The following is a 259396-nucleotide window of genomic DNA, read 5'->3' as shown; positions in this document are numbered from 1 at the left end:
TTCATTTTGAATGATTCATGCACAGTATAGACCAACTAAGAGCTTTTTGAAAAGGTCGATTAATTTTCTTAGCAGAAAAACTTAAAGTGTTGATATCAAAAGTAGCATTTTAAGTCCTTTGTGTGCTTCTGAAAGTGCAGTTTTACATAGCAAACTTTCATACATAGAGATATGGTAACTTACATTGAAATAACTTATGCAAAGTGCACCTCCATGGGAATTAATGGCTCATTTTAGAGATACAACTAAATGGAAATTATTCATTTTCCAAAATGCGCCCACATGGAAATGACTCATTTTGGAAATACATCTACACTTACGTAGAGAAAGACTCAGTTTGGAAATGCATGTGCAGTGTACTTGCATGGAAATGACTCAGTTTGGAAATGCATGTACAGTGTACTTGCATGGAAATGACTCAGTTTGGAAATGCATGTGCAGTGTACTTGCATGGAAATGACTCAGTTTGGAAATGCATGTGCAGTGTACTTGCATGGAAATGACTCAGTTTGGAAATGCATGTACAGTGAACTTGCATGGAAATGACTCAGTTTGGAAATGCATGTACAGTGTACTTGCATGGAAATGACTCATACACATGTATTATGAATGGAACGGTGCAATTACATATATATACATGACTCATTTTCGAAATGCATCCAAATGAAAATGACTGATTTCGTAAACTCTGGTGAATAATTCTTCTGTCATATTCCTGTATTATATGTGTAAAACAGCACTAGATGAAAGAGTGGTGGAAATTTGTCCTGCAACAAGAAGGCACATTACATGCACCCTAAGGACTCCTTATTTGACTGAAAAATGACTGAAAAATTGTTAAGTACGATGTTAAACCCCAAGCACTCACTCACTCACTCACTCACTCACTCAACATGTTCAAGGTCCTCAGTTCATCCAGAAATTTTTGTACATGTAGATGTTTTCTTGTGAATTAGTATGAAGTATTTCTCTGATGTTGACAGCTTGTCTGGCAAGTTATTTTGTTTGTGCGTGGTATATGCCAGCAACAGCAACCTGCAGATGGTTAATTGTGAGTTCCCCCCACACACTGCTTGGTTTCTTCTCACCATATTGCTGGCTACCATTGTATAAGTGAAAGAAATATTCTTGAGTAATCAAATCAAAAACGCCCATCAACAAATAAATAATTTTGTTTGTGAGCTTTTTTCTTTTGAAGGATATTCTAATTTTAGGACTTTGAAATCTGGAATTACTTGTGACATTCACAGAGCTTATAATTCAGTTGCACATTTTTTGAACAAAATGTTTTTATCCTAATTTGAATTTAAGCCTGTCGCATCCGGGGGGGATGATGAAAGATAAGAAATGAGCATAGAATTAACATTAAGGAAGTCTGCTATCAAAAATATCTCAGAATAAATGTGTTCATGCAAAGTCTTTATTTCTATTTTTGCTTGACCCGTTTTTCATCCCAACCAGCAGACCGATTTACCCGATCATTTGTTCATCTTTGCAAATGCAAGTATTTTATTTCAAGGCTCGTCCAAGCAATATCTAAGCATCCATATTTCATATTTTAGGCCTGTTTTAATCTGAGCTGTTTGTCAGCTTCTCAACAAATGAATGAATGCATTCCTGCGCGTCTGTGAGCCATGCCTTATTAAAGGTAATTTCCCAGCTGATGAAAACTGAGTGAAATATCCTAAAGTGGACGGTGTGACTATTGCTCGAGTCATTGTGTCTTCATCCTGACGGCACAGTGTCACAGAAGGAACTTTTTGCACAAAGACACAGCTGATGCACAGATTGGCTTACACAGTCTCGTGCTTTGTGTCTCGTCCTGTACAGAAGAATAAAAAAAATCTCAGATTCCTTTGTCTCAAAACAGCACAAGCAATTCCCATAGTTCCCTTTATAATGCCTTGTGATTGCTTTGTTTCATGCACCCCGGCTAAGCCCCTGCCGATAACATTAATCTTTTACACATTTGTTTTCGAGTTGACCTTGAATCTGCCTGCGGGAGAATGCACCCTGAAGGTCGTGACTCCGTGGAGAGTGCTGTAATTTGGCAACATTTGAGCTGGCCGTGGTAATACCAGGGTTATTGAATGACGTGGTTAGATGCTAACACACTCTGGTTGTACTGCTATTTGAAATGTGACAGAAACCCCTGAAGGACATGTCACCCATCTTCGCCAGCTGCAAGCCTCTAATTCCACAGGGTCACCATTGTCATTTGGAGGGGGGAAAATCAAACCCACACACAATGCATTGCAGAGACAAAGACTTGGAAACCAGTCATCGTCATTGTAGCGAATGACGAATGGGTTTTGTCGGAATGTCCAAACTGAGGAAAACGTGGATTTCATGAGCACGCCAAATTCTGCATGTGTATCACATCTGATTATCTTGATTTTATTTTCATTTTGAAATTGCTTGAAAATATTCAAAAGAACAAAAGGTGGATTACATTAAAGCACATTGGATATCACAAATTTGACAGACAGACAGACAGACAGAGCTACTTAGCACACCTAATATTTCGTATATCAGGTACAAGCCAAGCCTTGAATGAACAGGGAATTTCAAGATCCCGTCCTCTCACTGTTTGTAAGGCCTCGGTGGCTGTGGTGCTTGTAGGACCTTCACGCAATCCTACATTTATGTCTTCCATGAAACTTACCCCCTTGTCCTTTGCTGATCTGGTAGAACAAGTCTGTGCCATATGTCACATGTGGGGAAACTTTGTTGAAGTACCTGTGACTTGCCAGGGAAGGTTGTTGATGTACCCAGTGGATTTACTGCACACATAAATCTGACTATAACCATCAAATAAATGAAAAAGTCTTGTTTATGTGGCGTTAAACAACAATCAGATATAGAGCTAGCTTAAAACTTGATACCCAAGGGACATCTGCTGAATTATGTAGCCAGAGTGCCCAGTCTGCTTCCTCTGTCATTGTCCAGACTTAATGCAATATTGATGTACGTGGTCAAAGCTGGTCAAGGCTTTTGTCTGAGTAAAACAGGTCAGTTGGTCAAATCAGACAGCACTATTGATGGTTTTGTAGGTATGTTTACATATGGAGAGTACCTCTGGGGGCAAATCTTCAATGGAAGGTTATGCTTTTGAGCACAGTATTCTGTTAAACCGTTCAGGCGAAGTACTAAAGGTTGTGGCTAGCGTGTCGCTAGCTCACTACTAGCACACTTTTAGCACACTTTTAGCACACTTTTCCAATATTCCAGTATTATTCACCTGTAGCTTGCATTCTCACATTGTTTAGTACATCTGTACCCTGGGATAACTTTCAAAAATTTATAAGCTTAGTTTAATACAGTGTTTCAGCTGAAGTTTAGCATTTTTAAATTGACACATTTTGTAGGATTCATCCACCTCATAGGACCTTAAGATATTTTGTGAAGTTTAATTAATTTTTTATCAGGAAAAACTTAAGTGTTAGCATCAAAAATATCACTTACGGCCTTTATGTTTTTGTGAAAGTGGATTTTTACCAGCCGAACTGACAGTAGTTCTTTACGGTGTTTCCTAATTTGACAGGAATTACCTGAGTCCGTCTCATGTACTGACTCATTGTCTTCCACAGATTTTCACCCGAGACGGATTCACCTGACTCAGCTGATAACGACAATAAAGGTAAGCCCTGATATGTAAGATGATATAAAAGTGTAAATACCTTAAATAACCATAAATTTCGTTCCATGACTAACTTGCCCATTTTTCCTGATTCCAAGAGTTCTGTTGATTTTAGAAAGGTGTTTTGAGGTTAGCTTGGAACATGGTATGATATTCTAGTGGAAAATTGTAAATTTCAGCACCAAAAATTGTATTTTGTGACATTTATTTGCCTTTGAAAATGCACTTATTATGCAGTTATTTAGGGGAAGTAAACAAATACGGACAAAAATTTACTATTATACCCTCGCCAATTGTACAAATGTTTGCTGATGTGAAACTTGATTGTTGAAACAGAACATAATCCATACTCACTCTCTAGAAACTCCCTGCCCAAGATAAGGACTGAACGTGAATCTCATATGCCCTTAATTCACTCACCTAACATGTTATTATTTCCTAATAAGTAAAACAACAACACTGCGTTTGTTTTGTGCTTAATTCTGCTGTAAACCATGGTGCTTAGGGTGTGCACATTGCTACTTTTTAAGCATATGCATGAAAAGTTGGAATCATACCTTAGCTGAGGCAAATTGGCAAGAGGCTGTATTTCACAGGCTAGGTGTGACAATTTGTCAGCTATCACACTGTCATGGCTACGCTGGTTTTGCTCTCGGTGCAGTGCGTCTTTAATTATTTGAGATAATGATGTGAGATGTATGCACAGTAGGTATGCCAACCATCGCACAGCCATCATTGCTCTTTTATTAATATCAGTATGCTCAGTATATCTGTAATATTACACTACTCCTATGTCCTTCGAATAAATCCAGAAATATATTTTTACTTATATTCTGTATATCTGATCGTTTGTTTTAAACATTTATTTCCACTTTTAACACATGCCGTACTAGGTGTGCCATAAAGAAGGTAGTCGGGACAGTTTTATAGCGTGTTTATTAGCTGTGCAAGTATAAAAGAAAGAATTCAGAGAGTAGATCAAAGGTAAGGTATTTATCAATGTACCTATCATATATCAGTGTGTTTGCCATAAATAACCTGAGGTGTTTTCAAATGTCTAGATTTAGGGGAAAACCATTATGCTTATGCCGTCAATAAACACATCAGTATTTCTGGCAATATGTTTGGTGGAGAGAGTTCAGTGATTCTCATTCAGCACAAACAATCTGAGGATATATTGCTGTGACCTGGTAAATATTTTCTGAGCAGAGCTAAATATTTATACCCTTCAATAATGAAGTACATTTTTGGTGGAACTTTTCTGCCCCTGTTATCAAGTTTGTCTGATAGCGAACGTTTTTGCAATCAGATAATTTATTGCACTTCGTGTACAATGGATGTGTGTATCAGCTATACCAGATAATTTTGAGATAAGGTTGAGAGAATTTTCTGCTAAGTACATGTAAATACTTTATGTTTTATATTAAAAAAAAAAATTCTAATATTTGAATGCATTTAATTCTGTTCCAAAAGAGTAAGAAATAGTATTTTTAGGTACAATTTCCACTGGTATGTCTGATGGCAGCAATGACTTAATTTTAGTTTGTCTTTCCTTTAATATCAGTATGTGTACTTTTCCATTCGTTTGTGACCATCCTTCTTCCAAATTTATCCCAATTTTAATGACCAGGAGGACACCATTATTAAAGAACATGAAAAAAATTGCATGTGAACCAATTTAAGGAGGACATGGCTTTCTGTTTCGTTTATTTCTGTGTAAAAGCAAATGGAAGTTTGAACACATTAACTAAACACAGTTTCTGATTATTTGAACTCAGCAATGTTTCTGTGCACATGAACTAAGCAATATTTGTAAACACATGAACCAAACAAAGTTTGTGAACACATGAACCAAACACTGTTTCTGAACACATGAACCAAACAAAGTTTGTGAACACATGAACCAAATAAAGTTTGTGAACACATGAACCAAACACAGTTTTTGAGAACATGAACCAATCAAAGTTTGTGAACACATGAACCAAACAGATTCTGAGCACATCAACCCATCAAAGTTTGTGAACACATGGACCAAATAAAGTTTCTAAACACATGAACCAAACAAAGTTGCTGAACACATGAACCAAACACAGTTTTTGAGCACATGAACTCAGCACAGTCTCTGAGCAAATGAACTCATCACATGCAGTTTCTAGCATGAACAAGTGTCTGTGTACATCCACTTAACACAGACACAAGTCCAGAAATGGTGAAGGGTTTATAATTTCCATTTTGTCCTCTTCACACAAATAACAGATTAACACCTGCGGATGACAGTTAGACAGCTTATGGATTTGTTACTATAATAATTCATAATTCTGCCTGCTTTTGACGTTAAATGCTATCTCACGAAGTGGATGGATCATTCCAGGACATGCCACAGCGCAATTTACACGCACCAGTGGTGGATTGTTAAGAAAATATCTTCATGCGATGATAACTGTTTTGCCACAACAGCTGGTCCGCAGCAAATTATTGACTGCTTACTGATTGGTCGAGAAGTATAAGAACTGTTCATCAGTATGTATTTTTGTATTTCCCCCAAGGCTCTGAAAATGTCTGGCTATTTTTGGAAAGCTTAAACGATTTGTCTTCATATGTTATAATCTAAAGATGATAAAAGCTTTATGATGAAGATTTTAGCAGGAATCTGAAAAAATAAAGATACATGGAACCTCTACTTCCACTCCAAAATCTGATGTTGCTGAAGTTTTGCCTCTCTAGAATTTTAGTTTGGCTCTTTTTTTGCTTCTTAAATTCTCACATTAAATTATGCAGTAGTAAAGGCAAATTTTCTGCCAATTGGAAGGATGTTACATAATATATCCAGAAGTAATTTTTTTTTCAACAAAAATTGTGGAAAAGAAATACATTTTTAGGTGTTTTTTTTTTTCCAACCCCGTAGAGAATATTGGCCAGTGGGTAATTTGATTGTGTCTGTCCAGCCATCTGTCTGTCCATTCGTGTTAACACAATATCTCCTGAACAGAATACTTCAAGTTTGCACCACCTTTACATTGAGTCACGATTAAGAACCCTCTAAGTTTTCAGCGACCTTGACCGTTGATCATTTGAATGTTCCATGACCAGTCGTTTATGTCTTGGATACATGTATCTTTCAGCTTTTCCGTCTGATCATTTCCCGTGAAACAGTTAGACTCAAGTTCACCAAACTTGTACTAAACTCACACTTTGTCATGGGGAAGGACCCTAATGATTTTCAGCGAACTAGTTGAGCATTTTTTTTTTTTGCCCTTCCATCTGCTCATTTCCGTGAAAACATTTTCACATTTAAAGGCTGCACGGTTTAGATGACATCTTGAATAGTTATTTATGTATTCTTTTTATTTTTATACCTTTTTAAATGAAATTAAAATGTGCATAAATGGTACTGAAAGTTGCTCTTGTATTTGTGAAAAGATTGAGGATATGTAGTACATGTAGACAGACTTCATGATAGCATATACATATAGTATAACTCTTTAACCTTTTGGTGGTATATTTCTGGATGGCTATAAATCTGAGGAGGATCCTCGTGTCTGGGCTGATTAAACATAGAATCCTAATTCCTGGCCAAATCCTCTGTCTGTAAAAGAATCCCGTATTCCGACTCTGGAATATTATCTGGATTATGGTAACGCCCAAGTTTTACTTGGCACCAAACGCACCGTAATGGACAAGTGGTTAGAACATCAGCTTTCTAATCAGGAGATCCAGGTTCAATCCTATGTCGGGTCAGGCTTTAATAGACTACAATTGAGCAATTCAGTGCAAGTTTAAGTTCTGATTGACCAAGTATTTGTACATGAGATAGGGTATCAAGTTTGGCATCTTTAAAAAGTGTTTTCCATTTCGCTTTCCTCTGAGAAAAGATTTACAGTATATATAAAATATCGAATATAAAATGCAGGAAAGGTCTATTCCCTTGATGATTACCCAAATTAAGCCAACACAGACCAGGTTAAGAAGAGTCATAAATTTTGCAAATGTTTTCAACGTTTTTTTGTGGTATAAATGTACCTCGCATATTTGATGTCATGTTAATGGTCCATATATTTAACTAACATTAGAATTTTAGATTGTAACAGAAGCTGTGGGATTCAGTCAGAAATGTGTCTAAAATTAGAAGTCAAATTACCACCTGATTTCAACTTCATTGTAATGTGATACGGTATAAAGCTGTGTTTATTACATCCAATATTTGCTATATACTTGAGGACCTTTTGAAGTTTTTCTATGCTTTTTAGGGGTTGCGTGTTGTAAAATGATCTCCATTGTAACTTTGTTTTTTGCCCAATGTTGTGCTTTTATCTTTTGCTTTTGGGACTAAAACCAGACTCTTTGATGTGAGTTTCATGTTACGTCCTGTTGAAGGTTTTTTTTTTTTTTATTTTGACTAATGCCAAAAAAATGTGGTACATGTATCATCTTTCTACCCAGCATGCATCGTGTGAAATCATCAAACTGACGTGGCTGTCTTTGTCACCATTGCCGATAACCCTGAGTCGCCTCCATCGGAGGAATCTTGCTTTGTACGGAGCAGAATGAGCCGAGCTGGACATTCTCTCTGTTTCACTCTCACTTCTCTGCCGAAATGGGGCGCGTCGACTGAGTTTGATTTCCAATACAGAAACCAAGACAATTTTTCCCTTCTGTGGCTGCCTTTTGTCTCCAGGGGAAATATTTTCATACCTCGAGGTTTTGAGGCCGGGTGGGGAATGAGTAACTGTTTAATAAGCCGCAGTCCTGTTTGGGGGATTCAGGGAATGAAAACACAAAAGAAATGCAATGAAGATTCCAAATGCAAGGAGATGCTCTGCAATTCTGCCTTGGGTTAAATTCATCCAAAGCAGCGACAATGGAGAAACAGTGATTTAGATGCTGGATGAATTCCTTTGCAAACATATGCAGTAGCTTCATGGTACATATGTGTCACATACGTTATAAGTGCTATCAAATTTCACAAATTTCATGTTCTGGAATTCGAGCTTTTATTGAAATTTTTCCTGACTTAAAGAAATATCTCAATGCTATGGAGCATTGTGTGTGCCATATACCTATATCTTAATTCTTCAACCTTTTCGCATATGAAAGAGCAGCCTACAACAAATTTTTTTATGCAAATTTTTAGACAAAACTACTTTGTTTAAATTGGCCACTTTCACGGCTTCACAAAAAGTACAATTTTATCAGTTAACACAAAATAATGCTTTCAGAATATGCTTGAATTAACACCTTGGAAACATGCGAAAAAGTTGAAGAATTACAGGAAGTGCTGTTAAATTTCACAGCATTGTTTTACACTAATTTATTGAAATTTTTCATGACTTATAGCAAAATTTCAGAGCTATAGATGAAACCACTTTACCAATCTCAGATTAATTTTGCAGATGTTTTTTGCACACTTCCAGTTTGATTCATCATTCCTGTATTTGTTTGATTGACGCCTTCTTTTATTTTCAAGTCGCCTCGTTTAAACATTTATGGAGCTACATTTCAAATAGGTAATTTACAGATGTACATATTTCAAAGATAGAACGGCTTCTGATTTTTGGCTGTTCATGAATCATTGTAGCTGAAATTTCCGCATTTTAGCATTTCGGCCTCAACCTGTGACAAGGGTAATCCCACCAGCTTGTCAACCACTTGACGGCCAACTTAATGCACATAGCACAGTTGAACTGAGAATATTGACTGAGTGAATGTGGCGCATAATCAAAAAAAAAAAAAGGAAGTCGGCAGCAACAGAGTGTAATTTGGCAGTTTTATTGGCTAGCCATCTAAATGGCAGTAGGGGAACCTTCATCTGTTCAAGGGAATCAGTAACGTATTACTAAAGCCTCCAAAGTTATCTCATTTATGGTGATTGGTCACATCAATACCATTCGTAGCCCCAGTAAAATACAGTCACAATGTGTTATTGACCAATACGACGAGACTTCATTTTGACCTCGGCCCTGTGCTTAGGGGTGACTATCTTTTCCTCTTTATTAAGCCATTGGTCACGGGCAGACCAAATTGTGTTGAACTTTGAGACGGATTGACTCGTCACCGTGATGAAATTTCAGGGTGAGCTCATGTCGATCGGTGATTTGGACCAGTGTCAAGGTCGCATAAATTACAACAGGAAAGCAATTTGTTGGGACAGCCGAACAGCTTCAGATTTCCAAACCTGTATCACATGTAGCTATAGTTGACAGGAGTCGGCATCACACCATGTTGGACTGTTCAAGACTCAAAGGAAATGACAGCTCAGAATTGAATTAAGTGTGCTGAAAACAGTGTCTGAGAGTATTGTTAATCTTTATACTTTAAGACTTTTGAAAATGGAGATGAATTCATTCAAATTTTTCGGTTCTAAGGTGGGCTTTATGGACCAAGTTGCCATTGGCAACTATTGTATTCTCATTTTGTAATTTCCTTATTAAATATTCACACACAATGTACATATACAGCTGCCTACTTACACAACAGTGGTGGATAATTCTGGAGTGTGAGATGATAGCTGCAACTTGAACACTTTTCCTTGTGGAGTTGTAACTATCTGTAAATATCAGACTTGTAACTATCTTAGAGTGTTGAAGATCAGGCTATACCTAAGAGTTTTGGAAAAAAAATCCATATTGGCTAATGAAATTACATCTGTAGGCTTTACCATTAGTATCTCAAATTATTGGGTACATGGGAAGGTTTGTCAGCAACCTGCCAATGGTCGTGGGTTTTCCCTCGGGCTTTGCCTGCTTTCCTCCCACCATAATGCTGGCCTTCGTTTTGTGATTGGAAATTATGTGGGCTGTTTATAAGATAATAGCAAAAACTTAATTGGATTTGTGCTGATCAATTTTTGCCAAATATCTCCAGAATAACCTTTTTAGCTATAGTTTACGATTACTTAAATATGTATGTTCAAAAAATGTGTTTTTTGTATATTGATATAAAATGAATGTACTGTTCAAGCAGGATATCACAAACAACTAAAGTGTCCTGGTGAAAACATTTGTGGGAATAAACATCGCTAAGGTGATGTACTTGTGACCTTTAACAAATGAATAATAAACCATTAGGGAAGCTGTCATTTTAGGCTGGTTTCTTGGAAAGAAAAAAATTAGTGAAAGCTGGAAGAGAAAACAAAATGATCGCCGGGAATATTAAAAATGAAACAGGGAAAAACAACTCTTTTTATGGTGGTAAAATTACAGTTGACATAGTGGTGTCGTGCGTATTTAGGCTTTCATATTCAGTCATTGATCATGAGTAACAGTGAACTGGGAAATAAACATGGAATAATAGAGCGAAAAGTAGAGGAAAAATACTCCTCTTCTTTGACAGTAATTAAATATAAGGTCTGTTGCAAAGCTGATTCCTGAGGCAAGTCCAGTACGATCAATGTGAATATTGCGTTAAGAAATTTGATACGATGTCTGTGGTCTTGAGGCAACCATGTTCAATTGTGTTAGGGCAAAAAAATAATACTTCACAAGTCTTCGAATTATAGATGTTTTCTCCGCTATATAACAGTCGCCATGGCAACTTGGTGGATGTCTCGGTGACGTAAGTGGAATTTATGCTGTGTTTTTGTGAATTTATAACAGACATAAGCCTGGCATTTGTGTCATAAAATTGTGTAGAGGAGTTAGATGGGTAACATGTGGTAGTGGAGGATAGGCTAGATAATATGAAGATACAAAGCTTCAGCAAGTGAACTGCACTAGTGTACATATGTAGCAAATAAATATGGGCATGTTATCCCTTTTGCCTTTTTTTGTAATAAACTCCTGATTTTTTAGGAACATCGAAGTGACTGGCTGCATCATGAGAGGCAAGTGGTCTGCACTCAACCTCGCCACCCCTTGGTGTAAACTCAAATTTACACGAGTGATACCCCCCATAAACTCGGTTGTGTATGTGCCTTAACGTATGATTTACTCGCCTGGCTTACTCACCAATTTTGCCGTAAATGGAAAAATGGCAAGGGAAAAACTTCTTGCCGGCTGTTTTCTGACCATCAGGCCTGCAAATATGCATGCCTGCAAAATGAAGCGTTTTTTTTTGTGTTTTTGTTTGTTTGTTTGTGTGGCGGTGTAATGTTCAACTTTCAACAATAATCCCCCCCCCCCCCCCCTCATCCCCCTGGAGATCAGGACAAGTCCTTCTTTTAGGAGGCTTGCACATGGAAAGGTTTGTCAGCAACCTGCGGATGGTTGTGAGTTTCTCCTGGGCTCTGCCCAGTTTCCACCCACCGTAATGCTGGCTGCCGTCGTGTAAGTGAAATATTCTTGGGTATGGCATAAAACACCAATCAAATAAAAAAATAAGTTCTTAATTCTGTTGCCAATATGTTTATTCTTCCTGTTTTATTAAACTTCCATGCTCAACACACCAGGCATAACACTCCTGTAACTTAAACTTCAAATACTAACCCCAGGATTCCGCTCTAACACTGAGCTGCAAGATAGAAAATACCCTGATTGCCATCTTGGAAGTTTCAGTCGTGACTAGAGGGTAGATTGAGCTCCAATCTGATGTTCACCATACTGAGACCAGTTTCAACAAGACAGTTAAAATTTTTTATTGGAACGGTCTGTTTTATAGCCTTTGGAGTTTAACATTGAAACATCAAAATTGAAACTGTTAAATAAATGTTAAAATAAATTTCAGCATTTTTCAAGTGATTGATTCATCTAGCACAAACTTTTTTTCAGTTTTATTCATTTCTTATCAACAGAAATTTATGTGTTGACATCAAAAGTATCCTTTGATTTTCTTCTGAAAACGCATTTTTACATTTTAAACTTTAGATTTCACAATGCAGCCATTGCGGTTGGTGGTTTACAGTGGGCATTTCAGTTTTATCTACCTATAACACTAACTGTCATGGTGGAGGTAAAAACATGATCAGTGTGACATTTAAGTAACGATTAATTAAATAAATGAATCAAATCTCAATACAATGCAGCCTTATAATAACTAGAATAAACTGTAAATATGATTTTAATCTGGACTAATGTTAAGACCGAGCTCAACAATCAATACATGTACATATGTTAAAACCTCAACCTTTTTGCATATGAAAGAGCAACTTTCAGTGCAATTTATGCACATTTTTATTTTGATTTAGGAGACAATACTACATAAGTTAGATTGGCCAGTTTCAGGGCTTCACAGAAGTATAATTTTACCAGTCTACACAGAATAATGCCTTCAGAATATGCTTGCATAAACACTTTGCAAACATGCGAAAACGATGAAGAATTAGGCCCAGATTTTGTTTCAGGTTTTGAAAAACTGGTGTTTTGGAAAAGTTTCTAGGTGATAGATATGGTTTATATAAGTATAGTTTAATACAGGAAACATTTATGTGTTCAACATAAATGTGTAGCCTAAGGTATTATGCTATGTTTTTTTGTGGAATTTCCAGGTACAGCCTTTTGGGAAGTTTCTTTGTTTCTTGGAGGCTGTACATGTGATATTTCCAGTGTTTATGTCCACAGTAATTTGGGTACCAGTATATGACCATATGCTATGATGCTCATTTTCCCTGTGGAATACCCTGTACTTCCACAATGGCTCAACAAAACTTGGTTTCATGATGTATTCTGCGTGCAAAACAGAGGTATAAAAACATTTTACTGAAGATGCTTTGGCGTATAGCATAGCTTGTTAGAGCTTTTAACTTTCCCGACGTTCCATTTACTCCATTCGGTTTTTGGACCACTATATTTTACCTCCACTCTGTGGAGATTACCAGCTGAGGCATTTTGCCCGCCTTGCCGAGCAGCAGATTTCATCCTGTCTAATCTGTTTTTTGTCATCGCCTCGAACCCAAAATTGGAACAAATTAGATGGGATTTAACAGAAGGTGTTGTTGGTTGCCAATTAAAACAGCCTGCTGACGTAACTTGTGATGGATGGCAGGCACAAATTTTCACCCATGTATTCGACAGAAATTGGCATTTTTTTTTTTCTTTTTGGGCTTCCTGCTGTGTTGCTGTTCAATGTAAGTGCGTTGTACTGGAGGCACTGGTGTTGACATGAAACTGGGCATGGTTTACAGATTGAACCATTCAAGGTATAAATTAAGATCGCAATCTGCTATAATCAAAATAATTATATTAGCCGAGAATAAACATTTGTGTGCTCCTGCTAAGCCTAAGGCTGCGAGATGTAAACAAACTAAGCCTCTAAACAGCAGCCAATTTGGAAGGGAGAAGCAGAGATTTCGGACAAGGATCCCCTGATTTATTATTGACTAGAGATAACGGTACAGTTTATAGTTTTATTTCCCAGATTTTTTTCAGTGATATATTGTGGTTTAGACTTCAACAATTTCTCAAGTCACACCAGTTCCTTATGTTAGAGTTAGAATCCTTTCGGTTTACAGTTGGTTTTACATGTACAAGGCCAAGTGTAGAAAAACAAAGTGTCCAAACTTTAATGGTGACATTGTGACTGCGCTTTAACAAATTTAAAAAATTCAACTCAAAATGATGGGTTCTAAGAGCTTTTAATCCTGTGAATGAAAGAAAATTACACGAAAACTTAACTTTTTATTGGTAAAATTTCATATTTTTGTTTCGTAGACTTGTTGGCTATAGTACAGCTTGCTTAGTTTGGGCGCCCAACAGTTTAGGAGCCCAAAAGTTTTGTAGAACCAAAATGGCCTTGGTGTACATGCATATCTGTGTGTTTGAGAATGATCAATGCAATTTTTTTACCTAGCGACCGTAAAAGTGAAATATTTTTGAGTATGCCATAATTAAAACACCAATCAAATAAATAAAATGTATATTTTCAGATTGTGAGGGACATAAAGAGCTGTACATCAAGGGGTGTACTGAAGTACTCTAGCTGAATGTGTACATGTAAGTACTTTTCCCTGAATGACATGATTGTTTTTCTTTGTATTTGTGGATTTTATCCAACAAGTTCAATTTTTCACATATCCTAGCTATCTTTTAATATTGGTGTCTATATTTTTAGCATGGATGTCCTATATTTTTAACATTGCGTCCCATGTTTTTACACAAGTCATTGAGTTAATAAGGTGCCTGGGTGTAAGACCACACGAAATCCCATATACGGGATAAACAGTTAGTATAAAACCCTACGTGTAGCTGAGATAAATTGACAAGAGACTGTTTTTCACCAGTTAGATGTAACAATTTACCAGCTATCACACTGTTGTCGCTGCTCTGGATATACTCTCTAACGTCTTTTTTAGTTCAGCTACTGTAATTTTGTGCTTGTTGTTATACAGTTTTAGGCACATTTTTTTGTCTCTTGATCGAAATAAACCTGAACAGGGGACTTTCGAGTTCAAACTTTTCTATCGCTAAGGATAATAATAGTTCTACTATATCATGTGACTATTCATAAATGTTTGACAACTAATAGGGATCATAATTACTATAACACTGGCTTTAAAACAACTTTAGTAATTGCTGTCTTCCATGTACTAATTTTAAGCACAAACAAAAAAAAGGAGAGAAACAGAATTTTTTTGCTATTGACCATAGTGGATATTGATGGCAAAACTGTAAAAAAAAGTAATCGTTTGAACTGTACTCTACCAGCATTTGGAGCAATTATATAGGCATGCTCTGACTCAACTGCTGGTTTTTCTTCTTTTTTCAATGTGATGTCTATCAGAGTTGTTGAGTAACACTTGTTCCCTTGTGCCCAGCACCCTCCTGCTCAGGCAGTCCCCACTGCTGATGTTTCTGCCTTCAAATTGTTGTTTACATTGACTGCTACAAGGTTTCACTTTTTTTGTTCTTCTCCAATAACTGCACTGGGGTGTATCTATACTTCCGTCTGTGCTGAATTCCTCACCCTGGCACTATTAATACTAATAGGGTATAAAATGAATCCTGTACATGTGGGACTTGTCAACCCAGAACCCAGTAACCTGGACAGCTCCCAGCATGCCCTGGGTAATATGCAGACTCTGGGTCTGTGGATATGTGTACATAGAATAGTGTAGACAGTATCAAATTGGAAGGGATTCCATGTCACCCCCATGTGCTTTGTATGATTATTTTTCTCTTGTATTGTGATAAGATTTGATATATTTGTACTTTGGAGGTTATTTGATAAAGAAAATTCTCCCACTGGACATTAATGGTTGTGGACATCTTTCTAGCTGTCTGTGAATCACTTGCTCTTCCTGACAAGGCAAAGGCATTGCAGGTGGGAGCTCAAAACCAGTTCTTAGTAATGTATTTTTTTTAAATTGTAAATTGGACTTGTATATAAAGTTTTCCACTCCTAGTTGCCTATGTCTTATATGACGAAGAAAAATTTAATTGAAATGTGCAGGAAAATAATTGTGAAAGTAACATTTATTTGAGATTCCAACATTTGACATGAGATATGACATAAGGCAGAGGCACAGGTTGACTCTGAACATTTGTTTTGAAAATTGTGTTCAGACATTCATTTTAGTAATTCTTTTTAGTAAGTCTAAATAATCCGTAGGGTTGCTTTGCGGGAATCCAGCAGAATCTAGGACAAATCTAATGGCACAAAGTATGCAATTACTCCAAGTTTTAATACAGTGTAAATAAATTTTTTTGTTTTGAGGATTCCGGCTGACATAAACATCATTTTACAGGGGTAGAAATAAGTCCCACAAATCAAAAGGCCAGCAGGGCCAGTTGACTTGGAAATCAATAGGCCCTTGCCCAATTGTTTAAGTCCCACAAATCAAGATAAAAAACAAGCACCATGCCAGTAAAGTTTTAATATTGTAGGTTATTCTGATATATACAGTTTATTATTATCTTTGTTCAAAGAATTCCATGATTACTTGTTACCGATGACATGAACAATTTTTTGAAGAAGTTCAGGTACTAGAGGTTTGTAACCCAGAAATCAGCTGTTCAGGTACTAGAGGTTTGTAACCCAGAAATCAGCTGTTCAGGTACTAGAGGTTTGTAACCCAGAAATCAGCTGTGAACTTTTTATTTTGGGTAAGACCTTGAGGGGCCAGCAATCTTCCCATGGGCCATATTAGTAAAATATTAACCATCCCTAGACCAAAGATTTCAGCCACAATTACATTAGTAATGGATTTGCTATATTGCTGTGACATTTGACAGTTGCATGCAACAATAAAATCTTTCCTTTAGTTCCAAAACTCCAGTGTAGATGCAAGTCAAATTTACAACCAAACTGTTTAAAGCCGTTCTGATTTGCGCTACTTCTGGTGTTTCTTCGCTACTTTATAGCCAACAAAGTATTTTAACAAAAATCTCTTCAGACACCCCTTTTCCCCCTGTTCATTTCATTGCAATCTTCTCATTAGTTTTGGATATCTTGTGGTATTGATCATCCTCAGTAGCTGGTCAGAACCACTACCACTGCTGTAGATGTCAAACGGCCGTTGTACACAGGTGGCATTTCCCACAATTTATTAGACGCTCACTCAGAAGAGACACAGCCACTGAGATAGCCAGTATCATGGTGACATTCACTAGAAACCAACACTGTTGTTATCTGCTTTTTTTTTCACTGTTTTCGGCATGCAGAAGATTGATCAAAGTAAAGATGAATGAACTTCTAATTTGTTTACCTACTATGCCTTAATTCACCAAAGTTTGTTTACACATTTAAAGCCCTTATTTTCCCTCCCTGCCATTAAAATTTGGCTTGGCATACCAGACTTATCCCAACTCTCACCACAGCGTCAAAGATTTCATTATCAGTGGGCCAGCGGTTATTTCGACCCCTGCTGTATTTCATTATTTTTCAGTTAGTTTATGTTAAAGAATTTGCTTGCAGTGTAGGATAAAACCCGCAGTTAGGTGATTCCTTTCAATTTCCAAATTAGTTCACAGTTTATTTTGATCTCTGTTAGTCAGCATAGAGGTTCTAGTGATTGTATGTTTTGAAAGTTATCATGGCAAACAACAACAACGCCCATTCGAAATAGCGTGTAAAAAGTCGAACAAGGCACGCATTATGGCGATGTTTAAGATCGTACGTCCACTTATTGAGAGGGGGTATGAATTGGAAATTTTGAGAACAGTTGGTCATTTTGAAAATTATTTTTGTGATTTTGTTACGGGAATCCCAGCAGGTGCCCGTCAATTTGGTTTACGGGAGTCAAGGCGAAAATCGTATTCCCAGATCCCTGTCGAAAGTAAAGCCCTGGTATTTGTGTAAAGTTATTTAGAGGATGTGTTTTCTTATTTAATATATGGTAAGTGTTTGAGTTGGCAGGAAAGGTCGCCAGAGATAGTCCCAAAATGGATTTTAACTAAACAAACTTGAACCAGTTGGACAATAAATAAGAGAAGAGGTAACAATAGAAGAAACAGAAACTTTCATGATTAGCATTAACAGGATGTGTATACAACTGAGTACAACTGGGACCTTCCCTAGTACAAATACTCATGTAATATGGGGTCAAGGTACATTTTATGTATTTTATTTTGAAGTCCATTGCCACTTGTGTGATGATGATGTATGGACATATTGACAATATATTACTGGTCATACTGATAATGTATTACTGCATGGTCATACTGATAATGCATTACTGCATGGTCATACTGATAATGTATTACTGCACGGTCATACTGATAATGCATTCCTGCATGGTCATTTTGATAATGCATTACTGCATGGTCATACTGATAATGCATTACTGCATGGTCATACTGAAAATGTATTACTGCATGGTCATACTGATAATGCATTCCTGCATGGTCATACTGATAATGCATTACTGCATGGTCATACTGATAATGCATTCCTGCATGGTCATACTGATAATGAATTACTGGATGTACTGGCAGTGCCTTACTGGACACACTGGCAAAGCATTACTGGACGTACTGGCAAAGCATTACTGGACGTACTGGCAATGTATTACTGGACGTACTGGCAATGAATTACAGAAGCATTATAGGTTAACAAATTGTAGCTATTGGAGGTCATATTTCAACATGCCATGGTCTTGTTTTTATATATACGGCACATGTAACTGCTTATTTGTATAATGTACAGCTCCTAAAAGCATACAGCCAAAAGCTTATATAGCTGTAAGATTGACTGCTGCTAAAGGGGAGTAATACATGAACCAGTAAGCCACAGACTGCCAGAAAAACAAGAGAATCTACATAGTTTGGGAAAAGCCTAGGCGATATCCAACAGACTAGGCTGCCCACAGTCATTAAGATACTTTCCCACGATAGGGAAATGAAATGTAATCCACTCTTAAATACATACACCAGCTAGTCTTAGTTGGGGATGAAGGGGGTGGTAGGGTGGCGGAGTGGGTGAGGATGTAAGATTAAGCCACTGGTGGGCGACAAACGCCATTAATGGACCTTGGTGTTCAGTCAGAGGAGGTACATGTATATGTAAGGGAGCTTTATGGTAAGTTAAATGGCCTTAAATTTCGCATGGCCATATGTGGGAAGGTCTGCCAGCAATCCGCGGATGGTCGTGGGTTTCCAGCTGGGAGGCTGGCATAAAATTCCTTGGCATAATGCTGGCTGTTGTGGCATAAGTGAAATATTCCTGAGTGTGGCGTAAAACACCAATGAAAGAGATAAATAAATTTCGCTCAAAAAAAGTACACTTCATAGGCAAATAAAGATGTCTAAAAGTATTACTTTTAATGGAAAAGAATATTAGCAGACCGGTAGATTTTAAGACCAGTACAGTTTTCAGAATCAGACAAAATTAGGGGCAAAATTTTATGTTATTTGACGTGTGTGCTGGGCATTCTTTGCTGGCTTCAAGCGCCTAATGGTTAGGCCGTCCCCCTCGAAATCGGGGCATACTGAAGACTTCGAAAATGGTACTTTTCGTTGCCTCGCTTGGAGCTCAGCACTGAGAGGTTAGAGCAAGGAAACAGGACTGGTTAGCCCGGTGTCAGTATAATGTGACTTCTTGGGGTGTCATGTCTGGTGTCTTCAGCATGATATTTCAGTGGCGATAGCAGTAAGGTGGAGACACAGTGTATGTACACACACCTAATGACTCCTTGTTGTCTGAATGACTGATAAATTGTTAAGTATAATCTTAAACCCCAAGCAATCATTCATTCATTCATTTCATGACTGTCTGATTTAGTACCGTGACCGTCTGATTCAGTACCGTGAGTGTCTGATTCAGGATCCTGACTGTCTGATTCAGGACCCTGACTGTCTGATTCAGGACCCTGACTGTCTGATTCAGGACCCTGACTGTCTTATTCAGCACTGTGACTGTCTGATTTAGTACCATGACTGTCTGATTCAGTACCCTGACTGTCTGATTCAGTACCATGACTGTCTGATTCAGTACCATGACTGTCTGATTCAGTACCCTGACTGTCTGATTCAGTACTGTGACTGTCTGATTCAGTACCATGACTGTCTGATTCAGTACTGTGACTGTCTGGTTCAGTACCATGACTGTCTGATTCAGGACCCTGACTGTCTGGTTCAGTACTTTGACTGTCTGGTTCAGTACTTTGACTGTCTGATTCAGTACTGCGACTGTCTGATTCAGTACCCTGACTGTCTGATTCAGCACTGCGACTGTCTGAGTTAGTACCATGATTGTCTGAGTTAGTACCATGACTGTCTGATTCAGTACCCTGACTGTCTGATTCAGTACTGTGGCTGTTTGAGTTAGTACTGTGACTGTCTGAGTTAGTACTGTGACTGTCTGACTCAGGACCCTGACTGTCTGAGTTAGTACCATGACTGTCTGATTCAGTACCGTGACTGTCTGATTCAGTACCCTGACTGTCTGATTCAGTACTGTGACCGTCTGATTCAGTACCCTGACTGTCTGATTCAGTACCCTGACTGTCTGATTCAGTACCCTGACTGTCTGATTCAGGACTGTGACTGTCTGATTCAGTACCCTGACTGTCTGATTCAGTACCATGACTGTCTGAGTTAGTACCATGACTGTCTGATTCAGTACCCTGACTGTCTGGTTCAGTACCCTGACTGTCTGATTCAGTACCGTGACTGTCTGATTCAGTACCCTGACTGTCTGATTCAGTACCATGACTGTCTGAGTTAGTACCATGACTGTCTGATTCAGTACCATGACTGTCTGGTTCAGTACCGTGACTGTCTGATTCAGTACCCTGACTGTCTGGTTCAGTACCCTGACTGTCTGATTCAGTACCATGACTGTCTGATTCAGGACCCTGACTGTCTGATTCTGTACCGTGACTGTCTGGTTCAGTACCGTGACTGTCTGATTCAGTACCATGACTGTCTGGTTCAGTACCCTGACTGTCTGATTCAGTACCATGACTGTCTGATTCAGGACCCTGACCATCTGATTCAGTACCCTGACTGTCTGATTCAGTACCATGACTGTCTGAGTTAGTACCATGACTGTCTGATTCAGTACCATGACTGTCTGGTTCAGTACCGTGACTGTCTGATTGAGTATAGTGAAGGATACCTATACATTCTCCACAGGAACAATTGTGGCGCACCAGTGGCATGAATTAAAATGTAGTTCTAGGAGTACTAACATACCTGGCAATAAGTTTTGAGTTGGCACAAGACATGATTGTCAATATTTCAAACTATCCATATTAATTTTCCCATAAACCCATATTAATTAGTTAAACAGTTGCAGTGTTAATTATTAAAAGGCAGTGTTCGCCCTGCATCAAACAGTTGACCCCTGTGAAAATACTGTTGGGGACGAACTACTGTAATTATCCAATTAGTTAACTAATTATCAAATCTCACAGAACAAATGAACAAATGTGTGTGTTAATAGTCAATCACTTATTTTACCAATTTAGTCCCAGGAGCTTCCCACCAATGTGAGTTCAAGTCCTCGTGCTGGCTTCCTCTTTGGCCGTCTGTGGGAAGGTCTTCCACCAACCTGGGGATGGTCATGGGCGTCCCCTGGGCTCTGCCCGGTTTCCTCCTACCATAATGCTCTAGGCCACTGTCGTATAAGTGAAATATTCTTGAGTACAGTGTAATACACCAGTCAAATAAATAAATAAATAAATTACTGATTTAGTCAATTGGTAATCTGTTGCTGGAATGGACAGAAGAAATTTAGTAACAGATTTAAAACAGCTCATGTAGAAGTCATGAGTGGTTTGTCTTTTGTATCCATACATACAAACATATGTTCTCCTATGATTGGTTAATAGTCAAATCCATTCACTTTGAGAACAACTTTTTTTCAAAAATGACAAAAAAAAACAAAAAAAGTTCCCCTCTCTGGAGTGGCTAATCACATATCCACTTCTACGAAAGTTCTTTTTTTTTTTTCTACTGTGGATTTTTGTGGGCTGAAAATAAGATTCCCTCACATTACTGTAATTCTTCAATTTTTTCGCATGCTTTCTTCAAGCATATTTGAATGCATTATTTTGTGTAGAATCATAAAATTACACTTTTTGTGAAGCACTGCAATTGGTCAACCCAACCTAGTGTAGTTTGATCTCCAAAATCAACTGAAAAATGTGTATAAATTACAGTTGATCTTTCACCTGCGAAAAGTTTGAGTAAATAAGGTAGATCTATAAGGCATGGCTGCTCCCATAAATTCCACGATATTGGGGATACATTATGGTAAGGCTCTAGGTTCCCCCGCCCGTCAGATATGCTGCTGTTTGTAAGCTGGAGGGATTTCAGTGTAAATGTCTTAGCTGTTTCGGCTCCCTGTCTGTAACCATTAGTCTTGCATGCTTCCCTGACATTTCATGTTGAGTTCAGTTGCTTTTTTTTTTGTGGAGACTTGAGTCTTTCCGCGCGATTTATTTGAGCCGTAAGTCAAGGTGAGGGTTGTTGTTGAAGCCTTGTAACAACGTGGCCTTTGTCGTAAGTTCACCTTGATTTGCTGAAGTAAGAGCTAATTGGGTGGAAAATAGGCAGGATTATGTTCACTGGCTGTGGGTAAATTACATGTTCCAGGCTTGGATAAATATGTCCAGTGTGTTTGCATGATTCAAAAATTTCTGGTCAGGATTATTTCCCATGTCAAAGATGAATATTTTGATTTATGACAATTTACGGACTATCATAGTTAAACGATTTGGAAACTCATTTGACTCATTCGCCTAGAACTTTCCTTGCGCCTTTACTGCCATCATTGAAAGCTGCTGACTGTTTTCTGTTCGCATGAACCCATCCTAAGTTTCCCACTCTTTATACTATTTTTTTTTTTATGTGGTGACTTGTGATGAATGTTGGTTTGTAAAACTGGTCTTGCGACTAGTCAACAGGAATATCTATTAGCGGCTAACGGCTGCTTTACAAATGTTAGTTTCAACGCCTAGATGATGCATAGCCCTATATTCATTGGGCAACAAACTATGGCACAGTGGTCATAATGACCTTGCCTTTCAATCTCTAGGTCTCCTCATCCGAGAGTGTGTGTGCAAGTGTCTCTGGATCGACGCATTCTATCAGCCACTGTTCGCTTAATTCTGATCAAATATGCTTTTCTACCCTGCTTCAGATTGCGATAAAGATGATCTACAAGTCTTGAATGAATGAATGAATGAAAGAATGAGTGCTGTACTGAACAGTTTTTCAGTCATATGACGACAAGGAGTCATTAGATGTTTGAGTCCATGCCCCCAAAGTAATAACATAAGACACCAGACATGAAACTCCATCCAGTCACATTATACTGACGCCGGGCCAACCAGCCCTGTTTATTTCCTGGCTCTAACCTCTCAGTGCTGTGTGCTAAGCGAGGCAGCAACAAGTAGCATTTGTAAAGTCTTTGGTATGGGCTGACCCGGGTTTGATCCCGGGGTCTCTCGACTTCGAGGTGGACTCTAACCATTTGGCCTCTGAAATCGTAATACCTTGATGGAAATAAGTGGTTGACTGTGCTGTGGCTTGTGGTGTTGTATGAAGTTAGCACCAAATATGATGTATGTCACATGCAGGAAAGTTTGCCAGTGACATGCCAAAGGTCGGGGGTTTACTGCAAGTGCTCCCGTTTCTGCCACACATAAAATTGGCTGCCATTATGTGAGTGAAAAATGATGGAGTTATTAAATTATATGGTTGTAAACACCAATCAAATAAATCAGTAAATATAAATAAGGAATGGGACTGATATATAGTGTAATGAGACATATGTCTTGCATGCCTAATACATTTATAGGGAATGCTTAATTTATTTATTTTATGCCGTACTCAAGAATATTTCACTTACACAACTGCGGCCAGCATTATGGTGGGAGGAATCCAGGCAGAGTCCCGGGGAACCCCATGACCATCCACAGGTTGCTGACCGACCTTCCGTGCTAGCAGGCTGACTATCAGACCACAGTCAGGCCTCTGGAATGCTCAACTGGAGAACTTCACCTGATAATCTCCATTTCTTAATCTGTGCTTCTGAGCATATTCATTGATTTACTTGGGCATTAGTTTCCTTCACCCATAAAACCACAGTATCTGCAAGTGAAACTTTCTTGTATGGCACTCAGTGCCAATGAAATAAATAAATAAGCTGTTAATGTTGGGAAATACATGTATGTGAAATTCTCACTATGCCACTCAATTGTTCCAGACATCGGAAAAGAGGTTAACTAAATAGCCGTGAGACTCTGTGCTGTTGAATACCAGTTTTATGACCAGGGGATGTTCCCGGGAGTTTATGGCAGTCATTCTGGGGATATCATCTCTGCTTATCTGCAGGCTTCCACCTTTGCCAGGATGGATGTATGTCTCACTCAGGAGTGAAGAGAGCTTTTAAATTACTTACTTTAAGTCAGTTTTTGACAGAAGAAGCGTGTTAACATGATATATGCATCCGATCTCACATGTACACTTGCACATGTATACTGGATATTACCAAAATGGCAGCCATGCAGCCTGGAATTTCTTGAAAACCTTTCATACATCCCATTGTCTGGTACCTGTTTCATGGGTCATATGTATTACGCTTTGATGTCCATCCGTCCGTCTGTCTGTCAGCCTCTCAACTAAGACTTTAACTACAGAATCTATAGAACCACTTCACTTAAAGAGTTGTAGAATTTGTTCACTTTTTGTCTACCACCAGAACAGATGTCTGTTTAAAACAGGGTCACAGTTTAAATTAAATTTACAGCTATGCACCTTTCCATGATAATTATATGTATATATGTATAGTTTTTCACCTGCCTGTAAAAAGTTCAGGTATAACTGATGCAATACCTTGAGTGACAACATAACATTGATGCCAGTATTAAGGTAAACATCAATATGCATGTATATGAAACAGTGACTGCATGTATTGAGATCTGGTTTTGCGAACATACATGTAAATAGCATAAATATATGTAAATGAGGGTGATGGCGTTGCATTGTTGATGCCCTTTGTGTATATTAATGACAGTGACTGCATGTATTGAGATCTGGTTTTGCGTACATACATGTAAATAGCACTGTAGCATGAGGGTGATGACGTTGCATTGTTGACGCCCTTTGTGTATATTAATGACAGTGACTTACAAAATTTACTTCTGAAGCCTTTTGTGTTTTAGAATCCAAGTTAATTTGAATGTTTAGGTCTACTCCATGTAGTGGGATGTCCCAATGTTGTTGTCCTGTGTGTATGTTAATTCACAAAATTCACAGCGTAATTTTCTTGTGTATTGGAATCAGAGTTAAGGTAAATGAGTATTGAGCCGAAACAGTCGCCATTCTCCAGGTTCTGGTTTTATGAAACTGTTGCAACATCTGTTTGTTAGCCTTGCCTATACCATATCTGCATGTACGTGAAAAACAGTCTCACTGGAAGAATCCAAACTGTGGATGGTTGTGGATTTCCCACAACCACTGTCTGTTTTCCTCCCACCATAATGCTGGCCGTCGTCGTATAAGTGAAATATCCTTGAGTATGGTGTAAAATACTACCGGTAATCAAATAAATAAAAATTCACATGAAATCCTGTGTATTTCAATCTTCAACACCTACAAGCCTATAATGTCAGTTTTGTGGTGTTAATTATGTGCCTAGACAGGCGTATCTTCAGGCTCCGAAACTGTTATTTTAAAGTGTAAAAGTTTCCGACCTATTAACCAATGAGCTGGTTGTTTTTGCCCTGGTTCAGAGAAGACCTTACTTCAAGGGTCGATTCTACATGCAAAGCAGTTGCCATTTGCACGAAGTTGCATGACAATATATATATAGTGAAGAGATACATGTATGTCACCAAGATAACTGCATTTGGTCTGGTGATGCGACAGTTTCAATAAACTGGAGAGTGACGAGTGTGTTGATTCTTCATGCGTATACCTATAATGTTTGGTTTTCATCTAAACACCTAAAAATCTTCACTGCCATCCAATAAGTGAAATATTCTTGAGTATTACGCCAAACGTCAATGAAATAAAAAACTCGCTCATGCTGAAGAGTGAAATTGCTGTTTGTCCATTCGTCTGTCAACGTTATCTGTCGCAGATGTAATTTAGATATAATAATTATAAACATATTTGCTGAAATATAGCGCATTAATTTGCGCATGCAAAGAGAGATCCAGTCTCAGTATTTATACAAATGTCAACCCTCTTCTGTGGAAGATTCTTTTTATCCAATTGAAGTGTACCACCCTCATTGTGGACATGTATATATATTAATAGTACCGGGTACTCCATTCAAGAAACCAGTCTTCCTTCCCCAGAAAGTGATGGACAAACAAACTTCCTCCCTATCAGAAGATGGCACTTCAAAGGGAGTGAACTGTAGCCAGAGTGTCTGAGGTAGCTGTAGACTGACAGGTTTAATTAAGTGCGGCTCAGGTGATGTAAAGTGGCAGGTATAGAGATAGAGGGAGAAGTGTGAACTCAGGCTCAGAGTGACGGGCCAGGGAAGTGGGGAGGGGCGGTTGGGTTCGAAGCCCATGTGTACCTCAATGATATAACCAGACTACCCCAGCCCACCAGAGTGGGTACAGCCCTTAGAGTGCAACACGCTAGCTGTTGCTTACATCTGGACGATAACATCAGAACCCACTCGTTACATCGAGATTATTTTGTTGATTACATGTCTGGAATAATTTCTGGAATTGGTGTTAAATCTGTCAAGTTGAAAAAAAAAGGAAAAGAAGAAAATAAGACATCCATGTTCTTGAACAGTATGATAAAATGTGAATGAAAAGGATGAAAGTAAAACAATGATGAATGGATGAAAGTTAAACGTAATGGAAGGAATGAAAGTTAAATGTTAAAGTAAGTGAATGAAAGTTAAAGGAAGTGAATGAAAGTTAAAGGAAATGGAATGAATCAATGTTAAACATGATGGAATGAATGAAAGTTAAATGCATTGAATGAAAGTTAAACATAATGGAATGATTGAAAGTTAAACGTAATGGAATGAATGGAAGTTAAACATAATGGAATGAGTGAAAGTTAAACATAATTGAATGAATGAAAGTAAAATTTAATGGAATGAATGAAAGTTAATGGAAATGGAATGAATGAAATTTAAAGGAAATGGAATGAAGGAAATTTTAAGGAAATAGAATGAATGAAAATTAAACATAATGGAATGAATGAAAGTTAAAGTTAAACATAATGGAATGAATGAAAGTTAAAGTTAAACATAATGGAATGAATGAAAGTTAAAGGAAATTGAATGAATGAAAGTTAAACATAATGGAATGAGTGAAAGTTAAGCGTACAGGGAATGAAAGTTAAAGGGAAAGGAGTGAATGAAAGTAAAATGTAATAGAATGATTGAAAGTTAAATGTAATGAATGAAAGTTAAACATAATGGAACGAATGAAAGTAAAATGTAATGGAATGAATGAAATTTAAGGGAAATGGAATAAATGAAAGTTAAACATAATGGAATGAATGAAAATTAAAGGAAATCCAGTGAATGAAAGTTTAACATGATGGAATGAATGAAAGTTGAATATGATGAAATGAATGAATGGAGTATATCTTTTGAAAGAGAAATATGAATTGACTTTTTTCACATGTATGTTACAAACTCTTACGCTGCTGTATGAAGCTTAATATCTACCAAATGGTTAATGTATTAGTAGAATGCTCAAACTTGTTTATAAGTCAGGTATGTGATCGGAGGGTAGGATGCTTTCCACGTATATCCTTTTTCCCCCCAACCAAAATAAGTGCAATACATTTTGGTGGTACACATCATATTACAGAGAAGCTCTGCATTTACCTGTAAAGGCCTTGATTTTTTCAAGTTAGATACCTATTTGGTTGAAGATTTGCTTCGTGTTCTGTTCCATTATTTTCAGTGAAGGACCTCTTTCAGGCTGCTAGTACAGTAACACTAACTTGCACTGTTCATTCTCCTGGGCATGGGTGATTAACATGACTGACAGTGTCAAGAGCTCCTATCAGGAGAGTCACCCGCTGTGAGCATCTGTCTGATAAAGATTTATCATCATAGTAAAATGCAACATTTGTTGTAATGCTATGAGCTATGCTCTAGCAGTTGTTAGTTGACAAGTAACATGAAAATTTTAGATACATGTACCATTAGTCCACACTGGGAGGTAAAAAAAAAATGATCAAGGAAAATAGAATTAAAATTTCTATATGAAGGGTTATTTTTTTATGCATTTATTTATTTATTGATTTATAAATTTTTGGGGGTAGAATTTTTATAGCTGGATGGTGTACTACCTATGTAACTCCAAAGTTCAGATCATGAAATTTGCAGAACTTGAATCATTGATCATATCTTTAATTAATGAAGTTGATCAGTATGTTGCTTGATCTTTTTGTGCATTGTTAATGTTTTCATTCTTATACACATTTACAAGTGTGAATATGTGTACTTTATATAATCACAGGTGCTTCACTTTGCAAGGTACATGCACAGGTATGAACATGTATAACTGACCACAAAATGACAAAAAAAAAGATAAAATTATGAAGGACTATCTGAACGATTTCTGATGAAAGTTAATTTTGTCCCGCAGTACATTTTAAAGTAAACTTCACTTGTAAACTGTACTTGATAGAATCATTTATCTCTCATATTTATGAAAACTTTCGATTGGATTAGTCACAAGAATTTTGATCAAGGTTTTAAATAATTCATAATTTTTCTAGTTTTTTGGAATTGTTTTCCACCCCCACCACCACCCTCCCAACTGAATCGCCCCAGGCTCTGCCCCTCTGGGGTTAAATATTCCTATGTTAAGTGATGAGTTGTAGTGAGTGTTAATGTCCGCACAGGTGGGCTAGGTCAGTCAGGTTTAAAGAATATGGGGTGGGGAATTTAGACGGGGGGGGGGGGGGGGGTAGCTGTCTGAGAATCCCGCCACCCTGATGAGTTTGTCTGTTTGGATACCTTATTTATATCCACCTCTCCATGGCCTGCCCACCTTTAGGCTGTTAGCCTCTGTGTACATCATCAGTCAGTGGCAGGTCGAGAGCGCCCTATTGGGTCCTCCTGCTGGGTGATACCTGGACGGTTCTGACAGCATCCGTCATTAGGCCATGCATTGCGCCAAAGCAGCACCCAGGGTTCCCCCTCTCACACCCTCTCATCCTTCACTGATCCATGGACCAGCTTCAGTGGCCAGACCCAAATGCAAATTACAGCTGTGAAAATTTACTGAAGAAATCAGCATCATGCATGGTTTCCTCAAACATTCTGAAGATTGTGATGATGTTGTGCGGAATCTGTGCAGTGAGAATTGCAGCGCTAATCCAGTGCCTCCGTTTGCACCCTACAGCACTACATCTCTTCCTGACTCACCTTTGCATTCTGCCATGGCTGTTTTTTGACTAAAACACCTCCTCTCTAAGTCATCATGAGGAAAAGCTAGAGAAATACGGTTAAACTGACCATGATGCCATATAAGAGTTGATATCCTACATGGAGGTTGTCCAAGATTGAAGCCATTTTCTCATTTCCATGGTAAATGTTACATTACAACTGTTCCTAATGTGTTGAATAACGTAAATGATTTCAGTAATTCAAATTCAAACCTGGAATTTTCTCCATATTTCTTCATATTACTTATCTGGGTTTTTTTCTTCTACTTTTGCTGCTAAATGAACCAAATATTGTTGAACATTGAAACCGTGCAGGTAGGCAATTCAAAAAAGATCTGCAGATGATTGTGGGTTTCCCCTAAGGCTCTGCCCAGTTTCCTCACGCCACAATGCATTGTACGTGAAATATTCTTGAGTACAGCATAAAATGCCAATCAAATCAATAAATAAATAAATAAAAGAACTGCATGTAAGCTTGTACATTATTTGGAGTTGTGTGATTTTCAAACCATTACTGTTGGTTTTGAGATAAGTTGTTCATTTTCGACACTAATGGCTGTGTTTACCGATCAATTAAGTTTGATGAAAACGTTATGCAGCAAGCAGCATCAAAGGAATTTATAAATACACATGCATATGTCTAATGTGAAAAGATTCCACAGAAATATGCTGACTTCCTGGAGTTCTTCATTAAACTTGGCAATAGATACAGTTCTCTCAACAGGAAGTCTCTTCCACAAAATCCCTGCTAAATGAACAGGAAAACCATTTACACTGGAGTCTGAGCTGTACTTGTTAAGAAGGAACTGTTCATTTTGATAGAATCTCTGACTTTGTGACCCTGCTGATGTCCAGCAGGGGGTGAGGACCAACTGGAATGTCATTTTAAGTTTTAACCCAGTTGTCACCTGGTACACAATAAATCATAAAGATTACAACCCTGGAATTTTGAGCTGAAATAGTTAAGTTAATATCCTGAACCCATCCCCCCCATCCCCCTCCCCCCACCCACAACGACTCGCCCAAACTTTTTTTTCCAGTGTTATCTTAGCTTACATGCCTGTGAATGTCCGTGACTTTATTTGCATATTTTCAAGTGCCATTTCATGATTCTGACTATTTCATTCACCTTATACTGCCAATTAATGGGTTTTTTTTTCATGATTCTGACTATTTCATTCACCTTATACTGCCAGTTAATGGGGTTTTTTTTCATGATTCTGACTATTTCATTCACCTTATACTGCCAATTAATGGGTTTTTTTTTTCATGATTCTGACTATTTCATTCACCTTATACTGCCAGTTAATGGGGTTTTTTTTTCATGATTCTGACTATTTCATTCACCTTATACTGCCAATTAATGGGGTTTTTTTTTCATGATTCTGACTATTTCATTCACCTTATACTGCCAATTAATGGGGTTTTTTTTCATGATTCTGACTATTTCATTCACCTTATACTGCCAATTAATGGGGTTTTTTTTCATGATTCTGACTATTTCATTCACCTTATACTGCCAATTAATGGGGTTTTTTTTTCATGATTCTGACTATTTCATTCACCTTATACTGCCAATTAATGGGGTTTTTTTTTCATGATTCTGACTATTTCATTCACCTTATACTGCCAATTAATGGGGTTTTTTTCATGAAGTGCGATTAATTTCTCATGTGAAAAAAACTGTTGGCATCAAAAATATTGTTTCATTTCTTTTATGTGCTTTGTGAACGTTCATTTCTTACTTACCAAACTTCAGGAGAAGTGCAATACCTCACATACGCTTATGACATATCTTCTTGTAGCTGTAAAGTATTATATTATACACCTTCCAGCATAAATTACCATAATTTATCTGTTACTAAGGTCTCACACTACAATTGTATATCCCAGACATTAGATATTGAAAATATTTTACTCATGATTCTTGGAATCTGATTCATATCCTATAAAGTTTGAATGAGCTTAACTTTTTTTGTTTTGTGCTTGGATCAGGTGGATACCATCATCCCTTGTCTGTTTTCACCTGATCAGCCGGTAAGAAGACTTTGAGACATCAGTCATGAAAACACTATCAAGGTTTATACTTTGTAATTCTCGCTGGTGATTTTTCACTCTTTCTCTCAGTAAGGCCACTCTCAGACCACTTTGGTGGGTTCCCCTGTGGTGTTGGTCAAATCCCCAGCCACTGCTGAAGATCATTTCCCATGTCGATCTGGAGCCCACGTGGCCATAGATCAAAGCTGGGAATTGTCTTTAGAAACTGATCTTGCTCTTTAAACAATACTATTGCCTCAGCCTGTGTCGGTTTCTGAGCAGGTCTTGTGTTTAGGTTGGCCTGTAGATGATACCGTTGTGGTAATGGCGTCTTGGGCCAGAGCTGGGTAGCCACCTGTGGTAGGTGGGACTCCGTCAGCTAGGATGAAACAGAATCTAAACAAAGCCCCATAAAATACCACTTTGCCCACATTATGGGTATCGGGTTGGAGATCTGGCGAGAACAGCATGTGCTGACCAGGCTGCTGCAGGTACCATTGACCTTTCTTTACAAGCCAGTCCTCACAGGGATTTAATCAGGTCTTCACATAGAATCAGATGGGTGGGAAGAGGATAATAATTTAGGTGTGAGTTCAAATCCAGTTTTCAGCAATTTTTTGTTTTCTTTTTATTCATATACTGCTGCATGAAATTTTGTTTGCACTTAGTAGGGAAGTTTTCCTTTAGGTTTTCGTAAAATTTAAACTGCATTGTCTGGATTCATGATTATAATTTCCTGTGATTTTTTTTTTTACCTGTGTGTGATATGTCAAAATGTGCACAATTAATATTTAAAAGTATACATTCATTCATGAATTTATAAATTAGTAGTTATTACAATTTGTGAATTGAGCCATGGAGATTTACATGCAATTTCTTTTATCCATTACCATTGTGCCTAAACCCAAGTAGCCAAATACAGCAGATTCTTTGTTAGATTCTAATATTTATACATTTATGAATTTTAGTTTTAAAGCAGTTTTAACCTTGAAGCTGAAGTATTTATTGAGCGTAGACTTTCTGACGTACAGTTTAATAAACGTATATGGTAAATGGCTTAAAATTTTGTCTGTGACAAAATATATCAGGTGCATGAATTGTCTGATTCTGAGGGCTCTGTTGATCATATTTATTTATTTGATTGGTACATTTCGCCGTATTCAAGAATATTTCACTTATACGACGGGGCCAGCATTATGGTGGGTGGAAACAGGGCAGAGCCCGGGGGAAACCCACGACCATCTGCAAGCTGCTGCCAGACCTTCCTACTTCTACTTACAGCCGAAGAGGAAGCCAGCATGTGCTGCTGTTGATCATAGAAATATGTTTTGATTTTATTCATTTGAATCGTGTTTTTCGCCATACTAAAGAATATTTCACTTATGCGACGGCACCCAGCATGATGGGGTGAGGAAACCAGCCAAAGCCCGGTAGAAAGCTATGACCATCCACATGCTGTTGTCAGACCTTCTATGCTCGTACAAAGGTGTTATGGGGTTTGAGTGGAAGGTAGGATGATATCCTACTGGGAAAATGTAAGTTTCTCCACCTAAAGTAATATTTGTTTACCTCACAAATACACACTTTTTTAAGAGAATTACCGGAGGTTTTTGTGAACTCTAGTTCCTGTTAGCTTGATTAGGACATGCATGGACAGGTACATGTGCCCACATGTTACATGCTGGTGCATTTCAATTTGGAGGGAGAAAACCTGGCAACACATGGATATCCTCAGACACAGTGACTGATGCCTGATAACATTGCTAAGCCTGTCTGTCTGTCAGTTAGGTTATTCATCCAGTTCAATGACTTCAACTGCCACCAGGGTTCCTCCCTGAATGCCTTACACCAGCGACAATCACACACTGGTCCAGCCAGAACTGTTAAGGTTAAGAGCTTGTATGAGATATGAGGGCAGAAAAAGCGGCACAGGAAAACTCCAGCTATTAAAACATGTGGTCAGTTTTTCTCTCCAAACTCATTTGTTTTCTTAACAGCCTCTGAAGAATTCTGACCCAAATATTTCTTTTTTGACCCAGTGGGTCGTTTTTCACTTTGATGCTGACAACCATTTACTGGCTTTTGTTTTCATGTGATAAGCTTCAGTAGTTTCTTTCTTAAGTGGTTAGCATTTTAGGGCATTTTCCATCTTTTTTCTTTTCGTTTTTTGCTTTTTTTTGTCAGATAAGCATGTGTGTGGCTTACCTGCTGATAAGAGGTCTGTTTGCCCAGCAAATCCGCTGTACATGTACATATAATTTCATGAATTTTTCACTAACCATTCACCCTCCTAAGAATGTACAAAGTGTTGTACACAAGAGATATTGAAAGTTGGTGAAAAATTTCTGCAAATTTTATGTGATTTATTTGTCAGTGGGCAGGGATTACAGAAAAGTTTTGGGTCATTATTTTCTTTCCCTGACCATTAGGTTAGATTAGAATTTAGATTAGCATTTGAAAGAATTGCAGATTAAATTTCAACTAACATTAAAACAAGCCATGACTTTTATTTGAACTAATATACCTGTAACAAGGGGCTATACTCTATTCCAACCATTTCCATAGAGATAAAACACTCTTGTTAATTGGCATATAACCCCAAGCAAATAAACCAGACAATATTAATAAGTGTAACAATTTCAAAATCTGAATTGATAAGGCTTCAGGCTCTAATAATATGTTTATGCTGAATGCTTCAGTCAGGAGATTTGTTTGGTGCCAGGCATGGAACACAAGCACTTTGGTTTCCTCCATCCTTAAACTAGAAAGCCCTCAGGCAAGTTAAACATTCTTGAGTGGAGCTTTAACTTCAAGCAAATAAGTTAATAAATCAGATAATCAAGATATGGTCTGCTATAAATTCTTCAACATTTTCACGTGCTTACAAGATATTTATTACTGTGTATTTTGTGGACATTAATCTGAGCAATGTGATAAAGTTATACTTTTCGTGAACTCCTGGAATTTGTGTCCCAAACAATGAAATTTTGTTTACAATATCAAATTAGAAAGGTGCAGAAATTTGTACTGAATTAGAAGTGCAGAAATTTGCACTGAAAGTTGCTGTTTGTTCTGTGAAGAGCTTGAGGAATTAGGGCATCGGTATTTATAATATTAAACATGTAAAATGAGGGTTACTTACTGCCGTTTTACACATACCCATATAGCTACAGAGTATACAATCTAGGACTCGATACAGCCAGTAAATAAACCTCTGCCCTTTGAGCTTATGGGGTAAAACTGACAGGTATGAATTAATTTGTTTATGGTTGTGTGGGGTGCTAAACTTGTCTGTTCTGACACCCCTGTGTCCTGACTCAGGGGTGGGAGGTTGAGTGGGGTGGGGGGGATGTTTGGTCTGGCAGTGAACCCTCTCATAACAGCTGAGCCCCTCAATACTCCCTATGAATACCCCCTAAATCATAACAATCTATGAAGCTAATAAGTTAGCCCCAACCCCTTTTTTCTCATCAAAGACCACCTCAGTGGATTTGACAGGCAGCCTGAATTTCCTGTCACCAGGAGATAAATGGCACAGAATTGTTGTTTCATTTGAAGGCTGCAGCAAGGGTCAACCATGGTATAGAGATGTGCTTCTCTACAGAAATTATTTTCAGCTACATGTAGATACAGATGTGCAAGTTTGAAAAACTGTAAACCGATGGACAGTCTTACAGCAGGTTCATGATTGAAGACAATTTTTTTTTTCTTAAAGGTAAACTTTATAGCACTATACATCTGGTCATGTGGATTGAAGTCGTAAAAGAGTTGTACATGACAAATTCAAACAAAGATTTTTTGTTTTAAATTACATTGTACACTGTCTGTACTTAAAGCATTTCATTTATGTAATGGCCGTTTTGTGTTGAGGAAAATAGGCAAAACCTTGAGGAAACCAGGCAAAACCTTGAGGAAACCAGGCAGAATGTGGAGGAAACTGGTGCTCCACAAAGAGGCACCTGACATATCTCATGCAACCTCAATGGTGATTCAGTGCTATAGCGAGACGCTCTATGCCATTTGATCAACAAGTACTATGTATAGACTCCCTCATTTCAGAACCATCAGGGCTGTGGAATGGGAGTGGAATGGTTGTGGAATGGTTGTGGAATGGGAGTGGAATGCTTGAAGCTTGTTACAGATTTGCTAGTGGTGAACTAATGGCATGCCTGGAGCTGACAGTCTTTTAGCTAGATTAACGTTATACATGTCCGGGGCGAAATTCATCTCTATTGAAGTTAGACCCCTTTTTGTTTCCAAAAGTGAGGCACTTCAGTTTGTTGAAAGGGGGTACTTTTGGCCAGATTTAATGTGATTTTTTCCCGTCCAAAGTTGGATGGGTTCATAGCATCCTGATGTCAGAATTAATCTAGATTAATGTAAGTATATATACGCTTTGCTGAATTGTATGCACTAGAATCATGCTGTGCAGAATCTCATTTCACGACATACCAGCTAAAGCATTTGTTTGGTGTATAGTCTCGCTTGACATTAATGCAGTAAACTATAATTCTTCAACCTTTTCGCATGTTTGCAAGGTTTGTTTTTTTTATTCAAGCATATTGTGAAAGCATTATTCTGTGTAGACTGATAAAATTACGCTTTTCGTCAAGCCCTGAAATTGGCCAATCCAGCTAATATAGTTTTATCTCCAAAATCAACTTAACAATATGCATAAATCGCACTGAAAGTTGCTCTTTCTTATGCGAAAAGGGTGGGGAAGGACTTTATTTCCTGAATGAGCCTGGTGTAAACAATGCATGCACCTGAGATTTATTCTGCTCAGGTAATAATGTCTGTCTGGTGGAGGGGATTTACGATGCTAGATATTTCTGTCTTACAACTGAAGAACATTCCTTTGTTTATCAGGTGCCACAAGATTACGGGTCATTTCCTCTTATACATGTCAGATCGGGGTCTATTGATCTTCAGATTGAGACAGAAATGAATCCTGTGTGGTTTTGAAGTCAGACATTTTTTATTCCCTTTATGCACATCTGTATGTAATGTATATGGGTTGCGGAAATTATCCCAGTGAACTGAATTGTCTGTGTTATGGGCTTACGCTCTCAAGCAGATGTCAGAATGGATCGGATGCACATAGCAGGGATGAGCTCAAAATGCGTGAAAAATTATACATATGCCAGTTTGTACAAAACCGGTAAATATCCATCTTACCTGCAACATTAAGACAATTCCATGTGCGAGTTTCCATGGTTACGAGACAAAACACGGTCGTCCTAATCAGCCACCCTGAATTGTGATCCGGCAGTTTTCTTGTAGGGTTGATCTCTCCTGTGTTCGGCTGGCGACCGTCACGCGATTCCTGTATTTATGCTGCTCCGAGGACATGAGCATTTTTTTTTCTTACTTCATTGTAGCATATTACATGAATCATAGTAACGCATGTGTAACCAGATCTTTATTATATTGATACCTGTGTGGATTATGGAATCACATCAATGCAAATACCAATATATATAATTGCAGATAAGTCCACAATTCTTATTCTCACTAAGTGTGACAATATAAACAAAACATTTTTAGGAATTTTATGGTACCAGTAATGGTGAAAGTCTAATTACTGCTGCCCATAGTGCAATATGTAGGAGTTTTATGGTACCAAAGGTGCTGAAAACTGAATGTAATTTCTGTAGTACAATATCTGAGAGTTTTACAGTACCCATGATACCAAAAATTTCTGTTGTCCAATGTTCAGGAGTTTTATAGTATGGATGGTGGTCAGAACGGAGTTTAATTTCTGTAGGACAATATTCAGGTGTTTTATTTTATCTATTGAGGTGAAAACTGAGCCTAATTTCTGTGGTACAATATTTAGGAGTTCTGTGTTATCATGAGGGGTGAAAACTGAGCCTAATTTCTGTGGTACAATATTTAGGAGTTCTGTGTTATCATGAGGGGTGAAAACTGAGCCTAATTTCTGTGGTGCAATATTTAGGAGTTCTGTGTTATCATGAGGGGTGAAAACTGAGCCTAATTTCTGTGGTGCAATATTTAGGGGTTCTGTGTTATCATGAGGGGTGAAAACTGAGCCTAATTTCTGTGGTGCAATATTTAGGAGTTCTGTGTTATCATGAGGGGTGAAAACTGAGCCTAATTTCTGTGGTGCAATATTTAGGAGTTCTGTGTTATCATGAGGGGTGAAAACTGAGCCTAATTTCTGTGGTGCAATATTTAGGAGTTCTGTGTTATCATGAGGGGTGAAAACTGAGCCTAATTTCTGTGGTGCAATATTTAGGGGTTCTGTGTTATCATGAGGGGTGAAAACTGAACCTAATTTCTGTGGTACAATATTTAGGAGTGTTACGGTACCAGTGGTGAGGAAAACAGAGTCTTATTTTTGTGGTGTAGTATTTGGCAGTTTATGGTATTAATCCAGGTGACAACTGAATCTAATTTCGGTGGCATAACATTTAGGGTTTATACAGTATCAGTTGTAGTGACAGCTGAGTCTAATGTCTGTGGGATAATATTTAGGAGTTTTATGGTTCCAGTGGTGGTGAAAACTGAGTCTAATTTCTGCTGGGTTGGTATCTTTATCTACCTGTAGAATGCCCAAAGTGGTTTGTTTGAGGGAAACACAGGAAGTAATCGGGCCTCTAAAGATTGTTTTCTCTGTCCCAGTCTGACTTTGATCCACACCAGCTTTATCCTGAACTCCGGGAAATCAGTAACATGTATGGGCTGAGGATAACCTCTAGCTGGCTGGTCAGTGGTGAACAGAACTAATGGAAAACAGAGAACTACAATGCTGGGCATTTAATACATGCACTGCTCTACAATTTAATACAGAAATGCACTGCTCTACGATTGAATACAGAACTGCACTGCTCTACGATTGAATACAGAACTGCACTACTCTAGGACTGAATGCAGAACTGCACTGCTCTACGATTGAATACAGAACTGCACTGCTCTACAATTGAATACAGAACTGCTCTGCTCTACGATTGAATACAGAACTGCACTGCTCTACGATTGAATACAGAACTGCACTACTCTAGGACTGAATGCAGAACTGCACTGCTCTACGATTGAATACAGAACTGCACTGCTCTACGATTGAATACAGAACTGCTCTGCTCTACGATTGAATACAGAACTGCTCTGCTCTACGATTGAATACAGAACTGCACTGCTCTACGATTGAATACAGAACTGCACTACTCTAGGACTGAATGCAGAACTGCACTGCTCTACGATTGAATACAGAACTGCTCTGCTCTACGATTGAATACAGAACTGCACTGCTCTACGATTGAATACAGAACTGCTCTGCTCTACGATTGAAAACAAAACTGCTCTGCTCTACAATTTAATACACAACTGCACTACTTTACCATTTACTACAGAACTGCACTACTTTACCATTTAATACAGAACTGCATTACTTTACAATTTGATACAGAGCCGCTCTGCTCTACGATTGAATACAGAACTGCACTGCTCTACGATTGAATACAGAACTGCTCTGCTCTACAATTGAATACAGAACTGCACTACTTTACCATTTAATATTGAACTGCACTACTTTACCATTTACTACAGAACTGCACTACTTTACAGTTTGATACAGAACTGCTCTGCTCTACGATTGAAAACAGAACTGCTCTGCTCTACAATTTAATACACAACTGCACTACTCTCGTTTGAATACAGAACTGTACTACTTTACTATTTAATACACAACTGCACTGCTCTAGGATTGAATACAGAACTGCTCTCCTCTAGGATTGAATACAGAACTGCACTATTTTACCATTTAATACAGAACTGCACTACTTTACCATTTAATGCAGAACTGTACTACTTTACTATTTAATACAGAACTGCACTGCTCTACGATTGAATACAGAACTGCTCTGCTCTACAATTGAATACAGAACTGCACTACTTTACCATTTTAATATTGAACTGCACTACTTTACCATTTAATACAGAACTGCACTACTTTACCATTTAATGCAGAACTGCACTACTTTACCATTTAATACAGAACTGCACTGCTCTACGATTGAATACAGAACTGCTCTGCTCTACGATTGAATACAGAACTGCACTGCTCTACGATTGAATACAGAACTGCACTACTCTACGATTGAATACAGAACTGCACTCCTTTACCATTTAATACAGAACTGCACTACTCTCGTTTGAATACAGAACTGCACTACTTTACAACTGAATACAGAACTGCACTACTTTACCATTTAATACAGAACTGCACTACTTTACCATTTAATACAGATGCACTACTCTACAATTTAATACACAACTGCACTGCTCTCGTTTGAATACAGAACTGCACTACTTTACAACTGAATACAGAACTGCGCTACTTTACAACTGAATACAGAACTGCACTACTTTACAGTAGAGAACTACAATACTAGACAACAGAAATTTGATGAAGTTTGTGCATTTGACATTTAAAACATCATGTATTGTAAATGAAAACTTGCTATAAGAAATATAGATATTTGATGCGAATCTGGGAATTGATTTGCGCAAAGACTTCTGCCACACTTGTCTACAAGAATCCACATGGATTGGCACATAGGATGTGTTTATCTCTTCTTCTGAGGTACTCTACAAGGAACATGATAAATTCTGTTTTAACGTACCTCACTCGCAAACAAGTATGGATACTCGGTTTCAATTTCTGACGGTTGAATTTGTTCCCAACTCCTTGATTGGTTGAATTGAGAAATTTTGGCCAATGGCAGTGGGCAATACTATGACCGAACACTTAAAGTCATTCAAGAATGTTGTGCTGACAACTTCTGCTGCTGCAGTCCTGTTCATCAAGCACTCAAAAGTATTTAAAATCAATTTAACAGTCCTTATCTGTGTTAAATGTACACTTAGTAAATTCAAGGTTATGCTTAACGTTCTCAGTTATGATAATGATAAAGCAAAACAGAAGATTACACCTCTGTTTACAAAAACGCTGTTTGCAGAACGGACAGAGAGAACAACCGGCCCCAGGTCTTCACCGTTGCAGTAAAAATGGACACGTTTTAGGCGAAAAAAGCGAAATGTGTATCCCAAAATGTGTATCCCTTTTGCAATGGGAAAAGGGACCTCAGAGACAACTATAAGTTCATGTTTGATGATTCGGGGGATAAGGCTGTGTTGGCAATCTGCCATATTTTTCTGAAACATTGCGAGAAGATAAGTAAATTCATACAAAGGCGAAATTGTCGCGGACGTTGTGACATTCGAACATGAAGGCATGTGGCACCTCCTGAAGCCAAACCTGCAATTGCACATTGATTCAGACGGTCGTAGAAAGTGCACTGAGTATAAGACGGGCAAGCCAGTTTGTAAAAAGCAGAAGACCCTTACGACCTTAAGGCGTGAAGCACTAATCAAATAAATGAATAATACAAGTTACCTTCAATTCTCAACCTTTTGGTATAGAAAGTGTATAGTTTGTCAGATTAAGAGAGTTTGATTTTGTCTCAATAAAATATATTGAGAAAATATCCCTTCCTGAAAGTTTGACAACTCCATGTACACAGTCAAATTATTTCAATTAATAAATTTCATTCAACTTACCTGTAAACTAAAATTACTCTTTTCAGGTATGAAAAAAGGCTGAGGAATAATGGTTTCTGTATAGTTTACATTTTTCCAAACAAATAATGCCTTTTAAGTCTTGGCAGATTATATAAGCAAGTACATATGTACCCTCACCCACGTTTTGCCCCTGCCCCCCATTAGGATAACTTCCTGTTTAATCCAGTGGTGTTGAAATGACTGAAGAGGGGTGTCAGTAGTACAGGTATGGTGAGGATGGGTGCGCTTACGCAACATGCTCAGGAAATCTGTGAGATTTAGCAGCCTTGCCCTCAGCACCAAGGCTGAACGCCCATCAACCCCTTATCCATTGCCCGTCTCAGCACCTCATCTTAGCTCCCTCTCCCCACACAGGAGACCTCATCACCCTCACTGATCTATCACCCAGCTGTCCTCAAACCCTGTTACCCTGCTGGTTACATCACCCCTGAAAACCTTCCCCTTGGGACAGATATCTGCACCCACTGACCCTTGCTAGGCTGGGCCTAGCAATTTCTCAGGTTACATGGTCTAAAGGAAGAGAGATAGAGGCAGAAGAAATGTGCTGGAAAACTGATGGTTGTATATTTATTTGGACTGGAGCATAAATTTTCATTAATGAAGGAATAAAGGAATGAATGAATGGTCAGGGTTTAATGTTAGGAGCATAGAGAGATAGAGGCAGATGGAACATGCTGGAAAACTGATGGTTGTATATTTGGACTGGAGCATAAATTTTCACTAATGAAGGAATAAAGGAATGAATGAATGGTCAGGGTTTAATGTTAGGAGCATAGAGAGATAGAGGCAGATGGAACATGCTGGAAAACTGATGGTTGTATATTTGGACTGGAGCATAAATTTTCACTAATAAAGGAATGAATGAATGGTCAGGGTTTAATGTTACATGAGCAACATTTCAGCCATATTGCAAAAGCAAAGAATCTTTCAGTCATGGCTACATGTAGCCTGTGTCATTTCAAAGATAAGTCAGATTAAAGCATTTTATGATTCTAATTCTTTGACATTTTGTCATAGAAAGTGCATGGGAATGGTTGAACAAAATCATAAAATTTTTGATGTGACAAGTTCAAGCATCTTACCATTTAGATTTTAAACCATTTTCATTGATTGAAAACTTGAAGAAAATGGATCAGTGGAAATAGTTCCTTTTATTGCACCAAAACGACAAATCCAAGCTTCTTACAGTTTTAATTCTTTAAACGTTTTCACAAAGACTGAGAAAAACAAGAAAGAGCCAATACTGCTTTTTATTTCAAAGATATCAAAGTGTAAGATTGTTACAACTTTATTTCTTTGACCCTCTTCATCTAAAGCTTCAGACAAAATGGTTGTTCTTTCAGTAGATAGAAAATATGTCATGATTTCAAAGAAATTTCATCCAAGAATATTACAATTATAATGCTTTAGCCCTCTTACAAAAAGTGTGTATAGAACAGTTTGACTCATACCCAAGCTAAATTCACTAACATTTTGTATCATTTCAAAAGATATATTCCAAGGTTATGTTCAACAATCCTAGTTTGTTCAAACTTTTTATGGTGTAGATCACATGTTTAACTTCTTGTCACTGATTATGAAAAAGAATCTTTAATTGTTTGATATACCATAGCTCCAAAAATTTACTAAACCTACTACAATTTATTCAAACCCTGTTCTTTATTTTTTTAAAACTATGGAATGTGATGCAGACTGTGTTTTTGGATTTCAGGAGCTAAATTGTGAACCTGATGACTGCAGGGTCTTTAGGATTTCATATCTAGGCTTCATGTCTCTGATTTCATGTCTAGGCTACATCTCTTTTATTTCATATCTAGGCTACATCTCTGTTATTCCATGTCTAGGCTTTATGTCTCTGATTTCATGTCTAGGCTACTTTTCTATTATTTCATGTCTAGGCTACTTTTCTATTGTTTCATGTCTAGACTACTTCTGTATTATTTCATATTTAGGCTACATCTCTATTATTTCATATTTAGACTACATGTACTTTATTATTTCATACATGGATCTAGGCTACATCTCTATTGTTTCATATTTAGGCTACATGTACTTTATTATTTCATACATGGATCTAGGCTACATCTCTATTGTTTCATATTTAGGCTACATGTACTTTATTATTTCATACATGGATCTAGACTACATCTCTGTTATTTCATATTTAGGCTACATGTACTTTATTATTTCATACATTGGTCTAGGCTACATCTCTATTATTTCATATTTAGGCTACATGTACTTTATTATTTCATACATGGATCTAGACTACATCTCTATTATTTCATATTTAGGCTACATGTACTTTATTATTTCATACATGGATCTAAGCTACATCTCTATTGTTTCATATTTAGGCTACATGTACTTTATTATTTCATACATGGATCTAGACTACATCTCTATTATTTCATATTTAGACTACATGTACTTTATTATTTCATACATGGATCTAGGCTACATCTCTTTTATTTCACATTTAGACTACATGTACTTTATTATTTCATACATGGATCTAGGCTACATCTCTATTATTTCACATTTAGGTTACATGTACTTTATTATTTCATACATGGATCTAGGCTACATCTCTATTATTTCATATTTAGGTTACATGTACTTTATTATTTCATACATGGATCTAGGCTACATCTCTATTATTTCATATTTAGGCTACATGTACTTTATTATTTCATACATGGATCTAAGCTACATCTCTATGTAGACTACATGTACTTTATTATTTCATACATGGATCTAGGCTACATCTCTATTATTTCACACATCTATGCTAGCTATGCTGCATTTACCTGTTTTTCTCAGGACATAATACTACTTTTGTTGTTGGTCCCTCCTTGAATAATGAATCTTTTTAAAATCTTAATTTTTTTGTTATATGATTTACTTTATTCAAAGTAATCCATCACTTGTCACAGTCCCTATTTCACATAATAGGCGTACAATGAAGCTCTGTTAGTGAGACTTAAGCGAGACCAGCTTTGACCAAGGCTTCAGCTCTCTACCCCTCACTAAACATCAGACTATTTTATTAGACACAGAAGGAGAGAGATGTTTATAGGGTATTTTATGAGGCGGTTAGTGACTGCAAGCCTTGGCCCTAGACAAGATTTATGTGTTCCACAGAGTCCAAATGACAGATCTGCTGTGCTAAGAGGGAATCCTTGGGGTAGAGGTCTTCAGACTTTGGAAAGGGCATGGGGGGACTCTTAAGGATCAAGGATCTTAACCTCTGTGTAGTGCCCTTCTTGGCCCCTTGTCTGTAACTTGGTGCTAAGATGCTTATTTTGTAGGTTTCAAATTCATACTAGACGTAACCCGTTTTTGGTACATTTAAGCCTAGAATTAGGCGAGGAACTGTCTTGGCAGTACAAGGTAGTGTCTGTATTGCTCAAGTGGACATCCTGCTCTTAATAAGGCTGAGTGTTGAGTTTGTGGGCCAGATGGTAGTTGGGAGTTGGGGATGACTGGGTCGAACAGGTGACGAAAATTAAACTTCAAATATGTAGTTTATTATAACTACGTGGTTTGTGATCATCAGAGGGGTAATGCATGTTTGCTGTAAAAGTCTACCGGTCAACTACCTTCTATTTTTGTGGAAGGCCTGTTGGTCGAGTGGTCTAGACGGTTAACATGTATTGCTGGCGGTTAGGTGCCTGACTCTGAGGTCGCTGGTTCGAAACCCGCAGTGGTCTCAGCCAAATTTCAGCACTAGAATCTGTGCTATATTCAGAAAGTGTAATCCCTATTAACGATAATACTGTTACTTAATCCACTTTCTAAATGACATCTATACCTATAGAAATACCTAATTAGAATGTATTCAGACTTTCACAAGTCCAGTTTAATTCATCGTCAGTTAATCTTGCTTTCTTCTAAGTATCGCTCCATTGTGATGTAGTTGTTGTTGTCGTTGATTTATTGCCGCGGTTAGAGACATACAAAGCGATAATGTGTTCTCATCATGAGTACTTGATACGATATACATACAATGAGAGAGGCTGTTTTTTTATTGACCGCACTTGCCTTCCGGTCAGATCACCTTTCCGAGGCACCCGATACATCACTTAGGGGTTTACGCCCTTCAAACTTTCTTTTCATAATGATGATTTCTGAGAAATTTACCAAAAATCTGTCACAGTTCACTCAGAGTTTCACTCACACTGCTGATGCATGAGAATTAAACAGTAGGATTTATTTATATCACATTTAACCCCGGAGTGAGTGACACAAATATTTGCTCACACAGCAGGCAAAAGCTTCGTCTTGAAAAGATTAAAAGCTTAGGAGGATTAACTTCCTTTGCCTGATCAAGTTGCTGTATTGTATAGAATTTTTGTCACATCTTACCGGTACAAACAAGTTTAAATGATAACATTGTTACTTGAATGCTTGAGTTTTTTTCATACGTGATGTTTCTGTATTAAAGTTTGATTTTCGTTTGTAAGTTGCCCAAAAATTTTGTTAAAATCTGCGAAAGTTGATTCCTGCAAATATGTCTCCTTATCAAATCCATGAAAGTTTATGCCCGGGAATAAAAAGGCATTTACAATATTAAATAAGATGCTGTGAACTTGAAATCAAAGATGTATTTTAAATTTTCATCCATTGAATTGTTATTTTGGGCTGTTTTTTGGTGCCAGCTAGGCTAAATTTGAGCACCCATTATTGGTAAGAAACAAGCAGTTGTGTTATTAATTGTGACATTTATTTGCCCCTTGAAATGCACATTTTTGGTGGAAATTTCAGGTCATTTAGGATACATCTAGGATACATTTGGGATACATGTAGGATACATTTCTTTGCCTAGTTATGTACATGTACCATATTGTACAGTTGGCTTTCATCAAGCTGTATTTATAGATCAAGTGTGTGGATGATCGTGAGTTTCCCCCAATGCTTTACCTAGTTTCCTCCCACTATAATGCTTGCCGCGGTCGTTGTGTAAGTGAAATGTTCTTTAGTACTGCGTAAAACACCGGTCAAATAAATGAATAAATAAATATAGATCGAGTGGTTAATCACATGTCATATGTCACTTGTTATTCCATTGCCCCATTTTCCTGACACAGGTGTAATCCCACAATTAATGCTTAGCAGATTTAAGTAATGACACAGTTGTGTGCTACATGTACTTGGTTGTAGCTGGTATTAAGGCAGAAAGTACTGGTTAATGATTGCCATAAAACCAGCTGAAAGCAGTAAAAACCTTGAAAGAATAGGCAACTAAAATGGTAGCTTACATGTATGTGCCTGTACTATACTGTAGATATTCAACCGTTTTGACCTCTAAAGCACTTTTTTCAGTGGAATTTATGCATACAGTTATTATGAAAACAACACCAAAACTGATTTGTTTGTGTTACAAAAGATGCAAGCTTCATAGAGCAGAAACCAGTTTCTCTACGCCCCAGAAGTTCCCTCAGAATGTTTCAAAATATTGCTTGCAGAGGCGATTGAAAAGGTTGTAGGCTATAGGTTAATAGTTACATTCTTTGGAGCGGGTGGGTGGGAAGGTGTTGGGGAGGATCTGTTGTATGTTGACCAATAGATCTACATGTGGATGAATAGTTGGGTGTATACAAGAACGTTTTTTTTTTTCAAAGTGCTTTCAAATTGACATGATCTGCCTTCAAATTCCATAGAAAAAAGGGTATGTGAGCTTTTTTTTTTACAAACTGTTCCATGCTATTATGGCAAGTGATGATGTTGAGCATTATATTTTTTCTTTTTTATAATTCTTTTCATAAAATTGCTTCCAACATAAGCTGTTGAAGACTGGTTTTGAAACCGTGTATAATTCTGTGTTTATTCATAAGGGAAATGAAATTTTCTGCTGCTTTGAATCTCTTTTTATGAAGAATACAGACTGAAACATTAAGGTTTGTACTGAATAACAAAAGGTATATGTACACTGTGCTAACGGAAGTGCTGAGTTTGTGCGTTGCTCGAGAATTGATTGTGAACATTGGCCAATATTTTGAGTCTAAAGACTACGCAATAAAACTTGGTCGTCCAATGGCAGGCTTAGGTAAACCAGCCATAAAAGTGATCCGAACAACCACTGTACATACATGCATTAACCGATACAGCTAATAACCAGTATATGGTATCGGGTACATTGAGCTTTTCGCAAGGCTATTCTACTGTCACTCATTGATTTTCTTTTTTTCCATTAGCCTACTTACCTGTATTTACCTTTGCAAATGTAGCTTAGTGTTATAGTTTTGTAGGTATGTGTATGTAAGCGTACAGGTGTATACAATTGCATACTGCTCCTAATCCCTGTATAGACAAGACTGAAAGAAGATTAAGTGACATCATTCTGTCCTTGCCTAAATTGGCTTGATCAAACAGGATCGTTGAAATGGGAGAGTAGAAATTCATGGTGCAGACAAAAATACTCCTTTTGACTTGTTGACATGATTTGATTCTGTGGCTATTGTGGGTGGTGAGCACGCCAGCACAGCGCAATGACCCAGGATCCTCTCACCAATGTGGTCAGTGTAAGTTCAAATCCAGCTCCTGCTGGCTTTCTCTCGAGGCGTACATAGGAAGGTCTGCCAGCATACCTCCCACCATAATGCTGGTCATCGTCGTATATATGAAAAAGTCTTGAGTACAGTATAAAACACCAATCAAATAAATAAATAAATAAATAAATAAATGTGGCTTTTGAGATGTGGTGAGTGAAAGTTCGGGGAATTACAAAAATCTATTCCAGATGACCATTGCAAGGTGATAGTGTTCTTTACAAACTTGACCGCTAAACGTAGAATTAGTTGGTTTTTGCTTCCTATTAAAAAACTGTGAATTAAATGACCCCTTTGACCTTGAAAAATTTGGCCAAGGTCAGTGAAATTAATGGGATTCCTCCCAAGTCCTAAATTTGGACTTTGAAGATAAGTGCATATTCTGCTTAAGATATTAATTATTAAATCGTTTATTTCAAATTGTAAACATATCTCCCTCCCTTATTTCAGGCTTGAAAAAACATTTTGTTACAGGCCTATTATTGCAACTATTGCTGTCTTTTCCTTTTAGTCACTCAAGTTAAGCACTATCCAGAAACAACACAGACCACATCTCTCAATAAGACACTGATACCTGAGAGTCACAGCAGACCTTTGTACTGATGTTTACGATCAATGATAAGAAATTCAGTCCTCTTGATTTAATAATGATCATTTCACGGCGATGGTTAAGATAGTCATTAGCATAGTTCTTTTGATTGGCTGCACACTTATAAGAGTAGTACCCAGTTCTGTTTTTCCTTGGACAATCGACATAGTTACGTGTGTCACCTTTCTGGTGGTTTTTTGGATCAGCATTCTGTGCCATTGTTGTTTTTTTTTCCCTGGCACAGGTAATTGTTGTTGGTTTTAGGTTATACTAGATACAACTGAATGTCAAAGCCGGTGTGTGTTACGCCAATTTCTGCAGTTTCACGTGTGACTTATTTCGGAGCTTGGCGTAACCCGGTAACTTTCTTCCCACTGGGCCGATAAAGACCTGGGAGTCCACTGCAAGTATCACATTTAAAGGCTGATGCAGAAGATAAAAGGCGAAGAAGACGATACTTTAATTGGAATATTGCAAGCACCTCTCTTTGATCATTGATACTGGTTTTTGTCAGAAAGTATTTGGCCTTTAAAGATACAAAGCTCTGCTGTTCAGGATTACTGTACTTATGATTACTGTACTTCACCTAAAGACTGGTATGTCAAAATTCCCTTTCAGAAGCATACTAAAACCATAAAGTTATATTTTTGATGCCAGCTGATAATTTTTTTTCTGATAAGAAATTAATCAACCTTCACAAAAACTTTTAAATGGCTCGTTGAATGTGTTGAATCGGTCAGAATCAAGAAAACTTTGTCACTTGAGATATTCTGAACTTTAGGTGACATACAGCACTTTTTAAAAAATTTTCAGGTCAGCAATAAAAAAAAATCGAATCTTCACCTTATAAATGCAAAAGGTTCCACCAGCTTTAGACTCCCTTGTTCAGATTTGTTTCAAGATGGTTGAAATGTCATGAAACCTTTAACATTTATGTGATGATGCCTCGATTTATGTTACTATCATTCAACCCACGCATGACTATGGTCTAAAGCAATAAATAAATATCAGGTTATAGATCAATCATTTACTCTTGTGACCAGGTCAGGAACTATATAATTAATTACTAAGAAGATTATTATATATATATGTGTGTGAAACTTAATCCAGGTTGATGTAAAACTCATTAATGAATGCATTTGATTCTAATGATGCTGTAGCCGTTGTGACCTCTTTATTTTCACCACATAGTGCATAGTGCAAGAAAAAGCGATCATGGAGGAAAATTCCTGCCCAGTGCTGGAATTGATCCCATACCTGATCAGTGCCAGCTGTTCGTAGAAGCAGACCTTTCCATTAGGCCGACCGGCCCGGATAGCACAGTCGGTAGAGCGTCCGCTTCGGGACCGGTAGATCCAGGATCAATCCTTGATCGAGTCACACCTAAGACTTTAAAAGAGGAAGTTGTAACTTCCTCGCTTGGCGTTCAGCATGAAGAGGATAGTGCAACGACTGGTTGACCCGTATCAGTATAATGGCTTGGGCGGGGCGGCTTGCTTGCCTTCGGTAAGTCTTCTCAGTGAGGCAGCACTAAATAAAAAAGAGCGGTGGAAATCCGTCCTGCAACAAGGAGGCACATTACACGTACATGCACCCTAATGATTCCTTTGTCGTCATTTGACTGAAAAATTGTTGAGAACGACGTTAAACCCCAAGCATTCGCACTCACTCACTCCATTAGGCCGCATCCATCTCCCCTCCTAAGGACAGATCAATCAGTGGGAACAATGGGTGATTTATACAGACCAATGACAAAAGAGGAACCGGAGTCTACAAACTCTAACCGTCCCCATCTACCCTCTGCCCCCCATCAGATGGTAACGTCTCTAGTATCCCAGGCCTAATGAGACATTGTTACCTCGACACACCTGAGCCTATGACACGGTTACCTGAGACGCTGACCCACCCTCTGCATCTAGGTCAGATTCTGGAGCAATTTGTCTTGGGGGATCGCTGTAGAGCTCTTTAGAATTAGTCAGCTTTATCTGACTGTACTGATGCGAATACAAATGCAGCATGGGTCGATCTCAATTTGCAACGGAAATCAAGGAATTGCGAATATTCAAAATATATGACACGTAAGGTCTTTGTTTTATTTCTATCCAGTTCCATATTGTTTTACAATGATATAAATAGAATCTTTATATTCCACACCATTAAACTTTAATTAGGTTAGTTTTTTTTGGATGGATCTATTTGGATTCACAAAGAGAAACCTAACGAACTGAGTTGTTTAGTTCATAAAATGACTTAAAACTTTTAATCCCAGCCTATAAATCTATCTTCACACCAAACTAAAAGCAAAAAAAAATTTCTCTTTTCTGGTTAACAGTACTTACGGATTTATAAAGTTTTTAAAAACATAAGTTTTACATGGATACTTGGGTAGTAGTTAAGTATTATGGGAGTTGTATTCCTATGTATTCCATGAAATGAGGTGACGGAAATCCGTCAGGTTTCTGGCAAAATGCGATGCCAAATTGATCCTCTACAGATTATCCATGATTAACCCTTGTACTGCTGTCATGACGGTATTTCAGCAAAAGTGTAACGGGCATGAGCTAACAGTTACCTGGAAAGGTGTATGGGTTGATATGAGAATAGACAAATATTATTGATGACCTGTTTAAATAATTCTTCTCTGGGCGCTCTGATTGCAGCTTCACCCCATAAACCATGCCACAGGCCATCATGTTGGTGAAATATTCTTAAGTGTGGCATTAAACATAAATCATAAAAAATAAATAAGTACATGTGCATTGGTCGACGTTTAAAATATTGCATCATATGCACCAGGTGTTGAAAAAAATTTTGGATAACTTTCATATACTCTACAGTGAATATTGATAGGTGCATACATGTACAAGAGGGAATTTCCAATGGCAACTTAAGATTAACAAGGAGAAATAGATGACCCATGTGTAATTCCAGCAAGATCAAGAGCTGCAAGCACACCTTCCCCATCAACAACAACAAAAACACCTTCCCCATCAACAACAACAAAAACACCTTCCCCATCAACAACAACAAAAACTGTGCATGATTCTGCCATAGAGCTGCTCATTGCACCAAAATGTGATATTTCCTCTGCCAACGTGATGGATGTGTCGGTGCGAACATCTTCAGGTGGATCCCAATGTGTTTGTTCAGTCCCAGGCTTCAAGAGGGAATCCTTGAAATACCCATGGTTCATCACAGCCATGAACAGGAAACGGTCAAGATTCCTCTGCAACGCATTTCCAACCTTGAACAGGAACCTCACCAAGATTCCCATGCAGAAGATACCAATCTTGTACAGAGAATGCTTAAGATTCCCACACAGTTCAATCCCAACCTCGAACAGGACCCCCCCCCCCCCCAATATTCCCATGCGGATAATCCCAATCTTGTACAGAGCACCCTCAACATTCCTGCACAGTTCAACCCCAAACCTCGAACAGGATATTAACCCTCAAGACACCCTTGTGATTCAATCCCAACCTCGAACAGGAATCCCACCAAAATCCCCACACGGATAATGGCAGTCTTGTACAGAGCACCCTCAAGACTCCCACACAGTTCAATCCCAATCTTGAACAGGGTATTAACCCTCAAGACACCCTTGTGATTCAGTCCCAACCTCGAACAGGGTATTAACTGTCAAGACACCCCTGTGATTCATTCAGAACCTTGAACAGTGCCACCGAGCTATGTTTTCTGGGTCATGGTTGCAATGCACAGTCAACAGCACTGCTGGTTTTGTATGAAGGTTCTCATAGATCACGTCTGTTTGTCAGTCTGTTGTTGGTCAATCTGTTGGTTGGTCAGTCTGTCTGTTGGTTGGTTGGTCAGTCTGTCTGTTGGTTGGTCAGTCTGTCGGTTGGTTTGTCTGTCGGTTGATCGGTCTGTCGGTTGGTCGGCCTGTCGGTTGGTCGGCCTGTCGGTTGGTTGGCCTGTCGGTTGGTCTGTCTGTTGGTTGGTCACTCTGTTGGTTGGTGAGTCTGTTGGTTGGTGAGTCTGTCAGTTGGTGAGTCTGTGGTTGGACTGCCTGTCGGTTGGTCTGTCTATCGGTTGGTCAGTCTGTCGGTTGGTCTGTGTGCTGGTTGATCAGTCTGTTGGTTGCTCAATCTGTTGGTTGGTCTGTCTGTTGGTTAGTCTGTTGGTTGGTTAGTCTGTTGGTTGGTTTGTCTGTTGGTTGGTCAGTCTGTTGGTTGGTCAGCCTGTTGGTTGGTCAGTCTGTTGGTTGGTCAGTCTGTTGGTTGGTCAGCCTGTTGGGTGGTCAGCCTGTTGGTTGCTCTCTCTGTTGGTTGGTCTGTCTGTTGGTTGGTCTGTCTGTGGGTTGGCCAATCTGTTGGTTGGTCAGTCTGTTGGTCAGTCAGTCTGTTTTTGGTCAATCTGTTGGTTGGTCAGTCTGTCTGTTGGTTGGTCCGCCTGTGGGTTGGTCTGTCTGTTGGTTGGTCAGCCTGCTGGTGTGTCTGTCTGTTGATTGGTCAGTCTGTCTCTTGGTTGGTCAGCCTGTTGGTTGGTCTGTCTGTTGATTGGTCTGTGTGTTGGTTAGTCTGTCTGTTGGTTGGTCAGTCTGTTGGTTGGTCAGTCTGTTGGTTGGTCTGCTTGTGGGTTGGTCTGCCTGTGGGTTGGTCAGTCTGTTGGTCTGTCTGTTGATTGGTCAGTCTGGTTGGTTGGGCAGCCTGTGGGTTGATATGTCTGTTGTTGGTCAGTCTGTTGGTTGGTCTGTCGGTTGGTTGGTCAGCTTGTTGGTTTCTCTCTCTGTCGGTTGGTCTGTCTGTGGGTTGGCCAATCTGTTGGTTGGTCAGTCTGCTGGTGGGCCTGCCTGTGGGTTGATCTGCCTGTTGGTTGGTCTGTCTGTTGGTTGGTCACTCTGTTGGTTGGTGAGTCTGTCGGTGGGTTGGTCTGTCTGTCGGTTGGTTGGTTGGTCTGTCTGTCGGTTGGTTGGTTTGTCTGTCTGTCTGTTGGTTTGTCAGTCTATTGGTTGGTCTCTGTGTCGGCACATGCATGTACACATCCTTAAAATCATACTTTCAATTCCAAAAAGAAATTGATCAAAAGTTCACAAAAAACTCTTAAGCAGCCCAATAAAGTGGCTGAATGAATCAGAATCATGCAAAATGTGCCACTTGAGAAAAAAAAAAAATAAGTAATATACAAGATATTTAATCAGTGGAAAAAAAACTTGTCTCCTATACGGATATAGTCAGTAATGAGACAAGATATTCATAAGTGTAGTGTTCATTTACCCATATTTGTTGTTTTGGTTGATTTAATTTTAAAAAACTGTAAGTCAATTATAAGTAGTGTGTAGTACTTACATATATAAGTAATCCTGCAGATTAAAAGAAAGTGTGTTGGCTTCTCTGGGGTTTTGCACGGTTTCCTCCCACCATAATGCTGGCCGCAATCATATAAGTGAAATATTCTTCAATATGGCGTAAGACACCAATCAAATAAATGCATGTAAATAACTAAAAAAATAAAGTAATTCGAGGACAGGTGATGAAGAAGAACTTATTATAGTATATATTACATATTTTGTTTTTAAGAAATCCAGAGTATATAGGTGATTATTAAAAAGAGTATCCCCGCTGCAGGCTATTAGTGACCTCAGCTGTCAAAACGCACAGGGCTGTCAAATCTGATGCTGATCACAGTTATATGACCTTTGTCGCTGTAGAAAGTATCACTATTCTTAGTACCCATCTGAAGGATCGAGCAAATTTTCCCCAGCTCAGGGAAGAAAAATCTGATCCCCCGCGAAAGTCTGACACGTCTGTGCATCAATCCACGACCATTTTGCCAGAGGCTACGCGATATCTCCGCGCTTTTAGTCAGATGAAAATATCGGCTGTGTTTATTAATGATAATCTATAGACTACTGTGATAAGACTGCAAAAAAACAAGGACCAGTAACAAATTTTCTGCTGGATTTCCACGCATGGACGACTCCTTTCTTGATCGGACAAGTAATCAGGGACTCAGTTTGTTTTATAGTCGATCACAATTTGTTTGCACGGAAGTCTCGCTCCCAGGGTCACCAGCAATATGTATGTAGGTCAAATGTTAGACCACCTAGTCGGGTGCTGTCATTAGCAATGGACACAATTGCGAAAATCGAACGCTTCACTCAGAAAAGATATGAAAACTAACAAAGAGGAGCGGTTTATGCCATGCATTCCAGTTTCCTCCACCCACAAACCTGCCCATCATTCTGTGAATTCTTAAATACAGAGTCCCATCCTAATCAAATAAATCAACCCGAAAACTACAACATATGCATAAAGAAATTGATACTAAATAGCATTTCTGTATTTACCTGTAATTTGCAGATGTAATGAACTTTACAAATGTCAAAAAAATTACGCAATAACATGTATGAGTAATTACTGGTGTTTTATTAAGTGTGTACTGGTACTTCATCAATAATATATTTAATTTAAAAAATATAATTTAATTTTTGAGCTGAACACATCTTGGTATACATTTATTTATTTATTTGATTGATGTTTTACGCTATACTCAAGAGTATTTCACTTATATGACGACGACCAGCATTATGGTGGGAGGAAACCAGGCAGGGCCCAGTGGAAACCCTTGACCATCCGTAGGTTGTTGCCTTCCCACATAAGGCCAGAGAGGAAGTCAGCATGAGCTGGACTTGAACTCACAGTAACCTTGAAGGCCCCTCTTGGTATATAGGCCTCCTGCTTATAGGTTCAGGTGACATTAAAGTCAAGGGAATTTTTGTAATTTTTTTCTCGCAGTTTTAGGATTTGCGTAATAATTTTGCATACTGCATATTGCACTTTCCACATGACATGGGACAATAAATAAACTCACGAGTTGACAGGTCACAATAACTTGATATATTTCTGCATTGTTCAGGTTGTCAGTTGATCAGTTTAGACCGTAAGGTCCTGTATTGTGTTTATGCAATTAGTTATGGGTAAGATTTATGTGCAGGGACCGATTGCTCGAGTGCCACTAAAACTGGGTCGGTTTGTCCCGAGCCATAGCGGCATATCTATCAATGATGTCCCTACTCTGACGACCGGGTCAGTTACACCCGGGTGACGAGGTGTAAATGACACCACGGACATGTCCTGCACCTGTACACTTGACACCTGAATAAAAGCGCCTTTACCCGCCAGATCACTTTGATGGTTCCTTGTTGACAGCTTCAAAGGCTTAGGTCAACCCTGAAATAAGATTACATGTACCTGTATCACAAAAGAGCCTGCGATACGATGCACCCAGGCGTTTCTCAATGGCCTTTTGTGTTGTCTTTTGGGGTTCTGTTTTTTTGTACCGGAGTTCTCCCTCTATTTAGAAAGCATACATTTTGATAGACTCCTAGTTAACATGGCTGATGAATAACGACCCTCTTTATGGACTATCAGTAATACGATAGGCTTTAGCCAAGACCCCTTATCTGTACTTTTTTGTGCTATTGATATGCCCTTATCAGTGATATGTACAACACATCAAAGGCCTAATCACCTGGGCAGGCTTTGTTATATCTCTTTGTATGGCCATATGGAGAGGTTTTAATGTAAGCCGTATTAAAGGCGTTTACACGGAGTATAGGGCTGGTTTTTTTTGGTGTGGGGGTAGGGTTGGTGTCTTTCGTGGTTGAGTGGTAAAATTGTTGCTTTTAATATGTTGTAGGTCACGCAGGATGTGGGTTTTATACCTTTCTCAGACAGGGAATTGTTGTGGGATTGGAGGAGATGTGGGTTTTGTACCTTTTTCAGACAGGGAAGTGTAGTAGGATTGGAGGAGATGTTGGTTTTGTACCTTTCTCAGACAGGGAAGTGTAGTGGGATTGGAGGAGATGTGGGTTTTGTACCTTTCTCAGACAGGGAAGTGTAGTGGGATTGGAGGAGATGTGGGTTTTGTACCTTTCTCAGACATGGAAGTGTAGTGAGATTGGAGGAGATGTGGGTTTTGTACCTTTCTCAGACAGGGAAGTGTAGTGTGATTGGAGGAGATGTGGGTTTTGTACCTTTCTCAGACAGGGAAGTGTAGTGGTATTGGAGGAGATGTGGGTTTTGTACCTTTTTCAGACATGGAAGTGTAGTGTCATTGGAGGAGATGTGGGTTTTATACCTTTTTCAGACAGGGAATTCTTGTGGGACTGGAGGAGGTGTGGGTTTTGTACCTTTCTCAGACACGGAATTGTTGTGGGATTGGAGGAGATGTTGGTTTTGTACCTTTTTCAGACAGGGAAGTTTAGTGGGATTGGAGGAGATGTGGGTTTTGTACCTTTCTCAGACAGGGAAGTGTAGTGAGATTGGAGGAGATGTGGGTTTTGTACCTTTTTCAGACAGGGAATTGTTGTGGGATTGGAGGAGATGTGGGTTTTGTACCTTTCTCAGACAGGGAATTATTGTGGGATTGGTGGTGATGTGGGTTTTGTACCTTTCTCAGACATGGAAGTGTAGTGTGATTGGAGGAGATGTGGGTTTTGTACCTTTCTCAGACAGGGAATTGTAGTGGGATTGGAGGAGATGTGGGTTTTGTACCTTTCTCAGACAGGGAAGTGTAGTGAGATTGGAGGAGATGTGGGTTTTGTACCTTTTTCAGACAGGGAATTGTTGTGGGATTGGAGGAGATGTGGGTTTTGTACCTTTCTCAGACAGGGAATTATTGTGGGATTGGTGGTGATGTGGGTTTTGTACCTTTCTCAGACATGGAAGTGTAGTGTGATTGGAGGAGATGTGGGTTTTGTACCTTTCTCAGACAGGGAATTGTTGTGGGATTGGAGGTGATGTGGGTTTTGTACCTTTTTCAGACAGGGAATTGTTGTGGGATTGGAGGAGATGTGGGTTTTGTACCTTTCTCAGACAGGGAAGTGTAGTGGGATTGGAGAAGTTGTGGGTTTTGTACCTTTCTCAGACAGAGAATTGTTGTGGGATTGGCGAGGTGGGTTTTGTACCTTTCTCAGACAGGGAAGTGTAGTGGGATTGGAGAAGTTGTGGGTTTTGTACCTTTCTCAGACAGAGAATTGTTGTGGGATTGGCGAGGTGGGTTTTGTACCTTTCTCAGACAGGGAAGTGTAGTGGGATTGGAGAAGTTGTGGGTTTTGTACCTTTCTCAGACAGAGAATTGTTGTGGGATTGGCGAGGTGGGTTTTGTACCTTTCTCAGACAGGGAAGTGTAGTGGGATTGGAGAAGTTGTGGGTTTTGTACCTTTCTCAGACAGAGAATTGTTGTGGGATTGGCGAGGTGGGTTTTGTACCTTTCTCAGACAGGGAAGTGTAGTGGGATTGGAGGAGTTGTGGGTTTTGTACCTTTCTCACACAGAGAATTGTTGTGGGATTGGCGAGGTGGGTTTTGTACCTTTCTCAGACAGGGAAGTGTAGTGGGATTGGAGGAGTTGTGGGTTTTGTACCTTTCTCACACAGAGAATTGTTGTGGGATTGGCGAGGTGGGTTTTGTACCTTTCTCAGACAGGGAAGTGTAGTGGTATTGGAGGAGATGTGGGTTTTGTACCTTTTTCAGACAGGGAAGTGTAGTGTCATTGGAGGAGATGTGGGTTTTGTACCTTTTTCAGACAGGGAATTCTTGTGGGACTGGAGGAGGTGTGGGTTTTGTACCTTTCTCAGACACGGAATTGTTGTGGGATTGGAGGAGATGTTGGTTTTGTACCTTTCTCAGACATGGAAGTGTAGTGTGATTGGAGGAGATGTGGGTTTGTACCTTTTTCAGACAGGGAAGTTTAGTGGGATTGGAGGAGATGTGGGTTTTGTACCTTTTTCAGACAGGGAATTGTTGTGGGATTGGAGGAGATGTGGGTTTTGTACCTTTCTCAGACAGGGAATTATTGTGGGATTGGTGGTGATGTGGGTTTTGTACCTTTCTCAGACATGGAAGTGTAGTGTGATTGGAGGAGATGTGGGTTTTGTACCTTTCTCAGACAGGGAATTGTAGTGGGATTGGAGGAGATGTGGGTTTTGTACCTTTTTCAGACAGGGAAGTTTAGTGGGATTGGAGGAGATGTGGGTTTTGTACCTTTCTCAGACAGGGAAGTGTAGTGAGATTGGAGGAGATGTGGGTTTTGTACCTTTTTCAGACAGGGAATTGTTGTGGGATTGGAGGAGATGTGGGTTTTGTACCTTTCTCAGACAGGGAATTATTGTGGGATTGGTGGTGATGTGGGTTTTGTACCTTTCTCAGACATGGAAGTGTAGTGTGATTGGAGGAGATGTGGGTTTTGTACCTTTCTCAGACAGGGAATTGTTGTGGGATTGGAGGTGATGTGGGTTTTGTACCTTTCTCAGACAGGGAATTGTTGTGGGATTGGAGGAGATGTGGGTTTTGTACCTTTCTCAGACAGGGAAGTGTAGTGGGATTGGAGAAGTTGTGGGTTTTGTACCTTTCTCAGACAGAGAATTGTTGTGGGATTGGCGAGGTGGGTTTTGTACCTTTCTCAGACAGGGAAGTGTAGTGGGATTGGAGGAGTTGTGGGTTTTGTACCTTTCTCACACAGAGAATTGTTGTGGGATTGGCGAGGTGGGTTTTGTACCTTTCTCAGACATGGAAGTGTAGTGTGATTGGAGGAGATGTGGGTTTTGTACCTTTCTCAGACATGGAAGTGTAGTGTGATTGGAGGAGATGTGGGTTTTGTACCTTTCTCAGACGGAATTGTAGTGGGATTGGAGGCAAGAACGGGTATACACTGCTCCAGCTCTTATGGGGTCAGGCTTGGTTGTAATAAGCAGTCAATAGAACTCTTGCGTGTTGTCTTACATGAAGTTTGCTAGAGACCACTTATCTCTCACCAATATGACACGTCACAGGTGGACAAGTTCACGAGTGTAATTTGCCAAGGGTCACGGCTTTCACAAAAATAAAAAGTTATACTTTTTAAACTTCCTGAGAAATTAATAGTTTATTGATGCATATTTACATTTGGTCTAGTGTTGTCTTTTCCTATCAAAGCTGGACCTCGACAGCAACAGTTGTCATCAGTTCAGAACTCCTTAGTCGATGTGGAGAATGGCTGGCAACAGTATGCCTGGTGTTATTGTAAGATTGGACCAACACAAAAAGTAGGTGAGTGTTTTAGGACCGTGCAGCCAGTTTCATGTGGCATTACCCCTCAAATAAATAATGGAATCAAATGATTTTGATGTTATTTAACCAGCCTTTTATGAATGTGTTGATGAAGTTTATGTACAAGCCACTAGCAACATACATGTACAGGCTATTTATGTAAACTTGATTGAAGATTTGGACATTTACTTATTTTGTTTATTTTGGGGTGTCACTTTTACAGACTACACCTGCAAACCTAGGTGAACAGTCAGTCTAAACATTAGACTTTTTTCCTTTCTTTAATAATGCCGGAATATGCAGGGTTTAGACGTATGAAAGAGGCTGAGAATGACAGAATATCATTTTAGCTATCCTTGTGAACATGATAAAGCCTTGATGTGGAGCTAGATGAGAGGTTTCGCTGTGCTTGTCCTATTGACAGAGGTTTATCGTAAAATCAGTGTCGGAACCTGTGAGTGTTTACATGGACTTGACACAATAAAATGATTTCTCACGATTCACAAGGATGATTACCTACCCTGTATTTACCCCATGTCAGTTTTTAGCCCGTTTTGATTATGAAAACAGCCCGTGAGCCATATTTCATAACCGGTGTAGAATGTCCGGCTTACTCAAGCTGTGTTTACACAAGGAAATTGCTCACAGACTTGGACCTCTTTTTTTCCTATCCTTATCCCAGAGGAGAAATTTGTTTTATATTATTTGGTTCAAATCTTGTGGCGTAGCGTAATCCGTTTCACAGAAGTGCCAGGTATGAGCCAAAGTTTACTTAAAGCTCTCATCTGAGGAAAACACCACAGCTAAATAAAGAAACGCTTAGCTTAACAGCTGGCCTGATTGAGCAATTAATTACCAGGCAAAAAACGCAGGCAATGTGGAATGTGGGAAATGTGGAAAAAGTTGTGACGGGGTTTTAGTGAGTGTGCAGGGGTATGTCAGGATAAGATTGATTGGTCTAAACCAATCAACCCCCCACCCCAGTATGACGGAGGTGTCATGATGTGGTCTGTACACTCTAGGGGGGGGTCAGATTTGGAACAGACCTGTGGTTAAAACTATAACCTTAGAGCTCAGTAGTATTGTTATGTGTCTAACCAAGCTGCTGTTTAAATAGTTTGGTAGGAATATTTGAGAAAACCTTCATAGATGCACATACAGATGGATTGTATTTGCATTAAGAATTGAAACTTTGTTATTGTTTTTTTCGTTCACTAAAATGTGCATCAGTGGTTATGTATCACAGATGGAAGTTTACAATGGTCTAGAAACAAAATCATTTTCACTTTTGAGTATAATTAAACAGAAAGAGAGAACAAAAAGTGAACTTAAAGATGCTGTGTGAAATTTTAGGCCTTTCCATTGCAAGCAACACATCAGTTATTTTGGCGAGAAGAAAAATGTACAAGTTCCTAAACTGTATAGGAAGATCTGTCAGCAACCTGCAGATGGTTGTGGGATTCCCCTGGGCTCTGCTCAGTTTCCCCACACCATAATGCTGGCCATCGTCGTAGAAGTGAAATTTTTTTTATGTATGGCATAAATTGACAATCAAATAAATAAATTAATTGTATGGTGCACATGTATGCTTTTTTCCAACATTTTAGGTTCAGATCTGAATCAAATTCTTTTGAACTTTACACCTGTAATACATACTTGTGCAGTGAATCTGACGTTAAAATGCCGGTTCTATCAGAGAAAGGTCGGTGTGATGTCACTGATGAGTTTAGATTATCAGTAAGGCTCATAAATAAATCTAATGCAGTATATACACATTCTACAAACAAAGTTGTCAGATGCAGATTTGAATTCTTTGTGCACTGACGCATAATTATCTGCTTTAAATGAAGATAAAGGTGCGATTAAGTTCCTATATTGTCTAAAGTGTGGTTTGATAGTTTTAATTCCCTCAAAAACGAAGAAATGGGAATGTATATATAGTCAGCTAACTTAGGCCTCCCCCTCATTTCCAATGTTTGTTACTTTCATTTTGGTTGCCTTGTATTCCAGAGGCTGTTAACATTCTTTTTGGCAGGTATTGAAACATTTTTATGCATTTTGGCAGCCAATGTCTAAATTTTTCTTTCGACAGTATTTTAACATGGATGTAGGTGCGAAATTCAACATGGGAATATTAGAAACTTTCATGTATACCCAACTTGGTGTGATCAGAGTGTCGACGTACGGTGGGACAATGACAGACCTCATGACAGTCCTCATAAATCCTCCGTGTATGTTGCTGTTTTATGGGGTGTATACTCATTCTAGCCCTGTATATGTCCTTTGTTTTCCTCCACCAGCATTTTCAGCCCTAGTCATTTTATGACTGAAGTCAATATCCTTGTCGACAAACTCCGCCATGTAATAAACATTTGTCCCGTTTGTTTGTTTGTTGTTTTTTTTCATCAGGTTCATTTGGTACATTTCAGGTACATCCTGAAAGCTGTGAAGACAAATTGACCAATAGTGTGCCATCGTTTAGTTGCAGAGAGACTGGATGGTCCGTTGTTTTCATCATCAGAGGTCACCACTGTGTTGTTAAGTGTGTGGGTGGGCTGGTCAAAATACCTGACTGACACAGGTGAGCTTTCCTGTACTACCACACATGATAATGAAAATGGGAACACTTAATTATGCCACTAATAACATGGTGTTTTCTTTCCCCGCAAATGCCCAGTGTGCGGAGCTAGTTTGAAACAGATACTGATTGACTATAAAATCAGTACTGCCAAATGTGGTAGAGCATATGTTACTCGGGGCCAGTATTTATCAAGTAACTTAAGAATTGAGTCACAAAATTGCACGTGCTTTTAAAGCCGTATTCAAAAGAGGAAAGAACTCAAATTGTGCCTGGTACATTTTTCTGCAATAAAGAATCAGTGTACAAACCTTACGCTTCCTAGAGCAAAATATTTTTACTGTAGCTGTGTTTGATTTCTGGACTTTGATTTTAAGACGTTTGATAAATATGATCCGAGATTTTTAATCTATCTGTGTTTTCTTGATTAAGATACACTGTAGTGTAATGCACAGGAAAGTATTTTTTTAGCATCATCTAAAAATTATGTGTAAAGTAATAAGTTTTGTTCTGCTACATTTGATTAAAAACAACAGTTAACTGAAGAGCAATGTCCTGTTTCTGTACTTTTCTTTCTTAGTTCCTTGGTGGTTTTGTTGGGAATTGGCCTTACGATTATTGGTCTGGAACGTTCTTATATAGGAATGGTATAGGAATGTCTAATTTGACGCATAGAATCAAAGGAACAAAATATCTACGCATAAATATAGTCTTAAGTTGAGTGAGAAAATGAAAATGTTGGTGACAAAGCAGTGATACCACATCAGAACTAGCAAATTTGGGTGAGTTAGAGTAATCGTACCCAAGACAGTTACATGTATCTTTACAAACGTTTTTTTTTTTTAATTCTTCCGTGCTATATCCAACATAATCTGTTATCATAAGAATGAGTCTTTTAGTTTTCAAGATTCTGCGATAGATATTATTCTTCAGCTTTTTGTGTCAGAATTTTCTTGATCTGGACTTGTGCATGTCTGGGTTTTTTTTATTATTATTATTTTAGATAAAATATCTTTCTTGATAAAAGGCAGAATGGTGGATTTGCCGTAATATCATGTAATATTGTCTATTTTGAAATAAGAATAGAAATCTTAGGGGTTACATTAAGGTTATGGGTTTCACAGGATAACCCACCAGGAGTGAGTATGAATGAGGACATTTGGCTGGCTGTTTTCCCATTTGAGGTTCCTTGGAAATGACATGATCAATTTGAGTGTCACCAAATGTAGATACTAAATATACCTGTCTTTGCCATATGTCATGCAGTTAGTGTAAAAGAAGTGGCCGCCACTGATCAGTCAAAACGTATGTGTGTGGTGGGAGGGGAGGGGTAGAGGGGGCATGCGACACTGTTAAACCTTTTCAGCTTCTAAAGCACTTTTATCATTGGAATTTATGCGAACAGTTATTATGAACATGATGCTAAAAGTGAGTGTTTGTGTCAGTAATGATAAAAGCTTCATGAAACTGTGCAAATTATTTCTATAGACCCCATACTTCTCTTAAAATGTTTGGAAATATTGATCACACCAGCGGCTGTAAATATTGAAGAATTAGGTGTAGGTATTGTCTCGTTCATTATATTAGCAGTTCATGTTCAGAGTGTTTTGTGGTGCAGATCACATGACTTGGTTGTTGTCCCACGGAGACGCTTGATAACCAGCTCCTGGGTTAGATAACAATATGTCAGCCGCCTTCCCCATGGTGACTTCCCACAGACTTCAGATCATGGTTAGCTGCCCTAGTGTTACCACCCTGTGCCCCTAGCTTTACACTCAGGTTGAATCAGAAACTTTACCATCTGTTACTTGGGGAAATAAACAACTTTTTCTCACTGATCCAACCTATCAAAATCTGCTTTTCCACGTCCCTGCATTGCGGGTGGGCTGAAATTTGATTTAACTCCTTAAAAGCTTGCCTTTTTTTTTTTTGCCCTTAGTTCTGCTTTTGAAAAATTAGTGCCCTTTGAAAGCAGTGACAGGCCTTAAGCTGTTACACTTGTGTTAAAAAGGAGGGAACTTTACGTAGTGTAATATCTTGAAAGTAGAACATCTGCATAGGAAATAGTGATGAGTCAGTGGTATGAATTACACAGTTCTCTTAAAGTGCAGTTCCCAGAGTTATAAACAGCGTAAATAGTCAACAGCAATCTGACCAAAAAAAAAAAATAATCAAATTTCCTTGTAGCAACAATCAGTCAATCACTTCCTAGTAGCAACAGTGATGTCGCTCATTTCATAGGGGTGGCAATCAGTCAGTCTCTTGATAGTAACACCAATCAGTCAATCACTTCCTAGTAGCAACAGTGATGTCGCTCATTTCATAGGGGTGGCAATCAGTCAGTCTCTTGATAGTAACACCAATCAGTCAATCACTTCCTAGTAGCAACAGTGATGTCCCTCATTTCATAGGGGTGGCAATCAGTCAGTCTCTTGATAGTAACACCAATCAGTCAATCACTTCCTAGTAGCAACAGTGATGTTGCTCATTTCATAGGGGGGTGGCAATCAGTCAGTCTCTTGATAGTAACACCAATCAGTCAATCACTTCCTAGTAGCAACAGTGATGTCACTCATTTCATAGGGGTGGCAATCAGTCAGTCTCTTGATAGTAACACCAATCAGTCAATCACTTCCTAGTAGCAACAGTGATGTCGCTCATTTCATAGGGGTGGCAATCAGTCAGTCTCCTGATAGTAACACCAATCAGTCAATCACTTCCTAGTAGCAACAGTGATGTCGCTCATTTCATAGGGGGGTGGCAATCAGTCAGTCTCTTGATAGTAACACCAATCAGTCAGTCGCTTCATAGTAACAGTCTTGAGTACGGCATAAAACACCAAATCAAATAAATCAATAAATCATAGAAACAGCAGTCAATCCCTTCCTTCACAGTAACAACAATCAATTAATCGCTTCATACTAACAACAGTCAGTAGAGTGCTTCAGAGGAGTGAGAGTCAGTTATTCAAATGTGGTAATTAGTTATTTGAATGCAGGCGTTCAACACTTTACTCAAAAATAATTCGAGCATATGGCATCAGGGTTATGGATTTGCTGAAGTCTTGCAGCGTCGATCGAGGAACATTAACTACCAACATAAAATTCTAAGCCAAACTAGCAGAAGCTGGATTTGAACTCATGACCTCATTTATCAAGGTTAATGATGTGAACTAAGGTTGACGCTGCAGGACGTTGCTTGACTTTCGGATGGATGTTTTACAAGTATCTGTGAGCATCGTACATTAGGGTTTTGGTGCATGTCTATGAACATGACCCAGTGTTTTAATTATGTACCAGAAGGATCTTCATTGACCTTCAGATGGTCTGGCCTCTGCAGCAATAGGGCACCCACGTACATCATTACATGTCTATGAAAGCTTTTGGCCAAAGGAGATCAACTTGTGGATGTATAGCAGAAGGACCTTAAATGACCTTGTGTGACCTTCAAATGTTTTCCTGTGCTCTGGGCATGTGTGCACTGGTGATAAAATTAGTGCATGCCCGTGTCCGATGTTGCCAGAATTATATTTTAAATGACCTTGGATGACCTTCAAATGGTGCTCTATTCTTTGTGATCATATATATATATATATATATATATATATATATATATATATATATATATATGTGTGTGTGTGTGTGTGTGTGAGTAATTTTGTCTAAATTACCCCAATACTTTTAATTATGAGATAGAAAAACCTTGAATAACCTTGCTTGACATTGCTTGACCTTCACATGTTACTCAGGCCATTATGCTCTGATGATGTCATTAGTGCATGTCTGTAGACCAGACGATCTCTGAGGACGAAGATCGTGTCTGCGCCATGTTTAGACAGATCATCCGTTGTGTTCAATCACTGTCCAGGTGTGAATGTACTGTTTAGCTCCCTCAGGTCTTCTCTGACTGGCATGCTTGTCTGAAAAGTAAATGTGGTGTAATCATAGACAGGCTAATAAACAGTCATCCCCCTTCCCCACCTTTTCCCCCCTCACACCCTGCAGCAACAAACAGTGGCTTCCGAGATACTTAGACGAGACAAGAACACAGAAGCACATTTTCTAAGATCATACATAACTTTCAACAGATGAGAATACTAAAGTGTAAAGTTTAAGCCAACCCTTTAGATAAGGTAGGCTGGATCAGTTAGGTACTGTGACAAGACTTCAGAAGACAAAAACACCCAAGCTTTGAACTGACATCAGACAGAATTCCCAAAGGACAATAACACTGAGATAATGAGTAAGACGCTCAGAATTTGCAGTGAATGAGAAAATTCATGATATGAACAGATTAAACTTAGATGTCTTACAAGGTGAGAACATGGAACCAGACAGATAATGATACTGAGATAGAAAGAAGTGAGAGACTGTTTTTATCAGGTGACAATGAGGAGACAGAGACAGACAGAATCTTCAACAGATTTGAACGCAGAGATAGAAGGATGAGACTATCTGGATAACAGTGAGACACTGATTGAGATGAGACAGAATTTGTAACACAGGAGAACACTTAGATAGAAAGATTAGAGATAGTATTTTGACAAGAATGAGACACTGAGACAGACAGAATGTGTAACAAGTGACAACACTGAGATGAGACTGTATGTGGACAAAAATGAGGCATTGAGACCAGACACAATCTGTAACACATAAAGCACTGACCTACATGTTCTGAGACAATAAAGGCGAAATCTTCACCATTTCAAATCTTGAGTTTTTCATTCTCAGTGTAATTATATCCACAGTGTAGATTTTGAAAAGATTTTTGGTAACAAAAATTTTTGGTAATATATGTATTGTGTCAGAATTATATGTTCTATAAACACTGCCAAGAGATTGTGAATTGAAGGTGTTACATGTTTGATGTTGCCATACCACACGGGTGAAGTCTTAGTGAGTGGAAGAAGGGGGAGTGGAGTGGATATAGATGTAGAGGAGTCAGGTGATGGAGTGTGAGGATGTAAGAGACAGACAGGTGTAATTATCTTAGGCAGACAGCCAGGATAACGCCAGCGTTTTTCCATTAATTGTACGCCCTTCAGGGGTATCTCTTAGGACTTTTGATGCCTCCATCATAAGCTGGTAGGACTAAAGTGAGCTGGACAACACAGTACCAGATACTCTGCCAAGAGAATAACACGAAGATTGTATAATCACACTGGTTCCCTGAAGGTATTGTGTGGTACGTTAGCGTCAGACATCTTGCTGTTACGGTGACAAGCCATTAATCGGACATGAAGTTAGGTAGAAACATCTTAGCCTTCTATCAGTATAACGTGTAGTTTGTGGAACTGTTCAATGGGTTTTCATGGCAACCCAGTTTCCTCCACCGATAATATATTGGTTGCCATCAGGTATGTGAAAAAAAGTTAAACAAAAAACAAACAAAAAAATTAAAAAAGAACGAAAAGTTAATCACCTCGATATCAGTACCTGTAAACTAAATTTCAGACATAAGGACAGGGTGCGTGTACAGTTATGGTATGAACATTGTGTACAGCTATGGTATGAACAGTGTGTGCAGCTATGGTATGAACAGTGTGTACAGCTATGGTATGAACAGTGTGTGCAGCTATGGTATGAACAGTGTGTGCAGCTATGGTATGAACAGTGTGTACAGCTATGGTATGAACAGTGTGTGCAGCTATGGTATGAACAGTGTGTACAGCTATGGTATGAACAGTGTGTACAGCTATGGTATGAACAGTGTGTACAGCTATGGTATGAACAGTGAGTACAGCTATGGTATGAACAGTGTGTACAGCTATGGTATGAACAGTGTGTACAGCTATGGTATGAATAGTGTGTGCAGCTATGGTATGAACAGTGTGTACAGCTATGGTATGAACAGTGTGTACAGCTATGGTATGAACAGTGAGTACAGCTATGATATGAACAGTGAGTACAGCTATGGTATGAACAGTGTGTACAGCTATGGTATGAACAGTGTGTGCAGCTATGGTATGAACAGTGTGTACAGCTATGGTATGAACAGTGTGTACAGCTACATGTATGGTATGAACAGTGAGTACAGTTATGGTATGAACAGTGTGTACAGCTATGGTATGAACAGTGTGTGCAGCTATGGTATGAACAGTGTGTGCAGCTATGGTATGAACAGTGTGTACAGCTATGGTATGAACATTGTGTACAGCTATGGTATGAACAGTGTGTGCAGCTATGGTATGAACAGCGAATACAGCTATGGTATGAACAGTGTGTACAGCTATGATATGCACATTGTGTTCAGCTATGGTATGAACAATGTGTACAGCTATGGTATGAACAGTGTGTGCAGCTATGGTATGAACAGTGTGTACAGCTATGGTATGAACAGTGTGTACAGCTATGGTATGAACAGTGTGTGCAGCTATGATATGAACAGTGAGTACAGCTATGGTATGAACAGTGTGTGCAGCTATGGTATGAACAGTGTGTACAGCTATGGTATGAACAGTGTGTACAGCTACATGTATGGTATGAACAGTGAGTACAGTTATGGTATGAACAGTGTGTACAGCTATGGTATGAACAGTGTGTGCAGCTATGGTATGAACAGTGTGTGCAGCTATGGTATGAACAGTGTGTACAGCTATGGTATGAACAGTGTGTACAGCTATGGTATGAACAGTGTGTGCAGCTATGATATGAACAGTGAGTACAGCTATGATATGAACAGTGAGTACAGCTATGATATGAACAGTGAGTACAGCAATGGTTTGAACAGTGTGTACAGCTATGGTATGAACAGTGTGTACAGCTATGGTATGAACAGTGAGTACAGCTATGGTATGAACAGTGTGTGCAGCAATGGTATGAACAGTGTGTACAGCTATGGTATGAACAGTGTGTACAGCTATGGTATGAACAGTGTGTACAGCTATGGTATGAACAGTGAGTACAGCTATGGTATGAACAGTGTGTACAGCTATGGTATGAACAGTGTGTACAGCTATGGTATGAACAGTGAGTACAGCTATGGTATGAACAGTGTGTGCAGCAATGGTATGAACAGTGTGTACAGCTATGGTATGAACAGTGTGTACAGCTATGGTATGAACAGTGTGTACAGCTATGGTATGAATAGTGTGTGCAGCTATGGTATGAACATTGTGTACAGCTATGGTATGAACAGCGAATACAGCTATGGTATGAACAGTGTGTACAGCTATGGTATGAACAGTGAGTGCAGCTATGGTATGAACAGTGTGTACAGCTATGGTATGAATAGTGAGTACAGCTATGGTATGAACAGTGTGTACAGCTATGGTATGAACAGTGTGTGCAGCTATGGTATGAACAGTGTGTACAGCTATGGTATGAACAGTGTGTACAGCTATGGTATGAACAGTGTGTACAGCTATGGTATGAACAGTGTGTACAGCTATGGTATGAACAGTGTGTACAGCTATGATATGAACAGTGTGTACAGCTATGGTATGAACAGTGTGTGCAGCTATGGTATGAACAGTGTGTACAGCTATGGTATGAACAGCGAATACAGCTATGGTATGAACAGTGTGTACAGCTATGGTATGAACAGTGTGTACAGCTATGGTATGAACAGCGAATACAGCTATGGTATGAACAGTGAGTACAGCTATGGTATGAACATTGTGTTCAGCTATGGTATGAACAGTGTGTACAGCTGTGGTATGAACAGTGTGTGCAGCTATGGTATGAACAGTGTGTACAGCTATGGTATGAACAGTGTGTACAGCTATGGTATGAACAGTGTACAGCTATGGTATGAACATTGTGTACAGCTATGGTATGAACAGTGTGTACAGCTATGGTATGAACAGTGTGTGCAGCTATGGTATGAACAGTGTGTACAGCTATGGTATGAACAGTGTGTACAGCTATGGTATGAACAGTGTGTACAGCTATGGTATGAACAGTGTGTGCAGCTATGGTATGAACAGTGTGTACAGCTATGGTATGAACAGTGTGTGCAGCTATGGTATGAACAGTGTGTACAGCTATGGTATGAACAGTGTGTGCAGCTATGGTATGAACAGTGTGTACAGCTATGGTATGAACAGTGTGTACAGCTATGGTATGAACAGTGAGTACAGCTATGGTATGAACATTGTGTTCAGCTATGGTATGAACAGTGTGTACAGCTATGGTATGAACAGTGAGTACAGCTATGGTATGAACAGTGTGTGCAGCAATGGTATGAACAGTGTGTACAGCTATGGTATGAACAGTGTGTACAGCTATGGTATGAACAGTGTGTGCAGCTATGGTATGAACAGTGTGTACAGCTATGGTATGAACAGTGTGTACAGCTATGGTATGAACAGTGTGTGCAGCTATGGTATGAACAGTGTGTACAGCTATGGTATGAACAGTGTGTACAGCTATGGTATGAACAGTGAGTACAGCTATGGTATGAACAGTGTGTACAGCTATGGTATGAACAGTGTGTACAGCTATGGTATGAACAGTGAGTACAGCTATGGTATGAACAGCGAATACAGCTATGGTATGAACAGTGTGTACAGCTATGGTATGAACAGTGTGTGCAGCTATGGTATGAACAGTGTGTACAGCTATGGTATGAACAGTGTGTACAGCTATGGTATGAACAGTGTGTACAGCTATGGTATGAACAGTGTGTACAGCTATGGTATGAACAGTGTACAGCTATGGTATGAACATTGTGTACAGCTATGGTATGAACATTGTGTACAGCTATGGTATGAACAGTGTGTACATTGTGTAGCCTGGCAAATATTTTGACTGAATTCCTTTGGTTTATTGAGGTTTTTACATGTAATTCACTTATTAATTTTTTATAGGTGTTTCACATGTTTTTTAGTCCCCATCAGCATGAACTAAGCTTCCATTGCCAATTAAGATGGAAAAAAACAAAACTTCAAACTTTCAGGGATAGATTTGATTTGATTGGTGCTCAAAGAATATTTCACTTATACATCGACAGCCAGTATTATGGTGGGAGGAAACCAGGCAGAGCCCGGGGGAAACTCACAACCATCCACAGGTTGTTGGCAGACCTTCCCACTTACGGTCAGAGAGGTTCAAGGATAGTGGGTACATTTAGTGTCTAATCTGACCAATATTGTGACTGAAATCTTTTTGTATCAGTGTTCTGTTTAGTCCCTTGTCTGACCAATATTGTGACTGAAATCTTTTGGTTTAAGTGCCATGTTTAGTTCCTTATCTGACCAATATTGTGACTGAAATCTTTTGGTATCAGTGTCATGTTTAGTCCCTTGTCTGACCAATATTGTGACTGAAATCTTTTTGTATCAGTGTCATGTTTAGTCCCTTGTCTGACCAATACAAATGAAATCTTCTGGTATCAGTGTTCTGTTTAGTCCCTTGTCTGACCAATATTGTGACTGAAATCTTTTGGTATAAGTGTCATGTTTAGTCCCTTGTCTGACCAATATTGTGACTGAAATCTTTTTGTATCAGTGTCATGTTTAGTCCCTTGTCTGACCAATACAAATGAAATCTTCTGGTATCAGTGTTCTGTTTAGTCCCTTGTCTGACCAATATTGTGACTGAAATCTTTTGGTATAAGTGTCATGTTTAGTCCCTTATCTGACCAATATTGTGACTGAAATCTTTTGGTATCATTGTTTTGTTTAGTCCCTTGTCTGACCAATATTGTGACTGAAATCTTTTGGTATAAGTGTCCCGTTTAGTCCCTTGTCTGGCCAATATTGTGACTGAAATCTGTTTGTATAAGTGTCATGTTTAGTCCCTTATCTGACCAGTATTGTGACTGAAATCTTTTGGTATCAGTGTCATGTTTAGTCCCTTATCTGACCAATATTGTGACTGAAATATTTTGGTATCAGTGTCATGTTTAGTCCCTTATCTGACCAGTATTGTGACTGAAATCTTTTTGTATAAGTGTTCTGTTTAGTCCCTTGTCTGATCAATATTGCGAATGAAATCTTTTGGTATCAGTGTTCTGTTTAGTCCCTTGTCTGACCAATATTGTGACTGAAATCTTTTGGTATAAGTGTCATGTTTAGTCCCTAATCTAACCAATATTGTGACTGAAATCTTTTGGTATCATTGTTTTGTTTAGTCCCTTATCTGACCAATATTGTGACTGAAATCTTTTTGTATAAGTGTTCTGTTTAGTCCCTTGTCTGATCAATATTGCGAATGAAATCTTCTGGTATCAGTGTCATGTTTAGTCCCTTGTCTGATCAATATTGTGACTGAAATCTTTTTGTATCAGTGTCATGTTTAGTCCCTTGTCTGACCAATACAAATGAAACCTTCTGGTATCAGTGTTCTGTTTAGTCCCTTGTCTGACCAATATTGTGACTGAAATCTTTTGGTATCAGGGTCATGTTTAGTCCCTTGTCTGACCAATATTGTGACTGAAATCGTTTGGTATCAGTGTCATGTTTAGTCCCTTGTCTGACCAATATTGTGACTGAAATATTTTGGTATCAGTGTCATGTTTAGTCCCTTATCTGACCAATATTGTGAATGAAATCTTTTGGTATCAGTGTCCCGTTTAGTCCCTTGTCTGACCAATATTGTGACTGAAATCTTTTGGTATCGGTGTCATGCTTAGTCCCTTATCTGTGTAATATTGCAAATGAATTCTTTTGGTATCAGTGTCCTGTTTAGTCCCTTGTCTGACCAATATTGCGAATGAAATCTTTTGGTATCAGTGTCATGTTTAGTCCCTTGTCTGACCAATATTGTGACAGAAATCTTTTGGTATTAGTCTTTAGCATTTACAATCTTACAAAAATTGTGACTGAAAAGTCATGGTACCAGTGTCAGTGTCTAATCTGACCAATATTGTGACTGAAATCTTTTGGTGTAAGTATCATGTGTCCAGTACTTAGTCTGACCAATATTAAGACAGAAATCTTTTGTTATCAGTGTCATGTTTAGCTCCTGATCTGACCAATATTGTGAATGTCATCTTTTGATATCACTGTCATGTTCAGTGTTTAATCCTACCAGTATTGCGACTGAAAAGTCTTGATATAACTATATCATGTTCAGTGTCTATAATCTGACTAATTTTATGACTGTGCCAGCAGCAGATGAAGAAGCTCTGATATTCCGGGAGATCTGTCTGCTGTTCTTGGTCTGTTAACTGATCACTGATGTCATCCCTGATCAAATTAAACAGCCGTGAAATCTGTGGGAGACAGCAGATTTGTTCCGTGAAAGTAATCTGCCGAGTTTTTCTTAGAAGCATCCAAATCCGCCGGACATGTTCACGCAGTCTTCAAAGCCACCATTACCGGTTTAGCCTAGTCTGTCTGCTAGGCAGCCTGTGATTGTCGCACACGCGCTTGCCTTTGTGTCACCAAGGATGGGGTCGCGCAGCTCTGCCAATCTCTCCTTTGTTGTCGGAGTTCTTTGACTGAGGCTGAGTCTATTGTGGGACTGTCACAAGGCGTTTGCCATTTCTAACTGGCTCCTCTTTGAAGTAGATGAGTCTCAGAGGCAATACTGCTATAGCTAGCCGCGAGGGTAAATGCGAGATTTACTTGTGCAGAGTTGACCCACCAGGCTCTCACAATTTACCCACTTGTAGTTTGATTTGGCCCTGAACAATCATGCGTCTTGGTGAAAGTAAGAATGAATAGATGAACTCTTGCAACCATTTCTTTGTCTGTGGAGTTTTTATTTGTCTGCCACCAGTGGTGTCTCCTGCAGCACTTACAAACTCATGGCACTCTTCATACAAATTGTTTGCTCATTCTCTGTTTTGGACCCCTTTTTTAGCAAAATGGGCTCATGCTGGCTTTTTTCTTTTAATCATAAAGGCTTTGTGTACATAGATATTAAGGATTTAAATGTACCTTTATTGAATCTGAATAATGATTTTACACGTAATTCACCTATTAATTATTTACATGTGTTTTAGCTGTTCTTCAATCCTCATCAGAATGAACTAAGCTGCTGTTGCTATTTAAGATAAAAAAAAATTAAACCTTTTGTAATAGTGGGTAGGTCATAGTTGCACATTTACGATATTTGTCTTGTATGCTGCTTCAATTTCTCTCAGGCCGAAGACACGAAATTTTTTGTTGTTGTTTTCTGCTGTTATTACTCTTCAGGCATTGGTGGCAGAAGTAGCTAACAGTGCTTGATTGGCAGGTTTGTGTGATCTTACATAAAGTTTGTTTGAGATCACACACCTTTCACCAACATGTAATGCATCTGTTTTTGTGTCTGAAATCCCGACATGGAAAAGTTTGTCAATTACTTAACAAAGGCCAATGGTTTTATCTTAGCACATTGTATGTAGTAAACCTTCAACCTTTTCAACCACTAAAGCACTTTTTTCAGGGAAAGCTATGCATACAATTATTATGAAGTGATGCTAAAAATCATTTGTTTGTGTCATTAAAGATGCAGACTTCATATAAAAACTGTGCTAATTATTTTTCCTAACCCCAGAATTCTCTCAGAATATTTCAAAATTTTGGTGGGAGAGTTGGTTGAAAAAATTTAACAATTAGAGTAGGCAAAATATTCTTGTACAGTGTTTATAAACTGGCATAATCAAATAAATAAAATTCTTGTTGCAGTTTAGCAGGGATAATACTAATTGTTGTTAACAAGGAATGATGTTAGTATAGAATACATGAGTGTAGAGACTGTCACAATAATCAGGATGTTGTGGAGGATGAGGGCAACTGGGTCAAAATCAGCCACCAGTACCATAAAACTTTGTGTTTCAAAATTTGAAGTACCATCTTAAAAGCTCATTTTTCGGCTTTAGAAAGTAAAATTTTGTCCACTTCATTCGTTTTTTCATAAAACAAAGGTGTCCAAATTTCGCCTTTCAGTACCCAAAGCTGAGGACTGTGAAGAGGTTTTAAATTTTTACGTAAGTCAGGAATAGCTTTCATGAAATAGGCTCCAGACGCTTAAATCTTCTTAAGTAGAGTTCAGGATGGACAGCTGATGATTGGGGCATGGACATAGGGCGTAAGATTGGGGGGCATGTACATTAAAGTGATGTGGACAACACATCAGAGATAGCCGTCACACCTATACATGTACATAACATATGGTGCTTAGCTTATCTTAGCAGAAAGAAGGCTGGCAAAAAAATTGAGGAGAGATGAAAAAGTCATCAACTGTTGGGAATCAGGGAGGAGTGGGGAATGAAGGTGTCAGAGAAATAGGGGGTGGGGGGTGGGGGGGGGGGGGGGGTAACTAGCTATTTAACGCTTTGTGAACATGGGTGGGTCCAGCAGTTGGCCTGTAGCTGCCCATGCCTGACTGGAGCGAGCAATGACAAACACATTTAGACCTAGATTTCTGACTGCATGGCGCATTTTTCCCTTGATTCTTCCATGGACCTTTACTACGGCTCCAGAAAGACTGGCCCTGATGTGGTTCATGTACCAGGAAAGTTTGTCTTAGTTAGACTTTAAACTCTCAACATGATGGCCTGACATTGACTGAATGTACTGAAAAGTACTGTCTGATCACCTGTGAAAAGACGTAATCAGCCCTGACTCTGATTCTGTACCAAGTTGATCTTCAGGTACATATACTCTCATATCCCATGTGCTTGTGCACAAGCAAGGTAAACGTATTTGGGTCTGCCCATCTGCAGGGCTTTGGTTTCCTTCAGATAATGTCTGATTTTGGTCAAATTTGATCTGGATGTTCACATTTTGGAAACTCAGATGATTAAGTTTAATAAGACGGTCAGCTTTGTGTATAAGGTTTGCCTGTTTAATGAACCCTGTGATTGTCATCGTTCGTTGGTTTTAATGCAAATAATTGATCCACATATTGTCCGACGTTGATAAAATTCTGTGTACATGCCTCACATCAAACTGGACAATCTGTTGAGTAAGTTTTATATATTTTAATACCATTAAATTTGTTGCCTAAATGGCCTTGCTTAGGTATGGGCATTTTTTTTTTCACTTAGACTTGAGCTAAATGGTGCATTCAACTGAAAAATATTTCTGTTCCCTTCTTGAATGGAATTGATAATAAATGCTCCGGACCTTTTTTTAATGTAAAAATTATTATGTTAAAATTTATTGAAGTAGCCAAAGAATATTCCATACTGACTAATTGTTGTAGAAGTCAAATAATGTGAAAAGTTTACCATTAATCTGCAAACCAAGAATTTATATTTATTTATTTGATTGGTATTTTACGCTGTACTCAAGAATATTTCACTTATACGACGGCGACAAGCATTACGATAAGAGGAAACCGGGCAGAGCCTGGGGGAAACCCACGGCCATCCGCAGGTTGCTGCAGACCTTCTCATTTGCTGCTGGAGGGGAAGCCAGCATGAGCTGGATTTGAACTCTCAGCAACTACATTAGTGACGTGCTCCTGGGTCATGCTAGGCCAGGCCACGGAGGCTCCCCTCACCGTGGGCAGATGGTCAGTTTATACTTTGCACCTAATGCTGAACTCCTCCTGGTGTAGATTTTCATTTTCTGAGCTGTAATGGCCAGCATGAAGAACTTTGACCTTTAGCTGAGTATCTTTGACATGATTATTTGGGATAATTTGGTTTCCCATTAAACCATACACAAGAACTTAATGTGGGAAGGAGGATGGGGAGGGGGGCAACATACATTATCTGCTTATCTGTTATCATTATTCTCTGTTTGCCTTTTAATAGGGGAATTTAAAACATGAACTCTTCTAGCCCTATGCCTAAAGATGAATTGTCCCACTGTAACATGTCACTTGTCAGAAATGTTAGACAACTGTTTACATTTACCATGACATAGGCCACTGAGAAAAGTTCACAGAGAAGCTCTTTAGAGTAGGTAAAACCTAAGGATTTTATAGGACCTGTGAACTTTAAAAGTTTCATGAAGGAAAAATGTGTCATTTTTACACCCGAAGACAATGAGACAGGCGATAGTCAACTTTTGCTAACATTTTGGATAAGTGACCTGACACAGCAGGACAGTTTTTACTGTTAGCAAGGTCATATGAGACTTAGGTGTACTGTAAATTTTGTTGACCTTTTTTTTCTTCCTTTTAAGCACTTTTTCAGTTGCATTCATGCATACAGTTATTATCAAAATGATTTGTTTATGTCAATAGAGATACAAACTTCACTGAAATGTACAAATTAATTCTCTGCACACCACAGTTCTCTCAGAATGTTTCAAAGTATTGGTTACAGTGGCGATTGAAAAGGTTGTAAAATTAAGGTAATGTCGTTCTTGGATAAAGAATTTTAAAGATTCCGTCGCTTGTAGCAATAAGCGTCCAGTATTGCCCCAAAATGTAATCTAACATCAAAATCCAATAATACTGGAATTGTCGGCTTTCAGCATTACAACATAACGGCGACATCCCTTTCTACTGTGATGTCATTATTTTACAGCATGTGAGGGCTTAATAGTACATTTTAACACTGGCACATTTACAGATACATGTAAATACAACATCAAAAATTAACGACAACAGAGGACTTTACATGAATATCCTAAAACAGTGCACAAAACTAAATATTTCATGAAATATATCATTGATTCTGGATAATGTAAATAGTTGGGCAGGAAATTGTTCTTAAATTGTTGTTTGTTCTCGCTGCAGTATATTAAATGTTTTGAAATCAGGATAGGGATAATTTGACGCATTCTTAATCAATTAAATGCTCTGCTGAACTCATTTCGGAATCTGGCTAATTGATCTAATTGAAGCAGTTACATGCTGGAAATAACACGTTTTTATATGTGTTGACATTTGAAATAATTACTGCATTTAATATTTGATCCTTTTGTATCAAAACTTTTACCAGCTGAGATATCCTCTCCGACTGTATGTATGAAGGTCTGACAGCAACCTGCGGATGGTCGTGGGTTTCCCCTGGGTTCTGCTCGGTTTCCTCCCACTATAATGCTGGCCTATGCTATAATAATAACCCAATTCTTCATTCTTTTTAACCGATTCTGTCACGAGTATTTTGAAACAAAACTTTGGAGTGTAGAGAAATAATTTGCACAGTTTTAAATGTAGCTTGCATCTACAACAAACAAATTATTTTTATTGTCATTTTCAAAATAAACGTGTTCGATTATTTATTTATTGATTGATTTATTTCATTGGTGTTTTATGCGGTATTCAAGAATGTTTCACTGATACGACGACCGATAACATTATGGTATGAGGAAACTGGGCAGGGCCCAGTGGAAGACTTACCATGATTGTCAAAGCCTATACATATATACACTGGGAATGTATGTATCCTAATTTTTCAACCTTTTCAACCGCCCCTGCAAGCAGTATTTGGAAACATTGTGAGAGAACTAATATTGGGTGTAGAGACATAATTTGCATAGTTTTATCAGGCATCATTAGCATAATGCTGAAAAGGTTGAGGATTGACAGTATATCTCGTATTTATACAGCCATTTGTGTAAGGTGTGTGTGTGAAAAACACACCAAATTGTACCAGCAAACTACACATACACAGCTGAGGTGGCTGAGTGCAAACACCAGGGGGCGCTGGTCCAAATGGATATCATATTGATAAGTTTGAGAGGTAATATGTTTCATATGTAGCCGACCAATAGCCCCCAGCTGCTCTCCTGCAGATAGATTTTCACTTTAGTCTCTGTGATGCTGGAATACAGTTATTCTATGGCTGACTTTTCCTCTGGTACACTGGAGCCAGACGGGATATGATTGACAAGGCGGTGAGCAAAAATCTGATAAAGATGAGTGTAAATTGCATGTTGCCCAGGGAGCTTCTTATCGGAGCTTTAATTCACTCGGAATTAAACAGGAACCACTATGGACATTTCCCTTTATTATCAAATACTACTGCACGCCTACATGCATGCATGCTTATGCCTGGTATGAGCACCTGGTGTTTTGTCATCTTTTTTTTCTCATTAGTACAATCCAAGACGACCTATACGTGCTGTAATTCTTCAGACTTTTCACGTGTTTGCAAAGTGTTGTTCAAGTATATTATGAAGGCATTATTCTGTGTTTATAAATTATGCTTTTTGTGAAACCCTGAAACTGGCCAGTCCAACCAAAGTTGTTTTGTCTCCAAACTCAAATTAAAGATCTGCATGAATTGCACTGAAAACTGCTCTTTCATTTTGGAAAAGGTTGAGGAATTAAGGTATTGTTAGATAGAATGAGGTTGATCAGAGTGTATAGGTGTCAGTGTTTGGTACAGTAATAAAATGCTCTTGTTTTACTCATTTACATCCTAGAAATAGCATGTTTTCAACCTTGAATGTGAGAAATGGTGAAATTAAGTACACTGTTGTTGTTTTTTTCACAATGTGGTGAGTCCTTTGTCCACAGACACATGGGGAAACTTGTGAAGCGATCACACCAGTGGTCACTCAGTGACATATGCATCCAGGCTGGAGTTTAAAGCTTGACCATCAGATAGCCACTCTCACTGATCACCTCTTAATGCTGATGTATAGGCCCTAGGGGTCATTGACACTTCTAAGACAGGATGGACAGTGGCTGAAGAGATGACCGCTAAGGATCCATGCAGCCTTAACGAGACTCTGACAGCTCTGTGAAGAGTGACCAATAGTCAAGGGAGGAAATCATTAATTATAAATGAGTCCAGCTTATGTCCATCTTTCTGGCTGGCTCTCTGTCTCTGAGTGAGATTTACAAACCTGTTAAACATTCATAAGTCAGTGCACGCTCTGCTTGCCCATGTTAACATGCCCTGCACATGTAACTTTTTCCCCTGTAGTGTATTTCACATGTAAGTTAACATTTTTCCAGTGACTCACCTTTGTTTGATTCTGATTGAATAATTCATCGTACAGAGTTGACGAGTTTTTCTCCTAAATTTGATTAATACTTCATCAGTGTTTATTAAGTGTCGGCATGATAAGTCCCACCATAAGGCATTTTTGTGCTTTTGAAAGCACATTTTTTACCTACCAAACTTCAGGTGAAATGCCGTAATGAAAGACTTACAGCATAGAGAATTTTCTGAAAGCATTATACTCTTGGACGCAGTGACAAACAAAAACTTTGTGGAAAGATTGAAACCTCAATTTTTCCTTTTTTTTCAGAATATATATATATAGCAACATGCAAACCTCATTTGTGCTTAAAGGAGAAAACTTGTAGAAAATTCTTTGAAATTCAAACTTTAAGTTTAATCAGTTTGAGGAAGTAGTGTTTAACTTTGACAGTCTTTATGCTCCATTATTGGTAGTATTTGTCTTAATGATGAATCAACAGGACTAGCAAATTTTTTTTTGTCATTTTCTTTGTTATACATGTATGTATTTATAAACACTATTCCAACATAATATAGGACCTGCCTAATTATGAATAGAATCACTGTTCAGCAGATAAATAACAGAACGTGTGGAGCATTAAACTCTGCACTGTTTTCCTCCACTCGTTTACCTAATCACATTGTTATGGACAGTTCCTTAGTACAACTTCAAGCAACAAGTGAAAAGCAATAAGAATGCATTAATTTTTGTAAAACAGTAAATTTTTCAACAGAAATCTGGGGCATTTTTTCTCCAGGGGGAGAGGAGGAATGAGATATTTTTCTGCGACTGAGGACCAGATCTGTTTGCATCTGTTGTGAATTATAGCACATTCAATTGTCCACTTGGTCAATATCACGTGACACTTGACAGTTGTTTCTTCGCACTTCTCAATTTGATTTCAAGATGAAAGTCTCTCTGGTTAATAATTTAAGCAAATACGCATCTGTCTGTGGCCATGCGGGGTTTAATGTAAAGTAAACACAGACCTCCAAATGGACAAGTGAACCAGAGCTTAAATTTAGACCAATCAGTGGTCTTCATGCAATTTACTGCTGGTGAGATTGCAGCCAAGCATTTGATTTGCCCAGGGAATTTTTGGCCATTTTTGGACGGCAAGGCTAAAACAGTTAAAGTAATTGTCCAGTTTACCCGTTCCCAGTGTTAAGGACAGGAATTGATCGGTCACCCGACGTCAGGTGACCAGTTGACCAGACGCTGACCACTGATCCAATGGTTTCAAGTCTTTGAACCATCACTGACCAAACTGCCTGGAGTAGTTCCTAGCCCAGCTCTCCAAATGTCAGTGGACACAACTGACACTGAAACTTTGAAGATAAACAAACGCAAAGCCAAATCCGACCCATTCACCACTTTCAAAAGTCACCAGTTGTGTAAGTGGCCAAATTCTTGTAAAGTTAGATTTTCGAAATATTGTTAATGTTTCAAGACCACCAGTTCATTGTACCAAATTGTCTTTCAGATTTGCATGATTAATCGTTCCATGTGTTGTGTTCACCATGCTCAGTATGAAACTTGTTCCCGTAGATATCTCGGGTATGATTTTAATAGTTTTGTCCTTTGTTGTCTACAGTTCATTTTGTTAAAGTTCATAAATACTGATAGACAGATATGTTTATTATGCTCTAGTCAGGTTTGTTGGTAGAGGAATTCGCCAATACTACTTTATCTGTTTCACAACATATATTAAAGAATTTTAACCACACTTTAGATTTCAGGGCCTAATTATTCAAAACTGCTTTTCAACTTATACAAGATCTAATTTTGCATGTCGCCCAAAATTAAATTCATTATAATATATTAAATATGCACTAAAACTTCAGCAGATACACCTTTTTTTAGACAACTGCATGTATATTCCACAGGGTTCGGTTTTTCAAAACTGTTTGAAGACTTAACCCAAGATTAAACTTTAATCCAAGTCTTCAATTTTGAACTTATTTCAAAAATAATTGCATAACTGTATATTAAATGCAAACTAAATCTGCTGCTGTTATATTTTAACTTTTGACAAATGTATTGGCTGATGAATTTGACCTTAAATCGTAAATATAAAATATGAATTAATACCAGTATTAGCTAATATGCTTTCAAACAACTGGGCCCAGAGATTTACATTGACTGAACATCTTTGTTGTTCTCTGTAGATATGCTTTAAGCTGAGGTTTTCAGCACTATAGCGATTACCTGTCACCTTCTACAAATGTCTCCCATTCAATGAAACGTGTTAAAATGTCTTCTCTCATTGACTGTGAACAGCGTTGATCAGTGAAAAAATCAAAAGCAGATGTATTTTTGGTAAATAATTACTATGATTTGAGTTCACTTAGATCTGCAGATGTGGTTTTGACCTCGTACTGGATGTATACCCACGGTCATCCTTCAAAACCATGCAGACACTGTGGAAGTATTTCCTAGTCCAGAACTTGTGCATGGAAGTGTGTCATCTCCAAATAAGTTACAGAATATAAGTTACAAAGATTTTTGTGGAAGTTTTGTGTTGCTCTTGCAGCTATCCTCTTTTCTTGAGACACTTTGTATCTGTTTAAGCATTGTCATTTACATATATGTCTATTGATAAACACAAGCTGCAAATCTGTTTAATTTGACTGAAATGAAGCTTGGATTCTTCAGTGTAGCAAACTAAATTTGGTTAGCAAAGATATTTCTTGCTGAGATCAGTTTATGTTCGGAATAACATTATTTTATCCCTTAAACTATTTTAAGGTATTTCCATTAAATTTCATTTTGCAAAATGCTTGCTTAATTTAAACTTAAAGTGTAGGTATTGGTACTGGAAAGTGAACTACTCATGCTTCAATAACAGCCACTGTGGAATTATTTCCAAGCGCAGAACTGGTACATTGACAAGTGCAGAACTGGTACATTGACAAGTGCAGAACTGGTACATTAAGCCTGTCATCCTTTATTACTCTCCAAAATAGTTTGTGGAATAAAGATTTTTGTGGAAGTTTTGATGCTCTTCTAGCTAACCTCTTTTCCTAAGACACTTTCTGTCTGCTAAATCTATAATAATATAAAGTTTTATTCTTGTAGCAGACTAAATTTGGTAAGCAAAGATATTCAATACTTGCATCAGTTTAATGTTCACAATAAAACTATTTAATCCCTTTAAAATTCATTTTGCAAAGTGGTTGCAGATTTCAAATTGAAGTTTAAGCATTGATGCAAGTCTATGACTCATCTATTTTTTTGTCAATTCTCTGCCCCTGGGGACTGAGGGTGAGGATATACTGTACAGATCACCTTTGTGTGGTACGGGGTTTTGAACTTGGCTAATGCCAGATGGGGTTATGGCCTGGGGGTACAGGGCCATACTGGGTATGGGCACTTTGTTAGTTTAGTTCTTTATCTTATTTTAACGGCTTACTGCACCCAAGGTTTTTAACAGGCTGATCTGCAACATTGTGTAACATTCACAAAATTCCACCCTTATGGTTGCCAGCCTGCTTCTTGATTGTACCTGAGCAATAGCCTGAAGGCGTACTGCAGGGGGATTCTTTGTGGGCAGCTTTGTTCAGAATTTTGCCAGAACAGATTACACTCAAACTGGCCTTAGTGGCGGTCAGTTGAGGTGTAAACTGCAATGCGGCTTGACCAGTGATTTCACCTGGTGCCTGTGGATTAAACCACTCAGCCTGACCACCCCCCAAGATTGAGTCCTAGATGGTATGAATTACCTGCTTGATCTAGCATGACTGGACAGACAAAACATGAGCGGTATAATTATACTCGTGGCCAGTTTAAACATTGTCAGGAGAGAACAGGAAATACCTCGGAGCTCTCATAGGGTTTCCTCCACACTTTACAGTGTCTAAACCCCTTTTATACCTGGCCTAATTAATTCACCTGCACAAAGGTGAGCTATTCGATAAAAGTCATTGATAATCATAAATAAACATTTACTACCCGCACAGAAACGCTCTGATTTATTTCACTGATGTCGATCACTGACCTTTTATTTTCCATAAAACTTAAAGTACCTGAGTATAACAAGACTGAATACCTGCATGGTATAATGGCTGGTCGCATTTAAGTGGGAGTAATTTGGGTTGCAGTTAGCATTATACTCTCATCACTTTTAATACGATTTGGAATTGCAAACTCCAGATCGATTTTTGATCACTGCTGTTATCATGTTAAATGTACCAGATAAACACATTACCTGTTTGCTTCAAGTCCAGTGTATAATGGTGTTTGCTCACAGATGAATAAAGATTTGCATGTTGAACATACATGTATGCGTAATTCAGAACTTTTAGTTAGAGCTGAACATGGGTGGATTTCATTCGGCAAATCTTTTCTGTTATATCAAGAAGAACAAACGGATACATTTCCAAATTTGGAATAAGCATGAGCTGTTTAGGTTTAGTAAATTCAGCTACTGTAGCTACACCATTTGAATCCTGTAAATATATGGACATACATTTTACCCAATTTTATCTTTTATCACATATGTGAATCCTCCTTCTTTTTGATGCAGTTTATTCTGAGTTCAAAAACATTGATATCAAAACAATCAGATATACTTCGATTTCATGTCAGTAAGTCAGGTCCGAGTCTGAGCTTTTACTCATCTTGCTGTTTAATCGTGAAGACAAATAGAACTTGATGGGATGTGGTCCTGTACTGTTCCTGTCAAGTATAATAGACCCAGCGAACATGAAGTTTAAAATCAACTCAAGTTGTCATTTTCTCTCAGTAATACCGATGTTAAAGTACTTGTACATGCGCCCTCTTTTGGCCATACCGCAGATGCTGCAGAGGGAGGTATATAGAACAGCTGGGCTTACATCCTTGACATAAAGTGCCTGATTCTTTCATCACACCACCTGTACACAGGCATATGTATATAGATTATTAATTCAGTAGAAGAGTACCTAAAAGTGACCATTGTACAAGAGAGAGAAAGAAAGCCATTCATTTTCTGGCCAACTTATTATTATTGTGGTTCTTTAATTGTGACTTAATACTATGTCAGACAGTGAGGATGAGTTTTCCTACTCCCTTAATGCCCCATGTCCCCCTCCCCTCCTGACTTGCACCCCCCCCCCCCCTTTCCACCAATCTCCTTACCGCTTCCCTATTAGCCCCACAGCCTGCTGGATTATTCGCATCACCTAGTTGTCATTAGGAGCATCTCTTGTTACCTCAATGTTGAAAGTCACCTTGGCTAATGAGAGGTGTGTAATCCCCTGTGGGGGGCGGGTGTCTTTGTCCCACAGTTTCTCTGTCCCTGTCCCCTCCTCTCCAGCTGATAGGCCCAGATGTAACACAGGTGCCATGATTGTTCTATTACCCCGCTGGCTGGCCCCCTCATACACAGGCCCAGAGAAAACCCTCTTTTCAGGCACTCACAATTCCTGTTATGTGACAGGCTTTTAGTATTTAAACCCAGATGGCACTTAACTTTGTGATCCAGAATGGAACAGATTTGTGATATAACCCCTTCAAGATGGAGGTCATACAGTTTTTTCAGAAAAGTAACAACTTTGACAAAAGGGTTGTTAGGTAATCGTAAATACAGATTTGGTCCACTTGTTTTTCTCAAGACGACAAGAGAAAGAACAGAAACTGGTAGTCATATGTTCAGCAATAAGGACAGATCAAAGTAAAATTGTCTCAGGTTTGAACATCCCCTTCAGATGGCAGTCAGACAGTCTGCACTTAAGTAACTGCTTTGACAAGAGGTGTATTAAATAATTGTAATTATAGAATTATCCACCTTTTCTTCCTCAAAAAGAAATGGTGAAGTATTTCTGACTTTCAATTGTATGCTTACAAAGGACAGATCAAACTTTTACCCAGGTTTGTTTTGATAGTTTTACTTCAAGGAATTTTTAAGGCGCCTCTGGAAATTACCGCCATGGCATGTTAACTTAAGGATTCTGGATATGTAAAAAAAAAGTGGCGTATTTTTTTCCATTGTAGCAGCGGGCGGAAAGTAATATTGCCATTGCCATATTGACGATAGATTTTAGAGTTCTTGCCTGTGATGAATGGCCCAAAAATCAAAATCGTCCCAGTCAAGATTTCTCAGCTACATGTTGGTGGACTGTCACCTTCATTAGTGTGTATATTCAATTTAGTTAACTTGTATGCTTAAAAGTCATTTTCATTTAGGTTCACCTGTGGTATGTTACCTGTCACTCACCTAAGGCTAATCCAGGTGAGGTAACCCTGTGTACTGACCACATCAAAGGTTTACCTGACCAGGTGCTAATATTGACGCAGGGTGGCAATAAGAGATTTAGAGGCGGGGCACAGGCACACTTTCAGGAAATTCCTAGCGAGGATTGTCATTTTCTAAAGTGTCTCTTCTGTATCGTTTTGATTAAAGTTTACTGCACGCTCTCTTGTATCCTTGATTCTCACCACTACAACCTCTAAATAGAGTTAACCAGTCAGTCAGTCAGCCAATTTATACTGTATTTCCCCTAAATTTTTACATTTTCAAGTGACACATTTTGCTTGATTCTAATGAATTCAACCACCTTAATTATAGGGCTTTTAAAGAGTTTTTTTGTAAAGTTTGATTTATTTAAGTGTTAACAGTTATCAGAAGTGTCATTTTGAGGCCTTTATTTGCTTCTGAACGTGCATTTTCACATAATTAACTTTAGTTGAAATACAGTATAGTATCTTATTGCTATTGCTATTGCTACAGTCAGCAGATCTATCACTCCAACAGTTCACTTGACCCTCACCAGTTAACAAAATTTGTCATTGGTGGGTAACAGGGTAAGGTGGGAGTTAAGATTCACTAGAAGACAGGTTTTAATGATCTTCTTAGCGGTTAGTTTCTTCACTATTTCTTTCTGTGCATAGGGTTTAGAATATAAGTACTGGTAGCATATGTAGAAGTAATGAATAAGTTTACCCAGACACATACTAGCTCTTTCACGTGTAAATATGTCTGTAACCAAAAACCTTATTCTCCATCACTGTCATAGATTTTATTCCAGCAGAAAAAAAATAAAACATGAATGACTTTAAAAAAAAATTATTTCTTAACGGGGATATGGTTCAGACTAAGAAGCATGGGTCCAAAAAATTGATGATGATTCCCTAGTTTTATTTTCATACTTTCCTTCAATTTTGAAAAAAAAATTATTTGGCCAGTAAAACAACAAGTACAATTGGTGTGGCCTTTACACAGTATAAATCTCCAATCGAATAAAAAATATATGTATTATTAGGTATGGGACGTGTTAAATTCTGTGTCCATGTAACTGTAATATATAAGTGTGTAATCGTGCAGGTATACGCATAGGTAGTTGTGTGAATTGATAGGTTACCTTAATCCTAGCACTTGTCCAATTCACCGTAAATATGCTTTGTTTAACACTTCTCTGTGTATTAAGAAAGACGCATCCAGGACAAGGATGATGGAAACTCAAATGAGAATTATCTAGAACCCTGTTTATCAGAAATCAATCCACTAACTGCCAATAATAATGGTGGTGTGATGGCAAGCCTGGTGCTTGGAGACCTGCCTATAGATAAATGTATGCATTTAAGCTGGGCCTCCTTGGCGTGGATCCTTCCCATCATGCCTCTGAGAATAGACCTATACATTTACAGGTGCACAAATAAAAACACGTGTCCCCTTTCCCTGTAGGCTTTTGTAATGTTGTGGAATAGTGTGTAATATTTGCAGGCTAAGACCTCTTCAGTCAATGGCTGACACACAACTGGTCTGCGTTATTAATTTAACCATTTGACCTCACAATTTGTGTCAAATTATTCTTGTAAATTGCTTTTATGAAAATATCATGGGAATGATTTTTTTTCCAAAATTGGAATTTGGGAAAGTTAGTGCTTCCCAGGATGTTGGAATTTAGACATTTTTTTAAGCTGTATGTATTTTAATTTTTTTAATTGTATGTGTTAATTTGTAATCAGTGCTCCAGATTTATAAAGGTGCACCAGATTTATAAATGTGCTCCAGATTTGTAAACGTGTTCCAGATTTATAAACGTGCTCCAGATTTATTAACATGCTCCAGATTTATAAACATGCTCAAGATTTGTGAACATGTATAGTACAAGTAGAGTATTGTCACCTCATAATTTACATGACATCCTCACAAGCATGCCTTTGTCTTGAATTTTTACCACAAAACTGTGTGAGTACGCGTACTGTGTGAGTACACGTACTACATGAATACATGTACTTACATGTAGGAAACAGCTGAGGATAGGAATCAGTGTCTGTTTCCTCCATTGCCATGAAGTATTAATTGGAGGATGTTTCTGTCTGAGGTGTTTAGAAATTACATGCCTTTGTCCTTGAATTGTTTATATATAGGTATATGTGTGTTGTATTCCAGGCCTTTTGAGGTGTTTAGGAAATACATGCCTCTGTCGTTCGATTATTTATTTGTGTGTTTTATTCCCTGCCTTTGATGTGCTGAGAAGCTACAGGTCTTTGTATTTGAATTGTTTGTATATATATATATATATATATATATATATATATATATATATATATATTGATGTTCGCAGATTTGATCAGTAATTCACAGTAGCCTTCTTTCTGTAATTGCTGAGCCTGCAGAGCTGTCCAAATTTCATAACTTACACTTTGATGTCGAAATCACTGCATGTAATTGACAGCAAGGGGTGTATTTTAATAATAATCCTTATTATAATAATTAGTCATTATCATTTCTATTTTTTTTTTTTTGGTTTTTGTTGGTTTTTTTTATGTTTTTTTTTTTTTTTTTGAAGTGTGGACAAATCACAAAGAGTATCATGTTTCCAGAATGGTTCTGAGCATATCTAGTCTTTGTGAGTGAGAATCACACAGCTGGCCATAAAAGCTGGGGAAAGCAGCGCCACCTGCTCACCCCTGCTGTAGTACAGCTCAGCCAAAATGGACTAAGCCATCTCCCCTATAATGATGTTTAAATTGAAGCCAATTGTTGCTGTGTTGCAGGGCCTAGCTTATGCTGTAGTCAGTCACAGTCTGAGAGCTGAGGGAAGCGGGATGTGTGACAAGCCTTACTACTGCTACCCCTGACCGTGTGTCTTCTACCCCTCACATCACATCTTACAACACAATGGCCAGTGAAAGGGAAAGCTGCTGTTGTTAATCCAGGAAAGGATTTTCCCCCTTCCCTGTGGGGCTGATTTGAAGGAGAGACTAGACTGGGCTTGGAGTGCTGGTCAGGCCTGCGTAAGCGGCTATGTGTGAAATGTGAAAGCCGTGTTAAGGTACAACCGGCAGTGTCTTAGTGCAGCGTTAACTGAGGGAGAGAGTCTCCGGCTCTTGCATCTTTCTAGATTCTAACCGAGGGAATAAAACGACTCAGAGGAGAACTACTAAGTGACATTGCTGGACTTCTCAATCAAGGCTCCTTTTTACAATTTGAGCATTGTATTTTTTCATTTGATTATTATCAAACTCAGTGGTTTGTTTAGAAACAGCTGGTGTTGTTTTGTTGGAAATTTGCCACTGTCAGTTGCTGTTGATTTCTGTGGATATTATTACTGTATTTAAAGGCATTTGTAGGTCAACATACAGGAGACATCAGTCTGGAACTTTTCGTCTTGCCGTTTTCCGTTTGTTACATTGTTCCTTCCTTAAACATGTGATTAATATACGATTCTCACGGTGTTCGTTAATTTTTTTTTTTATTCTTTCTTCTGCCTCGCCAAGCTTGGGATTACATCGGTGGTCGAATCCCAATAATCGCTTTTCTGCTTTGCCAGAAGAGAAGGTTTTTTTTCTCTGTGTGTGTGTTCCGTTATCAGTGGATGTCAGAAAATGTGCAGTGCAGTTTGCGGCTTCATTCTACAGCACCTCGTGGAGAATACCCTGTTGTTGTCGTAACCGCAAAATGACGTGCAAAAACCGTCAACTCGTACTGAGGACTAGAACACACAGGACTATGTGCAAGTGTTCGAGGCTTCAAGAACGCAACATGTTGTTGTTGATGTTACCAATTCTATTAACAGTTTTTCTATCGGATACATCAGATGCCCTGGATTTGTGTAAGTACCTTTGTCTGCATCTTGTGTTTTTGTGTTGAGTTTAAACATGTTGTTTTGCTTGTAATGTGTGTATATATAGCACATTTCAGAATTACGATTTCGCTGTATTCTTTTCTTCACTTATTGCACCTTCAAACACTGACATTCATTCATTCATTCATTCAGATCCTTTAGATGGCATGGCAATAAGATCATCTTTTTGCTTAACCAAACCTATTGTTTCACATCCTATTTTAGTTTCACATCATAATGACATAAATTTCACTTTAAAGTAGGAACAGTTAGACAGGAGCCATACATAATGGGATAGTCTTCATAGCCATGAGTATATGTTAACCCTGATGGCATTCCAGGTTGATTGGGAATGTTGATTAACTAACGAGATAACAGATATGCAGACCAGGTGAGGAATCTGCGTTATGGCCATTATCCTCTGCTGCACCTGACGTCTTTGTAAACAGGGCTGCAGGTCAAGTCGTTAAGGCCAGGTGTAACATTGCGAATGGTAGGCAGGTAAATCCTCGGTCGATGCTATCCAGGTTCTTGTTTCTGCAAGCCCTATATAACCAGTACTGTTGTCTCACAGAATGGATACATAGGTATACAGTTGTAAACTAGAGTGTAAAGTTAAGTGTGCCTTAGTGTTAAAATGGCCTGTATGTTGATCAGGCTATCAGTGTTGGATAAAGCTGGTATGTGTATAACATCTAAATTCTCCAATTTATCACTGATGTACAAAAGGAAATTTTTTGTTTTGTTGTTTATATGTACACATTATTTCATTATTTCTGTGGCTAAAAACTATGTAGAGTATCCATCTAGAGAATGTACATGGCCTGTGTACAGCAATAGTATGGACACCCTGGTTACCTGGATATACTATTGCTATAAAAACTCATGTGAATGAATTTGATTTGGATTCTGAAATTTGCATATTTAAATTGATTTGTATGATATCGTTATCACATCTTGTATCAAGAACCACGCAAAATAATGCTTTTAATGCTAATTCTGATCTTTACCATTTTCATGTTTGTATTGAAAGGAAGTAATTTTAGTTTAATTATTAATTAAATTATAAAAATAATTTAATTTTTTAATAAATTATTAAAAATTTTTTTTACCATGACAGCATGATCGCGATATGTAATTATGCCGGGGTTTTTTTGCCGCGGCAGAAACATCCATGTGACATAACCTATTCAACTAACATACACATGTTATGTTGACACATACATGTAGGAGACTTCATCGCGAATGCATCCTATGTATTAATTAATTAATTTGTACATGCACAGGCCTGCCGAGGATGAAATAAATGATAAAAATATAACATTGACCATGACTAAATACAAGATATGCGATTAGGTTAGTATTAATTTGCACTGATGGCACCCATACTGACACATGAGCGTTAAAAAGCCAGCTAACATATGTGTAATATAGTTTGCCTAATAGGTAGCTTGATCTGACTGAGTTAGGGATTGTGTGCTAAAGGGTGCTAAGTAAAACGGCCTTGTGCTAAGATATGGCTGATAGTTACACAGGGTGCATGGAGCTCATGTAGAGGTGCATTAGGAGGTCAGGCCTTTGTGTTAGTCATGATATGTATCCTTGGAAATAAATTGACAGTTCAAGGCTTCAACAGTGATTATTTTTCGGCATTTGCTCAGAGAAGGCAGTACTTGTTAAGTCTGACAAATACTGGCAATTTTCTGTGTGGTTGTCATTTCTTTTATTGAGAGTTTTTGCTCAGTCTGGTGGCATTAAACTTAAAGAAACCTTTCAGAGATTTGTTTGAATTACAACTCCCAATTCTGTTTTGGCAGGATGGTAAAATGGTGATGCTATTTTTTGTTTTGCCTATTTACCATTGAGCCGTTGTGTTTACTCTAGAGACTGTCTTCAGTCCCGGAGAGAAAAGAGGGCCTACCAAAGTACCCGACACTCAGACTGGCGCTTCCCTGATAGCACCGCCCCAGCCCTGTACTTGTCTGCCAGGCCGGCCGTACATTCTTACGCTACTTTGGTAATCAGACGTGGCAAGGTCCCATTTTTGCAGCATTTCTCTTGCCCGATAGACATAAGTTTCTCCCTTGTCTGACAAAGCAATGAAGAGGTGCAGCAAATATCCCAGTAATGAGAGATTCTTGTCTTGGGGGCAACTTTAGTCTTGTTTATCACTGCAGGTACCAGGAAAGAAAAAAAAAAACGTGTACTAATTCAGTAACCCTGATGTCCCCTGATAACATGGAATTTTAAATGCAATTAATACATGATGTACATACATGTTCATGGGCCCATGTGGTGTGAGTTTACCACACTGAAGTGTATGTACCTTTTCTAGGATATAGCCCTGTGTTCAGCATTAGTACATGTACATGCATTTTCCTACCAAGGGTTTTGTTGCGCTGTTTCAAAAGGAACACACTAGCTAGGCTAGGAGCAAGCGGCTTGCGATGTTGATTAATTATACAAATTAATAGTAATTAGTCTGTTTCTGCACATGTGAAGAAAAGAGGGAAAAAAACGTATTTTCTAAGATACGATGATATACGCTTGCATATACCCGCGACTCTTTCAGACGTGTAAATTACATATCGCTAGCCCTGCAAAATATTGACTGCCCCTTCCTGATTTTAGAATCCTCGTAGCCACATGTGGCCACAGATTTGAACTATGTGTATAGCTTAAGTTGAAGCAAATGCAGTGTGTGTTTTCAGCTAAACATATTGTTGTTGATTAATCGCTTTGACCTGGTGTGGCTGCAATTAGCATATGATTTACATATCTATTGAACTCCCCGAGCAATCATTATCTTAGCTGTTCTATCTGTCCTCCATTTGTGTGGCTAGCTCGCCCTTCAACTACATGTATATACTATTTACATCAGGTGATTTATGTTGTAGATTTTGTCACTTGTCATTTTCTTCTGCATTCCTTTTTTTTTTACTCTTCTTTTTTTCTTGGCTTGTGTTTTGATGATTCATATATGCAATGACCATGAATGCCTAATGCGTCCCCTGTACTTCATACACGAGGCCCATTAAGTGTGGAATGTGTATTTATGTGCATAAGAAAAAGGAATACTAAATATGATGAGCAACCATTATAATCGAACATAAGAACAGTCCTCTTACATGGATAGGTCTAGGTGAAAAAGGGTAAACCTTAAGGTATACAATGTGCAAGTTTGCTCCCATCATCTTCTCATTAGCTGATGTACTCTTTACCCTGTATATACCTCTCGGCAAATATGTAACGCCTCCAACAAAAATAATAACAAAAAACTCATGAATAGATCAGTGCATTGATTAACAAAGACTATCTGAACATCTTACTCTGCATCCGCTGTTTTCGCCTCTTTTTATCACGTATCAAGTTATTTGTTATTTGCGTATTGTGATGCTTGTAGTTTTCCCCAAAAACTGATGCGAATTCGAGTTAGAAGTACATCAAGCATGCAGCACAAAATCGGACAGCTGGCTTAACACAGCTGAATTATTTATAAATCCGGGCTTTTATTTCTTGGCCATCTGCAGGAGAGTATCAGAACCAGAGATGCATACAGGAGTCTTTACCGCTCAAGCCCCTTAATGCTGCCGGATTAAGAGAAGATAATTATGGAGTATGCAGGCAGGCGACTTTGAAGCGTGAAAAACAAATCTTTGTGCACATTTTCTGCTTGGGATAGGCTATACACTAATTGCACATGCATTAATTTCAAATCATTTCTTTTTCTTTCTTTTTGATGTAAACAGTTTCGGTTTGAGTTCTTTTCTCAATTAATCCCTGCACATACTTTAAACAGCAGCAAATTTCACGGATGATCTGTGTCGATCAAACAAAAAACCCTGTTGCTAAACCCCTCAAGCTCAATTTGTTCAATTCACACTAATGACAAAGCGTTCAAATATGTGTTTTTCAAGGCATGTATTTCGTTTTTGGTAAATTTCATAAGTTATAGCAATATCACTTCACTAACTTCACACGCATGGCAGATTTTATTCTGAGCTCAATTTAATCACCAGCAAACCATGCACCGCTTCATTACACAAGAACAGTCGTTTTGTTTTCCCAAATTCTGTTTGTTCCCAATCAGTAGTTTTGATGATTCATATATTATGTTTGTGCACTCCGAGAAAGCTGACAGGTTTCTTATTGCAACTGTTTTCAAATGCATACCATTCATACTGGTCCACATAAACCACGTGACACCTTTTCACATACAAAAGAGAAACCTCCAATGCAATCTAAGTACATTTTTAATTTGATTTTTGCGACAAAACTACATTGGTTAAATTGACCAGTTTCAGGGCGTCACATAAGTACAATTTCATCCGTCAACACAGAAAAATGACTTCAGAATATGCTTTAATAAACACCTTGCAGACAGCTGAAAAGGTTAAAAAAAATTACAGTATATACATGTATATATCATATGTTTGAATGCATACCGGACAACATACACAATGTAACTAATAATCTTTGGCTGTTCACGTACATGTATGAATGTGTGTAAAACATTATTAGAATGCATTGTAGTTTGTTCCCGTAAGACGCCAACAAATCTCTTGTTTGTGATCACAGCAAAGAGTCATTCACACGATGGGTTTTTTTTTATTTTTTCGTAGCTGGACTGTGAACGTGAGAGAATAATAAAGAGTGGAAAATCAGGACAATGAAGTTAGTGATTGGAGACCCGTATTCGCATCAAAGCTTTAGAGACGGCCAACAGCCTGTTGTGTTTTCAACAGGCCTACTTTTTCTCATGTTACAGCTACCGTGATCACAAACAAACCTTTCATACCTCCGTGCGATCATGCTTTGGGTTGTAGAACATATATCCACATAATTTTCCTGAAGTGCAAAACAACGTTTTATACTGTCAACCTCTTGTGTCAAGTTTTTCAAGTAGGGCTTTAGTTTTGTCAGCTTTTCTCTCTTTTTTTGGAGTTTTTGCAGCCATCTTGGTGCCACTTCCTGAACTAATGGCTAAAGTTTTCTCTCAGATGTGGCCATGGGGACTCCCATCCCGCCCTCAATGTTTCACGATGATGGACAGATGAGTCGTGCATTTTGATAGGTCTGCCAAAAGAAACTGGACCAGTTGTCACGGATACCAGATCTACTCTTGACTCCTCGCTCAATGTTGGTAGTGAAAACAGACCAACATAAAGACATGGACAGAAAAAAACCCTGCCAGAGAGCTGGGTAAACAGCTTAAGAAGTGGAAGACAATCTTTAGATGGTTGATAAGAAACCGTTTCATTTCGGTGTCGCCTTCCGGGGCGCAGAGAGACTTCTCATCACACTTTCTGATTGCCGTCTTTCTTTTTTGGACTTTTTTTCTTTAAAAACATTGCACAAGCCCAAAATGTCAGTGCTCATATCAATAAAAGCTTCTGACATTTATTTATTCAGATATGAATATGTACTTGTTTTTCACCTTGCCTTTTTTTGTCTACGAAAGTGTCCAGATATTGTCTAAATGTCACACCAGCGTTGTGTCCTTTTTTTCGTCAACACCATCACACTCCTCTAAAAACATAGTGTACAGGAAACCTTTGAATATTTACAGTGTTGAGACTATTTTGTTTAATTTGCTTGCGACATCAAACTGCATTTACATGTATTTCTGTATTAAACAAAAGTCAACTCTAGGTCCATAAAAGACAGCTTATTCTTTGGATGGAAAACAACTTGACCTACATGGTCAGTGTAAATCAAACTGTCAGATCAAATGCAGTACAATTCTGCATGAAGTAGAACCAAGAGAGCTTTGAAGAAATGCATTTTCACAATCTGAAAAGAATTTGAACCGTAGTAAAGCAACGGCCAGGAGAAATTATCAGGTGAGGCAAATTTGAAATTTTCTTGTTAGTGTTATTTTAACCTGTTTAGTGCAATTTAATGAATGAAGTTCTAGTTCCATATAAAAATTTTACGTCACAGTTAATCATGTGTGTAAGGAAAACCTTTGGGAAACTCGTATGTATGTGTATATATGCAGACCTGCTCATATCCTGCACATCTAAAACCCCAGTGAACCCAGTTGGTGTTTAACAACAAATTAACTATTGTGTGGTCATGCCCTGAAGGCTTTACTATCACTTAGAGAGCGACAGGAATAGGATGTGTGGGTTCAAGTGACATTAGATTTACAGCGCAGAGTTAAGAATCGGAGTGCATGTATGTGTGTAGGGTGTCTACATTCACAGGGGTGACATTTCCACATACAGGTCCTTCCACTCTTTGTGGCGATTTGAAATTTACAGTGGAGGAAATAGCTGAGGCTTTCATTATTTGCCGACACTACCCCTATGATGGTGATCATAAAGGTCACCTGGTTTGCATTAGATGGCTGGTTGTGGTCAAAAACAGAGCTTTGTCAAAGATACAGATGTTTTTGATTGGCTAGCTACATGTACCATGCCTATCCGATACATGTACCTGTACAACACGGGGTGCCGGGTAGTGGTCAATGGTGTTTTGTGGAACAAAAAAAAGAGTTTTATTTTCAAGATCTACATGTAGGCTTTAATAGTTTATACATGTACGTGTAGTATGTGATCGTCCAAAATGGTGTTTGACAAATATAGTTGTTTTACTATTGTAATTCTTCAACATTTTTTGCATGTTTACACGGTGTTTATTCAAGCATATTCTGAAGGCACTCTGTTTTGACTGATAAAACTGTACTTTTTGTGAACCCCTGAAACTGGCCAATCCAACCATTGTAGTTTTGTCTCCAAAAATCGCATGAAAAATGGGCATAAATTCCACTCAAAGTTGCTCTGTTATATGCCAAAAAAGTCAAGGAATGAAGGTAAGTCATCATGTTGTATGCTTAATAGCTGGTAGTGTTACTTGGTCAGAATATTAATCAGGATCGCTAATTAGCTGACATGAGCGAAAAACAAAAGCTTTGTCAAAGACAAGGGAAGCTTTTGATCGGATAGGATTGTGTGTGATCAAAAAGGTGTTTCTTTAACCACTGTTTTTGATCAGTTATGCTAATTATCTGGGACACATACATGTACGTAGAGCGCGCTGGTCAACCAGCTAAAGTTTTGTCAAAGCGAGAGTTGGTTTTTTTTTATCAGATATGCGTAACTGGTAGCGGCGTGGTGGTGGTCTATGATAGAGCTGTTTTTGATCAGCCTTGAAGTCTTATTTAGATTAGCGTAGATATTTATGAACTGGCGTTAAAGCAGGGTAGAGGGTGCGGCTTGGGTGAGGTGGAGGGCGTTGCCCTAAAGGCCGTGTATGTGTGTAATCATCGCTAGGTGTGGGACCGGACATTTTTGTATGTAAATTTATTCAGTGCTTTCTTAAGAGCTGGAACTTCAGGCTTAAATGATCTAAACTTAATATATTCTGTTGAAAGTCAGATTTCTTGTTCTCAGACTGTACAGTTTTTCTACTTTCATCTGCCAGGGGAAGAACACTGCATTGGTGCTCTTTGTAATAAATATTTTATTAAATACCATGTCTGAGTAGGAGAATTTGTATTTGATAAAGCTTAAGCCTTTTTTCATAACTATGCAGTCCGTCAGCCCCTTTTTAGTGAAAACAAAAAAACAATAGCAAGCTTGTAAGCCGATAATGGCGGAGATGCCAGAGAATCCTCTTATGGCCATCTAAGAGACGCTAAATTTGCCTATTTGTCATTTTTGTAGAATACTTGGACATTCACATGTAGGGTATCCAATGTTGTAATTATTCCATGTACATGGACTTAGGATTGAGTACAAAGAAAACCTACATTATCTGCAGCAGTTGCCTAAGCGTTCAGGGTAAAAATTTAATCAAGAATGCGATATTATATTAAAAAGCTCCTTTGCCTTGCAAAATAGCGATATTCGTGTGGTTGTGATACATGTGAGATGGCGTATTGATGATGCTTGGTTGGTGATCTGTATATGTACCAGTATTTCCACAGCATACATGCTCAAACTTTATACCCTTATTCCTTATGTAAGAAAGAGCAGCTTACAGTGCAATTTATGCTCATTTCTAATTTGGTTTTGCCGTTTTCAGGGCTTTACACAAGTATAAGTTTATCAACCTACACAGAGTAATTGACTTCAGAATATGCTTGAATAAACACCTTGCAAACAGGGAAAAAGATTAAAGAATTGCAGTACTGTCATTTTGATGTATGTTAAGGTGAGTAAGCAGACAAAGATCTGAAACCAAAAAAAACAGATATCACCATTCTGATAAATGGCTTTTCTCGTTTTGGCGGGACAGGCTTGTTTAATTCCCTGTAACATGATGGCGTAACAAAAGCAATCTAGTCAATAGCGGCAAGTATTTTATGCATGAATGAAAACGTTTCTGCGTGTATGACTTTTGCATTGTATGTGTGGGGAGAGAGTGGGAGGGGAGTGTGGGCTGGATAGGGCTGGACAGTGTTCTTCATTGCAATGAAGAACACTGAAACAGATCATGCTGTTTTATCTCTAAATGCATACATTTACAACTCTTTCCTCTCTGGCCATATGTGGGAAGATCTGTCAGCAACCTGAGGATGGTCGTGGTTTTCCCCCGAGCTCTGCCCGGTTTCGTCCCACCATAATGCTGGCTGCCGTCGTATTAGTGAAATATTCTTGAGTACAGCGTTAAACATCAGTCAGATAAATATATGTAGATAAATATTTACAATTCAGGTTAATGAAATCTGATCGTGTTGAAAGGTGTAGAACACTTTAAAATTCCTTATCTCCATATGGGGATTTGTATTTAAAACTGTAGTTTGTTCGTGGAAGTGCTGGAAAATGTAGGATTTTACGTCTTGGAAAACATTCAAAGCCAGTGATAATATCCAGCTAAAGTAAAGCATGTACATGTACCTACGTGTGTGTAACCATGTATAGACAGGTATGTAAGCAAGCACAAAAATACATCGTCATTGTGACCCAAACTGTCCACCGTACATGCATTTCAACAGTATTAGTTGTTGTGGAGAATCCTTTGTTGTCTGAGTATTTCATTGCACGTACTATAGAACAGTGTGGGATCACTCTAGCCCTCCAGACGCAGCCGTGATACCTGTGCCTGGTCACACAACTCATTGGCCGATGATCAAAGTGTTAACTCCCTCATCCTTTAATACCATGGCAACATTTACTTCCTACAGTCCGCTGGTTTTCAATGGCTGCATTATTCAGTTAGATGTCATTAGTCGGACAGCATCATTAGACTGGTGGACCGATCAGCCAGCTTCGTTAAGGTGATCCTGGCTGTGGTATCACAATGGTTTAAGGTCTAGTGCATAATTATGTAACATAGATACCTTTTCATCAAGAGTTGTATTGGCCAGTAGGAAAATGTCCCGATAATGGCTGTCGATAAATCTTGTGAGGTGTTTATGTATGGCGTGAGAACTATAAGGGAGTTAAGGGGTGGGGGGAAATTGTTACTTTTTGAAACTTATTTCCCAGAAGGCAAGCTTTTACTTATTCTCTACACATACTGTTCATAACCTGTACAACAGTTGTCACTGATTTATAGAAATGGAAGGTCAAATGTGTCCTGTGACGTGTAATCAGAGGAGATAATGAAAAAATCTGCCAACTTGTGAATGCTTAATTTTCAATAATGTGTACAGACTTTTGTGCGTAAGTGTTGGAAAAATGTTAATCATCTATGTGACCTTTCATAAATGCAGGGCCACGTTCAGGATTGTCTTTCACTAATTCACAGCAGAAAGTGCAAATTGCCCTTTACCAATTGCATGATCAAACAATAGTTTTTAAGTGTTGTGTTGTTTCAAATGAGTCTTTGTTTCCAATATCATTTCGGGACAAGGTTTTGGAATGTTGTTGACAGGAAATCATAATTTTATGGTCTATATTTGATATGAATTGTAGAAATTTTGTAAAAGTATTCATTCATGTTCTTTGCAACGGGTCCATTGGGTTGGTTTTGTCTTAAATCTATGGTGCACTTTGACCTCTAAAATGTTGCCTCCTCCTCCTCCCACAGATAACCTCTTTAGAAAAAAAAACTCATTTTGAATGATAAGAAGGCATATCATCTGTGTAGAACAATGGCCATTTCTCCTGACAGTCCGTCTGAAATTTGTCACCTCAGATAGACATCATTGACCAATCAGAAGTAGTTTAACAAGTCCTCAAACTCGAGCCTCTCATTACAGCTTGCATGTGATGGATGTTAAGGCTCTCCGATACAGATGGAGTCTCCTAATTAGCCGATTTGACAGGATTATTATGACGAGGAGATAGCTAGTTTGCGACGCTATTCTGAAACAACTGCAGCACCACAGTGACCCATGCAGAAACATTGTTCTGGGTGCCGAATTCTGATAGCAATCACATGCTGGGGACGATGAAGGCCTGGAGGCAACCACAGCTCACATAATATTGTTCCTTAGGGGTGCCCGGGGTGGGGGAGGGAGGTGGGTGCAGTTGGTCTGGCATCCAAATTAGACCTCCGCCTAATCCCATTAGGACCCTGAAGGGCCTCTGAAGAACTGTCCATTTCGCAGAAGTCCCCCACCCAAAACTGATTGGTGAAATGTATGAAGCTCTTGATTGAAAACTCCATGCTGTGGATTGTATTGAGACAGACTGTCTTCCGACTGTCATTAACTGGCCTAAATTGTGTCATCAACTGTCAACTCACCCAGTTCATCCCCTCACCCTGACCCAATTGCCCTGGCAGCCCGCTGTCATTTGCCTGCACCCTTTGTCAGTGCACATCATTTCATGTCACCCCCTCCCACCCCCTTCTGAAATGTCTCTTCTTGTACCAATCCCGCAGTCCCCCTCAGTTTCTCAAAACGATGCCTGAAGTATTTGAGTGTTATCACTTTTTTTAAGTGAGGATTATGTAATGTAGTTAATGATTGTGTTTTTAGTTATATTATGCTCTAAGATTGAAATTTTCCTGGTACTAGTTGTGTAGTCAGTGTGCTAAAGTGTAGCCAAAGTGAAATTCTTTTTCACCATTGCCAATATAGCCATTTGTGAAAATCCATTTACTCTGTGTCACTCTTTTACGCATTTTGAAAAGTTTAATTTTTGATGAATTGAATGTATTTCTGTCGAATGCTCCATATTAGTGACCAAAATGTGGCCTTAATCATTGAGATTGTGACTCACACTTTGATGGAATTAAGAGTGAGAGAAATATTCCAAGTATGTTGACACAAAGAATATCTAAACAACTTTCAGATTCATCACATATATTTCCGGGTTTTTGTCTGTTACCTGCGTGTATTTAGAAAACTCGTGTCACGGGTGCTAATGCCTCAAAATGCTTCAGTTTAAAATGCAATTCTGGAAGAGTTCAACATTCTTCTTGGTGGTTTCACTCAAAGCGGCTGTTTGTCACCAACGGAGAAACTCATTGTCAGACTGACCAGTAGTCCTCATTCACTGGCCATCTCAGCTTGACCTGATGGGCCTGGTGGTCAGTCTGAGGATTGTGGTGACCATGTGGTTCAGCTATTCATTGACCAGCCTTGTGGCTAATGGAGATTTAAATCCCTGTCACATGTCTAAACTGACCGGTTATTTTATGCACTGATCCCCCAAATTGGTGTGGCATGTGACTTGGGCAGGCTTTAAATTCTCCTTGGCTTTGCTTAGCAAATTGTCTGTCGTGGGTGTTTGCCTGTTTAGACTTCCCGCAGACGGGGCAGGGTGTTCCTAATGGCAGTCATGTGCACACTCCAAACAGTTTAGCGGCACTGTTTAAAGTTTTGATGAAATCCTGCAAATTTGTTTTTGCCGACTGTGCAAATTACAACCAGGAGAATCACATCTGTATGGACGTAAAAGCATTCGGCCGTGTCTAAACATAAATCATAAACAAGTAGAAATGTTTTAGAAATGCCTGTGAAAAAGAATTTTAAGCACTGTCTTGTAAAACGTGGTAGAATTTAAGAAGAACTTTTTCAGGAAGATTTCAGAATTCATTTAAGTGGGACCTTCGTGCAACACTACACCATCTTTGTGGGACGTTACAGCCATGGTGAATCTGCACTTGTTATACATAGTATCTCATGATGTAGAATAATTGGAACACCAAAGACCGTGCATGGAATTCTGTGCAAGTTGAGTGAGTGAGTGAGTGAGTGCTTGGGGTTTAACGTCGTACTCAACAATTTTTCAGTCATATGACGACGAAGGAATCTTTAGGGTGCATGTACGTGTAATGTGCCTCCTTGTAGCAGGACGGATTTCCACCGCTCTTTTATTTAGTGCTGCTTCACTGAGACGACTTACCGAAGGCAAGTAAGCCACCCCGCCCGAGCCATTATACTGATACGGGTCAACCAGACGTTGCACTATCCCCTTCATGCTGAACGCCAAGCGAGGAAGTTACAACTTCCTCTTTTAAAGTCTTAGGTGTGACTCGATCAAGGATTGATCCTGGATCTACCGGTCCCGATGTGCAAGTTGAGATAGGATTACTCTGTGCACAGCACGAAGAGAGAGAGCTCAAATTATCACACTTTCCATTGTTATTAATACATGTAAATACTATTACTCGTTATTTAAATATATAATTAGGATGTGATTTGTGGAGGTAGCATATGTCGCCTGTTGTGATCAGATACAAAGATGGCCTAATGGGATTATTGAACACAGCAGTGATGACAAAGGATGTGACCATATGGCATTAGTGTTGTGGTCAGTTAGCACTGTCCAGCTTAGTTTGCCATCCCTTCACTCACCAACCTTAATGGAGAGTCCAGTGACAGATGACCAGTTGTCATGTGACCATGCTTACCTGATCAAAGCCAGCCTTGTTGGATCACACTTCTAGGTTGTCATGGCAATGTGATATGACCCTTAAGTCTCTGCAGCTGTTCTAAGTGTGACCCAGGATTGTGCATGATTGACAGGCTGGCTACTCTGATGACTGAGAAGCGAACAGCTGTCCATCTGGCTGAATGGCTGATCTGTTGTTGTGGTTTCTAAATTCGTACAATGTACATCTGTGTGTGCCAGCACATGCAGCAATCATTTTTTTTGATTGCCATACCACATAATACTGCTATACATTTGTGTGTCAAGCCTGGCAGTAGTTTTTTAAAGTTGGTACAGGACATCATGGCAAATCTTCCCACTATTCACAGTTAAAAAAGCGAATATTAAGAAAGTCAAATATGACAGTTTTATGTTGTACCAAACAATTGCCGCTGTCCTCCTGCTGCTTATATCCAATCTTGGTGTATAGACATATATATATATATATATATATATATATATATATATATATATATATATATATATAAATACAGTATAACTTCAAATTCAAGTAGTATTTCACCAAAATTATTAACAGATGTTTAAATGAATATGTTTGCATCTAATTAAAGATTAACTCTAAGTTCACACTGTAACTAAATATTGCATTCATGTGTCATGTTTCAGAGGTATTTTGTATTTCTGTTTTCCTTGGTAGCTTCCTACATATATGTGAGGGTTTTATGGTTTTTGTTCACAACACGGTTTTGTTCTGACATTTTTTCTCTCTCTCATATAATGCAATATTTTGTTCTGTGATGTTTTGTCAGATTATTTAACAAGAGATCAGATCAGCTAGCGTATTTTCTCTTTAGTTGACACGTCATTTTCACATCAGTCTCCCTCAGAATCTGTTACATGACGCATTATAACACACTGAACTCGGGCTTGCACCCAGCATACAGCTTATTCTCATTAAGATAATTAACAGATTGTTAATAGAGGTAAAGGTTATAAACCCTTAGGTAGTTTTTGTCTCAGAGGATGTGTATGGAAGAGCAGAAAGCTTGCAGTCTTAACCCTGCCTGTGGAGATCCCATGTATTAAATTTAATAAAACTGTCAGGGGTTATAAATGATAGGGCTGTGGGAACGGAGAGTTATCTGTCCACCATAGCGAGTTATGGTCTAGGAAATGGACTGGAATAGAGGAAGCTGGACCCATGGGGTCCAGTTCATGCTGTGGGGTCTTGAGGGTCAACTCTGGCTCACCCTAATAGTTACAGACATAATCAGATAGTTACAAACTTACTTGTACGTAGATCATTTTGTGTTTACTTTTTAATAAGTTTCCCCAAGGGGAGATCATTTGAGTGGAAATGTCACGACTTCCTAAATTATGTGTATATAGTTGAAAAACGATAAATAATAGTTGATTTAATGTTTAATTTCAATGCTGAATTTAATTTTGTTTTATGAGATATTTTGAAATTATTATTCCTTATTTTTTATGTCCGTAGGTTATGTGTAGTCAAGGCTTAAAATGTATTAAAATGCACATATTGTACATTTTAGAATATGATATATATGGTGGAAAATACTTCACTCGCAGTGGGTTTTTACAATGCTTTTTAATGGGTTTCTCCTTTATTCTTATAGAAAAAAAATCAACCTGCGTGAAGGTGTTAAATTCTGTGATGGGTTGAAATAATTACATAAGTGCTCCTTGAGACTAATGTGTAAAACTAGGGATAGGTTTTGTGGTTTCATGAAAGAATGACAATGAATTGGACGTGTTAAATGCGGTAGTAGACCTGCCAACTTACCACTGTTCTATCTGGTTAGACCTATAAAGGAGAATCTACTGTCACAGCCCTCAGCTTTATCAACCAGAACCCACAACATCGAGTGTGCAGTTTAAGTGAGGCCTGTCAAATAAACCATTACAGTATGGTGTGAATGGAAGGCCAAGAACATTGGTCTGAATGAGGATAGGAGGCAAAGGGCTACAGCAGGAGTGTTTGGCCAGAGGAAGCTTACATTCCTGGGTAGATAAAGGGAATTATGGAGAGATAAGTGGAGCCTTGGTTGACAAAGGGGAAGGGGGAGAGGAGTGTGCCTTGTCTGACGCCACTGCTGGGGCTAACAAGGGCTAGGCTATGGCTCAGCGACTGCACAGTGCTTCCTTCTCCACACCGCTGATCTATCTGACCCTTTAATAAGGCACATCCACCCTTCTGGTATAACTCAGAAAATTAACCTGCAACATGAACAGCTTTGTGTAAGAAGTCACTGTTTTCTTGACAATCACAAGAACAATCACACTGGGCTTGTGTCGTGTCTCAGCCATTCAGTTTTGTGCTGTTACAGGTATTTATGAGGGGGTCTGCACCTGTGATGCTTAGGTGATAAAACTGGTAAAAACATTCATGTCAGTGGAAGAAGAGCTATACCAGTATATCCTTTGATGATTTAAGCAACACAGATCAGAAAAAAAATTACACATACTCTTTCAAAAAGCTAGTTTCTGCACTAGACCAGTGTAAATTAAAGGGTTAATGGCTTCAGGCATGACATAGTAATATAAGTGTTCTGCCTGTTTACCAGAACAATTCTGTTGTTTTTTTGTCTGACTGTCTTTTATAATTGGTAACTCAGATGAGAGGTACAAAGGCATGTGTTCCCTGAATGCAATATTATTTTGTAATCAGTGGGAAAGATCATCTACAGCGATCATCTGTTAACATTGTACATGAAGCTCAAACAGATAGGGTGCCTCCTCAACAATAAAGCACACAGTACTTGTATTTGATTCGATAGCAAAACTGTTTTTGTGGCAGCTTACGAGCAGAGAATTCTGAAACATCGTTAAAAACTGCTCAGAATTTTTGTTTCAGTTTTTGTTTTCATAAAGGGTTATTAATGATACGCACACACGTTATTAATGATATGCACACACGTTATTAATGATACGCACACACGTTATTAATGATATGCACACACGTTATTAATGATGATACACACACATGTTATTAGTGATACGCACACACTTTGTTAATGATACACACACACGTTATTAATGATGATACACACACACGTTATTAGTGATACGCACACACGTTATTAATGATGATACACACACATGTTATTAGTGATACGCACACACTTTGTTAATGATACACACACACGTTATTAATGATGATACACACACACGTTATTGATGATACGCACACACGTTATTAGTGATACACACACACGTTATTAGTGATACACACACACGTTATTAATGATACACACACACGTTATTAGTGATACGCACACACGTTATTAATGATACACACACACGTTATTAATGATACACACACACGTTATTAGTGATACGCACACACGTTATTAATGATGATACACACACACGTTATTAATGATACACACACACGTTATTAGTGATACACACACACATTATTAATGATACACACACACGTTATTAGTGATACACACACACGTTATTAATGATACACACACACGTTATTAGTGATACACACACACGTGTACATGGGTGTATAATTGGTATGTAGCCTGGGCTGTATAACAGACAATAGTGTCTAATTTTGTTTGAGTTTTGAATGTCTGTTGTTTTTTCAAATAATGATGGTGATCAAGCCTTAAGATTTGTCTCTTTTTTTTTTTTTTTTGCGTTCAAACTAGGCGTGGAACACAGGCAGTGGGCATTGAAAACACAGCTACATGTGTATGCATTATACAAGCAACTGTTTGTTTGACCAAAACAGTGGTTTCTTCTCTAATGCAGTTATTTATGTTGCTGAAAATTAGAAGCTGCAACAAAGACTTTGTTTCGATTGAATAGTGGGTACTCTGTTGTCTAATAGAATTAGGATGTCAAGAAGTAACAACTTTGTCAGGCGACAGTAGTCTGCAAGATGAACAAACTCGATAACTTCTGATTTCCTTCTGGATTGAAGAGGGTTATGCAACCAGACACCTGTGACCTCCCATCTCTTTCTGATCCCCCCCCCTCCTCCCTTTTCACACACACAACCTACACCTACATTACCACATTCTGTACAGACACAACAGAAGCCTCTTAATTCTACACCAGATGTAAATTTAAGCCTTAATCCCTTGTGAATGAACGGATGTGGGGAAGATGAGCCGATAAGGGCTGGAGTGGAGGGTGGTGAGAGCTGTCTTTGTACATGTACATGTGGACAAGTGCTTCTGTTAAGAGAGCTCCTAAAGCCTTTGGTGTTACTGAAGAATGATGCTAGCTGCTCGGATGAAATATGATGGTGCTGAGAATATATAAGTGAACAAAAACATATTTTCAAAACAAATTTTTTTAGCTGCAATAATCATCTCTAACAACCCCTAATTTTCTAGTTACGGAATGTAACTCTTAAATCAGGCAACACAAAGTGTTAGGAGAGGTACGGGGAGAAACTGCGTCTAATGTATCTGATTGACGGTATGCCACTCGATTTCAGAGTTATATTATTATTTTGCTTGTTGGGCTGATCATTTTTCATATTAAATTTCCATATTAAAAGAAAAATCATCATTTTTTTTCCACTGAACAGATAGAACTACCTGCATGTCCTCAATTAAACAGACTCATTTTGCTTCACATGTTTCATGGTAGAATACTTCAAAAGTTGTTTTTTACTAAACAAACAGAACTGCCTGCATGTTGACATATTGTACTTCAGATTCCAGATATTAGAATGCTTGAAGAACAACCAGTTACCAGGTATTTTTTTTCGTGAATGCCAACATACAGAACTGCCTGCACTTTGACATATTACAGTGGACTGATACGGAATCTGCAATCCTTTACGATCAAAAAACAACCTCTGATTGGAGATCACTGTCAGGCTGGTGGTATCATCGTGTTTGCACAAAAATCAATAGTGTGACCCTAATAATGGTGTTCCAGGGATATAGGCTGGCAGCTGGGTCAGGCACTGTGCGTATGTGCAGAGGTGCAGAGAACAGCTGATGGTCTAGCTCCCCAGGGGGAAGATCCTATAGCACAGTACACAGGAATTCTCTGAGTCAATCCCTACATGTTTTGCACTATGTAACACACATGTATATATTTTGGCTTATGATTTGTGCATGAGAATTTATTGTTCTTTTTATTATAGGGATTGAATTATGTTGCAAATTTGTGAGATTGCATGTCCAACCCAAACATTTGTAGCATTCTTCTATTTATTTGTTTCTTTATTTAATTAGTGTACTGTGAGTCCCCTACACTATACAGTGTACTAAGCCTGGAAATTAGAAGTTGGACAAGCTCCTCAGATTGTACTTACTAAGGAACAGCTGTTTGGTACAGGACAAAACTGCCAGCTAAATAACATTGTAACATTGACTTAATAGATGTAGATAGTTGGAAAATCTGCCCAATCATGACCTAGCTGCATGTACCAAATTCAAAATATTTTCCAGTCCTGCATTTATTTCTACATGTTGCAATGGCATCTTTTGGTAATTGCATCGGTTTTGTTGGTAATTTTTGTCATATGTATACATATATACCCATAAGCTAATGTAGCACCAGCAGTATATAGGTTGATGACATATACGCAAATACACCTGTACAGGTGATGTTAACTGATACATATTATACCTGTGGCTGCTCTTGCATACATTTGCATCTAATTGTGCTTAACCATGTGTTATGCACCAGTGAGACTTCTCTGGACGTTTGATGATGCATTGCCACAAGGAAAGCTTAACATCCTGTGTGTGCATATATGCACGTTCACATAGTGCATGGCGAGCCGTGTTTCTGATGTTGCTCTTCTGTCGTGTGGTACATGATGCATTGCATTGCAAGGAATTGCACTTGAGCATTAAATACATACGAGATGACACTGCAGCCTTTCCCGTAGCGTAGCCAGCATGTGTAGAGTCTCCACCAAACCATGATCACCGTAATCGATTAGAACAATGTATGATTTACTTGTATCATGGGAAGTCTTTGCTGTCTCTGAAATGCTTTGATAAGCTATTTTTAGTCTCTCATGACCCTGATGACGCGGAGTCAGCACTCATGGAGAGGGGGATAGCCGTGTGGGCCTAATAGTCACTTGCCCTCTGACCTGACCACCATTGCTAAGGTTCACGATGCATGTTGTATCGTGCTCTGAAGGCTTTTTTTTCTTGTGTATCACCCCGTGAACAATGCTGTGTGTATCAATAATTCAGCCACCAAGGAAACGAGGGATCGACTCAAATGAGAGAATGGCAGCGGACATAATACCTTGGACTATGGATTTTTTCGATGGTAGAGGAAGGGGGGTGCGGGTAACCCGCCTTGTGTACTTACACTGAGCATCAGATAATGAAATGAAAACATGCATTCTCTTGTCAATGGAAACGACATGCTGTGACGAACAAGTGAGTCAGTCGCGAGGAATCGTCATTAGAGCGAAGACGACGGCTAACATGAACACTCCTCGATATAGATACCTATACCACAACAGTGCTGATCGATGTACTCTGTGGGAATAATGGACACAGTCATGTTTGCATGGCAAAGCCCTGTGGGATGTGACATGCATTGTAAGGCAAGAAGAATACAGGCAGATCTAATACTTCTGAAGACCACGTCAAACTGACCACTGTGTACTGCTGCTGGGTCTATACAAAAGGCAGATTTATCCAGAGTTTTAAGCATTAATGTGGTCAGGAGTGGAGAAAAAAAGGACTAAACACCAGTGTAAATTTGCGTCCACATGGAACGTACAATGTAGATAGCATTCACCTATATTATGAACTGGTCTGAAAATGATTTATTGCCACATGATGTAAGAAATGTTGAGCCAATGTCCTACTACAAGGATGATTCAAGGAAGAATGTAGTTGTTGTTGTACTGAAATACAAAACATGGACCTTACACTTTTAGGTGTCCGTGTCCGTGTCTTGGATGACATCATTTTTTCAAAATCAAAAGTGAAAGAATTATACCGGTGCTGTCATCTCAACTTGTACATGAGAACAATATGGGTGGTGTTCGAACTTCACTTTGCATTCTGCCATTTGTTTTGGATATTGAAATATGTTTCTGATTTATTTTTTTACAGTGTGAAATAAAACTTTTTTTTTCCTATGAAGAAAATCCACATATTTCGACTTTCTATGAAGATAAAGATATACTCAAGAATTTTCATTGGGTTTGTCTGTATTAAGCCAAGATATCTAGACTGGGCAGTGGGGTTAGGGGTGAACAGAGAGGGTTAAAAAGTGGATGTTATAAGAGATGTGTATCTCGGGTTTTGTGATCCGTTGTCTCACTCAAAGCTTTTTGACAACCGGCCACGATATCCCTCTTCACAAAGACAGATTGTGGATAGGTTTTGCCGATCACTTTTCGTTTGTAGTCAGTTAGCACATTTAAAGGTCAATAGAAACCAATAGGCTCATGCCTTCGTTGGCAGGCATCCAATCAACTGTCGGCATAAGGTAACACAAACACGCGTATATCACTGCAGCCCAGTCCATCCATCAAACGAATCTAAGGCCTAAAGTGCCAGACCCCTTTGTATCTATGATAGGCCCTGTCTCCTTCCTCCACTCTTCTGTCTGAGGAGGGAAGAAAAGCGCTTGTCACCATGGCGTCTGGTATTATCAGGAAGGCTCTCCAGTTGTTGAACGGCTTTGTCCGTCTGACAAGCTCAGTCCACAGCTGTTCATCGAACACTCTGTGCCCAAATGTGTTCATAATCGGCTCAACAAGCTGTGTTCACGTCTAATCATGTAATGAACCCAATCAATGGATCAATAGCAGAGCCAGTTTGAGTTGAGATTTTTTGTCATTTTTCCAATCTGCATGATGGCAAGACTTCTGTTTTGGCATTTCCCTGCACTTACGATTTTTGTTTATTGAAGTGAAGTTTGTCCTCAAAGTGAATTATCTCCAATGAGTGTATTAGAGTAAGTGTTTTTTTTTTTTTTCCTGAGAAGAATAAATCATCCATTGTAAAAAGATAAGAAACTAAAGTGTATTTTTGTGTTGCCAAACATCTGCTAGCCTTGGTATCCATACATGTTTCAGCACATTGAAACAGCATGTAAATCTTTCAGTATGAAGGACATAACGTAATAAGGACATAATTACATAAGGTAGTTTTAAACCTTTATACCTTTCCTAATTGTAAAAAAGATACAATACGTGCACTGAATTGCAAGGGTCAAAGAAGAGCTCACCTGTCCATTTCTTAATTAACTGCTTGACTCTCGATGATTGCATATAATTAGAGAACAAAAAAAAACAGGAAATTTTTTTCAGTAAACACAACTGGTTGACAGTCTAGTAAAGATTATAAGCAAAGGGGGGAAAAAATAAGCGAGGAATTGATGTGTAGTAAAGATCATAAGCAAAGGGGAAAAAATGAGCGAGGAATTAATGCGCAGGTGTTCGTGTCGAAGCAAAGAAAAAACTTGATGGCTGAGAAAATAAATTCAGAAGAAAAGAGTGAGCATAGGTTTGGTTCCTCTCAGGCACATGCTCCGTGACCCTGCTTGACCCCTACACCAGAGACGAGGGTTCAGGTGTCGCACGATGCCGCACAGGTCGTTGTTTGTCTGATCAGACCCACACACCTTCTTACCTGGGCGCTTTATTGTCACTCCCTGCAAATTTACCTGCGATTAATAACACCTATCCCCTCACTGTTTACTCAGCTTCGTTCTGTTGTCGAACAAGAGGAGCTGAGGTTGAGAGAAAATGTTTGCTTTACTTTTGAAGCCTTGTGTGTGTTTTACTATGGCCTGCCTTCTCCCTCCAAATGCACCCTCATTTCCATGCCCCCATTGCTATAGTAAGCACATCCCTAACCCCACAGGCTGTGTCAAGACCCCCTTGATCTATGAGCTTAGGGAACAGCTCTTACTTGCCTGATTACAGGGTCCCAACCCAGAAATAAGGCGCAGGCCTGACCGTTTATGGGCAGTTAACAGTGAAATAAATCAAAAGAAGTCTATCATTTTGAAATACATATTCTTGCAGTTGTTTCATTTAGATTTTTCACGAAGTTTGTCATTTTTTTTTCTGCAAAATGAATTATTCTCTACTTTAGTAATACTGTAAACACAATAAAAAAGATCTTGTTTTTTTTTTTTTTTGCTTTTTACTGCTTGTCTGCAAGTGTTTTTCCCCTTCTTAGGGAAATAAAGAGACCGCCTCAAATTGAATCTCACCCTTAACCCTGATATGATACTCTTGTATCATTCATGTTTGTAACACATCTAAAGTTTCTCAGTGTTATTCAAGCGGACTTAATTGTGATTGACAGGTTGATGATGTCCCATTTACCTGAAACTCTGCTGCAAGGAAGCAGGTGGTAAATGAGAGAGAGCAATACCTAATGCTAAGACGATGGGATTTAATAGGGCTGGGACTAAGTACAGTATCAGTGACCTGCTATCAATGGGTGCTCCACAGGTGGCAGAGGTTATGCAGGGCCTACTGACGGAGGTTGAATTATCAGGTGGCAGAATTTCACCGAAGCAGGGCCGGCTAGCGGAGGTTGACTTTCCTTCATTGGCAGAGGTGAAGCATTATCTAGCCATCTCATGCTGGGAGGGGATAAAAAACAAACCATTCTTTCTCGCCATGTTGTCTCCAAAAACAATCATCTTTGGCAGCGTATCAGTGAGATGGAACAGATGCGGCAATCCAATATGATAACTATGGCTTCTCTGCCCCTGTCTTGGCTTACCTGTATCACTTAATAAGCCAGAGGTCCGCAGTATTATAGAACAGGTATTATAAGGCAGGAATAACAGTTTTGTGTTTCAAGAACAACCACGGCATTGTCTGAGGTTGTTTCTATCAAGGGTTTCTTTTTTGGGAGTTTTGGTATACATAGCTGATGGTGTTAGGCGTGTCCAGAACAATTGCCAAAAAACAAGCCAAGAAAAGAGATGTGTAAAAGGTTGGAAGGATTCGGTATATTTATAAAGTTATCCTGAAGATGAACGATGTATAAAACTGTTGCCTTGGGCTTGTTTATTACAGCCTCTATGGGGAAATGCTGTGGTAAATCATGTATTCTAATCTTCATGCACAGGTACACACTGGTAACGATTTCCCAATGAATATTCAGTGAAATTTTGTCTATGTGATACTTGGGAATTGGCAGTGTGCTTGTGGAATCAGACAGCTCAGCTGGTTGTTGTTGTTGAACAATGGCCTGAGAGTTTTGCATTGACAAGGAGCCTGTACACACCAGCCACACACCTATTAATCAGAGCCTGTAAATGGAGGGCTGCTGAAGCATAGGTATGTTAATTCTGCTCTTAAACCCAAGAGCGCAAGGAAGATGGGTGTATGTTTAAGGATCTTTTTAGTCGCTCACAGTATATCCTGACTGAAAATTATGGCACCAGCAGTAGACTAAAATACCTGCCTCCGACAAGTTGTAGCCTTTGCCTACAGTACTTCCTAACTGAATGGCCATAAAATATATGCACACGCATGTACTCTGCCTACAACTTTAACATATTTCATCTTTTTTTTGAATTTCATGCGCTTTGCATGGACAAATTATATTTTTTTATGAAACTTTCGAAGGTTAGAGCTTATCAGTCAACTTGGTAATTTGTTGATTGAGCCTTGCATAGGTAATACTTTAATCCACCTTCCTTGAGCTGTTGTAGTTCTCTACTTGAGAAACCTACATGTACTTAATTGCTTCCAGAAAGAAGTGGTAGTCTGAGAGTCAAGCCATGCATGACCAGAGACAAATTCAGTATGAGCTGGACTTGAACCTCTTCTGTTAGAGGATCCCGGGTTATTGTGCTGCATTAGCAAGACACAAAGGCCATCGTTTGTGTTTGATTACTTTCTTATCAGAAAAGCTTATTTGTTGGCATCAGAAATATCATTTTAAGTAGTTATGAAAGTGCATTTTTATACGCCAAAGCTAAGGTGAAATACATTTTCCGTTTTTTTTTAAGAATTTTCTCCACCTCCTGCTTTTACCCTAATACGTTGCAACTCTGCAGCCTGGTGTGTAATAATTTTGCTGTTTTGACAAACCTCTGAGGATTGCAGGGCCTTCTCCTCAATGCAGCCTCGATCCGCCCTTCTTACCTATGGCTGGGTTCTCCTCACATCAAAGCCCTGCCCTTGGGCTGATGGACAGAGCAGCCTGTTTACTGTCATTCAAACAACGACCTGAGCATTCCGCCATCATCGCTGGCACGCTGAATTAACCTGCAAACTGCACATTCAGACAGAATTCTCAAACCCTAATGATTTTCCTGCCCATCTCCTGAGAAAGCAATAAAGGTACTGCCATCTTTTTTTTTTCCTGACACAACGGTTGGGTTGAACGTGGGCTGTGTGTGTGTTGCCTTGATGATGAGAGGCAAACCCACCCAGATGTAAGGCTTGTACCAGATGCTCAGGTGATTCTGCATCAAGGTGCATGCTGCATTTACACCTGAAACAACTAAGACATATGAAGACTTCTGGACAAACCCTTGTCAATTTTTCAGTTGGAATAAAATTAAAATTTTGTATTTACCTCCTGTTTTTAGGAAAGCATTCATATGAAGATAGGTGTAAAAAAGCCAGCTATCACATATTTGAGAGGGCAAATACAAATTTATCCCAAAAGTTAAAACCATAAATTTAATTGTTTGTTTTTTTTTTTTAGCTCGCCTGTACAAAGTGTCGGTGTTGGTGTCTGGTTAAGCTTTTTTTTTAGCTCCTGTATGATGGGCTCTCATTCATGGATTGAAGGCTAAGCTTTTTCTTTTAGCTCCTGCACATGTACAATGGGCTATCATTCATTGAGTGAAGGTTAACCTTTTTTGTTTAGCTCTCCAGTCTAAAGTATGGTGTGTAAATGCATGTACTCAGATTGAAGGTTAGGTTTTGTTTTACTCCCTAGTTTAAGGTATGGTGTGTAAATCCTCAGATGGCAGGTTAAGGCTTTTTTAGGCTCGTCTATAATGGCAATCATACATGGATCTCCAACATACAGCGATAGAAAGTTATGTTTTGCTTTTTTCTTTCTTGTTTCTATTCGCCTGTGTACATCTACAAAAGGCCTACTGATGGAAGGTTGAACTGTTTCATTGGTTTTGGTTTAACAATGATTTTAATTGATAGACTTTCGATTCCAAAATTAACCAGGTATATAAACTTCAATGTGCTTTTTGTATTAAACACGTTCTCCAGGAATTAAGCTTCCATGCAGGGCAACAATTTCTTGTATACAGGGTTTCTGTGACTTTGTTGCTCATGAGATTTATGGACTTTTTATGGCCAGTTTTAACATTTTTGTAATCAAGAAAGATGTCACATATAGGGCTACAATTGTTATGCACATGCCTACCTACAAGAGAACAAGAAGGCTGTTGGGTTCCTCAGGGGATTTTCCTGTTTTGTGGACATCATGCACACATTCAGATTGACTGTTCTCCTGTAAACAGTGATTTCTACAAGCGTTTATTGTAGGGCTACAGTTTCTTATGCAATCACTTGCATAAGCTTTTTGTCTCTCTAGCTACTTTACCAGACTTGTAGAGTGTAAGAATTGACATTGGTGTATACCAGTTTATCTGGTATACACAGGATCTGTAGAAAGCTTTCCACATCTGTATTAGTACTAGGAGCCTATGACACTGGCTGATGCAAGACCACTCCAGGAAGTTGGTACTCGAACTCCCAACAATGAAGTTTTTGTTACTACCATAGCGCAACTTTTGCTCAGCCATTCACAGCATTGGAATTGTTCACGGATTGCGGCATGCAGTTGACAGTTTGCCTATCAAAGACCACTGCTTCAGTTTTGTATACGAACTCCCCACAATGACGTCTTTACCACCATAAAACTTTACAACTTTTATCTTTATCCTGATTCCATTGTTTAATTGACCGCTACAGCAGGTGAGCTGGTGGGATTCTCTGCATACCTTGTTAAGTTCTTGGCGCGAATGGTGTTCGGCTGCCTTTGCACCTGAACTCTTCGTATATACAATTATTCATACTAGTATGAAGCACAGTAAACTTCCGTGAGAAATAACTGCTAAGCCTATGTATTTGAGTACTAGTAGTTTACATCTGAAATTGAAACAAACCTTATTGCCAACAGTGTTGTATACCTGAAGTTTTTGGATATCTTCAAACCACTGCTTCATATCCCGGTATTACACAACAGTTCTATAGGACTTCTTTAAGACATGTTTACAATGAAAGAATCTGTGAAATTTGGACAGTTTTAATACAACATGTAGAATTACATACACCAGGATTTGTAAAAGAAAAAAAAATGGATGTAAAGCAGAAACTTTCACATCGGTATGCCTCAAGTACAATGGTTGTATACTAATAACATGTTTACCGGTATATCTGACCATGTACAACTGTTATACTATTAAGGCAATTCACAATGTACGTGTACAATTGCATATTATTATATTAGTATGCATCAAAGAAGGTTGTATAGCTGAGTCTTTTTGCATATATGCGTGCATACATGCATACATGTATAGATATCTTATCTTCAAGATATACACGTGCATGTGTGCTAAAAGCAAAACTGAAATTCAAGAGCCAATGAGTCAAACTTTTTCGGCTGAAGAGTTCTGGAATTTCCTGGGGTTAAATTTGAAACCTGTAAGAACACTGATCTTGTGTAGTTATAAAGACGGTAGGGGGAACATTAATGCAGAGGATGTTACAGGCCCTTTGATAGCTAATCCCGCTGTAGTACACATACAACCTTCTGAACAGGGCTCGGCGGGTTTTGTAAAACCCTTGTGATGTACAGTCATCGGGCTGAGTCATGACAAGTTTAGTCTTTAAAGTTAAAGGCCACATGGTTTTGATTCCATCGAGTATCAACTGGTGTTAATGCAGGGGCTTGTGTCACACATACATGTAGTCTAACCCATCCATCAAAATGGCTGTGCTTGTCCATGTTGGACTCTTCAACCAATGACAGCTGTCCAGTTTGAATCCACCCATCCATAACCTTCTGCAGGATCGCAACTGGGTTTCTCAATCAGAATTTTAGTTTTATAGTCGCCAGTCAATTTATACCAGTCCCGTGCAGACGGATGTATCCCAGAATTCTGTGCTTGTTTTGTTGTACTAGATAAAGATTATGCCCTGAATGTACTTGGTACAGAACTACCATAAAAGCTGTTAGTGTAAAGTCAAGTTAAATGATTGTCTAACAGTCCAAAATTTAATTTCCCATAATTTAATTCTTAAATTCAAAGTATAGGGTGTATAAACTGCAAATTTGTGAAAATAGTTTTCCTCACATACCTATTGCACAATGTACATATATTACATAGAGGGTAGAGGGTATATGTGATACAGGTCTCAGGTCAGATCAGCCAAGTAAAGAATACAGTTGGACAATAAATAGTACAGAAGATTCATATGTTGCAAACAATTGCTGTCTAGCTAATGAGTGGAAGATCCCAAGTTCACTTCTGAGTTCATTTACACTAAAGAAATTAAAACTGTCACATGATAATCTGAGCTCATTTACACTAAAGAAATTAAAACTGTCACATGATAATCTTCTTGCTTTGCTGCTCAGCCTGAACATTTAGTCTGGGATTGTGTGGCATAGTATACTGGTTGTGACTGGTTGTGGTGTTCCATCTGATGTCTTTGAATTGGTGTTCCAGTGAGGCAGCACTTTAACATTGTAAGCATTGATTAAGCTGCTGATGGGAGGGTTTGTTGTGAAACAGTGATAATAAACAATGTTATGAGAGCTTTGGTCCATCCAAAGTAAATAAACAGAAAGAGTCTACATTTTATTGCTTTATTTTGCATTCATTGTATAGTGTAGTCTTAATTGTGCTTATGCCATTTGCCCTTATGATTGTGTACGCCAGCATCTGAGTTGCCAATAAGGAAGTTCAACTTTTGATTCTCAATCTCCAATGATTCATTCGGTCTCCCAAGTACAACAGCACATTCCAGTGGAAGCGGGAACTGTCCTCTCTGAGGACGTATTACTTGCTGTGCGATAACGCCGCGATTGTAGGAACGTAACCATGTTTATATCAAACCGCAACCCACTATGTTCACCTGTCCATAACCCGTTAGCCTGGCACGCAATGATTGGATTGTCTGGCTTGCATAACATTGATGTAACATTGACCAATGTAGTTATTGATTGGCTGAGGACAGCTTAGAGCTGGTCTGGCGGTTACACAGAGAATGCCTAATACTGGGAGCTGTTACATAATTGATACTGTAACTTGCACCAGAAAACCCTTGTTCAGCTGGGTTTCATCAGACTAATTTGAGCCTCAAAGACAACAGTGTTTTTATGTTCTCTGATTACACAGTATAGCAGTGTTATGTGGACAAGGATGGTAGAGGAGCCTGTCTGTCTTTAGTGATTAATGGTAGAAATGTCCAATGGTATACGAGTGTACAAATATGTGTGAGAACATTTCTTCTCAGAAATATAAAGGTTTTCAAAGTGAAAGGATGTATGGTTAAATTTTGCAGTGTTTATAAAACTACACAGTCATGATAGGAACAAAAAATCCACATGTTCAGATAAGATGTTAAGTCAGGGGATTTTATATGCTTTTGAGTTTTTGAATGGCTGGGGGTGTCCCGAAAAGGAGGCGGCCGTCTACTTTAAAGGAAAATCCAAAGGATTTGTTGCAAACAAGGGGCATAAAAAATTAGGCAGTGGGAGCTTCAAGAAGGTGACATTTTCCAGAGGAAAACGTAACCCATGGCTCAAGAATCTGAAGGTTGTCAGGGTATAAAAATTAGCACTAAAATGTGATATAGCAACACATAAATGTTAATCCCAAGGTTTAGATATATATGTGGTGGTTTCTGAAATGGGTTGGAGAGAGACAAGGGTTTAGTGTGAAAGCTGATCATCCCCACCCTAAGACTTGGATGGATGTTCGAGAATTCCCTCCTCACACCTCTTGCGCTCTTCCCCCCAGGCATTCATCACCCCTTCCCCAAGACACCTTACCTCCTCCTAACCCCCTCCCAACCCCCTCCCAGGGGCTGTTTGTTGCAATGCCCCTCCTGTTCTTCCTGCACATTAATCTGCAGCTGAGAACACACATCCAGACTCAACTATACTCTGAAAGTATCCCACACCCACACCCAGTCACATATGGCATCTCCACCCCACTGTACATATCCCCCTGCCCCCACCCCCACCCCCCTTTCCCAAACACTGTATCCTGGCCATTTCCTTAAAATCTGCAGGTCTTGTCAGATAAATCCCCCATTAGACACGGCTTGTGCTCCATAATCACACTTCATTATTTACACTTAAATACATATATCAAATAGTTTTGATGTTTTAATATTAATACAATATTTTTAATATTAAATACAAACCATACAATAATATTAATGTAATATTTTTCTTGACAAGGTGAGATTTTTCTCAAAATTGTTATATGTGAATATTCTTCAAAAGTTTAGGTAAGTAAAAATATTAAGGCCGTTGCTGACTGATGACAAGCATTGACTATCCTTGACCTTGGACCAAAGATATTAAATGGTATATAATTTCAATATTTTGGACATATAGAAACCTAAAATCTATATCCAGATGCGAATATTAGATATGATTTTTCTCATGCACAAAATTTGGCACCTGTATGACCTTAAACATCTATATCTATAAAGGTTCCATGTGAGCTCTTATCTTGGCAGAAAATCAAAAACAAAAATCAGGGGTTTAGAAGACGAGAAAAGCGTGTCACAGGTGTGCGATAAACGGAAGAACTACTGTTTATTGCTCTTTGTTTACACCCCATCCCTCACACTACCTTACTTGTATGTGTATGCCCCTGGAGATATAAGAGGGAGAAGTCTTGTAGGTGTAGTCTTGTGTAATGTGCTGGATGATAAACTGTATGTGATGTGCTTGACAATAGTGTGCTTTACACAGTATATTCTTGGTGCTGATTCCACAAAGCCATTTACGCTGTGAGTTTAAGTCCAGCTCATGCTGGCTTCCTCTCCGGCCGTAAGTGGAAAGTCTTGCAGATTCTCGGGTTTCCCCCGGGCTCTGCCCAGTTTCCTCCCACCATAATGCTGGCCACTGTCGTATAAGTGAAATATTCTTGAGTACGGCGTAAAACACCAATCAAATAAATAAATAAATAAATAAATCTTGGTGCAGATTCCACAAAGGCATTTCTGACCTAAATCAAGCCCTGCGCTAAGATTTTAGAGCTTACATTTGGGATCTGATAATACAAATTTAATGCAAATACAAACGTGTTATCTACGGCAAATGTGTCAAAATTAGAACTCTCCACGACAAAAACTGAGCATATTTGTGATGAATTTTTAGATTTTGACTTTAGCCAGAACTGGCTTTATGGAGCTGCATCCTGAGTTGCATGGGGATGGTGTAGGGATCACATGGGAATGGTGTAGGGATCACATGGGGATGGTGTAGGGATCACATGGGGATGGTGTAGGGATCACATGGGGATGGTGTAGGGATCGCATGGGGATCGTGTAAGGATCACATGGGGATCGTGTGGGAATCGTAAGGGGATCGTATAGTTGAACATCAGGGACTGATTCCACAAAGCTATTCCTGACTTAAGTCAAAATTTGAAATATAATCTTAAAGCTTAGTTTGGGAGTTTAGAAATTCAAATTTTGTCTGCCTCATTAATGTTATCCTGAGAGAGATGTAACCAAATTTCAATTTCCAATACCAAAAACTAAGCATTGTAAAGAGTTTTTAAATTTTGACAAATGTCAGAGGCAGCTTTGTAGAGTCCTTGTTAAGACTGCAAAACAAATTAAAACCTAATGATTCTTTTCTGATCAGTGTGCAGAATAGCAAATTTGTGCCGTGATATGGGTATTTCTGTATATGCATGTGACTGTATTAAGCATCATGGAATACAAAATATACCTACTGATAAATGTGTGCATTCTTGAATGATGATATTAAACTTGCTACCTTAATTCCTCAACCTTTTCGCATATTAAAAAGCAACTTTCAATGCAATTTATGCACATTTTAAATTTGTTTTTGGAGACAAAACTAGCTTGGTTGAATTGGCCAGGTTCAGGCCTTTCACAAAAGGTATAATTTTATCAACCTACATAGAAACTCCTTGCAAGCATGCGAAGAGGTTGAGGAATTACAGTGACCGTAATGGAACACAATATGTTTACTGGTAAATGTCTACAGAGTAGTGTGGCCGTGATAGTAGTGTGTGTATTTATGCACATGTACGGTCATAGTAACCCTAAAAATTGTCCCAAAACACAACATACTGGATGATACACAGCTCAAAGGGATGGAAACGCAACTTGAGGAATTCATATGCCACTAAATGCTTGTTGAATATTTAAGTATTTGGACTGAAGTTGGCCGTGATAAAATCTTGCGGTGTCGTCGTTTGGAATGGACAATCTATCGCACCACAGTGCTTTTATTTATCTAGAGTAGTTTCCTATGAAGCCCCAGGGAATACGAATGCTCCAAAGCCTGGACATTAAATCTTTAAGCTCTTCAATAATTCACGACTGACCTTTAAGGCATAGGCAGTCTTCGACTGGTTTGTCGATTGGCAAATAAAAGCCCAAGGCCTGCTGGGAAGACTGTACAGTGCCTAACTGGTGATCATGGTCGTGCAGCGATGAGATCTAGTGCATTGCGGAATTTCCCAAAAGTGACCTGACAGTAAATGTGAATAGAATGTTAATTCTTATGATTAAAACAGATGGAATTTGAAGTGAGATGGAAAGCCTGTGTGAAGTCTGTTATTTTATTTTGAGATGGCACAGTCCTTAAGTTTTATTGTTAAGCTCAGTCAAGCATGTGGAATCTTTTTCGTGCTAAAGATGCTGCTGTGTAGTTTTGATTGCACATTATTTAAGCATGTACTGCAATTCCAGGACAACAATTTAAAATTGCAAAGCTGAGCAATTTGCCAAATGTACAGGTATCATATACACACAAGCTCATATCTACATGCATCATCATGTGGATTGGAAACATAATTCCCCATTTGGCATGGCTTTCGCAAATTTTCAATCCGAAGAAGTGGTTGGAACTAGAATAACGACAATACCTGTTTTGGACTTGTTTGAGCATGATGATAGTTTACATGTCCATCAAAGCACTGCTGTTAACCGTGGAATGATATTGCTGGTCAGATGGGTATGTTGCGTTTAAGTTGGCCAGATCACCCAGTGGTTCCTTCTTGGATGGTTTTGTCTAACCCATGAATGTGTATCCCTTAGGATGAGCCAATGAGCCATGTTTAGAGTAGACAGTTGGCATTTTGCTTCAGGAAATGAGGGAGGGGTGATTCGGGAAAGTCAGTGTTGCTGGAATGTCTCAGATGGCAGACCTGTTCTGTGTTGAGCACAGCCAATTTCTTGAATTCCATTGATGGCTGCCAACGGTTTCATAAGTAGCAAATTGCAACCAGCTGGTGGCTTACAGTGCTCCTGACCAAAAGGGTTTCATCTTGAAGGCGCTTCCTGCATAGCCCGTGTCCAACGAGGCATGAGCAGTTTTGGAGCAATTAGCTTCACATACTTACCTTCACTGTCTGCTCCTGTTCTTCAGAATGCAACTCAAGCTTCCCTTCGGTTCAGTCTACGCTCAAACTCCCCTATGTTCAATCATCCACTGACTTATATGCAGATCCCAGACGGTCTGACTTCTGCATAAGTGCCTGTTGTGTGTGTTTACAAAGATTGTATCAGATGGTTTCTTCTTGCAGACTTCTCAAGAGCCTATTGCAGAGTCTCATATTTGCGTGTGTTGCATGCATGCATCTGCCATACATCCATGGCTTTCTGGTATCCATGGCTATTGACTTGTCTCCAAGCGTTTAATTAGTGCTGTTTCTGTAATTACAAAGAATCTGCCACATGGGTTTACCCATGAATCGTCTTTGAAAATTATTTACAGAATAAAATACTGCTATGTTACACCTGCTGAGATATCTTTGTGGCAACGGGTCTACCTTGGTGCTTGACACAAGCAGTTAAACCTGAGATATCCCTTCAATTGCTTTCACATCAAGGTACAAATACGGTACGGAATACCGTTCCACCAGGATCTATTAAGAGGTAATGCCAATAATGAATGGAATGCTTCACTTCTGCTTCTTCAGTCATAGTATTTCTTTTTCTTTTTTTTTGGCAGTTAGCATCCCTGGTGACTGGTTCAAAACCTGGTGAGCTGTCACCCAAATTTCACAGCTAGAATCTGCACTATACCCAGAAAGTGTGAATGTTTAATGATAATACCACCATGACTGTAACCACATCCTAAACCACGCTGACTTGAAACAGATACAAATTATTCACAGCGCTTCTAGTATCATATACTGGTATATTTGTACTTCACCTCATCAACTATTCCTTCTTCTTGTCTGATGCCAGATAGCTAGGTGTACTTTGTGTGTTATACAAAAAAACAATGTGTAATATTTGATCTTTCTTTCTTAGTGGATAGTCAGTTCTGGCTACTGGCTTCATTGTGTGATACACATTAGATATTCAGTTATATTACCATACATGTGTGTCTAATATTACCAAGACAGCAATGTGTAATATTTGATCTTTCTTTCTTAGTGGATAGTCAGTTCTGGCTACTGCCTTCATTGTGTGATACACATTAGATATTCAGTTATATTACCATACATGTGTGTCTAATATTACCAAGACAGCAATGTGTAATATTTGATCTTTCTTTCTTACTGGATAGTCAGTTCTGGCTACTGCCTTCATTGTGTGATACACATTAGATATTCAGTTATATAACCATACATGTGTGTCTAATATTACCTAGACAGCACTGTCCATTGTACATGCAGTTGAGTGGTCACTAATATGCAGTCTGCGGAATGTGCCTGAATGGACATGACTGGACAGTTATGCTGGTCAGCAAGCAGCAGTGTGATAAGGTAGACTCCAGTATCCTTCATCACTTCTGTATGGGCAAAGTGCTGATTGGAGCTGGCATATGGCTGGACAGTTAATGAATAGGAATTGAGATACAGTGGCCAAAGGTGTCTGAGGGAGGCTGGGCAGTACATGTGAGCCATATATCTCAGAGGAAGCCTCTCATCCCATCTTTTCTCCAGCTGTCCCTACCCCACTCTTCCTCTCCCCCTTCCCCTTCCACATGCATAACCCCTCACTCTTGTTACCAATGCAATGACTGATGCAGCCTGTTGTTACATGTATCTGCAAACTGGAGCCTTGTGTCCAGGCCAGAGCCCTGTAATTGTACATTGAAGTGCATATATTAAAATACAACTGTGGTTTGCTTTATTTAATAGTACCAGAGTCGGTTGCTTGGTGACCAGAATAATACAAAAGACTTTTGAGTTGAGCAGGGTGACTGTTGCATAGTGGTTCAGTGAGGCAGGGCAGCACTGTGTCGATCAGGCAGCACTGTGTCGATCAGGCAGCACTGTTTCATCTACATGTACATGTAGGTAGCACTTTTATACAGTGTGTATCTGTATTAGATCCTGCTACAAGGATAATAACCAGTTCATAGAGCCCTCAGTCTACCATCCCATCTTCCACCACCCCATCCTCCACCACACCTCCCTGCCTCAGCACCACCGCTACATTCTCCTCACCCAGGGGATTCCCTTTGCTGTCAGGGTAGTAATTTAGTACTCACCAATTTTATGACATCTCACTGACAATTGCTTCTTCAGGAATTCTGTTTGAAAGGTCCTCAACTCTTGGAATGATGTGCAGATGTGGTTGCACGTAATGAGCAGATGAGGATTTACATGTATGTTAGAAGTGTCAGAGATACAGAATAGAATTCTTGAACTGTTCTCAAAAAGAAAATGTCATTCAGCAATCAAAAGTCACTTGTTTTTCAGTCCACACTGGATTGTACTGGCCTAACTTCTGCTGAGTGTCAGTCTAATTGGGGAGCAACAGCAAGACATTGATACCATGTATGTGAAAAGAAAAAAAATGGTGATAATTCCATTGGCTGAAAAAAGATGTGGGGATTCCCTTTTCAGAGGACAGGGGCTTTTTTTAGCATGACGTTTGAGTTCTCATGCTGTAAGCTGAACGTTACATACACGTTTCATTAATTACTGCCTGTGGTGAAGATCGTTTTAAAAAATATAAATTATTATGTTATCTTGTGTATTAAATATAATGGTATCAGTGATGCTGGGACTAGAGAAATTAATCGCATTTACACCAGATTGGGGGTTTTAAAAGTGTGAACTCTAGCCTGCTTTGAAGGTCCAGGATTACAAACAAATTGGAACTAATTCAGCACATGTGAAAGATTCTAATGGTGTAATGTGGTATGAGTACCAGGATGTGGCATCTTTTGGGTATCTTTTAACGCACCAGAGTTGGAGCATAGATGACTTTTAATGTGCATGTGGGAATCATGTAATCTTTACGCTTCTGAAATAAATACCGACGCATCCATGTGTGTTTGATGAAGACAGAGTTATGCTGGGAAGCCTTCGGGGTTAAAAATCTGCCCTGAAAGGATGTTTGCGGTGTCCCGTTTCCATTATTCGGGGTCCAATTTCAGTGGCGTGATAGTTCCAGCTTCTCTCTGGCATTAACTTTGACTCCAATTTAGATGAACTTTGTCAAAGGTTCAATTGAGGTTATGATAAGCGGGTACATAGCAGTAATGCACTCAATACAGCTACTTCCCACAAAACCGAGGGTGAATTTGAAGTTGCACCGTCATAATGGATGGATGGATGGATGGATGTTACATTTGCGTAGCTGAGAATCGGGTGATTTTAAGCCCGATTTTCACGTATCATCAAGGAACTGAAACACTTCTACCAACTGCACCCCTTAACTTGGGTTTTGTGTCGTTTTCATCTAACCCTCTAGAAATGGACCAATCTCATAGTCAATCTTACGGTGATGTCTCATTGTTTTGTATTCAAAGATTTCATTGTTAAATCCTGATAAAATCTCCTCCCTTTGATAAATTGGCTCTGTGTTTATATCTTTTCCTGAGCAGTACGCTAACTTCTTTGTTGGGTTTTGTTTTCCTGAATCTCTTATTTGGCCCAATAGCTATAACCTTAATATAGACCACATGTGTCTTACGAGGGCATGTGTTCCTGGACCTCACACCTGAGTTCTTTTTCGGCTGTAGTCAACTATTTTTTTATTAAAGGAACTTTGCGGAATGTGAATCAGGGGATATGTATAAATGGACGAAACATATCCTACATACATAAATGGCCTTAAAAGTCTAATATACTTTGTGCAAGGTTGGCAGAAATTCATTTCCATGACAATAGGTGTATCATTTGTTCCATCGTTTACCTTTGCATACCTGTAATTCCCTTACCAATAATGCTTACGAGATACTTTTGCATGACAGGTAATAAAATGTGAAGTGGTTTGTAGATAAAGAGAATGTGAAAAATAGGAAAAAAAGTGTAGTATAGTTCTGCTCATCAGACTACGGGAACAGCTTGTCTTCAGGACTGACTGCTTATCAGGGTAACTTCACGCCTGATTTAACCTTGACAACGCTGTGACCTGCAAGCACACCTGGATTTAGCACCTTGTCTTTAGGAATTGTAATGCGGATGACATAATTGTTCAGTCGAGCAAAGTTGAGCAGTCATAATTGCTCCTGAATAGCCTGGAAATACCTTGATGATTTTTTTTTTTTTGGTTCTGGTTAAACTGTGACATTATTTCTGTACTTCTCTCCCGTAAAAAAATACTGACATTTTCTGTTCATTGTTATGAAGATTCCTAAGTTGAAGCAAACTGTTCCTTACCATTTACACGTGGATGTTGTGATATGAAATATGCACAAGTAAGACGCAGAAAGACGTACACGTACACGTCATGAGCAGACTTAGTGCTATATAATCCGCTGTCCTAAGCACAAGATTATCTGATTCTTTGCTGCGTAATGTTTCCAAGCTTTTCACTGATCTGACAGGTAGTTGGTTTGCAATCTCATGGGCCTCTTTTTAGAAGAAGTAAGTACCATTACCCCAGTACTTACATCCTAGCTACTGCCATGGTGTCATATTGCCTACAACCCTGGTAGATAGTTATAGATACAAGGACATTAGGGCGACATACAGTTTTTTTAAATGAGCCCCAAAACTCTCTGTACTTTGGCTGAGTTGACAGACTTCATGGCTTGCCAAATGTTACAGTGTTACTCGTCATAACGCGATATTTCCTAAGCAGGATAAGCGGATATGTCTGATGTAAACCTGGGAAAAAAAAGGTTGAAGTTCATTGGTGTGTCGTATCAACAATGTTGCATCCCAGCCAGATTCGGAATTTTAACACTCTCCCGTGAATTAACAGGATACCGCCTCAAAGCCTGGGAGCAAACAGCAGTTAAATGTGAGAGCAAGCAAAGATTACCTCCTCGTTACTGTGCTAATAGCTCTCTCTTTGGGAACGCTCTCCCATTGGCATGTGACCTTATTCTCTATTTTCATTGGCTGAGTCAAAATCGAGAAGGATTTCTCGTTGGTCTTTTTGTTGTAGATCGAGACTTGCCCTTCCTTTGTGGTGAGATAATAGGAATGTATGGTGAATGTGATGTCATTCTTTGGTGTGATTGGCTACAAAAGTGTAGAAGAACTTTCTGGTGGGCCATTTTGTTTTGCAGTGAGGATGAGGGGGGGGGGGATGATTTACCCACTTAATTGTCTGTAGTAAAAATAAGAGTAATGTTTATAATTAAATTTGACCACTCATGCAACCAATAATGTAGTTTTAAACTTGTCTGCTGATTGGTTCATATTTTCCACTATTTTGTGAATGAAAAAGTTGATTTTGGATACAACTTTTGGCAGTTGCAAGTAACTGTTATTTGTGGCATGTGTTGCCTTAATTTAATGCTTCACACCATCACCAGTACACTGTGAAAGATACACAAGTGTAGATGGCTTGATGTATAAAATTGTGGTAATGCATGGGTATGTGGATGGTTGCAGGGGTCAAGAAAATGGCTACAATGTTCATGTATACAAGTATGAGCTGCTGGTATTTTTCTTTCTTAATGAAGGAATTTCCAAACTGATTACTTCAACATTCCATTGTTCCCACAGCCACCTCAGTGGTGTCTTGGTTGGGAGTGAGAGGAAGGCTGGGAAAGAGGGGGTGGGGATAGCGAGGACAGATTAAAGTGATGCCCAGTTGTGTTAGAAAGTGACCATTTCTGGGAGAAACTTAGGACCCAAGGATGGCTAAGTGCCCAGGGCAGTCCAAGTATCAACAAACACAGCCCCTGGACACCTCTCTCCAAGTATTCTCACATGGACAAGACTGCTGGGAAAGGCAGCAATGAAAACAAGGCCTAATTGAGCCATGCTCTTAGGGAGGACTGGCCGGAAAAGCAACTAAGCAACTCTTTACTAGGTTTCAGTCTTTGGTGGGGGTTTTTGGGCCCAAGAGCGAGGCAGGTTGAAAGCGACAGAGCCTAAGGTAGCACATTTAACTTTCTCACCCCTCACCCCCCAACCCCAGTCCTAATCGCACACAGCTTGGACACAGACGAGCTGCAGAGTTAAACCACCAAAAGCCGGAATGTTTTCTCTCAACACATACCCCTGACAGATACTAACAGCTCAGCTATTGTTACCTCCCTTTGAGGAAATCTCCAGTTTGATGTAATTAAAGAAACACAGCTCACCAGGTGTCTGAGATAGTGTTTTTCCATTGGTTACTTGATAATGTCACATGTCCTTAGCAGAAACACAGTTTTGACTCGCATTTATTTAAGTGATGGACTGAAATACATTAGACCTTATGCTGGTCAGTTGTGGGATGTTTCCATTTGTTACATTTTTGGCTGAAATTATTAATATATCTGAAAACCTATATGTACTTTTTGACCAGTAATACTTAAAAGGAAACAAATTAAGTAACTTTAGTGTTGCCTGAAATTTGAAAATTCTGTAAATTGGAAATACATAACATGAGTAAAAAAAATTTAAGTTCCACGGGTGACACTAATTTTACTGTCATCTTCCTGTACCTCACATATAATCACATTACAAGAAAGTTGCGAAAACATTTTCCAGATGTAGGTGTAGGTTACATCTACGTTTAATTATTGGATGTGATCGGTTTCCAAGGGCTGGAGGTTGTTTTTTGGTGGGGCTCTGAGGAAATGTCACGTTCATTTACACCTACATCATCATAAAAACTCCATTTAGATTGAAAGTTTCCATATGTTTGCTGTTTGGTGCAGTCTGCTCATGTAATCCTTGCCAGTGAGTGGCCATGGAAGGTCAGCTGCCAAGCTTCCCTCACATGACCTGTCCGCCCTGACAAAACACATACTGCCAGTTCTGAAATGAACATCTGTGGGAAGAAGATGGAGTGTTTCATTAGATTTCTGCCCCATACAATCTGGTGTACCCATGAAGGATTTGTCAGATTCTTGTGTTTTGCATCTAGAAGATGTTCCATAACTGACAAAGGTATATAGCTTTTAAATTTTAAAACCCAAGGAAATTCATAATGACCTTCAAATGACAATAATGTTAGTCCACAACAACACATAGAGTTGAACTCCATGCATACAGCAAAAGAAAAATGACTTTGAGGGTTAGGTGGCCTGATGTTTTACTGTTGGGTGAATTCTTAGTGGTATCGCAGAAATCTTCAAGGCTGGCCACACCTAGTCAATGTCGTCTCCTCTTCGTCCCAGACATTTCCAGAAAGATAAAAAACATTTTCAAGCTTTCATTTCCCCAGATTTTCTCACATTGCCTCAGATGGTAATGACACTTAATGGCTGTTAAGGTTTTGTGTTTAACATTTTTCTCTTTTTGTAAACTTTCGTATTATTATAACAGTAACCTTGATGTTTGCAACGACTTGAGAACCTTGTAATCTAATTATTTCACAAATTCTTTATTCAAACCTATCGCCATGGTTGGAAACTGAAATATGTTCTTGTCAAATTACAGATTTCTTACTTCAGGATGATACAAAAAATGAACAGCAGATCTTTACAAAATTTCAGAGTTACTTCATGTATAGGATAACATGTTTGGCGGGGCGAGGTGTTTGGGGGGGCGGGAGGTTATCCCAGAGGATCTTTGCTTATCCTGTATAACATGAAAAGTACTGTATTGGCGGCCAAAATGAAATTCTATGTTTGAGGTAGATCAGAAAATAAAGAAACAGTAATGGTTGAAAGATTTATATCCATTTCTTGTGCCAAAACATTGGTTTTTTAAGCATTGGTTACGTGTACATGAAACCAGATCTTTTTTCATAAGTGATGTATCAGGAATTCTACTGGGCCGCTGTCAAAGTGGATTTGCTCAGTGATCAATCTCCTAGAAAATGTATCTATGAACACCATTTGATGTAATGCCAAAGTTTATTAGAGTATTGCATCTTTTTTTTTGGTTTTGTTTTTTTTTTTTTTTGATGGTGACTCAGTTCTCCACAACTGGGTGATGTGATCTAACATATGTATATGGAGGAGAATGCTTGTGTTGTCACGTTAACCCTCATGGGTATTCATGTGATGAGCAGTTTGGGAATCCTGGTATTGTTTGGACTCTTTGAATATGCATTAGTCTCTAGCACATGTACATTTAGACACTTTGAGTCATGCCTTAGTTGGGATTACCTTCATATAAAATGGATTTATTCGTTTTTAAAGTTCGCTGCTAGGCATTTACCCAAGAATATTGGTTGTGATGTAACTATACAAAACTGAAGAAAATCCTTATACAGTTATAAAAAAATTTTACCTTTCTGACTTAATTATGAGGTGTTAAATAACATTTCAAAGTTTTTTTGATATGCATGGATCATATCGGGTAATGAAGTCATGGAGAGTTGTTGTTTGGTGATAGCGACCACAACCAAAGACTGATTCCGGAGGTACATCTGTTGGAAAATTTGTGGAACTTGTTTGTGAGCCACGTGGATGTGTTGATATGTGGATCTAGTTAAGCTCTTCCTCAAACAATAATGGTGTCTCTGTTTGTGAGCTCGGTAACTTGAGGATTCGCCACAGAGACGAGGGACAAACTAAGCTAATACAGAGCTCTAACACCCGGAATTTGTTTCTCAAATATTTATCTGGCAAATGGTGGGTCTGGATGGATGGTATTTATACAGGCATATTTTGGTTGATAGAAAAAAAAAAAAAAAAACGACAGCTAAACGTCGCTGAGTTTGGAGCTCTTCACCATTATAGAATCGGATTTTTGTGTGAGCGATGACACATTCACTTCCTGGAACAGTCAGTGGTTCAGATGAATACCATCATTTGTAAACAGTCAATTAGGTGTGGTTGTATTGTCCATTCTTGTGATGTTTGGAAAAGGAGTAAACAGTTGTGAGTCTTTTTTTTGTTATAGAATTCATGGCAGAGATTGCTGGGGAATAATTCCCTTAAATTGAAAAATAAGGCTTTGTAAAGATTTTCTTCATCTCAAGGTCTTCCTGCATCTTTCATGTTCTTGACAACATTTTTGTTTTCAGTAATTCATACATAGTTTCTCAAATTACGTTTGTTGCATTCAAGGCAAGACTTTGATCCACACCGATTGCATGTATAAGAATTTCAAGGAACTTTTTGGGGACAGAAATCTAATGATTGTGTAATTAATCATGTCTTATTCTTTGGTCCAGTAATTCATATGTATTCATGTGGGTGGCTGTTATCAAAGGCTTTATGACATTATCAAGCCAAGGTACATTATCCTTCAAGTGTAGAATAACGGGAACAAAACATGTGCCATAATACAGTTTGACCTTGAATACAAAGGTCATGACCTTCAATGTCTACAAATTGAATTATTCAGGATTATTTTTGATGGACAATCAGGTTTGATATTGTGTTCCCCAGTGGGACAGGAATCAACTGATGGTCACTTGCGATAGAGAAACTTTCCTTATCTTACTCTCTTATCACAGTCTTTGGTAAAAATAATCACAGCATTGAAGGGGCGTTTGATCTGTCTGAGAAGATGGTACTCATGGCTCTGCTATGACCTTCTACTGTAGGTGACCTTCTCGCCACAAATCCAATCTCCTTTGACGTCCAAGGCGAAATTCTCCCTCAAGTTTTCTCTGTCTAGGACTAACTGTTGTTGTTGATGATGAAGTGACTGGTGGCCTTGTTGTCTTTGGCCAGCTTCGTACCCTCTCTGATTGCTCCTACCGCCCCCCCCCCCTCCCCCTACACACACACAAACATCCACCCCCCAACACCAGATCACCACCCCTCTTCCCACCCTGTGCCCCTCCCCCCAGGTACACTTAATGCATCTATCACTATTAAAGTCTATAGTTTCTCAATAACGTAAACTTTTGTCCGAAAAAGTGCATTTTTAAAGACAAATGAAACTTAAAGGTCATATATATTTAAAATTTTTAAAATGTAAAATATTTATAAATATTTTTCCACTGTAGTATCATACTGTCATCTGACAAACCTCAAAAAACTGAGACTCAAACAAACTAATCTTAGTCATGGATGAAATTTTGGGTCATATACTGTATGTGTTCCAAAATTTGACCAGAAAAAAAAATTCTGCTGTTAACCAGTATTTGAGTTTAAGACAACATTGTTGTCTACACATTTTACCATGATAATCAAGCCAATATAATGATCGATAAGCCAAAGTGAGAAAAAACAAAACAGCTAGAATGACAGAAATTTATCTGTTTTATCTGTCCTGAAGATTGGATAAGTTTGTGGAAAGTTTCACCACTTAAACCAGTTCTATAGACCTAATTTTATTTAACGTTTAACAATTCCTTCGTACAAGGTCTATTACTCCTGAAGCTTGACCCTGGGATGTGGTGTAATATTGATGCAGATCTAGTCATAGGGCCAAATTCTCACTGAGCAAAGCCGGCAACTAGAGTAGTAATCTGGTCAGTACATAACTAATTGCTGGCAAGGCCGACTTGGACTTAATGCAAGGTTTAACCACATCAAAGCGACAGTTACTTTTGTACCGTGATGAATTGATCACTGGGACTATCTGGCTTCCCTACTTGCCATTGTCAGCTATGGTAGTTAATCTTCAAAGGTATATATAATTGAGGGGTAGCGCGGGAATATTGACGTTTGTTGACTGATCGGGACCACTAATTTCTGCTGTGTCAACAACTGGTATAGACGGCTCGCCCGGAAAAAATCGGCTCTAGTGAACATCAGCTACATGATCATAACCACAAAGGATTGTACCAAAAAAAAACCTCCGGTGTAAATTTAATGTTTAAGTGTTGAAATGGTTGTGACTATCAACGTGAAATAGTGGACCCAAATGTTGAAATATGTCAGAAAAAATGGCTGTCTTATTTTTTTGTCATCTTGTCCACTTATTGTGTGTGTGCCCTTGTGACAATAACAATCTGGAAATAAAACAACCTTTTTCATTAGACAGACAATGAGTGAAAGTTTGATTGTGTAAGTAGTTTTGGCGTGATCAACAAGCATGGGATTTTTCACTTTTTTGTTTCAGTGAAAATTCTTGCTAAGCAACCTGGGGTAATTTCCGTGGCCAAATGTGTAATAATTTTGACACAGGTGGTTTGTTTTGAGCTTACCGTTACAAAGTAAGGCAAGGTGTTGTAAGTGTGGGGGAAAGTGGGGTTAGTCAGATAAGCTTTTTTTGGTTAAAGTTAACTGACTGGTAAACGTAGGCTCCAACTGACATAAAGCACTTATCGGTGGGCTGCCAGGTTTCTTCCAAGTCTTGCTTTATTGAATTATTTTGGGGACACTTTTAAATATTTTGCACTATACTTTCAGATCATACGTTGGTGAAAGCTTTACAAAATATTTAAAAAATGTTACCTTGAGGTTGAAAAGAGGTTTTTTATTTGGGGGGGGGGGGGGGTTGTCACTTTCTGGGGGACATGTTTTTGCCATTTCCAGGTGGAAACAGTATTAATTTTTGCAGTTTTTATTGTATTTTTACTTAAAACCATCTTTGTGGCTTCATTGGGAGATGTATACACACTGCTTATACTGGATGCATTACAAAGGCATACCGCTCTGGTAGAATGTGCGGGGACAAGATGTGATGTTTGATGCAGATGAATCGTGTCAGTCTGGCGCAGTGCAGATGGTCCTGTACATGATATCTGGCTGTTGATGCATACGTTGTATGTACATGCGTATATATCCCATGTTTTTCTGCAGGAATTTATCTCTCTGCTCTGCAGACGGTTTAATAATCCTGGTATTGATTGAGCATTTGCCTCAGCACTGGGTGATGAACAAGTCCGCACTGAAGTCTGCGTATAGCCGCGCTGACTCCACTTGTTAATAATACACCAATGAATAGCCTGAGGCAGATGATGGTAAGGCAAGGGGAGGGAATACCATTCATTTGTTGTATGAATGAATCATTGATGACTCCTTCAACAGGAAAGATCTTTCGTGGAAGAAAATCTAACTGCACCAAGAGTCTCTTGGTCACTCCAATGTGTTGATGTGTTTTAGAATGATCCCACTGACCAGCTTATGAACCTCATTGAAACAGAGTTTCTGGGGTAGATTCCATTGTTTACCTTATCAGTTCAGTAGATTTTTCTATTACAGGATCTTCCAGCACACGGGGTCGCAGGAAATTTAGGTCTGTGTTGATGGTCTCTTGTGTAAAATCTTTTCAGAAAGAGTTGATGTTCTCCACAACAGGATAATTCTGTAGATGGTTCTTGGAATTGAATGTTAATCTGTTGATAGTTTTTAAAATGCTTCACCATTTTTGGATGTGATTCTTGAAATGCGATCTTTCAGTTGGTGATTCTTGATATGAGATCTTTCAGTTGGTGATTCTTGAAATGCCATCTTTCAGTTTGTGACTCTTGAAATGAGTTCTTTTATTTGGTGACTCTTGAAATGAGTTCTTTTATTTGGTGATTCTTGAAATGAGATCTTTCAGTTGGTGATTCTTGACATGTGATCTTTCAGTTGGTGATTCTTGAAATGATGTCTTTCAGTTGGTGATTCTTGAAATGAGATCTTTCAGATGGTGATTCTTGAAATGATGTCTTTCAGTTGGTGATTCTTGAAATGAGGATTTCCAGTTAGTGATTCTTGAAATGAGTTCTTTTATTTGGTGACTCTTGATATGAGATCTTTCATTTGGTGATTCTTGAAATGAGATCTTTCAGTTGGTGATTCTTGACATGTGATCTTTCAGTTGGTGATTCTTGAAATGAGGTCTTTCATTTGGTGATTCTTGAAATGTGATATTTCATTTGGTGATTCTTGAAATGTGATCTTTCATTTGGTGATTCTTGAAATGAGGTCTTTCAATTGGTGATTCTTGAAATGAGGTCTTTCAGTTGGTGATTCTTGAAATGATGTCTTTCAGTTGGTGATTCTTGAAATATGATCTTTCATTTGGTGATTCTCGAAATGAGGTCTTTCATTTGGTGATTCTTGAAATGAGGTTTTTCAGTTAGTGATTCTTGAAATGAGCTCTTTCAGTTAGTGATTATTGAAATGAGCTCTTTCAGTTGGTGATTCTTGAATTGAAATTTTTCACTTGATGGGTCTTGAAGTGACCGTCCGATGCTCTTGTCATTTACCGCCATCAGTCTGTGGACCCGGAAGTATGTTCCTATATTCAGGTTTCAGGGTTATAGTTTACATTGCTTTCTTGATGCAAGAGTTTTTTTCCAGCAAAATTTATGTAGCTGTTTAATTTCATCAGCCTGAATGTATGACATGCTTTTTGCACTGAATCATAAGATGACCAGTAAAGATCAATACAGCTGGTACTCGTATATCTCCTGGCTAGGTGGACAAATGACCACCTGAATACATACATGCATAGGTACATATATATATATATATATATACATGTATTCAAGTCCTGCCCCAATAGGTCAGATATATTAGGAATCTTCCATTTTTCCTCCCACACTGCATTATTCTAATTGTGATAATTGAAGCCAATACATTTACTTTGACAGTTCGTGTATTAGTCCCAGGGCGCCAGCATTATGGTAGCCTGTACTTAACAGTCAGTCTCTCAGCCTCTTTGTCTGGGGCATTAGACAGCTTATCACATCAGCGACCCTAAACATGGGAACAATGTTTGACAAGCAACCTAGTTTTTCATCTGTGAGATAATGGACAAATACTTGGTTATTATGCCTGGTAGAGAGACATAAGTGAACATAGAAATGCAATCAGCTACAGGTACAGTTTGCTCCTAGCCTTCACACCCCCCCCCCCCACCCCCCCCCCCACACACACACACCCCCACCCCCAGACTAGCTGCCTCATTGTAATCAGGGGTCATTTACTGACACATATGACAAGATTGATTGATTAATTGATATTTTAAGAGATGAACATTGAAAATTGATGACCTGTGTCTCTTACCTAATACTAGCTTTGTTGGATGTGTTTTTGCCAGTGTTTAGATCAGTGTGATGATAGATGGTTAGAATTTATTTTATTTTAATTTGTTGTTAGGAAGACTGGTAGAAATTATTTGAGATAATTTTCATGTGTTGACAGCAAAGGAATTATCGCTAAATAATTAAACAAAAAAAAATCAGGGTGCTGCTTTATAGAATTTAAACAGTGTGAACTGTAAAGCATTCTTAATCAAGAAATAGATAAATCTATTGTGAAATAATTGATTTGACCTTGCAATTTAGAGGTCATTGCATGTATATATCTGATCTGCAGACTACGTTTGAATGCTTATGTACATGAATTGTAAATAAAGCTCAGATTGATGTTAGAACCCTAAGCAAACAACCAACCAACCAAATTGTTTATGGGTTTGTCAGCCATCTTGATTCTATCAATGGGTGGACATGTGCTGTGTGTGAATGTAGGAAACAAACAAATCTCAGTCTTGTCGAAGACACCTGCTGTGCTTTGGCCTGAGGACAGGTGAACCGGTAGTTCTCTCGTTGGCTCAGTGATCTAAGGTTCAGCTCTCACAACAGATCTTACATCAAGTTTAGTTGTCTCAGTTTGTTATTCCCCATAACTACAAAAGGTGCACGTTTGTTAAATCCTAACCAGCGCAGCATTTAGCTGAGATATATGCAAGTCATCAACAGCTGAAAACACATATTTCAAGATTACTGTAGTTTTTCAAGTTTTTTTTAATGTTCAAAGCAAAAACTATATTTCACCTTAAAGTTAAGCATTTTTCATGGGATAGATTTTACTTGATTCTGATTCATACATGTTGGCATCCAAAAAAAAAGCATTTTTAAGGCCTTAATATGCTTCCAAAAGTGCATTTTTACAATCCAAATTTTAGGTGAAATACCATCAGTTGGACTAATAAATTAATGTATATTTCAATCTCTCTTCTTCACTTGTATCACATTGGGCTTAATTAAAAAAAATTTTTATTCAGTTGACAGAGTAAGAATGCAAGAAAAAAATAGATTTCTTGGACAAATTGGAATAGGCTCAGCTTCTCTCAAACACAACTAAATGTAACAGGAATTTCTTAAATGTCAAAAAGCGGAAAAAATCCATGTGCCAGGGATCATTGTGTGCAGCAAATCTGCTAAATTATTGAGACCGTCCCTTGATTGGTATTGATTGTTTTATTTAGTCAGATTAATGGATTGGCTGATGAATGTTTTAGGCTGTGGTCAGTCCAAGTTCACAGCAAGACAAGGGTCATACTGACATTGGCAGAATTTTCAGGGGCTGTCATGGATCTTAAGACGAAATATCTGATATTCATTCTGTGTATGCCCTACATGTGTACTTCCTTCCTGCTTATTTGAATTTTAGTTTAATTAAGGATTTTTTCTGATTGCCAGGAGTTTTTGCAAGGCTTAGGATGAGAGGTTTTTTTGACTGTTCACAGGCAAGGGGAAACATATCTCTGAAAAAAAATCAAATTAATTATCACAAAGAAGAAGTGAAATATAGTCGGAAATGAGTGAGAAAAAGTGAACTACAAGCAGTGCAAAAAAAAAATATAGAGAGTGGAAAGTAAGGCTTTGAAAGAATTATTGCTGCAGGCCTGAATAAAGAAAAAGCAATCTTTATCTTTGATATGGTGTTTGAAATCAGACAACCTCCTAAAAGAGATACAGCATAAAGTTTGGTGCTGAAAACTTCATTTCCTGTTTGTGGTCAGTGGAAATCTGTTAGAGTACAAGGTAGTGGAAAGTTAATAGACTAGACTTGTCAGAAGGATTCTCAAATGGACAGTCCATTAATAATCTGCATTGATACATATTGTATATCTAATAGATTATGTACTGTTTCACTGTTTAGACTCGAAGAAAAACGGCTCAAGGTCTTTGCAGAAGGAACTGTGTATATAGACATTCAGTGTGTGTGAAGATTGTGATTCATGTAGTTAGTGTAGAAGGGCATAGCCAAGTCATCTAAATCATTTCTAAGAATGTGGATGGCGGAATAGTCAGCCCATAACCTATAGCTTTGAATACACAGTGTGAAATTCCTTGTTGCAGTTGATGATATGACAGGAATCTACCTCTGTACCAATCAGTTAATGTCAGAGCCACAAAGCTATTCAGTTAGGGGAGATCTAGGTGTCTCTGTCTGTCGCTACCAGGGAAGCAGCGGTATCTGGCCAGGAATCAGGGAATTCGCTACTTATCCGTGGTTTACATGCCCTTGATTCCTGGGCCAGATATCAGGAGTGGGCAGCCATGTTTGATGGTGAATCACTTGTCTTAGGCTGGCTCCAGTCGTAGATCATTGCTGTGTGGGATTCTCCACATGGTTGATGGCAGGCATGGCCGTTAAAGCTGGAAGATCCCAGATAAGAGGAGATTAATACCCATGGCAATGATAAGCTGTTACCCCCATTGGTCTGGTCAGACTTTAATCATGGCCACTTTGGTGACCTTTTAATGTAGATGAGAGCAGAAATGAGACCCTCCTTAAGCAAACAGTAAAACAGCAGGTCTGTTGGCACCTGTGTGTGATACATAGCTGGTGTAAACCTACCACAGGACTTGTAAGGTGGGAGGAACCTTGTATCACAGGCAGTGCCAATAGCTTTATTGTCTGGAATGGAAGAGTCTCAATCAGAAGTGAGTCGAAGTATGTTTCGAAGTCGAAGTAAAAAATGTTTTTGTCATAAGAAACAAGCGTTTGTATCAGCCAACAGGGGGCATAACCTTTTCCTTTGTATCATTTATCAATGGTTCATCAAAGATTTAAGAGTTAAGTAAAATCTACCAATATAATTCAAGAAGCTGCTAAGCATGTAATTCCCTAAGAAACTTTTTGAATTATTCCTGTAATTCAACTTTTAAACTCCACTGAAAGACCACTTTAAAATAATTTACTACCAATACCGTTCTGGTATGTGTGAAACAAACTAAGAACCGATGCAGTGAAACTATGCTCAAATATCGAAAATCATAATGTGTTCATAATGACATACAGTTGATGCTAAATATTAACCAAATTTATTTCATTTTCAATCAGTGATTTAAAAAGTTTTACAAATCATGATAAATTTGTTCCAAATTACAGGTATCTTATGTGGGTACTTGTTTCGTCCACACCCATCATTGTGTCTGTGGAAACTATGTAGTAGTGTGGCAAAAATAACCTTTTGCAATTCTTTCACTTAAGCCACTAACTAATATCTACAATGTGTGCAGCATCAGGATACCCTATATCAAGCATACATTGGTGTTAAGTGACATCATCTCTAGTAGTATAAAGCCTAGCTGTCATATTTATCCTGGGTCTTCTCCCAGGGCCTTTCCTCCCACCTCAAAACAGTCCAGTTCCCAAAGGTTTTACCTCTTGTTATTTTCGACAGACCAGTCAGGCACCTGATTCCAGCTGGCTGCAAGATTGGCCCAGAGCAATGAACAAATGACGCCGGCATTTTATCCGCGGCAAAGAAAATATTTTCCAACAACACTGTGATGCTTTTTAGGGTGCATGTATTGCGGGGCTCTGACTTTCTGGGGTGTCGAGTTCTAAGAATTCCTGCTGGTGGAGATCTTCGGGACTAAAGACTAGCCCATAAGACTGGCTCTCTGTGGTTTTCTCCTGTGGTTTCCCGCCTGGCCGTCAGACCTTCTCTCTGTTTATCTACTCTCTAAACCAAACTGAACAGCAACGGGTGATTCAAAAGAACTGATAGACAGCAATGCTAATGTTAGTCATTACTTCAGCTTATATCACTGGCCGCTAAGTGTCAACCTAAGTCAAACAAGGTGGGAAATCTTCTTAACACATCTTATAACATTTCACATGACACGGTTTTCCTCCGAAGCCACACAGTAGGAGGACTACAACTGCATCAACACAAGCAACTGACATTAAAACTTATAACAGTTGTTTCATCATCACCACATCATTCACATCAAAAGACATTTTATGTAAACTTATTTTTCATGTAAGCAACAGTTCTGCATGTTTTGAAATGAGTCACTCGGGTTTCATTTGTATGCGTCTGTATCCAGAAGTCTTTTGCTTTGGGAGAATTTGACTTGTTGTGCAGAAGTATATGCTGATGAAATCAAATTGCCCTGATGTACATGATTCCCATTTACTGTTTTTTTTTTAATCATTTGGTACATTATTGTGAATATTCTGGTGTCTGACTTTCTTACAAATTTGTGTATTTTTTCTTACAAATTTGTGTATTTTTTCTTACAAATTTAACATTTGTGTACATTTATTTCTGCACTAAACTATAGATTCACATTTTCCATTTGATTTCTTTTTTTTTTTTTTTTTTTTTTTGCCATTTGTTTCACTTTTATCTTTGCCATTTGTATTACCTATGCCTTACCTGTTATATTGCTGTTTGACTCACGTGTCAATGTATCTTGTGTGTTAACAGCTCAGTGTCGGACAGCTCTGGGAATGCAGTCAGGAGCCATTCCAGACAGTGCCATTACTGCCAGTAGCTCCTACGATGAGGGGACTGTCGGACCTCAATACTCCAGGTAAGTCTTCAGTATACACACCTAAATTCCTGTTCAATAGTGAGGTGAAACCGTCTCCCATTCATAGAGTTGAAACCCTCTGCCATACATAGAGCTGAAACCTTCTGCCATACCTAGAGCTGAAACCTTCTGCCATACATAGAGCAGAGACCTTCTGCCATACATAGAGCAGAGACCCTCTGCCATACATAGAAGTGAAACCTTCTGCCATACATAGAGGTGAAACCTTCTGCCATACATAGAGCTGAAACCCTCTGCCATACGTAGAACTGAAACCCTCTGCCATACATAGAGCTGAAACCTTCTGCCATACATAGAGCTGAAACCCTCTGCCATACATAGAGCTGAAACCCTCTGCCATTCACAGAGCAGAGGCCATCTGCCATTCACAGAGCAGAGGCCCTCTGCCATACATAGAGCTGAAACCCTCTGCCATTCACAGAGCAGAGGCCCTCTGCCATTCACAGAGCTGAAACAATCTGCCATACATAGAGCTGAAGCACTTTTCCTGGGGCGAAGGTCTGTATATTCACAATGTTGAAGAGGATTTCCAATACACAGTGGATATATGATCACTACCAGGGAAAGTATTTAGATATTTGACAGATTCAGTTATGTTCATATTATAGCTGAAAGTGTACACACAAGTACCAAGGCTGGTTTCTGACCTACTTTAAACCTATCATAGACATGTAAGTCAAATAGGCTTGAAATATGGATTAATCAAGAGGTTTAAGAAATTTATGAGAAGAAAATGTCCTCGTCAGAGGAGAGATGTATACAATCTGGCAACTTCTTGTGGCTGTCAACAGTGTTTGTTTTCCAAAGTGCAGATGAATCCAGGTTTGTATTCCTGGTTTGCCCTGGGTTGATCAACGCCAATTTCCTCCCATTGCCAATTCTTTCTTCATTCCATAGAAGATGAGAGAATTCAAATGACTCCTTGGATTTTATTTAGACACACTCGGCTTTAAGAAACTGGTTGATTTCAGTGGTAAACCTCAGTGGCCTGAAGGCTGACTTAATGGAATGGAAAGAAAACGGCTATTGATGACTCGAAATACTCATTTCCCAATTAGTCTGTGGGTATGGGAACATTTGCACATTTCTCTGCGCCGTATTGACATTCTTCAACATCAGACAAGATCCAATGTCTTTGACCAAACAGTACAGGCTGCCCGTGTGCTGGGCCCAATGTCACAATCTTTGACCAAGCTATTTCAAGATTCTTTTGGACGTAAGGAACATCTTTAACTCTGTCCCCCACCCTAAAAAAGTAATGATTTGGTAAGCCTTTCTCTCGTTGTATATGGTCTAATAGGTTTTCTGTTTATCAAGTATCCTGCAAAAAAAATGTGGCTTTGAGTATTCCTGTAAATTTGTTTATCATGCGTGTCTAAGAATAAAAATACGATATTGAGATTTTTTTATTTCATGAAACTATCAAAAAAAGAAAAATTTTGAGTGCAGTATCTTTCACCAATATTGACTGATGATGAGTTGTCTTTCCCTGCTGATCGAATCAAGCGTTTATTTGGCGTCCTGCAGCAAACTCTCTTGCCATGGGATTGAGCGGAATCGATGTGGGCAATGCTGTTGAAATGGTTAAGCCGTCGGTGTTATTTACCACTGGCCTTTTTCTAGGGTTTCCTCTGCTCCTTGGGCCTAATGTGTTTGCTTACAGGCTGTATTTTCCTCCCCGTGAAAACCCCCGAAAGCTTTCCAATATCAAGTCTCAAGTTCCTTGCTTGCGGGATCTTTGAAAGAAAAACTATTGGCAAAGCCTCTCCAATAGATCTAAGATAGGAAACTTGAAGAGCACATTTATAGTTGGTCCACATTTTTAAAAAAAAAAAAGAACATTGAACGTTTTTGCCCAAAATTTCTCAAAGCTTTTAACATGGATGGCATAAAAATTGTCCATACATTATTCCTAAGAGAGCATTGATCGAGTTTACGCCAAACTGCCTTAAATTCCTCTTCAGCGAATAGAGACATTCTATTGAGCTGACAAGCGTAGCCCAGCTGAGAGGTATAGCCTACAACTCAAACCTCCCTTCGAGATTGAAACAAAACTGATTTGATATATACTTTTTTTTTGACGTCTTTGAAAAGATGACGAACACCACATGTTGGCCGATATTTTTTTTTTCTGCACACTTTTTTTCTTTTTCTCACAACAGAGAAAAGTTTTGGTGGTGAAATGAAATGAATTGCCAAATTACTTCAAGTGAAAAGCATTGCTTTTTTTATTTTGGCTGCTCTGCTTGACATGTGAGAGGACGCAGATGAGTTCGGTTGTGACCTATGTCACTCAGGTTATTAAATTAGTGATGTACTTCTCGTGCAACTTTTAGATTAAACTTCTGCCATAGGATATGAAAAAATCCTGTAGACGGAAGTGTGAGAGTTGGATGACATCCTGGTATTAAATTGGACAGCCAAATTGTTTGAATATAATAAGGAGAAAAAGAATTTGCCGAACAAAATCATTTTGAAATTCTGACAAGTTTTAAATTACATGACATTTTTCCCATGAAATACTGTTAAATTTATCAGAAGGGGAAGAGAACGATTGATGAAATTTACTGTTTAATCTTCACCCAGCAGCTATACCTGGTAACTGTAAAGGGGCAAGATTGGCGCTTTATATTCATTATCAAAATGTATGTTATTGTTGCTTGTAACGATATAGAGAAAAAAAAACAGTTGCTATTTTAGGAATCCAGATTTTTTTTTCTGCATCTTGGCAGAGAAACATTTTTAGTGTTGATAATACAACAACATGAGTGTATGACATACATGTTCAATAAGATGTTGTGTAAAATGCATGAGGACCAAAAGGGGAATAAAATGAAGAGACATGCTTCTGAAAAACAAAAACAGAAACAAAAAAAAAACAAAAACAGAAAATTTATTGAAGAATCAAGGGAAATGTCCCTCGAAAGAAGCCATGAATTTGTAGAGCAATTTGTTAGGAGATTACAGGTGGCGCCACCTGGTAGTGTGGTGGTGAAATTCTTTCTGTGGGCCTAGGCCTGCTGTGATGTGGAAAGATGAGTGCGAAGGAAGCCGGCTGATTTATGAGGCCATAGCTGGGGGGAGTTTTTCTCCGGCTGGCATTTGACAGACATGATCAGCATGCTAAGAGCGTGTTGCTCTCCTGCACAGGTGTAAATCAATGGTTCAATGTCAGCAAACCACAGGACCTGCTCAGAGAGTATAGAGCTGGGACAAGCTATATAGCTACAGCGCAGTGTGAGGCGGAAATCAATGTATCAATATCTTTTGGAATCTAAATCTCAAAAAAAATATAAAACAGGAAAAAAGAAAAATAAAAGTATCTAGTCTGTAAAACAGCAAGTTTGGAACGATCTGTGCACATTCAGGGTTTGATATACCTTGAATTAGAGGATTATAGTGTTTTCAGCCGGGCCAGGCATTATAGGTCTCTGGTCGCCTGTATTGATTTTCCCTCTTGATCAACTCTTCTGCCCGCCTCCCGGGGGGATTTCACGGCTTCCGTTGTTGGGAGAATTCGCGAAAGTTGATTATATATCTGTAAGGACCTCCCCCATTACCTCGTGCTATTCAGACTCCCATAATTCCCTCCTGTCAGGTTGGAGGGTGCGAAGAGCCTACAATTTTCTACAACTCCCGACACGACAGAGGCTCAGAGTTTCTCACTGAGTACATAGTGGTTAGAGGCAGACACCTGCAGGGATACGCTAGTTAATCTGTAGACTATGTGGAAAGGTTTCGGCACATCCAGCAGTTCTGCTTGACTAACTCCAACCAGGTGGCTAAGACAAAACGATTCTCTTGACCATATCACATCACTTGGACTATAACAAGTTTGCTGTAATTTCTTCATCAAAAAGACTGAAATTTATTCGCTACGTATAATAAACTTTTAGAACTGGAAAGCCAGTTTTGTATTTTTTCATTTTCGAATACTTGATAATTTATATAGACACAACAGGTCTTACAAAGTTTAATATGTCGAAAGATTTATCAATCGACCAATATCTCCTACATCTTTTATTTTTACCTCAATTATTCATTAAACGACATGGATGCACAATAACATCTTTTTGGAATGTGCACAGTTTTTGATTAATATGCTGTAATGATGAATCTTAATGAAGAACAGATTTAAGTTGACCTTGATGACAGGGTTTCATCAAAAAAGTTAGTTGGACTTTATTCCCGAGCATTCACAGAAGAATATATATATCTACAATATATCTATCTGTCTACAGTGCCAGTCCTGAAAAGTTTTAAAAGTTCATGCTGTTTAATTTGATGGACATGTGGAAATGGACAGTTCTAAAAAATCATCTGTCAAGTCAGCTTCATATAAACCTTGGGTTGAAAAAAATTGTGACTTTTAGGGTAACAGGCCTGAGATAGGTTCACATAGCATTGTGAGCCAGTGAGTGCTTGGGGTTTGACGTCGTACTTGACAGCCTTTCTGTCGTACTTGACAGCCTTTCCGTCGTATGATGACGAAGGAGTCCTTAGAGTGTATGTAATGTGCCTCCTTGTTGCAGGACGGATTTCTGCCACTCTTTTATCTAGTGCTGCTTCACTGAGACGACTTAACGAAGGCAAGTAAGCAACCCCGCCCGAGCCATTATGCTGATACGGGTCAACCAGTCGTTGCACTATTCCGTTCATGATGAACGCTAAGTGAGGAAGTTACCACTTCCACTTTTAAGGTCTTAGGTGTGACTCGACCCAGGATTGACCCTCGATCTACTGCCGTCCGTAGCGAACATTCCACCTTCTGTACTATCGTGGCCAGTCACGGCATTTTGATGTCTTAATCGCTGTATAACAGATGGTTGTTTAGGAACGCCTACAACAGGTCTCCCAAATCAGACACTATCAGCATGTGATCTTCATGCTGCTCTGTCGGCAAAACTCTTGAGATGTAAAGATTCCAGATTTAAACTACCTGTGTTATGAAACCATGACTACTACTACTTCTGATGGTGATGATGATGATGATGATGATGATGAATCCTGGTCTGAACAATGATATATGAGGAATTTGAACTGAATTCATACATAAAGCAGAGGACAACAGAAACACCATAATGCTGGCCACCAGTGTATAAGTGGAATATTCTTGAGTATGGCATAAAACACCAATCAAATAAATAAATAAATAAATACATGGTGCCATATAAAGGTGGACCAATCCTAGTGGCAAAATGCTCCCTGGAAAGTATTTTCATGAGTAGGAATTTCATCTTGACAAACTATTGAAAACCGAGCAGTTGTGGTGGTTGTTGTTGTTGAATGCTGCACAAGTTTGCAAACATTTACAGTATAGTGTGATAGTGTGCAAGCCTTATAAAGGCATTATCACGCCTGCTCATTCAACAGGAAGTATCCTTTTTGCATGTGAAAAAGCCAATTTAATTTTTATTCACTTTCAGGATGTCATGAAAGCTGTTAGTGATATGATATTAATTTATCAGTGGACCAAGAATAATAATCTCAAAATATGCTATAGAAAAACAAGATAAAAACTTTTCTAAATGTTGCCCAATCCAGGTAGTAGATGAACATTTGCTGTCGTGGAGAGGATATAGTAAGCGAACTGTTCTTCATGTATGATACAGGCAGTGTCATCCTTCCCCGGGGAGTGCTATAATAAGATACCCTGTCACCCCACCAGCCTATTCCCCCAAGGGCCCTGCTGGTTCTTGTGTAAAAAGCATGCTCTCAATGCGCAAAGCCCAGGGAGATTTGCTTAATCACGTATTTAGTGGCAAGTTTTTCTGGCACTTGCGTCTCTAATGATGACGGAATGGACTGCGCTGCAGTTGGCACCCAGCTATTTGCCTCGGCCTCTATTCACCCCCTGATTGGTGGGAGATCAAGGAATGCCTCAACCAGCCACGTTTTTAATACGTAAGCCACGTTTTTGATTCAGATGCCATGATTGGCACAGGGCAACTCTGACATGCCTCTGGGAGAGGAAAGCATATGGTCACGCGCCCCGAACACGTCAGATCAAACACGACCCATCAATATTGGCTGTGGTCTGTGGGTAGAGCAGGAGCACTGGGGGTTGGGTGGGGTGGGGTGTAAAAAGGGTACAGGAATGGACAAACACGGACATTGTATGCACAAATGGTTGCAGCATTTTGCTAGATCAAATTTTTCTTTGATAATGACTGATCCCGTGACAATTATAGGATGCATACAGTTTTACTCATATTTACCGAAAATTTACATATCAGTTTAGTTACAGTGCATTTTACATTGTCTCTAACTTATTGGCTACTTCTTTGAATTCTCTTCTGTCAGAGAGTGTTTTACTTATGTGTTTGTTATTTATTTATTTATTTATTTAAACTGTTAGAACTGGAAAGCCAGTTTTGTATTTTTTCATTTTCGAATACTTGATAAGTATAATTTACCTAGGCTTTAATTTAGTAAAGTTTAATACCCTTCCTGTATGCTGAAAGATTTATCAGTCGGCCAATTTCCCCCACATCTTTTATTTTTACCTCAACACTTCATTAAACGAAGTACGTGGATGCAAAATAACATCAACTATTTTGTGGGATGGAGCAGTTATTGCAAATCTGTACAAAAAAAGTTCAAAAACAAAGGACACCAAACAACCAGTTTTCGCATATGAAAGAGCAACTTTCAGTGTAATTTATGCACCTTTGTTGCTTGATTTTGGAGGCAAAATTATATTGGTTTGGCTGGCCGATTTCAGGGCTTTGCAAAAAGTGTAATTTTGTCAGTCTTCACACAATGAGGCCTTCAAAATATACAAAATGAATAAATACCCAGTAAAAAGGTTGAAGAATCACAAGACATGTTTCTTGATGTGATCCGAATTTTATACATGGGACTAGTTCTCTGTAACAGTATTAGGGCTGGTAATGAATCTACACTAAATTTTCAAACTTTTCAACCACCACTGCAACCAATATTCTGAAATATTCTGAGAAGGATGGGGTGTAGAGAAGTAATTTGCAGAGTTTTATGAAGCTTACAACTTTAGTGACACAAATAAATCATTTTTAGTGTCATTATCATAATAATTGTATCTGTGAATCCACTGACAAGAGTGCTTTAGATGTTGAAATGGTTGAACATGTACAGTAATTAAGCCTCTGAACATTTAACCTTGTTAAACCTTGCAGCCATTTAACCTTGTTCATGTAAACCTGCCAGCCGTTGTAGAATAAGCCAAAAAATTTCTGAACTCTCTGCAACATTTGAGAATGCTCATTAGTATTTTAGCTTTTCTCCACGCATAGAACTGACCACTATTGTAGAAGTGATAAATTCTTGAGTGTAGTGTTAAACAGTAGTCTTATAAATGTATAGATTAACTTTATCATCGTTTCCTGTATGTAAGTGCCGCAGCATGCACTCGTTCCTGAAAATGGTTAAACACCATTAAGATACCGATTTCCATAAGTTGTGTGTTGGACTGCAGCGCTCTGCATTGTGAAGTACACGTGTATCAGTCGAAATTAAAATAGTTAAACTTTTATTTACATATATTTTATGTTTTATTTCAACCAGAATACGCACTGAGAAGAAGGGTGGGGCATGGTGTCCAAAACCATCAGTGGAGAAGGACTCGTATGAGTACCTACAGATCGACCTTCAGCAACTTTTTGTGATTACCATGGTGGAAACTCAAGGTCGCTTCGGAAACGGACTGGTGAGTAGGAGACGTTTATTGTTGTATCATCACCAGGTATATACAAGGTGTTGACTTAATTCTAGCAACGAACACTGAGATTTTCCAACCTCTGCAGTTCTAGGGCATTTACATGTAGCAGTGGTTATTAGATGTTGATGTAGATGATGTCAACAGCGTTCACAGGGCTGTTACATGTTCTCTTGATCTTGAAAACATTCACAGGGCTGTTACATGTTCTCTTGATCTTGAAAACATTCACAGGGCTGTTACATGTTCTCTTCATCTTGAAAACATTCACAGGGCTGTTACATGTTCTCTTGATCTTGAAAACATTCACAGGGCTGTTACATGTTCTCTTGATCTTGAAAACATTCACAGGGCTGTTACATGTTCTCTTGATCTTGAAAACATTCACAGGGCTGTTACATGTTCTCTTGACCTTGAAAACATTCACAGGGCTGTTACATGTTCTCTTGATCTTGAAAACATTCACAGGGCTGTTACATGTTCTCTTCATCTTGAAAACATTCACAGGGCTGTTACATGTTCTCTTGATCTTGAAAACATTCACAGGGCTGTTACATGTTCTCTTGATCTTGAAAACATTCACAGGGCTGTTACATGTTCTCTTCATCTTGAAAACATTCACAGGGCTGTTACATGTTCTCTTCATCTGGAAAACATTCACAGGGCTGTTACATGTTCTCTTCATCTTGAAAACATTCACAGGGCTGTTACATGTTCTCTTCATCTTGAAAAGGTGTTGCTGGATTATATTCTGGTGAAAAAGTTTCAACCAAAAAGAAAAACGTTTTTTTTTTTTTGACATTTATTGACCTCTATAAACCTCTTTTTATGCAAAATTTTAGATCGTTAATTGTATTTGGTCTTAAATGAAGTTATATTTAGTCTTGCCTTGCAAGACTATTTATGGAAAATCTTGAAAACATCTTGAAGAAACATTCACAGGGCTGTTACATGTTCTCTTCATCTTGAAAACATTCACAGGGCTGTTACATGTTCTCTTGATCTTGAAAACATTCACAGGGCTGTTACATGTTCTCTTGATCTGGAAAAGGTGTTGCTGGATTATATTCTGGTGAAAAAGTTTCAACCAAAAAGAAAAATGTTTTTTTTTTTTGACATTTATTGACCTGTATAAACCTCTTTTTATGCAAAATTTTAGATCATTAATTGTATTTGGTCTTAAATGAAGTTATATTTAGTCTTCCCTTGCAAGACTATTTATGGAATTGGAGTTTTATTAAGACCAACCAAATAATTTTTTCTGGCATTAAAATATTTTACTTCTTCATTTCTGTATTTTTTTTTTTTTTTTTCTAAAATGTAGCTTCATGTTTTCGAGACATCACAGTGTTTCTCTTGCCGTGTATGGAGTATATTATGGCTTGCATTTAGTGACAAAAGCGGCCATTTAAAATACTCCCAGTGCCAGACAGAGTATGTTCTCCGTCAGGATTTACCAATCCGTTCTCAATGAATCAGCCCACTTGACCTTGAGGCAATCTGGTTGCCTTGACAACCTCCTGTTGCTGTGGGTCGCTTGTCTTGAGTCTTTCCCGCGGGAAATACCTGTCGGAACTCTTGGGTTTTACATGCATCGTGATTTCCCTCAGCACTGCTTCTGTCTCGAGGGGGGAATTTCAATGGTTTCATTGCCAGACCCATTTTGCACGGAGAGTATGTACGGCCAGCTTTACAGGGGCCAATGAGGCAAGACAATTACTGGCTGAATCTCTGCATAAGAAGTGTCTTGATGTCATGGGGTATCTGACAGAGGCTGTCAACCTTGTGCACCTGGTGCCCGACCAATATAAAATCAAGATCGAAACATGACATGCGGTTGCCATGACAACCCCTCTACCAGTGTTGTTTTCTGGTCAGGGAAAGATACCCTATAATTGTCGGCGCTCTACACAACGGACAGTGTATATTATGCCTGGTCACCCCCCTGCTGTCTTAGTTCTCGGAAGCCATGGCCATGGGTGGTAGGGGAGAGGCAAGGAGAAGTAAAGAAAAGCCATCGTAGTCTCGACCTGAGGCCTACTGCAGATGTCTTTTGGTATTAGTAATTTAAACAATTATCTCCCAGAGAGCAGGCTGTAGCGGATGTGCAGAAAAATCAATAGTGCCAGGAAACATCCTGTCTGTGCTTTTCGTGGTCATTTTCTTTAAAGGAGTTTGGCTTGTGCATCTTTGGTTTCTATATAGACAGCCATGGTCAGCTCTTAACGCACAAAAAGCCTCATTGTTAAAGTCAGCATTAACAGATGCCTGAAGTCAAGGAAATCCTAGAGGCTTTTGGTAAAAAAAAAAGATTTGAAGTGCACATCATTTATTCAGTACTTCAGCAACTGTACATACAGAAATGATTCTTTACCCTGTAGACTTGTGTCAACATGTTGAGATAGTAGTGGAGAGATCATAATAAAAACAAGGAATGCTAATTTTCTTTATTGATTATTATATTCTTATTGTAATTTTGACTTAAGTATAATGCCTCGTAGCTGACAAAGGTAGGACCTTATTCATGAAGATTTACAGGGACAATTCAGCAATATTTTTCAAAATAGGTGTTAGGTTTTCAATTATTTTAACTATTTATTCGTAGTTTGTCCTAAGCTGATGATGCTTTCGATTCTGGAACTTACCAATTTGTTTGAGAAGATTTATGATTTTTTTTTAACTCATTAGACATGGTTATAACACTGAATAGGAATGAAACCAGTTAAACAAGAAACAAATGGCTTCTTGCGATGGGTCAGGATAGTGATTACCTCCACCCCCACCCCCACCCTCCACACCGAAAAAAAAAAAACACCCTAAACTAAATTTTTTGTCTGGCAGGTTTTCTTGTTCAGAATTATCTTCCATCTTCAAAAATGAGTTCAGAATATGGCTTCAGAGTAAAGACGTCATCATGGATACCACTTTGTGTGTTGATTATAAATATAGGCCCAGAATCATAGTATAAGAGATGTTGGACACAAAGAACTGGACCATATTGTTCTAAGATGACTGTAGAGCGTTGATTCCTGGGCTGTGGGTGTGGAGGGTGGTTTGCCTGAGATTTGGAGGGAGTGCTGGTACAGCCTGAAATGAAAAAGATGAATAGCAGTGATAAGACACACAGAAGACAGAAGCTAGCACGCTGATCCGTTCTGTTGTTCAAGCCGTGCTCTGATAGATGGCTACAGGTAGTGTATGGTTAGGAGAAAGCCATGAACAACATTCTGGGTAGTCGTAAGATCTCTAAACCCACCTGGACCCTCTTATTGATTTCCAGCTCTTTGGCATTTCAAACGGGCGACAAGACTCTGCATTCTAACCTCCATCACCAATCCCCACACCCCAACCGCCCTCAAATCCATACCAAGTGCGTTGCACAGAAGAGAAGAAAAAATAGGGGGGTCAGGGGAGAGTGGGGAGACTGAATTAAGGTGGTCATACAGAGAAGGTGAAGCAAAAGCAAGGCTACATTGGCCAAGGATCAATGGTATTGACTGAGGTTCCAGAGGTAGTGTAGGTCGGCATTGTCCATCCAGTGGCCTGTAGAAATAGAGACTGTAATCAGTGGAGTAAGAGGAAGGATTAAGGAGTATTGATTGGGTCGTTCCTCCATGTATAAATGTACATTAGCCTTTTCCCTTTTACTGTGCCTCTCCGAACAATGGTAAATACGCCGATGTTTTCTAATGCATAAAATGACAGTCTATGTTAGTTTGCCCGCTGCGCTGCTCAGGTGTACTGAACACAGCACCTGCCGTGGACCTCTGTACAATTATGTAGATATAGTTTTTACCTGTGACTTTTACAGTAAATGACCTAAAATTTAGCCCCTATAATCACACTTTTAAATGAAAATAATTGTCATAGGATACAACTTTTGCTACTGGATTCTAAATACTTCTAGTCATACTTTCTCAGTCAACCTTAACACACCTGTCAAAGAAAACAAGGATTCTCGGAATCAGGGACAGTGTGTAATTTATTCTTGGGAGAAATTTTAGTGCCATTTACCATAGATGAATGTGCCCTTAACTCTTTGCCCATTTTAATTGTTCAAGTCCTTGAAATATTGTATACTCTGAAAAAGAAATAAATATTCTTCCTGAAGTGTCTCAGTATATGGACAGATTGTTTCATTTCAACACAAGTTGATTCTCATCCTGTTTTAGTATTGAATGAAAATGATGTAGGCGAAACTAGTTTCATTACCGATGTTGTGCAAAGCATTTTTTTTTTCTGAAAATACAAACTTATTTTCGTAATACAGAGGTCTGCTATACTCATGATTTAATGCCATGCATGCTGCATGTTGAGATTAAAATCATTGACAAACTTCAGGACACTGCAGCCATAAAACTATTTTTACAGACATGGAATGAAGCACAGGACATAGGCCAAAACATGCAGCATGTGAAAAAATATGAAAAGAGTAATGAATTACACTGCATAAATTACTTTTTTCCTGAATTACATGCATAAATTGTCGTTGAAGGCTTATTTGAAATATGCAGGAACCAAAGCTCATTTATCATAAATGATTACATTTTTATTTGAATGGGTTAAAATGAAATCAGTTTGCAATTCCCCATGCACCTCACATCAAAAGCTATCCGTAATTTCTCAAACCTCTGTGTCCAATTCAATTTCCAGTTCGAAGATTCATTAGAATTGACGATTAGTTTGCCGGGCCTGTTTCTCTAAATCCAGACAGAGGCGTTCAGCTGGGGTTTTCATGAGACCCCTTCTGTTTTATGGAAAATGTTAATCACATCTGGCAAATATTCGTTGTTTTGCTTGTCCTGTTAATCAGGATTATGTATCATTTATGACAATTTATCAAAACTCTGGCCTGCTATAGTTTTTGGAATCACAATTCTGAACAACACTATTCTGCAGGAATGGTGCAAAGAAAGACATTTTTTTATTAAATGAACACTGATTTAGCCAACAGTGGTGCATGTTGTGCTTTGGCACTGCTAGTCCATTGGCGTTTCAGTAGATCATTCAAATAACTTGTCCACTTCAGATACAAGACATTTATAGACGCATTTGATCTCATGGTACTGCACATGAACATTTCTTAAAGATCTTTAAACTAAAATAAAAGGGACTTAAAGTTATCTGGGCCAGGCTGTACTCATAAAATGAGGAACTGTTTGGGGCACTTGTGTGAAGAATTTCCTTTTAAGGACAAAATCTCCTTGTGCTGTTTCCCGCCGGGTGTCCCCAGAAATGCTGTCACCAAATGCCGCCCCCCTCCTCTCCCATCCCAGCTTCTCGTCCAGAGGGGAGTGAGTCACCTTGTCTCAACAGCCCAGTCCCCTTGAGACTGTCTGTGTCATCAATTTTCTTCACAGGCATCGCCAAAGGTGCTCATCTTAAGCCATGGAACCACACTCAAAAATCTTTTGCGTAGATTCCTCAGTGGGGACGCGCTCATTTGCATATTCTTGTGTTCATTGCCTGGATATTGTCCCCACTAGTCAAGTGAGACTCTTTTGTTCTGGATATCTCGGCATTAGTGTTGCCACGGATGATAAATCTGTTCTGTGCATTATGCAAGTGACATCTTTTCACATTACTCTTAATTGCAGGAAAAAGGGCTGAAAAAATAAAGCTTGAATGCATGGGCAACTTTCAAACTCACTTTTACCCTCTTTTTTCACCCGGGAAACTTATTGATATTGTCAAAAAAGCCAAGTTTCTAATTCAGGATTATCTTGCCCCATTGTGTCATGCATTGCAGCCATGGTGGATGATATGGCAGTAAGACTGGCCATCTTAGATGTGATAATTGCCATAATTAAAAAAAGAAGAAATCATTCACATTTTAACAGAAATGTGTGATCTGTATATCATCCGCTCATATTTTTTATATTGTCAGATGTGCCCATTTGGAGGTTGTGGTGTTTATACGGTGTTAAGGAAGCCTGTGGGCTTCCCTATATTAGCGACTCTAAAGTTTGATGTATGGCAAATTTAATCAGGCAGTAAAAGCATGCAATGGTAATTAGCCTTGATCTGCAGCCCACGTGCTTCTCTTTGCTCTGTCACACCTTGTTGTCATCTGCTGTTGTCGCGGCTTAGCCCGCACAGAAGATGCTTCTCTTTGTCCAGATCGCTGTTTCTCTCTCTCTTTCTTTCTCACTCGCTCTCTCTGCCTGGGCAACATGAACAATAGAGCCTTCCCTCCCCAACCATTCATCCCCCCCGCGGAGGAATCCACCATTGCCATGGCAACCTTCGGCGAATCAAAGGACAATTAAAGACATTTTGTTGCCGTCTTTGCAAATTTGGTGACAAACTTGGGCGACATAGCATGAGAAATGCTCATCTGTCATGTGACTGGAATGATTAGCCTCCGTGCAGTGACTTTTTTTTTTACTCTCCCCACCCCCACCCTTCCTGCATGTATTGATCTGTTAGTCTTCATTCTGAAAAAAGGATTGATAGCAGACTTTGGCTCAGCATTTCATTCATGAAAATGCACTCATCAGCTGAAACGTTAATTTTTGGCCTTGTGCTCTGCCATTTTTTTGTGGCCATTTGTCTTAACTTCCTTTTCATGTTTGTGACCCCATACCACCCACCCCCCACCCCACACCTTGCACTCAATCTCATTCCTCACTGGTGGTCCTTCCCAGGTGGGCAAATAATGTACGACAACGACATCTGAATGACAGGATGTTTGGATATTTATTTTCTTATAGAAAAAAGTTTAGTTGATGGCAGTAATGTTTCAAGGATTGATTTATTTACTTATTTGTATATATATATATATATATATATATATATATATATATATATATATATTTATGTTTATTTCATTGGTATTTAATCTGAGATATTTGGTTGACAACAACTCAAAAACTAGCATGGTACAGGTACTTTTGGATACACATGAAACGTGTACTATGGAACAGAAATCTACAACTATTCCAAACTGTCAACTCTTAGGACTGAAGTAAATAAAAAAATGAGGATATCATTAAAAATATGTTCGTTGAAGGTAACCTAACCAACCCTAAAAAAAAAAAACAGCCATACTCTAAAGTTTTTGTGCATTGGATAGAATTTTTTTCTACCCATGTGAAGAATTTAGCGATGGCCTAAGATAAGCTAAATGTACTTTCTAAAAGACATCAAGCTGCAAGAAAGTCACCATAGTTCTCTGTCAAACAATTTCATGCCAAAGTAGAATTTTAAAAAAAGAAACACAAATTGAGCTGCCTGACAGAACCAGGCAGAACTGCAGCTGTAATGTGCATCACGGTTCAGCGCAGTGCAGTCTAGCCTGTATTCAGGAGGATTTAATATGTCTTTCACAGCTTTACAATAACCCTGTATGGAGAGTGGTTGACACTTTGCTGGAAGCTCCCCTTCTGGCAGTCCCCTGGGTGTACCTCCAGAAGTGGCTCCCTTGTGGGACAGGATTTAGCTTCCCCTTCGTACTAGTTGCCGATACAAAGCATCAACATCAAAATGGCCCCCGAGGGAGGGGATGAATATTTAGCCCCAATATTGTCAGGGCAAGTATCTCATCGGTAACACTCACTATTGAACATCTGCCGTTGTGTTTTTCACAACCTTAGCTATTCTATAGACTGGTAAAAAATCTGCAACCAGCAAATGGCTTTTCGCTAATCCTGTCCAGAATTCCTGAATCCCTATTGTCAGCATTCTGTTATTAAAAAGAAAGAAACTCTTTTTACTTTCCCTCTTTCTCCCCCTCCCTCTTTCTCCCCCTCCCTCTTTCTCCCCCTCCCTCTTTCTCCCCCTCTCTTTATCCTGGTAACCATACACTATCTGCACATCTGTGCCTGTTTTACAAACAGTCGATCACAGTGACCTGCAGTATCAAAAACCATCACCTGGTGAGGAGAAATTTAGGTAATATAAAGAATGGCATTTACATCAGCAGAGTGTTAACGTGAAGAACCTTTCTCCCCAAGGTTAAATCTTTCCCAAGTTTTGCACAGACCACCCAGTCAAGCCCTCCCAACAGACCTAGACGCACCAAGTTACTTGTCTGTTCCGATATAAAAGACTGTTCAATCAAAGTCTTTGGTAACAGGCCTGTAATTAGAAATGGCGGTCGCAACACTGGCGCCTTGTTTCTCTATGCACTTCTAAGGTTGCTGTCTACTTCATACATGAAATTGTCCAGTGTCCATTCTATCAAGAAACCTAGTCGTCAGTTTTGTGGACTTACTATTTTTGTCCCTTGAAACATTATCACCAAAGATATTGGATAAGATGAAAAAAAATTAATAAGTTTGACAGCGCTTTTGAAGATGTGCTGCTTATTTGACAATGTGAATGAAGAAGCAGTTGAAGAAGACCTGTGTTATCTGTCTAGGGTTTGTCCCACAGGAGTGCGAAAACAACTCTGATATGTTATCTATTGATTATGTTCTATTTTCTGGCAAAACTTTTACGGTATCTCTTGTCATAACAATCGTTATGTTGAATGCCGGAAGATCACTGTAGTGAAATTAACTCATTCCCGTCAAAATTTCTTTCCAGGGGACAACTACACGGCTTGAAAATGGACTGTTCTTGTGTTTTTCGGAATGAAAAATTTTGATGAGTTTCTTAAAATTATTTTGGGATGAAATTGGAAAAACTGAAAAGAAATGATTGTTGTCTGTTATTGTGTTGTCACTCAGTAAATGTTGGGTTTATGATTGAGGAGTTTACATTCTGAACTAAACCGCTTTGACTAGCCAGCCTCAGATGATTTTCTCCATTTTTTGCTGATTTTCCTAGCTCCTGGCTGTATTTAACTAAAGCATTATCGATTACAGCTGATTAATCCTTGACCAGGTTGACTGCAGCTTTGAGTCAGGAAAAACAGTGCTGATTGTGATCTGGGACTGTTCAGGATGTGTGTTATCCTTGTTTGCTCGTCCTTCTGATCAGTAACTACTGAATACACATGAAGTGTTACTGCGAAAAACGAAAACTTCATTTTGAGTCAGTATTTCAACATTTTTTTACGCCACCAGTATTCTGTTAGTATTTCTACATTTGTGTAAATAAATTGTTCAAATTTTTTGACAGGAGCATGGTCATATATATATATATATTATGTTTATTTAGGTAGGAATTTTTTAAGACAGGTATGATTTTGGCTGATACCTTTGTTAATGTCCCAATTACTTTGAACAAGTCACAGTGGAATCTTCATTGATATTACTGTAGTGTTGAAAAAGAAAAGAAAAAAAGAAGCAGTCCTTTTACTTCACCATCAGGGGCCTCCATGGCTCAGTCAGTTAAGGTGCTAGCGCAGCGTAATGACCAAGGAGCCACTCACCAATGTGGTCGCTGTGAGTTCAAGTCTAGCTCATGCTGGCTACCTCTCCAGCCGTAAGTGGGAAGGTCTGCCAGCATCCTGCGGATGGTCGTGGCTTTCCCCTGGGCTGTGCCCGGTTTCCACCCTCCATAATGCTGGCCGCCGTCGTATAAGTGAAATATTCTTGAGTACGACGTAAAACACCAATCAAATGAATAAATAAATACTTCATCATCACGGAACCTGCTAACTGGTTGATCTGTACTAGAGTTATAATTTTTTTGTTTTTTGTACTATCCAGGGTCAGGAGTATACGCCAAAATACTTGCTGGAGTACCAGAGGGAGGACAATGGCGAGTGGATGAGGTTCCGGAACCAGAGAGGAGAAGAGGTCAGTTTCACTTTCACTTTCGTATTCAGTTTTTTTTTCACTTTCAATTTGTTGTGTTGTCATTTGATATTTAACCGCACACAGCCAGTAAAAAGTTTATTGCGTCGTGGCAGGAAGTATGTTTCTTGCTGTAGTAGCATTGGATATTGAGGATTTGAGATGTTCGCAAAAGTCATTTATTGTTCTGACAAAGTGTAGAAATGACTGTTAAGCTCCTCAGATGTTGGAAAGAGATGCAGACTAATTTGTTTTGTCTGGATCGTGTCCATGCCCCAATGAGTCTCTCTTTCTACCAAACTTTTTCCCGACGTTAGGTCAAATTTTCATTTTACTTGTGGATTGCGGTCAAGTAGATTTGAATATCAGTGTCTGAACTGAAAACATCTGTCTGAAATGGAAAAAAAAAACATTTCAAAAGAAGTTCAGACTTCGTGGAGAAATGTGTGAGCTGTCAGAGGATTGTTATGAATTTTCACTTTTTCTTCAAAATTAAACAGCTCCATAACTTCCTGTCACTCCCTCTCCGTTACAAAATACCGCCCTCTTGCCGGAGTTTAGCTTTATTTTATGGTTAATTCATGTTCCAGAACTGTACAGGAATTCATCTTGGGGAGTCCACTAATGTTATAATGATACAGTGAAACTCTTGGTATGTCACCCATTCAAAAACCATCGCAAATCTGATACATTTCTAGTTGTGTGGTAACCAAAATGGCCGACCGATCAGCATAGTTTGCTGACTCATTCTGTAATACTTAACTACTTATAGTTGGCATGACGTAACTCCTGTCTCTGCTTGGATCCAATGCCGGTATGCTTAGGGTAGAAAGACAACCCTGCTTTTGAGTTTCTTAGAAGGAAAGTTTTTCCTTCTTATCAGAACCTGGAGTTCATTTGAACTAAAACAGACAAAGCATGTTGAGTAATGTTAATGATAAACTTTCGCCACAAGGCCTGGACTGTGTCAAGACTCGAGAAAGTAAGCTGTTCGGAGTAAGGCTGCTGCTTCAAGTGGTTTATGGGGCCCAGTTGATCCTCACAGTCAATTAGGCAACAGGAAGAGTGTGAGAACAGGCCTGGAGGATTGTGTAAAAAGGCGAGAAGTTGCATAGGGCTGACAAAAACTGTACAGGGTAGTAACATGTGTTGTTAGCCAGTCCACAGTTCTACGTAGTCATCTCCTGCAGGGATGGGACGATGGTGGCATGGGGAATAGGGGCAGATGGTGAATCAAACAGCCTGGATTACTCACTGCTGTCTTTTTGTTGCAATACACCTTGCTACTTGTGCCGAGGCATATTCTGACTTTTGGGGTTTTTTTTTTTTTTTTTTTTTTTTTTTTCTCTCTGAGGGAGGGGTACATTTTTGAATGGGAGAAAAAAATGAAAATTTCGGTGAAGCCTGCTTAGTTTCCTTTGCGATTTTCTCTCAAAGAAAATCTTTGATAGAATTTTATTCACAAACATTTTAGAAAAATTAATTTGACTGATTTCGTGGATAAATCCCTTCCTAATTTATTAAAGACGACCTTTTCAGTGGATTTCAAAGAACTTCATCAGCACGTGTCAAATCTGAATCCAGGTTGAGTTTGCTAAGCATGTATAAGGCTTCAAATTCCTCAAGCAATGTAATTTAGTGGCACGTCAATCAGTAATTCATTTTCAATTGATTACGAGATTGAACATGTTCTGTAACTTGGACTGAAGTGTCATCGTGCTCTTCAAAGAATTATCAGAAATTGAAGAGCTTTTGTCAATTGTATCCTGAAGCCCTAGGAAATACCATGTTAGAAACCTTACACATTCTCCCAAGGTCTGGGATTGTCCCTTGTAATTAGAGTCTGAAATAAGAAGCCCTGCCACCACCCAGATGGTTGAGAATGGTCTGTATCCTGCTACAGTCCTTTGAAGTGCAGAGAGATAGAGTAAAGATGACCTAGTGAACGTTTGCACAGCTGAAATCTCAGTACCCTTGCAGAACACAAAGCTCACATTTCTACCCTAAGGCAAGCCAAAAGAATAGAGATGACAATTTTCCATGCTTCAGGAAGTTGAGTTAAAATGCTGGGGACCTAAATATAGATCAGAGACATGCTCTTAAAAATGGCTGCACTTGTTTTCTGGCACATTGGCATTGCATTTCCACAGGACCTGTTGTCTTGTCTCCTAAAGTTATGGTGAAAAATCTCATTAAAAAATTGGAAGGAAGCTTTGGAAGGAATTATCTTTGGACTTGCCATTGGAGAAAAAAATTTTGACACAGCAGCTTAAGTGTGATAGCTTGAAAGCTTTGTTGATGGAATTATCTGGGTGATAATTGGCTGTAAGGAACAAGGTCTCCACAGCTTGTGTATTTTGTTTGTATCTATTGACAGTAAAGAAAACATGGCTCAGTAATTTTTAACTTGATTCTTGGACAGATTTTTAAACACGAAATCTCTCGAACTTTTTAAGCAATGACCCACACGCCTCTCACCATTGTGGTATACTGGATGGGAGTTCGTCCAGCTCATGCTGGCTTTTTCTCTGTATGTAGGTGGGAAGGCCTGCGAGTAACCAGCAGATGATCGTGCTTTTCAACTGATCTCTGCCTGGTTTCCTTCCACCACATAGCTTGCCACCATTGTAAAGATCAAATAAATAAATCAGTCATTGGGCCTAGAGTGCTTCCATTACCTTATAAACACACTATCTCTTCTACCTTCAAGTGCTTATACGGTCAGTGAGTATTTTGTCTGTTGTATGGTATTTGGTTTGCTGAATAAAAGTTTGATCCTAGCTAGTACTTTGAATTTAACATCATTGCGGTATTCTATACACATCTACAAAGTGAATACCAAAATTGCTAAAATATTGTGAAAACTAATGTTTAGAATCCAAAGCTAAAATACATGTATATTTTTGCAATAGGGAAAAGCTCCATTTTGGGTAATGATGTGTATTGGCTACCGTTGGGCATCCATACTATTAGAGCAATAAGACTTTTAAGCACGCATGGTTTTAATCAAAATACTTCTCCCTTATTTGTGGTGGCTGGATATATTGAGCTTGATATCGTGGCAGATAGCCTATTAAGTACCATTTGAGAAAAGGTCAGTGAACATAGCAGCAACGACATAGTATAATTCCCATATCCCACAATCCCTGACCAGCGAGTAATCGGCCTATACGAGGGCTTAATGAGGATTTATCGCTGCAGTGGGAAAGGTCAATGGCTCACTGCGCTGCACAAGAACTCACCTGTGGATATTTGACCTTGAAACCTCATCTCAAGGTCATGGACTCTTATGTCACTTTTGTAGGCTTCTGATTCCATCCGAGATCATCATTTCTGGCTCTGATAGCTCCGACCGACGGATAAAATTAAACTCACAGCAAATTGGAGAAGACAATGTGATACTCTTACACTCGCTGATCACTCTTTATTAGTTTAGCTGCCATGTTACAATTCAGTAACTACTTTGTCTTCATTAGAATTTTATGGTTTAAGATTTCTTCCAAATTGGTCGGTGTCCAGATGTTTTGTCAGGAGAGAAGAGATAAATACAAGACTGTAGACAGACTATCACATTTTTGAGAGCTTTTTTTTTCAACCAGTTAAAAGTGTAGTAGCTTCTACTTGGGTATTGAGTCCTTTTGACCCAAAACCATACAGCGTTGTCATCATGGCAGGACTGTACCACATTGAGCTGTTGTTCACATCCAATAGCACTGAGTTTGAACTTAGTTGAGGACTGTTGAAACACTTGATACAAGGCGATACGTGATTCACTTGTTGGATTTGCCACAGTACACGTACATGTACTTCGTGAAGTTTGTGACTGGAAATGGAAATAAGTTAAAATTTGTTAATTTGATTGATATTTTAGGCAATTCATTTTTTTCTGTCTTCGTTTTTCCAGCAGGGTCTGAGTGGTACTGTAGGTACTCAAAAACATTTTGGTTATGTGTCAGGGGTCTGTTGTATGATTTTTGGTTGCGTGTCAGGGGTCTGGTGTATGATTTTTGGTTACGTGTCAGGGGTCTGGTGTATGATTTTGGTTACATTTCAGGGGTCTGGTGTATGGTTTTGGTTATGTGTCAGGGGTCTGGTGTATGATTCGTTCTAAAAGTTTACATGTACATTTAACAGAGTTCATGGAATTCCAAGTCCTGAATTTGAAATAAAAATTTCCAGGCCTTGGTAGTTATTGTTTCTCTTACGAAGTAAATTGAATAAAATGACGATCAAATTTCAGGTTTCAAATTCTTGACACTTCAGCGAAGCAAGATTTTAATTCTTGTTGTCGTAGCACTGTAAAGTATTTGCAAATGGCTGAATGGTCAAAAAGTGGAAAGAACTAGCCAGTGCTTGGGGTCAATAAACCGGTCATGAAAGTCCTGGAGAAGTTGTGGAATTCTGTCTGAAAAGATAACAGAAATTGAAGGATTTTTTGAAGTATCAACCTTCTTTAACCCTGATGTACATGCGTTGTCTTTTTACCCATGGTTAAGACTTGTTGACTTGATAACCTATCTGTCCACACCCATCCATGGTGTGTGGGTTATACTCTTCAATCTGTCAATCTATCTTGGAGTGAGGGATTGGAGTTGAGTGATAGGCCCAAGGGGTGAAAGACTGGGAGAAGAGTGAGGGGATGCAGTTGTAGCTGATATGACCTAACAGTTGTACAAACATGACCCCACAGCATCAGCTGCTGCTGAAGCTTTTTCACAAGTCACTGTCCCTCAACCCTTAAGTGGCCAAACACTTCTATGTCCTGCTGGTTAAGCACTCAGAGCACCTCTTGACCACTGCCAGCTGATGTGAGTGTCCACCAAATGGTCAAGAGACCTGTCATCACAGGAAATGGCCACTGGAGACCTGTGAAATTTGGACAGTCTGTGTTTGTCTATCCCTCTTCAATCCATCATCCATCCTCATCAGTGTTTGAATGGTTACCTCACCTAATCCACCATAATGATTCATTTTCATACTTTGAAAGTTGTTATTAAATTGTAAACTTGAATGACTGTAAAATTAACCTTCATCCATTTTATTTTATCAATTAAGGAAGAAAATTGCAGATGTTTTGGTGTGTGTGCGTGGGGTGGGGGGTGGGGGAGTTAGTGGTGATGATGGCTTCATGGAGGACAAAATATGCACAGTAGGAAGGCTATAAAATGGGCAAGTGTGGAAACTGAAAACTTCATGCTAAGGCTGAGTTGTGTGAACAAGTTGCATGTAAAGTTTATAAAACACTAGAAAAGTATAACGTGATTATCACCTGTTTTTTTTTTGTTTTGTTTTTTTTTGTTTTTGTTTTTTTTTTTAACTCTGGTAACTTCCAGATCAAAATTCGTTGCAGTAACCCCCCCAACATGTAGAACAGATAGATGACGGTAGATGAGGGTTGAATATATATATGTCAAAGAACCTTTAGCATTGACCACTGGAATCTACAGCATGTTCTCCAAACACTGTTGCTAATAGAAACACTACTCTGTTTACCCTTGTCTTTGTCTCATTGGCTCATTTCTCATTCTGTCTTGTATGGATTTGGTCGCGAGTTTTTTATTTGCCCTATCTATGCACTCTCTATTTGCCATGGGTATTTTCCTTTGCCAATGTACATTTCAATCCCTTCTCCCGAAGGCCTGTATCAAGTTTATGCTTCGTCTTCCACCAGCCAGTAATCCCATCACACTAAAGCTGCTTACATCACTTATGCTAATGGATCGAAACGTGCTTTAGCATCAACAGTTTATTCTTGCGGGACGAAGCTTTTGAAATCCACCCAACATCTGCGAGCAGAGCTCCGTATTAGATAAGCTGGTTTATGAAACGCCGTTTATTTCCTTTCGGCCCTGCCAAGGTGACGACACTTTTTTTTCCATCATTTTCTCCCCAACTGCTTTTCCTAAACAAATATTTACCAGGAAGCAATTAATAAAGGTATTAAAGTGAATATGAGATTTTGCTCCAGTTCTTCAATCTAATACACCATTCAGCTTTGTGGGCTACATTATTTCACCTAAAGTTTGTCATTCAGTTTTGTGGGGATCAGTATTTCATCTAAAGTTTGTCATTCAACTTTGTGGGGTGCAGTATTTCACCTAGAGTTTGTCATTCAACTTTGTGGGGTACAGTATTTCACCTGAAGTTTGTCATTTAGTTTTGTGGGGATCAGTATTTCATCTAAAGTTTGTTATTCAACTTTGTGGGGTGCAGTATTTCACCTGAAGTTTGTCATTTAGTTTTGTGGGGATCAGTATTTCACCTAGAGTTTGTCATTCAACTTTGTGGGCTGCAGTATTTCACCTAGAGTTTGTCATTCAACTTTGTGGGGTACAGTATTTCACCTGAAGTTTGTCATTTAGTTTTGTGGGGATCAGTATTTCATCTAAAGTTTGTCATTCAGCTTTGTGGGCTGCAGTATTTCACCTAGAGTTTGTCATTCAACTTTGTGGGGTACAGTATTTCACCTGAAGTTTGTCATTTAGTTTTGTGGGGATCAGTATTTCATCTAAAGTTTGTTATTCAACTTTGTGGGCTGCAGTATTTCACCTAGAGTTTGTCATTCAACTTTGTGGGGTGCAGTATTTCACCTGAAGTTTGTCATTTAGTTTTGTGGGGATCAGTATTTCATCTAAAGTTTGTCATTCAGCTTTGTGGGCTGCAGTATTTCACCTAGAGTTTGTCATTCAACTTTGTGGGGTACAGTATTTCACCTGAAGTTTGTCATTCAGTTTTGTGGGGTGCAGTATTTCACCTAAAGTTTGTCATTCAGCGTTGTGGGGATCAGTATTTCACATGAAGTTTGTCATATTTCAAGTGTCCCATTTGTGTTTTATTCTGATTGATTTATCCACCTGACAGGGCCATTTAAAAGAGTTGTTTTGTGAAGTTCAATAAAATTTCTTATCAGAAAAACTTAAATGTTGGCATCAGAATTTTCATTTTAAGGTTTTTATGCACTTCTGAAAGTACATTTTAACGGACGAAAATTTAGGTAGAATACAGTAGTTTGTCGGCCTGGTCTCCAGGAACTGTGTATGATAATGTCTCTTTAAGAGGTTCAGTGTGACTAGTACTTGCCCATCAGGTTTAATGGCCTGTATCTAGCTAATCAATTGCACCTGGATCTCACCCCACCACTGTTACGGAACTTCCAGTGTAGACTTATCGCAGCTGTTCTCCTGCCAGATGAGTAGAATCCAGCCTGGGTGTGGTCTAACACAGATAAACATAGCAGAGGAGATTAAACATTTCTGTTTCAGCAAATGTTAAAAGGGGGAAAAAGCCACCATTACCCAATAACGAAAACACCAGAAAAAAAAATGGATTCCGTATCTACAAGGTTCGATTGCTATAGCGACGGAAATGTCTGCAATGTGGCCATATACGTGTGATTTTTGATAAGCGTTTGACAGATAATGTACATGCGTATATGTATCGTTATCAAAACGCTGGCGGTATCCCGTGGCATAAATCATGATACAGAGTCCGGCTCATACATCATTCCTGCTGTCTGGTGCACGCACTTGTACAAACAATCAATAAATGTTGCTGTATATTAATTGTGCTATCGTATATACAGTCGTTTTCGCGTTATGGAGATTTGAGCCAGTAATCCATTACCGTCCCGATTAGAATCAGTTACAGTAATGTTTCTAAAGCTTTGCTTTGTACGGCATGTTATGATTGTGTGTCCAGAATTATTTCTTGGGCAATAAAATTTATCAACACAAAAACCATGTTCCATTGACAGCATTTTAGTGATTTCAGACAACAAAAATAGGACAATCAGAATTTCAGACAACAAAAATAGGACAATCAGAATTTCAGACAACAAAAATAGGACAATCAGAATTTCAGACAACAAAAATAGGACAATCAGAATTTCAGACAATCAGAATTTCAGACAACAAAAATAGGACAATCAGAATTTCAGACAACAAAAATAGGACAATCAGAATTTCAGACAACAAAAATAGGACAATCAGAATTTCAGACAACAAAAATAGGACAATCAGAATTTCAGACAACAAAAATAGGACAATCAGAATGTGAACCTCAGTACTATAGGGCAAACCTGTTAGAGCCATGGATAAGTCTAGTTGTGTTTCGAACATGGAATTGTTGCTTAACATAAAGTTGTTGCTCGAACATGGAATTGTTGCTCAACATGAGGTAATGAGTCAAGGTTCAGTATGAAATTGTTGCTGTAATATGGAATTGTTGCTCAAACATGGAATTGTGGTACAGACATGGAATTTTTGCTTCTGATCAATACATCGGGGATTGATTCCAAAGGCTGAGCATATTGTAAGCGAATAAGGAAATCTGGTGTACAGATACATCCAGCAGCTTATTGATTACTCTAGAGATTGATTGACAGCGAGCGACAGTCACGCATGGTTCTGAGCACTAACATATCCCATGATTCAATCTCACAGACTAGGGCCTGATAGGAATGCTTACAGTTATCGACTTCGCTGATTGTAGCACCTGTGTTTGCTTCCATTACTGTCTGATTCGACTGTCTTTCTCGCCTGCCGGACAATCTAATTTTACCTGAATCTCTCCCACTGAATCCATTATCTCCGACAATTGTGACTTGTCACTTCCCGAAACACTCCAATACGTTCGAGACGAAATTAGTTGTTTCATTTGCTAGCTCGCCTCCAAAAGCAATCACCCAAACATTTGTACCAAAGTGGAGTTAATATGACGGCAAACACTGCCCTCAACTGCTTGACGCTTCTGACATGAGTCTGTCTGAATGACCTTCTGATGTGAGTTTGTCTGAATGACCTTCTGATGTGAGTTTGTCTGAATGACCTTCTGATGTGAATTTGTCTGAATGGCCTTCTGCTGTGAATTTCTGATGTGAATTTGTCTGAATGACCTTCTGATGCGAATTTGTCTGAATGACCTTCCGATGTGAATTTGTCTGAATGACCTGATTGTGGCGGCTCCTGACCTGGTTGTAGAAACGTCGAATTCCTTAAGCCATTAAGCAAACAGTGCATAGTATCATGGTAGAAAAGTGCAGAGAAACTTCAGACAAAGTTAGCTGTAGACAGCATGAATGTCTGTATTTCCAAGAAAAAGGTTCAGATGCAATGTGATCATGTTCTGTTTTGTAAAGCCTGTCTTCATTGTAAGGACAGAAGCCAGTAAACACACAGTATTATGTTGTGTAGTTGTCTATGTATTGCTATTATTATGTACAGATTTCTTTGCCTTTTAGTACAGGGTGCAGTGAGAGGTGAAGTTTTCCATACAAAAATATCCTCTGCCTGCATCAAATGCAAAAGCTGTAAGCGGTAGCAGAAACTCAAAATCCAAGGGAAGTCACTCCTTGGGTAGGAGAGTGTCTCGTACAAACTGTCTCAACCTTCAGAGTCCTTCCCGTCTTTTTCTGGCTGACAGCCGTCACATTCGTAACAAGCCTCTCGGACAGGATATTGCTCTTTGCTCTCGATTCAACCTGTCCACACACTGCAGTTTCAACAATCAATAGCCCAATAAAAATAGTCCCCATGTTGAATTCAGCAAGAACGCTCCACGGTTCAAAGCCGGAGTTTGTGAAAGGGCTGCGTTCACCGGCGCTGATTGCCACCAATGTTTGCTGTTTATTGGGCTTTTAGGCCGTCTGATCAGGAAACTAGTCTTGCCACTCAAATTCTTCCACTGTGCCAGGATCAATGAAATAGCTTGCCATTGGATGTGTTTATCTGAGGATAGATAATGAACCAGGATCAACTCCCAACTGCCACCCCACCCCTACCCCCTCTCCCCCTTCACATTCCTCTGCCTACCCCATAAAACTGGCCACTCCCCTCTTAACTCCTTAGTCCATCCTTGAGCGTTTCCTTAAACAGTTCCATAAAGCTTGAATAAGTTTACTCCCAACAGCCTTCTTTAGAAACTCTCATTTCTGCTGATGCAAAGGATGTGGGTTTCCTTAACTGTGTACTAACAGCATGGTTGACCATTTCCTTCATAGGTATCAGAGGCCAGTGTTTGCCCTATCTAATGACTACCTGTGAGTGTGGAAATGAGGTGCCCTTCAGCCCTGAGCTGGTCGATCGTGACCCGTATTCTTAACAACTTAGACACATGGCCTTGGTCCTTTTAATGCCCCTTGGGACAACACTTTCCTGTTCTCCTGAGGATATTGTAAAGAGTGCGCAACTTCAAATTGGGTGTAAAAGTTTCCATATTGCAATCTGCAGGATTAAGTCATGAACTTCATGTAGTAAGACTTCATGTAGTAAGATAAACCGCAAATGAGCAAAAAACATCCATCTTATACGTGTAAGTTATGTCTAATGTCAACTCTTTAGGTGGAAGTGAAATCTCATGAAATGTATAGCCAGCTCGTAATATTGAAATACAGTGTAAAACACCAATCAAATAAATAAATAAATTCTCAAACTTCTGTCCAGTGCAGAACACAGGTGTAGGTATCGCATACCATTTATACCAGTCACCAGGATATGGCTGAAATATTGCCAATGTGGCGTTAAGCCGTAATCATTCATTCATTCATTCAATCATCTAGTGTAACAAAGTGGAAAAGCGCCCTTTATCCGTCTTGCTCCGAGAATGTTCCGACAACTCCAACCCTGCGCCCCTAGCATACGTCCCTGTGGAAGATAACTCCGTTTTTCATGGCGCATGACCGCCATGATGTCGCCGGCCTGCTTGTTTGCCCGCCTGTTCCTGACTCTCTTATACTGGCTGATGCTGATTATTTCCTCTGTTCTCTACCCATCCCCTGGGCCCTAGGGGCAGTGGTTATCAGAGCTTTTGCTCCATCGAGCCCCACCAGTATGTGCAGCTTATCTTGTCTCACCACTACCCCACAATACAACATCAATACACGCCTTTTACTTGCGCTATCATGTCATGGCAGAGTAAAGCCTGTGGTTGAGGTGGCTAGTTTAGACTTTCCTTAGGCAACACCAATTTTATTTGGTGTTTTATGAAAACATTGGTAGAAAAAAATAAAGCTGAAAATCCACATTTTTATTTTGCAAGAAATTAATTACTTCCTGTTTTCAAGGCTTTCTGATCAGGTAAATTTGTCTTCAGCAGGAAAACATAGTCCACATTTTCTGCAAATGGGATGGTGTTCAAGTGTTATAATTAAACAACAGTTGAAATTGGTCTGGTCTCAATAGAAAAAGAAAAAAAAACCTGTTCATAGTTTAGCCCTAAGACAAGTCCGTTCATTGATGCAGCTGTATCAAAACACCCATACAACACTCCAGTTCCCTATTTTTGAATTCTTGAAGATCTCTAGTACACACTGCCAAATGTTTTCTTATGGCAACATTTTTCATTTTACCTTGTTCCACCATCATCATTATTAATTATTTTTAAATGAGCCAAATTTTAAATGGTATATATTTGGGTGATGAATATTGTTAAGAAGTTTTGGAGGATATTAACAATTATGACTATAACAGAGGTGTGTAACGAAACTGTAAATTCTGAGGCAAATCTTGACCACAATTTTGCCACTCTTGATACATGTATACAGTATTGCTCGGTCCTGATGATATATCTGGCAGAGATAGATGTCGGAAGATGTGCGTAGGAAGGGCATAACATCCGCAGCAAGATGTTCACATCATACGCCAATCACACAGCTGAGATGGGTGTACCATCCAGGTATATCATGGGCGTGGGATGGGGAGTAAAATCAGATCATCATCCGTATAGGGTTTTATGACATACCCATCTCGTAATCTGGCACAGATATGAGTCGGAAGATGCGCGTAGGAAGGGCATAACATCCACAGCAAGATGTTCACATCATACGCCAATCACACAGCCGAGATGGGTGTACCATCCAGGTATGTCATGGGCGTAGGATGGGGAGTAAAATCAGATCATCATCCGTATAGGGTTTTATGACATACACTAACATTCACACATAAACTCATCAAACTTTATAACAAATTCAGGGTTGTTCGACACCAACCTTGTTTATTATCTCGTAATAAAGAAAATACTCACAAACGGTCTCGTTCCCAGTGTGGTTACTAAATTGCACATAATGATGATAATACATAAATGGGGGTTTTACTGTTTCTGCTGTTATTCGGTAGATGTTTTCCCCCCGGTTTCCTCCCACCATAATGCTGGCCGCCGTCGTAGAAGTGAAATATTCTTGAGTACGGCGTAAAACACCAATCAAATAAATAAATAATAAATTAGTGCAGCTTTTGGCAAGAACTTACATCATCTGAAACAGGAAAGCTTGAGTGAGAGTTAGGCAAATGACAGACCATTCACTAATACTTTTCTCATCACCACGCCTGCCTTACCAGGTAAGCAAACTCAAGATACATCGTGCCATGTTTATAGCTAGCGTGTGGGCAAAGGTTAAAATGCCGAAAAAATGGCCTAAATGAGACTACATGTACCGGCCGATCAAGATCCGCGTAAGATGCGATCAGGATGGTGCCAACATCCGCGCATAGGCCACCCATCATGGCTGTATGATCCGCGTAGAATCCGCACCAAATCCGATCAAGAGTATGTCGTTAGGATCAGGGAGTAATGTAATATTGCTTGCTTTTGTGCTGATCAGTTTCTGGATTTTAGACAGGAGTAGCATTTGAAGTACTGTGTTTCCACTAAAGTGTGTTTTTTTTTCCAACTAACACATTTTGCTTGATTCCATTTGATTCATCCACCTGATGCAATTAAAAAGTAATTTTTTGTGAAGTTTGATTAATTCCTTATTGTTCAGTAGGTTAGCGCGCTAGCACCGCGTTATGACCGCGTTATGACCCAGGAGTCTCTCACCAATGTGGTCCAGCTCATACTGGCTTCCTCTCCGGCTGTACGTGGGAAAGTCTGACGGCAACTTGCAGATGGTCGTCGGTTTCCACCCACCATAATGCTGGCTGCTGTCATATAAGTGAAATATTCTTCAATACGGCGTAAAACACCAATCATAAGAAAAATAAATAAAATAATTCCTTATCAGAAAAACTTAAGCATTGGCGTTAACAAGCATAACTTTAAGGCCTAACGTGCATTCAAAAGTGCATTTTACAGGCCAAGCCTTATTTATAGTAATGTTGGCCTGTAAAAGGAAATACAGCATATGTAGCTTGAGCAACCTTTACATGCAGGTCATCAGGAGTGTGGTAGCTTGTCACAACCAGATGGTATTAGCATCAGCACTGTCAACAGCCACACTGCTCCTCTAGCCTTGGAGAAATAAACCCTTGACAGTTTGGGGCAGCCACTTTAGCCATGACAAGTGTAATTGTAGTGGGCCCCATGTTCTGTTGTTTGTTTGTCTTTCTTGAGTTTAGAAACCTCCAGCTTGTGTCATCTGTTGCTTGTGTTTCCTTCCGTTTTTGATCAGAATTGCAGACAAGGGTTAAAATTGGTCCATGTTGGCTCTTTGCACATGTGTATACATGTATATGCAGCTTGTAAATCATCTCAAGTCTTCTCTCTGGACTTACAACTATGGAAACTACCTTTGTTTGTTTTATATGTTCAGCAGCCTGGAAATATTGATACTGACTGTCAAGTCAAATGCAGCCCAAGTCTTGTCCCTGGACTTACAACTATGGAAACTACCTTTGTTTGTTTTATATGTTCAGCAGCCTGGAAATATTGGTACTGACTGTCAAGTCAAATGCAGCCAACTCAGTAATTTCACATTAATTGTGATTTTGACATGACCTTTTAATCACGTCTTGGTACCCAGGTGTCATGCCGTTGTCTTTAGTCCAACCACTGACATCCTTGGTTGTGTTAAAACCGGAATTGTATTTCGCTTCACCTGAAATCTAAGGCAACCTTTTTTTTCTAATTTTGGGACACCTGGTCTGCTCATTTTAGCCAATATATATATCTAATTGTAGCAACAATATTGAGCGTCTTTTTCTCACATGGTTAGTCCATCAGATGAACAAGATTCTCATTTCTTTACTTTTCCAAAAGGCTGATAAAGAAATGTAATATTCTACGTTCTGCTTTATCTGTCCCAAAAATTAGAAGAATTCGGGCAGGGTATATTGTCAAATTCATGGTATATTTCTTTCTTTTAAAGTCTTCCTGAATAAACTGAATAGTTAGTATGCTGACTTTTGCTTTTATTTTGGGACAAAAATAAGTTGAGTGGGAAGTATAGTTTATTCTGAATGTCGTATCCATTTCCAGTTTGCTATCAAGCATATAGGCTTTGTTGTTAGGCACTGTTTTCAGGCACTGTTGTTAGGCACTGTTGTCAGGCACTGTTACATGTGCTATCTAGAATGACAACATGAAATACGATAGTTGTGATTTGCTCAGTCCTGTTATAGATACATATGCTCATGTCAGACCAGGTTCTTTGCTTTTCCTACTTGCACTATTTAGTCTTCAGCAGGAATATCATAGTTTTTAAAGCAAGATGGAAAGACAAAACACATGAGGCACAACATCAAGGATGTCTGTGAATTTAAAAGACTTCAGTGTGGTATTTTTCTTTGGCTCTTAGATAACATCCCATCTTGGCAAGCATGTTTAAGTACAGGTCCACATTGACTAGGTGTACTCTGTTTCAGAAAGTGCCCTATTTAATGTTTATTTATTACCAAGAAATGTGGTATTTCCATTGCTGTCTTCTAATTTTTGCATATCTATGTTCAGTTATCAGCACTAAATTGATGTATAGGCTTATGTACCCCTGCAGGGACTATTTTTTCTGCGTCTCTGGGTCGTTAAGAAACCATCTTACGGTTATTGGATTGACATGTTAGATGTGTGAATGACTTCTCCAAGCATTTTATTTCTACATTTATTCCCTGAGAAAGCAGCTGATCTATTGCCTTGCAGCTTTCCAGTCTTAGGTCAGACACAAGATTGTACATGTAGGTCTGCAATGACGGGAACTTTCCCATGTTCCACGGGAATATGGACCATTAATCTGTGTAAGGTCTTCTGTTCATTCCTGTGTCTGTGCAGGGATGTTTTGTGGGAAAAATGAGGGATGGGGGTTGGTATCCAGTCAGGTTTGTACTAATCCACCCCACCCCTCACCCACCCCTAACCCCACCCCCACCCCAAGGGATGGTCTACCCCATACCCTGTGTCTGGATGAGGATGAGATGGTGTAGACTGATGATTTACCTTCCTCTGGCTTTGTATTACCTTATAGAAGCCTCTGGCATCTATATCCTTCTATCGGAGATGAGAAGAGAATATGACTTCTTGTCCTGGGGGTGGGGTGGCGGGATAGGATGAGGGCCTGCAAAAGGGTGAAGGGAGAATATAATAAACTGGGGAAGAGCATGGTTGAAAAAAAATATGGCCCTTTCACAAAAGGTGGGAACCAAAAAAAATGAAATAAGCTTAAAGAAGAGAGTGACTGTTCTGGTTCCCATCTGTGTCTTTAACTAAAACATGCACATCTGTGGATTTTCACTGAATTATAAGTACTTCAAAGAGCATCAAGGCTTCCTTCCAAACTGGCCACTGATGGAAGGTGTTGATATATTTTGTCAAAGATCAAAAGCCCCAGTCTGTGGAGAACTCCACTTTGGACATTCACTTGCCAGAACTTGGTAGAATTTGCGCAGCCATGCACCAGGCTGTCCTGGTTACATGGCTGTTTAGCTTGGCATGCAATGGGGGCTGTTCCAATTCTGTGGGAGCTGTCAACCTGTCCTCTGCCCTCCAATCTGGCAAGCTATGGCTCAGTGAATCGGCAAATTTGATTCACTTCCAAGATGTTGGTCTGATGTGTTTTGGGTCAGTGGTGAGGGGAGCTGACAGCCCAATATCCAGGTTCTACTCACTGATCTTATCCACGGCTGTTCAGTTAACACAGCCGTTCAGCTCAGTGGTTTCTAGCTTAAGCTGGCAATTTTAAAGGCCTACTCTGCACCCTCTCGTCCAAGGGGTTGAGTCTAGTCTCCCAATTTCCATGCTCAAAACACAATGTTTGACCAAAAAATCCTGCTCATTTTGCCGAATTCTGAGAAAACTATTGAACTTAGAGAAAGGTGGATTGAGGTGTGTTAGAAAGGTAGGATAATGTATGCTTTTTGGAAAATGTAAGTTTCAGCAACAAAGGAAATATTTTACAACTTTTATTTGCCTTCAAGCTATGTAACTTTTTCCAGCAGAATGTTTTCAAGTCTTTTTTTATCTGTTAATCTCAGCTTGATCATTTCTGTTTGCTGAGAGACATTCAATCCCAGGGTCTGATTTTATGGTGAAACACAAGGTTACAGTTAAGGGTTTTAGCCATTTTTCTCAGCTCATGCTGTCGTCTCAAATGGGGGGAGTTCAAATCCAGCCCTCGCCATCAGCATTTGAGATCAAGTCATTGATTAATAAAAAGTTTCTAATGTGTTTATTCATTTTGGCAGAGAGCAAAAAAAAAACTAACAAATCCCTTAATTGTTGTATATTTCAGATTTTTCAAGGAAATGACAACACATACCTGGCAGAACTTCGAGAGGTTTACCCGCCAATTATCGCTAAACGTATCCGCTTCATACCTTATAGTCGTCACCCACGAACTGTCTGTATGCGAGTGGAAATATACGGGTGTCGCTGGGTCGGTAAGTTGCCCTTTGATCATTGTTGCATTATCTTTATTTTATTGACCTGCAAAGAAAGAACAACTAATTTCTTTCTTTAGCTAGGCATCAACCAGGCTGCTGGGAAGAAGCAAATGTTAGCTGCATTTTTATTAAGATAAAATATTAAACTATTTATTAGATATAATGGTAAAATTAGCATACCTACATGTGGATAAATAATTCGTAAATATTTTTAACAACCTCTTTGTTGTTGTTAGGAAAAGTTCTTTTCCACAGATATCTTCAGTGTTTTAATTTTTTTATTATTGTTTTTTTTTTTTTTTTTTTTTTTGGATTGGTTAATTTATAAGTTTTCTTCCCCACAACTTCTGCCATAGGTTCTTGACAAAATTCTAAACAGTTCTTTTTGTGCAATAATAAATAAAATTGTCTTTTTGTGTAGATGTGAAAAAGTTTGGTACATGTACATTTAGGTCACATGCACGTACATGTAACTAATAGAGGCTGTCCGTCATTGTTGGAACATGGTTAGTTGTTTGGTTTACAATGAATCATTCACTCAGAGTAAAAATGACAACCAGTTTGAAGGATAAGTTAAATGCATTCAGGAGAAGGGTGACTTGATCATATTCCCCATTAAGTAAAGGAGTGAGAAGGACGTGTGTTATTAGCAGTGTCAAAATGACAGCTGAGAAAATAAGCGTAGAAATGAGCGAGAGCGTGCATGACAAGAGTGCAAGATGTCAGGGTTTCCCCATCAATAGCAGATAACAGGCCTGAAATAAGACGAATCTGGATTCATGTAATAACTGCCTAAAATTTGTTTAGATTTTCCAGAAATTTTGGATTAAATTCAAGAAGATATGTTTACAGATTCTTGGCATGTGGAACTCTTCTGCTAAGGAGGGGTTAATGTCATTCTCCTAGGGAGCAGGTCAGAGTTTATCAGAGGTCAGAAATGTATGATTGGAGAGATCATAATGATTTAGCGGGTTGCAAATGTTATCTGTAGCTATGGAAACCTGTCTGTGTATTCTGAGGGTAAATTGTTTGGCTGATCTAAGAAAATTGTGTGAACTCTGATGGAATTTTGACATCTTTAGCTGTAAATTTGGGCACCAAGACAAACCTTCTTTTGTTTTAGTCATATCCGAGGAATTTCATTTTTTTCTGATTTTAATACTGATGAATAACATTTGCCTTCTAGTGTCAGGATTGGAATCTTGTTCTGCAATGTTTACATAATAGAATGAATCAGGAAGTGTACTCGGTGATTGTGCCTTTCTAAGCACATCACTGCCGCCACTAGCAAATCTTGTACTTAAAAAACGCCAAGGTCACTGGGGTCACAGTGATGAGACAGGAAGTGTTATCAGAAAACGTAATAACTGCCTCAAAGTTTATTTCTATTTATACTTGATACACATGCATTCTCTTTATCTAAATTGCATGTGTATAACAAGATTGTAATGGACAACTGAAACAGTTGTATTGATGAGTGCTGATTGGTGTAGTTCCGCGCAAGGACACCAGTAGTCACAAGGCTACATCCATCTCACATGCTCCAGAGGTCAAGCTTGTCTAGTCTTGGCAGTGATGTCAACCAATCATAGAAAGCGGACTGTGCACCGTAAGGAATGTGGTATAGAAGGTCATGTTAAATTTTGCTTTTACAATTGTTTAAAATTTAAGAAGGAAAGCAATTTAAAAAGGTAAGAGGCTCAATTTGAAAATTTTTACAGAATGTAAGAAACCTTCCCATCAACCCTGTTGCGCCTTGTTCCTGTAGAACATGGGTTTTCAAAAAGAAATTCTGTTAAAAAGACCATTGATTTTGGTGCTGGTACATGTTGTAGCAGTCTTTGGATACCTGAGCCAGTTAACCAAATGGTATTTTGTCATGAGATCATTCATGTCAGCAGCACACTTTTGTGTGGGTTTTTGCCATGTTGCCTGAATCTGAGTGAAAACTATGAAAGTGATATAAATTTATGCTTCCTCACAAACTGCCACAATCCGCAACTGCCGTGATAATCTTTGCTTGAGGCAATAGAAAAAGGTTTTTACTAAACCGTAACATGGAAGCTGTGCATCTAGATGTCCTTTTTTTCTGCCATCTTGTGACACATCAGTAAACATCTGGTCTAACCGAAAGATGATGGTGTTAGTGTTAAATGAGGCTCTCACCACCGTGGGGCCATCTGTCCTCAGGGTGGAAGATAACAGACTCTAGGGTAGAGGCTCTGAGGTACACTCACTACCAGTGTTGAAGCACACCCACAATGGCATAGTTTCAAGAGTACTAAGAGTAAAAGGGAATTGCAAGAGATGAGTTAAATGGGTTAATTATAATATTAAGATTTTTTTTTAACTTAAGTGTGCACTTCAGACTTCAAATTTATAGTGTGTGTTTATATGTAAGCGAACAATCCCATGGTATAAGTAATGTAAAACCAAAAAGTGTTTCTTCAAACAATTGAGTGGAAACCATTTCATTTGACATGTAATTTGATGAAATGCATGTAGCCTGCACGAACTAGTAAAAATGTCTATATGACCTAAAAGATAATGTTAAATTTGGTTTTTTTGTTTGGGTGGAGGGTGAGTTGTACATAATTTTGTATCTGAGGTTAAACTTATTATTCTAATTAAATGCCACCACTTGGATGTGAAATTTACTGCTCAATTAATGCAAAGATTGTATACCTGTCCTTGTTTCCAGATGGAGTTGTCTCCTACAATATGCCGTTCTTGTTTCCAGATGGAGTTGTCTCCTACAATATGCCGTTCTTGTTTTCAGATGGAGTTGTCTCCTACAATATGCTGTTCTTGTCTCCTACAATATGCTGTTCTTGTTTCCAGACGGAGTTGTCTCCTACAATATGCTGTTCTTGTCTCCTACAATATGCTGTTCTTGTTTCCAGATGGAGTTGTCTCCTACAATATGCTGTTCTTGTTTCCAGACGGAGTTGTCTCCTACAATATGCTGTTCTTGTCTCCTACAATATGCTGTTCTTGTTTCCAGATGGAGTTGTCTCCTACAATATGCTGTTCTTGTTTCCAGACGGAGTTGTCTCCTACAATATGCTGTTCTTGTTTCCAGATGGAGTTGTCTCCTACAATATGCTGTTCTTGTTTCCAGATGGAGTTGTCTCCTACAATATGCTGTTCTTGTCTCCTACAATATGCTGTTCTTGTTTCCAGACGGAGTTGTCTCCTACAATATGCTGTTCTTGTCTCCTACAATATGCTGTTCTTGTTTCCAGACGGAGTTGTCTCCTACAATATGCCGCAAGGTGCCCGTAGAGGAAGTGATGTGGTTCTGTACGACTTTACATATGACGGTGTCGTGGAAGATGACTACCTTAAGGACGGACTTGGACAGTTGACCGACGGTCAGGAGGGCGACACAAACTTCCGGCTCGACCCTCAGGGGCTAAAGATGAAAGGTTACGAGTGGGTGGGCTGGAGGAATGCCACTGAAAACGGCCACCCTGTTGTCATCACATTCAAGTTCGATGTGGTGCGCAACTTCAGCGCCGTCATTCTGCACTGCAACAACTTCTTCACGAAGGATGTGCGCGTGTTCAAAACGGCGCTGATCTACTTCAGTATCGGCGGCAGCTACTACTTGAAGGAGCCAGTGCGCTTTGCGTTCACCCGTGACACAGTAGTGGAATATGCCCGCCAGGTGATGATACGCCTGAATCACAACGTGGGGCGTTACGTACGAATCGTCCTCTTCTTCGACTCCAAATGGATCATGATTAGCGAAGTCAAGTTTGAGTCAGGTACGTTCCCTGAATAAATACCCTCGTCTTTGCGGGTATGATCATAGACAGCATATGGGGTGAATGTGGGAAGGCCTGCCAGCAACCTGTAGATGGTCTTCGGTTTCCTCTGGGCTCTGACCGGTTTCCTCCCGCCGTAATGCTGACTGCCGTCATATAAATGAGATATTCTTGAGTATGGCATAGAACATTAATGAAGTAAATAAATAAACAGACAGCATATGTTAACATACATGTAGAGGAAGTTTTTGTAAGTAGTTTCATGTTAAGGCCCGGTCAGAAATGATTTCATCTAAAAATCTCTGGTAACTCAACTGATTAAATATTGCCTTCTTGTCTTGATAATGATATTATAAATGATCACGTTAGAAATTTTGGTTATAAAAATTTGCCGAAAAGCAAAATCTTTGTAGAAAAGTTTGTCAGTAACTTTCCAGTGAGTTTTGTGGTACCAAAGTCAAAGTATCACAGGCTCATTTGGATTAGTCACCTCATTAAATCAGAGAAAGAAAAAGAAAACTACGAATGATCATGCATATACACGGATCTTTTCCTGAGATTTGTACAAAGTCAGAAACACACAGCAAGCTCGCGTGGAGAGTTTAAAGATCATACACTTGGCCTGTATGATAAAGATTACACAAAAATGTGACGGCGATGTGTGTTTAAGAGCCTAGCTACCTATACAGGAGTCTGTAAGTTGAAATGTGCTGCTAAGCTTTGCAACAAGAAATACCATGGCACGTTCACGTAGTGGATAGAAATATTGATGTGTGTGTCACAAGGGATGTCATGACACATGGTTAACAAGAAATATTGTGATGTGTGTGTCACAAGGGATGTCACCAAACATATGGTGAACAAGAAATATAGTGATGTGCTTCCAACTAGGCTAGTGTGACTGCTACAGTGAAGAGTGTAGTGCAAGGGAGACAACTTATAATGACATAACAATAGGCGATGTCTGTCCATTGTTGACAGAGCAAGAAGAGTAAGATTTACATAGCAATGTTGTCTGGTGATAATATAACGCTAGAGCAGAAATGTAGAGGCAACTTTCTCCAATTAATTGCCCTAGTGTACAAACTCTAGTTCATGTAGAAGTATGATTAGTTATTGAGAAATCCTGTGCTGTGTGATTTACTTACTTAATCACATAAAATTTCACCTATTTTTTCACTAATTATTACATGGAATTTATACCTGGCTTTATTACTACTAACACCATGCTTTATCAGCAATCACAACTTGTGCTTTCTTGGTTGACAGAACCCGCAGTGGGGAACTTCAGCGAAGAGATTCCACCCCCAACCACCAAACCTGAAGCAGGGAAGGATGGGAAGGGGGTTAACAAGCACAGTTACATGGAGGAGTTTGACGTGTACAGGAGGGGCAACATGCCGCCCCGTGTTGACCTTGGTCTGGGTGGGTATCTGTGTGAAGGGCATGGACCTCTGGGGACAAATGTTCTGGCAAGTGTTAGGATTGTGTGGGCATTGGGGTTGTCTCCCTTTACTGTCTCGCCATATTTAGATATTCCGTAATCGTTCCCATTGTTACCTTCCCTGTTCCAGCAGAATATAGAACTGTGCAGTGCAGTTAACTGCCATCACACTATTGCTGCTGTTTCATTGGATGAAAGATGTACCATCTAAGGTGCCTTAAATGCAGAGTTTGTGAACTGCTAGTAAGAGCGAATCCCCCTTTGAGCAGTATTTCAATAGTATTCTATGTGGGTTAGGAGAGTGCGCTTTGACATGGAGCGGAATGCCTTACATCCAGTTAGAATTTCTGCATTTCTGGCTAATTTTTCAATTAAATTCCAAAGCTCAGGTCATACCAAGGAATGTATGACGATTCAAACACTAATCAAATAAAGATAAAGTCTTATATTCGTGTACTGTATTCCAAAGTATCCATCTATTTTCTGATTTCGCAAATGACCTGTGTTTACAGGACCTGCTGTAGGGACGACCTCTCCAAGCGTCCATCAGTCAAAGGAGCCTCAGTCATTGGACGAGAGTTACATCGGGATTATTGTGGGGGCGCTGGCAGCACTCGTCATTGTCCTCTGCCTCATTGTGGTCATCGTCATCATGGGATACCGGCGCAGGAAGCATAACAACAACAGGCGTACCTGCATGCTCAAGCCCATGCCCGTCGATGGCCACGTCACTATCAACCTGAACGACCTGCGAGCCAGCACTAACGGTAAAATCTCCAATGGCAACATGTACAACAGTGTTGCACTGGAGGAATTGGAGATGGAGCGTGAACTTTGTACCGCGGCCGAGCTGAAGAGTGACAAAGGGGCGTACTTAGATCCCAGTGGCACTATTCAGTCGCGGCAATTGCCTGACCTTCCTCCCACACCAGACTCTTCAGGTACGGTACCAATCAAAACAACGACGACAAACCAATGACCAATCCGAGAAAAAAAAAAGTTTTTCAGCGAAAGAAAAAATATTAAAAAAAAGAAAAAACTTTGTCTCGATCCCAACGAAATTATTTTATTCATTTTTTTTTTTTTTGTCATGCTTTGTACATACGCCACGTTCAAGATTTCAGTGGAGACTACTCTTCCGGCAGCAAATTCTCTTAGTTTAATTGGCTCAGTTTCAACACACTTGGGATGAAGTAGCTCTTTTTTGCAATGGAGGTAAGAAAGGTCCAATATGAGAAATGATTAAGTCATAAATGATCATCTGAAAATTTATACAAAAGAAGAACAAATGAATTTGCTGAATTTCAAAATATTGTTGTCAAAAATTCTGCTATGTGTGAACAAACTGATTTAGGGTTTCTCCTCCATTGCTAAAGAATGTACTTCTCTAACCAATCACGGCTAATCTTAAACAGCTAGCACATTCAGACAATGGTCCCGTCAATTTTCGGCTATGTATTTGAAGAGATCTTTTGTAGGAGTGACCACCACTGTCCTTCCTTCGTAATCTTCCTGTGAATGCCGCATGTCAGCTAGAGTTATCTCCCCTTGACCCTGATCTTACACCTTGTACACCTAATTTTGGTACTCTGTCCTTTGCTTCAGTGGAATTGTTTTCAGAAAAAGAAAAAGGCATTCTTAAATCGGTCAGGAGGCAGTGTAGACCATTTTCAGTCCTCTTGCCTTTTTAAGACCTTTGAAATTTGTTTCACTAAGCAGTAGAGGCTTGCACTGAGTAGATGTTGGTGTGGTGATTCGTAGCTGCACTTGTAATCCCACATTTCCTGGATATGCAAATGGCTGTTTAGCGTGCGTCTGTAATGTTCCATCCACCCACCCATCCATCCATCTTTCCACCCACCCATCCACCGGCTTGTTTGATAATCACTCCATCAGATCATTCATCGCTCCATCCACCTCGTTATTTGATAAGCACTTCAGTCATGCGTCTTTTTGATTATTTGCTACTCACTTCATCAAAGCATTCCTCAGACCATTCATCAGACCATTCATCCATATTCTATTCATCCATATTCTATTCGTCCATGTTCTATTCATCCATATTCTATTCGTCCTATGCTTGACTTGTGTAGTTCATGTATAGAAGTCCCATCTTACTCGTGCAGTCGTAACACGTCTCCTAGCTCTTAGATGTCTTATATTCGCCCTCAGTTGAGAACTTCGAACTGCTTAGCGTTCAGGTGTTTGTCTCCCAAGAAAACTAATCTATGCATGCCGCAAGCGTAGTCTCCATACAGGGACAAAATACCAGCTCTTCCATGACAGATTCCACAAATCGGTGATGGGCTCAGGTCAAAATTTTTTTGAAGGGAAACCTTTTAATAAAAGAACTTGCGTGTTAAGCAAATTTTTAGAGCTTTCTTAAAGTTTGAAATCTTCAGTTAGACATCACTGGAATCAGTGTTTGAAATTTTGACTAGAGTCCCGAGACTGAATTCTGGAACCTTGTACTACTGCTTCAGCAAATCTGTTGCATAAAGTCAATTCATGGAAAGCAAAATCTCTTCTTTGTCACTGCTGTTTTTTGTGTTATCTGTTAGAATTAACGAAATTTTGACAATCTGATAGCAAAGAAACTGGCGGTGAAAGACCATGGTTGCTTTAAATGAATGACATGCTCATAATTCCCTCTGTTTCTTAGATTTTAGGAGTAGAGTTTATGACTTTACAGTGTATCTAGATTATTCATATGTGTTGTCTTTACTTGAAATAAATGAATTTAGTTCAGTATTTTGCCTGAAATTTCCGTAATAAGGTTAATCTAAATGATACCTCTGTTCATTTGTAAAATTTGATTTAAAGAAAATGTTTTAAATTTTTGAGGGATAAATTGATAAAAGAATTTTAAGAGTAATGTATATGTAACTGTTTTTGAATTTGTCAAGATAAGTTTATGAACAAAAGTAATGTTTTGAAGTGTTTGTAAGACAAATGAGCATTTGAATGGTTAATGTACAACCAAATGTTTGAAAATGAAAATAATATTTAAAAGCTTTGTCCTAAATAACCAATCTTTAACTAGTTAACTGCATGATTTGCTGTCTTATTCAAGTTTTGTTCCTTGCTTGAAAGACATAATCCACATACTAACAAGTGTCCATAGCTTAAATGTTTTGGATAAGATGTGTTCTTTGAAGTGTTTAAAGATATTTTATTAATACTCACATAATAAATATGTCAATATAATTTTTATGTCATTGGTGTCGGGTTTTTTCGTCCAGTGTCACCGTTATTGTCTCTTTGATGCCTAGTCTCATGAAATCTTACTTTGTTCATATATTTAGCACGTACATCATTTCAATTCAAGTGTAAGGAAATGTACGATATGTGGACAAGAGAAAGATAAGAAATTTCTAGCTTACATATATGCTATGTTTTAAAAAAATAATTCATATTACTAAATGGACATTTTTATTATTATTATTATTATTATTATTATTTATGGGGCAAGAAAAGCCCATCTGAAAATTAAGGCTTTTGAGAAAAACCTCTGTATGATGAAGCCAATTTACCTTTCACTTATCTGTAGATACTCACACAGGTTGGAATTACAGGTTTTAGTCTAAATATGACCCAGTATTAGCTTTGTGAGACTACGAATCGAAATGATTTTAAGTTGTTTGTGGTGTATTTTTATTCACAGTTAACCCCCTTGTATTGATGGTTTTCTGGCCCTCTCTACTGTTTTCCAGACACTTACTCGTCTCGAGACTACGCTGTGCCCGATGTGACAAAATCCTCGCTGGTTGTAGCGCTGCCACCCTCGCGTCCTCCACGGCCAATTAAACCACCACCAGTGACCACACCCAACATGACCAACACCCTGGAGAAGCCAATCAGCTACGACGCCCTCTACGCTGCAGCAGACATTATCAATGTCCATTCAGGTCCGAACATGTCCAATCTGCAGGGAGTGAGTGGGAACAACGTGTACGCCTCCCAGAACAGCGATCTGCTGCTGAGCATGGATTACTCTGTCATGGAGTTCCCACGGGAAAACTTGAAGTTCATCGAGGTGCTAGGAGAGGGGCAGTTTGGGGAGGTAAGTCAGGGTGGGCTTACATGAATTTTATTCGTTTAGTCGTAAACATTTTACTTGATTCTGACTGGTTTATCTCATTTACAGGGCCGCTGCGAAGTTTCGTTAATTTTGTATCTGAAAAACTTTGTGATCACACCAGTCTGAGTTTAAGGCCTTTATAGCTTCTGCAAGTACATTTTACTGCCCAGACTTAAGGAGAAATACAGTAGAAGAGTAGTCTATTGGTTGATTTTTCTGTTTGCAATGACAGTTTGTGAGCCATGTGCTTGTGTTCTACAAGAGGAGAATCAGTCAAACTGGCCAAAGTAGAAAACTTTGAAGAAATTAAGATTCTCAAAACCTTCAGAAGAGAATGTGCTTATCAAGTGGAACTTTCTGACCTTTAATAATGACTTCGTTAACACCTTTGCTTTAGGCAAATAGTATGATTATTTAGTTTTTGCACATCATTTAAAAGCTTAAACACTAAAACAATGGACTCATTTTTTTATCAAGGTAGGCTAAAATAGGATTTGTGTGCTCATTCAAGTGTTTTTTTTTTTTTTTATCATTATTAACCAGCCGTTGTTGTTGTTCCCCTCAGGTGCATTTATGTGAAGCAGTGCGGATAACAGAGTACTTACAGGACGATTTCGTGGTCAACAGGACGGCCTCCCGATCCTCTAGCATGCTCGTTGCCGTCAAAATGTTACGTCGGGAGGCTGATGATAGGGCAAGGTATGAACCACAGCATGTCTGCTATTCACCAAGACGGCCATGATGTTCAGAAACTCAAGCTCACCTTACTTTTTTGTGTAATGTTTAAATTTAAGTATAATTTAAATTAATATAGTTTGGGAGATTAAAAAGTGTTGAACTCATCATTGTTTCTCAACAGATAATGTACATTCATTTTGATTTTTTTCGTGGGGGAAGGGGGCAAGTCCATCAGCTGAGTAGAATATTTATGGGAATGTAGTTGGATATAGTAAATTATATAAAAAAAAAAAACAGTATAAGCTCTGTTGTTAAACGTTTTTCTCTTGCTTAGCACTTTGTATATTTCACAATCTGCACCTCAATTTTGTATTTCAGAGCCGATTTTCATAAAGAGATAAAGATAATGTCCCAGTTGAAGGACCCTAACATCGTGCGGGTGATGGGCGTGTGCACCACGGAGGAACCCTTGTGCATGATTGTCGAGTATATGAAATATGGAGACCTCCATCAATTCCTTCAAGACCATGTTCCGGAAAGCCCTGTTGCTATAGCAACTAATGCGAAATATTTAAGGTGTGTGATATTTACTGATCTTTTTGGTGGGCTTGTTAGACTACTAGTCTGTTTGTTTTTAGTGAATGCCATACTCAGGATTTTCTTCTCACACTGGCAGTTTGTCCATTTTAACATAGTTTGCTCTCTTGAAATAGAGCTTGATTGTTTTAGGATTATTATTTCATGATTATTATTTCATTCCCCACTCCAACGCCCCACTCCCCGACCCTGCCAACCTCCCACACCCACTCCCACTACAACCACCAACATATTGTTCTTCCACTTACTTTATTCAGCTCTTCCACGCCACCACCACAAACCCCCTTATCCACACCCACCTCACCCAGCAACAAATTGTAACCAAAGTGTTTCCTCTCTTTGTTTCAGTTATGGCTGCCTCATCTTCATCTCGTCTCAGATCGCCTCCGGAATGAAGTTCCTAGAATCCCTGAACATGGTCCACCGCGACCTGGCCACCAGGAACTGTCTTGTCGGTCATCACTTCTGCATTAAGATTTCCGATTTTGGGATGAGCCGTAGCTTGTACAGTGCTGACTATTACAGGATAGAAGGAAAGGCCGTGTTACCTATCCGCTGGATGGCCTGGGAGAGTATACTACTGGTGAGTATCATCAGGGAACAAAAGCAGCATTTTATCAGATTGTCCTAAAAAAACCCAAGGCCTTGGGTGGCCTTGTGATTAGCAGGCTAGTGCAGCACAGTGACGTCCAGGGGCGTTTCATCTATGTGATCATTGTGAGTTTATGTCCTGCTCGTGCTGGCTTCCTCTCCGGTCATATGTGGGAAGATCTGTCATCAGCCAGCACATGGTTGTGGATTTCCTCCCACCATAATGTTGGTTTTGGGTTTCCTCCCACCATAATGTTGGTTGTGGGTTTCCTCCCACCATAATGTTTGTTGTGGGTTTCCTCCCACCATAATGTTGGTTTTGGGTTTCCTCCCACCATAATGTTGGTTTTGGGTTAGCTCCCACCATAATGTTTGTTGTGGGTTTACTCCCACCATAATGTTGGTTGCTGTCATATAAGTGAAATATCTGAGTGCCGATACGGCAAAAACACTTCAGATCACATAAATAAATCAAAAGACCTAATGTTTACTTGTTTGGCAGACAGATAGCCCTTGGCAACTGAGATCCCTTGTTTGAACTTGTTTACGGCTTTATGTTGATAATGGCCCATGCAGTTTATACTTCCTTCTCCCTAGAACCTTTTCAGAAAAAACATTCCCCAAGACGTCAATCGTTTGTGAATAGTGACGGACGCTGGCATATTGGCTTAAGCTGATTTGCCTCTGACCAGTGAGGCTGCAGACTACTGGTTAGGTTTTGCCGATTTGGCCATGGCTTTCAATCGCAACAAATAGGATTGTTTGTCAGGTTAGCTACATGTAACAGGCCATGCTGTAGACTTGCCTGTCAGTCGCCAGGATGCACAAGGTACCATTTCAAACCCAGTGTTGGACAAGCAATTGGTAGATTCTCTCTGTGTGGCGCCTTGATGATATGCGATCACTGGCGCTCATTTAACCATTTGTGCAGACTTGTGGTCCCTGACGAGTACTTATCTTTCACCAGTATGGTGTGTATATCTGTAAGTCACATTTTGAAAGCTTGTCATTAACTTGCCAAAGCTCAGTGGTTTACACTTTGCACTCCAGTTTCCTCCACCCGTAGAAATGACTACCATCTAGCCCTGAAAGTCCTTTTCTTATACTGGCCTAGTGTCGTTGGAGTGTAGACCATGTGTCCCTACTCAATTTAGAATAGACTTATTATAGCCATGAAGGCTTCCACGTTACATGCTCCTCGGCAACTGCCGAATGTTGAGCAGCTGCGCGCTTGTCCTGCTTCATAGTGGAACAGTGGGAAGATGGCTGCATTTGCTGAGGAGAGAATACCATGGAAGCCTTCGTGGCTATAATAAATCTACTCTAAATCGAGTAGGAACATATGGTGGCAGGGCTGTGGGTGCAGAAAGCAGGTCTTCAGTTTGGTATCTTTTATTTATGCGAGACTTGTTCAGTGACAAAGAGAATCGGCCTATACCTTCGTTGAGTAGGAAATTAACATTGTAAGCGTCAAGACTCAAACGACGTCAGGCCAGTGTAAGAAAAGGAGTTGGAGACTTTCTGGGCTCCATCGTGCGATCGTATTAGTGAAATATTTTTGAGTATATTCATCAAATCAAACAGTAATAATTAACTAAATAAGTTTATATTCTTGTCTTTGTTGTTGTCTTAGGGTAAATTCACAACGAAAAGTGATGTGTGGTCATTTGCGGTGACCCTCTGGGAGGTGCTGACCTTTGCCAAGGAGCAGCCGTATGATTCGCTCACCGACGAACAGGTGATCGAAAACGCCGGTCACTACTACCGCAACGACAATCAGCAACTCTACCTACCCCAGCCGCCGAACTGCCCGCGGGAGATCTACGACCTGATGCGAGAATGCTGGAACAGGCAAGAGTTGGAAAGGCCCAGCTTCCGAGAAATCCACATGTTCCTCCAGCGGAAAAACATGGGCTATAACCCAAAGGACGAGAAACTGAGCCAAATTAAAGTCCCCGTCTGCTGAGTATGTTGTTGTTGAATGTCATTGTTGAACGCTTAAGATCACGTCACCCTGGTGCTGACATGTAATTGGCTGAAGACTTGGTCTGTTGCTTTTAAAGCAGAAATGTCTTAACATTCAATTGGCCGAGTTTTTTTTTATCAGTGGATCATATGCCATCCCTGTGTCTGATTGGCTGAATGTGTGGCCTCTTTTGATTGATCAAGAGTGAAGTGTCCATAAATCTGATTGGAAGATAATGAAGATCTGACACCGACAAGAGTAGGACTCAGCCCATTGTGATTGGCAGAACGGGCATGTCTTTCCTGTTTCTATTGGCTGGACTTGGATTTAACCTGAATTCTGATTGTACATTTTAGTGAGCACATGCTGTAGGCCTACAACTGATGGATCTGCCCTGGTTTCTGTGTGAGACCCATCTGCTAAATTTTACCTCCTATCAGGTCAGTCATATTTTGGTAGAGGAGCTAAAATTCAGCTGGATGAAAACCGAACAAAACTTGACCTGTAAGACAGACTATATCCTAAAACGTGAACTCTGAAGAACAGCCCGTCAGTATCGACTGGCAAAGATTCCACGCCCAGAAGGCTCTTATTTGTGATATATGTATGTGGTGGGGGCAAATGTCTCTTACCTCAATCGGAAATGGCCTCCCAAGCCAGAGACATCCAGTGCATTTGCCGGAAAAAGGACGTGTCTGTCTGTGCTACTTTGAGGAAGAGTTGCCAAGTTAGTGAGGTGTGGCAAAGTTGGCGTGGCATTACGGACTTGGAGAGACTCAGTGGGAACATGTTTTGGAACACATATGCCCATACCTGAGTCTTTATTAATGGTTTCAAATGAAGAATTCTTATATGGGGGGAGGGGACGGGATATCGAGATCACGTTTTCCACGACAAAGGTTTTAAATCAGTATGTTTAGCATGACTTTTAATTGTACATTGCTCAAAATTTGTGTGATTTTTAGTTTCTGTAGTCAGAGAATTCTGGCGTTAGTGTTTGTCTCACAACCATTGGTCGAGAAAAGCCTGGCTCAGGGGGGCTACTGCTTGTAACAACATTATTCATTGGTTAGTGTGCAACCAATGGAAATACCCTGCAAAGAAGATGCTGCAATAAGTGCCATAATAAAGAGTTGTTCGCCCTTTGGACTTGAAAACCTCTTGGGGACGAATTCCTGCCTTCCTAGCATTGGTTGTGTCAACACTCATGATATTCAGAAATGGGGCAGCAAGTACTAAGCTACAGTGTATGACTTCTCTTGTTGCCACGGGACCGGGAACATGCGTTGCATGACCTGGAGATTACCAGGCCCAGAACCAGCATTCTTTATGAACAATGTCACCTGGCATTTGATTGAACAGATGTGTGTGGATTGAGCTAGTGTGCACACAGTTCTAGACTACAAACGATGACATTGATGCATATGTAAATGACATTTGGCCCGGCCCTGTAACAAGGATAGATAAAACCATACAGGGCCTAGTGTCAAGTATAATGTAGAACAGAAAGTGGTGCAAGGAGCAGTGCCAGTCATTTACATATGGGTGTTAATATGACTGCCCTGGCAACTGGCAAATTAATATGTTGTCCTTTGGACTTTATTACAAAGACCGAAAGATTTCAGCGAACATTAATCTCTAAGAGATCAAGTTTAAGCCCCTGTCTTTTTTTCACTGCACAAAAAAGAAAGTCTTGTGTCTGTTAATTTAATTATGGATGTTTTACTGTGTACGTGTTCTTTTATTACTGGTCATTGCTGCCTGTGTTTCTGTGTATGGTTTGTGAGTAGATCTGATACATGTGCGTTTTGTCCAATCACAGCCTGTGTTACATTTGTCCAATCAGTATCTTTGTCTTATTCATGTGATGTCTTTGAGTCAGCAGATAGATTTGTTAAATCCTTTAATATTATTATTATTATGATAGATCTATATGCATGTATATATAGAAGTGAAGGATAGTACCACTACCAACATAATGTTTTATTTATGTAGACTGCATTTTTACGATATTTTTATGTCGCTCCTTTATATGCGTTTCAATTCTCGTCACACCACATTCATACAGCTTCATGTTTAAGTCTCGTGGCTGCCTTTGTACTAGGAAATCTGTCGTATGTGCAATAGTTTGCCATATTTCATTGCATTACAGGACTGTATGTTTGAAACATTTCTTCTTTTTTTTTTTTTCAAAACATGTCCTTTGGAACCACACGCATTTTCAGGTCATGTGGGTTGCTGGTCTTGTAATTTTCAATCAATCGACCAATCACGTTATATGAATCCCGTGTGGTGTTATTGCTGGATGTTAGAAGTCATAAGTTGTCTCCCCTTACAGAGGAGAACGTTAGAGGATGTGTATCTGCCGGCATAATCTTTTCTCGGTATGTCCTGGTCATATTTGTATTTCGCAGATGCCGTTTCGATGCAAAGGGTGGTGAGATGCATCATTCTCTGATTGGGCACAATTGGTTGAAATATGCATCGCATTGGCGACTGCGCATGTGGCAGTCACGTTTGAATCCACGTGACATTGACATTAGAGGACAGCGATTAGAGTTGAATGTTAGTGGACTCACAGTTTGTCATTACATGTTGTACATAATGCAAAAAAAAGGCTAGTTGGCCTTTCATGATGGTGGCCTCTGGCAAATATTTAAACATTGTTGGTTGATAAAAATAGTTACAAAAATCCCCCCTTCCCCCAAAGATACTAGAGGTGTATTTGTGCTCAGAAATGCATTCATGTTCACGCAGTTGAATTTTTTGGCATAATTTCATACATTTATGTTTTTTCTTTTCTTTTTTCTTTTGTCTTTTTGGATTAACATTTTTCAACTGGTCACCTAATACAGAAGGTTGTGATGTCATTCGACTCAGCATCTTTTCATCGGCCCGCTCTTCTGCAGCCCAACATTTTTATCCAATCAGAACATGTTGGAGCTAAGACTTGAGCGGGCCATGGAGAGTTCTATTTTTATACCCGCTATATAGTGTACATGATCACATTTGTAGAAGTTTAAAAACACGAAACGAAAATGGTGTAGAATCTTGACGTACTGTAGCTTCTATTGTGGACAGTCAAATGTATTACTTCTAGTCTACTCATGGTGCGTACTTGTGCTGTATGTTTGTCCGCAAGGTACACGTCTGAAAATGACAACAAGTTTGTTGTTTTTTCAGAACCAATAAAAAAAAACAATTCAAGTGTGCTTCTGAGTCAGGTTTTGACTTGCATAATTCTTTATTGACAAGGCCGCTATCTCCCGATTATACCTCCCATTTTGCACCACGAGCTTGTGTTTTTGTTCTTTTTTTTTCTTTTATTTTTGTTAAATATATATATAGAGAGAGAAGTGAAGGCACGAGTCAGAAGAAAGTTGATTTATTGTGCAGATTTTCACTTGGAAAAAAGTGTTTGCTAAAAATGATGTAAGTATTGTTAATTGTTCAGCAGTTTAAAAGACAAAAAATGCGACGCAAAAAAAATGTGCCGCCTTGTTTCAATGTGTAGGCCTCGCGTTATGAAGGACTTGTGTCGTACCAGTTGAACTTCAGGCTCCCAAGGTGACAGCAGCCCCCCCCCCCCCCCCCCCCCACTCCCCCTTGGCGATTTGCCCCATTCCATGTAGATGTGCCCGATGCTTTAGCTTCGGAGAGTTATGTTTGTCCACTAGTGCTGGCCAGATGATCGGAGCAGATAGAATGGTTTGTCTTCGGAGACCTTACATAATACAAGATGAGGGATAATTTCTTCAAGTACCAGGCCGTTTCCTTCCGCTACGTGGCGTCTAATGTACGCACATCAGCCGCAATGTGGCGTCAGATGTATGCACATTTTACATAGTCGATTTCATCTGATCAGCACAAGTAATATCGTGGATGAGTTGTGTAATTTGAAGTTGGATTTCAGTTTAGGCTTGGAAGATTGCCAGTTCATGTTACAGCCAGCTGAAAGTGCTCCATTTTGTCTACGCGTACCAGGTGATTGGCCAGCTAGCACATGCACACTATTGCAAGGAAATAGCCCCAATGCACGAGCGGTATTGCGTAACTAGCACGTCCTTTGTCTTTACCAATCCCTTGCCCCTCCGCGACCTTCTGTCTGTCCGTTGTTTCGATCTTAACTTGTCCAACAGTCAGATGTAATTGTTATTTCGTGCTCTTCACGTGACTTCTGGTTTAAACAGTGATATTTACGTTACCATGGTTACTACATTGAAATACTGCTGGGCATGACGCTGGTTGTTAAAACCTCCTCGCAAACCAGCGGAGCGACCTCTGGAGTCGGGTGAATTTGACAACAGCTGCCGTATCGTAATATAAATCTGTTTGTCTTGAATAAGTAGCATTTGTTTCTGTTTATTTTTTATTTTTCCTTTCGTTTGTTACGTTTTTCTTATCTTTCCTTTTCTGTTCCTTTGTCTCTTGTGAGTAACGAGAAGTTTTATTCATTGTCAGCTTTAGACATGTTGATTATATATGCTGTAATTTTTATTGACTATTTTACTTTCAAACGCGGCATAATGCCAGCAACGCTGAGTGTATCAACCCGGCATTTCTATGGTGTAAATAAAAGAAAGACGTATACATTTAATCCAAGTGCTGTGGATTTTTTTCTGTTGTCCTTACACGTATTTCATCGGTATTGCTGAAACCCCGCCAATCTGACGTTAACCTTGAGCTTCTGGACACTGACTGGCATTTCAAAATGTGGCTTTTACACATATTCCAACGGCATGACTGACACACCGCCAAAATGACTTAAATCTCTAACCACTAGGCACTGACTGGCATGATGAAAAGTGGCTTTTACACGTTCCAACGGTATGGTTGAAAGACTGCCAATATGACTTCACTTGCTAACCCTTGAGTACTGACTAGCATGACGAAATGTGGCTTTTACACATATTCCACGTATGGCTAAAAATACTGCCAATATGACTTCACTTGCTATTCCTTGGGCACTGACTAGCATGATGAAATGTGGCTTTTACACATATTTCAACGGTATGGCTAAAATAAATGTCAGTATGACTTAAATCTCTGTCACCTGGGCACTGACTGACAAGAAGAAATGTGGCTATTCACCGGCACAGGGTAACCGTATGCTATCTTTTCTAGCATCCGGGTTATTCGCATGGAAACGCTAGGGGACAAATAACATTGAGCTAAATGGGCGAAATGCTGAGTTTTGCGGATTCCTAAAATTGAAATCGATGCGTTGAAACAGACTGTCGTATTCCAGACATCAATCAAAAGTACGTTCCAGGTCAATAATCGCAAATCGCTAATTCCCAAAACGACTTCAATTTATTTATTTATTTATTTGATTGGTTTTTTACGCCGTACTCAAGAATATTTCACTTATACGACGGCGGCCAGCGTCATGGTGTGAGGAAACCGGGCAGAGCCCGAGGGAAACCCATGACCATCCGCAGGTTGCTGAAGGACCTTCCCACTCACGAAAACGACTTTATGCACAAACCACTAAAGAAGTAGGAAAGTATATGAAGTGCCAAACTGATGAAGATTTTGGTACCATTGATGTAAATGTAGCGGTGACCAGTTTTATTAAACAACGAAAAAAATTAGATGAAATTCTGTAACGGAGGTCTTTGTGAGGAATCGTGCTATAGAGAGTAGAGAAATCCCAAGAGGAGGTATCCTTGTACGTGTACTTGAGTCTAATTCTTCAGTGAAACGTTTGGAGGTTTCAAGAATCTTCATATAGCTGACGTCTAAAACTATAGGATACTAACACGTACGAAGGTTAGGCACATTCTGATCGTGTTTTTTGGTTTTCTGACAGAATTCCTGACCACAATGCTATATTTATGGTGCAATCAGCGTCAGGGCCTATCACCTCCAGTAGCGCTATTGTAGTCACGTGACCAAAGAGTGCGCAGATGATTGGCTCAGAGTAGCTATGACACTACAAAGCTGTGGTGGACCCTGCTGATCCGTCTTGTTCGTGACAAAAATGAAACACATATATTCAACTAGTTTTGTTGTGACGCGCCAAGTACACGTTTGTGACAAACATGAACACCAGCTCGTATGTGTTCTCACGTTTTAAGTAAATGTTCGTGACAAAAAATGAAACATATATAAACAGCTCGTTATTGTTGTAACCTGTGAAGTACATGTGCGTGACAAAAATGGACTTTATATATCCTCTGAGAAAAGTCAAATAATTTGCGACTGATCCCCCGATGATATCTAAATTGCTGCTATTTGAGCATCCACACGGACAGTGAGAATATAACCATAACTGAGGTAAACTGACAAGAGGCCGTGTTTCATCGGTTACGTGTGACTATTTGCCAACTTTCACACTGTCGTTGCTCATCGCTGTTCTGGTTTTATTTATTTATTGATTTATTTGTGTTGGAAACCACGCCCAGGTTTACGTAACAAGTCTCCTGACTTAGAGAGCGCTTTGGTCCTTGACGAATATGGGAATACTGGATTCCCGCACGCACGCGTCCTCGTTGCTGATAGACTGCGTCGCTTGAATGTGGACCATCGTTTATTGAGGGACAGCGCCCATCGTTTGCTGCGAGACCGCGTCACTTATAGGTGGACAGTTGTTTATAGGGAGATATATGTGTATACTGTGACACCGCGTCGTTTGCTGCGAGACTCCGTCGTTTGTTGCGAGACTCCGTCGTTTGTAGCAGGACCGTCGTTGGTAGGGAGACGGCGTCGTTTACTGCGAGACCCAGTCATCTGTAGCGACACCCCGTCATTTGCTGTTTGACCGCGTGGGTTGCAGGTGAATAGTTGTTTATTTGGAGACGGCGTCGTTTACTTCGAGACCCATCGTTTGCAGCGAGACCCCATCGTTTACTGTGAGACACCGTCGTTTGATGCTAAACCGCGTCGCTTGTAGTTGGACCGACGTTTATAGGGAGACCGTATCGTTTACTGCGAGACGCCGTCGTTTGTTACTAGATTGCGTAGTTTTTGCTGCTAGACCGCGTCGCTTGTAGTTGAACCGTCATTTGTAGGTTGACAGCGTCGTTTACTGCGAGACCCCGTCGTTTGCTGCGAGACTCCGTCGTTTGTTGCGAGACTCCGTCGTTTGTTGCGAGACTCCTTCGTTTGTAGCAGGACCGTCGTTGGTAGGGAGACGGCGTCGTTTACTGCAAGACCCAGTCATTTGTAGCGACACCCCGTCGTTTGCTGTTTGACCGCGTGGCTTGCAGGTGAATAGTTGTTTATTTGGGGACGGCATCGTTTACTTCGAGACCCATCGTTTGCAGCGAGACCCCATCGTTTACTGTGAGACTCCGTCGTTTGATGCTAAACCGCGTCGCTTGTAGGTGGACCGACGTTTATAAGGAGACCGCATCGTTTACTACGAGACTCCGTCGTTTGTTACCAGACTGCGTAGTTTTTGCTGCTAGACCGCGTCGCTTGTAGTTGAACCGTCATTTGTAGGTTGACAGCGTCGTTTACTGCGAGACCCCGTCGTTTGCTGCGAGACTCCGTCGTTTGTTGCGAGACTCCGTCGTTTGTAGGGAAATCGCGTCGTTTACAGCGAGACCGTCATTTGCTGGGAGACCCCGTCGTTGTTGCTAGACCCCGTTGTTTGCTGCGAAACCGTGTCGTTTGTAGGGAGATCAGGTATAGGGTACTGGATTAGACTGTGAGGGTCTCGCCAAATGCGTCTTTAGAATTAAGCTTAACCTGGGATATGGGTTGTATATGCATCGTTGACTAGTTACACTCGTGTAACCAGCGTCGCTCATACTTCTCTCGCCCTTCCCGCTGGTTCAGAACAGTCGTTCTTCTGTGACTGGCCGCTTGGGGGCGCTAGCAATCAACGATCCAATCAAAGTATGGGAATCGATGATTCCCAAGCGAAGCGACATTGATAGACTCTTTCTTCGGTATTTCAACTTTAAGACTTCCAGAGCAACATTTTACACAACGTAGGGAAACTGAAGCGTGACTGTCTTTTATGCTTACAAACTGGGAGCGGAAAATCTTTATGGCCTCTCATCACGGTCACACAACAGTTGCCGTAGTAAACCAATCGGGAAGGGCCCGGGGAAAACCACGTACCACCAGAGAGGAAGCCAGTAAGAGCACAAATGCCTTTGCCACATCTGTGTAAACCGTGCACATCGGAGGCCACTGTCAAATTTTCCTCGCGGAATTAAGATCTGTTACATCATCAAGATAGCTGATAAAGGCCCTATCTACGGTCACGATTGTAAGACTTCCTATGGTCTGAACCAAATTCTTGCGTGGACTGGCAGAGCTCTGACTAATGACCATTAATTTCGCGCCCTTGGAAATATGGTATGGGCTAATGACGTAAACATGAGAGCTATACAGAGAAAGTAAGATGTGCTGAACTTCATGGAACTATTTTTTCTGACGGAATTCCTTGCGATCATCGTATATGCGTATCCAGCACTCCGTTGGACGTCTCCGGTTGCAATATATTTGTATCATATTGCCTAACTATAACGTGAAATACCAATCTATCAATCGATTGATTTTTTTTTTTTTTGATTGGTGACTTACGCCGTACTCAAGAATATTTCACTTATACGACGGCGCCCAGCATTATGGTGGGTAGAAACCGGGCACAGCCCGGGGGAAACCCACGACCATCCGCAGGTTGCTGGAAGACCTTTCCACATCTATCAATCGATCAATCGATCAATTGTAAACTTTTGTACTACCTTAGGATGTAAGTGTTGTAAACGATGCTACCAAACCTTATTTCTGTCAATGTTTGGGAGAAATACGGCTCAAACAATACGGCTTGATGGTGTGACATCAAAGTTGTCATTTAATCAGTATATAGTAAAAATATATATATGTGATCAACAAAAGAAGGTTTGACTTCAGTCATGATGCACTGGTCACATTTCATGAATTCACATGATTATCATGTAAGCCCTATGATACATATATAACAATTCCTTTTACATCGCTACATTAGATATCTAGGGGGCTGTTTTACTAAACGGTCGCAACATGCGCCTGGCGTATCTTCCATGAACAGTTTTGTAGAACGGGATTCGGGTTTTCGGATTGATTTTACTTTGTGGATCAGAAAGAAATCTGAACAGACTTCATATATGTGCCAGTGAGCTAATTAAAACTCACGGACGCCATCATCGTAAAACATATCTATGTTGTTGTTGTTCTTGTCGTATTTTGAACTTTTTCACGGGTCCTCTTCAGCTAGCCGGACAGCATGAAATGCTACACAATATGGGATTGTACCAGACTACTTTGCACACAGCTCTCGTCTTATAATGGAGATTATAAAATAATCGGGTGCTGCTGGCTCTTCAGATGTTCATTGTGAAAATCACATTCTTCTATGAACTGACTTTACTCTACCACGTGACTGCTACTCTTACTACTCTCGTCATTATACGTATACAGTCACACAAACAAAAAATAGAGAAATGTACAACAGTACGACCTTACTATTAGCAATCGTATACGTCACAAATTACATCACGCCTGATCTTATGACGTTTACAGCCATGGAGGCTGTAGCCATATATCCCACAACAAACGACAAAGCTCGGCACGGCTGAGGCAGAGCGAAGAGATAGGATATCGTGTGGAATATCCGGGCGGCGGCGAAAATGCGGAAGTGTAGAGCAGCGGCATGCGCACTAGGTCCTGTCAGGACGTACAATCCGCCAATCAGCACAAAAGGCACAACGTTCTCAAGGTCATTTAGATGACACCTGTGGAGAGTCAAGGTCAAGTACAACACATTAAATACAACACATTAAACGAACAAATTCTAAGAAATGGTGGTGAAGGAGAAATTATCCCGAATCGGACTGGACAAGGATTTCCTATTGGTAATGTCTGTGTAGGCCTACCGCATAGGCCTACACAAAATGGGATAAAAAAAATAATGTAACCCTGTACAAAAGTTACCAGATAAGATCGGTATACTAATGTATTCTCCACATAATTTAGTTCCATATTTATTTATTTGGTTGGTGTTTTACTCCGTACTCAGGAATTCTGTAAGACGGCCCGGAAGATAGACTACGTGATCTCCTGAGTGACAGACGACGTGAGTGAAGTCAACTGTCCTCCCGACATTATAGCATAGGAAAATGCCTATTTTTGAACCAATATTAGTGGTAGTTTATTCGTTCGATTTGTATAATATTCAGTTTTCCAGTTAGTCTGAGTATTTCTGTAGAGCTTGCGGGATGTTTTTTGTTTGTTTTTTTCGTACAACCAGGTGGCTGACAGAGTGGAAAAGATTGGCATCCTTCCGTATGCTTCAACATGGGGCGGTCATTTTGTTTTTGCCATGCTAGGGTGATCACGTGATCTCTAACTTCACGGCAGTCTTACATATCTATATCACACTATTCTAACCCCAACTGTCTGATTTTATTTTAAGGACACTGACTATAACAAATGAGTAAGAATATTCCGTTATTCTATTCTGTACGCTGTCAAAACAGACGTCTTTACCGTCTGATCCTCTCAACGTCTGGGTCATTAGGGGTAACCTTTCCACCAGGGTTATCCTCGGGATTGATGAAAACCTGTAAAGAAGAAGAACGGGACTGATCAAAATCTGTAAATCGAAGAAAGGCGGTATTAATCTATACCTGAAACAAAGGTAAACGGGATCTATTGAAATCTTTGACAAAGATAAAAAGGGCTCATGCGTTGAAATCGGTAGCGAAAACTAATGGTCTTTGGCCGATGGAAATCTTCAACTCTTCAGAATAAAAAGGAAAGGTGGTATTCTATGAAGGGGAAGGAGGTTTGGGGGAGCGCCGTGGGGGGTAGTGCGCCAACACGGCATAATAACCCATAGCCTCTCACCAATGTAGTCGCTGTGAGTTCAAGCCCAGCTCATGCTGGCTTAATCTCCGGCTGTAAGTGGGAAGGTCTACCAGCAACTTGTGGATGGTCGTGGATCCCCCGTGCTTTGCCCGGTTTCCTCCCACTATAATGCTGTCCGCCGTCGTATAAGTGAAATATTCTAGAGCACCGCGTAAAACACCAATGTTTTAAGTGAATAAAAAAATAATAAAACTGAAGGGCATGGATGAATCCATTGCATCAGAGATGAATGTGAGTAAAGGCAAGGTGTAACAGAGATAACTAGGAATCAGAACAACCTGTAACAGAGATGCACAGGAATACGGACAATACTGAGCATAAACAAAAAGGGAGTGGTGACAAAAGGAAATGAGACCAAGGCCATTGATAAGAACACGTAACGTTCATAAATTTATTTATTTATGTATTTAATTCGTTTTACGCCGTACTCAATAATATTTCACTTATACGACGGTGACCTGGGTTATGGTGGGAGAAAACCGGGGGAAACCCACGATCATCCGCAGGCTGCTGACAGGCCATCCCACGTAAGATTGGAGAGGAAGCCATCTTGAGCTGGGCTTGAACTCTCGGTGACTGCATTGGTGAGAGGCTCTTGTATCATTGCGCAGCGCTGGTGTGCTAACCACCTCGTCCACCAATGCCTCCGCTCATAAACGTGACTAGCGACGTCAGTGTATCTCAGGTAAGAGGGCCTCATCAAACCCTGTTACACAGATAAGTTTTCTTAAAACTGACAAACAGAAAAAGGAGTTCGACAAAAGGGTGTTACACAACGGAGATACAGACCCTCTTGCACCACAGAGAATGGAGATTAACTCCGGGCACTCTTGCACCACAGATAACGGAGATTACCTCCGGGCACTCTTGCTACCCAGATAACGGAGATTACCTCCGGGCACTCTTGCTACCCAGATAATGAGGATTAACTCCGTGGACTCTTGCACCAGAGATAATGAGGATTAACTCCGGGCACTCTTGCTACCCAGATAATGGGGATTAACTCCGTGGACTCTTGCACCACAGATAATGAGGATTAACTCCGGGCACTCTTGCTACCCAGATAATGGGGATTAACTCCGGGCACTCTTGCACCCTAGACAATGAGGATTAACTCCGGGCACTGTTACACCACAGATAATGGGTATTAACACCGTGTACTCTTGCACCACAGGTAATGGGTATTAACTCCGGTTATTTTGCACCCTAGATAATGATGATTAACTCCGGGCACTGTTATACCACAGATAATGGGTATTAACTCCGGATACTCTTGCACCACAGGTAATGGGTATTAACTCCGGGTACTCTTGCACCACAGGTAACGGGTATTAACTCTGGGCACTCTTGTGTTACAAATATATAGGACTGACGAAAGGCAATACTCTTGTAAAATAGGTAACGGGGATTGACGATACTCTTGTAACACAGGTAACATGGTTTGACGATACTCTTGTAACAAAGATAACAGAGATTGATGATACTCTTGTAACAAAAGTACCGGGGTTGACGATACTCTTGTAACACAAGTAACGGAGCTTGACAACACACACAGGTAACGGAGATTGAGGATACTCTTGTAATACAGTTGACCGGGCTTGACGATACTCTTGTAACACATGTAACGGGGCTTGACGATACCCGCAGATAACAGAGATGGATACAGATATACTTGTATAGCACGGAAACACGGATAGCATGGGTTGATGATAGTCTTGTATAGCATGTACATACGGATAGCATGCATTGACAATTCTCTTTTTTTAGCACGGACACACGGATAGCATGGATTGACGATACTCTTTTTTTAGCACGGACACACGGATAGCATGGATTGAGGATACTCTTTTTTTAGCACGGACACACGGATAGCATGGATTGAGGATACTCTTTTTTTAGCACGGAAACACGGATAGCAGGGATTGACGATACTCTTTTTTTAGCACGGAAACACGGATAGCATTGATTGACGATACTCTTTTTTTAGCACGGAAACACGGACAGCATGGATTGATGACACTCACTATGACACGGAAAGACGGATAAGATGGCTTGATTTATTCATTTATTTATTTGATTGGTGTTTTACGCCGTACTCAACAATATTTCACTTGAACGACGGTGGCCAGCCCGGCGGAAACCCACGATAACCCGCAGGTTGCTGGAAGACAGATAGCATGGGTCGACGATAGTCTTGTGTAGAACGGATATACTTGACACAGGTACTTATAACTAAGAATAACCAAGCGACAATTCAAGGCTTCCATGCACCTCTGGATCGTCGCGACTAACACACGCTTACAAGTACCTATACACACTGTAAATGCTCTGAGTGGGCATTTTTCACTGGGTTAAAATATAGGTCAGCGAACAGAGCTAAATCCATTTCGATCCACGCTGGTTTCGCAAGCTAAAGCTAACGCTCTTTCTTTCTCTACTTTCTTTTTAGGCGATGGAGGGAGAGGGAAGGGGTACACTCGTAGCTTGACTGTAATCTACATGCAGTCATGCGCTAATTTAGACATAAGCTGCAGTGCAATGCTCTTCAAGGACGCAAAACATATTTAGACAGGCACAGATAAACAAATCACCAGATCGATGCATCAGGCTAATTATTATACCTGGTTGTATAGCTTGCATCATATATTAGTTCGTAAGCTTCCCAGGTCTACCTTTGCTTGATCCGTTCCACCTGCATCACTCGCAAACCATTCACTTCCTTTTGCAAGCGTACACAAGCGTTATAATTTTTATGGTTTCTCTCACCTTTTTCGTTATCCTGTGATAGGCGGTAGCCAGACTCATTGCCAGAGTCTTGAGTATCACGATACCAGCGTAAAAAGCGAACTGCGCGAACACCGGGTTCTTAAAGCTGAAATCACTCGTCATGTTGCTGGATGCTGTAAATAGGCCAATGTACGGGACTGACGGCTCCCGGGTATGCCTTACAAACACAATAGGTCTACTACGGCTATTCACATACACAGTTCAACCATGAACCTAGGTATCCGGATCTAGCCCAGAGCAGCGTGGTGGAGACCTAACATATCTATGCCACACGAAGAGGGTCAAAGTACATTCACTTAGTATTTTATAGCTTCACAGAAGGGGAGCAGTTGAATGTTCATACACAAAGCGAATGTAGGCCTACATGAATAACGGCGTGCAAGTTATACTCGCTACGTATAGGCCTACAATACTCGCTACATACAGGCCTATCGGTAACATGGCAGTTCAATACACAAGTAGTCTAATTCCGAAAAGCAAAGATTTCGTTATGATTTAATATTCCGGCATTTTATCTAGCCATCGTTTGTGACATCACTCTTGTCGGCCTTCATTTGTCATTCACTCTGTATGTCTTTCTGTCTTTCTATCTGTCAGCCTGGTCTTCAGCCGAAGGCCAACCCGCGTATTTTTCGTAAATTTACAGACAAATTAGCAAATTCAAGAATAAAACAGTTATTCAGGGATTTGTATCAAATTTTGCAGATGTTTTGGCCATGCACAGAAGATCAACAGATTAAATGTCACTGTTGATCCGGACGCAGGAATTTTTGACAGTGGCTGCTAATTAAGCTGTTCTTATATATGGGTCGTTCTGTCTGCGGATCGATCAGATTTTAGCATCCCATGTTTTAACACAATACACAATTGTTTCAAATGGCCCATTCTTTTAACGAGGGATCTCGGTGTAAGATGACACGAGACACGACGCGGTTGGGGTATTTATTTTTTATTTGATTGGTGTTCGCCGTGCTCAAGTATATTTCACTTCTACGACGGCAGCCAACATTGTGGTGAGAGGAAACCGGGCAGAGCTCGGGGGTGGGGGTGGGGGGGGGGGGGAGGTAGTTGGAATAAGCGTGGGGTGAGGCGGGGTGAGAATGTGAGTATGTCGAAAGCCGGCATGAATGCTGTGTTTTATTATATTATGGTCCTATCATGGTGAATGTCATCATTATTCATCAGCATCATTATTCATCCATGAATGCTGTGTTTTATTATAATATACATCTTGGTCCTATCATGGTGAATGTCATCATTATTCATCAGCATCATTATTCATCCATGAATGCTGTGTTTTATTATTATATACATCTAGGTCCTATCATGGTGAATGTCCCCATTATTCGTCAGCATCATTATTCATCCATGAATGCTGTGTTTTATTATAATATACATCTTGGTCCTATCATGGTGAATGTCATCATTATTCATCAGCATCATTATTCATCCATGAATGCTGTGTTTTATTATTATATACATCTAGGTCCTATCATGGTGAATGTCATCATTATTCATCAGCATCATTATTCATCCATGAATGCTGTGTTTTATTATAATATACATCTTGGTCCTATCATGGTGAATGTCACCATTATTCGTCAGCATCATTATTCATCCGTGAATGCTGTGTTTTATTATTATATACATCTTGGTCCTATCATGGTGAATGTCATCATTATTCGTCAGCATCATTATTCATCCATGAATGCTGTGTTTTATTATTATATACATCTTGGTCCTATCATGGTGAATGTCACCATTATTCGTCAGCATCATTATTCATCCATGAATGCTGTGTTTTATTATAATATACATCTTGGTCCTATCATGGTGAATGTCACCATTATTCGTCAGCATCATTATTCATCCATGAATGCTGTGTTTTATTATAATATACATCTTGGTCCTATCATGGTGAATGTCATCATTATTCATCAGCATCATTATTCATCCTGGTCAAGGCATGAGTTTCATCGAAAACATCAAACTGTTCCAGGGAGTTCAGTCATCTTGGTCACTAAGGTTTTTTTTTATCACTCTCAGTTTCATCTAATTGTAAACACGAACAGAGAATTTCATCATTATACATTCACAAACAGTAGAATTTCATGATTAAGCATAATCTCGGTGAAACCTGCGGATGGACGTGGGTTTCCCGCGGGCTCTGTTCGTTTTCCCCCACCATAATGTTGGCCGCCGTCGTATAAGTGAAATATTCTTGAGTAAGTCGTAAAACACCAATCAAATACATGAAATAAATAAATAAATCATAATCCTGGTCGGTAAGTTTTATCTTAATGAATCAACGAACAATATGTTTTACAATGCAGCTGGAACAGTAAATTCCATTATCTTGCAACCTGAGCAGTGACTATTGTTGTCCTGTATGTCGAAGTTACTTCGGTTACTTCTAAAAGCATACACTCTTGTATTATGGATCACTAATATTTAATCAGGCACAAAGGACTCCGAGTTTATAATATACTTGATTTTTCATTAAGGTCATACGGAATTTTCACTTATACTACGACGACCAGTTTTATGTGGGTGGAGAAGATTTGAGTACCCAGGCAAAATCGACCTCTGGCAAGTTCCTGATGAACTTCCCAACATGCAATGAACAGATTTGCACAACATAGCTAGTATAGGCCTGTTGCTGAAACACAAGTGGTCGCATGTCAGACACTGTACAGGGTCCCACAAGCGGAGCCGACCGCTTATTGTTATCAACATCCAGAGCGGAAGAATGTACAAATCCTCTGTTAAAGACCGGGTTCGAACTCACATCTTGTGTGTTTTAACGATTTCGAACTAACTAATGCAATGATACCGCGTAGCCGCTATAACTCGTCAGAAAGAGGTACTTGTTCCTGTACAACTGACACAATCACGCTATGTCTAGAATTATTTATTTGATTACTGTTTTACGTCGTGCTCAAGAATATTTCAATTATACGCCGGCTGCGGCCAGCATTGAGGTGGGAGAAAAACCATGACCAAGCCACGCATGTTGCTGACCGGAAAGGAAGCCACCATGAGCTGGACTTGAACCGACAAGGTCCACATTGGTGAGAAGCCTTTGAGTCATTGTGCTGCGCTAGCACGTTAACGTGAACCAAGACTTGTTAGGCTATATACGTATGTTAACAGAGCAGGAAGCGTGCGTCTCAGAGATCAGCTTAACCGAGCACCAAAGCTTTACCATCTACATGGTAATAACATAATATCCTTACTTTTGGCTCACCTTGTTTTTCAGCCTATAGTACACTGTCAGCAGGCTCATGTCCATTGTCTTACACAAAACGACGCCGGAGTAAAACGCATACTGGGCGAATACTGGATTACTAAAACTGATCAGATCGGAAGCCATGGTCGATTTCTGTCTAGCGCCGTCCGTTAAGAGAGCGTTGCACACTGAACACTGTGTGACTGGTTTAACACGTACGTGTAGCGTGTGCGAGCTTATATGTAGGCCTACCTGGCAGTAAGTAACCTCACAAACGACAGGCTGACGAAATACGGCGGCCAGTATTGCTCATATCGTTACGCTCAAGTGCCCGCAGGTTTCTTTGGTTCACGAAATTTTATTTCCCCGCAGTTGCATAATTCAGCATTGTTTACGAGTTTTTCTTACTTCAGATTGACCTTGGGAGAGCATCCGGAGAGGTGTTTCCTCAACTGGGTGGTAACGTTACACAACGATGCATATGCCGCCTTGGCATTTGCGTCTGGCGTAACGTTATGACCGCTTTGAGAAACAGCCCTCTGCATTGACATCCGTGTATTATGTATATTAACAGGCCTATACGGCCGCAGACACTTTTTTGACGTTCTTGGTGACTCTGTCATCAACTTTTAATCTGGTAGTCTTAGGGGTTTTTCTAAGCCTATAAAACTGACCGATATCGTATAAGTTTAAAATACGTGCACATACATGAATATCATATCGTGGCATCGGGATATTTTTTTCTGTCCCGTTTGTACAGCCCATAATTGGTTTGCAAGCGTAGTTTTAATTTTCGACGGATACATGGATACAGCACTAGGTCTAGCGTGTTTACTGTGCTGACGTACCTCTTCGCTGTATTTTGCCATGGAACAGGCCCCTTTAGTGGTGCATGATAACTGTCCATTTCCTCGGTTACCATAACATGGTAAACAAATTGCCATTTCTTCAAATGGTTATAGAGGCGAGCTTGCCTTTCAGTCGTTAAAGGACACACGAGATGCGTGTTCAAATCCGGCCTTGGGCAAGGAATGCCTTCCGCCTATATGACGATGTGCATATCAGTACATGTACGTCACACGCAAGAAAGTTCATCAGTAACTTGCCAATGGTCGGTGGTTTACCCCGGGTACTCCGGTCGTCTCGACGCATGAAAATGACCGTTATCGTATAAGTGACAAATTTTTGTGTACTGTATTACACAAAAATTAACACCCCTCTTTTCCATGGTAACAGTTGCCCATAGTAACGGTTGTCCATAATCTGCATGTATGTATGTACGTATGCTTGGAGTTCAGCATCGTACTTTTTTCAACAATTTTTCAGTCATATGATAACTAAGAGTTATTAAGTTTATGTACATATACCATGTCTTCTTGTGGCAGGGAGACCCATGCTGCTAAAGTGCTGCCGTCACTAAAGTATCATGCCGAAGACACTAGACTTGACACCCCACCCAATCACATCATACTGACACCGCGCCAACCAGTCATGTTTTCTTTGGCAGGACTCGACCCAGGGTTTCCCGGCTTGGAGACGGACGCCCTAACCATAAGGTCACCAAAACGATTCTTGTCCATAGTAAGAGTTGTCCATAGTAACTGTTGTATATATACTAACAGTTGTCCATAGTAACAGTTTCCCATAGTAACCTTCAAAGTAACTGTTGTCTATAATAAAAGTTGTCCATAGTAACTGTTGTCCTTAGTAGCAGCTGCACTTTAGGCACTGAGCCAACGAGGGCTCTTCATATCAATATATATATTTATTTATTTGATTGTTGTTTAACGCCATAGTCAACAATTACTTACTATACGATGAATCTGTTGTGCTTGGAATGAATCACTAATACCTGGCAAATTTCATGGCAAACTCTCTCACGTGACTTACGTCAAGGAAGACAAGGTATAACTTAGCGTAAGACCACACAAATAAGCCACGCTGTCCACTTATTGAAATCAAGAACCGGACCCGATATAACTTAGTGTAAGACCACACAAGTGAGCCACGCTGTCCACTTATTGGAAACAAGAACCGGACCCGATATAACTTAGTGTGAGACCACACAAGTGAGCCACGCTGTCCACGTATTGGAACCAAGAAGCGGACCCCATACAACTTAGCGTAAACCCCACAAGTGAGCCACGCTGACCTCATATTACAACCAAAGACCGTACTTGGTATCAATTTACTACACAAAACTGCAATTATAATACTCCGACTTTATTTATTTCTTCTCTTGTGTGACATAATAATCAGTTAAAGAAGCTATACTGGAGATTTTTGGGAAAATAATAATTCCAGACTGTTAAGTTTAATAAATTGCAATGAAAATCACTGCATTTTTTACCTAATTCTGCCTGATATTTTATGAAGGTAATTATTCGGGCCACTCTAAAATAACAGCAAAAATTTGATGGGATTTGTGCTGATCGATTTAACAAAAAAATCTGCTGTGTAGCTTCTTTAAATTGTACATACACCTTCCCTGATTCATAATTATTACAGTAATACGGAGATATAAAGATATATAAAGTTAAGAATGTATAATTATGACATGTGTTCAGCTGTATTTCAGTCGTATCGTAGAGAGCAATATTAGACGTTTGTACCACACATATATTTACAAATAAACCCTATACAAACAGGCTCAAAAGATTTCAATATTATTGTTATATTTAAATATTACACAGGATCTCAAATTTTGCCCATGATCAATTTGCACATTTTGCCTCTGCTAATTCTTTGAGTTCTGTTATGTTAGACAATGGTTTTGAGATTTTTTGGGGAGATAGCGTGATATCCTGCTGGAAAAGTAATTCTGTGAGTTCTGTTATGTTAGACAATAGTTTTGAGGTTTCTTGATAGAGGTAGCGTGATATTCTGCTGGAAAAGTAATTCTGTGAGTTCTGTTATGTTAGACAATAGTTTTGAGGTTTCTTGGGGGAGATAGCGCGATATTCTGCTGGAAAAGTAATTCTGTGAGTTCTGTTATGTTAGACAACGGTTTTGAGATTGTGGGGGGGGGGGGGGGGGATAGCGTGATATCCTGCTGGAAAAGTAATTCTGTGAGTTCTGTTATGTTAGACAATTATTTTAAGGTTTCTTGAGGGAGACATCGTGATATCCTGCTGGAAAAGTAATTCTGTGAGTTCTGTTATGTTAGACAATAGTTTTGAGGTTTCTAGGGGGAAGTAGCGTGATATCCTGCTGGAAAAGTAATTCTGTGAGTTCTGTTATGTTAGACACTGGTTTTGAGGTTTCTTGAGGGAGGTAGCATGATATTCTGCTGGAAAAGTAATTCAGTGAGTTCTGTTATGTTAGACAATAGTTTTGAGAATTTTTGGGGGAGGTAGCGTGATATTCTGCTGGAAAAGTAATTCTGTGAGTTCTGTTATGTTAGACAATAGTTTTGAGGTTTCTTGAGGGAGGTAGCGTGATATCCTGCTGGAAAAGTAATTCAGTGAGTTCTGTTATGTTAGACAATAGTTTTGAGGTTTCTTGGGGGAGGTAGCGCGATATCCTGTCGGAAAAGTAATTCTGTGAGTTCGGTTATGTTAGACAATAGTTTTGAGAATTTTTGGGGAAGGTAGCGTGATATCCTGCTGGAAAAGTAATTCTGTGAGTTCTGTTATGTTAGACAATGGTTTTGAGAATTTTTGGGGAAGGTAGCATGATATCCTGCTGGAAAAGTAATTCTGTGAGTTCTGTTATGTTAGACAATGGTTTTGTGGTTTCTTGAGGGAGGTAGCGTGATATCCTGCTGGAAAAGTAATTCTGTGAGTTCTGTTATGTTAGACAATAGTTTTGAGAATTTTTGGGGAAGGTAGCGTGATATCCTGCTGGAAAAGTAATTCTGTGAGTTCTGTTATGTTAGACAATGGTTTTGAGGTTTCTTGAGGGAGGTAGAGCGATATCCTGCTGGAAAAGTAATTCAGTGAGTTCTGTTATGTTAGACAATAGTTTTGAGGTTTCCAGGGGGAGGTAGCATGATATCCTGCTGGAAAAGTAATTCAGTGAGTTCTGTTATGTTAGACAATAGTTTTGAGGTTTCCAGGGGGAGGTAGCATGATATCCTGCTGGAAAAGTAATTCAGTGAGTTCTGTTATGTTAGACAATAGTTTTGAGGTTTCTTGAGGGAGGTAGAGCGATATCCGGCTGGAAAAGTAATTCTATTAGTTCTGTTAGACAATAGTTTTGAGGTTTCTTGGGAGAGATAGCGCGACATTCTGCTGGAAAAGTAATTCTGTGAGTTCTGTTATGTTAGACAATGTTTTTGAGATTTATGGGGGAGATAGCGTGATATCCTGCTGAAAAAGTAATTCAGTGAGTTCTGTTATGTTAGACAATGGTTTTGAAGTTTTTGGGGGGAGTTAGCGTGATATCCTGCCGGAAAAGTAATTCTGTGAGTTTTATTATGTTAGACAATGGTTTTGAGATTTTTTGGGGGAGGTAGCGTGATATCCTGCCGGAAAAGTAATTCTGTGAGTTCTGTTATGTTAGACAATGGTTTTGAGATTTTTTGGGGAAGGTAGCGTGATATCCTGCTGGAAAAGTAATTCTGTGAGTTCTGTTATGTTAGACAATAGGTTTTTTTGGGGGAGATAGCGTGATATCCTGTTGGAAAAGTGCTCGCTTAAACCCCAAAAGCAATATTTTATATCATGTATTTTGCCTCAGAAAATTCACTCACTTGGGCAAAATTTTAGGTAATTTAACATATAGCAAATGACAATGTGTGACTAAAATCATTTACAATACTTATACTGTTTCTGATACATCAAGTTTTATCCTTAATTTCACCCTAAAGTGAACAGAATAAAGAATATGACATAAAGGTAGACAAGACTTCAACACTTTGGCACTGTGTAACATCCAGGCTATTGTCATTGCCATGTTTACATCAGAAAGGAGTGTAAATCACCACAAAATTTCACAGGATTTTTCACAAATGAGCAACTCATTTGGACTGAAGGTGTGTAGGCTGCTTCAAGGACGAGAAAAGTTGATAATTTGCGCTCATTTAAAAATACTCGTAACAATGCCAAGCTGAAATATATTACAAGAAAGAAACACGCAGTCTAATTGCTGATGTCCATGGAATGTCATGTGAGTAAAAACTGATGAGCCAGAACTCTCTGATGCTCCAGGTAAATTCAATTTGGTTAAGCTCACAAATTCTACACAGGAAGTAGCCTACCTCTTGCCTAGATTTAGCGTGACAAATGGACCACTGTGATTGTCCACAGGCCCTCATATTGATCCTACACGCCCGGTCATGTTATTTAACAAGGTCAAAATTGGAAACGAGACATCCATTAGTTTTACTCTGATCTGTACTTCATGATGTACCGAGAGCCTTTAGCCACCAACAGTCTGTCGGATATGTCAACAATGTGGACAGAATAAACCAAAATGACAGCACACAGATTAGGGATTTTTCTTTACACAGTGCCATTGTCTTCTGTCTATTTTATCCCGTAACATGACCTTGGTAATTGGGATCGAGTAGACTTCGCTGTGTCCAGATAAATCACTAACTGAGAAGCTGCAGTTTTGATGGATTCCGTCTGGCTGTGTGAGGCACACAGGACACCATGAAATACACCGGAGCGTAAAATCATGAAGGTATATATATATATATATATATATATATATATATATATATATATATATATATATATATATATATTATGTATACAGAGAATTTAGGGAGAATTGCTTTATTTCTAAAATCAGCAGACTTTGTTTCCGACCTTGTCTGTCTTTATAGGTGGTTTGCAGTGACAGTCATCTTTGATGTAAGATTGAGTATTGCCCACTGGGTGTCTATTATTAGAGGTGTCATAAGCTGGGCAGAGGCCCTTGGCTGGGCAATATGCACAAACTTACCTCAAAGATGACTGCTACTGCAAACCATCTATGTATAGCACACATATTGTAGTATGACTGGGCCCGTCGGGTTGGTACGAGAGCCTGTGGACTGGCCACAAATAAAACACCAACTGATCCATGGCCATTTATACAGCTGTACAATATATATCTGAATACATCTGTTTCAAAAAAAGATTGTGACTTAATGATTACTAGTCATATGGAGGTTATTTTTAATCACAGTCAACGTGCCAATTGTGTAAGTCATGTGTTTCCTTCAAGGGGAGACAAATCTGCCGCACATGTAGCTGCCAAAAAAATTACTCATAACACAAACATCATTTAATTACACCAAGTTTCCCATATTTCAGTCTCAATATTAGGAGGAGAAATTAATGTATAGATCAAAAAAAAAATAAAGTGAAGTGAACGAAGATTAAATATTTGAAAATCTAACAAGAGTATTGTCCAATCCTGAATTTTAAATAAAACTACAAGATACAATAAATAAATTGCTGACTTCCAAAAAGTTGAAGTAAATAACAATAAAACTATATTCATGTACTAAGGTCAAACATAAAATGCAGAGTTAAAGACTTTCTTCTTCTTAATCTTGTCTGGAACACTAACATGGCCGTATGGACACTGAAAACATAAAAAGACGTGAACAAAAGTATACTTGAACTTTGATGATTGATTTATTTACTTATTTGATTGGTGTTTTACACCGTACTCAAGAATATTTCACTTATACGACGGCGACCAGCACCATGGTGGGTGGAAACCGGGCAGAGCTCCGGGAAAACCCACAACCATCCGCAGGTTGCTGTCAAACTTTCCCACGTATGGCCGGAGAGAAAGCCAGCATAAGCTGGACTTGAACTCACAGCGACCGCATTGGTGAGACTCCTGGGCCATCACGCGCGAGCGCCCTAACCAACTGAGCCACAGAGGCCCATTGATGATTGAAGACAGATTCTTTGAATTATCCCAAAAATGGACAAAAGTATTAAAAGATCCATAAGCAGTCCATAAAGGTTAAAAAAATGTCCAAAATTTGACTGGCCAATCAACAGACTGACAGACAGAAAGACAGACTATGTAAAGCTGCTTGTTTTCATTTAAAAATGCATTCGGCTTTGAAATACTTCTTTGTTACTAAATAATTCAAGTACGGCTGCTCAAATTCCAGAGAAGATAAATGTACTTTGGCCAAACATTTGACTTTTGTAAGATATTAAAATATCCTAACATTTCGCCCCTGTAATTCTTCAACCTTTTCGCATCATTACAAGGTGTTTATTAAAGCATATTCTGAAGGCATTACTCTGTGTAGACTGACAAAGCTAGACTTTTGGTGAAGCCCTTAAATTGGTCGACCCAACCAATCCACATTTCTCTCCAAAATCAAACTAAAAAGGTGAATAAATATTACTGAAACTTGTTCTTTCATATGTCAAAAAGTTAAGTAATGATTGTAAGTTGCACAATTTGCCTGAACCTAGCAATCTCAGACAAGTGCGTTAAAGTTTATTTACAAGGTAGGATGATATCCAATTGGAAAATGGAAGCTGAAGCATCAGAAGTATTTTTTTGCCTCTAAACGTCAAAATTTTGGGATGAAATTTTACAGTCATCCACCCTAAGTTATCAGTCCTATTCTAACGTGGTACTTACATGTCTACAAGCATTACCACAACACTCTCCTCTCTTTAGATGGCTCAGCCTGGTTATAACCTGGTAACCTGTAGCTGGGTCAGTGTAGAAATCCTTCCCATTCTGAAGCATTTCACACAAAAAATAAACAACAAACAACGAATTACCATGATACATACGCATGTCCAACATTGAGGATAAAAAGATTTAAAAACAAACTTTGCACTGTCAATATCATACATATTATTATTTTTATTAACTTCTTTGCTCGGCACTTTGAATGGCCCTGATTTTATCATTTACGTTCACTTTTTAAGCCAAAAAAAAACTTGGGAACTTTCATACAACTAACTCTCACTATACTCTCTTTACCTATCGGACTCACGTCTCACTTCATTTTGTGTTTCTTGTCATTTTTTTCTCTCTTATTAGTTTCAGAGGGATTTTCTTCTACTGCACAGCTTTTTCACGCAATTGGCAGGTAAGTGCATTTACTCAGAAAATCTGTAAGTTGGCTAAGCGGAGAGAAATGCAACATCAATTTTTGTCATTATTCTGTTTTTTACTTTTCACCATTGGCTGTTCATGCATGATTATGCCGTCTTGAGTAGAAGCAGAATTAAAATTAATTTCAAGAGTAAGGAGTCTACAGATACAACAGAATAATGTATGGTAGAATGCACTTGTGTTGTGTTTTTGGGTAGGGAGGTTTTTGTGTGAGAAGCTATGTAGCATAAATCCAACCAAACAATTGTTTAATTTATGCCTAACAAACACAGAATCAACTGAACAGGGAGTTAGTAAGGATGGTGTTTGATAAGACAATGATCTGACCTCCACAGCTTGTTTATGACGCTGATGTATAAGAATCTCCTGTGGAGAGAGTCTGGTGTAATCCACCAGCAGTTCCATGGCTTGTAATGTTGCCTGGTGATCCTGTCTCACGCTGTACCCGCATCCTCCTGAGGTGTGAAGTCGTCTTTTGATTTCTGGTAAATGTGGACGCAGACCAGAATATCTGCTCCAGAGCAGAAGGGCATTATTTTCTAGACTGTGGACATTCCCTGCTTGTGGGATATGACTTGGTATTGTAAAGGTGGGCAGCAATGGTTTTTGATCTGAAAGTCAAAGTCAGCACAGTTATTCAGAACATGATGACTGTGTTACTTTTCTGTTATTGTGTGTTTTTTGTAGCATGCAATTCGTAAAGTCAGTATTGTCAGTTATAGTTTAAGGACTAATACTTTGTGCAAATTATATGTGGCTAGAAACAAACCATAAAAATCTGGAAATTCTACATAATTTTCTCCAAATGCCATGGCTTCCTGCCCTTGGATTTTGGAACACTTTGACGTCAGAGTGGCATTGATACATTCATCTGACCATCAACAATATTTTTTTTCTAAACATGGATACTCAGTGCCACTAGTGATGTTGCAACATTCTAAATACAAAAACAGATAAGCAATGTGCTTTTTTCTACGATGTTATCATTGTAAAGATTTATCTGAAGATACCATATTAAACATACTTATGGAATTATTTCACCAAAAAATCTATCACAACATACAACAATAACATAAGCCTGCCGACAACAACTGTTCTGAGAAAATTTAAAGTATTGTAATTCACCTTTACATGTGTTCATCAAAGCCCTTAAATCTGCTCTGTTTTTGGACGTCTTAGCAAATACATTCGCCTTGATTGTGGTTAATTTATCAATACTTTTTCCAAGAGACACCATCTTTGACTTGAGCTCACCAGCATTTCCGGTGCTTTCTTCACCAAGATATCTCCTGCTAGCTGCATGGCTAAGCGCAACACTGTTGATGTCCTTCAATATCACTGAACCAGAGTGAGATCTTTTGAATAGGACTTCAGTTTTCATGTTAACACTATGATCTACATGTTTGGGATCAGTTTGTAAACAGTCTTTTCTTATGGCTACATCTGAGCTAGCACAGCGCACTCTTGTCACAATCACATTGCTTTGAGTATCCCATGATATACTTCGTCCGTGATGACGAGAGAAAAAATTCAATCCATACACAGCTGATATTCGCCTTTCAAAATGCCTGTCATATGAAAATAAATATCCACACATTCCATAAGCTCTGTATGTTCTTTGCCACTGGATGAACAAATTTTTTGTCCCAGATAGCCTATTGTCCCTAAAAACACAACGAAATATGTAAAGGTTTGACATGTCACCGTGGCAGTGACGCATGAACAGGGGTCCAATTTTCGTTAGACAAAAAGCAGACGACTTTGAGTATCGACACTCCAGCTGACGTGGAAATGGGACGATTGAGCGCCGCGGAGAGTGGACATAAAGTAATCACCTTACTGTAGAACAATACCACTGCGTTGTAACTTAGAGATACTGTAATCAGTTAAGAATTCCCTTTTTCTGCAACATCAATTTTCTTGTGCTCGGACTCGCCACAAAAAACAAAGTACTTCCAAAACTCGAACCTGGTACAGGACCGGTGGAATGCTTTCCAGAGGACTAATACTCCGAATCGTCCCAAAGAGACGTGAGCAAACCAAAGACATTAAAATACACATAATAAACATACAAATACTGAAATAAAAACTTTCCACACAGTCCTACAGAAAATAACAATCTCATACATATTTAGTGATTTATTTATTTATTTGATTGGTGCTCAAAAACTTTTCAATTTAATGTATCTGACAACATGTATATGCCAAGAATTTGCTCACATGTGATGGAGACCATTTTTACGACAGCATGATCACAACTTGAGTGGCCGCGGTAAATGACTGAGTTTTGGAAAGTTATTGACAAACTTTGTCAAAATGGGACGTGCAGATGTGTCCCATAAACGAACCTAGCTTAAAACAAAGTTCTGTCGAAACATGGAACATGTAAATTATATATCAAGAAACATTTTTTCTTACTGTCTATTTTTTTTTTAAGTAGCAACTGAAGAAGGATTTGAAGTACATGCAACACTGTGTGTCAATTTGTGTTTGACTGAATTTTGCTTCACAACGTTGGTTGATGCTGCTATCCTGCGAATCAGTGACATGAAGTCATCATCGCTTCAATACCGCAACCTTACTGACAACGCCTTCTAACTGACAAGCCTATCTTACTGACAACGCCTTCTAACTGACGAGTCTATCTTACTGACAAAGACTTCTAACTGACGAGTCTATCTTACTGACAACGCCTAACTGACAAGTCTATCTTACTGACAAAGCCTTCTAACTGACAAGACTTCTCATTAACAATGCAGGCAAAGCCTCTGCATTGACAAATCTTTCTTTTTGAGAATGTCTTCTTACTGTCAAAACCTTTTTACTGACGGTTGGCAAAGCTTTCATATCGTTGGCTAAAGCTTTCATATCGTTGGCTAAAGCTTAATGGCGAGGCTATCATGGTCATGTTAAAGTATAATGGTAACAAAATTCACACACACACACACACAAAAAATGAACAGTCATGTCCATGGCTCGGCAAGATAACCCTTATGCAACAGTTTGCCTACGGTTGCAATATGTTTACTCTATACGAGACAATAACACCACCAACAACAACAAAAATCAACATAAAACACTTCCATGTATTTACATGAAGATTTAATTTTTTCGTTTAAGGCGAAGAGGGCATATAAAACAGTCAGACAGGAAAGTGACTAGAGCTTTAAATAAAAAACAAAGAACACCACAATGTGGATCTGTTGTAGATTCTAATGTTTAGTTTTCCAAGTTTTAAAATTAACACAAAGTGCCAGGTCTAATTAGTTACATGAAACATATATGTGGCTGCTAGTATCAGTCAGCTGATCTACTTACATAGAAAACAAATGGTCACAAGTCAGATTTGAACCCATGAATCATGGAAAAAACACCTACATGTATATTTAGCTGACATATCTGAAATATCAACATACTCTGAAATACACTTCAATCTAAAATACATCATACTCACTAACAAGAGCATTTCAATCTTAAAACCAAAATACTCCAAAGAGCTTAAATGAATACCACATACTACAGATATTATACTCAACAAAAATATAAACGCATCAAGCAAACTTTTTATTGTTTTCTCTCAGTATTAAATAGGATGTTAACTCAACAATTTGGGTAAATATTCATTATCAATTGGGGCTTCAATTTCCACCAGATTTTCACATTTTAGGGCAATAATCCAGGAGTTATGGCAGCGTGAAAACAGAGTGGTCAGAAATAGCAGGTTATTTTTGGTTTTTGGGTTTATACTTTTGTTGAGTGTATATTATACTGTATGCCATATACAAACTAGAAAATTTCCATAAACAGAAAAGAACACAGAATTAAAATCAACATTACAAAGCCTAAATCATTGTCTGTATATATTGTTAAGATGTAGAATAATTGTAGGGTACAGCAGATCACGAAAGCCATTATTATAGCAGGAAGCTCTTCACTATGAAGAAAAGTTTATTCTTATTCTTGAATACATCAATGACACCTACATGTACATAAATCATGGTCAAACAGGCAAAAAAATTACTATTTAAAAAAAAAATGTGCTACTTCTATGACAAAGGTATCAAGCAAACAGTTGCAGAAAAGATAGTACAGATGTATGTACATGTGTCTTCCACAATAGTTTATATTCATATATTCGCATAGAGCATTCATGTTGGTTTTAAACTTTTCTTCTTCAACAAAAAGATCTCTTTTGAAAGCAAAAAAAAAAGATATTATTAAGTATTAATAATACATACCATGTAATGTGTTGGCACTAACTGTTAGAAATCATTAAAGTGCAAGATAACCAAAAATAAAGAAAGTTCCTTCAGATCGACAATTGAAAACCATGCGTAAAAATACCTTTACCCTTTTTTTTCACAATTTTATGTTTTTTTCTTTTAAATTAAATGCATTATTCAACCGTTTGAACCGGATGCTGGACTTTATGAACTATAAAGCAGGTGTCCATGAAGGTCTCCCCACTCTAAACACAGCTGGAATAGCTCTTCTTACTTACAGGTAAAAAAAAAACATACATAAATAGCATCCATAAAAATTACCAAGGCTGGTGAAACCAATGAGGAAAAAGGTGATGTGACATCATAGAATCCTGCAATATGGTTCATGAAACCAACATTTGACTTCAAACATTTGAATGCATTTAATTCAGTTTTAAAAAGAATAACCTGGGATAAATTTATTTGATTGTTTTTTTACGCCGTACTCAAGAATATACCTGGGATTAAGATAGTCCATCAATATTAATCTCAGGACTAATCAGCGAGTAAAAGTACTCTTGGATATAGATTTGAGCGTTCTCATCATGCATACTTCAGTTTTCAGTCGTCTTTTCCTTTACAGCATTGGTTCCGGCAAATTCTCCTCCTAATCAGACAAACCTCATCACAATTGTCTCCCCTTTGATGCCAATAACGGTTACAAGCCAATTTTACGTCACAACTTGATTGGAGCAAAACTTCTACAATGTTACAATTTATCACTTTTTACAGTAACTTTTAACTGTCTATCATCTGATGTCAGGATGATGAGCATCTGATCTCAATAAAATGTCATCCCCAAGAAAGAACTTCAAAGCTATTAAGACTTTCAGACCTTGTATACACACACAACATTATTTATCATTCATTTTGATCATTTTGTGCATTGAACTGCATTGTACGATGATATCTGCCTGTACTGATGAAACAGTGGCACACAGAACAGCCACAAAGCAACTGTGAGCAGTAGTTATAATGCTCTGTTTTGGCAGACAGTTTTACTCTAGACTTTGTCCAGTGTACCATCAATATAAAGACAAACGCCTTCTTGGATTAGATTTATTTGATTGGACATTACTCAAGAATTCTTTTAACAAGAAACAATGTTATTGCCCCAAAAGAGACCATTGAAATTCATACCTAGGCTTTAAACTGTGGTCAAGAGCGATGAACACAAAAACGTGGCTTTCCAATTATGATCTTACAACAATGTTAAAGGTGACTTTTTTTGCTCTATAGTGTTTGATGTTTTAGTGCAACTTGGGTGATCAGTTGGTAAGAAAAAAGAATCAAGAATTAAGTTCGACATAACAGTACAACTGGTTTCTTTTTCTTTCTTTCTTTTTTTTTTTTTTTTGGCAGCTAACTTAGTAGACCTGGTGGGTTAGTTGGTGAAAAATCACATGGAATCATATTTCAGGTGATTTACTGCGATTAACATTATCCATAATCCATGGCTTACTTCATGAAATGTTTATAATCGTGGATTTGCAAGGTAAGTCAAGAAATCTTCACAGTCATCTTTTGTAGATAAGAGTCATTATAGTACATTCCCACCCTTGCTAAGATGCACGGATTTGCCTTAAAGGAGAAGAAAACTTAGAAAACATAACATTCTATCTCGTGGTGCCTGCTGCATAATTTTGCGATTTTTCCTCGCCATACACGCAAAGCCTAAAAATGGCAAAGCTGGTATAAATCGCGGAGTCCATCGCATCCTTTATCTTTAACACCCTGTACTTTATGCCAGGGGTGTGTTGCCACTCAGCCAGTGAGAGTCATTAAAACTGCCGGCTTGTTCGTGTAAACTCGGAACCTTCGTCCAACATTCCGGTTTCCCGATGGTCAAGCGGAAAAAGAACTGTACTGTTCCCTTCCTTATGGGAAGAGGAGTTCTACCGGAAATGTACACACTGCACTTCTGCGGTTTCCGACGGCAATTCTCCTTCTAACATAGAAGACTTCAGGACTAGTTCTTTGGCACAATGGAGTCGCCCACAGCAGATTTTGGCGCTGACTTTACCTATAATTTATCAACTTGAGGTATATATCAGAATTTTTTTATGGCATGCACCTGCGAAGAAATACATACTCTTTTCAATCGTATTTGAGTGATAATTAAATTTTCTTCTCCTCTAAGCATGCCAAGCGACATGACCCCTTCAAAGGCAGTATTTTGTTACCTCGAAAACGGAAACTCTTGCATGGGTTTATGTACACAGATACATCAGATGGAGAGCTTGGTTTCATGCCTTTGTGTAGCACGTCACACTTTCTATTTTTATTCATTTGCAACGCATATCCACAAGTTTACATCCAATATTACAGCTTGTACACTATAAATTGACTGGACAGAATTCACTTGTTGTTGTTCTTGTCACTGTTGTTGTTGAACTGACTGTAACAACCAGCGTTTCAGCTAAGCTCTGGGGGCATCCTAGCTGCTGCACTGTGCTCGGTTGTAAACTTGTAGGAATACTGCAACGAGAAAGCAAAATAATATTGGCAAAAATCAAACTTTATTTTTATTCAGTTAACGGTAAATGACCATAAGTTTCGCCCTGTGACTCGACACCTACACATCTGCATTAGGACTAATGCAGCTAAACAGTTCCTATTCATTCTGGTGTAATTTGAAAGACTGTCAACTTCCGCCCATAGGTTCATAAATATGAGTCCTCTGAGATGAAATTTTAGTCATACAGATTTAATTACATGTAGATCTAATCCACTTACAATCACAGGACTCAAAATTTTCATGTGTCTACCCATCCATCGCATGATTTTTGCTAGTGAAAGGCAAAACAATAATGCTATCTGTCGCTGGCAACATTTTGTTTATAAAACCAGTCACGGTGTTGTGCGAACTCAAGATTTGATAACAAATCAAACAAGTCCTGTATCTCAGTATACCGGGAGTTGGGGGGGGTGGGGGTGGGTGGGTGGGGGGGCTCCGTGGATCAGTTGGTTAGCGCGCTAACGCAGCGTAATGACCCAGGAGTCCAGCTCATGCTGGCTTCCACTCAAGTCGTAAGTGCGAAGGTCTTGCAACAACCTGCAGATGGTCGTGGCTTTCCTCTAACCATAATGCTGACTGCCATCGTAAAGTTAAATATATCCCGATATACCAGACTCTCATACAGCGTTACTCAAAAGGGGTATATGTCAATCGCGGTGGTTTTCACAAACCTCGCACGGAGTATGTTTTCTGTGTTTAATAAGAGGTTCCCCACATAAAAACGCAGGAAAAGGAACTCTTCTGCAATAGAAGGATAGTTCTGACTGTAAAGAAACAAAAAGCGCGTGTAGACTGACATACTTAATTGGAATTACATGGAACACGGGAATGACAGATATTCCTCAGTGAAATTTTTTAACTGAAATACATTTGTATACATATTCGTTGCATAATGAGGACTCTCAGCAGACAGCTGTTCACCAGTTAAAGGTGTGAGGTGACATCCACATAGGCATAACCCAAATAATCGGTTCGTCTACAGTGTACATTGTGCATTTATATGCCTTGTTTGGCGTGGTCATACCTTGAAATTCGATTCCATTCATGGGTATATTTAGAGATGTACGTGTAGGGCTACTAGTCACGAGACCTGGACACCTCATTGTTAGTTTCCTCACCTGAACATGCTTTACTTGTGCAGACACGGTGATGATCTGTTTATTTATTTGATTGATATTTTAAGCCGTACTCAAGAATTTTTCTCTTATAAAACAGCGGCTAGCAATATGGCGAGAGGAAAATGGGCAGAATCTGGGGGAAAATCACGAAAAGTCGTATAAATTTTGGAATCACTGTGAGTGATAGCTTATTCGTTGGATCTCTATATTTTCATTTTTCCAGTGAGTCTGAATACCCTAATCCTTCAACCTTTTCAACCACATCAGCAACTAATATTCTGAAACATTCTGAAAGGACACATGTAGGGTAGAGAAATAATTGCACACTTTTATGAAGTTGCATCTTTCTTGACACCAACAAATCATTTCTATTGTCATTTTCAAAATAAATTATAAATTCCACGATAAAAAGTGTTCTAGTGGTTGAAAAGGTTGAAGATTTACAGTATTTCTATAGTGCTTATATGATGTTTCTTTGTACAACTTCCGGGCAGTCTTACAGACGAACTCTAGAATTCAGTTTTCTTCACGTTCACAATATACATACTTGCGTATAATGTGCAAAATGTTGTGTTGTATTACATGAATTTTCTAGCTGCTATACTTCAACTAATGTTTGGAATGTAAAAATTCACTTTAAGAAGCACATTAAGGCCTCAAAATGACATTTTTCATACCAACAATCAAGCTGAGTGGCCCTTTATAACCATCAAACAGAATCAACAATGTCACTTGAAAATTTCTAAGCTGTCGGTGAAACACAGTTGTCCTATACGCAAATCTCGAGATCACTTTAGTAACGTTACTTCATTATTATATTTACATCTAACGCTGTAAAATTTATTCCTGGGGCACTTTCTTGCTGTTACTGCACACACCAACTCCTCGTCAAAACCTGACATTTAAATGTTTTTCTTGACCCTGGGCACTGGAGGTTTTACACAAGTTTTACAGTACTTTAGTTCTACCATGAAAGAGATTCATTGATTACTCACCTGATTTTCAATATCCGCATATGATTTAAAAGAAATTTGTGTTATTGTGTCCTAAAAAAGAAAAAGAAAATATTCATTAACAAAATTTCTAGCAAACTGAAAAAAAAGTTAAATGTGTTAGCATTATTAAATGGGATTTCTTAGGTAAAATTCGAACTTTGCAATACATAAAAATTAACTGGTAAGTTTGCAGTTTTTCCTTGTCAAAATCTGGGTTGGTCTTTATTGACTCACAGGGCTTACATTTTGATGTTGTTCATTTATTTATTCGGTTTGTGATTTACGAATTATTTAATTGTGTTGTTTAACCATAATCAGAAATAGCGGCTATTAAAGATGTACAGCTCAGTGGCATGCAGTTAACAAATCAAAGAAGAATTTGAAGACATTATTATTCTAACAGTATTTTAAGAGTTTGAAAATGTTGGGTAAAAAGTGTGCCAGTTCATGGGTGAATGCCATAGCCACCTTTCTGATATGCAAGAATACATTTGTACTTACATTTCTAAAGCTAGTGTCTGCAGTTAGCTTGGGGTTGAGCTGCCAAGGTATTCCTGCTAAAGCTGTGGCGAGAACAAAGATAACTTGTCATTTACTAAGACGATTATAGGCAGAGAATCAATTTTGTAGATCTTTCACGAACTTTTCCTGCATTTCCCCTTTGTATTTAATCCACACCTGGAGCTACAGTGACATCATATGCTCAGCTGATGAGACATAGCTACCACACAACGTAGTTATCACAGGTGCAAAACTTGTCCCTCACATATCAGCAGTTGTTTATCATCCTTCAGTGGGAGACCCTTCAGGCATCATGCTGTACACGAGAATCTTTCATTTAAATTACAACTCACACACCTACGTGTCTACAAAACCGAGAAAACCCCTCTGTCAAGCTCACACAAGCTGCTGTTGTATTTATTTATTTATTTGAAAGGTGATGCAAAGTTACAATCAAAATATCTAGCCGTACGTGGGAAGGTCTGCGGATGGTCGTGGGTTTCCACCAGGCTCTGCCCGGTTTCCTTCCACCATAATGCTGGCTGCCGTCGTATAAGTGAAATATTCTTGAGTGTGACATAAAACACCAATCAAATCAATCAACAAATGTTAGTAAGACAAATGCTGCAAGCATGACCCTAACACTTTGTGTTACCCTATTTTTCTTCTCCAACATATACGTACAACACATACAAACAGCTGAGAGTTGAGGACAACTTACGATTTAGCAAATGTCTGTCACCCGGTGGGGACCTTTGGAGTGTCGAAGACGTGGTATTGCTATGGTTAGGAGTGACGCCATATGGGAGCTGAGTGGCTGGAGGACTAAAGACAACAAAACCCCCCAGGAATGTCAAAACGTCATACAGCATATTAAAATCTACCCATCCAGAAATTCATTTTGCACAAGAGAACATTTTTCAGGCTGAAAATTACACTTTATGAAACTGTTAAATTTCAAATTGTTAGGTCCAACTTTCATCAGCAAAAAAGGTGCATTAAAAAAAAATTAATAAAAGGTGCATTAAAAAAATTTTTTCACAAGCTGCACAAATGATTCCTTTCAGCCAAGGGTAAAGGATTCTCACAATCTTTATAACCAGTACCAATTTCAGCTTCTACATCGTGACAACCAGGCATGTCTGAGAGGTAAACTGTGCACTCACCCGTTCAGTCGAGCATCCATGGTGTATGTGGGGGGTTTTGACATGTATGAGGGGGGCAAGCTGTTAGCCACAGTCTCCGTGGGAGAGGGACGACTTATTTGCCCCATTTTAAAGCACAGCTGTAAATTGTTCAGCTCTCTGAAACAGTAAGCCATTCTTTTCAATGTCATTTCAACAAATGTTAGTGAACTGCTCAGCTCTTTGAAGTAGAAAGTAATTCTTTTCCATGTCATTTTAACACATTTCAGTAAACTGGTCAGCTCTTTGAAGCAGAAAGCAATTCTTTTCTATGCATGTTTCAATAAACTGTTCAGCTCTCTGACACAGTGAAAAAATTCTTTTCAATGCCATTTTAACAAATTCAGTAAATTAGTAAGCATGTGGTTATTAATTCCACTTATTTATTTACATATTTATTCATTTAACTGCTTCTTAATGACATGCTCAAGAATGACTCATGTATGCAATGATATGATGGATGGTAAGGGCCACAGAATGCCTTCAGTAACATCAAGGGCTATGACACGCAGGGGTGAAGTTGAGATGCAAAGGGGCGATGTGAAGGGGCAATGCAAAGGGGCGAAGAGATGATAATCCGAAGTTGTGATGTGATGGGGCAAAGTTGTGATAGGAGAAAGGGGCGAAGTAGCGATGTGAAGGGGCGATGTTTCGATATGAAGGGAGAAAGTTGCATTGCAAAGGGGCGAAGTTGGGATGCCAATGGGGATGAAGTTGTGACACAACGAAGGGGCGAAGTAGCAACGCAAAGTGGCAAAGTTGCAATGCAAACAGGCAAAGAGACGATGAGAGAAAAAAAATATTATTTTAACTATTTCCACTTAAAAAAACTCATTAAAGTTGGAGCGTCTCCCCTTCTTGCCGGCCATGGAGCCCTGGTCAGGTGATGTAACGCCAGTAAGACCTGCTGGGATTATGCATTGAAAGGCCCTACAAAGCACTCAAAAATCTATGCATTAGGCCCACCCACTTTGTGCTTTTCCTGAAGCTATCGTACGACTAAATCTGTAATTACCTCTGTTTACACCTCTCAATTAGCACCCTGAAAATCACACAACTGAATCAGTTTTATAAGAAATACTTTGAAAGAGTTTTATTAGATCCTGGAAAAGAGTGTTAAGCATAGCGACTGGGTGATATGATGATTTTCGTTCAACTTTCCGGCCACCGTAGATGGTGCAAACGTGCTCTCATCTGGAGAATTTGATGCAGTTTATCAGTCCACAGACTATAAACATTTATAGCGAGCAATAGGCCTATTGGTTGGGACACGAGGATCCATGCGTCTGGGCCAGCTGAATGCAAGTTGCAGTGACAAGAACAGTCTGTCGCTCAATGCCAGTTAAAGTAACAATCGAGCCAATCTTTCAGGTTTGAAAAAAGTATCATAGGGAAAAATAAATAAAGCTTGAATTCTAATGAATAGAAACAGCGATTGGTAACACCTAGAAAGGTTGATTTAAAGTGAGTTTGAGTTCCCATTACAGGCTTCTAGGCACGGCATGGTGTGGGATATCACGCGCGCACAGCGGCCTGTAGGCGAGGTGGTCGATGTAGGGCAAAGGATAACATCTTCCTACAGTTGATGTCACAGCCTGATGTTTCAAACAAGCAAGTAACGAAACAACTTCTGGTCTTCTTTTCTTTTGTCTTGGCTTTTGGGTGTGTGTGTGTGTATATATGGGGGGTGGGGGGTGGGTGGGTTGGAGGGCAGAATGTTTTAATAGGCATGTCAGAATCCTCCGTAATCAAAGGGTGTTTTTAATGAGGTCTGGTTCAAATTTTCTCTTTGTGGTCTTTTTGGAGCCGAGCCGTCACAAGGTTAACCATGGCTCAATCGTGATGGAGTAGATTCTGCTCTTTGATCAATAAATTCTACCGTTTTTGACATTTTAAGTGATCACAATCGATCAAGTGAACATAAAAGCATTTATGTACAGTTCGGAAGGTCCAGTGCTGGGGTTCTACTTTAAGAGACAGTTATCAATGGCGACTACCTTTATGCTCACTTCATTTTTAAGCAGTCTTTTCCTAAGAGGTAGCTCTGTTTTTGGCTTGGCAGACCATCATGCGAATAGAGATCGTCACGCCTGTAAGGGCTGTCGCACCCATAAAGACCGTCATGTCTATAAAGACTGTTATGTCTTTAGAAACCGTCACGCCTTTGAAGACCATCAAGCCCATAAAGACTGTCACGCCAATAAAGACTCGCCTATAAAGACGTTATGCCTTTAAAGACCATCAAGCCTATAAATACCATCAAGCCTATAAAGACCATCAAGGCTATAAAGATCATCATGTCTATAGAGGACCGTCATGCTTATAAACAGCGTCACACTTATAAAGACCATCATGTGTATAAGGACTGTCACACCTATAAAAGACCGTCACACCAATAAAGACTCTCGCCTATAAAGACTCTCGCTTATAAAGACTATCACTCCAGTAAAGACTCTGACCTATAAAGACCGTTACGCCTATAAAGACTGGCATGTCTATAAAGACTGTCACGCCTATCAAGACTGTCATGCCTATAAAAATCGTCATGCCAATGAAGACTGTCATGCCATAAGGACCATGATGTCTATAAAGACTGTCACATCCATAGACACTGCCACACCTATTAAGACCATCATGCCCATAAAGATTCTCGCCTATAAAGACTGTCACACCCATAAAGACCGTCAGGCCTATAAAGACAACTTACCCTACCAGTGTGAAACCGGCAGGCGTGCGCCTCCCGCGGCTCATCAACATGATCTCAGATATAGCATCCTGGGTCAGCGAAATGTTCATCCACCGTAGGCACAGCTGCTTCTTCTTCATAGCTTTCTCACCTGTCAGGTAAACCAGGTCAGAGACAAATATGTGATAAAGTCACTAAAGTTAATGTATAGTCCCCTATACCTGGCTTCCTGCTATAATGACCCTGGATTCTGATATCAGTTTTGAAAAATCCTGAGTGCTGATGAAATGCGTGCATTAACTCTCATTGTCATTACAAGACAGCAAATATGCCCCACATTTCATTTCACTGGTATTAGTTCAAAAAAATTAACCTTAACCTTTATAATCACTATACAGTTATTATTACTTTAACCTAATGAACTGATTTCTTGGAAAAAGATTGCCAGATTGACAGCCCCTGTGGCCGGCCGTGTCCTGGATTTCTTGAAAATAAGTATGACGTAAAGCACCAATCAAATAAATAAATAAATAAATCTTGGAAATAGTTTGGCAAGTAGAGCAATTTGAGGGACATTCGGGACAGGCTTTGCTAGCAACCTGGTTGACTGGTCTTCAGAAATAAATTGCCAATCACTGCTTTCAGGTAAAGTGCAAGTGTACATGTACTTGTATATCTAAATATGTCTATCTGCATTTAAATCACTGACTGAGAACTACACGAACTTGGCAATTTGAGTCCAACCCTAAGTTAAACTAGTTTGCATGGACTGAATTCCTGTGTGTTCCACTTGGACCTACAAATTACATTTTGAACTTGAGCTTGAGATAACGGACTTCCATGTTGTTATGTCGTTGTTGTTATTTGATGAGTGAGTGAGTGAGTGAGTGCTTGGGGTTTAACATCGTACTCAACAATTTTTCAGTCATATGACAACGAATGAATCAGTAGGGTGCATGTACGTGTAATGTGCCTCCTTGTTGCAGGACGGATTTCCACCGCTCTTTTATTTAGTGCTGCTTCACTGAGACGACTTACCGAAGGCAAGTAAGCCGCCCCGCCCAAGCCATTATACTGATACGGGTCAACCAGTCGTTGCACTATCCCCTTCATGCTGAACGCCAAGCGAGAAAGTTACAAATTCCTCTTTTAAAGTCTTAGGTGTGACTCGATCAAGGATTGATCCTGGATCTACCAGTCCCGAAGTGGACGCTCTACCAACTGTGCTATCCGGGCCGGTGTGTTATTTGATGAAAATGATTCAGAACATCACTAAACACTTTGCATTTTGGGTTTCCAAACCAGCAAAGAACTTGTGTCAAAACAATCTGAACCACTGTATCTTGTGACCACTTGTACATGAATGAAAAGCAAAATGGACTTTGGGTGATGTAAGTGGAAACAGCTGTGTCATTGGGTGACAGAAATAGCTTGTGCATGATTGGCTAAAACTGACAACATGGCTGTGCTTTTTTTATTTTTGATCGTTCTTGCTTGCTTAACTTTGAACTGAGACATCTCCGTTTATGCAAGATAACAAAAATATAAAAATTATGCTTTTTAAGCATACGTGGGCTACTTTATTATGAACATACATGTTTTTACATTTGGCCTAGTGTTGTCTTTTTTTTTTTCTCTAACACAACGGCTTCACACTTTCCATTTCCAGCCCAGTAAAGTGACTTGCATGAACTCACGGGTGTCTTGGGTATATTCTTGACAAGCATAGCCAGCCGGTACGGGATCCTTTTCATTGATAACAGTGATGTCTACCAAAATATCCTTCTCCTGAAGACACAAAGAAAAAAGCAAAATTCAAACATTCCCCTCAATGTAACAGCAAACAAAACCGTACTAAAACAAGACTTGAAGCTAAATGTTTCAATCAATGTGCATATTATCATTGAAAACTGCATAAACCATATCCATGCTGATGCTGAATAAATAAATCAATATTATTCTCATTGATGTCAAACACCAAACTGAAGAATTTATCACTTTCTGTAATTCTTCAACCTTTTTACATGTTTGCAAAATGTTTACTCAAGTATACTCTGAAGGCAGTATTCGGTGCTGACTTATAAAATTATACTTTTGTGAAGCCCTGAAATCGACCAATTCAACCAAGTTACTTGCAACTTTCCTACTAACATTTCAATATGCCATGGCAGTTAGTTTTATGGTAAATGGAGGAAACCAAAGTGCGAAGCTGAATCAATGGCCTTTCCTACATATACCCTATCATATAAGGTTACATGCCATACTGGTAGGTGGAGGAAACCAATGTGCCCAGGTGAATCAAAGGCCTTTCCTACGTATAACCTTCTGTATAGGGTTACATGCCATTCTGGTAGGTGGAGGAAACCAATGTGCCCAGGTGAATCAATGGCCTTTCCTACGTATAACCTTCTGTATAGGGTTACATGCCATACTGGTAGGTGAAGGAAACCAATGTGCCCAGGTGAATCAATGGCCTTTCCTACATATAACCTACTGTATAGGGTTACATGCCATACTGGTAGGTGGAGGAAACCAAAGTGCCCAAGTGAATCAATGGCCTTTCCTACTATACCTACAGTATAGGGTTACATGCCATACTGGTAGGTGGAGGAAACCAAAGGGCCCAGGTGAATCAACAGCCTTTCCTACGTATAACCTACTGATTAGGGTTACATGCCATACTGGTAGGTGGAGGAAACCAAAGTGCCCCAAGTGAATCAATGGCCTTTCCTACGTATAACCTACCGCATAGGGTTACATGCCATACTAGCAGGTGGAGGAAACCAATGTGCCCAGGCCAATCAATTGCCTTTCCTTCGTATAACCTACTGTATAGGGTTAAATGCCATACTGGTAGGTGGAGGAAACCAATGTGCCCAGGTGAATCAATGGCCTTTCCTACGTATAACCTACCGCATAGGGTTACATGCCATACTAGCAGGTGGAGGAAACTAATGTGCCCAGGCCAATCAATTGCCTTTCCTACGTATAACCTACTGTATAGGGTTACATGCCATACTGGTAGGTGGAGGAAACCAATGTGCCCAGGTGAATCAATGGCCTTTCCTACGTATAACCTACTCTATAAGGTTACATGCCACACTGGAGCAAGACTAGTGGTTTTCAACAGAAGTTAGACTAAGCCTTTTTCGGCGGCTTGTTCTCATCTTTGCCCCCTGAATAGTGAGAGCAGGGAGAAAGTGAATGAAGAAGGGGTCATCTGATTATAGCCTGTATTTATTTATTTGATTCATTTGTGTTTTACACTGCACTCAAGAATATTTCACATATATGATGGCGGCCAGCTTTATGGTGGGAGGAAAACCAAGCAGAGCTCTGGGGACACCCACAACCCTCCACAGGTTGCTGGCAGATCTTCCCACCTGCGGCCAGAGAGGAAGCCAGCATGAGCTGGATTTGAACTCGCGGCAACCACATTGGTAATTATGGCTTTTCGATTGCTAATTAGTGCCTGACTTACCGTAGTAGGACTAGAGTTCTCCATACACATGTACCTGGTGATCCGTCTTCCAAAAAACCTGTCTTTCCATAAGTCAGCATCTTCACGTCTGTCATAGGTCTTGTCAATCTACAGCAATGTACACATATTAGAATGCTCTGGAGTGTTGGTCATATTACCTTTACCCTCAACAAACATATTTTTAATGATGGCCTCAGTTAAAACACATTTGGTACAAAGATTGCTTTCAATAAATAAATTTTATATACATTTTTTTTTCTTTGCATGCCCCCTAGATTTTGTACAGATAATGTAAAACTCTAATTCATTTATTACATGATTTACTGAAATAAAACCCTAGGAATAATTAAGTACAATAGAGACTTAGAATTACGAAAAAACATAATTAATCAGTCAATCTGTGTTTTAAATGCCAAATTTTTAACATTTACTGGATACATTTGTTAGGAACACTCCTTAAAGGAAGAACTCACCGACAACTTTATCAGTCTATCAGTCAACCATTGCATCAGTATCCATTACCAGCTGACTGACTTACCAGAGTATGACCTGGAGGGCAGTTAGATGGGTCAGCTACAATGCACAACCCTGTGACCGGCATGACATCTGCCCCAGGGAGGGCATCTCGCATATCCTGCATTTCCCTGCAAAGACACAGAGGAAAACCTACAAATTCAATTACCAAATCCTTAAATACAGGTCAAATGACCATTATTGGATCTTTAAAACATAGTACTAGCAACAGCTTGATTCAACAAAAATTATTTGATTTATTATCATTTGATTTGTGCTCTATACTGCACTCAAGAATATTTCACTTATTCGTTGGCGACAAGCATACTGGCTGGAGGAAACCGAGCAAAGCCCAGAGGAAACCCACAATCATCTGCAGGTTGCTGGAAGACCTGTACAGCTGGAGAGATAGCCAGCATGAGCTGGACTTGAACTCACAGTGGCTGAATTGATGACAGGCTCCTGGCTCAATAAAATGTAATGTTGAAGTCTATTTTCAACAACTTCCAACAAAAAGAAGTAACACACACATATCACATGTGTCTAATAAATTAAATGTTCCAGTGCTATACAGACTATGGACTACAGATCAAAAATACTGTCTGATGGAAGTTCAAATCCTGAGGTTTCTACAAGAAACAGAAAGGATTCCGCTTATAACATGAATTCATTGCATGATATGTTACAGAATATAGCAAAATGAATGATTTTATAGTATATTTGTAAATAAAACAACTCACCATGTTTTTAAACAATGAGAAATCAGTAAAAACTATAGCCTCATGAATAAAACATTGTATGCTAATGATACAACATCTAACTGAGGTCCCTTCCCAAAACGCTGGGTATTTTCCTATCTGCACTTAGAACCTATGTAGCGTTTCCTTACTAACATTTTCTCAGTTAGAATCCATCCATGTGTTATCACTGGCAGGGTCTTCATCTTGGGTGAACAAAGTCTTGTGTACACGGATTTTATTGAGGGCCGAAGACGTTCACAAATGACCGAGCTTGTAAAGTTGTACTGCTGATAGTTCTAACAGAGTTGCTTCATCTGGTATCTACAAGTTATGTCTGCTATGTTTTTCTCACGGGAATCACCATGTCACGTGACTGCCATAACAGGCTACTCAGTCCTGTCTGATTTCTGCCAGGTATGAGTGCTGCTCTGTACTGCTTGGTTCATCAGTACATCGTCAGATCATAGGCCCATGTCCTTCCCATTATCATAACAGATTAGTATTTGTTTTCAAAACGATGACAGATATGTCTTCTACCGGAAATAATGAATATTTCGAACTAAGACATACGTACAATGACATACGTACAATGACAAAAAACTCAGCCACTTAAAATAGGATAGTCAACACTTATGTTGTTGTTGTTGTGCCCCTCCTTCACCCGGTGACGGCGCCTTACTCAGTTACTGACCAAGGGAAACTTTAAGCTCTCATTCTTCATGGACTTTCTTCATTATTATACAGTAGCACCACTGGTTAAATGGACTCACCCGTCTCGACGTGTGCCAAATGGTATTAGAAAGATCTCTTCCAAGAAATTCCTTTGCAGACAGTCACTCTTCCAACAACAACAATAACCACAACAACGACGACTTTAGTCTGGTATACTAGTCCTTCGTCCAAAATAGCCGTCCTCAGGAGGCCATTTTGACAACCCACTAAGATTCTGACGAGTCACAAGCTGTCTGATATTTCTGTCAAAAGTATTATACGGAAGTCAAAACTTCTTAATTTCAGTTATGCTGTCATTGTCACTTCCGTTGTGTCGAAATGGTTATGCCTTAGACTGCTTCACAGAGGAACCACGCGATGTGGTCAGGCACCGTTCAAGAAAGTCGCACACCGATTAATGGCGTTCATATACGGTCTAACATGCATCGTAGACTGAATACACGAAGTATATAAATACACCTGTCTTCTCGTAAACGCCTGTGTTAACCCTTCAAACTACATTTTGAGACTGCTAAAGTTAAACAAACTTTGACCGCGCCCATGCGAGAGTAGTCTCGCTGAACGCCAACTGTCTTGGATTACCTGACGATCTGCAGACAATATGGAGATGAGTTTAGACGATCTCCACGTTTAACTCTGTTTATACTGCTGAGGAAATAAATTGTATTCTACGACGTCACGTTATTTGTGCTCATTATTTCGTATTTTTGAAGCTTGAGACTGATTATATAAAATAATCATACAAATTATACAAATAAAATTGTATAAAATTCCAGAAGTGAAGCTGTCATTTTAAAAGGTTTGAAAATAAGGGTCATTTTTAAAGCTTTAAATCAGGGGCTAATACAACTGAAATGTATGTAAAACCTGGTTTTGAAGATTTAAACATTGGCCTCTTTTTTTTATAGATTTACAAAATGATTTTTCAAAATGCTCAACACCAATCCGAGATTTGTGAAAATAAAGTCTTGTTCCCAATGTTGGTGCTTAAAAAACCCTCACAGACCAAAGTTTATAATCTGTTTATTTTAACCCGTGACCTATTTTCAGTTGTAAATTTATAAAATCAACTGAAAGCTGGAGAATCAGCAGTCCCACGAATAACCCATGATAAAATATAACACTTAGCACCCCTTCGTTATTGTCAATCGCTTTAACGGGACATGAGAGGGAAGAGAAAAGGCCTGTCTTTTTAGCTGAATGACACCATGCATTGTCATTGTCTCAGCGATTAGTTATTGTCTCAGCTAGATACATACACCTGTCATTGTCTCAACTAGATACATACACCTGTCATTGTCTCAACTAGATACATACACCTGGCATTGTCTCAGCTAGATACATACACCTGTCATTGTCTCAACTAGATGTATACATAAACCTGGCATTGTCTCAACTAGATACATACACCTGGCATTGTCTCAACTAGATACATACACCTGTCACTGTCTCAACTAGATAAATACACCGGTCAATGTCTCAGCTAGATAAATATACCTGTCACGTTCTCCACTAGATAAATACACCTATAACTGTCTCAACTAGACAAATACACCTGTCATTGTCTCAACTCGATAAAAACACCTGTCATTGCATGTTTCAACCAGAAAAATACAAATGTCATTGCATGTCTCAACAAGATAAATACACCTGCCACTGCATGTCTCAACTAAATGAATACACCTCTCATTCCATGTCTCAACAAGAAAAAATACACCTGTCATTGCATATCTCAACTAGATAAATACATCTGTGATTGTCTCAAGCAGATAAATACATCTGTCATTGTCTCAACTAGATAAATACATGTCATTGTCTCAACTAGATAAATACACCTGTCATTGTCTCCACTAGATATACACACTTGTCACGTTCTCCACTAGATAAATACACCTGCCTCAGCTAGATAAATACACCTGTCACGTTCTTGACTAGATAAATACACCTGTCAAACACACTTGTCATTGTCTCAAGCAGATAAATACACCTGTCATTGCATGTCCCAACAAGATGAATACACCTGTCATCGTCTCAACTAGATAAATACATTTGTCATTGTGTCATCTAGATAAATACACCTGTCATTGTCTCAACCAGATAAATGCACTTGTTATTGTCTCCACTATATATACAGTTATAGTGCTTATAATTATAGTGACAATTATAATGACAGTATAAGGAAGTATTGTATACGCTGTAAAACGCATATTTGTATAGGCTATATATACATACAGGCCTATATTTGAGACGGACTAACCCGGAGATAAAATGAAGACAACAAGGTATAGATTTATCAGACAATTGTAAAATTACTGATTAGTTTTAGCAGGCTTGGACATATTATGTTTAGCATTAATTATATCCTGATGTGGTCAAATCTCGCTGAATGGGCAGGGTTAGTTATATCCTAATGTGTTAAATCTCGCTGAATTGAGCAGGGTTAGGCATTTCTAAACGTCATAGTGTATGGTATCACGCAGAAAGTTGCTCCGTTAGTTAGCTAGTTAGTTAGCTAATTATTTATTTATTAGTAGTTAGTTGTGTTAGTTAGTTAGTTTGTTTGTTTAAGTACGACATACACACAAGAGTTGTTTTTTGCTTTATACGATAGTGATAAGTTTTGTGGGAAGAGGAAACCGGAGCACCATGCAGGCGTAAACCTTCAGGAATTTAGTTAGAGTGAGTGCTTGGGGTTTAACGTCGTAAATTTAGTTAGTTAGAAACGAACTTTCCCCGTAAGCGTATTTTACAGATATGCCACACCACACTGGTGAAAGACATGCGGTCTTCACCGAATCGGCCAAATGACCACATGGGCGTCGTCGACAGCTTATTATCCCCAAGGGCCCCAAGAACAGGGAGAGCGGGGAAATAAAACAAGTTTCTGTTCAACTGAACACAGAGCTTGGACTCGTATCTCTTGTGTCATTTGATATATTGTCAAAATTTTATTGTTTAAGTGCATATTTTAATGTTTAAACTAAAAAATCTGTGGCACAGATTTTTAATATTCATCATATAGATACTTCTAAAGGATTACTTAAAGTTAAAACTTTCAAAATTTAAAAATTTATATTCTTTTACTAATATCTTTAAAAATAGATAACATATCAACAATTCTTGAGAGCATTTTTAAAGCTTAGATTGGCTGACAGTAAGGGTAGGGTTGCCTGGGTTAAACTGGGTTAAACAGGTTTGGTCACGTTAGAACAAATCTGCCATACCTATAATTCAGCCGAGGCTAGACATAGCTTGGACATGCTATCTCTCACACCAGCCAATCAGAATCGATTGTGTATCCGTTAAAAGTATGCAGCCACATGTGTATAAAATGTCAAGACATTACGTTGAAAAAAAGGGAGAAATAAAAGTACGTGTCATTCCATCCCACGACTGTCCCAAAACCAGAAAGGGGGAAAGTCTCCAGTGGACCCTAAAGTGGGACAAAATTCGTCATTACTGCGTTTTGCAAATTAATTTTAATCAAAAACTATAGTATGGCGACTTTCTACAGTTTTCAACCAAGTTCAAGACAATTTTAAAACTTATTAACCCCTTTGGTCATTTCATTTTAACGCAAATAGTTAGGCGGTTCTGAAGAAGTTCTTTTTTTAAATTTTATTATATCTGGATATTATATCCAGTCATATTGTTTTCGCGTAAGACAAAACGTGGTTTGCTGACTCACAATTTTTATTTGATACTCATCATTCTGTCGTAAGGGAGAGGAACGGGATCTAGTTGTTAATAGGGCTAGTGCCTCAATCTCTCAATGAATAATTGGCTGCGGTTTCAGTAATATTACGACGTGAAATGGTTAGGTGTGTGGACATATACGGTGTCCTCCTACACCCATAAAACTGATAACCATTGCACAAGTGGAAAATTTGAGAATGGCATTTAAAAATAATCCAATAAATAAATAAATTCCGGTCAATTTAACTTTTTGTTGTTGTTGAAATTTTGAGTGTTTTAGAGGTATCTAAAAACATGTGTGATAGGCAGTTTACATGTAGATATGCATAACATAGTCCTCGTGGAAGGACAAAATTCGTCCCCATGACGACATTATAAATGTTCCTCATACATTCGGTGATTTCCTGTCACCCCCATATTTTATTCGATATTATCTATTTGAATGCTATATCCTCTGACAATTTAAAACAATTTCAAGTTAATTGTATTTATCCAGCTAAACAGTAGCCCGTAAAAGTAAAGTGACGTCACATTAGCAGTTGAGGAAAATCCGGGAGGTTTGGTGGGGGGATTCCCCATGCAGTTTGCCTTACACGTAAAATAGATGTAGCGATTGGGTAGTGAATGGCTATATTGTCTATTTCCACGCGTTTCAGAGTTCAAATTCTGTACCAGTGACCATTTTTCAGAAAAAGATTCCTCCAGCGTTATCCATTGAAGTATATAGCGACGTCTATGGCTTGCATTTGATAACAACATAATAGCGGAGCCGTAAAAATGACCTGTTGAAAACATTAAAAGCGGGAGAAGAGGCGGGTTATGAGGTCAGTTCAGTTCTATCCAGGCTCATTAGGCACATATACATGTGTTCTTGTACCTGTATAGACGACTTCCAATTCAACATTAATTGGTGTCCCGAGACTTGGCCACAGACCCCCATTAGTTTTCCATAAGCGACAATGTTAACGTTTAGCGCTGTAGCTCAGTCCCAAACATTCCGAGGCCAGTAAGCTTTCGTGCATACCTGGCCCAGCCTGTGAGAAGAAGCCATAAAAATCTTGACATAGATTGGCCGTCAAAATCTGGACCTATCTATGCCGGCAGCTGGGAGGGGTGCCTAGCAACGCCAAGGGGACGTCACTCGAAGCCTCATCACCACCTGTCTCCTTGTGTCCTCTCGCCCAGAATTTCAAATTTTCATCATTAAAACTCATACCTGCCCAAAGCTTAGACAATTTCCATCATTTTCATACCAAGCATGCACCTGTACACCAAAAACGGCAGGCTGGCCGCAAAAAAGATTTTACACCCTAAAGTACACAGAACTACAACCCTACTGAAAAACGGAAGTTGTAATGGGGGTCTGTGTCCACTTAGAGTCTAAGAGTATGGAGCCGTAAAAGTTGGGTGGGGAGGGGCGAATCAAAGGATAAAAGCGAGTGCCCCGAGTTTAGAAGTTAGAAGTCGAATCCCGATTTTAAAGTTGGGGCCACGACTTTCATATGCCAGCCACAGATGAGGGCGTCGCAATTTTGCCACTGTGAATACCTTTAAAAGGCTCCGTAAAAAGAGCCCTATCTCATCTACAGATGATACGTAACATAATTTTGAATAATTTCTTACTTCACGTTAGTTGTGAAAACCAAAGAGAATCTAGTTCTGAATTGTAGGCCTATACCCAAAAGTGTCTATTTGGTCTGACTGAGTTACAAATAAGAATCATTCCTGAAGGTACTTAATCCGTTTGATCAAGGCTTTGTTGATCACTTTAGTAAGCCTGTAGTAAAAGATGAATTTGACAGCGATGCGTTAGAGTATACTTTGCATTTCCAGCAGGTCAAATTCTACGCGCACGTAAAAAGTGGAGGTCCAAGTATATTTGACCCGTAATTCACCACTTCAAAAGGGATTCCAATTCGACACCACTGTATAAATAAAATTACTTTTAATTTCTTTCCTGTGTTATTTTCTGTCCATGATTAATAATATCGTCATACTGCGAAACTCTGCCACAATATCCTTGCCTTGCATGTATATATAGACACTGCAATACTGACTTGCACAATTCCCGGAACCAGGGCTGTGGTTATGCTGGTGTTGAGTAAATCCGGCGCGCAACTTCCGCGTATATCCACTAAACACACGACTGACACGTGACACCAGGCACATTCCTGGTAATGTAAAAAAAAAATCCGTTATAAAATTAATAGAAAAACTGCCGCCTGAGTAATGCTAGAATGTTTTCTGTTATAACAAAATATATTGCCATATTCAACAAAATATATTGTGCCATATTTAACATATATCCTTTCAGTATAACAACAAGTCTTTACATTAAATTCATAAAAAAATGTGTGCTATATTTAACAAATCAAACTGCTGCAATAAGGATAGTCACACGTGGGATAGTTGCTCATCAGTAACTTGCCAAAGGTCGGTGGTTTTTGCAAGTTTCTCTACTAAAAAAACTGAACACCATCCGTACGAGTTAAATATAGTTCAGTATGGCGTTAAGCGACAATCTAATAAATAAACAAATAAATCTATAAATCAATAAATAAATAAGTAAATAAATAGATCACGGTTATACAAAGGTTTGTGAAATGGTCATGCAACTTAGAATGTTGGGGGTAGTTGATTCAGTACTTATTAGTCACTGGGGCCTTCACAGCTCCGATCAAATATTGAAAATGATGTCGTAATGGGGGGAAAATGAAGGAAAGAGACGTGAAAGTGACAGATTACTTGAAATAGTTGAGGGGATGATATGTAAAAGAGACAGAATACTTGGAATAGTTGAGAGGATGATATGTAAAAGTGACAGTATACTTGGAACAGTTGAGGGGATAATATGTAAAAGTGACAGTATACTTGGAACAGTTGAAATGAAGAGATGTAAAAGTGACAGAATACTTGGAACAGTTGAGGGGAAGAGATGTAAAAGTGTCAGTAGGGGATCTATACTTCAAACAATTGAAGGGAACAGAGGGGTAAAATAGCACTATACATAGAAAATCCTGTTTTCAGTCTCAAGATGGCACAAGGGGTTTGGTGCTCCCAAGAGACAGATTTTTCTATAACTGCACAATTTCGTAGAATTCAGCCTGCTGCCTTGAATTAACCACCTCTCTTTGCCAGGTGTACCAGACAAACCTTCCAACATAAATGCACTACTGAACCCGAAGAGGGAGTTTGATTAGAATCGGATTTATTTTGTTAGCGACTAATCAGCTTCGGACAGCAAAGCGCTTTTATCAAACTAGCCAGCAAGGTCCGATAGGAGGCGTACGAAATTACGATAAATAAAACATTTATTTATTTATTTATTTTATTGTTCTTTAACGCCATACTCTTGAAAGTTTCATCTGTCAATTTTACTGGGGGAAAGCGCGGAGTGCCAGACATAAACCACCGACAACGTTCAAAGCCGAGTTTGAACAAATTAAATTTTATACTTCCCAGAAATGACTATCCAAATTCCCCAGTGTGTAGTTATATGAATTATGTTTCATTATACTTCATGTTTATTTATACTGACTACACAGAGTGACTATATCCACACGCCTAAGAGCTCACATCCGCAACACAAATCCCGGTCATCCGATAATTGGAATAGGCTACGTCTATACATATATGTATACTTGCGACACGTATCTATACTTGTTAAGGGTATAAAAGGAGCAAGCAAGAATCCTACTTTCCACAGTTGCTATGGAGATATTCTCATCGATCGAGACCTAACACTGCACAGTACTGAAAAGTATACATCGCTGATAGTTTTAAGAACACGAGGATAGTTTAAGCCCGTCGTTTTATTTCTTGTTTAGATTTTAAACTTATAGACTTCTGAATATTGGGCGATATTTACCACACAATGACTGCTGGCCTCACAGTCTGGCTGGGATTTTTGTATGTTTTTTTGGCAAGTGCGAACGGACGGGGTAAGTGTGTTGTTGGGTAAGAACCTCTGTCTACCTCCTTTCTCATTTATAGAAGGTATATCCGGCCTCTGGCTGACCTAATTCAGCTGACTATATGATCTCCCTACTTATTTAATATTCTCATATTTACTTTGTCGCGCGCGATATTTTTTTATTTGTTTTTTCTTTGGGGGGGGGGCAAAGCTGGCTCCCCTATTGGAGCTCTGTGGCAACCAATTTTAGTTTTCTTCTTCATAATCCATTGCGCGCGCAACAGACTTAGGAAATCTTTTTGTAGTACAAAATTTTATCAAAACACTTTCAACATTTGTTCGAGAACGTGACCATCGAATTGCTCCTCACACACACGTGTCATTTTTACCGTGCACGCGCGCTTCGTAAATTTGTGTCCACAGCGTCACAATCCTCACAGCGCATGCGCACCTCTCTAAACTCGCATTACATTAATTCCACCTATGGCAAATCTTGAATATCAATCCTGAATAACAGCAAGGTCACTTGCGTCACAATCAGAAAAAAAAAGTATTTATTTATTAACACTTGATACATAAGCATTCTGTTTACCCAAAATGCGCAAAACATCGTTCTAGCAGACCACTTTTGATCAGAATTATTTTTGTTAAAGAATGTTAATAATAGGTTCACTTGAGGACATTAATGGGAGGCTTAACCCATATAAACAAGCCCTTGTGTGCCACACAAATTTAGGGTATAAAAGTCAAACTTGTCCAGTGATGTAAAGTGAGTGGGAAAAACCACACATGCGGTTTCAGGAGCTTGGTAAAACTTGCTGTCAAAGTTCCCCTTTCATTGATTTCATTTGACTGGTAGTTTCCTTTCATATTTTAAGTATATTAAGTGGCCATATTAAATGAATGGCTTAATTAACTATTTGTGACTTGCGGATAAGCCCAATCTATGTTGACACGTTGATCTCATTAACAAGGATAAGAGCAGACCTAGTTCCGGCCCTCATTTAGGTAAAATTGTCAAGAGCCGCGGATATCATCCGTTCTCGGCTTTCAGGCGATACGGGGAAGTGACGAGTGATCTCCAATTAGTTAGATCCAAACCACTTGATCTTAGCTCAGAATTCTTCGAGTAGGCCTATACATGTATACTCACCATAAAACAAATCAATCAGTAATCATTTATACGTCATCGTTTTGAAATACAGCATGGAGAATGTTATTGTTGTATATTTAACCTTTTTTACGGTTTTCTCTAAATTGGACAGACTATACTTTATACGCGAATCAGTCCAAATAGTATGGAGATTTGAGAGACCGCGTGTAACCTAGCAGCGTGTCTCTAATTGGTTGAAAGGATCGGGGTGTACGATGCAGCATTAGCAGCTCAACAAACGAATAAATTATACAAATACATTATTGACTGATAACCCATTACTAATGTCCATTCACCTGAAAAGACGCGCCTTTTTTTCCTCGCGAAATTTTCACTTCGTCCATGATTTTGAGCAAAGGAAAGTTTCACTGGACTCATTAATTCCTGTAAAGGTCTAGCCCCTATTCACGTAAGTTGAAGCGACAGACTGAAGCAATTACCCAAGGTAACATACTTCATGAAACGTTTTTATATATCTTGTACTTTTTACTTTAATTACAGTGCCCGGATGTAAAGAACCACGACTATACGCTAAATACCGTCATCATCGCGACCACAAGGTCACCCACATCAGGGGTTTTCCCGCCGGAGCCACAGTGACAACCCAGTGTGTTGCTGGGTCACGTGACGAAAAGAGGCCAATCGAAGCGGACTTGTAGACGCGGACGCTGGACGGGATTTCCTTTAGCATGCAGGAAAAGTAGGACATGTTATTAGTTTCTTACCAAATTCCTCACAGCGCCGCCTCTCTGCGTTCGCCTTAACATGTTGCAAATCGCAAACTTTTTAATTTTAATATACATACTTTGAACTGTTCTGGATGTCCGTCAAATCAAAGTCCCTCTGTCACTTCCCAATTGTATGTCTGCCAAAGCAAAGTCCCCCTATCACTTCCCAATAGTAGGTCTGCCAAGGCAGTCTCTCTGTCACTTCCCAAATAGTAGGTCTGCCAAGGCAAACCTCCCTCTGTCTCTTCCCAATAGTAGGTCTGCCAAGGCAAACCTCCCTCCTGTCACTTCCCAATAGTAGGTCTGCCAAGGCAAAGTCCCCCTGTCTCTTCCCAATAGTAGGTCTGCCAAGGCAAAGCTCCCTCTGTCACTTCCCAATAGTAGGTCTGCCAAGGCAAAAGCTCCCTCTGTCACTTCCCAATAGTAGGGTCTGCCAAGGCAAAAAGCTCCCCTCTGTCACTTCCCAATAGTAGGTCTTCCAAGGCAAAGACCCCTCTGTCACTTCCCAATAGTAGGTCTGCCAAGGCAAAGCTCCCTCTGTCACTTCCCAATAGTAGGTTTGCCAAGGCAAAGCTCCCTCTGTCACTTCCCAGTAGTAGGTCTGCCAAGGCAAAGCTCCCTTTGTCACTTCCCAATAGTAGGTCTGCCAAGGCAAAGCTCCCTCTGTCACTTCCCCAGTAGTAGGTCTGCCAAGGCAAAGCTCCCTCTGTCACTTCCAATAGTAGGTCTGCCAAGGTAAAGTAAATTTTAAATAAAGGAAAAGAAAATGGATGTTACAAGTAATGTAATAAATACATATCCCGATTTCAGAAGAAGTTGAATGTCCAGAGCCTATCCCACCGATAGGTGGATACGTCACTCGTCATAGTGGGGCAAATGCGGGGAGCGTGAGGTTTTCTTGTCTCGATGGTTTAGAGACTGAAGGGCAAGTGGAAGCCAGCTGTTTGCCGAGCGGTCAGTGGAGTGCGCACTGCACCGAGATGTCGACGTGAGTTTGAGCCTACCGAATTTCAGCTGGTTGTTGTTGGTTGGTTTTCATGAGGGTGTTGGGAAGTGGGGTTGAAAGGAGCCAGCTTTAATACTGTCTTGTGGCCATCAAACACCAGTGAATGAGTGAGTGGTGTATGTTGGGGAGGGGAGGTGGGGAGGGGAGGGTGGGGGGGGGGGGGGGGTCAGTGTTACCATTTGCTAACTATGACACTATCGTCGCTGCTCTCAATGCTGTTGCTCTACCATTTGTATTACCCCAAATCATTGTCATACAGGGAAAATATTTTAGAATATATTGCCGAAACAGAGTACGACTTTAAAGAAATTATACAATCACTGGCTGTTTTTGTGTGCTAAATGGGGGGTAAACATGCATACCTGGTTGAACTTGGTCTAGATCCATAGCCCTCATCGAAAGATGTTTTGTGATGTGAAAAAATTGAATCTCTTTCCATAACCTCTGGTACGTCGTTGTAGGCATTAACGGTTAATTAAAATCAAATTGTATGAAATTGTATAGGTTTTTTTCAGAGGTTTTGTAAAGAGTGTATTTTCAAATAAAAATGCTTAAAACGTTTAAACTTGAGGCTGCGTGATATTGTATTAACATATCTTTAACTCCTTCATTCAGGAAACACTGAAATGCCAAGACCTGGCGAACTGCCAAACTCTGTCAAGACAACCATAAACGATTTGACCTTGAAGACTTTGAGCCCGGGGACTACGTGAAATACACATGCAACCCTGGCTACCTTATCGCCCGGCTTCGACGAGTACAAAGAAATGCGGTGTCTTGTACACGGAGAGTGGGACGTAGGCTTCGGGAACTGTGAAGGTAATGCAATGTCGCCAAGACAATGGCAACTATATTAGTAATGACAACTGTTATTGGTAATAGCAGCTGTATTGGTAATGGCAACTGTATTGGTAATGACAACTGTGTTGGTAATGAGAGCTGTATTGGTAATGATAGCTGTATTGGTAATGGCAGCTGTATTGGTAATGGCAGCTGTGTTGGTAATGACAACTGTATTGGCAATACCAACTGTATTGGTAATGGCAACTGTGTTGGTAATGACAACTGTATTGGTATTGGCAACTGTATTGGTAATGAAAGGTGTATTGGCAATGCCAACTGTATTGGTAATAACAGCTGTATTGGTAATGGCAACTGTATTGGCAATGCCAACTGTATTGGCAATGCCAACTGTATTAGCAATGCCAACTCTATTGATAATGACAGCTGTATTGGTAATGACAGCTGTATTGGTGATGATAACTGTATTGGCAATTGTAACTGCATTGTTAATGACAGCTTTATTGGCAATGATAACTGCGTTGTTTATGTCAACTGTCTTGGTAATGACAACTATATTAGCGCTGGCAACCCGAAAGTGTGTTTAGTAAATATAATTAAGCCGCCTTCATATTGTGTGTCTCCTACAGTTGTAAGATGTCTTCCACCCGAAAGTGTGCTTAGTAAATATAATTAAGTCGACTTTATATTTTGTGTCTCTTACAGTTGTAAGATGTCTTCCACCAGAAAGTGTGTTTAGTAAATATTATTAAGCCGCCTTCATATTGTGTGTCTCCTACAGTTGTAAGACGTCTTCCACCCGAAAGTGTGCTTAGTAAATATAATTAAGTCGACTTTATATTTTGTGTCTCTTACAGTTGTAAGACGTCTTCCACCCGAATGTGTGTTTAGTAAATATAATTATTAAGCCACCTTTATATTGTGTGTCCCCTACAGCTGTAAGATGTCGTCCACCAGAAAGCGTGTTTATGGGCACTCACTATCCAGTGAAGGATTCCTACAATTACCAAGAGAGCGTGACGTATCAGTGCCTGGAGAATCACGAAGTTATTGGCCCTGCCACTCTGACATGTGACCGTTACGGCGAATGGAGTGGCTACACTCCGTATTGCAGAGGTAACACCTTACATAGTTCACCTGGATATTCTAAGACAACATTCTAAAAGACACACAAAAATGTTTTATCGTTTTAAGGGAAATGTAGAAAATGATGCAAAAAGTTTGAGGCAATCTTTACATTTCTTGATAACTCCTCTGTTGTACGCATATTTTCTGTTAATGGTCGTAACTTTTCGACGTCATCGATGAGAGAAAAGGGAACCAGCTCAGCGACAGTCAGTTGGAGTTGTTGTGACAAATATCACCGTCGACGTCACGACTGTTGGCTAAATAATTGCCAGACTGACAGCTAGGGCCTAGTTTAAACGTCCCAAGATAAAAGCTGTGAGGATTTTCTGGGCATTTAAATGCTACGACTAATCCTAAACTAATACTAATTTTCCATGAGTTTGATCGATATGCACAGAGACGATGCAGGTTGTTAGAGTGGTAGAGATTGTCCGAGTTAGTAATACATAGGTAAAAGTAACTTATTCTTCAAAATTGTGAACTTTTCCCTCCCAAAGCAGCTGAAGCCCATATAAGCTGTGCACAGAGTATTGGTCATTCCTGCCTTTTTTTTAGCAAACTAACATCAGTCGGAATGTGACAGGCCAAAACCTAACGCCATGTCTCGCGAGAAAGTACGAGATTTGCTCGCTGCCTGAGGAAGGTTCAGATACTTTTTATCCCTTCATGAACCTTACAATAAATGGGAAGAAATGAATCCCAGTTTAATTACATTCATTCCAATTCATTTTTACATCTTCAGCTGTGACCTGTCCGGATCCCTCGCAACCTGAACACGGCCGCCGGATTGGCTCTTCTTTCTTCGTGGGGGACACAGTGAAGTTTAAGTGTATGACTGGTTTTACCCTCATGGGCTCCCAGAACCGAACATGTCTACCAAACGCTCAGTGGAGTGGGGTGCTTACCATTTGTGAGAAGGGAGGTAAGCATGGAGTCTAGCATAACGCGATCGTCCATTACTATATGATATTGTGGCGAGCTAACTATCCAAGTCACCGTTTAGACCGTTCGTTAATCGGTAAAACAATATCAAGCACATTCAAATTCCCAAAGACCAGTTTCATGAATACAATTAGCATCATAATATTTTAATACAGATATATATAGAGAGAGATATAATTTTAACGGAACCATATACATTTGATATAACAGAGCATACTCTAACTTTCCTTGGAAGACGTACATGCTTGTGGTTATAAGGGGACAAGCAATATTTGCGAAGCTGCTAGGCCTAGGATAAGTGCAACATGTGAGGATCTGGAAGTGTTTTGACCACTTTCAATAAAGAGAGTCAAGACATTTTTTACTTTAAGTTTATTTTGACGGAGATATTACTTTTGTATCTTTGCTTTTTTACCTTTACCATGGGATTTTAAATGAAAAAGCATAAATTCTACTTAAAATACATATAATGCGTCCACAACCATGAACAACTTCCATTTTTTTTTCATTTGAATGTTATTTTACAAAACTTTTATTGATTTTCACCGTTCAGATTCCGACTGTCCCGATCCTGGCACTCCTATCGGAGCTGTGAAGGTCGGTAAGAGTTATAACATCGGTGACACAGTGACCTTCACCTGTGGGTCAGACTTCTTCTTGGAGGGCTCCGCCAACCGGGTGTGTCTGAAAAACGGAATGTGGTCAGGGACGGAAACCTACTGTCGTTGTAAGTAGTCGCATACCGATTGTTGAAGGGGAAGAAAACATAAAAATAATGCAAGTTTCAGATGAAAAGGAATGAAAACTTATTTGTAAATATGATTTTAAATATTTTTTTCATTTCTCTTTACGGAAAAGAGAACATTGGGAAATAATTTTTGTATGGTGGGTATTTATGATCAGCTTTTGGTTTACATGGCTTTAACTTAAAACTTCCATATTATGACGTGGTGCATTTCTAATGAGTTAATTTGACTGTAAATTTGTTGTTTATATTTAACACATGCGTTAAATCTGAATGATGATAATATATTGAAATATATTATAAATATAAATATGATTAAAATACTTGTTTAAAGCATTTGTCAGAAGAAAAGTAAAACTTCAAGCCCAAATGTACACACTGAACTTGGGTCACATCCTTATTTAGAGATTATTTAGACGATATATACCAAGTGGCGGTCCAAAATACCCACCATACAAAAATATTTTCAAATGTCTTTTTCTCCTTAGAGAAAACCGGAAAAATTGTTGCTTCGACAATGTGCAAATGTTGGAAACGTTTAAAAGTTTCAAAATCGATATCTTTTGCTTCCATCATCATATCCCAGTAGTAAGCGAACTAGCAAAATCACAGTTCAGGACGTCAACCAGTGAAACAATATTTAAAGTCAAATTCCTAAAGACAACTGCGGTATTATTAAGGAAATTTCCACCATAATCTATTTAGATACTAGTGTGTATTATTTTAACAGAAGATGCAATCAAATCAAGTCAAATGACCCACAATCTTCTCACCAAAGTGGTCGCTGTGAGTTCAAGCCCAGCTCATGCTGGCTTCCTCTCCGGCCGTACGTGGCAGCAACCTGCGGATGGTCGTGGGTTTTCCGCGAGCTCTGTCCCGTTTCCTCCCACCATATTGCTGGCTGCCTTGGAATATGTAAAATATTCTTGAGTACGTCGTAAAACATCAATGAAATAACTAACTCAATCAATCAAAGACGCAAAGAGATACATTTATTCTTTCGCAACTAAATCCTTTCCTCTTTATTTTTTCCCTAGACAAGTACAGTTACAGGGACCCTGAGGAGGCAGCCATTTTGTTTGGCGAAAAACTAGACCAGATATCCATAGAGACGTCTGACAGCAAACTGGGGGCGAAACTAAGAGAAAATTTGACCCTGGTGCATGACAACAGCACTGGACGGGCCATTAACATTGGTTACCAGTTCGGAGTGGATCTGTACATCCTCGTCGATGTCTCGGGGAGTATTTCTTCAGAGGCTCTGAATATCACAAAGGAATTCTGCAAGGCTATCGTTGATAAGGTACATGTAGGCGCCAAGCCAATATAAAAGACAACAACATAGCCTGTAAAATTACAACAGCGACAACAGAGTGACGGTTGAAAGATGGTCAGATATAACCAGTGTAAAAAACACCCTCTTGTCAATTTACCTCAGTTATTAGTAGAATCAAATCCTCTAGTCTGTAGCCCAACACTGGACAAGGGAATTAAACGTTCGCCTTAGGGAAGCGGAAAATCATTTTATTAAAAATTTAATCCGGAAAGGTAATTATGTGAAACATTAGAGTAAACCTTTTCTACCACCTAGTCTAACCAGAAAACCTATTGGGCTTTGTTAATAAAAACTTGTTTGATTGGCAGGTGGGCGTGTCCAGGAAGATCGACGGCACGAGAGTAACACTAATCAGTTTCTCGGGAAACTTCGAAGAGCTTGTGACTCTCCATGATGAGCAGACGCCAGAGGCGGTGATAGCCAAAATTGACGAGATGGGAAAAATTAGAGGTGCGCATGCCACACGGTGAATAGCTCACTGGTCCCAGTATACCGTTAAGCTTATTACTTTTCGCATGCTGATTTGAGATCTAAACATTAAGTCCGACATTTGCTTTCCACTCGTAAATCGTAAAGGCACGATCCAAGTCAATAATAACTTAAAACACCAATCCCTAAAAGAATATATAAGAAATATATCTATTAATAGAAAAGTATTAATAGAAAATAGGGCCGTTAAATGTAAGAGAAAAGTAGTTTTCAGTGATGTGGGGAAAACGGTCGATATTTTAGTCATGATATCCAATTCAAAATTCAAACTCAATACAAAAGGTATCACTGTGCAGAAGTTGCAAAACCTGAACATTTAAAAAAGGATGTAACTTTGCCACGGTTTGGTGGGTGTAAATGAAAAGTGTGCATGCACGCATGAAAATGCGACATTTGCGCAGCGTCACTTTTCCCCTTATTTCAGGATGATGCTATTAAATTGTGTTAACTGCGAGATTTTGAGTTCGAAGTCTTCGATGGCTAAATGTAAAAAATGTGCTATTGTACCATATTACCTGTCAGAAATAGCCAATGTTTTGGATTACATTTAACTATAGGATGGGAGTCTGTGGGGAACATTTTTTCCTTTAGCAACAAAAGAGTTCGATCTCAAAACTCGCTCATTTCGCTATATCTTATATTATATATGTACAGCTGCATTCTGTTGGATCTCTCAAGGATTCTTTTATTAACTGTTGTTTTGATTATCAATCGCTAGGGCATATAAAGTCAATATGTCGAGAAGGCAGTTGGGTTCGTCGCAGCCGATGAGGTTGCTGGCTCGTATTTTACTGCCGGTAGTTCCGACACTGCTTTTAGTCAGGAAATTTATCCTGTGCATGGCAAAGGGCGGTGGCTAACTCCAGAATCTGCGGTTTCCACCACCTCTAAAGTTGACCTCACTGTGCATGCGAATAAAACTCTTGATTGTGTGGCTTTAAACTCCGATCAAATTAATGATAATTAATGATAAACAATAAATTAATAAATATATCTTTTGCTTTCCAGGTAGTAACGCTACAGCAACGACTTTAGCCATGGAACGGGTTGAGGATTTCATCGCATCAAGGAAAATACAGGCGCTGGGCACAAAAGCTCTTAGTGCCGTCATTCTGCTTACTGATGGTGAGAACACTGGAACGAAATCTTACTCAGAATAACATGTAGGCCTAAAGGACTTTCGAGATTTAGTTATGGAGAAAACGAATTATTTAAAGGCAAAGAAGACATAAATGGACGTCGAAAGTTCGCCAGTAACTTACTAAAGGTCGAAGGTTTACTTCAGGTTACCCTGTTTCATCCAGCAATAAAATTGACTGCCGTCATTTAAGTGAAAAAAATCTTCATTATTACGTAAAACAGCAATCAAATAAAAAAATAAATATTTCTGTTTAACTTGGATTACTTACACTAGAGTGGACTTTCCTTGGACCATAACGTCATTGCGATTACGGATTCTTTTCTCGTAGTAGGTTGAAAGGTCCTTCAGCAACCTGTGGATGATCGTGGGTTTCCCCTGGGCTAATTCCGGTTTTCTTCGACCATTATGCTGACTGCCATCCTATAAGTGAAATATTCTTGAGTACGGCGTCAAACATCGATCAAATAAATAAAATATTTTTTCGAAATAAATTTAAACAAATCCACTTCATTTTTTCGTGTGCATAGGAAAGCACAACATGTACGGCAGTCCCGTGGCAGTGGCAAACAGAATGAAAACTGACTATGGCACAGATATGTACACTATAGGGATCGGTGTGGACGTTGACGAGGAAATATTGCAGAATATGGCGTCCCCAGGACAGTACATAAGACTGAAACACATCCATGATTTGGAAGGCATCACAGTGTTCCTGTTGAACGGTAGTATAGGTAAGACTCAAAAGCCTACTTTTTAGACCGGAAAGCCTTCTCGGTCTCTACAAAATATTGTAGCAGCGCCTTACGTGAGTATTTCATATTTTCACAACGAGCAAGCTAATAATTTTGTTAAAGAAGCTAAGAAGCCAATATGTACCACATATTACACAGTAAATGTGGCGTACCACAGTGTGGTACTGTGCGCTAAGTTTACCGCGTGACAGTACTATAAAATTAGGTTATGTATTACACAGTATCACATATCACTCAATCAGATGACGTAATCCACAATTTGGTGACGAATTACACAGCAAGTGTGATGTACCGCACAATTAATATGAAGCATTACTCAGTGTTAATGTGTCGAACCAGACATTAGTACAGAAACTGTTAGCCAAAATGAATGTTTCAGGTCAATAATCGAAAGGCCAATTCCCAAAATGTATTACACAGTTACGTATTGCACAATAAGTGTGATGGATCACACAATTAATGTCAGGTATACTGCAGTCAGTCTGACGTATTACACAGCAAATGTGACGTATTGCACAGCAAGTATGATGTATGGCAAGGCCAATGCCATGCACTAGACGGCCAGTGTGACGTGTTGCATAATTACTGTGGCATGTGATATGAAGAACAACAGTTTCATTTCATCATTTTTAATACTCCACAGGGTATGAGGAGTGTGGTGTAGGCGGTCTAAAAGATCTGCCGGCATACCAGGACCTAGAGGACTACGTGACTGCCAAGGACATACAGAACTGGCCGTGGATGGCGGGACTGTATGTGGATGGAAATCGTGACCAAACGGTGAGTGGCGATGTAACTTGCAATTGGCATCACTTCTCATTTTTACCTACTGAGCGGCTCGAGGAAGAGCTACACGCAAGCGTTCAAATCACAGCAAAACACATGGTTTTCTCTTGTGACACTGCACTGGTTGTGTACTACAAGTACTTGGGCTTTATAACCCCCATCCCCCCCCCCACCCACACCCCCAACCCCCTACCCCCCTCACACACACACACCAATAAAAACACCAAGTGTTAAAAAGCTTTCAAATATTGGAAAACTGTCCTCTTCTTTATAAGCCATACTGACGGTATCTAGGAACTCTGCAGTCACATCACCGGTTTTTCATGATGTTCACCAGAAGGAAGGAATTTTGGGAACATTATTTCAGTAATATTTTCTCATGGATAAAAAATAGTTATTTAGTATTCATTGTCGTGATTAAAGTTGAAAAAACTTCGTGTGACGTCAGAGTTCCTAACCTCTGATAGTGTGGTCCGTAAAGCCCACCTTAGAATTCAAATGTAAGTTTTTTCCCATGGATAAAAATATTTATTTAGTATTCAATGTCGTGATTAAAGTTGAAAAAACTTCGTGTGACGTCAGAGTTCCTAACCTCTGATAGTGTGGTCCGTAAAGCCCACCTTAGAATTCAAATGTAAGTTTTTTCTCATGGATAAAAATATTTATTTAGTATTCATTGTCGTAATTAAAGTTGAAAAAACTTCGTGTGACGTCAGAGTTCCTAACCTCTGATAGTATGGTCCGTAACAGAAAGTGTTATGAGGTTTTTTAGATAGCCGTCGATGTAGTATATTTTCCTTCGGGTTGTGCTGAATTTCCTCTTTCCGTAAACCTGATCATCTTGTGATTAATATATTCTCGAGTAAGAGTTAGTGATAAACAAACAAACTAATAAATAAATAATTTTTTCCCCAATTCAGTACAGTGATTTCATTTGCGGAGCCTCGCTAATTCGTCCACAGTGGTTGTTGACAGCTGCCCATTGCTTCCCAAAAAAGAAATATTTGTACCCAGCCGATTGGCAGGCCAGGATGGGTAAGTCCTAATGTGCCTATATGTTTCGGTTTTTACGTCGTACTCAACAAGTTCAAGTGATGAGCTTGAACGGTGATCTTGAAGGGTAAATTTCCTGATGTGAGAAATAGGCCAGCTCCTTACTACTTACGTAGTGAATTTGTCAACTCTAACCTCCAAAATATATAACTTTCGCGTGATACAATGCCATACCGCCACATGCAGCTTGCACTTTTCTCCACAACATTTAAAAAATCAACCTAGCATGACCACAGTTTGGATCTGTGGTTTCTGGATACATTTTGTTACCTTCGTAACCTCCAGGGGGATGGGAAGTAATTCTGGCAAAGAAAATTTCAGTTCTGTCCAAAACAGATTCTGATATATCTTAACTGGGTGCAAACCAACAGTGCAAAAATTTAACGTGCAACAACATAAAATGTCTGTGTGACAGTATTACCCAATCAGTGCTCCTTCACTCTTCACTTCGGCGGCAAATCTTGCACGCAATTGCCCGAATTGCACATATGTAACAAAATGCATTATAGCAGGTTCGAATGCACATGACAAGCAAGTTGGTTTAGTTCTAACCATATCAAAAGCATTGTATATCATAAAACCCACCGACATTGTATATTTTTACGTTTCTTTATTTTATTTTTTTTCTTTTTCTTTTTGTGGCTTCTTATAGGTAGTTTGTCACGTGTGACGAACGATGGTATTCCTTTGGACATCGCGGAAATCATCATTCACCCGGACTACACGAACACACCTAACGAACAGAATGATGTGGCCCTCATAAGATTAGTAGACCCGGTGATTCTCTCCCCTACCATACGGACGGTATGCCTGCCGAACAACCTGCCTCAGTTTGAAGGTATATAGGTTACTCGAGCGAATTGAGTTTCCTTACTTTTAAGTTGTATGTTTGACAACTTCAACCTCAAACATCTATATCCCCCAACTTTCCCTTGGTACCATGCCACAACACCACATACAGCTTGTACTTTTTTCTGCAACATATCAAAAAATCAACCTAGCATGACCACCATTGTTTTGTGTTGTGGTTGTTGGAAGTGAAGTTATAGCATTTTGCTACCTTGGTAACCTCCAGGTAGATGAAAAGTAACACTAGCAAAAATGTTTCCAGTCTTATCCAAAACATTTCAATTAGGTGTAAACTAACACTGCAGACATTTACAGTGCCTGAACCACCTAAAATGTCTGTATGGTAGTATTACCCATTCAGCGCTCCTTCACCCTTCAGTTTGGAGGCAAATCTTGGACCTACTTGCCTGAATTGCGAATATGTGACCTTTAAGCTGACGTAATACACAAGTTACGCTTATAGATATGCCGGATTTCTTCAACATTTTGTGTAGCCTTTTTGAGGTACATGTGCTGCACAGCCTTCATGGACGAAAAATAACCTGGGTTTGAAAGGGGTGTAATTTGAGATCAAATACTGAAATCACAATCAGAGAATCATAATGATAACACGAAATAACATTTGAAAAAAAATATCCGATTAAATAGCAGAAAAAGCAATATTATATTACCTTTATTCGCTTCTAAAACTGCAATGTTCTGGAAGTAATCATTGGATGACTGTTTGCACATGCAGTTGACCAAAACCAGGCTTGGTACAAAGCTGGGCGCTGGTCAGTCGTCTCGGGCTGGGGAGACGTCAGAGTCAGGAAGCCGACCGACAGTGGAGTCATTCTACAGGAAGAGCTGAAGTTCACGGCTATGAGAGTACAGAGTGACGAAACTTGCGACGCCACCAAAGTAAACCCTTTGCTCAGATACACCCAGAACATGTACTGTGCCGGTAAGAGTCGTCGTTGTTTTATGTAGGGCCATTTGTTTTATGTGCACTCTAAAACCTAAAGTAGCAGAGTTTCAAGTCTGGACTCGGTCATGCTGTATCACGTGAAAAAATGTTAGGCAACATTTGCTGACATTAATTTACCAATCACCTGTCTCACGTTTTCCTGTCTCACGTGTTTCAGAGGCACGAATGACACCTTTTTCCTGAATTAAAGTTCACAAACGTATAGCTCCTCAATTTTCTCCATCGTTCGGGTCCTCTAGGTAACGTCTTTATCGGCCCCGATAGCACAGGTGGTAGAGCGTCCGCATCGGGAGCGGTAGATCCAGCGTCAGTCCTGGGTCGGGTCACACCTAAGACCTTTGTTGTAATTTCCTCGCCTGGCGTTCAGCATTAAGGGCATAGTGCAATGAGTATAACTGCTCGAGCGGGGCGGCTTACTTGCCCTCGATAAGTCGTCTCAGTGAAGCACTAGATAAAAGAGCGGTGGAAATCCATCCTGCAACAATGAGGCAAATTACACGTATATGGGCTCTAAGGATTCCTTCGTCGTCTTATGACATATGACGTACGACGTTAACCACCAAGCAGTCGCTCACTCTAAGTAACTTCAAGTGAGTGAATGAGTGAGTGCTTGGAGTTTAACGTCGTACTCAACAATTTTTCAGTCATATGACGACGAAGGAATCATTAGGGTGCATGTACGTGTAATGTGCCTCCTTGTTGCAGGACGGATTTCCACCGCTCTTTTATTTAGTGCTGCTTCACTGAGACGACTTACCGAAGGCAAGTAAGCCGCCCCGCCCGAGCCATTATACTGATACGGGTCAACCAGTCGTTGCACTATCCCCTTCGTGCTGAACGCCAAGCGAGGAAGTTACAACTTCCTCTTTTAAAGTCTTAGGTGTGACTCGATTAAGGATTGGCCCTTGATCTACAGGTCCCGAAGCGGACGTTCTACCAACTGTGCTATCCGGGCCGGTAGTAACTTCAAGTGAAACTCTTTTCAGACGCCCTTGATATAACATATGTGTTCAATAATAGCTGCTTAACAGTTTTGACAGGTCACATGATACAGTATAACCCTTTACTTTGGCGATAAAAAAGTTCTAGCATGAAACTACCCTATATTCTTCAGTTGTATCTGTACAACTGTAATACTGTAGCCCACCCAGTTGTATCGCTTCACATCGTATCCCGCCATATTTTATCCAACAATACTGTAACCCACTCAGTTGTATCCTTCACGCTGTGTCCTTCCATATTGTATCCCACAATACTGTAACCCACCCAACTGTATCCTTCATGTCTTATACTGCTATATTGTATCCAGTAATACTGTAACCCACCCAATTGTATCCCTTCACGTCGTATATCGCTGTACTGTATCAACAATACTGTATGCCACCCAGTTGTTTCCCTCCATATTGTATCCAGCAATACTATGACCCACCCAGTTATGTCCCTTCATATCGTATCCCACCATACTGTATCCAACAATACTGTAACCCACCCAATTGTATCCCTCCACATCGTATCCCTCCATACTGTAGCCCACAATACTGTAACCCACCCAGTTGTATCCCTTCACATCGTATCCCTCCATACTGTAGCCCACAATACTGTAACCCACCCAGTTGTATTCCTCCATACTTCAGACATAATACCATCATTTCAAACGACTTTCTTTTATTGTTCCTAGGTGACGGTAAACGCCGAGACACGTGCGCCGGGGACAGTGGAGGTCCGTCAGTGGTAGAGCTCCCTGTCAGCTATCAATCCAAACGAGTGTTCCAGATCGGTGAGAGTTCAGTTTTTATCAGCGAAAATATGCAGGTTTCTCCTTTACTCAGTGCTATACAGCTTTGTATGTCTGCATTGCGGGTCGATTTATAATTTGGCTGTGTTCGCTCGGCTGTTCATACATTTTTATTGGCTTTATCATCACGTCAGCTATTATAAATAAACTACTTAGTTTATTTTGACTTTCTACAGAATCGGCGTTAGGCCATAATCATTCATTCATTTTGACTTTTCTTCTTTGACCTCTCTTTGTATCTCTTGGGCAGTTAACCTTAACCCATAGAAAAGAAAAAACCTGCAAGAAAAGTTACAGAAAGTAGAGTACATAATGTCTCTGTTCTTATTTGTTGATATTGTGTTATATGAGAAATAGAAATAGAAAGTTCCTCTTTGCGAACCTAATGTCCTTTATTGTGTAACGATTACACTTTTGAATTTTGGCTGATTTTTTCATCATGAAACTTACCCTGGTTTTATTCTCCCTTTCAGGCATAGTGTCGTGGGGATTCGGCTGCCGACAGGAGGGTATGTACGGGTATTATGTTCGACTGGAGAAGTTTTTACCCTGGATCCTAGAGAAAGTTGACCCTCCTCAGTCGTAGTTCTTACTGAACTGATGATATCGTGTGGTTTCACCGTTGACGACATAAATATTTTTGACCGGTAATGTCGTAGGTTTATGTGTGCTTTAGTCTGATTTTAACTTGAACGATGACGTCATGAAGTTTGTGACACTGATGATGTCGTAGGTTAATGTGTGCTTTCGTCTGATTTTAACTTGAATGATGACGTCATGAATTTTGTGATACTGATGGTGTCGTGGTCTGATTCCTAATGTCAACGATGACATCTTCAATTTTGTGTTGCCGGTGATGTCGCGCGTTTACAAGTATGTGTGCAAATCTGACATTAACAACACCAATAACAACATGAAATGTGTGTCAGTGATTGTGTCATGAGTTTATGTATGCGGCAAACTTATTTCGGACGTTATCAAGGATAGCAATACATTTCCAAAAGCATATTTTTACATTTGACAATGGTTTGCTTTCACAGCTTTGGGTGCCCGGTGAACATCAGGTCCAGGTGTTATGACCTGTGTATTTTATTATTACTTAGTCCTACGATATCACTGGATCAATTCAGATACCTTTCCTTTCAGCTACAGGTAGGAATGAACACTACACTGCATATCTCAGGCCCGAGTAATTGTACCGATGAATTGTACATTTATGTATATATTTGTGTACAGATGCCTTGTTAAAATACATGTAATATATATCTGTATATTTATATATTTATACGTGTAAAATATATTGTAAATAAAAGGAAGTTATATGTTTATGTTATTTTAAAGTGCATCACTTTATCAACTCAAGAATTTCATTTGACGATTTATGATAATCGATTTTATCCGAGTTTCTTTTCTTCTCAATTCAATTTCTTGTCAGCGCGTATCCATTCATTTATCCATGCCTAAGAATTCATTACTTGTATCACTGCGGCCCGGTTATAAGTATGGCTAGAGAAATTGCTCAAAACAAATCATTGTTTACCTGAAAACACCACAGTCGAACACACATGTTTTCTAACATGTGTGTGTATTGTATGTATCCTCCGTGTTTTACGTCGTACTTAACAATTTTTCGGTAATATGACGACGAAAAGTCACTAGGTGTTTGTACATATAATGTGTCTTCTTATGGCAGGGCGAGTCCATGCCACCAAGGGCTGCTACCACTGAAGTAATATATCGAAGACACCAGACATGACATCCCAGTCACATTATACTGACACGGGGCCAATCAGGCATGTCTCTTGCTCTAACTTCTCAGGGATGAGCGCCCAGGCGCGGCAGCATTAAGTACCATTTTTAAACTCTTTGGGGGGGGGGGGGGGGGGGCCTCCGTGGCTCAGTCGGTTAAAGCGCTAGCGCAGCGCAATGACCCAGGAGTCTCTCACCAATGAGGTCGCTGTGTGCGGTCCAGCTCATGTCTGGCTTCCTCTCCGGCCGTACGTGAGAAGGTCTGTCAGCAACCTGCGGATGGTCGTGGGTTTCCCCCGGGCTCTGCCCGGTTTCCTCCCACCATGATGCTGGCCGCCGTCGTATAAGTGAAATATTCTTGAGTACGGCGTAAAACACCAATCAAAAAAAAAAATAAAAAAATAAAGTCTTTGGTATAACCCTACCCGAGTTTGATCCCATGTCTCCTGACTTCGAGACGTACGCGCCAATCAAATGGCCACTGAAGCGGCCTTCCTGGATTCGAACCCGACCCCTCAGTCACCAGGGGCTGGAGGGGAACTTTGTTGGTGACTGAGCCAGGAATTCAAAGGACCGTAATTTCTTACCTACATGAAGTTGAAATGAAAGAGTGCGAAAAGTTTATTTGTAAATTTGGTCATATATTTTATTTTATTTATTTATTAAAAATCTTGAAATAATTTTTGCACGGTGGGTATATGGGACCACCTCTTGGTATATATTGTGTAATTTTATAAATGAAGATGTAACAAGTGTAAAAACATATATGCACTAGATTTTTTTTTCAGCTAAAAAATTCATTCAAACTGGATTTTGATCATATTTATATTTTTAATGTATTCATAAATATCATAATTCAGATTAAGTGCATGTGTTTGGACATGAACAATGAATTTACATTCCAATAAATTTATTAAACATGCATCACATCCTTATTTAAAACATTGTTGTGCATTTTTTTTTGTTTTCTCTCTTTTATATTATCATAGTTGTAACTAATACATGCATGGCAAGAATGGACGTGATTCTATTTTGTCTGATATATTACGGGGTTTAAACGCTTCTTGTGACGTCACATAATTCAGGACCAGTAAGTTCTACCTCAGGGAAGTACGGCAGCCATACTTTCCTAAATTCATTTGAAGGCAATTCGGCTATTCTGTACTTGGTTATGAAGATACTATTACCCTCTGAATCGGACATGGTACGAGTTGTGACAGATACATAGGCGACCAGGTCTCTTACACACATATGTAGGGCCTAGCAGTCAAGAAAAGTTTTAAATACATCCATTTGCATGGCCCATCAATCATATCCTGTGCAAGTCGCGATACATATTCAGAATCAGAACTAAAACATAACCCCCGTGCAATCTGCGTAACACTAATGCAACCGTTTAAGTCGGAGAAAGACAAGGTAAACTGTACATTCCTGGATAACAAAGTTCTAGGCGTTTCAAGCCTCGTACTTTCTTCTCCAGAAATGTACACTTAGTTGGCCTTTCTCCACATGTTAATGCCGTGTACATTCAAGAAGTTTTCACTTAAACGACGGTGGCCAGTTTCCTGAATCTAGAGAACCGAAATGTTCTGGAGTAAACCAGTAGCATGTGGCAAACAGTGGCAAACCTTCTAACATGTTCGACACATAAATAAACTGTCCTTTAAGCGCTGACGGTCTGTTGTTGGCCACATGACATCGAGAACAGCGGAGGCTGGGGGGAATCCCCTTTCTGAGGTTGGGATTAAACACATTTGTATCTCCGACGAGCAGGGGGCATTTGTCGGCATTTCACGGCAGTCATTGTTCCTTAGGGCTTTGGTGACTATTAGCAGTTGACAACATCCGTTGGGCCGTTCCCTCCAACCATAAAAAGAAGCCTCATCGTATAAATGACAAATTATTGAGTATTGTGTTAAATAATTAATCTATCAACCAATGAAAAGACAAGCATTTCCGACAATGAAGTACTTATTTATTTATTTGTTTTCCTTGAATTTTACGCCGTGTGAAGAATATTTCATTCAATAAGGTTTCATGCATGGGAGGACACCCAGCGGGTAGGCCTTTTTGAAACATCATAGCACACCTTTTCAGACCGAGCACTTGTGGTTTATATGTGTTATCATGACAGGGTTATGTAGGCAAGAGACCAGATATAAGCGTCATGTCCGACATTCATATACCATTCGTAGTCCGTAAAAGGCGTTCTAAGTCGATAATCGCAAGATCCATTTCCAAAACAACGTTTAACACTAACTCCCAAAGACAAAGGTATGTAAGAAATTATACAAATAAGAAATAAAGCCGGTAACACACAAGAGAAAAGTGCTCATCAGTTTTCAATGATGCCGGGCAGACAATGGATATTCCAGGCGAGAATTCCATATCAAAGTTCAAATTCGTAGTCCGTGAATGAGTTCCAGGTCAAATAACAAGTAAACAAGTATCTCAGTAGCATTTTAATTGCAACTATTCATAAAGGCATCATGCTGATGTAATGAGCATGGCTACCTTTACGGACCCTAGCCCCAGGTTAAGCAGTATTAGATACAGTTCGAAAATGACGAGCGTTAGAGACCCGAACCGATTAGATTGTGATTCAAAAGTAACGGAAGATTACGTCTTTCCCGTTAATATGTAAAGATCTCATACTACAAGAGGCGCCATCTATGATGTTACACATGACATACAAGACAGACAGTTACACTGGGCAAACCAGCGCCCAGCGCGCTCGCTTTGAGCTCAAGTCATTTCATGCTGGCTTCCTCTCCGAGGATATTTGAAGGTCTTCCAGCAACCTGCGGATTGTAATGAGTTTCCCTTGGGCTCTGCACGTTCTTTTTTTTTCACCGTAATGGTGGCTGCTGTCGTATTAGTGGAATGTTCTTGAGTACGGCGTTAAACACCAATCAGCTCGTCGGAGACATGTTTTGATCTATTCCTGAAGAGTAAATGGAATTACCAACCCAAAATGCAGAGTAACCCTAGTAAACTGTCGGCATACAGAGGAATGGTATTTTCTGCGATGTGGGTTATTTGCACTCATTCAAAGGCGGCGGAAATTGTGTAAATTAAGTAACAAAAAAAGAAAAAAAAAAGAAAACAACAAAACTGAGAACTAGAAAAAAAACAACCTAAACTTTAAACACAAAATGTGTAATAGTAAAAAACAAAATGTGCAATAGTAAGAAACAAAATTGCTCATCAAAAAAAAGCAGTAAGTAAAACTAAATGGAAAACGGAAAATAGTTAACATGAAACCCCCTCGGAATATACGTTCGTAAAGTTAGTTCACTGTTACCAGTAAGAATATAAAAAGATCCGTACCCAGTATGATCCAAGCACCGTAGTACCCAGCTGAGCAGGTGATAAAATAAAATGCACATATGTATAAAA

At 39.2% G+C, this 259396-nt stretch overlaps 5 protein-coding genes and 2 long non-coding RNA genes across 9 annotated transcripts; 4 read left to right on the top strand and 3 right to left on the bottom strand.

Moving 5' to 3' along the window:
• The first annotated feature begins 3586 nt into the window (after positions 1 to 3586).
• LOC135480128 (uncharacterized) lies at positions 3587 to 61748 on the top strand. The gene is made up of 3 exons (XR_010445902.1): positions 3587 to 3640; positions 14436 to 14502; positions 61599 to 61748. It is a non-coding gene; the product is annotated as an uncharacterized LOC135480128 (long non-coding RNA).
• Positions 61749 to 88481: 26733 nt separating this feature from the next.
• LOC135480140 (discoidin domain-containing receptor 2-like) lies at positions 88482 to 189507 on the top strand. 2 transcript variants are annotated; one of them, XM_064759903.1, is made up of 13 exons: positions 88482 to 89536; positions 140101 to 140206; positions 147773 to 147914; positions 157523 to 157612; positions 174042 to 174189; positions 177438 to 177962; positions 179232 to 179387; positions 179919 to 180173; positions 183120 to 183469; positions 184053 to 184186; positions 184544 to 184741; positions 185111 to 185345; positions 186987 to 189507. In XM_064759903.1, exons 1-13 carry the CDS (start codon positions 89383 to 89385, stop codon positions 187317 to 187319), a joined length of 2826 nt encoding a protein of 941 aa, XP_064615973.1. In that variant the 5' UTR covers positions 88482 to 89382; the 3' UTR covers positions 187320 to 189507. The 2 variants fall into 2 exon arrangements, with proteins under 2 accessions (XP_064615973.1, XP_064615972.1); XM_064759902.1 differs by having other exon boundaries at positions 179919 to 180347.
• A 6842-nt stretch (positions 189508 to 196349) lies between these two features.
• Positions 196350 to 204408, bottom strand: LOC135480393 (microsomal glutathione S-transferase 1-like). Of its 2 annotated transcripts, none has more exons than XM_064760222.1 (3): positions 204220 to 204408; positions 197805 to 197878; positions 196350 to 197050 (listed from the first exon to the last, which is right to left on the bottom strand). In XM_064760222.1, the coding sequence occupies exons 1-3, from the start codon at positions 204343 to 204345 to the stop codon at positions 196807 to 196809; spliced, it is 444 nt and encodes a 147-aa protein (XP_064616292.1). In that variant the 5' UTR covers positions 204346 to 204408; the 3' UTR covers positions 196350 to 196806. The 2 variants fall into 2 exon arrangements, with proteins under 2 accessions (XP_064616292.1, XP_064616293.1); XM_064760223.1 differs by lacking the exon at positions 204220 to 204408 and adding an exon at positions 200952 to 201197.
• A 5574-nt stretch (positions 204409 to 209982) lies between these two features.
• LOC135480761 (uncharacterized) lies at positions 209983 to 213845 on the bottom strand. The gene is made up of 4 exons (XM_064760684.1): positions 213493 to 213845; positions 212566 to 212849; positions 211753 to 211854; positions 209983 to 210720 (listed from the first exon to the last, which is right to left on the bottom strand). Exons 1-4 carry the CDS (start codon positions 213833 to 213835, stop codon positions 210646 to 210648), a joined length of 804 nt encoding a protein of 267 aa, XP_064616754.1. The 5' UTR covers positions 213836 to 213845; the 3' UTR covers positions 209983 to 210645.
• A 1484-nt stretch (positions 213846 to 215329) lies between these two features.
• Positions 215330 to 231284, bottom strand: LOC135480176 (multivesicular body subunit 12B-like). The gene is made up of 10 exons (XM_064759942.1): positions 231007 to 231284; positions 229522 to 229627; positions 228984 to 229091; positions 227200 to 227290; positions 225524 to 225653; positions 222799 to 222936; positions 222354 to 222457; positions 221633 to 221694; positions 221132 to 221182; positions 215330 to 218978 (listed from the first exon to the last, which is right to left on the bottom strand). Exons 2-10 carry the CDS (start codon positions 229621 to 229623, stop codon positions 218916 to 218918), a joined length of 849 nt encoding a protein of 282 aa, XP_064616012.1. The 5' UTR covers positions 229624 to 229627; positions 231007 to 231284; the 3' UTR covers positions 215330 to 218915.
• A 7100-nt stretch (positions 231285 to 238384) lies between these two features.
• On the top strand, positions 238385 to 241396 carry LOC135480144 (uncharacterized). The gene is made up of 3 exons (XR_010445905.1): positions 238385 to 238605; positions 240232 to 240430; positions 241269 to 241396. It is a non-coding gene; the product is annotated as an uncharacterized LOC135480144 (long non-coding RNA).
• An 834-nt stretch (positions 241397 to 242230) lies between these two features.
• On the top strand, positions 242231 to 255364 carry LOC135480710 (complement C2-like). Its single transcript, XM_064760618.1, has 14 exons — positions 242231 to 242283; positions 243202 to 243381; positions 244136 to 244315; positions 244889 to 245062; positions 246118 to 246383; positions 246725 to 246866; positions 247914 to 248030; positions 248574 to 248777; positions 249442 to 249578; positions 250505 to 250619; positions 251290 to 251475; positions 252223 to 252429; positions 254132 to 254230; positions 254722 to 255364. The coding sequence occupies exons 1-14, from the start codon at positions 242232 to 242234 to the stop codon at positions 254832 to 254834; spliced, it is 2172 nt and encodes a 723-aa protein (XP_064616688.1). The 5' UTR covers position 242231; the 3' UTR covers positions 254835 to 255364.
• Positions 255365 to 259396: the final 4032 nt, after the last annotated feature.

Source organism: Liolophura sinensis, chromosome 13, assembly GCF_032854445.1.
Source record: "Liolophura sinensis isolate JHLJ2023 chromosome 13, CUHK_Ljap_v2, whole genome shotgun sequence".
In the NCBI taxonomy this organism is placed as follows: Eukaryota; Metazoa; Mollusca; class Polyplacophora; order Chitonida; family Chitonidae; genus Liolophura; species Liolophura sinensis.
This window is presented reverse-complemented; position numbering and strand designations above follow the sequence as displayed.

Excerpts from the sequence above, each read along its gene's own strand:
- LOC135480140 (XM_064759902.1), top strand. The coding sequence starts at position 89,383 with ATGACGTGCAAAAACCGTCAACTCGTACTGAGGACTAGAACACACAGG. Across the intron at positions 89,537-140,100 it reads ATCAGATGCCCTGGATTTGT|CTCAGTGTCGGACAGCTCTG; the intron begins GTAAGTACCTTT and ends GTGTGTTAACAG. Across the intron at positions 174,190-177,437 it reads ATACGGGTGTCGCTGGGTCG|ACGGAGTTGTCTCCTACAAT; the intron begins GTAAGTTGCCCT and ends TCTTGTTTCCAG.
- LOC135480393 (XM_064760222.1), bottom strand. The coding sequence starts at position 204,345 with ATGGCTTCCGATCTGATCAGTTTTAGTAATCCAGTATTCGCCCAGTAT. Across the intron at positions 197,879-204,219 it reads ACTATAGGCTGAAAAACAAG|GTTTTCATCAATCCCGAGGA; the intron begins GTGAGCCAAAAG and ends TCTTCTTTACAG. Across the intron at positions 197,051-197,804 it reads GACGTTGAGAGGATCAGACG|GTGTCATCTAAATGACCTTG; the intron begins GTAAAGACGTCT and ends GACTCTCCACAG.
- LOC135480710 (XM_064760618.1), top strand. The coding sequence starts at position 242,232 with ATGCGGTGTCTTGTACACGGAGAGTGGGACGTAGGCTTCGGGAACTGT. Across the intron at positions 244,316-244,888 it reads TACCATTTGTGAGAAGGGAG|ATTCCGACTGTCCCGATCCT; the intron begins GTAAGCATGGAG and ends TTCACCGTTCAG. Across the intron at positions 246,384-246,724 it reads GCAAGGCTATCGTTGATAAG|GTGGGCGTGTCCAGGAAGAT; the intron begins GTACATGTAGGC and ends TTTGATTGGCAG.
- LOC135480761 (XM_064760684.1), bottom strand. The coding sequence starts at position 213,835 with ATGTGTGGATATTTATTTTCATATGACAGGCATTTTGAAAGGCGAATA. Across the intron at positions 212,850-213,492 it reads AGAAAGCACCGGAAATGCTG|ATCAAAAACCATTGCTGCCC; the intron begins GTGAGCTCAAGT and ends TTTGACTTTCAG. Across the intron at positions 210,721-211,752 it reads GTGGTAATGCTTGTAGACAT|TGTCCATACGGCCATGTTAG; the intron begins GTAAGTACCACG and ends TTATGTTTTCAG.
- LOC135480176 (XM_064759942.1), bottom strand. The coding sequence starts at position 229,623 with ATGCAGGATATGCGAGATGCCCTCCCTGGGGCAGATGTCATGCCGGTC. Across the intron at positions 225,654-227,199 it reads AGAATATACCCAAGACACCC|GTGAGAAAGCTATGAAGAAG; the intron begins GTGAGTTCATGC and ends TTTACCTGACAG. Across the intron at positions 221,695-222,353 it reads TGACAGACATTTGCTAAATC|CTTTAGCAGGAATACCTTGG; the intron begins GTAAGTTGTCCT and ends TTCTCGCCACAG.